The sequence below is a fragment of the Melanotaenia boesemani genome, chromosome 19 (assembly GCF_017639745.1).
Source record: "Melanotaenia boesemani isolate fMelBoe1 chromosome 19, fMelBoe1.pri, whole genome shotgun sequence".
Classification (NCBI taxonomy): Eukaryota; Metazoa; Chordata; class Actinopteri; order Atheriniformes; family Melanotaeniidae; genus Melanotaenia; species Melanotaenia boesemani.
The window spans coordinates 7,436,708-7,725,065 of record NC_055700.1 but is presented as its reverse complement, the minus strand read 5'-3'; the positions used below and the strand labels follow the sequence as shown (position 1 = coordinate 7,725,065).

The window sequence follows — 288,358 nt, the reverse complement described above, 5'->3', positions numbered from 1 at the left end:
CAATCTACACTCTAATGGTATGATTTTGTGTCATGGAAAATGTGTTTTAATTGATAAGAATAACATAGAGGAAAATCTGGTTATATGATGATTTACTTAATAATAAAACAGACTAACCTTTCATAAAGCAATTTCAGAGCACCTGGTAAAATATGACGATAAAGGCTCAAAAATTGAGATTAATAGTTAACATCTTAATGTTTTCGTTTTTTTTTTATGTTCAGCACTTTGTTCAGTAGCTAATATAATTACTTTATGAATAAAGTTGGCTTGTTTTGAATTAGGCCTTAATGTGTCAGCTTTTAAGGGGATCTAGCAATCTTTCCCTAAATACAGGAAGAAACAGCTTGTGTGTTTGAACTTGCTCTGATTTACCTCCAGCATTCATCTCTCGGTAGCACAAACTAATTTAAAATTAAAGCCTTGGAGGTTTATAAAGTGAAAAACATTTGGTTTATAAGCTAAAAGCTTTTCAGACTCCCCTGGCCTTCTTTAAAGTCATACTCAAGTACAATTTAAAATTTTACTCTTTCCATACAACATTGTGATCATTTATTAAGCAAAGCAAAACATCCTGAAGGATGTATGACCATTTCCAAAATGGATCCCATCCAACTAGCTTTTCACATTCACAGCTGGGGAGAGCGCTCCACCTTAAGGTGGAATGTATCAATAAAAAAGTAAACTATGGGATGCTCATCACCATATGAAGAAAAGATCAGTCACCGCATAAACTTGCAGATGGAGTTAAATTGCAAAGTGATAACCAGGGTGTCTTTGCTAATGAACTTATGCAGCAAACAGTTTTCTTTGCTTCAGTGTTTTTCTCAAATTAGATGTCTAAACATGATTTTAACAGCTGTCATTGCTTGTCTGAAGTTCAGTAATATTTGCAATTGAAAATAACATTTTAGACATATACAGGTTTTCCTTTTTTTTTTACCCACCATTTTTTTTTTTTTTGGTGTGGATGGATCCCCATGACACTGATATTGTTTCCTCACAGCAGCATCAGCCTGGATGTGTGAAATATTTTGGTGAGTGTTTCTATTATTATGTATTCCCATTTTGTTTTGTTTTATATGCATACATGTTTCTAATCATGTAAAGCACTTTGTGTTGCCTGTGGCATGAAAGGTGCCTTATAAATAAAGTTTGATTTGATTTGATTTGAAGTTAGTAAAAGGAAACTAATCTGGAGGTAAAGTCCAGGAAATCAGTTCTGGAGGCAATCAGGGTTAAGCTTGACCAATAGATATTAATTTGTTAAATAAAAGTTAATATACATTATTGTGAGTGTTTATTCCAGGAATAGAGCAAGAAGAGAGAACAAAAACAGTGTTGACTTCTATCTTTTCACCTTGTTTTGACATTCAACCATTAAAATTTGTGCACATGCTTGTGTGTGCGTGTGTGTGTCTGCATATTTGCATTTGTGCAGCCATCTTCAATCAGGCTATGCAAGCATTATCATTATCTCAGAGTGCAGCGTAATTAAGATGCTCACATCAATTGCTTCGTTCAGAGTATTAGTGCAAGGGGATTGGCCAGAGGAGAGAACTTTGATGGCTTATCTTAGAGGTTAGTTAAAATCAGACTGGCTTGCTGTTTTGGCACAAAGCAGAAAACACCCCCAAAGATAACCCCAATTAACATATTATTTTCTGACATAACTATCCAAAGATTGTCTTTTTTCCTTATGAACCTTTTTATAAGAGATTTTTTTTTTTAATCGGGGTAATTAAGTGTTTTTTTTTTTTTGCTTTTTGTTTTACAATTCGCTTTATGAACAAAGCTACAACAACATCAAATATCAAATATCATCAGTTCAGTCTAAAGTCTGAAGAAGAGATAAATTTACATTCCAAGTTTGTCACACCAGATGAGTTGTTTTTTTTTAATCACTCAGCTAACATACTTTTTTAAAAAAAAAACAATCATCAAGTAAATAAACAGGCGGCATGCCTTACAAAACCCTGATTGACAGATCTCAGATCAGCTCTTAGGAACACAGAGCAGAGTTCATTTTAACAGAAGCAAACGGTCTAAAGGTGAAATCCCAAATGTACACTAAACACGTCTGTCACCTTTTAGCTGTGGACTATGTAGCCAACAATTAAACTGTGAAACTCACATTTTCATGGCAAGTATGTCATAACTACTGAGGATTTGACTGACATAAATCAGCACAATGCGAGCACCCCAACAGATTCCACCAGCCACAGCAGCATATCCACTAATCCCAGCTTTCACTGGTAAAAGGTTGTTGTCAGTACCAGGTAAATTATAAGGTGGGTGATGGTGGAGATCCTAATCTTCATATCAATGCAGCTCTGAACAAAATCAATCAACAGAGCTTCCACTGTTTTTAGTTACTCCTGAAATGTTGGTTCTCACTGTAGGTGGACTGCACCCAAACCTTCAGCTCTGCACTATTAGCTTTGTTGGGTCTGCTTTTTAGTGGATTGGCTGCCATGTTTCTATCAGTCAGCTGGGGCTACACATGTAGCTTAGCATCACCAAGTATGAATGAGGACTGGATGAATATGGAAACAATAAAAGTGCTTGGGGTGCCTTGAAAAGTGTTATATAAATCTAATCCATTATTATTATGTATATGGGCCAGTTCTGGCTCACCCCACATCATGAATTTATGACCCACATTAAAAAAAAAAAAAAAAAAAAAATCCTGATCAGTAAACAGATTAACGTGTTTAAGAGTTAATTTCCAATTCAGTAAAACTGTTTTCAGCTTTAAGCTACGGTCAAACTTTAAGCAATACGTTACTGTAACCCTTGATTTTAAGCAAGACTAAACTATAAACTGTAGAGTGTCAGGAGCGTTTCTTAAATGAGTAAAACATTGTTTAACAGAAAAAGTAAATACAAGGTGCCAAGCATTTTTAAACCTTTTTCTCCAGCAGTTAGATTTAGAATAAATAATAATCAAAAAATGTTTATAACAGTTTATGCCCTGACACAAATCAGGACACAGGATATCCCACCAGTAGGCTGCCACTAGATGATGCCTTCAGTGTTTAATATTGGTATATTTTTTAAAAATGAAATTTACAGTGATGCTCAGATTGGTTAGCTCAGGGAACTATCTGCCTCACAGCTTACAACTGTTTGTCTCTCTGATGCTGACTATCGACCTCAGTGAGAGCAGGGTTAATCTTGTACTTTGAACTTTAAAAAATCAACATACAATCTTATCATTTATATTTTATGTTCCTGAGTTTGATTAATATTTATTGGTTTTGTACACAGAGCATAAAGCAAAGGTCATATATTGTTCTTTGTAAAACAGCATGTAATGTCCTTCAGAGGGACCCTGTACGCCCGTAAGTTAGAGAAGACAATGGTAAGAGAGAAAGATGAATAGGTATAAGCTTATTATTTATCCAGCTATGATTATACCTGGTGTCCTCCATTACTTTGGTTGAATAAAACAAGGTTCCATTATCACCAGATCATATGAAACTTCACGGCTGACGCTAGAAGGTGCTGCGAGTGTGTGGACACATAGTGGCAATGAATTTGCATAACATCAATGTCAAGCTAGCATCGCTGTATTGAGCTGATCAGTATTCCTACATTCACATTACTCTAGCACTCAGAATCTAAAATATACGGGAGCCTGGTAATATCACCAATCAACCATGTCTGCATTTAACAGTATATGCTGCAGTCTCACTCTAATGGAATTAAAGAACATATGCTCTGCCCACAAGGGTAAATTATAGACTGGCAATGGCTGGAAAAGGTGATGTCCTAGAATAAGAGCACACATTTTCAGTACTATTCTGGGTAGGATGATTATAATGTATCTTGTAAAATAAGAGTTTTAGCAACATGTGCTGAATGTAAGTACTGTAGCTATCACATTTGGAGGGTTTTTTTTTTTTTTTACAGAACTTTCAAAGGCTGTACTATAGCAATATAACAGTGAATATTAACAAAGGACATGGTGTGTATTGAAAGAAATCGCTTAAAAACACTTATTTCTCTGCCGAGACTGGTCCTATTTTGCAAGTCAAAGAAAAGTGCTGCAGGTGGAGTGCAACAGCATTGTAGATCAATACAGAATGAGCCAAAACCAAAACAGGAAACCTCATTTGAAACACTCTGAGAAGCTGGAAGTACAACTTATCTTAGGAAGCCATCAGCTCGTGTCTTAGGAGACATGACATACACAAACGTACAGACTGGAGAAGGTAAGGTTGCAGAAACAGAGGAAGCGTGTTAGGTCAGGAAGCAATGCTGCGGTGCCCACACAAACTTGTTTTTAGCTCAGCTAAAACTCAAAATATTTTGTGCATTTCACTTTAAATTAAAGAATTAAAGAAATTGGTAAAAAAAAAAAAAAAGTAAAAATGGTGCATTTCTTAAGCTTGTACTAAAATAAAGATTTCTGTTGTTCATCTGCAGCATTTTCTATTAAGTTCTCACATAAATAAAACAAATGTAATAAAAAAATATACCTCTTTTATAACAAAAACAGATGTATGAGTTATACCTCCCAAAATTATGTACCACTCTCCTTCCCAGTGCATCACATACTATCTTTTGGTAAAGGTTTTTGATCTTGTTTGACATCAATTCTGAGGAGAGTAAATGTTGCCTTACAAAGAACTAAAGCTGGATTCACTTGTACATATCTTGATAACAGCTTTCAATTGGCTGATCTTTTTGCATTTTTAAATTGAATTCTGGCATAGTGGATGATGGAAACTTGTGGAATAAATGAATGAATGAATGAATGAATACTTTGTTTTGAACATGTTAAGACACAAATACATTAATTAAAATAACAACTAAAGTAGCTAAAACAAAAAAAACAAAACCAATAGTGGGACAAAGGTAGACATAGTACTAATGATACTCAACGAAGAGCAGGAAGAAGAACAAGCTTATTCTCCACTATCAATAAAATCAATAAAAAAATAAACTGTCAGTATCACTTCCTGTTTATATTTCTCCCATGTCCTGATTACAATTTGCTATATATTTGTTTTTTTTTATATAAACACAGTAAACTTACCAAAATCTATACATATTTACAAACACATATATGCACATACATACATATCCATATCCATGCATACACATACAAACACACATACAGTATGACATAGTAAGTGAAACACCAACCAAAGTCCCAAATAGAATAATTAATTCAAAGGGATCTGAAATTAACCCATAAGAGCTCGAGATTTGATCATTACCCAGACAATTTTTTTTATCAACAGTTAAGTGTGAGAAGTGTCTGAAAATTCTCCACAGGTATTATCCTTTCAACGTCTTTTTTGGCAAGATTTCATTATAAAGTTCGTCATTTCCTTCTGTCATCAAACAGATAAACTATATGTCATCTTTTTTGGAATTTGTCTTAAAGTCAAATCTTCTGGTGTTATATTAAACTCCACCTCAACTGAAAACTGAGCATCAAGTTAAGATGAAACCTGAATTTGGCTGCTTTAATGACCAACCCCCTTACAAAGTTAGATATTTTATTATATCTTCTTTTATCTAAATTGTATATACACTTCCATAATAAAAATAAAAATGTAATAATAATAATAATAATAATAATAATAATAATAAGTCCCTCCTCTTTGTCATTTGATCCTATGTCCAGAGTCTGCGTTTGGTCTTCAAAAACCTCATTCAGAACAGGATATGTACAAAATGGGGTTTGTACAATGTGTTTCCTATTTGATAAGGATGTCTGGACCTGTGTTCAAATATTGGAGACCGGGAAAAATGGAAACACAGTCAATGAGATGAACTGAAGTCAGATTGTAAAAATTAAACATGTGGCCTGCCCTGTTTTGATTTACATCCTCATTACGAGTCCTGATCATCTGTGCTTCCAGAATGAATAAATAAATTGTTATTCTGTAAAACTTTCATCAGGAATTCCACTGATGGTTTCACATCTTGCCAAAATAATCAGGATAATTGGTCTTGATGTTGTAAACACAGCAACACTCATGTCTACTGCTGAATGATGAATGCACTGGCTGTTGTAAATGATTATGTGAATAGAGGTATTAAGGAAGAAGGGTGTAAAGTAACAGATTTCCTGCTACATGAGCAGCTCAACTGTTCCAGGAAAGCACCTGTTTTTTCTTTTTCTCAACTGTTGCCATGTTTCCTCAAAAAGAGAAACATGCGGTCTTTCACATTGACCACATGTGTTTAAATGTAGGGATCTCTGTGAGTAGGTTTTCTTAATCTGATTATTTATTGGCACTTTTTGGGCTTTTAGCTGTTTTATATATATATATATATATATATATATATATATAAAACTACTGCTTTCTTGCATAATTCTCAACTCCTGTTCCCCATTTGCCATCTTGAGGGAGTATTTTTTTCATTCACCTGGAAGAGACAAAGAGGCTTTCGGAGGAGCTTAATGCAATGCAACACAGCTGCATCCCCTTTTTCTTGCAATCCCACTGGGACATTGTTGTGTTTTTCTCCACAAACATGACCAAAATATCCTAATTTATTTGCACAAAACCTAAATCATCTACATGACTTCAAATAATTGATTACATTTTATAATTTACATATTGATGAAAATGTTTTATTTAAAAGTATATGAACCTTTTATTGTAGTAGGTGTGAGCACCTTGTGTGACAGTCAGGACTATAGATCTGAATCTGAATCTTTTAAGGATATTATTATATACTGTAAATGGTGGGATCTTTAAAGTCTTTGCAATTTTACAGTAAGAAACATTTTTTCCTGAAATTGTTCCACAACATTTAGACTAAACTTGTTGCAGAGTGGTGAAACTCTGCAATCATCTGAGAGGCTCTGCCTCCTTGAAATGCTCCTTTTATACGCAGTAATGTTAGTGACTTGCTGCCAGTTAACCTAATTATTTGTCAAATGTTGTTTCTGATTTGTTTCCAGTCTTGGTTCCAGCTGTTTTTTTCTAAAATGTGTTGATGCCATCAATTTGAAAATAAGCTAATATTTTCCATGTCATGGTAAAATGTTTGTTTCAGCATCTGACATAACATATGGGTGTCTGAGATTTGCAAATCAAATCATTCTGGTTTAATTTACATTGTACAGAGAATCCCATTTTTTTTCTAACAGGAATAAAAGAGCTTGTGAAAATAAATAAATAGATACCTCTGAAAGCTTATACTATAAAAGAAATAAATCTTGTACAAAATGATTCCAGTTATAGTACTTATGACCTGACAGATGAAATTAAGTTGATTAAATATTTTGACACCTGTATGCATGAACAGCAAAGACCTGCTGCAAACCCTAATACCAGACAATGGTCACAACATTTCCAGGCTGCAAAATACTCTGCACAGGGCAGTGAAATGACATGTTGAATCTCTTCGCTGCCTAAAAGAATGAAGAAACTTGTCTGACTGAAGCTTGGGAGCAGTTTAGCCTTCTGGCTGTCAGCACTTTCTGCTTAGCATTATTTAAGATGTCTAGAAGCTACTGTTCATAATAACACTATTTTCCAGGCTCACTGTCATGTTGGTTCTTAGCTTGTATCACAACAAATTGTTTTGCTTCTTAGCAGTCATCTAGAGTTCGCTCCAGTCTTGTCTTGAAGCTATACGTTATCATTTACTGCTGTTGGGTTTTCTTCTTTCTTGTAGGTTGGCATGTTAGACTAAACTGTGGACAGTGTCAATGCTTGGAATACGAGTTAATATCAGCACAATTCAGGGGCTTCTATTACAGGAGGGGAGAAAATAACAGTACAGTATGATCCCAATGTTTCTGAGTCAACAGTGGTACTCCCATTTTATCACACAGCATTGCTTTGTGAGGAATGCATACAGCTTTGAAAGGTTAAATCTTAAATCAAAGTAATTTTCCCTGCAGTAAAAGAAATAGCCATTATTTTACACTGCATAGTTCCATTGATTTTATTTATTACTGACACGTTCATAACCCATTTTTTGATATTCCATGTGCTCCACCGTGTAGATTACAGTTTGACTATCTTTTCAAATCCAGTCAGACATTTTTCCCTTCATTTGTTTATTTAATTCATTTTTATTTGACAATAGATGGGCAACAAACCAATTTGGTTAGGTTTAAGAATGAATATTTGGTTTGAATGAAGCTTTGGATTCATATGTTCACTTCAGAAAAAGAAACAGTGGTAAAAATCTTTAGCAATATCTATTTAACCAGTAGCAAATACAACAGTTAGAATATTGCACATTATATCAACATCACCAAACCATAAGTGTGTTTTCTGTAAATCACTGCAGTATTATATGTATATCATAATGGATTTCAGTTGTATAAAATAGGCCTCCAAATAAAATGTAAGAATTTGGTTTGAATTCCTAATTATATAAACAGTTCCGTCTTAAATTATAACCTCAATTTTGAAACACTTGGGCTACAATTAGCTTTAATGGAAAGACAAAATATTTCCTGAAACATATAGTGAGAGGCTACAGAGTATTTTCCCTTCCGTATTCATACCTGGCTGCTTTTAAATTAGACCATGGGCAATTTCATGTAAAATGATGTTGAAAATATAACTGATATTTCGTGATGATGATCAAATGTTGTAATAGTGTCTCAAATTTTTTTTTGCCACGGCAACGGGGAACATTTGGATTTGATTCGCTGGAGGGACTGCACTCTTTTCATATCACAGCACAACTGCACAGATGCAGCCTGATTTTTTCCTGTTTCCTGAGGATAAATAACAAAGATAATGACTTATCATTATTCTACTACTCTTTGGATGGGAACCCTGCACTGCATAGTAGAACACAGTCCATTATTTTCTGAGAACTGCACAGCTTGTCATGGATTAAATTGTAATATCTCTCTTGCAGAAGTCTACTCCATGCTCTCTGAACTGCATTTAATTTATTCTCCACATACGTTCGTATATACAAAGTTTTAAAGGTAAAATGAGCATATGATTCTTTTTGGGCACACAGTCACAGATGGCCAACTGTTCATTAACAACACAAGGCCAGAGAATGACCCCTTTCTGAAACCCATTCACCTAATTTTATTGCACTGTAAGTGTCTGTGTCGGTGCTCTGTCTGCCTTCTAATGATCAAATACAGCCTGAACATGTCCCTGCACTAACTGAAGTCAATTAGAGGTTTGATGCTTTCTAACCTGTGGAATCGACTGAGGCAGAAAGGCTGAGCAGTGAAGAGATGTTGCTCTGCAGAGGAAAGAAATTGTCTGACAGTTTGTGTTTAATCTGTCTGTGTCAGCCCATCACTGTCAGCCATCGCTGTCATGAGCTTATACAGAGGAGGTGAATGATAGAAAACAATAGTGCAGAGATTGTGTTGGGGCAGCACATCACGACTTGAACTCACAACTAAACCACAACATTCAGCAACATTTTTCCTGATTCATGTTTTCTTTTTTCTTCTCCTGTTGTTTAAAAGTCCCTGTACCTCATTATATACAGTTTTGTATGAGGAATTTTAACGTGTAGTGCTCAATGATGAACTGATTTGAAGACAAAACTGAGCAAAGGTTCTTAGGGAAATATCCGCTACGATGCAATAAAATAAGTGACATTTAATGAGGTGCACATTAAGCTGACGTTGAAGAAAATGAAGGAGAGGAACATAAATTAAATTCAGGAACCCACTCGAAGTATTGTTTTAAGATTAAATTGCAGCTCAGCGTTGCCTTTAATGAACATCAATAAAAGCATCTGGTGCATGAAACATCTCTTTATAGAAGGAAAACCAAACATATTACAAAAAAGGAAACAATCTGCAATGAATAAAAAGAAGACAACATGAGAAAAATCTAAATGAACAATTTAATTCATACTGTATTTGTGGATAACGTCAAAGAATTCAATCATAAAAGAGATTTTAGAAAAGAGAAAAGCAGTGAATATACTTTTTAAAAAAACTATTAAAGGACATTTAATATGAAGAGAGTGACCTAAAGTCAATGCATGCGCATCAAAAAGCATTCAGCATGGCTTCATTATGAAATTTCAGAAGCTCTTAGTGAGACCAAACAGAAAGGCGAGCAAATGAAAACCTCTATTGTGTTAAACTGACAGGGAATTTGAGGATACATTATAAGCTTTTATCATGAGCAGAATCACATTATGGGGTCCATCAAGTTTGGACAGAGCTTTCAGTTCTGCCGTGTCTGAAAGGAGGGTGTAGGAGAAAGTGCAGAGAGATCTCTTTTAACACTGCAGAAGAAACTTCTTTAAAACTGGGTGCAGACATTTATTTCTCCAAAGATGGTTATTGCTCCGTGATTTTTTTAAAAAAAGAGAAAAAAATAACATTTTAAAAAATGTGAAGAAACACAGATCCTGATCATGAATGGGGAAAAAAGACCTTTCTTTATGCAAAATATGGCACTGATGATATATATTCCGCACCTCCTCTTAAAATGTTAATCATGTTCAACCTGTGATGTTATTGCTGTAACAGCTCATGAAGAAGATGAAACAGATGCTGAATATTAAAAAGTTTATATTCCATAAAAGGTGCAATACAGGCAAGATGGAGGCAAAATACAAACCAAAGTCCAAAACACATGTGATCAATCACATGAACACATGTTGGAGTGCCCACGGGAAAATGCAAAGACCTTCCGGTCATTGGAGGGTAAACACGAGCATATGTGATGTGAGGTGAGTTATGAGCTGACTAAACACTGTGGAGGAAAAACAGTGGAAAAATTAACAAAAGGCACAAGAAAGATTGACTGAGAAGCACAAACAGATTTTTTTATTAGTATTATTTTCAGTCAGCATGTAACAAACCACGACCCAAATCCTGCCAGCAGTTTGTGTTTTTCTCTGGTTCAACTATCACTCAACTCATCTCAATTCTTCAAATGCATGTGGAGGAGGGAGGTTTTTCTGGAGGAGCTTTGAGCGAGGATGCTTACATAAAGAGAATCTTATGTTCCTTGTAACTGAATTAAAAGTAGTCACGTTAAAGGTGCAGTGTGTAACAAAATCAAAATCAAAGTTTTTATATATCATTTAAACAGTTTCTATTGGGATCTAGTCACTTTATTAAAAAATGTATTCACTTAGTATGAGCTATACCAATCTTTACCACTAGATGTCAGGAATTCTTACACACTGTACCTTTAACACTAGAAGTCCCAGGAATTTTGATATCTCCCTAAAGTCCCAGAGAAGGGTCGAAAGACCTTTAGTCCAAACTGACGACTCTGCTGGCAAAAATTAGCATCTCTTCATTTGTAAATGCAGCCATTACCTGAGGAATGCACCCATTGCATCCAGCCCCTCCTTGTTACCTTGAAACGTCTGGTAAATTCTGTGGCAGTGGGGGATGGTGGGCTGAGGGGGATAAATAGTAGCTAGCTTCACCTCCAACAAATAGAAGGAAGCAAAATGCAGAGGCGGCTTACAACTCAGCAGGCATTGGACCTGATCCTCAGCGATACAAACCCTTGTGACTCAGATGGAGAAGAGATACAAATTCAGCTGGATTCGGACTCTGACTCTGAGCAGTCTTCAGGTAAGATTTGAAACTATTATTGAACTTTTTGGTATGACAAATTTCTTTCTTTCTGCTTTGTCCTGTACTGTGAGTTGCAACACTGGAATTTCTCCATTTTGGTACAAATAAAGGATTTTTTTAATCTTATTTCCAAAACATCCTATTTTCGTCCTCTGAAATTGTGAAATTGTTTACCTTGCAGATGATGAGACTGCTCCACTGCCAGAAAAGAGGGCTCGGTTGGGAAGTGAGAGGACAGAGATGGCTAAAGATGGCACAGTGTGGCATGAAGAACAGCTGGGGACATGTCTCAATTTCACCCCAATAGAACCATACGGCACAGATGGAGAGCCAACTGCTAAGGCCAGAAGAAGTATCCGGACTCGTCTTCAAAGCTTCTTCTGTTTTATAACACTTGAAATGCTTCGTAGCATTCAAGAATGGACCATTCAGCATGCACGGCAAAAGGAGCAGGCAGATTGGTTCATGAACCTCCCAGAACTAATGGCATTTATTGCAATTATTATCTTGCGGGGGGTGAAGAAAGTTCCATCACTACGTGACAATTGGTCAGCAGAGCTGGGAAACCCACGAATCATTGCTACTATGGCCCGAAACCGCTTCCAAAACATCATGCAACACCTACGCTTTGATAACATGTTCACACGCAGTGAGCGAGTGGAGACAAATAAGTTTGCTGCAATTTCTAATCTGTGGGAATCTTTTGTCAATAACTGCATCAGATCTTATAACCCTGGTCGACACATCACTATTGATCAACAGCTTTTCCCGACAAAGACTCGCTGCAGTTTTCTGCAGTACATTGCAACAAAACCGGACAAATTTGGCATTAAGTTTTGGCTGGCTTGTGACTTGAAATCAAAGTACATTTGCAATATCCTGCCATATCTTGGCAAGGACCCCAGTCGTCCCAGTGGAGAGAGACTCTCTGAGAGTGTAGTGATGAGGCTGATGGAGCCGTTCATGGATAAGGGCAGAACTGTAACAACAGACAATTTTTTTACATCGCTGTCCCTTGCGCAACGACTGCTTAGCCGGAAAACCACCATCCTTGGCACAGTCAACAAGATTCACCGGGAAATTCCTCAGTCAACTAGACAGAAGGACCACACTAAATTCACCACTCGAGTGTTTTCCACCACTGGTGCAACACTCACAGTATATGCGCCGAAACGGAAAAAGACTGTCTATCTTCTCAGCAGCATGCACAATGTGGTTGAGACTGAGAATACCACCAAAAGGAAGCCAAACACTGTCACACAATACAACACCACAAAGTGTGGTGTGGATGTGATGGACCAGATGGTGCGGGAGTACAGCGTGCGTGCAGGAACACGGAGATGGCCAGTCGCCGTGTTCTACAACATGATCGACATGGCGGCACTGAACGCTCATGTTCTTCATAAGGAATGCACCGGAGTGCAGGAGAGAAGAGTGGACTTCCTGGTTGAGCTCGCGAAAGAGTTGGCCAACTCTCATGTGAGTCAGAAGAAGGCACATAAGGAGCAACTGCTTCAGCAGCAACCTCCCACACCTAGCCCTGGGAAAAGGGCAAAATGTCAGGTCAACCATCGATGCAAGAACAATTGCGCAACTGTAAGATGTGTTGACTGCTACAAATACACATGTGGCAAATGCAGGATGGAGATACCATGGAAGTGCCAAGCATGTTTGGACTTAGCACAGACGGACTGCTGAAAGAGCAGAAAAGCCATTCACACAAGGGCATGCCACTGTAGCCTTGTGTAAATATTTGTGAAATTGTTTCATTACTTGCATTATTTTAACTGTTTTGTTGTTTTTTTTATGACAAAAATAAAAAGCATTGGAAAAAATTCACAGTTGTTCTTTTATATCTTTGTCATGTTGACATTTATGCCCTCTTGACTTAGACACTAATGCTTCTGGACATTTTACTCACAGACCCTGCCTGTACCACCACAATCAAAAAATGTTCATTTTAAATATTCAAAATTGTTCATTGCTTGGGCTTTTTGGACATAAGGTACATGAACATTGGGTTAGAAAGTTTGAAAAATTGGTCAAAAATTTTGAAAAATTTGTATTTTTTCATTTGTATGAAAAGAGGAGAGCTGGACCTTTTAAAGTGATTTTTAAAAAAAATATGAATTCATCATTTTGTCATATCATTCTAAATTGTTTGCTTTTTTATTGAAGGCCCACAATGATTATCTTTTTTTTTTCTTCTAAAAGCACACAAATGTGTCGAGGAGGTATATATCATATATCATATCAAATATATTTTTAATTATTTGAAATATACCAGAATGCAGGAAAACCTTTCTGAATCTGTTTGAGGTCTACTCCAATCTCATACTCAGGGGACCAAGCAGTGTCTCAAGCCAAGCTTTGGGCAAAAGTTGACAGTCAGGTTTCAAGAGTCTACAGTGTCTCCCCTAAGTATGCGCCCTCCTGGGGTGTGCCAGTAATTGACTCGTCTACAAACAAAAGAAGCTGTTCACAGCTTAAGACAGGATTTTAGCTAAAATCCTACTGGTCAATCGACCCATCTCTGGGTTGTAAAGGTAGAAAGGTCAATTGACCCCTCTCTGGGACTTCTAGTGTTAAAGCTCACCTGGAACAGATCATAAACTTGACTTTATAAAAAAATAGATGATACAGCTGTCTTCCATATAGTATGTCACAGACTAATGTCAGGTTAGAATTAAGCATCTAAAGCAGGAGGTACCATTTTAATTATCACCTTTTGGATCAGTTCCTTTCTACTGGTTTGTACTTCCCACCTCCTCTTCTCACATCCCAGCTGGGAGTGAAAAAAAAAAAAGTTGATAAAAATAATAAAGGATATACAAACTGAGGAAAGAAAAATAATGGATAAAATGAGAAAATAAATTAATTTCAGGTTTTAGTAGGATATTAAATTAACTTGATTTATTTTAGATTTGAAAACATTTAAAATGTTTAAGAGCTAATCATCAAGGTGAAACTTTCTTTCCATTTTCAAACGTTTTAGCAAACATGGCTCTCTGGTAGCAAGTTGCTTTTGCAGAAGCAACAACTTTTTATGTCTTCTCACGAATATTTCTATGGGGAAAATGTTTTCTGGTTGTCAGACTCCATTGATGTGTAGTGTTTGTTAAACATAAACCCTAAAGTAAAGGCAGGACATGATCTAGCAGGACCTTGTTAATGAAGATGGTGGAGTACAGCTAGCAGGTGGTTGATGGAAGCTTTTAGCTAAATAACTGTCAAACCTCCTTTGGAAAAACTAATGTTGTGAAGGAGATAGGATGCACAAAAGTACTTTTGTTAGAGGCACCAAAAAAGCAACCTCTGCGTTTGAGAGGGTGCTGTTCTCTCAATGAATTATAGTTATGTCTGTCACATAAAATACCACAAACGGTGCTTTCAGTATCAAATCAAATAAAATTTTATTTGTAAAGTGTTTTTCATGTAAAAAACTACACAAAGTGCTTTACATAATAAAAACAATGAATGCATATTAGAAATCTTTCAAAAACCCTTCACACACCAAAGGATATGACAAAGTAATTTAAAAACACACATCTCATTAAAGTCTCTTTCACACACAATCACACACACATGTACTCACACACACACATACAAAGTCTGACTGTCAGCAGCAGAGATGAAAGGTGGGTTAGAAATGTCCACTCTGTACTATTAATGCATTTTTTAATACTTCACTCCCAGTCAGTTGATATCAGCATGATTTAAGTGCCTGAGCTGAGCTATCCTTCATGACATAAAGTGACAACCATTAATTTGTTGTGATGTTTGTTTTAATACGTCACTTTATTTCCCCTCCTCAAAAAATACCAGGCAATGAATGTAGAAGTAACAAAATAAAGGCAAAACCTGAGTCACTGACAACTAGTCATGGATTTTTAATGCCGAAAGCAGTGAAACGATTGGGTGAAACTGTCAAAACTATTCAAGAGATGTCTTGATTTTCAACATGCGCTTCACAAAAAATGCTAATGTCTTCTTTTTATGAATTTTTTTATTACCCAAATTGATAATGTAATGATAGATTTATACATCATTGCTTATACCAATCTCAAATTACTGTAACGGTGCCCTTAGTCATTAAAGTCTGCAGCAAATCATACCGCTATTTACCATAAAACTGTCACAAGAAACAGAGCAATTTATGTTGTGAAAGAGTGGCAAATAATTCTCCTCTGAGGAAGATAAAACAATCAAACACAAGCTTTATCTTACTGACATCTTTGGCATCATACTAACAAAGTGCACCAATAAACATGTAGCAATAAAAAATTTGCAATGATGGATGAAAGCATTAGCATGAAAAGTGTTGGTGCAAAACATCTTTGTGTGGATAATTGCCAGCTGAACAAAAAGCCCAAACAGCAGATGTCTCATTCCTGAGATGGAAAGCCTCATAGCAATGATAATAAGGATGAACCTTGACAATAAAAATAAAATACACACTCACAAACACAAATGCTAAATCATACTGAATGGCTAGCTGCTTTAAGTTAATGAAGGACATGGACATCATCAGGACATGTTTTGGAAAATTTAAGTTTTTCAATGTTTTAACATGATTTCTATTAACTGTCATTACACCAGAGGCTTATACATCCAGTGGGTTTAGTTGTTTGATGCAGCGTGGATGTGAATTGCACTTCCTTTGTGCTAAAAACAAAGAATGTTTAGCTCTGGGAACTGTGCAGAAACTAGGAAGCTGGTAAGATTAGGAGATTGAACCATAACATGCACTGGTTGTACTGGGGTATCAAAGGAGCTGATTTCATAAATAAACAAAAAATAAGAAATGAAGAAAACATTTCAGACTTCAGCCATTGTTTAAATGAGGAGAAATCAAATAAAAAGTTGACACAAATGTACAGGTATTCGATAATCTGAATATTTAGTGTACAAAGAATTAGAATAAGTTAGATTCTGCATCAAGGCAGAACATGACATGACAGATGATGGTGGTGGGCTTGGAGGAAGCAAACGAATAACAGACATATTGGCTGAGTGAGAAAGGAAGCAAGAAGACTATTGGACTGAAGCAGTCCAATAGAAGCAAGATGGATCAGATCTTACTTACTGAACTTGTGTCCTTTCTTCATCTAAAACATTTTAAAACCTGAGAAGTTGCTGGAAAAAAAATTCTACCTTTTTTTTAATCTTGTTCTTTAAATAAATTAGAAACAACAGATAGAAACCATTTGAGAGGTTCAACCTTTCAGTTTTTATTGTGAATGACTTATTGCCTTTATTTGTAAAAGCTACAGGACACACACTCATTGGCCACTTTATTAGGTAACCTAGTCAATTACTTGATAACACAAATAATTAATCAGCCAATCATATGGCAGCAACTCAATGCATAGTCATGTGGTTCAAGCTGAGCATTGGAACGGAGAGAAAAGGAGATTTAATTGTAAATTCATTTGCGACAGCATAGTGAAAATGCAAACCCAGATGTTGCAACCTTTAATCAAAACAAGTCTAGCAAAATTATCCTTTAAACATTCCATGTATACACAATAATACTAAATTATGCAACTTTGCAGTAATACATCTTGAGCATGTTACTACACCAGTCATTCTAATAACATGCTGCTTTGGGTAAATAAATAAATAAAAAATAAAAAAAATCATTCCTTCATAGGAAAGTAGAAATAGAGAAAGTTAGATATTTTCATAAACCTAACCAGACACTGAGAGAGCTCTGTTAGAAGAGGACAATAGATCAATAGTTTCACTGAGGAAAAAAATAAATAAATAAATAATCCACCATACCCACAGAATGTGTGTGTTGACCCTGGAAAAATATGGGATTGTATCTGTTATTTTATCACATCATTTTACTGAGTTGTTAAAAAGGGTTGCGAGATAAGTAAACCATGTTATATATCCTATGTTAGCTATTTGAATACTTGTTTTTTGTGTCTTTTTTTAGGACTTGTTATGAATTTTTAGTTTTTGCATTTCCATTCAAAGCACTTTCTGTATTACAACCAGCATACCTTTATATGTAGCAGCAGTTTAAATATACCTCATCTTCAAAAAAGACTAATCCTCTAAAAGTGGTGTCATAATTTTATTCAATATGCACAAATCCAGTATTCACAAGTTCACCTCAGTGCAGGCAGACCTTCATGGACCCCAGGTGGGAGCCTTCCAGTGTGGACTTTGCATTTTTAATCTCTTTCTCTCTGCTCATACACTGCCTGGCCAAATAAGCATTTTATTTCCATCTAGAGTTGCATACATTGTCTTTGTGAAGATCTTATTTTAATGAGGGGATAGTTGAACATTTGCGTAATCTTTTCTTATACATCCTAAAGATTTTCACTCAGATAAAGGTGGTGAATCCATGCTATCTGATTCACAATTTATGCTGAAGACCCCTGGCATTGTCATGGGAATACTGCTATTCCATCAATGAAAGACAAAACTATTTTTGATAAAACTGGCTATTCAGTGTGTTCAGGTAATCAAGTTACCTGGACCTGACTAACTGAAGTCAAACCAACTTATAATACAGCCCATACAGCTTTGTATAGTAAGCAAGGGAAATGATGGGTGCCACAGATCATCCACTAAGCTTTCCTAGATGTGACCATCACTCTGGAACAAAGTAAATGTGGACACATCAGAGCATAGGCCTTTTTTTTCTAATATCAAGTCCGATTTATATATACATATACACACACACATATATATATATATATATATATATATATATATGCATTTTTTTTTTAATTTGTCACACTGACAAGTGGTTTCTTTAAAGAAACATTAAATAACTTTCCAACCATAAAACTACATACTTCTGATTTATTTTGATGGCACACTGATTTTCATGATGCACGTTCCTGGAGCCGACATTGCCCTCCAGTGTATACAGTGCATCTGTTTTTCCTGTTTGACTACTTGACGACTATTTTCCAAGTGTAAATATGCAACATGGTTTCTCATATTTGTCTATGAGAAACTACAAGGAAGAAAACTTACTTATCTATTTGTTAATGCAGAACAACTTCTGTTCCCACCATATAAGAGCAAAACATGTAGCTGCATCGGATCCTAGTGGTCTTGGGTTACAATACGATACGTCAGGATACGATGCAATGTGATACGATGCAATGTGATACGATACAATGCAATACGATACAATGCGTTACGACACAATACGATACGCCTTTATTGTCAGACACGTCTGAAAATTGTTTTGTGTCACGTCAGCAAGATGTTTACAGAAGAGCAATACTTGAACTGGTTCCCTTCACGGTGTACTTCAAGTAACCATATTTTTTCAGAATTTTACCAAGTTTTTCCACATCTGTTTTGAGCCATTTCTCCAGTCACCAATCATCCTTCACATGCATATTTTTTGGTTGTGTTTACCCACAATGCCCACTGCGATGTAGTCCACTTCCTCCATTTTGTTCACATGAAGTGAACCAAAAGTACCATTTTTAGGTGAACCAGAATTTGCTTCTTTGATAAGCATGAGTTTACTTGCACATTCATACCTCCCCAAATAAACCAGACTTTCTGAGCAAACAATGCCACTCATCGAACCCAAAGTACCTCCACATGTTATCTGCCAGTCTGGTTTCACACTCAACCATTGTGTCTGTTTAACATTTGTAAATCGATTCTGCATTGTCTATGTTTGCATCCTAATGCATTTAAAAAACACCTTTCCCCCCTACTCCTACTACTCACTCTAAAAGTTCTCTTTGCATTATGAAAGTGGAAAGGTTTTTACTTTTACTACGGAACGTTTATATACTCTATTGTTTTTTGATTTGAATTTTTGTTTAAAAGTTTAACTGATTTCTGATGACAATCACACATGATTTTCATCAGATAACATTTCATCATTTAAGGGTTAGTTGTTTTTCTTTTTTTTTTTTTTTGTAGTTTCTGCAGTCTCTTTTATCAATGGGATCTCATGACAGATCCTAGGTTGGTTCATGGAAAATGTGTTGCAATTCTAAAATGAAGCCTAAAAAAGTACAACAGCTTCACATGTCTTCTTCAATTCTGAACTATAACAGAATATTATAGAGCTCTCATCTTGCTATTGATGATAATTTCAATCTTGTATCAATGTCATAACACTGATGGTTATTAATGATGTTGAGAATTACCAGTAGCAATAAATGAAACTTTGCCAGCACTTAATGATGGATGTTGCTCAGCAGTTACTTCAGCTTTTCTTTGTGAGAATATGTAGCTTAGTGATAAAGATTTAACCTAAAAAACCAGAGTGAAAACATACCAGGCATCTTTAACTTATTGCCCTCTGCTGCAAGAGAAAATTTATATGAATTATGACTGCACCATAGAGGTTTTTCTTTGTGTTAGCATCTGGCTTTTACTTGCCTTCCTAGTTGTCAAAATTATCCCCTTTGGGCTGGTTTCCCTCGCAAACCCCTTGGCAAAATATAAAATCTCAAACAAATCAGCACTCAATCAAAGTTACTCGAGCAAACCAAAGAATTTTGCTGCAACATTTGGAATACCAGTCAAATCTTTGACAGTGATGAAAACATAGCAAGACATTTACTCAGAGGCAAATGCTTTAAAAGACAAGAATGCAGCTGTCTCTCATCATAGAAGACTATTCTTTCCATGGTCCTCTTTAACAGCTTTTTAAAACCAGTCTTAGTGTCCAGTGCTTAATTTATGTGCACATCAGGCATCTCATTAATCTCAACTTTTGAATTTTTTTGTCTGACTTCCTGACATAATTTAAGTATGGGGTTCAAGAAGCTCCATATTAAATAATTCTGACCATTGACTGATGCTTCATTCAATTTTTAATTCAAAGGAGTTAAGTGGGAGAGCAACCTTATGGGTGGGGGCTGAAAAAGGAAAGTGGGGAGGCCAAAAGAACAGAACGTGTGAAATGAACTGTTATCAATGTTGAACAAGAAGGGCTGAAAGAAAAGGCCAGCACACGCTTCTCCCATCCAGCCTGTTGCTAATGGGAATATGATTGCATTCTGTCTTTTTTCTCCTCATGAGGGTTCTTTGTCTAATTCAATCAATACTTGAGGGCATTCAATGCACCCTGAGTGGATGCTCTGAATGCGGTGAATCAAAGCAAAGCGATTCCGACAGCAAATGCAGTCAGATTGACCTATGGTCTAATTTAGTGGAAAGCTAGAAAATACTGGATTGTTTTTTTTTTTTTTTTTTTTTTTGCAAAGAATCACATCAGTCCTTCCATAAGCTAACAGACTCCAAGAAAAAGTTTCTGTATGAGGACTGCAGCATTGCAAGCTGCAAATTTGAGATTTGGATTACTACCTGTAAATGTAATAAGCTGTCGTGGGAGCTGACATTTTGTATGATAGAACAGAATCCAGTGTGCTTCTTCAAAAGTACTGTGGTCCACAAAGGGGCAGCTGCAGCAGTGTTTTTTGTTTGTTTATATTACATTACATAACTTTTTTAATCCTCCCAAGATCCAACTAACTTTTTAAAATAGCTAACTCAAACTGTTGGAGAACAGTGGCATCTGCCCACAGGTCAGACTCAGGATATAATTGTTAATGACATGACATGTAGTGTATAAGAACACATTTTTAATGATGCTTCTTTCAGTGTGTTAAATAGCTATTTTATATAATATTCTACAAAGTTACAAAGCCCCTGAAGACACTTCTCCAGAACTGTCAGATATGCTTCTTTTGTAGTCCAGATCTTTCTTCTTGGACTTAATAACATCACCATGATGGTTAGGGACATCTGCATAATTCCTGCTTAGTGACTAGTTTGGCTCACCCTCAAACAGACACTGCAGATCCACTTTTTAAGGGAGAAGCTCAACTGAGTGTTTTGGACAGAATTAGAGGGGGTGCTGCAGTATTTTCTACTGGTGAAAAAGAAAATGCAGTTGGTAATCACTAAAGCAAGTAAAGTCATTCTAACAGACCATTCAACTGACACAAACTCTGTGTTAGTGATGATTCTATATAGATTTGGTAGAAGTTGGCTGTCAAAGCAAGCAACAGTATGTTTGGTATATTCTAATATTGTTTTGTCTATTGTTATGTCTATGTCTTTATGTTTCTTTTGGTCCCCCTTGCAAATGAGATGTTATATCTTAAGAGTTTTTCCATAATAAATAAACTGAACTTGAAATAGACCCCCCCAAAAATGCAAAGAAATTGTAAATACAAAGTTAAACTAAAGCAGTGTTGATGGTGTAAAAGTGGAATTTGAAACCATTTGTTTGGTGAGCATCCGATGCTTCATATATGTGGAGTGGTGATCTCAACAAAGGAAGGAAAAAGGGAATAGGATAGGACACCACCTCCCTGTTGGACTCTAGGCTGGTGTTACATGAGCAGAGATAGAAGGTGGCAGATACTTCTGATGAGGCCCCTCTGGTATCAGAAGGAGATGGAAATGGGGAGCCAAGTTTGGCAAAAGTCAACCAAAAAGGAGGAATGACAGAACAGAGGAGGGTGCTACTTCTCAATCAGCCTGATCCCATTTTTTTTAAAAAGAAATGGGATCAGGCTGATTGAGAAGTAGCACGCAAGAGGATGATTGGACCAGAGTTATGATGACAGACTCATGAATGAGACGAGTTTGACAGCATGGGAAAATGGACATGAAATGAAAGCTTAAATGTTGGAGAAAGAAATCAGACATAAGGGAAAAAAAATCCTTGATTTAATGTAAAGATTTTAAAGTAGACTGAAATTCAATAAAAAGGAAAATGTAAAAATTGCAAATGCAATTACTTAATCATATGTATAAAAACTATTAATATTGCTTATACCTGAAGGCATTAACTAGTGTCATATTGAAATCTCTTTCCTCACAACAGCTGATTTAAACTTCCAGCAAACATGCCTTTTTGAAGGTATTTTTTGTACTTTTTTAGTTCCTTTTATACCTCCAAATTTCATCTGCATAAAAAAAAAAAAAAATAGACTGTGACAACCATTTTTACCTGCTGATCAGCATTTTCCTGTGGTCATAATGTGATGTCTCTGTTGTTTATCCTTTTATTGTTTCCAAGGTGAATTCATTAACTTTGTTATAGTTCCTTCCATCACTGTGAATTTCATGCAAACATCTTCAAAACATGTTTACATGCAATTCAAATAAATTAAATATTATGCATATTTCAGCTAATTTGACCTTAAATACCATGACAATTCCTGCAACCCTAAACCGGTACAGAAGATAGATGGATGTTGCGAGACCAATTGTGCAGACCAAGAATATCAAGTTACACTGTAAATTTACATTACACAAACCTGACAAAAGTAAATAAATTGGGTAATATCTTTAGGGCCAGATAGAGCTGATAAAGTTTAAACTAATAATCATAATCCCACTTTTAAAGGACTGACAAACTTCAAGCTCTGAACATTAAATTTATTCAATCACAACTGTTTCAACCTCAATGTCAGTCAGTAGAAAAGAAGGAAACATCCTCAGTGATGCTCATAACCCAGCTTTTCTCCACCTCCTCTCCCACAGTAATTGCATTTTCCTTTGCACTCCGGCTATAAAATAGCTTCTGCAGCCTCTCCCCTGCTTTTCACTTTATCGTTCCTGATGTTTTATCAACATCAAACAATTTCTCCTATAAAAGCTATGTGGCTCCAGGGTGTACAGCTTCAATGTTTCTAGAAGGGCACATTGTGCTCCTAAAAGACACAATAAAATATAAATAAATTAAATTACCTGTAATCACCCTTACAGTACAGTTACACATGTTCATTTTTCCTGTAACATTTCCAGTTTTTCAAAGAATACGATGGTATGGAAATATATTGTCCCTTAATGAGGTGAATAAATGTTTGATGAGTTAAAATAAGTTTCTGTATAGAACAGAAATAAATATACTCTTGTGAAATATGTCATTAAAATGTGAAATATGAAATGATTATTGTAGCACACCTGTCATTTCTATGTGCCCTTACTGCACAAACATTGTTATAAAATCACCTGTGAACATCAGAACTTTCTTAGTTTTGACTTTTGTCTCTCTGCTTGCCTACATCATGGCTTCACATGTTGAAAGATTTGCAAGACGAGATGAAAAATCAAATTGTGAGTCAACAAAAATGCAAAGGATGTAGCAAGATCGATGCCTGACTCAAAAGTCAGTGGTTATCAAAAGGTACAGAAAGGAGCTGTGGCCACACTGGCCATCTTCCTAAAATATTATTATGGGCAGTGAGCTGTATAATCTAGTTCTGACAAACAAGTGATTCAGACTTGGTGCAGGGGATATAAATGAAATCTGATGGAAACTCAGACAGTGTGAAGGACATTGCATAACTTCAACCTCTAAAGATGCAGTCAAAGAAAAAAGAAATCCTTCCATTTTCAGAGCAAAATTTTAAGTCTGAAAGCTTCCCACAGAATATGAGAATGTTTTGACGATTGACACCAAGCCAAACTAGGATAGGGTGCACTTGTTTGGAGCAGATTGACTTTTGCATGTTTAATATTAACCTGGGCAGGAATATCTCATCAACAGCATAGTGACCACTGTTAAGTATGAAGGAGTTAAAAAATGTTTGTCATGAAATCTAATGGAATTCCAAAAAACGGTCCTGCAAGGTGACTCTCAGTCTCCAGAAGCTCAGCAAAGAAAACACATTTAAGAGTAATAATAAAGCAATCTATGAAAGTCACACGTATGCTTCTAAAGAAGAGAAGCAGTAAAAATGAGGACCTGGCCAGAATAAAGTCTGTCATCAAAGCAATAAATAAATAAATAAATAAATAAATTATCATTTTACAAAGTATTTTCATACCATAAATTTAATGAATTCCTTAAATTTCAGGTCTGTATTTTAATTGTAATACATCTAAACATTAAACCCTTAAAACTCTGCTAGATCGCAGGTGCCCCCAAGTGCTATTGCTTATATTGTTAACATTACTCAGGAATGGTAGTGTATAACTCCATGGGGTAAATTGTGATTGACTAGGTGTTCAACATAAGTCTCCAGGCATTCATATCCCATCCAGAAGGTTTACAATCAAGCCGCAAAATGTAGTGTTTATTCAGAGAATATTCGCATTTTCACAGTAAAAACAGATTACTGTCGTTATTATGTTGCTAAGAAACCTCTATTTTGATCATGATGAAGCCACTTCTTGTCAAACTTTCAACCAGTTAGATTAAATTGACAATAAAGTCCAATCTAGAGCAGCCAGATATGGGCATCATTAGGCCTACTTTAGGGGGTCTGGGTCCACCCTAAAATGTTCTTAACCCCCCTTAAATAATCACGATGTAAACATTATGTTTACATCAGGATTATTGATTTCATTATTGGCTTTAATGATTGTGTTGTGTTGTTAGTAATCACTTCAGCTGTGTTCATCCATGTCTGGAACACAGTGAAATTTCCCATTTGAAGTCCCGGCAGCCAAATCCGGTCCATTTATCACATCTGTTACCTGTATACAGACTGAGACAGGACAGGGACAAAGAGGATAGAGACAACTGCTGAGGACAGGAGTCAGAAGGATTTAACAGGAAGTCTGACCCTCAAAAATGTGGAGTTCTATTATTCAAGTAATTTAAACAGCTAAAATATTGTTAACCTGTCCATTAGAGAGGGCATGGAGACCCAGAGGCAGAGAAGATGAAGCAGATGTTTGGAGAAAGTGACCAAACTGATTCAGAGAAAAAAGATGTTACCTCTTCTGATTTATTTGGGTAACAAAGCCAGACAGATGACTGCCCATAAGATAGTTTTGATTCACAGAACAGAGCATTTTATTCCTTTCTGTGACAATAATGAAGGTGGAGACAGTCCAGATAAGTTTGGAGTTCATAAGGAGCAAAGGTTTGATCCTTTTCTGCATTTCCATCTTGTCAGATTTCACTATGAGCTTTAAATTCCCTCCTGGGTTATTCTACTGTATTCTACATGAAAGTAAAACTACAGAGTGAAATCATATCCTGGCTGAATCAATCTGGCCTGTGACAGGGTGCTCAGTGGTTAGTTGCATCACAGCAAGAAGGATCCTCGTTTGATCTTGGCTGTGGCCTTTTTATGTAGACTTTGTGTTGTCCCTGTGTATGAATGACTTCCTCCCACTGTCCAAACAACAAAACAAAACAAAAACATATTTATTAGTTGATTCTATATTGACTCTAAAAATGATTGTAAGTCAGCCAAATAGGATAAAGCAGGTGTAAAACAGATAAACAGGCCTGCAAGTTATCTAATAGGAAGTAGAATTAGGTATGTGGCTATTCTATTTCTATTTATTCTATTCAAGCCTTTAGCATCTATATCATTGTATCCATTAGAACTTAACAGGAGTATGAAGTCATGTCCCACATGTGTCTAAAACAACATTACACTAACTGGAGATCATTACAATAATTGCTATTCATTGTTGCTTTTAATTTATTATTATTGTGATTTCACCATTGGGTGAAAGGAGCATCTCCTGAGGACTAAGCCCCCCCAGTCTTTAAAATCCAAGAAATATCCCTGGCCAAAGGTTAACAAGTAACAAGAAAATCTCGTCTGTCTAAAACGAAGAAGATTAATGGTCCTCTGTGGCTGGAATAAAGCAAAGAAGAAGTTTTTTTATGCACACTGATGGCATAAGCTTAGATGCTTTTTTAAGGATAGTAGGTAAAGAGTTGCATACATTACTGTAAATAGCAAAAAATGCCTGGAAGAAAAGGTGTAAATATGTAAATATTTCCGTTGTTCGCTTGTTTCAATGCCAATATTTTTTTTCTCCTGAAAGCCAACACTTTAGGGAATGATGTGTAGATGAGAAAAGGCTTGGTCACTGTTGACCTGTGTGTTATCAAAGTACTGTTAGTAATAATTTCCATTTAGTTTTTTGTTGATCTTTATGATGCTATATCTATTGATGCACTCATTTTAAATCATTTAACCTCATAATCTGACAACTGACACTGTCCTTGAAAATAATAGTAAATTCAAATTCAAACAAGCAACATCCAAAGGTTGTGATTTCAATCTATCATATGTACACAATCTCTTTGCTTCTGTTGCAAAGGCTCCTTTGTGTTGACACTTACTACTGAAGCAGTGGTCATTCAGCATTTTTAGTGTGTATATACTGGAATTTTCCTGGGTACAAAGTTCAAGGTTTAACGTATTTCAACTCTTCAGGCAAAATGAATTGCAAAGGTCCCAGTTCACTGCCTATTGTGCCATTATTTACTGCTAAAAATGAGAAGTCTCAAGTTTTGCACTTTGCAAGGTTGTGATGTTGCCAAGGGCAACAGGTGCTGTGCAACGAAAAAGGTTGTGCTGGAAGAAATGTTTCATTGGTGTAAACTTATTCAGAATGACTGAAGAAGATGTCATCATAACAACTGTCAAGCTGCATCATTGTCAAATGACTGGAGAAGGTATAGATAGCTTAGAATATTTAATTTAAAAAGACACCACGTAACATTTATTCCTCCAGAACGTTCTTTTAACCTATTCATGTTTTACTTCCTTTTAATTAAGCTTGTTTTGTTTTAATGTAACACTATAGAATTAGACAATATATGCTCTTGGGCTTCATAAACAGTTTTTTGGATGTAAAGACACTCTTTTAAAACACTCCTTTTTCATACAAAGGCTAAAAAGTAATCAACTTAGAGTAAATTTCAGGAACAAATAAAAATGATTGCATATTTTAATTAAATTATTTTATTTATTTATCCTTTATTACATCTCATTACATTTGTATTTGACATAACTCATCATAATGTTTTAATTTATCTATATTGTGGTTTTCTGATTTACATTTCTGAAGGGTTTGAATTAAAACATGTGCAATCAAGCCCTTCTGATTAAAAACAAATGCAGAGAAGAGAAAGAAATTATCATGATTTTATTCTGTTCATGATTACAAACCTGTATGTCAGTAACAAGCAAAGCAAATGCTACAAAACAATAACAAGATAACTAATCAGTTATTGCTTACTTAAAGCAGGAACAAAGCTAAGTTTGCATTAATCTTGCACCCTCTTACAATGTTATTTGTTATGAAGAGAGCATGTTGTTTATCTAGTTGTGTGTGGTACTTCAAAGAAAATGGTTTATTGCTGGGCTGGAAATCAAAGTGCACTGAAGAACTGCGGTATCTCAGCCTGCAGTTGTTCCTGAAATAAGTTTAATGAATGTCATTGTTCTTTAACATGAATAAGAGTCACATGCTTTTAAGTTTCACACACATCTCTGGTGTTGCTTCATTGGACGGAACGTGCCATCCATACTTTGTCCACATTTACACTCCCTGAATGTTGTCCCTGAATGCAGAGAATTGTAATTTTACCGAATGCTGGGGATGCTAAGCCACACTGTCAGGTTTGTGTTTATTTGTCTTTATTCTGTAAAATAATAGCTTTATACAAACATCTGTAGGATGAACAGTTATGTGTTTCAGTCCAAAAGGCTTTTCTTATCATTGGTATTTGACTACATGTTAGGCTACAATGTCAACTCCGCTGTATGCATGCTCAGATCCTAAATCATAAAAACAGAATAATAGCACATTTGAATGCAGATAAACTGGAAAGAAAAGTAGTGCGGCATCATGGAGGTTTTTTTTTTTTTTAAATATATGTAGATATATATTTTAACTGAACAGGTAATAAAATTAATTCTGTTATGGCCTGTATGCAGGAACAAGAAACAAGCTGTGCCTGAGTAGTTTGTCAATTACAGATCTACATGTTGTTGCCTCAGCACTAATTTGGGCTGCACCTGGTAAACTGCTTTGGCCATTACTGAAATGAGCTGGCTGCACCTGTTTTCATATCAGTGCAGTTTCAAAACATCATTCGCAGAGCTGGACAATCCCATCTGTACCATTTATGATTTGAAACCACATACTAATTTGTCTGACTTAGAAAGTCTGACTATATCACTCACTTACTCACACACACACACACACACACACAGCCTGGACTGAAACTGAAATTGACTGGGCAAAGAAATAAAAACAAAAGGTGACCTCCTCAACTCCAGCAAGGAGTACCCTGCTGTCTGTTGAAAACTCATCTAGAGGAGGCTGTACCTTTTGGGTGGTAAAACCAAGAAAGAATGCAGGTCACACACAGGCACACATGCACCTTCACACTGACACACACACAAGGAAAACCTCTCTGTGAGTGAGACCCGGAATTGAAATTCCTGGCCATAGCTAACGCTCTAAGTAAGCACAGAGGTGTAAGGAGAAAATCACCATCTCCATTTAAAGGGAGTGAAAACTTCACACTTCCAAACATCATTATGCTTATCCAAGCCCTTATCGCGGCTCAGGAATTACTCAGTCGGGCTACAGTCAGATCACAAGAGACCCCCACAAACAGTCCTCCAAGATAGGAATAAAAAGAAAATAAAATGGAATAAAATGCCAACTGTTACTGTACAGTCTTCATATCAGTGCTCAGGCTTTCTCTCAAGCATGGTGAGTGTCGTGTGCTGAGAAACTGACCTTGTGTACCTATAGGTGCCGTACAGAGATAGGGTTCTGCACCAGCCCAAGCTATTTAGATACCAAATATGGGATCAAAAACCATATTGAGCAATATTATGAACATTATCATGGCCACAGACTGAATAATGATGATATCTATGAATGAATGAATCAAGGTGACAGTAAATCATAAAATTGACAAAGACTTTCAAGGTTGCACATAAACAAACTAATCAACACAGCCTTGATTTCCTTATTGTTTGCATATGCCTTCTCACTTAAAACAAATGTTTTAAGACTTACTGTGGTTGAAAAACAACCCATGAAACTGATTGTTAGCACCTATGGATTTGGATTAATGCTAGTACTAATAATAGCAATAAAAGAGAGAAAAATAACAAAAATAACTAGATGAACTAAAAAATCTACAGAGCCAGAGTAATGCTGATTGATTCTATTCATGCTCTAAAGCCTTCCCTGCAAGGTAGAAGCTGTGAGGTGCAGAATACTAATATGGAAAAATGCTTTTGAGCTTCAGGGGTCACAACCTGAGACATTTTAGCCAAGTCTCCAATCAATTCCAATTTTTCCCTGCAACATTTTGTGTCACATTAGCAAGCACAAAGTGGGAGCAAATTGTTGTATTTGAGAAGGGACAAAGAGGATGTTCCAGCTCAATCCAGATGCATTTACATCCCATCAGTTATGGTGCAAAGCATTCTGGGGATTAGTCCTAATTCTGCTTTCATGATAGTGAACTTTTCAGAAGCAGTTCAGCACAACAACAGTTAATATGAAGATGCGGTGGAAGCAACATCGCCCTGATGATATTCTATGACATTTAGGTTACCAGTTAGTCATATCACACTCAGCTTTGACTTGACAGTATTTTAAATCATGTTCTAGAGTATTAGGAACAACCACAATTCTTGCCATGAAAGTCAACAGCCTCTTTAAGGTTCAAGATAAGGTTACCAGTCAAGCTCACTTAAAGAAGAAAATACTTAGTGCATGCTGAAAGAAAATTATATTACACATTTAAATAGATAAAGTCCCTTCATATTTTTTCTCTCCACAGACTATCCATCTGCAAATATCCTTGAAAAACTGGATTCACAAAAATCACCTTTTGTCCATAAACACATGCCTCTACCAACAAACAAACCTTGTTGCAGCAGCTCAGCATTGTGCGGATTAAGGGTCCTTGGCGGTTGTTTGCCTTTTTAATGGTGTCCTAATTATCATTTAACCCTAATTAACCTGTACGGTAAAGAGCTGGGTCTGATTAATCCTGCACATTGTTGGCCCACTGTGGGGTAGAAATCAGCTTCCTCATTCACTCTTTAATCAGCTTTTTTCCAAAGCGCTGGACAAATAATGCCTATTCAGGACGTATGTTCTCACACAGACACACACAAATACAAATCTATCAAGCAACATCATTGTTGGGACAAATTACACTTCAGAAGGACATTCAGGAAATATCTGCCTGCAAAGTTTCCTTTCAAAACTAAGTTAGTTTTCCTGAGTTAGATTTTTTAAAGTCTTTCCTCCCTCTCTTTTTAATGGCACAACATCATTCACTTGTGTCTCCTCTTCAGATATGATCTCCTGTGATGTAATGTCGATATTTATGCTATGCATGTGCTTCCCTAAAGTTCCTCTGCTGAGTTTTATATCCCACTTTGATGCTTTCATGAGCTGGCAGGTTTATTTAGTAGTTTAAGGCATCAGTGCACCTCATATGTATTGGGTTCTGCAGAATTGTTTTTGTACCAGTTTCTGGATGTGGAGTATTGGTTGAATTATGCTGCCCTGTGGCAGAGGGGAGGGAATAGACACAAACAATTCCACAATCAAAATACCACCTGTGCTGCTGTGGAGCTTTGATGTCCCCAGAAACCGGTCATAAACTTGGAAAAATTTGCTCAGAACTTTTTACGTTTCCATGTTTAAGTAATATGAACGAATATGTGGGGCTTAGCCCAGTTCTTAAAGTAACAAGCTAGACTGTGAACTTCCCATTTTGCTGGGTAGGGAAATGAGTGATTCTTTAAATAGATAATAATGGTCCAACGCAGTGTTAAGTTAATGTCAAACCTCTGTAAAATAGTGATCACCCACTAAATAAATTGACTCTGCATTCAAGATAGTTTCCATAAGACAGAGAATCTAAACAATCATCAGTAATAGCATTGTTTATTTATTTATTTATTTTTCATTTAGTAAATAAGATATTAAAAACAGCAAAATGAAGATGAAGGAAAAGTAAAAGGAGAGCCTGGTGACCAGGACATTCATTAATTCATGTATCATGCTAACGATACTGTCCATAATTTGCCTACCTTGCTTCATATCTGGGTTATGTGTATTTATCCAAAAATGGATGTAAGTTCCCAAATTCCCCAAATCAGCCACTATATTCATCATTTAACACTTTACTCCAGCTTAACTTTAATATGTTTTTCCTGTGCTGTCTCCTAATATATTCCCCAGATACACAATTTACATTTACCCAAAGAACATGTAACTGTTTGTATAAAAAAAAAAAAAAGCTCCAAAACTGTCAAACAGATAACAGCATTATGGAAAAATAATTTGAACCAGTCCTTGCATCACTGCATAAACACAAGCTGGTCAAAATCATGTGCCCAATGCGTTTTCCATTATTTCAACAAGAACAGTTCCTCACATCAACTTCCTATCATATCCAGAAAGGCAACAGGTGATATTTCATGGGGAAACTGAAATTCATTAGAAAGCAATTACTTTCCAGTCACAAGCTGACATTATCAAGCCTTTACATACTATACCTCTGAAAGCAATATTTCCACAATGACACAATATCTTTTCCCATATACCTGTTTTGCTTATCTTCCTTCCATTTGTTCAGTCATTTGGGCCCTGTATGCCCAAATGCAGGGGTTATGAGACACTGTGGCCCAAAGCCTCATGGCTGATAAGCTAAAGCTGTCTGGCATCAGGTTTTTCCTGTTTAGCAGATTCTATTTTCCATCCACCTTTCCATCCTTCTATGTTCTAGCGATTATCTCGGTCCATGTTGTGGTGGTAGAAAGCTTGTCAGTTATGTCTTCTGGTCACAACAAGACCAGACTGGAAATGTGCACAAGCTTTTTATATTATTGTTAAACTTTTTTATAAAGGTCAACTTCTGAATTGCAAATGTCTAAAATAGTTTTATATCACATTCTGGTATGTGTTGTTTTAGTTCAAATTTTAATAGAATTTACTGTTATTGCCAAATAAGTCTCTTTTCAGGTTATGCTCTCCTACATTGCTTCTCCATTTCTGCCTGTTTGTGAGATGGTTGGAGACGCAGGGCACATTTACGCCAGGACTTGCTTTGACTGGCAGGGAATACTAATTTTGCACCTAAGTTTGATTTAGTTTGCTTTCACACTGCATTTTAAGGTGCATTCACTCTGGCACTGTTTAAAGGCCCATTTATGCTCTCTTCATAAGTGTAATAGGTGCATCCATTTCAAACATTCCTGCCCATGTGTTCTTTACATTGTCATGGTTATTCTGTAATACATCCACCAGGGGGCAGTGCAGAGTTCAGAGTTCAGTTCTTAGTTCTGACATCAGTTTCAGACAATATCAAACATGGTGATAGCGGAGGAGATCATGATAATGTTCATTCTCAGAAAGAGCAATATGCAGGCAGCGCAGTAGATGGAGGTGGTCTGTGTAGCCATGTAGCGGGGCTTCTTCATCTTTGTTCTTTGTTTTTTGTCCACTCACAGATACTAAAAGAAAATTAAACATCCTGTGGAGACAGAAAATGACGTAAGGCACGTTGTAGCACAACATCCTAGGTTGCTCGCTGCCTCTCCTGTTGCTCATACTGGACAGCTTCTTGTGAAACCCGTATTAGGTTTGAACACCAAAGTTACAACTGCTCCATGGGGATGATATTCCCAAAATGACCACTAACCATGAAGTGAAAAAAAGCAGGATGAAGAAGAAAACCCACCTCATCAATTGGCCCAAACCTAATCCGATATCCTTCCCATTCAGCCGCCATCAAAAAATTCAGTAACAGAGATGAATGCTGACTTCAAAAGAAATGTAAACAAAGCCATTTTTACATCTTGGGAGAAGATATGGAGGTAGTGGAGGAATGCAAGTACCGTGGTGTTCAGCTGGACAACAGACAAAAGTGATAATACAACACAGACCTACAAGATGCGACACAGTCAACTCTGCTTCTTAAGGAAGCTAAAATCAATTTAATGTCCGCACCAAGATGTTGCATATCTTCTATACGTCTGTTGTGGAAAGTGCAATGAGCTTTGCAGCCATCTGTTGGGACAGCAGCATCAGAGCCAGAGATTTAACGAATCTGAACAAACTGATCAAGAATGCTGGTTCTGTCCTGGGGATAACTCTGGAGCCGCTGGAGATGATTGTCCAGAGAAGAAAAATACTCAAGCTTCAAGTCCCATGCAAAACAGAAAGGAAAAGAAGATCATCCCTGCCAGCAGCCATTACCCTCCAGAGTAAGGCCTTATCTTCTAATTTAGTATTGTTTTTTTTTTCTTTTTTTTTCTAATAAATAAATAAAAAAAATAAAAATATTACAACAATTTGTATCTGGGATTATTAAAGTATTTTCCATTTTATTCATTCATTTCATTGTCAAGTAGACTAGAGTTTGCTTCTTTGGTCTACCAGAGTGCAAATGAGCATTCAGACAACTCCAAACAAACCATACTATCTATGGAAGCAGATCACTGTTTGCTTAAAATGGACCAAACAGGACCAGAGTGCTTTTCCTAAGCACAAAAGACTATTTAAACCTTGCAGTACAGTATACAGGTTCTGCTTTGACTAATTTACATTGGCTGATGCTGCTGCATGTCATGGGGCATTAGCTGTTTGATTAACACCAATAGTTTATGTACAAAGTATAGATTTATTTGTGATTTCAAGAGGAAATTTGTGTTTTTTCAGTTGAGGGAACCCTGTATGTTTATCAGATTAGCATAGTTTTGATAATCAGTTCATCAAACCAACATATATCCCACAACAAAACACACAATGCATTCCAGCTAACCATTTAATTGGCTAGAAAACTGTGGTCAAATTAGGTTTCTTTGTCTGTTTAATATTTAGGTTTTTGTGTTGAGTGTTAGATTTAAACTGTTTTATTGTTAAATTATTTTTCCTTTGTGTATTCTGTTGTTTGGTTTCTTTCTCTTTTGTCTCACACCTGGTTTCTGCTGGCTAATTAACACACTTATGTTCTGCTAGTTGGTGCATTCCCCCGGCATGAAAACAGTTTTCTTTGTTCATCACCAGATGCTTATCATTTTCACCCGTTCTTTCATTATTGATATTCAAGCATTCTGGGGATCAACTCTAAAGTGGACGCATGTGAGGGAGCGCCTTCCCACAACCACATGGTGGCTATAAATGGTCAGGTGAATGCCTATAATTAATATTCATTACATCATTTCTATGATGGCTCCGGAGGGAAAAAGAGAGAAGAAGCAGAATTTTTTGGGGTGTGAGACTAAAATCCTGATGGATCACACTGGCAAACTTAAAAAGGTTTAATTGGTGGGCACGGCATGGGTATTACTTGTGTCAGAAAAGCAGAAGGTGGCAGGTGGCAGATGCTGTCTTTGTTTTGGAGCAAAGCATCTGCTAAATGACAGTATGGTAATGTTATCTTTGGTTTTGATAAAAAAAAACACGTACAGATACTCCTGAGATTGGTACCAGTTTATTTAGTATTAAATACTATTTCTTTATAGCTCCTGGGTGTTCCAACTGGGTCGGCGGTGCTGCAGCAGTGATTGGAGAGGGTGAGGCCAGAGACTCCATGCAGCACCACCGAGTCCTCAGAGGAAGTCCTGCAGGTGCAGAGGGACACGATAAATGCTATTAACAATGTAGCCAAGAAGTTGTGGGAAATAGAGACTGTCCTGATGGAAATTGGGACAACAATTACAAAAGTATTGTTTAAGAATAAATAAATAAATATATAAAGGAAATTCACCTCTCGTGTGTTTCATAAGCGTTGCATCACTTCTAGACGCTCCAGTCTATCCCACTCTGCTGGATCTCGGAATAAATGACCAAAGCTTACTTTTTGCATTTTCTTTTACTGAGTGGTAAATGTTGGCAGCAGACTCTCCATCTCATCATTTCCTTGATTTTATTCTGTTGGTGTCGCAGTTTCCCATTTTCACAGATTTACGCCATGGTCAGAGTTTGCATGGAGGTAGGAACATTCGCCCACCAAGTTTAGTTTTTATAAATCTCAAAAGTTGACTATATTTGGCGTACACCGGTTTTTGTACCTAGACCAGCTTTATAAATGAGGCCCTGAAAGTTTATATGTGCCGCATTTCCTTTTTCCCCTTTGTACGCCACCTGTAATAACAATTATTATTATTATTATAGATTTTGTCACTCTTGACTGTTATTTGTTGTGTTAAACCTTGAACCTTCTCCTGCTTTTTTCTAAAATCAGCTTCTTTTTGTACTTTTTTTTTTGGTTAATCAGTGGCACATTATGGTACCATAATGTACCATATTTCAGCGCAAAGTTGCACTTCTGAGCTTTTAGAATCTGTTTAAATTACATTGATGGCACAAAAGGTCAAAGTGTTACAGTATTTCAAAGTAAGTAATGTAACATTGTAAGAGAGATATCCAGATAGTGTACATGAGTATTTCTAATCTGAGTTTGATGCCAGATTTTGTAAAATTATTACCATTTTTTAGTCTAGGTTTTATCATCATGACTTCGATGTTCAGACTGACAGATATCTCATTTCTTTTAAAGTCAAAGAGCCTAGTAAAATCGAAGCACTGTGATAAAGATGTCAACAAGAAAGGAATGCAATGCCTATTAAAATGTTTCATAATGGTTTCATTAGGCAAAGTCAAGACAGCTGAGCACAGAGAGCCAACTTTAGTTTTTCACAGATAAACAGTTAATATAGCATGCAGTAGATAAGTTTAAATGGTCAAAACATTTTATTTATAGACCTTTAGTTACAAGTTATAATTATATAAGTGCTGTGAACTTTTAGGTTGCCATATTTTGTGAGATAGTTGTTCTATCTTGAATTTTGTTTAACCCAACAATAAATGTATATTTTTGAAGAATAGTTTGATGTTATTGCATTATTCTAGGAGCTATTTCCTTTATAGTTTTGGAACTTATCTTGAGTTTCAGGTTTTTTTAAAGCTGCTTTGATGGAATAGTGGAAATTAGTTCAGGGTGCATATAACTTCTGTTAGATGTGGTCATGAATGTGTATCATCATTACTTATTATTAACCTTTATTTATACAGACTTTCATGTCTTTGAACACCACCTTCCACCCAATACATTATTGATATTGCTTGTTGAAAACTTGCATACAGAATATATGTACTAACACAGAACAATGCTAGAACTACTAAACATTAGTTTTAATAACATTATTTAACATGCTGAGGGCTCAATCCTGCAAGGAGCAGAAGACAGAGGGAGAGCTATTTTTTCACATTACCCCCATGAATTTATCTGAAATTTTAATGTTTATTTTCCCCTAAAAAATGAAATGGTATTTTTGCCCCTGCTACCATCTGAATGTTGCAGCTAAAATTGAGACTCATCAAACCTTTTCCAGTCTTATTGTCCAATTTTGGTGAACCTCAATTTCCCAAGCAAATTGTAGCCTCAGTTTTCTGTTCTTAGCTGACAGGAGTGGCACCTGGTTTGCTCTTCTGCTGCTGCAGTCCATCTGCTTCAAGGTTGGACGTGTTGTGTGTTCAGAGATGATATTTTGTACACCTTGGTTGTAACCAGTGGTTATTTGGCTAACAGTTGCTTTTCCATCATCTCTAACCAGTCTGCACATTCTCCGTTGAAATGAACAGGACATTTTGCTCCAGATAACCGCTGCTCACTGGGTAGTTTCTCTTTTTCAGACCATTCTCTGTTAACCCTAAAAATGGGGTTTTCATACCAACCCATCTGGCACCAACAACCATGCCATGTTCAAAGTCACTTGTATTCCCATTTCTTCCCCATTCTGATGCATGATGTTGAACCTCAGCAAGTCATCTTCACTATGTCTACAAGTCTGAATGTTAAATACAACCAAATGGACATGCATGCAAATACGTTTACCTATAAACAGAAAGACATCGCATCCCGACATGCAAAGTCCATAAAGTATTCTTTAAAATGTATAATCTTTGTACATACATAAATGCACACAACTAAACAAAATGTGAGTAGTGAATATAAAAACCATTATTTAACCAGTAAACAATTTAAATTGTTATGCATTGTAATATTATTTGTCCTGTGTTACGACCTAGGATAGGGGTATGAAAGGGTGTAACAAATAAATGGTGGACAGATGGTTAAAATGAGGAAATGGGTGTTTATTATATTGAACAAAAACAAAGACCAGCTCAAGTGGCAACACAACGAGTGCTGGGGTTTGAGAAACTGCTGAAAGAAAATGCAAAAGGTTAGGTCTAAACCAAAATGCCGCCAGATAAACAAAACACAAAAACACTAGAAAAAGGTGAACCTAAACTGACATATAACACTTAGCTAACAAATGTGTAGCAGTTCCAATAAACTAAAAAAAGTATTCTTAAACCCAAAACAAATGTCTACTCTAACCCAACATGTTCTAACTTTAACACAAAAAGCTCAATCAAAACTGGAAATCAAAAATAACTTAAAGAGCAGCCAAAAGAGCTGAGAACAATCAATATCAAGACCAAAACCAAGGCTACACCTTAAACTAGAAAACAAAACACAGTCAGGTTTAACCCTGCTAGAATCACTAATTATTCAAAAGCTACTCAAGTTGCCACAAAATAGACACAGAAAGCACACAATCTCTAGCCACCACAAGTCTGCCAAGCTGAGGGAGAAACTGTCTGTGTCAAACAGCTTCACCCTCCAGAAGGATCACAGCAGCAGTCCTTTATTTCATGGTGGACGGTGGCTTGCGTTGTGATTGGTCGAGTGGTGAGTCAACCAGAGGGGAGGAGACGAAGGTGTGACTGCTTTAGCCACTCCGAACAGGGAATCAGGGGCAGGCCTCAGGTGTCAGCAATGATCAGCTTCCGTAACACCTGTAATTACATTTAAGTATTACACGTGTCTCTAGGTTTTGTAGGTATTCAAATAACTAAACCTTATTTCTCAGGCTCAGGTGTGGCAACAGGCATCTGGCAGCAAGGGCTTGAGGCGGTTGTCTCTGGAGACTGTGAATAGATTCCAGTGAGGACTGGAAAAGAGAAAAGTTGGTCACTTATAAGATATCTCATTAAGAGCAATTTTCTTGGGCTAGAGCATAACCGACAGTAGAACAGAGGTTATGTGGTGGCGGAGAAGTGGTAACTGAGGCCGTTCTTTGTAGCAGAGGGAAGTGATGAACAGCTGGGCCAGCCACTGCACACCTGAGGCCAGTCCTGTAATCAGCCTAAGCTGGGGAAAAAGTAGGGGATGTGACAAGTTGCTGCTATGTGACTGAACAGGTGGACTTAATATAATGGTCAGTGAGTGTATGTTTAGTGAACATATTTGAATAATTAACTTTCAGTCATCCAAACTCTTATCATATTGTGTATTTTGAGTCTGGAGCTACCCAGCTACCTCAGTCAGTGGATACATGTCCATAAACAGAAGTACTTTTAAATCAATCCACGAAGACCTCACTGTAAATTAGACACTTCCACAGAACATATTCTCTTCAATGTGAATAAGATCATATTCATGATGAGCAATAATCAAATTGCATTACAAAATGTAGACACATTGTCTCAAAGAATCAATAGCTGGAATAGGCTGCCCTTCCAGTTAAAACCCTCTTCTGTCATGTTGCATGCACACTAATGTGAGTGCAGTGGTATAGTGTGCCTAAATATGGATGTTACTTTCCAGTAGTGTAATTTTGTATTAACACAACCCAGGTATAGACAGAATTGTACAGACAGGATTTATTTTGCTTACTTGTTGACAATTAAAGAAGGACATGCTGTTTTATTAGGCAGGGTTGATGCTGTGCTTTCAATTTACTGGCAGTTAAATTGAGTCTTAACTCAGCTGCATCCTGGACACCCTGCATGGGGGCAAAAAGAAATATTCGTCACTGGTACAAGGAGTAGAAAGAGCTCAAACCCTCATGTACCTAAGCAGCAGGTGGGAGGGGTGAATATGTCAGATCTGATAACCGATCCTGGAAAACTTCATTATAAAATGCAAATGCTTTGAAAATAGCTTTTATAAATACATCATACTTGTATTACTCATTAAGGCTTCTTCCTTTGTTTAATGCAAAATTATAAGATCTGTCTTTTGTCCACCTCTTGCTGCAAGTGGAGTATACATTGGTGAGAGCAACTCTAAGTAGGTCATAACTGTAAACTAAATTGTACACTTCTTCGTGGACATTAGTGAGACTCATTAAAATCACAATGAGTCTTTTTTTTTTCTTCTCAAAATCAGGTATTTTGGCAAAACCATACGATTTTCTTATATTTTAAGACTTATTTAAGTTCTGGCTATACTGACTTTTCCCTCCATTTCAGGCAGTGGTTGTAAAGAAGCTTTTATAAAATCATATCACAGCAATAATGAATTTAACCAAAGTGCTCACAGTTCAGCTTCAGTTTATAATCAGTTTGATAATCCTGTAATCAATAAATCTTGACATGAACATAATCAATTTTAAGTTCAGGATTATTTTTAATGTCCTTGTTTTAGCGTCCCCAGTTTAATCTACAAACATGACAATCTTTCAAAGTTATCAAAAGTTAGCTACCAGAACCATTATTGTCACTGTGATCCTTCTTCCCCACCACTAACCTTTTCCTTTTCCTCTTCATTTCATTTGTTCCTTTCCCTTTCTTGCTTTTTATCCTTGCTTTGTCTCTTCTGTCTCTCTCAACAGGCAATTTTCCCCCATTCACTTTTTCTTGCCTCCTCATGACTCAAGTCACGAGTCATTAGGAAAGTCTGACCTTCTGGGAAAGGTCTTGGGTAAGCAGTGATAAAGTGGGGTTGGCCAATGAAAAAAAAGCTATACTGTAGCACTAAAATAGGTGCAGCTATAGTCCAGAGAGTGGACTAATGATCCTTAACCTCCATGTACCATTAGCCTGAAATAAAGACTGGAGGGAGGAATACAGACTGAAAGGAAGACTTTTTTTGGGGGGGGGGGGGGTGTTCTGTCTGACATGGATATGAACATTAAGTGTACTTTTTGTGTGTCTGACATGTCTTTTAATAGCCACCCTGTCCAGTGATTAAGTATTAGTCATAGTTCTTTTGTAAGACATGCAGTTGAGTGAACATGGAGAAAAACAATAACCTTCATGTCTCTGATTAAAAACCTGCTCATCTCCTAAATGTTTTGTTGAAATCAAACACAACTCTTGTTATATTTACGTTACAAAAAACAAGTCAATCTTGACATAAAACTGATTAATATCTGTAATGGCATAGTGGTAATTTCAGAAACAAAGTAACAAACCTGTGACTGCATAGAAAAATAGTAGCTTGTAATGTTAATGTAGGCTTAAATACCATAACTACAGTACTTGCTGCAAAGAGATCTCATACTTATTTATCCAAAGGACATGGAAACTGTTGGTGTACCTTTCAGGTGATCATCACATAATCCCAGTAGCACAAGTTTGAATGTTGTTTTAACTATTTGAATTACATTTTTTTTTATCATTTATTGGTGTATATTGTTAACTTAAGCACTTTCTACTGACAGCCTCTGTACATCTGGTTTAAAATAACACTCATCATCATGAATGAACTGTCGCCATTCCTTAATGAGTCATTTTGTGTGCAAATTAATCCATCTTTTCTTATGTTTCTTATGACTACAACCAGTTGGCAAGTGCAGAGAACTGAGCTGATTAAGCTGGGGCCATTGTGGATGGAGCTGCAGTTAATAAAAAAAAAAAAAAAAACAAAACAAAAAAAACAGCACATCTCCTGGATAAAGAGATTAGATTTAAAAGAAAGATTTCAGTCAAGCAGTTAATTCATCTTGGTGATTTAATCATCCATCAGTACAAGGTCAGCAGCATGGAAGGTGAAAAAACAGAAGACAAACAGAGGCTACATGGCTACACAGAGGAACAGATCAGTGAATGGTCAGCAAAACAAGTGTAACTCAAGTGTCCCTCCCAGGCTACCGTAGCCAGGAGTAGGTCTCCATACTTCTGCCTTCTTAATTTGATCATGCTTTTGTGAACCTGGCCAAATTAGGAAGGCAGAAGTATGGGAGAAGGAAAAAATCCATTGATGTCTAACGTGAGGCATGCTGACATTAAAGCCAGTAAAATCTTAAATATTGCCAAGTAAAGACATGTTTTCGTATTTCTTTATCTTACATACTGTCAGAACTAATGGTAAGTTTCCCCCAACACAAGGGAGGGTCATTTTACTTAAACTATTGATTGTCAGTAGCTATAATCTGTTAACAATATCTAAAAATGTTATATTGTCTGTATGATCAAATTATCATTATGGTTTCATGTTTTCATGCATTTCAAAAAAGTGAAAAATCAAAGCTGTTCAGTTATATAAGGCAAATTGTCTGAGGAAACACAGGAGTAGTAATATATTTAGGCATTGAATGACCAATAATTTCAGCAGTGATGTTCCCATAGCAGTTGTGTTCATGTCACCCTCTGGGCCCCAAATTACACCAAATTGCTATTAGTTAGAGACTTGGTGCCTAAACGATTAACAAGCCCCCTAAATTGATAACAAGACAGTCAGTTTTGATGTTAACAGATCAGAATTATAACACCAAATTACTGGGTTATACTGTATTACTGTGGCATTTTACCAGCTTTGTGGCACAGGCATGAAAGTCAGAGCCTTTTTTCAAAATGAGTCTGTCGATTGCTTTGAGCTGAAACCTAAAAGACACATTAATGGAGCAGGTTAGACTTACATTAATCAATCCTTACACTGATGAACCACACTTCGAAGCTTGGTATCTCAGGATTTGTCCTCTCGTAGTTTGTGTCCTACCTCACAGGAAGATCCTTCAGAGTATCTTGGCGAGAGGGAGTGTCCAAATGACATGTGCTGACTACAGGGGTGCCTCTGGGCTCTGTGCTTGGCCCTCTTCTCTTTGCACTATACACATCCTCACCCAGTGCAGTCATTAGCTCTTAATGGTTTCTCCTACCACTGCTATGCAGATGACTTGCAGCTTTTCCTTTCCTTCACACACACAACTGATGACACAACTGTCTCAGTGCAAATATCAGCATGCCTTGCTGATATTTCTGCATGGATGAAAGATCGCTACCTTTAGCTAAATCTGTCCAAGACCGAGCTTATTGTCTGTCCAGCCAATCCTTCCTTACCGCCACAGATAAGCTTCCATCTCGACTCAAAAACACTTGTGCCTACATCCTCTACCAGGAATCTTGGTGTCATGGTGGACGACTAGCTGACCTTTAAGGACCATGTTGCCTCAGTTGCCCGGTCTTGCCATTTTGCTATAACATCAGGAGGATCAGACCCTACCTGACAGAATACACGGCACAGCTCCTAGTCCAGGCTCTGGTCATTTCATGCATTGACTATTGCAACTCCTTACTGGCAGGCCTGCATGCATGCTCAGTAAAACCTCTACAGGTGATCCAGAATGCAGCAGCCCATCTGGTCTTCAACCATCCCGAAAGAGCTCATGTCACCCCGCTTCTAATCGCTCTTCACTGGCTTCCAGTTGCAGCGCGGACCAACAAAATATTAACCCAAAAGGCTCCTATCTACCTTCACTCCTTTATCCAGAGCTACACACCCTCTCAACAGTTACAGCAAAAGATGCCCAGTGCTCCCACAACAACGTAGCGCAAAATCAGTAGCTAGACTCTTTTCCTCTGTTGTTCCACGGTGGTGGAACGATTTACCAAACTCTGTCCGAACCGCAGACTAAGGGCAAGCTAAAGATCACCTGTTTAAGGTGAGTCTGTTTAGCTTAACTCTTCTACTAAGTGGAATGAGTTAGAAAGATTTGTCCAGCTCTTTGGCACAACTCAGCACTGAATAAGCTGCGTGCACTTACACCCAAGATGATGCTGTTTGTTGAAATCATGAGAGAGAGAGAGAGAGAGAGAGACAGAGAGAGAGAGAGAGAGAGAGAGAGAGAGAGAGAGAGAAGCACTGCCTCCAGCACTACAGCACAGCACTTGGGTCCAACTGGACTCACAGCATTGTGACTACCACTTAATTATGATGCCCCATCCTGTTTGAATTCTTGCTTGTGTTGTTCTTATTCTCAGATGTAATTCGCTTTGGAGAAAAGCGTCTGCCAAATGACTGTAGAAAAGAATGTAGAACAGAACATTAACATGATAAAAGAAATTAAAACTTGCTGTATATGGAATTTTTAATGGCATGTGTCAGCTGTTATGAGTCATTTTCATACATTATTTAGTTTATCAATCTTGAAGTGAAAGCACTCATTCAGAGGTTGGTCACTTTTTACACCATTGACTGCTGTGACTTCTTTCAAACAAACCTGTGACGGTGAGACAGAGAGAACCATGTTCTAACAGCGTTTAGAGCATCAAGAGGTACAGTATGTCACAGAAAGACTTTTCTTTCTACAAATTATCTTGCATTGCAATTCCAAGAGAAAGGCATCTTGAAATATCACTCTTCTACATGTTTAAACATGTTAAATGGTCAGTGTTGTACTTGTGAGGGTTTAAAGACCCTACATGTCAGCATAGCTGTCATAAATGAAAGAAAATCTTTAGCCTTTTTCACCCTTAAGGGCCATTAATGCTTTATGCTAAAGACAGATGCAGAGCCTTTTGCCCTTCAAAAAATTTGGTCTGTTTTCAGAGCGCTTACGAATGTGTAGCCCAACATGGCAAAAGGAACAGTACTACTGGAGACAGCAGGAGCAGTGTTTCAAAAAATGGTGCCACATTGTATTTAATGGCTGCATACACCACCGCTGTCTACTGTACCACCTCTTTTTATGTCTCTTTTTAAGAATGTGCATTTTCATGATCTCCTCCACTGTCTCTATGTTAACTGCTTGAAAGGGCATCAGAACTAGGAGGTAAGCTCTGATCTCTACACTGTTCCCTGGTGGATATATTATGGAGAGAAAATCAACTCATCAATGTGTGTGTGTGTGTGTATGTAATACATGGTTTGTAAACTAATTTGTGAGTATCTTTGGGTACTTATATGTTAAAATGTATACAAATATCTGAAAATTGCACACATTAAAATTCTACACACATGATTTTTACCTCCCACACAGACAAGCCGTTAAATATATGTGCACGAATGGCCTGGTACACATCAACAAAACTACACTGAGGCACAGATTAGTTGGTTTTTTATCAGATTTTCTTCTCCAGTTATTTCAAAGTGGGGAAGATGGTTTCTGTGACAGAATAGTTCACCCTTCAAGAAAGACAGACAGTCAGACAGATTGATAGACAAATAAACACAGATAGAAGGATAGATTGTAAAGCAGTTCTGTGTTTTCTGACTCAGAACAGACTTTCTCTACTATTGCTCTAAAGCCGATTTATTCAACAATTCATCAAAAGGGCTGCCTAAGTAACCCAGGTAAAATCATGAAGGAGATAAGTTAGACTCATCTGTCAGACTCCTTTTAAGAGTTAAAGAAATGCTACAAAAAAAGCCCCTTATTCAGGTGTGACACTGACATGTAAAGTTGCAATCTGTTTAGTGTAAAGCATCTGAAAGGGTTAAAGCATTGACACACTGCTGTGAGGTTAGAAATTACACCGCTAATGGTCAGCAAAATGATCTTTAGCTGTCACGACGAGTTCATTGGTTGAAAGACTCAGCAAAACTGTTTGATCCAGATTCTGAGCTTGCACATTTTTAAATGTGTAGCTGACTGAGTAAAATAAGTTTCAAGCACACATTATAATTGACTGAATATATCCACCATCACTGCTGATTTTGTGGTCCCAGTTGTGAAGAAAATGCTTCTGAACACATTGTCCATATAAATCATCTTCTGTTACTACAGTGAGGTCAGGACAAACAGATTTATCTTGATTAAGGCCACCAGTTCTAAGATTATTTCAAAACACTGCAACAGTGTCTATGCTGAGCATGACACATGCTGATAACAGTACTTAAATACACCCAGTAAGACACCCCCCCCCCTCCCCTGCCCCAGCCCCCACCCCCACCCATAGCCAACTTGTTGTCCTTTCCAAACAATAGCACATGCAGTCTGTTTAGCATATTATGACCAATCAATTTACTACCATGCTAAGTAACTGAAGTCTAATTTAAACTTAGTGGGCCAGAAATATACGTTAGGTGCTCTCACAATATTATTGATTGTCTGATGGTGAACTGACAACTTGCAGGAACAACATGTCAGCGGTCTGCTCATGGTTGGACAAACCAACACCTGAAGTTTCCAGCATGCACTTATTCTGAGGCTGATTATTGACTAACTGTCCATCAGTACAGTGCTAGAGTAGACAGATATCCTGTATAGAGCAGTTGCACATGTAGAGAGCAGATGGTACCATTTCTTTTAATGACTAGCTGTGCAAACATCATAATGACATATGCATATCAAATATAAGATGAGTGGCTGAACAAATGGAGTGCATATGTTCTTGTGCTATGTATAATCTATGGATGGATCATTTTATGTGTGTATTGGTTCGGATTTATATATACTATACTGTGTTTTGCCATTTGTTGTATAAAATATACAACAGGAGTTGTGGAAATCAATGACTGATAGACAAGCATTTGACTTTAGCATAACTTACTCTGCATTACATACTGCTGCAAAACAATATACTGATTCTCATCCTTCCACTTTCTTTCTCTAAGACAGTCTCCAAATTCCAATGCAACATTAATAAATAGTAGTTTACATGCCAACAGTTGTAAAAACTGACTAAAAGTCACCATCAGCAGGGCTTGACTCTTTAAATGTTTTATATTGATAGAATTGGTGAAGGCACAGAATGAGCTTTGATTGTGAAAACTTGCATACTGCTGTGATGCTTTTTATGATAATAGGTCAAAGTCTTATTTGAATAATAAAAAGGGGAGACTTGGAAAATTGTGTTTTGTTTTTGCTTTCCAGATCTGTGAGCATGAAGTCCATGGCAGTGCATATTGAACGACTCTATAAATAACAAAGGGAAGTTAGATTGTTGCAGTACATGTTAGTGACTAAAAAACAAAATGAAATAAATAAATAAATAAATAAAAACCTTAAAATAAATACTTAAGGCCCATATATACTCTACTCTAAAGATGGATACAGCCTTTCATCCGTCTTCTGCGTCCTTTACATGCATAATTTAGTTCATTTTTAGACAGCTTACGACCTCGTAGCCCAACGCAACAATAAAAACTAAAAAAAAAACTGTGATGTATTAAAAGTCTGCACAGACCACCATCGTCTATTGTGCTGCCTCTGTTTATACTTATTTCTGAGAATGTACATTTTGATGACTACTTCCACTGTCGTCATGTATACTTTGGTCTGAAACGAACGTCAGTGCTACAAATTGAACTCTGAACTGTCCGCGGGTGGATGAATTGGCCAACAACCATATCAATGTAAGGGACGCATGAAAGTATAAAGACACCTGACATTTGAAATGGACATACCTATTTATGTACTTAAAGAGAGCATAAGTGAGCCATTAAACTGCTCCTTAGAATAAAAGAACTAATAGAGCCCTATGACTGAAGGTACTTTAATGTTGTGTAGAGTAGTGGTGGGGTCCGGAACCCCCTAAGGGGGTCCCCTAAAGAGCACAGAAGGTCCCAGAGGCTTTGAACATTCAAAGCTATTGTGTTTAATGTCCACACATTGTCCCTATTTTAAGAAAAAAAAGTAAGGCTATGTGTTGTTAATTTAACTTTGGCTCTAACGAAGGACAGGACTCAGCCAGAATACATTATTTACGATGAAAATCTGCCTTTTAAAAGCTTAAAACCAAGCAAGGTTTCAGCACAGGTTGGGGCAAGGGGTCCATGGTTTTTCAGTATTTGCATGAAGGAGGTCCTCAAGGAAAAAAGGTTGGGAGCCGCTGGTGTAGAGGATGTGCAGTGTTGTCCATTGGGTAGCAGCTTGTGCAGCATTTTTTTCAGTTTCTGCAATCTCCTTCAGGGAGTTAGGTGTGCTGACTAGCACAGAACTGGTCTTTATCAGTTTGATTAGTTTTTTTAAGTCACTGGTTCTGATGCTGCTCCTGATGCAACAGTTGGCTTCAGAGCAAATTGCACTCTCCACCACTGACTTGTAGAATATATAACACCTTACTGCAAAGATTGACTCCAGTCAAGTCCAACTTTATGAAGCACTTTAAAACAAAGTGCTGCACAGAAGAATAAAAGCACATAGAATAAAATTGTGCTTCATTAAAGAAATAAAATCTGCTCTGTCATTTTTGTAAACAGTGTATCAGTGTTCCATCCTTCAGTCCATCCCAATAGATGATCATTTCTTAAAGTACTTGAGCAAGGCAGGTATTCTTCAGAATTATACAGATCATGCTTTTTTTTTTTTTAAATATTATTATTTATTTTTAGACCAAATATATGAAATATTTGGTTAATATATTCATATATCATTTAAAACATTAACATTACTTTACTGTAAGTATTAAATTATGTGTTACAATTCAGTACTGTACATCTATAAAAACAGTAAAGAAGCAAGACTGCCTTCCAATCCCATGAACTAAATTGATGCTGCAAACGGTATTTAGGTCATTTGTCTTCATGTGATGGACAAACCAATGCCAACAACTACTTGTTTTTGACAATTTCCTCTCAAGATTTTCAACAAAAATAAAAACAAAACTTAAATAGATAGCATCATACACAGAAAAGTTACTAATCTAAAATCTTGTTGTTGCCTCAGTTCAGTCGACTAATTATAATAACCTACAGGTCAAATCCATAATGATCTAAATGTGTTACATTTTTAGTGGCATTAAAGAGTTTGTTGCATTGAGATTAACCTTGGTCCACAACTTTCGGTTATAAAAAGCCAAAGCAGTATATAAAATGATCATTTTATTTAATAATGATGTTGAATAAAATGTTTTGACATACTGTATTATTATGCTTTTACTATCCAGAATCAACTTCAACATGCTTGTTTAGTGTTGAGAAAGGGTTTATGTATTCAGCCAAACATATTTCAAAACTAAAGTCCCTCAACTTCATGTCGTGTGTACTTGCTCTTACCATCTAAAATTGCAGCCCGTGTCACAGCAGCAAAGCCATAAGACTTTTGAAAAATACAAGACCAGTCTATTGTTGAAAAATGGAGGCAGTTCTTCTCAGTAAATAAGACCTTTTTTTCACAGGTCTAGTAAGGCTAATACTCGAGTCCATTTTTTAAATAAGAGTAATACTTAGGAACTCAGTATTGCAATAACATCTTACAAATGATGCTGGTGTGAGTCATATTAGTTTTTCTCCAGATTCTTCCTAATTTCCAAGACACTATCAATATTGATATAATTCAAAATATGACGGTTCTAGAAAATCCTAAACTTTACAGCTTGCATTGTTTCACATTTGAAGCAGATGCTACTGCAGTTATAGCAACCTGTTTACCTCTAAATAAGGCATCCCATTAAATAACCATATAGCTCATTTCCTCATATTTTAACAGGATCAATTAGGACTTATTTGAACACTTATGTGTTGTCTAAACTCAACAAGTGATAAGAGTTGTCTCATATCTTTTTCGTTGAGTTTAGACAATAGCTAGTTAGGTTTAGGAAATGATCATGGTTGGGACTAAAATTTAATCTTTTTAATCTTTTCTAACAACATAACTGATTTCCCTTTATGGACGCTGTTTTTACAATTCAAATATAGTTTCTCTCAGGACCACAATAGGTAGCATATTCCTATTCTGTGATCACTGGTGGCGGGACTGAATAACGCATAGGCTCATATTTGGGAGGAAGAAAGCCTCTTACATTTGGTACTTGTTCAACATTAAGTTTAAAAGGGAGAAGAAAGTGATTTGAACTGGTCAGTAGCTTTTTAGTAATCACCTACTCATAGATTACATAAATTATGTCTAAACAGACAGGAAGCATTAAAAACAAAGTTGCTAACTAACAGAAAAGATCAGAAATACCAGCAAAGCAGAAGAAATACACCATCACATGATTGTAATCGGTTATAAGAGTAATTCCTTTTGATAAATATGTTTGATTGTTTATTTGTTTTGTTTTGTTTGGTTTTACACTTTCCACTTACTGAGAATTTAAAACAATTCCCCATATTATTTAAACTAAATCAGTGCTGGTTTGCACTTTTAATGCCAATATTTTTCCACTCTTCACTGATGAAAAACTGATAAATGATCCGCAGCAGAAAATAATAAAGATTTCGCCCCAAGTTAAACAGTAATCATAAGTTGACAAAACTGATGATCCCTCCTAGATATTAGATAAAATGTTAACTCACAGTTATTTTATGATTTCTTGTGTGCAAATATATATCATATAGTTGTGCATCTTTTACATATTTATCTGATTCCTTAATTCCTCCTAGATTACATGTGAAAACCTTAACCTAAAGCTGAAAATGTTCACTGTAATTTCAATATACTTTAATGAAAAAATAACAAAAAAAACTTTAGGAAATTGTCAAAATGACTGGCTCCTTAAGCGGTTTGCAAATTTCTAAGAAAATCTTAATTCCTTTCATCTAAAATGGAAAGTGGAAACAGGAAGAATGACCGAGGCCCTGCTGTCTACAACACAACCTGAATAGCTGTCATATGAAAACTAAAAGAGCATATGTGGTCTCAAAGAAAATTATTGATCAAAGACTGGAGGTAGGTTAATTAGAGCACACATCAAAGACTGGATTCTTAGAAGAGAGTTTTCACATTACCACATGGTTGACACATGGTGGTTCTGCAAGCTGGCTCTGCAAGTTCAGTTCAGCCTTATCTCAGCTTTTTTTTTTTTTTTTTTTCCTCCACTGGACCACTCAAGCATTGATGCTTATCACTGTAGCAAACCAGCACACTGTATTGTGCCTTCTCCCTCTTGGCTTGATTTGATAGATTCCAGTACTGTCACAAGCACCTTTGCACTGACATTATGGGGAAGCTAGGGAAGATTTTTTTTCTTCTTTTTTTTCTTTTTTTTTTCTTTAACGAACACAAGTGCTTTCTGCTTCAGAGATCTTTCTAATGAAAACAAGGTACCTCTCCTCCCCTCATGGCTGCTTCATGCTTTGTGTAAACGGCATTTAAAACAGCAGAAAAAAATGTAATTAGTGTTAGGCATCACTAAGCATCAGCTCAGCAATAATTCACTATTTTTTTCTTTCTTTCATCCTTACTCTCTCCCAGTAAAGGGACAGATAAAACTTCTCAAGTCTGCAGGAAATGCATGCAGAGAATTACAGAAAACTGACATATGGGCTCCACATAGCACGCATACATTGCCTTGCCTGTTTTAAAAAGCACTATTATAGAAGTAATTTAAACTTTTTTTATGCTAAAGTAATTTATTATACTGTAGCTGTCTTAGTGCTTATGGAGATGTTCATTAATGCATCCATATTTAGCTGCAGTCATCAATATAAAAAGCCCAAATTAATCTTACTGTCTCCTACATTGACCAACTGCCTTGTCATTTATGCACTAAGTGAATTAATTAGTGATCTCATGTCATCTCATAAGCACCTGAGAGAAGAAAGGAAAAATTAAGCAAACTGTTAAAGTTGTGTTGTACAGTCCATTAGAGACAAATGAGCCCATGATATAAATTGCATGATTAATATGCATGCTGATGACCATAAGAATAATGAATAATATGCAATTCAATTTTAGGACCTCTGGTGAGCGCAGCATGAATATCAAGTAATGACGATCAAACGTTCAGTTGCCAGGTCCAAGCTGATGTAGGTTTTTGACATATGTACACACACACACACACACACACACACACACACACACACACACACACACAGTCACACACACACACACACACACACACACACACACACACACACACACACACACACACACACACACACACACACACACACATCCCTGCACTCTTTGAAATTCATGATCGTGTTAAGGCTCCTGGATTTAATTAAACCAATTCAGGCTCAGTGGAAAACTGGTGTGTTACCACAGTGCTGTGGAACAAGCAGAGCTAAAGTGGTAGGTCAAAGCAGCAGGAAAACCTCTGATGCTGACAAACTGACAATGAGAAGAAGACAGAAATTAATACTGAAGGAGAATAAATTATTTAGGAATATTGTGTCTATGAAACGGTATATGCATACAGCATATCTTAAGTGACATCATCTCAGGGAATAATCTGAGTGGAAATATGTGTGTGTGTGTGTGTGTGTGTGTATATACATCTATATATATATGTGTGTGTGTGTGTGTGTGTGTGTGTGTGTGTAACAATTGACTGTGTCAAATGCTTCAAAGCAGTGAGTTGATTTTTCTGCAGATGTGTCAAGTGATTCATTGCTTCACAAGGGTTCAATTTCACCATCCCTCAGTAATACTGAGAAGCCACTATTTGTTTGAAATGATTTCCTTTTTCTAGTTCTGATTCACCTTAAAATGTAAACTTTAAAACAAAGTCTGACATTTGACATTTGAACCTGCATAAATATATATATTTTTTTATCTAACCTCATGTGCAATGAGCTGATATAGCTCTCTGTTCAAAGGAACATAGAATAATTGTAGCACAAACATCCTAGGAACCATGTAATCAACTACCTTTGTGCATTTGGCTATTAAGAAAAAACACACACATATTACTATCTATACTCTAAATGTGAAGTGTCTCTCTTCTTTTACAACAACCATTACACACAGGCTTGCTGCTATTAGTGAAGGAAGTTAACCTTATTGAATGCCACTATACAAGAAAAGAGTTTAGCAAATGATCAGTAGATTTTGAGTTGGCTAACTGCATGAATGCCAGCATCCATACTTGATCTTTCTGAAAAAGTTTTAGTTTTCTTATTTTTTTAGTGATCACATTGTCATGAAGGGATACATATTGCAGGTATATTTGAAGCTAAATACGATCTACATGTTTCCAGTAAACAGCATTGCACCTCAGCTCCATGAAATTTAGTGGCATCACCAATTAGAAGCCAACCATGTCATAGTGCTAACACTGAACAAGCTTTGCAGGTGCCACAGTAGTGAGACATTTTATATCAGCAACTGCACAGTTATACACTGATGCAATTTAGTGTAATTGCCAGTGACATGATCTGACACAAAGTATAGCTCCAAACCATTTCAGCAGATGTTTTACTGGAGCATCCTTTGGTCCTTTGAGCTCTGTGTTCCTCACTTCCCAGTGAAACCTGCCAAGTTTGTCTGACGACAGAAGGTGATGGCAGGGAGTACAGAACACGATCAGAGCAGGTACAGGTAGTACAGCTTGAACAGTTTTAGGGGTGGAATTAAAGTGAGAATTATACATGAGTTAACTGTTGCATGATAGACAGCAATTTAGAGATGTCCTCCCGACCCAGAAGGTTGCCAGTTAGGTTATTTGAAAAACAGTGTTTCTCCTTGTTTTCAGAATACATATGGTTGAAAATGGTCAATGACCTCTGAAACCTCAGGCAGCCCCAGTCTGACACAACAACAGATGTCCACCTGAAGCTTTGCTCCCTCATGCATCTACAATTATCAGTCAGACTTGTGGCTTTCCCATATTAACTGTGTCCTCTATCCTTATGCACAAGTCAATTTAATGTGTTTGATGCATATATATTATAGTTAGCATTTTTAGATGAACCAGACTAAAACTATTTATTTTATACTATTCATTTTATTAGAAAATAATTTGTTGGAGTAGAACTGGCATACTCAAAATTCCATTCATTTGCCTCTATTGCCTGGACAGCTGGACTTTCTCTCGAGCAACAAGGTGTGCAGCATTGCCATTGCATACATGATTCTCCAAAACTACTCCATTAGTCATGGAATGCACGACTTGATCTGACTCTGAGTCATAGAAGGAAAAAAAAATATTGTAGATTCTTTATAGGTTTAAATCCATTATCTTTTATTACTCTGTCTAGGAATATCAGATGCTGTTTAGACTTAGATTTCAAGTATTGAAATTATGCTACTGTTTGCTTATTGGAATTAATATTTTGCATTGTTCCTGTCACAAGGAATAAATGGCTCCATTTTGAGCCATCTTCTGCCCTTCTGTGTGCCTCATCTTGTGGCGTAAGTTTTCAGTGTTGCATATCAGTTAAGAATGAACATCAAATCAATTTTTCAACTGCAGCTGCTGCCCAACACAAACTGATGAAAGTTAGATATGCAGAGGAAAGAGGCGGTGGTCTTGTTGCTGACGGATCCTTATCCATTCTTCAAAGCTTGAGCTTTAATTCTGTGGCTCATCTTACATCTCCTAGAAACAGCTGTTCTGTCGTGGGTCTTGGATTCATCTATTTAACAGACACCTGTTCAGCCCACAAATGAACACCGAAAAGATTCTATTTTAATTGCTACATCTGGACAAAAGCTGTAAAATTATTATAAGAGATAATGAAAATATGTTAACAGATATATATTTTCAAAATTATTAATACCATTATTTAACAACAAATATATATATATATATATATTTATATATATATATATATATATATATATATATATATATATATATATATATATATATATATATATATATATATATACTGTATATGTATATGTGTGTGTAGGTGTATGTATGTATGTATGTATGTATGTATGTATGTATGGATGGATGGATGGATGGATGGATGAATGGATAGATAGATAGATAGATAGATAGATAGATAGATAGATAGATAGATAGATAGATAGATAGATAGATAGATAGATAGATAGATAGATAGATAGATAGATAGATAGATAGATAGATAGATAGATAGATAGATAGATAGATGGAAGTGGAAGTTCCAGAGAGCCATTTGCTGCAGGTTGCAGATTCCTGATTTAGTGTTTGTAAACCAAAATATACCACAGTTTCTTGATATTACAGTCTTTTAAAGGAATATATATAATTGATGGCCACCATCAATTCAAATCATGCTATGCCCACCTTGCTGTTTACCACTAGATGCCAATCATTCTTACACACTGTAGCTTTAAGTGAATTTTAGGTATATTCCTTGCAATGGGAGCAGCATAATTAAACACCCTTTTTTTGTACTTCAGAACAGGCAACAGGAATAAATCCTGAGTAGGAAGAAAAAAACTCCATGAATAGATTAAAAATACTCCTGTAAATAAGAATACAGCAATGATTTAGTCTGTGTGCAGACAGTACCAACACAAGAATACAACAAGCAAAAATGTGTAAGAGATTTGGATTTTAAAGCTCCATGATAGCGTAGATCATGTATGCAAACATTGTGAGGAAGCCTGCATGTAAGCAGCATCACCATAATCCAACACAGGAAGTGGCAATAATAAGCCTCCTTTTGGCTTTGACTGACATACAGGTCTTGATTCTGAAATGAAAACCTAATTTTAGCTTAAAAGTTTTAAATAGTTGTTTGATATTAGAAGATAAAGATAAAAATGAATTTGACCTTTATGTAAGAGAATAAAGTGGAGGTGTTAATGGTGATGTTATAGTTAGCAGCAGTAAAACCTGATTAGCATGTCATCACAGTGCTGTCAGTATCTCTGGAGGTATAAAGCAGATGCACCTTTGTTCATATGTTCCTTTCCCATCTCCTCCTTACAGCATACCCAGACAGGAATCCCATAAGTTTGCCATGTCATCCCATCAGTCAAACATAATCCGAAGTTGGAGAATAACCTGAAGATATTCTTGATTACCTTAAATTATGCTAAGGGCATTAAATATAAATTGTGGTGTACATGCCAGTGTTAGATGTTACTGGATGATTAAAGCATGGGACAGTCGTACCAAGATATTATAACACAGGCGGTATTTAATAGTTTCCATCACCTTCCTTAACTATTTAACTGAGTTGCAATGGACACCATGGACACTGACTAAGCATGTGACTGTGCTCTTTGAGCGTGACTGATGAAGAAAGGATAAAGAGGCAGTCTGTTTCTGTGTCTGTGCTCAATAAGGAAATGGTAAGGCACAATAAAAGACCAATAGGTTATGTCAGCACCACAGGCAATGGAATGATTTCTACTATCTCTTATTAAATTATCAATAAAATGCAGTGAAATGCTTTGCTAAAGACACTTCACCATTTTCACACAGTGGACTCAGCTTTCCTACTGAATAAGCAGTTATTCGTAATATATAATAATATTTCATACTATATCACATTTGTTAGTCACTAAAGCAGATAATTGGATATATGATAACTGCATGCTTCATTCTATGTGAACCTAATTAATAACTTCAGTGAGAAAAATGAACAAAGCTCATATCACCTGCTAATTATTCACATCTGCAGGACTATAAACACCAAATCATCACTTTTTTGTTGTGGACTGATATTTAGCAACTTGCACAGCTTTCAAAAACACATCTGCTTGTCATAGTGTTTTTGCTTTTTGCAATATTATATTAATGAGTGGCTGGAAGTCAGTGATGCAAAACATTCTATTCAGTGATTTCTGTTTTGTTTTTTGGCAAAACTGAATACAGGATTAAAATACTTAATGATTTCTGTGATTTTATGGGTTGAAGATATCTAAGTCTCTGTGTAACCATTTCACTACCACTAACATAAGCAACAGGTTGGAATGTCAGGAACAGCTTTTGAGTGGTCCTTGTCATATATTTTTGGTAGATCCTTTCCAGTCAGCATTGGCAACTTTACATGAGTCTCTGTTGTCAGGTGTTCACCAGAGTTGTGTTCTGGGCCTGCTGCTGTTTGGCTTATGAACTTTCTAGGGGTTCTTAAACTTTTTTTATGCTGGGGCCGAACTTTTCCAGTACAAAGTGGTCCAGGACCCTTTTAAATATTGATACTGCATTAGTTTAGTTTATCTCACTCTTGGTTTAATTCATATTTAGTAACTAAACCCAAAGATGTGCACAGGTCCTTGTGCAAGTCTTATGACTCAAATCCAAATCAAGTCGCAAGTTACTTTTAGCTGTAATGAGTAATTTTCCATGCAGCACCTCTTATCTGGTTTGCTTAGACAGGACTGTCAAAGGAAGTTTAAATCTGTACTCACCATTTATCTACCAGCATTTAATAACAGCATTGATCTTTAGCTTTAACTGAAAAATGCCCTGTTCCTCTCCTCTAGACAATTTCTTTACTTTACTGAATTCAGTAAACCTGTAGGATGAACATGGAAAATTATTCAAATTATTAAATACGTTCTTAACATAATTTATCCAAGAGTTTTTAATTAAAGGGATCACCAACTATCCTGCATGTTTTACATGTTTCCCTGTAGCAACACACTTGATTCAAATGACAGCTTGTTGTCAAATTCTGCAAACGCTTCCTAATGTCCCATTAATGATTTGACTAAGGTGTATTGCAGCAGGTAGACATGTAATAACCTGCAGGACAGTAGTTCAAGACGTCCACAGTTAGTGAACCGTGCACTATTGCATCATAAAAATCTTAACAACTATTTTTTAAAGGTCTTGAAATAATTGTGTAAGATAAGTACAGAACATGTAAATTTTGAAATGTTTAAACTTGAATTTAAAAAATAAATACCTAGTAAAACTGTGTTGTTTACAGTGGGTCTGATTCCAATTTGGTCCTAGTTTAACGTCATTATGGCAAAGTCACAATTTATAACTGTTCAGTAAATGTTGCATTCTTTTTCTGAACACATTCAATGAATGACAGTCTGAGGAAGTTACGTTCAGTACAAGCTAGTACGAGGTAACAAGATAACGTTTACGCCGCTGCTAATGTAAATGCTGTCATTAAACTTTCAAATTACAGTGACTAACCTCTCCAAGTGTGTTTTAATGTGGATGTAGTGGATCCATCTACTATTTTAATACCACAGTTTGCTGTTTTTTATTTGTCCATCTTAATTAAGTTTTTACCACCCAAAAGTTACAAAATGCTGCAGATTTCTGTAGTGTTATTGTTTTGATTGATTGCGCGTGCAGACACGTCTGTGGTTGTGTGAATACATCAGTGTTACATCTGGAGAAAGGGCAATTGATACTTCACTGGAAATGGAAATGATCATCTAAGCTTTAATTTCCTCCAGTCTGGATTACTGAAATAATCTTTTTTTGTGTGTCTTAGCAGGTCACTTCTTAGTTTCCTTAATTTGGGGCAGAATCCAGCTGTCAAACTGTTAACCAGACATACATGAGGTCTCGGATCACTCTAGTTTTGTTTTCCCTACACTGGCCCCCAGTCAGGTTCAGAAACCAGTTTATAATAAGATCTGAGAACTTCTGATCAGGGTTCTTTGGTTGTCTTTTGCTCAAGACTCAGAACAAAAGGTGACGGTGCATTTCAAGTTGGTGCCTCAGAACTTTGGAATTTCCTACACTGGATTTAGGATCTGAGTGCTCTGTAGACACTTGTGAAAAGCAGCCATTAACCCATTTGTTACTTCAATAAAAAACATTTGTTTTCCCTCCCTTGTATGTATGTGTTAAAGATATATATATATATATATATTTCTCTTTTTTTTTTTGTTCTCAGTCAGGGAAAGTTTGCAGTAATATTTTCAGGTGAGCAAGAGCTATTTCATTCCAGCAGATAATTAAGATAAAATTATTTAGAATTATTTGGTTATTGTTAATTTATTTCTAACATAATGCCATTAAACCTAATATATTTTTTTTTCTATGTAATGAAAATGTATGTATGTATGTAATGAAAACTTGAGGCCTTTACTTAAGACTACTTTTGTCAAGCTGAAAAAGAAGTAATTTAAAAATTTACATATAGGATTTTACCAGCATTGGAATTGCCTTTATATGCTGAATATCCTCAAAACAGTAAATTAAATTATTTGGAGCTTCATGTGCTGGACACAAATAAATGCATGTAGGATCTATTTAAACAGCTGTTTCAGCAAGCTCTTGTTTAATCTTATTCACAGATCACACAGTTGTTATTTCAAGTTTCTAACTACAAGGAAAATGCTTTCTTCTAACAAGAAAAGGAAAAGTCTGGTATGCCTTCAGGCATACAGTGTCAATATTGTGATTTCTTAACAATATATAATGAAACATTTATCATCACATCTTGCCATGCCACGACCAATGAAATTAAAAACCAGTTGATGAAAGCATACGCTCAAAACCAAATATGCTCATTTTATCTCTTTTCCCTGTCTAGTCTCATTAAGAAGCACATAAAATGTTTGCTGTGGAGCATATGGAAGACACAGGATCAGGCCCCATTTCCAAGATGGTATGCTAGATGATGTGTGCAGATCAATCAGTGTTTGTTTCCTGCTGAGAAAGTGAGATGATGGATAGATGTAATGGATTGATTTAGGACCCAGCTCTCCTTAATGGCTGACTGAGTAACCAAGCGAATGCAGGAGCGGGGAATACATTTACTCTGTGCGCTTGCTTTACAGTCAAGTTCATCCATCACACCGGCTGATTGTCGTGTTCGACGCTCCCAGGGTTAGTGTGCATAGTATGCATCATTATTTTCTAATAAGTAAGAGGCTTGACACTGATTTTGCAAGATCACTTATATTTTACCATCCAACCTAAGAAAAAAAAAAGTTTGTCTCTCTGGCGTCACAATATTACATAAAACATTACATCATGTATGCTGAGTTATCATTGATTTTCCTTTAAGTATTTCACTTACATCCTTCAGATTTTGTATTGCATTCAAATTTACCAACTTACTTTGCTTTCGCTTGTGAGTGAGTAAGGTTAGACATTTCCTGCTTCATCTAACAATCCCATTCACCTAGAGTTACCTTCAATCAAGCTTTTCGGAAAAAGCTAAAGAAAACAGTTAAAATGTTAAATTTCCCAAAATAAGTATTCAAGTTAACTTGACATGGTTTTTTGAGAAGGAATGAGAAGACCTTTACTAAATAAACTCATGTTTCTGTATGACTGATCATGTGCAGTCAGCTTTTACGGTCTTTAGAAAACATGTGAATGGAATAATCAAATATTTCTAAAGAGAATGTTTTTCCTCAAAGCTGACTAGTTTTGTTTACCTTCTCGAAGAATCATCTTTGGTTAACAGCCACCACCTTCATTCTTAATGCTGTACCTTAAAGCTATCTGACACTACTAAACAGTCGAAAAAAACTTGATTCAAACTGGTTAATGAACACATGCTTAATATGCATTTTCCAATAAATTTAGTTGTATTTCACAAATTTATTGAAACACTGTTGCATGGAAACAAGGTATTTATTGGGCAGGGTGATTTGTAGCAATTTGGTGTGGATGTGTACCTGGATCAATATCCTCATAAAATGCTTATGATACATCCTAATTTCCAAAAAGAAAAGATATATATATATATATATATATATATATATATATATATATATGTGTGTGTGTGTGTGTGTGTGTGTGTATATGTGTGTGTGTGTTAGTTGCACCTAATTTTCTATAGAAAGTATCACTGCAGATATGTTCAGTCAAACTTTCAGTTAACATCAAGCCATTCTTGCTCATTTTTAGTCTGCCCTCTTTTTGGTTTGTTTATTGTTGGTTTGTTTTTTTATGTTTTTTTATGTTAAAATGCATGTGGAAGCTCAACCCTTTCAACCACTTCTGGCCTTTGTTTATTTTTTTTTCTTTATATCTATTTTTTTATTTGCTTTATTCCCTCTTATTTATAGATTTATTTTCAGCTTATTTATTTATTGTCGATCTTTATTAATTCTTTTGAATTTATTCAATATTTAATTGTATTTATTTAATTTTTAATTTTTTTTTTCTTTCCTGTGTTATTTAGCATCTGGACAGCTCAGTTGGCAGGGCATCCGTCTCCCATGCAGGAGACTGGAGTTAGAGTCCTACATGGGGGACGAATATGAACACCTTCCCATTGGGTCCTTAGGAAGACCCTTAACGCTACTGCCTAATCACCTTCAGAAGTCTCTTTGGAGAAAAGCGTCTGCTTAATGACTGTAGAATAGAATATAAAATGTTAATTAATTCATGTGTTAAAGGTTTAATCCCAGGCAACATGCAGACACTTTTTCAGGAGAGTCTCAGTTGTCAGATTATAAGGCTAAAATTATGTAAATTAATGTATCAACAGGTATAGCACCTTAAAGCCCAACCAAAAGAGAAAAAAGAATAAAAAAAAACAAAAGATCAAAAAAAGACAACAGAAGGTTTTTTTTAACAAAAACCAACTCAACTGATTTTTGATGGTACCGTGCATCAAAAACATCTTAACTTTATTCCAACCATAGCAGACTATTATTTTTGTTCTTCACAGTCTTTCTCATCTCATATTATCCTTTTGCTGTTTGACAGGAAGCAACTTCATTATAATTTCTAGGTCAAAATCGAGGTCTCTTAGCAAAATAGTAGTGATGGTGATCTATTTTTATTATGACAATGTGATAAATAATGGTGTTATTATTGGGGGATTTACAATATAGAGTCTTTGATTAAACATACCTCTTGGATGGAATAAAATGCCTGGAAAACTTACGATCAACTTATTAGTAAACTATCCATCAAAATTTAACCCTCAGAGTTTCACTCTACCGTTCTTCAGAAACTGTTGACAATATAAGCAAAAGCACTCCGGGGCGCTGGTGGTTTCAGGGGTTAAAACCATTTCATCTGCATGTGTGTATAAATAAATCACATGAAAAGTTTTTCTACCTTGAAAATGTGAAAATTAAATTTCATAAAACTCGAAGAAGACATGGTGGATGATGATGTGGCGGGGTGACCCTTGCCTAGTGTAACAGTTGTAATTGTGGAATGGCCCTTTAAGACTACTTTTGGTCGACTTCTAATGATGACGTCAGCAAGATGCTTCGAGAAGAGAGGAGATCGTCTTGCGCACGCTTGGACTGCAGACGGATATTTTGGGAGCTCAGCTCTTATTAATTTATTTTTCCCACTTGTTGTGACGGACGTGTTGTGTCGCACTGTTTTATTTATATATAATGAAACAGTAGCTGTCCAAGAGCTCGCACTGTGGAATCTTCAGTACCAGTGCCGCTGTGAGTTTGTCAACCTTGTGGCAGCTTTTTCCGGCTAACTGAGCTAATTCCCCGTACCACAACACGCTTCCCCGTTACACTAGGTTACATACATAAGAGTGTTGATGGTTAAATGAGAAGACATTATTCATATTCGTCCTGAAAATGTTATTTTAGGCAGTCCTGAAATTTTTTTATTTGTGCTTTGTGCCATCTTCATTTATCCTTCACCGATAACACATATCTGATGTTCACACATCTTAACAAATCTCTCAAGTGTTTCCTTTACTTAGACTTACAAAGTATTCAAATAGATCTTGCAGGTGCAGATATGTGCTCATTTTATTATGGGTATGTCATTTTTAAGTGGAGGCAGAAGAAATAGGCACACTGATTTGTAGCCAATTGGTATGCCCAACCAAGCTAAGGAATAGTCACAAAACAATTGGAAATATTTAGCAGAAGTGACTGAACACTTGAAAAAAGAAAAGAAAAAGAAATTGTTTGTCAATTTGAGGGTGTTTGAGGTCACCTCCAAACAATCTGTAGAGATCAGATCAAAGCTTGTGGTTCTAGTTAGTTAGTTAATGAAATATTATGAAATTATGATTTAAAGATGAATGATTTTAATAAAGACAACACAGGCACTTTACAATGATATTAATCCACCTGTCAATGACATTTAAGAGCTATACCTTGATTCCCAGAGAAGATTTAAGAATAGACAACCATTTGCTATTATTGTGAATCATTTATGGTTAGTAAATATATTATTTTACACGTGAATCTGCCTGTTTGTTAATACATGAGCACAGGGAAAGAGAGACAGCTTAATTATAAAGACTGACTCTGAAAAGATTTTTTATATATATATATATATTTTTTTTTATTGTGTGTTCGAGCATTCAAGCTGCGAGTTGATCTATTTAAGATGGCTCTACTTTTTCTTTCTCTATGAAAAGGAAATTTCACCTGCGTGTCTCCTGCCTCATCCAACTGCTTATTTGTAGATCTAGATGTTCAGACTCTGGTAAAGCTTTCAAACACATAGACATCCTTTTGTTTTGCATATTCCAGTCAGCTGAGAAAAAATGTCTTAACATTGTCTTTGTATAACCAGCTGTAGTTAAAATATAAAAGACATCTGAGTGATCCACAAGAGCCCATGAATTAAACATGCAGGTGAGGAATGTGGATCAAAACAAATGTGCTTATGCGCAGAAATTCATGCTGATTACTTTATAAAATGTGACAGTGCTGGGACAATTAAAGAACTCCAAGTATTATCACAGGGGCTTATTAGGACTGGAGATGTCTTAATTTGATTCAGTTTACTTTTTAATTCCTCATATTCTATTTTTTAGTGAGGATGTAGGAACCTTGTGCTGAACATCATAACAGAGGATGTGATGTCTACAGGGCATCAGATAGACTAACAATGATTAAAGAAAACAGAAACTAACAAGTTTAAGTGGCAAAGCTCAAGGATATGAGTAATGCAACACAGCTTGAGGCTGTACTGTATCACTACACTGTGCATGTTTACCACAAAATGTGGGCCCATTTGCACGTAACAAGCATTGGACCTTGTAATTTAACCTAACACTTGTTTCATGTTCTGCTCCATGTTCTGTGTGGACCATTTCTATTGATAGTCTTTTTGTTATATGAGCATTTTGAATTTGCATCTGAAGTGGGATCCAATCTACTGACTTTCATGGAGGTTTTGTTATTTCAGTGAAGACACACTAGCTGATGTTCTCAGCTGACATTACCCTTCCCTGGATTTTCTTGGTCCACCAATAGATTCTCATTTTATCTCCTGCTTTGCTTTGGATGTTTGGATTGTTTTGCTTGGATATTTGTCGGATTCCTCGCTTTGTAGCAACTATATTTCTTAAGTAAGTTTAACCTAATAACTTTACCTCCTTACCAGGCTGCCTCCTGTATGCACCTGTGTTTGGATCCTCCTTTTAAACATACAGCATATTGACAGTGTTGAAAAAAATATTCATTACCTCTGACAGCTCTAACAAAATGTTAGGCTATGCAATGATGCCACAGAAAGAAGGAAACACAGAAGAAGAGAGAGCCTAAAGGCTGCTTTGCCTTGCCATTTAGGCACATTTTATCTTAACAGAGGTAATTTGTAAATCAAAAAATATCATTCTAGGTCACTTAACATCAGTGACGTGCAGAAAAAATTTTTAAAAAATGATTGGAGTCATTGTGCTCAGATAACTTGCATGAAAAAAGTGCACTAACCGTTTCTAAGATGCAAACTGTGAATGTGCACATCTCACATAATATTCAGAGCATATTTTTAGAGCAGTTTAATCCTAATGCAATTCATCTGATTTCAGGTTTTTCTAAGATACTTTTATGTAATCGTAGTTGCCATAAAGTGAAAGAATTTTGGTAAAAAAAAGCCTCACTGGTAAAGGTTTGAAAAGAAAACAAGAAGAGAATACAACCATTTCTCTTTTACCTCTAAAGACCTGTGGGCTTACAGAACTTATCATTTCTGTTGCTTTTTTAAATTCACTTGTTTAGTCAGATTAGTCCACATCCATCTAGTTTCACAGTCAGTGTCATATTTTATAAATCTAGGCAGAAGAATGAGTATTTATCTTTCTACCTTCGTGCATTACCACAGTTTTGTCCATGAAACTTAACACACAATAAGGGCAAAGTAAATGTCCTCTGTCTATATTATTATCTACAGTATAGATTATTTATATTTAAGTAAAAACAGTCCTACCACAGCCAACAGACTGAAATGGTTGGTGGGTAATATACAAACAAATGTGAGTGAATCCAGCACCAATGTGAGCATCACTACTGCGCTAAAAGAGTATTGCTCAGTCTCAAACTGCCGCCTACATCTATGCATTACCAAATGACTCCGTAAAACTTTGATGGCCAACTGAACCATTTCTTTAGCTCTTAACATGCACTCAGAAACAAATGGCTTTACATTGTTCGCTCAGGGGATGGTGCATTCAGCAGAGACAGACTTTCTGTCACACCTTGCCATTTTTTGGCAAGATCAAGCTTCTCTTTTGTGTTACATTGACACCAGTGTTTTAAATCTGCCTCTTTTCACACAGCACTTTGCCCTTCCTTAAGAGAGAAAGGCTGACTGATTGTAGTGGACAGATGACTATTCAAGTTTGGGCTGGAGCCAATCCCAGTCCTCTCTCTGGTTTTCCATCCAAGGTCGACAACGGAAGGAGGGTATAGGGTGTCATTCAGTCTCCCAGAGGTGCAATTCACAATGGCAGACAAGCAAAACACCTGAGCTGTCGAACACTGATTTAAGACCTTGCAATGTACTTTCTGCACTTTTACTCAACTTTTGACAACTTCAGTGTAATTGTTACATACAGCTGATCTGAGGGCCTTTTTGTCCTTTAATTTTGATGTGTCTCCTTACATCAGCAATGAGGGACAGGGACATAATTAATGATAGATTGAACAACAGTATTCTTGCTCTTTTCAAACAAGCACGTTTTAATTGCAGAGTTGACATGTTAGTGATACAAATCACATCTCAGAGTTTGAAAGGTGATATAAGGATGAATTTGCTTTCTACAGTGAAATTAATAGACATGCATTTCAATACAGAAATGTATTTGCTATCTTCACAAAGAAATCTCCTGAATTTCGTCACACAATCTACTCTGCTTGTTTGGAAATGAAGAAAACTGGAAGCTAAATGGAGAAGAAAAACAGATAATTGGTCTCAGAAGGCCTGATACATGATCCGAACTTTGTTCTGAGATAACTTGATGTTGTTTTAAGCTCTTCATTGCCAGTGGCAGAGTTGGCAGATAGCCCAGTTTGATATTTCTTTTCTTAGTTTTTCACTCTTATAACACTTGAACTGGCAAACTTAAAGCTACCTAATGTGTTCATATTGATGTTTATCATAAAAATTTTGAAGATTTGTATAAATTCTGAATTTATTGTTTTGTAAAAACTCAAATAAAAGTGGAGATATTTTTGTCATCTTTTAAACCACCCTTTTTTCACAGCAGTGTACCTGTAATACATATTGAATACCTACCTCACAGTATTTAAAAGAATGAATGACTTTATATGAATGTGGTCAATAGTAATTATGAAAGTAAAGAAATTAAATTTAGTTTTTTAAAATTTTTCAGATTGCCACAAACAAATAAATAAATAAAAGGTGAAAAAAGTCAGATATAAATACATAGCTACAGCAGAAGAATTTCTTTGAGGTAATTAATATCTGTCAGCCACTGCAATTTATCTTTGACCTGCATTATTAACCACACATCTCTGGGCATGTTTTCCCACATTTTTCCATTTGCACTCATATATAATGAAAATGGATTTCATTTACAAGACTTTTTTTTTTTTTAAAGTACAATGAAATATAATATAGAATATTGCTGGCTTTGCTTTGTCAGATGTTTCATGTCAGTTCTAACTCTGATATTAGCTCATGTTGTTTGTTTGCACACTGGACAGAAAAAAAAAAAAGACAAAAAAAAGAATCAGGCTTAGTTGCAAGATTTCTGTTTGGCAGTTATTACAACCCCTGAAGCAATGTTGCACCAATCAACAGAGGCAGTTTGTCTTCACCTTTGCATGAATGTCAGAAGCTTCAGGGCAAGATTACTGGGGAGGCTTTTGGAGGAATCAGGTTGGTCAATCTTCCATCCATACAACATAAGATGTGGAATAACTCTGTAGAAAGACCTGTTGAAGTTTTACAGTCAGATTCTGATGTGATAAACACTGCTGGATGTGTGCGTGTTTTTATTTTTTTATTTATTTATTTTGTTTGTTTGTTTGTTTGTTTTTTGTTGTTGTTTTTTTGTTTGTTTTGTTTTTTTGTTTAATTGTTTGTTTGTTTTTGCTGTGAAACATTTGTCTCTCATCTCTGCGAAAAGATCCAAATCATAACTGTATGGTATAGCTTTCTTTAAAAAATATAATAATAAACAAGCAAACTTGTATAGTTTTATTGCATCCAGATGAAATATGACTGCTTCATTTCAGGTATTTAGGCATTTATGCCTCTTTTGATCTTACCATAGTGAGATTTTGCCCTGTTTTGAACATTTAAAAAGCTTTCTCCTTATTTTCTCTGACTAAAAGACACAATTATAAATAATATTATAGCATTTAGCTAGTTGCAGATGTTTGATTTCTATACAATTTTTGCATAAAAGTGAAGTCAGCTCATACATAGGCACCTAATTTAGTTTAAGTTTACATCTCTGTCCATGGAATTAGGGTTTGCACCAAAATGTCATGTTTTTCAATAAACCCCTTTAATTCCACTGAACTTGTTTTGTCCTCCTTCACTTCTGTTTCCAAAAAGTCATTTAAGGATTTTTCTTAACCTTTTACCTCATTGCGTAAATAAACAACACACAAAAGCAAAAAAAAAAATCCAATAACATTCATGTTTATATTGTCTGCACTTAAAAACTGTCATCATTTACAATGAAGAAGTCAGTCAGATTCATATTTCTATTTTTGTGTATACTAAATAATGCTGTACTACTTAACTCAGAGCTCATTTAGTCAATGAACAGAGGAAATCCTTCACACTCACCACATCCCACTGGTTCTTGGTGAGTCAAAAATTTAACTTCATCAACAACAGAAAATGTTGTTGATGTTGGATCATTCTCAGTGATGTGAATAATTTTCTGTAGTTTAATATTGTTAGATGGTTGTTCGCTGTCTGAATAGTAAAGCATTTTAGAGATGTAAATACCAATGTAGATTAATTAATTATTCCAGGCTTGTCCTCTGGCCAGCACACATCCAAAGGTGAATGATTAGCGAAAGGAGAGAAAGACCTTCAGATAGATTTTTCGCTCTTTTTTTTTTTTTTTTTTTTTTTTTTTGTGAAGTGTAGAGAATCCCCAAGTATCAACAACATAAATTGTTGCCTGTGAGCTTCTCCCATGGGTCTGATTAGCTCCATGGACCCCTACTACAGTCACTAGAATGGCTTCCTGAGGCTTGAGCCCACTGCTTCAGGGCAGTGACTCTTTGTTTTATCCCTGGGGTATCCTGGTTCCATAACAGCACACAACCACAAAGACACTTACACACTTATAATACATGCACCTTATTTCTTGCACACATGAACCTTGAAAGTGACATTTACCTGGATACTCTTTTTTTTCTTCTTCTTCTTCTTTTTTACCTAAAAGATGAAAAAGGCACTGTTTCCTCAAGGTTAACTGATAAACCCTATGAAAGAATCCTTGTTCTGTTCTTTATTCGGCTAATTTCATCATGTCTTCTTACTTGGACAGCCACATAGATCTTTTGTCCTTACCAGTTGCAACAGAAGGAGCTTATATTAAGGGAAAGAATAGACTTTGGATTAACGTAAAGTGCCAAACCTTTTGTATGTTCAAGGTGGGACTGATGCACCTTAATGAAAGGCCTTAGTTTTAAATGAATTTGGGGGTATGAGGTTGATGTGTTGTATTTTGCCATTTAAATCAAAGGGGGTGAACTTGTAAATAATTTATGAAGAAAATTGTAAGCTAATAAAAACAACAAAATAGTTTATTATATGGGAATAAATCACGTTCTCTGTTCATTGGCAATGTTTTGTCACTCCCTGATTATGATTACATTTCAACGTGCATGCCTCAGCCATGACTCCTGAGCCCTTGGATAACCATTCTCACTCTGGACGAAGATTTATTACCAGTAATAATTAGAGAACTCATCATTGTGTATGCTAAGGAGTTGGTGCCTCTTCCTTTTCTATAAGAAATGAGCAATACTGGGATTTAATTAGCCTCATTTTTATCCTTAAAGCATTTACTTTCCTAAATAAATCTGTTTTTTTTTTCTTTCATTATTATCATTTATTTATTTACATTTTTTAAGTTTTCTAAATATTCCTTAAGTTTTTGTTATACCAAAAAATCAGCAATAATATTCATAACTATGATTTCAGTAAAATTGCTTTAAAAAACGAATTTCGGTTTAACTACTTTAGAAAAATCAAATGGCATCCTTAAATTCTGCCCCTCACCTTCTTTGCTTCTCTTTCATTTTACACCACATGTTGCTGGGAACAAACACTAGAAAGGCTTTTTACATGTGTTCCCACAGCATCTGCAATTTAAGGGGGTATTCAGTTGGATGCAATTTGCTATTTGAGCCACCAGATGGCAATACATCATTTACACTAGACCTTTAATGGTGATATTATCTTATAATTAAGGGGTTTTGCAATATTTTATCACCAGCTTAAATGTCCTCTTTGTATGCTTGTATCTTTGTTTACATTTTTACTTAATTCAGTTGTCAGTGGAGCTCTGCTGTGGATAATGATGGTGATAATGAGCTTAAAAAATTCTTTACATGAAAATGTCATGAAATAATTTTTATCACTTATAACATCTTAATTAAATTGTTCTTAATAATAATACTAATAATAATAATAATAATAATAATAATAATAATAATAATACAACTTTTGACAATTTTGTGACTTGTTGAAGGACGTAATTGAGAATCTTCTCTGATGTCATATAATCGTGTTCATCTCCTGATGCACCTCTGTTTACTTAATCTATGTTTGTTTTGACTAAAAGCCTGTCAAGTTACAAACATAACTTTGGATTACTACCTGCATAATGTAACTGTAGGTTTATACAGTCCTATGTGAAATAATTACTGTAACGCTATAAATATCCAATTCTTTATGAACCTACACTTATAGAAAGTAACATGTATAGCAGCTGGTATTTCACACAGTACACACAAGCTCTTACCGCCTCTTAAGCTCACACTGAATGTACTTTGAAGGATTCAGGAAGCGTTGCAAAGAGTTTGTCAAAAGATTGTCGAGCGCTGGCTGTGAGGATAAGATCAAAAAGCAATGATCGTTCTGTTAAAGATTTTTTTATTGATCTTAAAGACATTTTCTCCTGCAGGGTAAAAACATTCTCTAATAATCATCACCCAACATTTGCATTCGCGCTGCGAGCATGCAGAGATTCTGCCCATCTATCCATAGCAGCAGGGCCTTGATTCGGTTTGGAGAACACAAATGATCATCTTTCAATCTTGTCAGACACAAAACCACAAAAAGCTGACATTGCAAATAGTGCTAAGCTGTATCCTTCAGTTATATTGTTAAGTTTTGAACCAACTGCAGCTCTAAAATGTTAGATAAAAGATGTCATGGCTTGTACAATTCAGGCACAATACAGCACATTACTGTGGCTGCCATGTCTTTATACTGGGCAATTACAAAATAGACAACATAAGAACACTTAAATTGTCCTTGCTTCATTCTGTTCTCTCCAGGCTCTGCTGGCCTTCAGGAAATTCATTTGTACAAAACCATAGAAATACACACAGGCATTGAGTGGGAGGTATTACTTTAGAGAAGTTTTGTTTCTTTGAGTAGCGTATAAGAGCTCTCAAGCAATGTATCAGGACTGTGACCCAACAAAAGATCAGTTTGTTCAGACAGAGACAAAAAAACCACCATAAAGCTTTACTAAAACAATGAAGATATGGATGTGTTTGTATTTGTTTTTTTTTAGTTCATCAGCTGAAATATTGCCAACCTTGGATGGATTTATGACATCTTCTGCAATGAACAGGATCACAGTTTTGGAAGTATATAAAAAAATACATCAAGAGTACCATTATAGAAAAATATCTTATCAAAGAACCCTGATGGGCAAGCTTACAAAAAGGAACTTAACTTATGTGAGGCTCTGCTTCCTGCCAAGGATGAAGAATGATGAAGGGGTTTATATTGGCCCTGATGTGCCACCGAGGATGAAGAAGGTTAAGTCAGTAGTCATTCCCTGGTCTCAGAAACCTGGATAAGCTCTTATCCCAGATTTGAGAGACCTAAATGTGGCAGCTGAAGTATGGCGATAAAAATTCCAGGTAAATATCTCTGTATTTATTATGGGTGTAATCTGCTGTGTGTTGTTTATCAGTAAATACAGAAATGATGATTATATATTTAAAAAATTATAAATGATAAAATTCCCAACCAGTATACCAATGTGCTTGTCATATTCTCAGCTCATGTATCATAATGAGGGGTAATGTCCCATGTCAATATCTTAGTGAATAATTAATTAAACTGCTGCAGAACACTTCCAATACAGTTGTTAAAAAACACCAATATTAATAGGCCTACTGACATATACTTCCATTTTTTTAAGAAATAATTACTATAAACAATGTTATTTTCATACTAAGACAGTTTTGTGACATTTTTATGATAAAATAATAATAATAAAGTTACAATCTATCAAAGAGCAATGGCTTTTATTTCTCAAAACTAGAAAGTCTTTAGAAAAATCAAAACGAAAAAAAAAACAAAAAAATTAAAGTAACATTTGGCACAAGTTTTGTTTGTGTCAAAAAGCTCTGCTTCTCCACCCAAGTGTAAATCAAACATGTTCCAACTCTAGAGCTGTGATTGGACAAAACACCATCAGTATTAGCCCCTAGTAACACATTATCTTTACTTGACCTGGCTCACTGTGTCTGTGTGTGTTTCTGTGTGTGCAGAACCCGTCAGAGTCCACTCCCAGTTGAAACTTCCAGATAAGAGGACAGAAGCAGCTCAAGCAGAAATGATCGCAAAGTGGAAGATAAACAGTGGAAAGCCATCAGTACAATGAAAAATTTGTTGCATCAAACAACTGAGTATAAGCAAGTGTTTCAAGAAAGCCCCGTGTTTTGGATCCAATTATAGAAGTTCAGCATATACATGCTCCCACTAGCTTTAATTATGGAAATAAACATTTTATCTTATCACAATTAAAGTAATGATTCTCAGTGCTATTTTACTGTCTCACCAGGGGACTCTGGTCTATACAAAGTGTGCCAGACAAGGATGTGCCAGACCTTTCTTCAGCTAAATAAAGATAAGTCTGACATTGTTTTCATTGGAAACAAAGATGAGCAAAGACTAGTGTCCAGCTTCAGTCAGTAATGTTAAAAACAATGAATCAGTTGAGATTTCTCTGTCATTTTGGACACTGAGCTCAGTTTTAGTAACTATATAAAAGAAATTAGCTTTTTACTACCTGAGAATATATCTTCAATTAAAGGGGATTTAAAGCTTTATTTGCCATCATTTTAATTAAGATAGGGAGATTTCTGATGTTCTTTTTTCTCTTTGACTACATTTTTCTGCATATGTACATTGATGGTGGTGGTGATAATGATGGTGATGATGATAGTGGTGATGGTTGTGGATTTCCCACTGATGTGCTGAATAAATAATGTGCCCTGTTTTGCTTTAATCTGACAACAGACACCATTTGAAACTGAGATAAAGGACATAAAATAGAATGTTTTTAATCACCTTCATTCTAAGACTATAGGTGCAAAAATACTGCAGCATTATGAGCTGAAGAAGTTTCTTCAGTCAGCTTTTAAAAACATACAGATATTTTCTAAAGAATCTGCTCCAGTATAAATGTTCATTTGGGCATTTATTGTACCCCATAGAGTATCCATCTCGTAGTGTGGCTCTACACCTCCCACAGAGGTACATGATTTACCTCTAAGAAGAAGCTTGTATTGACTCTCCTTTCCTTTAAATGATGGCTTTACACCCTGGTGAATTCTATTGACCACCTCCTCGCCACATCTTCTTTTAGTGAAGTACACTTAACAGAGAATGTACACCACTCCCTTTCTTCAGTGGAAGTCATCATCCCATGTCTTTGATCACAATATTACAACAGCTATCCAGGCACAAATGAGCTTGTAGGAGGCATGCTCGATTGCCTGAGCATGTGGCTTGATACAAGAAGATCTGGCCCTTATCTAATCTTGAATTGATTACTGTACATGTTTTCCTCCTCTCTCAACAGTAGAGCTCAATGTCATCTCGTGTTAAGTGAGAACACCCACAGTAAGCATTTTGATGGGGCTCTTGAAGAAGAGCCATAAAAGGTTTTTTGCTTTGATATACTGACTTCTTCTTGATTAAAAAAACTTGTATAATAACTGCCCAACCACGAATCTTTGAATCTTTGTAATGCAATTAGCATCAGAATACAACATTATTTCTCTTTCTTTCATGTACATTATTTAATCATTGTGTATTGGAATTCTGTGAAAAGGTTACATAGCAGTGGTGAAGCTACACTTTCCTACATGGAATGGCCAGTGAGTAGGCAAGACTTTATCAGGGAGGACATAAAAGGAAGGAAATTATAGTGTTCCCCTCTCTAATACACACTCACATACACTGACTGCTGTGATAATTGTGGTCACATTACAGGGACATGAGAAAAAAAAAATAAAAAAAAAAAAATTAAATTAATGATCTGGATCAACAAGTGGAAATATTTTCAAAAAGTGGTAGTGGTGGTGGAAGACAGGATTGTGTCTGCTCACGATGACTTGTGTGGCCAGCTCCACACTGAGAGCTATCGGCAGCATGTAGCTCTAGCTTAGTCAGCACTAAGTAACTTGGATAATGAGGTAGTCGGTTGAGCATCTACATAGTGTATTTTCATTCATTCATTCGTTCAATGTGAAAAATCTTGATTAACTGAGTTGGTGTCTTGTCCCTTAACTCACTGAAAACTAAATATGAACTAGTTTCCTCACATTATCTTAAAACTAATTTAGTGCTACCATATAACTAGATTAACATTGCTACGTAGCTTCAGGCTCAAAATCTCTTCAAGAAATGTACATCCAAATCTCAATATTTCTAAAAGACGACTAAAATACTTTAATATTGACTTCAGCCTGGTGTAATGAAACTAGTGATCTATGTGTGTCTGAAAAAAGACATTTCTGTCCTCCTCCTTCAGTGGCCTGTCAATTAACTGAGGTAGGATTTTCAATCAGATTTCAGAGGAGGCCAGTGCCTTCCTGGCTACTTGGCCTGGGCGGATCAATCCAATTATCGGTATCATTTGATACCAGCGTGATGAGATTGATATTTTTCTTACAGATGTGCTTTAGGGACAAAAAGCCAACGAACGTAAATGAGAGCCAACCAATAGTAGGTTTTGTATTCGTTTAGCTAATTTGCACTGTTGATTTATTTTTCTCAAACAATTGTGTGATAAAATTGAATAACAAAGTTATTTTTTTAGATTGTTGTTGTTATTTTATCTGGTTTAAAAACCAAAAAAAAAAGCTTAAATTTAAATTTCTCAGTTCTGCCAGATCAGTTTATTAACAAAAAGATGTTTTATTTGACAAAAATCTTTGTACTGTGTTTGATTATGATCATAGTCATGATCAATAATTTAAGGCAAAATCAATAAATGATTGTGAAATTTTAAGTAAAAGGTATCAGTATAGTATCTGTGATACTTGCCCTGGATTTACTTGGAATCGGATTGATAAAAAAATCTGCAGTATTGCCCAACTCTACTGGCCACCCCTCCAGCTCCGCACCTGTATAACAATACTTGAGGATAGTATAAGTATTATTTACAATTACACAATGCATTCGTCAAGAGTCGCTTTTCACTGTCTGTGGCATTTCTTCAATAAACAATGCAGTGTTTTGGTTGTCTTCTTCTGTTATTGATTACAACGACTGATAAATAAAAACTCAACTGTTAAATAAAAGACAGAAAACATCCCCAAGACTTTGATTGTCTTTCTTCTCTTTTGCATCATAGTTTAATTTTTGGCTGTTCACACCCTCAGAGTTTTTTAAAAATACTTCACCATGCTGAATGCAATTTAATTATTTGTTACAGTTTGGTTTTGTGGTGCATTTCATGGTTGATTATCATTTTCTGTATTTTTTAAGTCCACATAAATGGAGCATTACTTTCCCTTTAGCACTGAACCTTGGCATCAAATATAAATTGTGAGGCCTGGGTTTGTCTTCTACAACCTTGTCTTTGCATGAGCTGAAAAATTGGAAAAACTAAAATTCTTGTAAATTGGATAGACAGCCCAAAGTTAAACCTTTCATTGTCACTTGCAGTAGTGTTTATCCTGTGTAAGTGAGTGAGCCAGGTCTTGCTGAGGTCTAAATTTGTATAACACTATGCAGCATGTGAAGGATGAGGCTGATACATGTGGTATGCAGGCTCAGCAAAATGTCTCATGGATCAAAACAATATCATTCTAACAGACAAGGAACTGGAGATTCTGTTCAGTCAGTGAATAGCTGAGAAAACTAGATGCTCTGATCAACATATACAGTACACAAAGGAAAATGTAAGTTCCTTGATGCAAACTAAATTCAATATACTGAAGACAAATGTGGATTATTTGTGCCTGTCAGTCACTGCTGTTGTGAGTCATTGCTGCTGCAGCATGATGGCTGGGGTTTTTTTCCTTTCTTTTCCATGTGATAGGAGCAAAAAACAGCTTGTTTTGCACATTTTCATCAATATTTTTCATATAGTTTTTAGGACTGTTGGTTAGGCTATGCTGAGAAAGTTTAGCCAGCAGCCATAGATAATAAAGTCAGTATGAGTTTTGAGTGGTGAGTTTCAGGCCTTTAACATAATTTAATTATCCTTCGAAGATCTTGTAAAAAAATCTAATTAAAAATAAAAACTGGGGGAGTGTTTCATTAATTTAAAAACACAGGCAGGGATATTTATATTTGCAGGTACAGACCCTTTGAAATGGCACTTGCTACTAAACTCATCCACTTTTGAGAGACTTTTCCTTTTTGACATCAGAGCTCACCAGTGCCTGAGGGATTTCCATGGACATACCCGAGAAGGTACATATGTTATTACCGTTGATGTCAGAGTGAAAACCAAGTCAGGACTTCAAAGGTTAGTTTATAGCCAGATGAGATTATATCAAGTTACAGATCTAAGAACAGTTGAGAGGATCAAAATGCCCCAAAACCTATGGATGACATTTGGAGCATTTTATTTGTTGGTCAGACAGGTCACCAAGAACTCAGTGGTCACCATAACTGATATCCAGAATACCTTTATTAGGTTAAGCAGACATTAAACAACCATCTATGTGACATTCTGGCTTCAGAAACATAGGCAATATTCATAAAGAAAGGAAAAAATGGAAACAAAAACTCTCAAAAGTAATTCTGATTGAGAATGTTTTATAGTGCTCAGCTGAGACAAAGGCTTACAGTAACGTAAACAAAACAAAAGTCTGAATTATATCACCAGGTGGCTTCAGGAAAACATTATGAAACTGCTAAAAGTGTTCAGGCCACAATAAAAAACTTAAACTCAATCCAGCACCTCTAGATAAAGGCATAAAGATACGTTGGAGTGATGCACTCATGTCATTCCAGTTGAACTTTGATGGTATTGCAGGAAAAAAAGAAGAAGTCCTGTAAGAAGACTTAAAGTTTAATGCTAACAGTGTTTTGAAAATAGAGGGATTAATCCATTTCAAATCAAGCCTGAAACACTTTCAGTACACTAACATGTATTTATTGAATATATTCCTGGGTTTGATATTCCACATCGCTAATGCTCAGGCCACTGTTTTTTTTTTTTTTTACCAAATTTTTGTTCAGTCAGTTATACAGTTTTTTTTTTTTTTTTTAACCACTTTTGATTTAAAAAACTAATAACAAAATAACATTCAATGTAAAAAATGATCATGGTTAGGACAAAAATAGTGTGTGATGCAACCATATACTATATATAAAAGATGGATGGAGCCTCTGTGACATCATCTGTAGGTTTCTGAAGAGCTGAATTGAAGCTCATTGGGTGGTTCCCGCCGTCGCCATCTTGGCAGTGTTACACGTGTTGTCATCCCCAGAAAATTCAAAAATGGGCAAAGAGGTGGAGCTGAGAGGGAGACTGAGAAGGTGAGGGTGGATGATTGACACCCATCAAACTCTGAGCTGCCTGTAGCTTAGAGCTAACCGAGCCAACTTGGATCTAATGGTAGCTAACCAGCTAACAGAGGTAAGCGGGCTAAAGCTAAGGCGCACTGTTAGCCAGCTAAAAACCACAATTGTGATGCACTCTCCCTTCTTGCCGCAGATATGCGATACCTGTCAATCAAAAGGACACAACCCTAATTATGCCAAATTTCAAGATTAAATGACATCCAAATGGATGAGTTAGGAAAAAATTCACCCCCCTCACAGTTGTTACGAAGGTAAACTTGACCTAATAATCCTAAAATATGTTTTTGTACCAGGCTTTAAACCTGATTATTTCTGCTGTGAAGTTGGTCTTTTTAACATGGGAGTCTATGGGGATTGACTCTGTTTTGGAGCCAGCCCCTAGTGGATGAGGGGTGAACTGCAATTTTTTGCACTTCCGCATAGGCTCCACATTTTACTGGCCAAGGTTGCCGCTTGGATGCAACTGTAAATGCTAATGCTGTTTTTAATTGTGCAACGCACATGCTCTCATGACCACTAGAGGGCACATATTATTTGAAGTAATAATAGTTTGCAGTTGCCTGAATAAAAACACAACATATGGACACGTTTTGAGGAAGAGGAAAGTTTCAACAGTTTGGTGAGCAATAAACACTTATTTCAAAATGCTTCTAAAATTGTACTTAATTGTCAATCAAACAAGAAGACAGTAATCATGAAATGAATTAAAATCAGATTGTTTTCTACACTGAATAGTGAAGAAAAGAAGAAAAAAAAAAGACCTTAGAGACCTTTTTTAATTTCCGTGGGTATTTTCTGAACAGTATGGTGCAGTGTAAAGCCCGACAGAACTGTCAAGTGACATTTACATGTAGTTATTTTGTTGTCAGTCACTAACAAGTGCCTTGTCACGTGTTCACATCAAATACAAGTGAAGTCTAAACACTGGCACATCTGTCATCTCAGGGAGTAATTACAACTAGATCAAATTTGACAAGATTACAGTGTAGGAAAATAAATGTGTCATTCTGCAACTCATTGTGTTTTTAAAACTTTACATCAGACAGATTCACACAGCATCTGAATCTGTAACGTCTTTGTTTTGCAGTCTCACGGGTAGCTCTACAGCCTTGAGGTCCCCAAAACATTAATTGCTCTTTTTTATGGCTCTCTTTAGAATATGATCTAGCAGGTAACCTTGTCTGACAGTAATCTCTGGCTACAACAATAGGAAATGAACAACTAAACTCTGGATCAATGGTAAAGAGGAAGGTCAAGCTGCAGTGATGTACATAAAAAAAGACACACAAATGTACTACTTGGAGTTTAATACACTTTCTTATCGAACTAGTTAAAGGCAGTATCATCAAGCAGATTTGCCTAATTAATCCTAGTAATTTCAAGGTATGAGTTTAGCTCATAGGTGTATTTACAGTAATTCACACATATGCAAATGCAAACATAATATAGAAGCATTTATTCTTAGTACCCCATCACAATCATTTACCTGCAGTCAAAAATACATAAAACATTGCCATGATATTAAAAGAAATACAAACTCTAAAGTTCACAAGGTTGATTTGTGTAACATAATTATAGGTTTCTCATACTCTACCATTTCAAAGTATAATATTACTTAATTCCCCACAACAATTTGACTCCTATAATTACATCATAAGCCCACCTATCAAATGGCAAGAATGGTCTCCAACTCTGCCAACTAACATTAAAATGCCATTTGAATGCTAATGCCTCTGTAATTGTATAATTTTATAACACATAACAGATACAATGCAAACATTTCTAATTAGAACATTGCATAAAAGCTACCTATTGGAAGCTTGAAAAATGCTAATACACCAACACAGCACAATGCTCTGAAAGTGTTCTTTGAAAATTATTTAATCTTGCTTCTTGCCTAAGTACAGGATATGAATATTTAATTAAATACTGCTCATAAAAAGGAAAAAGTGAGGCTAATCACTGCAATATGACATGAATTAAATCATCCCAGAGCCCCGCCTTCCTTTAACTGAGATAATGTCTGCTTAATTGGAGAAAGGACACCAATCTGAAGCCATATGCTTAAAGGCTGCAGACAGGCATTAATTAGTAGCTACAAACGTAATTTCACAGAAGTAGAGCCACGAGATAGCGGTGGAGATTTCACTGACCACATCCTTGACAAAAGAACGCAGATAAAAGAGTGATTAAAAAAGTGTGTGTGTGTGAGAGAGAGAGAGGTAATTGAAAAAGCATATTTCTTTCATGGTCTTTATCGCGCGCACGAACGAACGCCCGAGCGTGCGTTCAGGCACATAAATTGTCAATTCTCAACAGGTCCGCTGGGGTAGTAACAAGACCTCTCTCTCACTCTTCCCCACTCTCTCGCTTTCTCACTCTCTCTCCCCTCCTCTTCTTCCGAAAACCTAAAAGCTGCCGGCTGGCGCGCGCTCTGTAATTATTCCACTCTCGCGAAGCTGAGTGCCGACAGCCAAAAGCTCCGCGCCACTTTCCATCTCTCTACCCCTCCGCACTGCGATTCTGTTAGGGTGAGCGGACGGTTTCTCGGCAGCCCCCCCCCCCCACAACACCTGGACCAGGGCGTTTGTCGGGACACGGGGGCCGTCTATAGAGGAGTCTCGAGCTCGTGACAAATGCTCGAGACCCGCGGCAGGTGCCCCCAGGCCCGATGGGGAGGGAGACGAGCAGAACAGTGATGGGACAGTTTTCGGGAGGATGCTACTTGACTTTTTCCGTCCTCGTGCTCCTTGGTTTGCAAGTCCCAGCCGCGGTAGCTCGAGGTAAGACCAACACCGACACGCTCATCAAAGAGCTCTAACCTCTCTCGCATATGTTTCTTTTATAAACTCAGCACAAGGTGTGTGTGTGTGTGTGTGTGTGTTCTCGCCTGCGTCAGGAGCGTTGTTTGGACTTAGTTTGGTTTTGCAAAAGTGGTTTTCCGACTGTTCATGTCAATTATGACAAGTTTTTACATTTGATGTGCAACACAGGTTGAAGTGTAAGAATTGGTGTTTTAAAAGGTTTTTAATAAGTCGAGCGTTCGTTCATTTTTTTTAAATGAAGTTAAATATAAATAAGACTTTGAACACCAGTTCTGCTGGAAAAAAACTATTTTTGAAAACACTGATAAAAAATGACTAAACTGTTGACCTGTGTCACGTTTAAACTAAATGGAAAATGACATCATAGTATTCTTCTTTTCTCAAGCGCCTGAGACGTGATATTTTAAGCATGCCTCTTTTTTTATTGAAAGTAAAAAAAATGTTGGACAAGAAAAAACGATGCCTTTCTGATGAGTTGATTTGCATGCCACTTTCCAGCTCATATATAGCCAATAGTGTGGGTTATTGTTTCAAGCTGTTCTCCATTTAGCTTGCTGATATATGGAGAAAAGATCTTTAAGGGAAACATTCTGTCCGAGTAACAAAGGGAAGATGCAGAGATGTAATGCAGAGTTTATAAATGTCTCAGTCAGAGAATAGTTGATCATGAAATCTTTTTTTTTTTTCTGGTAAATCTTTCCTGACCTATTGGCATCCGTTTAGTCCTTGTGGCAGTGTAACAGAGTTGCATTTGCAAGTCAATTAGTTAACTAGCCCCAAGGTTTTCATTTTTGCATCCCAAGTTTTGAAATTAGCTCTGACTTGGAAATTTGCATGGCATAAATATTAGATTAAGCGTAAGTATCTTTAGGGCAACTTTCTATGTAAGGATCAGGAGGGTTTTGTCATTTTTGTAAAGTTCATCTGAGAGGTGCTGAAGATAACCTTTTAAAACTGGCTCAGAATTGTATTTATATGGCCAGCATTTCCACAGTGCCTCCATTTACATGTAAAACGTTGCATGGTATTTAAAAGGAGTGAGCTGTGCCTGGCAGGAAAAAAACAAAACAAGACTCAGAGTGCATGAAAGTAAAATGTGTTTCTGTGTTTGAAGATGTAGTTTATATAAGCTGCATAGGTGCATTTTGTTAGTTGGAAGTCACTTTTACTCAGGCTTTAAAATAAATATTTATGTTTTGCTGTAATATGGATTTCAACAGTCAAAACATTATGCAAACATGAAAGGATGTGAAAAGGAAAAGCATATCTGCACATATCATATAAATGTAAATGCAAGGCTGAGTTATAATGTATGATTTGAATCAAATTTCAAGTCTCTATAGCAACTTACACGATGTAAACCCAATGCAGTTTGCCAATCATCTGTCACACATAAGAGTACTCCAATAAGGACTTTTGAAAGCAGGGTGATTATTCAGTACATGGGCTATGTGATGATTTAATTTCCTTTTTGATTTAATGTAACTTTTCTTAACATCACATGTCAAATATTGTCAGATGGAAACAGGTAATTGCTACACAACACATACACCATGTCCCACTAAAACAGCAGTATACATTTTATTTTCTGAAAATGACTTTGGCTTTAACATGATACCCTAATTTAGATGCGAGATACAAAAAAAAAAAAAAAAAATAGACAAATAAACAAAATTTTTTGAGATAAGATATGGAATATGTCACTGCTGCGTTGAACAGAGGCCATGAAAGGTCCTTTTATACTTGTTTCATTTTGTAGTTGTTTTGTAGTTTTGTAGTGTAGAAATGGCTATATTCTATACAATCGTCAGCTCTTGATTTTTTTTTTTTTTTCTCTTTTTCTCAAGGCAAGTTTATTTGTGGCACATTTCATGTAGACAACTCGAAGTGCTAGATCAGTAATAGATTACCTGCAGGTAAGCTATTTTTACTAACGACAGGCAGATCTTAGTTATATCTGATAGACATGAGACGTTCATAACAAAAAAGATATTTGACAGTGTAGTTAGTCCTTCCATTAATCCTATCAATTTATATGACTGACCTTTTTTTAATTATTTACTTTTTTAGGAAAATGATGCTGCAATGGTGATTGAGTTGATTGAAACACCCTTAGTTACTAGCCTAGCTTAATTGTCTAAATCAGTTCTTTGTTTGACTAGGGTGGAATTAGAAATGCACCACTGCTAAATATTTTCGCCAGGTCGGACCTGCTGATTCTGGTTTTGGCTTATTTAAATTTAAATAGGCCCCTGGCCATGAGTAGTTTTATTTTTTTAACTTGAAGCAGAGCTCGTAGCAACGTTTTTACTCTTTTCAGATCCAAAATTTTTGAGACATTTGGGTTTAACACCTCTCCATATTTGGTTGTTGTAAAGTTTTTATTATGTTTACAGTAAAATTACAATTTTCACAGACCTAAATAATAATAATGTCATCTTTTGTTCTAGTATCTCTGCTCTGACTTGTCAGATGCTAAACAAAGGAGGAGAGTATATGAGAGAAATCCCAACAGACTCAGCTGAAATGCAAAAATCACATATGAATTAGCCAATTAACATAAATGCAGCTGCACAAAGTCTCTTTTAACGTTAAGGCTATTGAGCTAAGATTATGTGACAGGGATTCCCGTCTGCTGGAAGCAAAAGCTTTGAATTTTAGGAGAAACACAGCAACTCAAACTCGTTTTCAGTGTTGTGTTTTGTAGTCAGTTCATATGCACTTGCCTCACAGTATGGCAGACGGAGACCAGTGCTAGTTGTCCATTTCTGATTGCAGCTCACTTTGATGAAAACTAGGTTCAACCTTGCTATCTATCTTGCAATGTTTGGATTGTTTGTTTTTTTTATTCTACAGTCATTTGGCATACACTTTTCTCACTTTTCTTTTTTTTTTAACATCTTGTAAGTGCTTTATTGATCCAGAAAGTTTGAATCTGATTTACATGTAGTGCACTTCATTATCCAGGGAAACAGGCTGTTCTTGGTTACGCTGTGCTTTGTGTTTACACTTATCTTGTGCATATATTACGCATAACATTGGAACAAAGTATGAGCTTTGTGTCAGGATGTATGTGTGAACGGTCAGTCGATTGACGCCCTGCAGTGCATCAAGGTATGAGCCAAATTAGCTTTTGGTAGATTACTGTGTACAACAATAGAATATTGGTTCTCATACAGTCAACAAAATTTGTCTATTTGACTTTTTTTTTTTTAGCAATAATCTGTATTTTCCTGTTATTTCTGACCATTTTCAGAATAAACCTTTTTTTCTTAAGCTAAATTAAAACTTAATAACAAAACAAAATCAATTATAAACAAAACAAAAACTAAAAATATATCATCCATTTAGCCAAAGCCACAGCTATGTTAAAAAGTTTAGGTTATTCCTTTGTGCTCTACACTTTTACTGTTGCCTTAAAGCTGTTAGAAATATATCACCATGCCACATGGAGGCAATGGCTGATGTAGTTCTTTGTTATAATGAACACAGGCATCACAGTTTATTTAGAATCAGTCCACATACGTAATTCTCCTGCTGCAAATGTGACAAATGTGTACAAATTTATGAAAATATATCCTAACAAATACGCTATAAGGCTTTTATGAAACTTTATATTTATAGCCAATTTTTGAGCGCTTACATACTCGACAGTATAATGAATAGACCTGAAGCTGATTAAGTGCCACAGGGGTGGACTAGCACACAATCAGTTTTGGTATTTTGATTGGATTTGTCAAAATATAGATTAATGGGAGCCTTATAATGTGAAATGGGATCTGTGAATTATGGAAAAACCTGGGTGGGCATCTTCATTTAAAACATCAATTAGGTCCTAATGAGTTGTGTGAAATCAATAAATGTACCCCCTTGGTCTGATATGTCACCATCTCTCCACATCCAAAGATGGAAGAGAAGCAGCAGCTTGCCAGTTTTTAATCAGAAGTGCCAGATTAGCCATAAATAAAGCCTTCTAGTTCTCAAGTCATGTATTGGTCATTGTACTTTAGAAGCAACAATCTAAGCTGCAAGCCCAGCACATCATTTCATTTTAGTAACATAAATTTTCTTTTGAGTTGAATCAAACGCTGAAGGCACTTGGGAGCCGAGGCTTGGTGCTGCAGCATATGTAGTCCAAAGTTCTTCATGCTGCAAGAAAAGCATCCTGATTTGAGCACGTCCTCAGTGAAAAAACTTGCGAGAAAGTGAGAGAGTGGGGGGGATAAAGAGCAGTGGAGTAATCTCTACCATGTTTTATTTATCTCCCCCCAAAAAAACTGCCAGAATCTTTCTCGAGCTCCAGCTTTGATTTAACTGACATTTCCCATTATATGAATTCACGAGTGCATCTGGAAATGGTATCCATGGTTGTTTCTATTCCGTAAGAGATCGCAGGGTGGTCACATTGCCCAGTTTTGCTGTTGCATTATTTAAAGGGAACCCATTTCTCTGTCCAGCCCATCAAGCCCCTTTCCCATCATTTCTTCTCCACACGGAAAAGAAAGTAAGTCATCTATGGCCAAAAGAGGGACAGGAAATCTTGTCTGTTGAAAACATGCATATTTTTAAATAGACAAATGTGTTGAATTATTCCTGGGAATATCACTGAGGGAAAATGGATCTTTGCTCGTCGTTATGATAAACACGGCTACCGTGGTAATCAAATAGCAGTGGCTTTTTGTGTGTTATTGAGACCTTGCAATCTTCTGGGGCTGCTCATTTCACTTACTACTGTAAAATTCTTATTAAATTATGGGATGAAAGCTCATCTGCCCATCATTAGAGATATACTGATTTGTTGGGAATTTGTGTCTGTCAATAAGTGTTTGTTGATGCACAGCATGCATTTCCAGCAAGTTCCATATCTATTAAAAGCATGAGAAAATTTGGCTTTCACTGGCATCTTCTAATTGTTCTTGTTAGGGTTGGATGATTGTGTAAATAGGTAGAGCTTTTTGGACAAAGAGAATAGAAACTAGACTTTAGTGCACATTTTTGCAGAAATTATATGACAAAGTTAAAAGACTTTGACTAAGCTGCTGGGACACTGTTCCAGAGGGAAGTTTGAAGAAGTGAAGGTAAGACATTCAGCTCTAGGAACACTGTATCAGCTGTTTGGGGTGCCGGTTGTCTGCCAATTGCTAAGACGGTGGGTTGATCACTGGCTCCCTTAGTGCAATTGTCGAAGTCCTTTTCAGAAAAATAAATCTGATGCATTCATTAATGTGTGAGCATGAGAATAATGGAGAAAAGCTCAATTATTTGAGTATTCAGTGAGACGAAAGAAAGCACAATATGAATACAGTCTAATCATTCTGGTTGCAGCAGTGTGCTTTGCTGTGAGTGGAACTTGAAGATTACAGGAAGTGGAAGGAATAATGAAGATGAACAGCAATATTAAAATTTCACAGCTTAAGACAGTTGAAAACTTGACTTAACTGAGTGTTTGTACTGGATAATGGCCCCAGAAGCTAAGCAAAGCTGCCCCTGGATTTATTAATGCAGGCAAAAATAAAACTTACTTTGCCAAAGTCCAAACAAAAATCTGGAGCTATATGATAGAGCCAGAAAATTAAATAATGTTTTTCTGTTTACATTTTTCTGTCAACATAAACTAAAATAATTTTCTTTATGAAAACTGCATAGACTGCCAATTTATTCAGCCCCTGATTGTGTTTTATTCTTCATGTAATGTCGGTTAAATAACTGAACATTGTAAATATAAAGAAATGTAAATCTAGCATGAATGCAAAGTTGTATTATTTCTGATTTTACAGTTAAGTCCTTTTCATGCTGCCTCTTTAAGAATTCACTGCAGTTTATCGTTTTTTTTTGTTTTCGTTTTTAAGTTCTGTTAATTAAAGATTGATTTATTTAACATAATTCTACTCCAGAAAAAGAGCAATTTAAATAACTCATTGAAAGCTTAATATTACCATGTGATTAATTTGCATAAACTTCTGACTGGAACTGCACCCAATAAAGATCCTTCTGTACATAGAAGCAGAGATTATGCAGTGTAGATTAAAATGTGTTATTTTCATATTAAAATAATAACTGCAGCCTACTAAATTTGTAAAGTCTTATTGTTCACAAGCTGCACTATCCTAAGAATGAAGGTCTTGGTTCAAAACTATTAAACCGATAAGCTTGACTTATTAAAATTATGTAAATGAAAGTTCAAAGAGGTGAATGTGATTTCTGAAATTGGTGCATAAGAGAAACTTTCCTGCAGCTCTAACAGAGCTGGCAAAATATTTTGTAGACTGGTCTTTGTTAATAAGAAAGGGGGAGGACATATTGTCAAAAAAAAAAAAAAAATCTAAGAACAAAGTCAGAAGAATTAGTTGAACCGACTTGTAAAGCTTAGTAGTCTTAAAGGAGAGCAACTTTGCAACACTGGCAAGCAGTGGGGAACGAATATAGGAAGAGTTTTTATTAAACAGTGCAAATCCTTTAAAATGTATGACAGACACTTGCATTTACACATGCCGTTCATTACATTTTAAATATTCAGCATCACTTTTACAGGTTTTGTGTTTCAGTGAATGCATTATTTTATACTCCAGGTGTGGAGTGGATGATGCAGTGTTAAGTGTTTCCATTTGAGTGTTCTCCTGCATATTTTTCCTCCCAGCCTTTTCTTTTCAACCTTGAAGCCCTCTTTAGTAAGACCTAGCATAGCTGTCATGTGTTTCCTCATAATGCTGAAAGGAAAACCTTGGGGATAACTGCCCATCCCAAATGCTCCATTCAATGCCTCACTGGCTAACTCGAGGCCATAACCACAAATGGTAGATTCAGACCATTCACATTCACCTCAATGCCAAACACTCTCCTGCTACACTCACCTCCTTCTCCCTGTCTTATGCTGTTTCTTTCTCTCATAGCTTCCAGTTTGTGCCGATGGGTTGCACTGTTGTTTCCTCTAAAGTGCATTTATTTTATAATCACCCCATCCCTTTTTGTTGTCCACTCTTCTCTTGCAATTCCTTTCTGTGTAATTTGTTTCAGTGGATTGTTGCCATGACAAATGTTTCGGTTCTGGTATCATTTCTCAACTCACCTGACCGAAGGAGAAAGGAGAACTAGGCATGAAGGGGAGAGGAAAAAAAAAAGAAAAAGAAAAAGGCAGAGAGAGAGAGCGAAAGATGGAGGGGAAGGTTACAGTGCAGAATTCCTAAGTAGCTCATGTTATCAGTAACTGCCAGAGCCATTTGTCAGTAACAGGGAGCACCTGTCATTGCCCTGATGAATTAATTTTCAAGAATAATCAAAAACAAATACATATTTAATGAATTAAACTGGGAGGGGATCAAGATGTGTACATTTTCTTGGTTTGCACCAGTGTTTTGACATAAAGAAGTGAACCTGGTCTTAAATAAGTTTTGCTTTCCAAAGAAATAATTCAGAAGTGATGCAATGTTTGAATGTTTTTTACTTTCAAGCCTGATGGTGGGCGAGATCCCAGCAGTTTCCTCAGTTTCAACGAATATTAGCAATGATTTATGAAATCAATATAAAATTCACAAATTCATATATATCACATAGTTTCTTTTTCATTAATCTAAAAAATCTGATCAATTTAGATTCCCTTTTTTATGAAGTATTACATTTTGTTTATTATTCCGGGCTAAAGGCTTAGCTTGAACAAAAATCTAAAGATAAACTTGTAACCATATTATTTTATATTTTAATGTAGTTTTGTATTTGTATTTATACTGCATGCACCTCATGTAATCAATACTTTAAAAGTGCTGGTTAAGCTTTGGAAAGTACTTTAGGTGATTTGTGTCTGATCTCACTTGTTCTTGTCAGGTTAGCTCTTCTTCTACCGCTAGCAAGGAAATCCAGTGGCATAACTTACAAAAAATGACTACACCTGGCTATTTTTCACGCAGCTTTGCAAGTCTTCGGTGGCCGTTAGCTGCTTTTGGAAGTGCAAGAAATGTAGCATGTGGTTTAATAGAGTCTCTCTTGGCATATGAAACCTGCACAAAATGTCTCAGAAGCCACGCGTGATGGTATGTCGTAAAGCCAACAGAGCTCTGTTATCCATAAAATGAATCAGAAAGCGGAATTTTGTGGGCTTTTGAAGTTGTCTTCTGTGTTTCCTCAGAAGAAATCCTCAGTAATGCAGACAAAGAGAAAAGATTCAGAAACAATGTCTTTAGGAGGTGCTAAGCTAAATGCATACAGATAGATCTTGTAAGAGCAAAAGTCGCAAAGGAGCTCTTGTCAAAACTAAGTTATCACAGCAATAGAACTGACCAATAATCTCATAGATTAGCTGCAGAAGTTATTTACAAGGTCTCGATTATTCCTCAAGGGAACTAAGGTTTTTATTTGAGTCTCCATAGAAAAGATGGGTGACATTTCTTTTTTAGTTTATTTTTATTTTCTGGCAAAGCAAGTCAATAACTGTCAAAGTGACTAAATAACTTATTTGCGTAGTAATGTAAAGCTATGAAACATGAAATCCTAATTTAATGTGTTGCTTAACAATATTACCATAATTACAAATGAAAGAAATATTGGTTTTGTTGTGACTTTGAATATAATGACAAGTAGAGATATACCAATTACAATTTTCTGAGCTGATTTTGAGATTTGTACATTTCTGACCTTCTGATTGTAATTTGGGGCTAATTTATTTTATTTATATTTTATAACTATAATGAACACATACTAAATATTCTTTGTAGTTTTTTTTTTAATGAATTGATATGCAGTCTTATGTTTATAATTAAAATGGATTATTTAAGAAATAAATGTTAAATGATCAGTTTAATCTTTGATTGCATTTTGCTGTCCACAGTTATATAAAACAGCAACCTGTTGGTTGAGAAATATTTGGCAGTACTGCATGAATATTTTATTAAATAACTGTTTCTTTATATAAATGGTAATTTTTCAAAATCATATTTATCCTGCTTATTACATCTGTAAAACTTGGAACTTCTGAATCGGTTAATTGGGTGAGATTACAGTGTAGTTTAGACACACTGTGACTTAAGTCACCAGCAAAATTATTCAATTATGATTGTCAAAGGTACTTCATTTAATAGGGGTTAAATAATTTAGCTGGCAACTGTAGAAAATAACATTTTCCAAAATCATCTATTTTAGCTGTTTATTTTGGTTTTAAATTAGTTTTCCTTGTGTCTTATTATTATCCCTCCATAACAGACTCTTATAGTCACCCCGCTGATGCTTTACAGTTATTACAAGTAGTTAGTTTTTGGGCCTTTTAGCTCAGTAGAAACTTTCTCATCGGAGACATGCTATGCTGATATGTGAGCGTGTATAACTAAGCCTCTGTGCATATGATGCGTTTACTTGATTGGAAAATAATTAGATTTTTTAATGCATGATCTGCTGGTCTCTGGTCAACCTGGTCAAGCAGAAAATTGGCCAATTCTGGTCACCTGCCAAGCAGTTGGTGCATCCCTGCTACATCCCTGAACGTATGCTGATCACATGGGGAGAAAACCAGAAATGACAGAATATCATAACCTTTTTTCAAACACATTGCAAGAACATGTAAATTTAAGCATCTTAAAAAAGCACAGGGGTGTTGCTGCTGCTGTTCTCTGACACTGAGCAGAGTGGATGCTTAAGTTTCTTGCTAAAAAAAAATAAAAAAGTTAAATTTGGAAAGCTGTCAGCTCCTGTGTTTGCAAAAAGTCAGATTCTGTAGAAGTCAGGAAGTGAAAAAAATAACAAACACAAATTATAATTAGATAAATCAACGTGAATGGGCAAGCTTTGCAAAGAAAAGGCGCATGAATAAACCTCAACATTAGGAGTGATACTTTTACCTGAATGCACTGAATCTGCAGTTTTTCCTCAGAGAGTGCTTAAGTCGGGGCATTTTAGTGGTTTAGGCTGTAAAAACGCTCGTTTTGCTGAGCATAAAGAGTAATCTCAATGGGGCAAGAGACACACCTGTGTTTAACATGAATCACTGCACACGTTCATTGTTCAACTTTGTTTTTATTCAGCAGTGGAAAGAAAATTAGCTTTTTTTTGTTTTGTTTTAAAGTGGGCATACATTCACTAGATGGTTTGTGCAGCACATATGCCAGCTCAACTGCAGATTTTACCAATTTACAGCCCCTTTCTGTCCCCTTTTAGACCCTTTCAGTCATGATCAGCAAACACAGATCAGCTGGTTGTACCCAGTCATTATGTCTGTTCCAGCTTTTTTCCCTGTTCGACTGTTCCATGTTAAAATGTCACACTTCACTCACAACTGTGCTTTTTCTGTCTTTCTTTCCAGCAAATAAACCCTTAACATTTACACCAACCAGTGCTGCTGCTGTTTTCAGAGGATAGCGTGAAAACAGCTTAAGGGTGAAGATGTTCATCCTAATTATATTCTGAAAGTTTCTTTTAGTTGTTCATGAAAGTGGTGCTCCTATCTCCGTTGCTGTAATTCTTCCTTATTAATGTTGACCCACTTGCTGCTATTCTTCATCACTTAAATTTTACTTTATATTCAATAGAAATCTAAATTAGAAACTCAAATTTCTACATGCGCTATTGATTTACATTTAAATCGGATTAATTTAGCATTTTAAGACAAAATGTAAAAATATGTGGACAAAATTGTATTTACATTCCTAGACTTTATGGACACTCCATTTTTCAAATTGACACTAGTTAATGACTTTAAGAGCTGAATTTAAATGTTTATCTCTCACAAGGTGGTAAGCTTTCCGTTTTCTCTCGGCACTGATAGGTTATGCATGTGTAACTTTGATGAGGTTCTCCTTCAGCCAAGGACTCCCCTTTGTCATTAAGACCGATAACATCTATTCTGTGCATCGATGTGGCTACATGCGTTTAAAGACTACTTTTGTTTCACCTCACAGACAGCACAATCAATAAATGGCTTTGCCCATTTCACCCTCATTTCATCTCGATTCACTCACATAGTTTAAATAACAATAATGGATCCACAATGTATCATCACAGCCCTTGTATACAATGGCTGGGGAATTTGATTCATTTCCACCAGTAGTGCTCCAAAACCTTGATTTAGATTGACTTTATTCAAAAATTATATTTACTTTCCTTTCACGTAATAAAGGAATAAAAAAAATATAATAATAAATCTCTAGTATCTGTAGTTTGGCTTAAGATGAAATAGAAAAAAGAGTGACTATACACAGTTCTACAAAGTTTTAATTTTTCCTGTGAGTTTTACCCTAAAACTCACCAAAATGAATCAAGTAGAGTCAAGCTTCACAATATGCCATCAGCCTTTATTCTGAGTGGTTTTATCTCTTGTGCTTTACATGTATTACTTTTATAACATCATCACTTTGCTGTCAAAAGTCACTGTTGAAATTGGTGTGATACACTATGCATTAGATGGTTGCATATCTACAGTATTGCTGCAGGATGATTCTAGGAATTGTTCGGCTGTCACGGTCTCCAACCAGAACATACACGTGCTGACAAGAACCATATTCAAAGCGCTGAAATGTAGGAGCATCTGAAATTGAAATGTCAGGTTGAAATGAGCCTGCCATGAATTAGAATGTGAAAGTAGAGAAGGCGAGCTATTATGCAGCAGAATCTCGTGTTGACACTTTTGTGTGTATTGTGTTTACAGAGTGTGTCCAATACTTTGATTCTAAAGTGAAAAAAGTGTTTTTTTCCTCGGAAGAGTGAAGCTTTCTTTTGTGCATCACAATGAGAGTGCAACGAGGGTTTTATACTCCCTCTCCTAATCAACTATCTTGAGATTTGCCCATATCCACATATTTCTCTCATTTTCCTGTGAATATGTGTGTTGTGTGGCTGTAATCGAAAGCAAGGCCTGATAAAATGTGAGGATAAAACCCAATTACCCAACAGGCACTCAGAAGTCATCTCCTATTTGTTCCAGCCATTGTTTTCTCAGTATACTTCTTTTTTATCTTGATTTGTATGGTTTACTCAAAGACCACCACAGCTGATTGTAATCTTTAGATGAAAAGAAATGAGATTTTAGGGGAAAAAATGTGAAGAAGAAACTGATGTGATAGAGAGAGCTAATCGATGCCAAGCTGCATGCACACTGGGATTCTCTTTTCTCTTCATCGTAATCTTCCAGTGTGATTGTGAAGTTTGTATGGCCCAGCTTTCTAAGGGGACCAATTAAAGAACGGTGGGGAAAGAGTCTGAACTGCTGGCTCCCCTAATAGCCTACAGGCTGGAGTGGACCTGATCCATAGCCAGTCGATAAGATAAGCCTCCCTAGTCTCCGCAAAAGAAAGCAACAATCAAATTCAATATATCAAAGAAAAATAAGTCAGGATGGGAAAAAAATATGCATGCGTGTGCAAAACTTAACTGAATTTTGCCACAATTCTGCATATTGCAAGATGTTTTGGAGCTCCACCATCTCAGGAGTGCAAGTGTATATGTGTTCATTTCATGTCTTTGCTTCTAGCTCAAAGCAATGTTTGCTGTAGCCCTCAGATACTGAGGTGATGTAGTGCCAACATTCAGCTCTCTCTCCACTGACCTACAAGGTGTATGATAACCTACAGGAACAGCGGGTTTGTTTTCAAGGCTAATGGAGAACACACCCGAGGCACACAGAGTCTTGTGACGTTACGAGTCATCCCAAAGGATTCCTGCTTACTCTCGCCTCTAGATAGGGCAGAGTCTATCATATAATGGGGCTGCTTTTATCAGCACACATAAAGTCTTGTTTAGGATTGTAAGGGACCCTGAACTGTAACCAGAGAATTTACAATATCTTCCAAAAGAAGTCGGATAAACCAGTTTTGTGCAATCAGATAAAAAAAGTAAGATTATTGAGTAACACTAAAATAATAAGGTATGTTTCTTCCATCTGTCTGGTGTTTCTTCCTGCCATTCCTTCATCGCTGGCTTCAGTTTGCAGGAGTTGTTTTTGCAGTAGATTTCAGCTCTGTCCAAAAGTTTTGGATGGGATTGTGGTCAATACTTACTGCTGGCCAGTTTTAAATCAGCCCCTCTTTTCCTTTACAATCAGTCTTTTGTGCTTGTGGGTGCAAGCTGCAAGCGGTCCTGTAGAAATCTTTGACTCGATTCTAGTTTTTCTGGCACTGGGAACACAATTTGCTCTCAACTGCCTTGGTAATCTTCTGATTTCTTTACTTCTTTGATACATGTGGTGCCTCCACTATTAAAGGCAGCAAATCAGCCACACAGCATGCTAGAATCTCTGCTCTATTTTATGCAGGGTGTTTTTGCCTTTATGGGCTTCAGTTTGTAGACTATAGAAAAGACTAATGTCTTGCACCCCTCTCAAATAAAGCTCTACTGAATCTTTGTTTTCTATAAATCCCAATACCAGGTAGATTATTGGCAAACATTTCTGCCTTTTTGTGACTGTCTTTCTATACTAGTGGTGTTTTCTTTTTTTTTGCCTTTAAACATAGTTATATTTAGTTGAGTGTGTGGCATTTGTTGCTGGCTGAAACAACAACTCCAGAACGCTCCAGACTGCATCTCCTAAGATTGCTTGGTTTATGTTTTTGTTTTGGTAATTTTTCCACCAAAGCAGTCCCAGAGATGCTTTGCTGTTGATAACTAACTTTAATACTAACTTCTTTTTTTCTGTTTTGACTGCCAAAGTACTCGGCCCACAAATCTGGTGCTCCAGTAACACCAACTCATTATAGGGCCAGTTGGTTATAGAGAGCAACCAGATAATACAACCATAAAAAAACTGAGCCTCGGTAATGGACATAAAATTAAAGTAGAAATGTGAGGAAGCATGTTTAGCCATTCACTAATTTTTATGCTGTTTGATGTTTTAAAATCTCCAGTTGTTTTCGTCAACACTGCCTGGTGCTCCACATAGACGTTAGTGGTTGTGTCTATCATGTGTGCAGACTCAAGTTTAAGACTGCTGAGGAATATTTGCTGTTCTTCCTTTCCTTTTTAACATTTCTGTAGCAGTTTTTTCTTTGCCCATCTGCAAGTGATTCGTGATTTTCTTTTTCTATAACTCAGAAGAAGAGCTGACACATGAGAAGGGTTTAAAGCACTCTTTCCTTTTTACTGTTGCCTCATGACTGTAACACAGAGAAGGCTGCAAAATAAAAAGTTTGTTAAAAGATTTAACAATCGTTATTTTTCTCTTGGCAGGACACTGTGGATATTGATGTCAGCATAAACTTTTTTTTTAGTGTATACTGTTCTTTGCTCTTGTTTTTCTTTCTTCAAACTTCATTTTAGCAAATAAATTTTGTTATTGAAGCTGTTTTTAGTGTTCTTTGACTTGTCAGTTATTAGGCTAAAACACATTTTTGATGCATATGCATCAGAAGTTGTCCCTTTCATGACCAGTATGCAGTAATGGTCTGACAAACGTTCCTTTAACCCATAGCTTACCATGTAATTCAAATGATTTACCATATGTAATCTTTTTTTTTTTTACTTTAACATAATGAATGTTTTAGAAGTTTGGGGTTCATCATGCTTGATAAATCATTGCTTTGTCTCAGTTTTATGCCTTTGCCACCAGTATCTTTTCACTGTGACAAATTTAGGCTCATTTCTGCATGATCATTGTTCCCTTCTATTGTATCATGTCATCACAGCAGCCCATTAGCTTTCTTTGGGAAAAATGTGTGTTTTGATAAGTGGACTATGTCTCAAGTACTCTTACTCACAGACATAATGACCACCATCTCCTCTTTGAGATTCAGACCAAATCATAAAGAGGAAGTGACATGTGTTCATATTTAAATAGGCTGTGGTTAAATGAATAGTTTTTTTTCTGGTGTTGAAGCAGTGCTGTACTGCAATGCACAGAATTTTTAAATGTATAATATTATTCCTAATGAATAATTATGGGAGGATAAATTGCTGTTAAATCCTGTTTGCTAATTTACTTTTAAAATATTTTTTTGTAATAATCTGTTTGTCTGCATGTGGATTGCCACAGTATGAATTAGATTTCCCCCTGTTTGTTATGCCTTTGTGTGAATAAATATTGATTTGATTTGATGATTCTCTCTTCTGAACTCAAGGGAACCAAGTGACGGTCAAAAGATCCATTGTGGTCTAATTGTGGTTGCACATGCCATTGATTTGTCAGCAACTGCATCTCCTACCACACAATCCTCTTCATTTATGCCTCTCACCTGCATTCATCTCTCTAATTCTGCTGTACAAATAGTTTTTGCATCCTTGCTCACTGCACGTTTTGTATCTGTTACAGAACAATGTTACAGCGTGCACATCAGTGCAATGTTAGCTTTCTGAGCCGCTGTTTTGATAGCATTTGTGAAGAGTACCTTTTCCGTGATTCTGCATATCCTCTGACTCATCATCCCTTTGTTCTTGGTCCATGGTCTTTTCATGTCTTTTATGTACTCCAGGCCTTTTTCTTTTCACCTGTACTCACTTTAAGTTACAGTGCTGCTTACTTGTTTTGCAGTAAGGTTAGAGCTCTTTTTCTGGTAATGATATCAGACAAGTGTCTTTCTGTCATTGTAGTCCTGATATTTGAGTGCTCAGTGACTAAGAGCTTACCATCTACTTTCCATTTTACAGTTTAATGTAATAGCTTTAAGCATAGAAACATTAAGACTGAGAGCAAACGTGTTTAGTCATTTAAAATGTAATTTTATACTTCAATCTACTTTTTTTCATTTCTTTTTAGTCAATGTTATTTGTAGCTGACATTCATGAATTACTCCATCTATTGAATATGTAATTCCATCCTTAATTACCTTTGTGACTGATCCATAAAGGCAAATTTAAAGAAAATGAACACTGTGTTAAATCTGCTTTCCAATCTGCAGAGCGATGGCATTATTTTTACAAAAAAGGTCACCTGTCAGAAGGAAGTAGGTTTTTCTTTAGGCATTTTAACCATAATGACCAGTGTTGACATTTTAACAGCAACGCCTATTGTCTTAGATTATTTATTGTAAAAACACACAAGACTGCCACCAAAGACTGCTTTGACCTACAGTACAGCCTTGGGTTGTGTCCAATATCAGAAATGAAACCCTTCACTGGCCTGCTGAGGGGAGCCGTGTTATGTAGAGGTTTGTCCAACAGTAAGAACAGTTACACAAATGAATCAGTTGTTGGACAAGGAGTTTCCAGGGCATGGCACCATGAATATAATACCCTGGCTTCTACTACAGTAGTAGGGATACAGCCTTCCCGATGGTTCCTATGACAATGTGCTGTAGGCTCCCCTTTCCAGCACTCCGCCCCAAGTTCTAGCCTGAGCCACCTGATTTTGCCTCCAGGTGTTTTATCAGCCCTTACTGTATGATGTTAATGGGACTGTTGCAGCTTAGTGAGTTTGACAATGAGTTCAATTCACTGGTCACCGAAGACAGAAGTCCACATAACAATCCTCAAAGGGTTATGAAGAGAAGAAGTTAATACACCTTGATTTTTCTCTGAACCTCTGCCATGCCTCTTTGCATCATGAGTTGTTGCACTGTAAAATATAATAGGGTCGTCTTTACTAAAAAAAAAAAAAAAAAAAAAAAAAAAAAAAAATGTTAACTTGAGTGACTCAGTGTGATGAATCAAAATTAGCTGGAATATTTTGAGTTTGTAGAACTTAAATGAACTTGATAAATTTTAATGTGCTTTAAGTACATGAGGTCATGAAAAAAAAACTTGATCTGATAAATTCAACATGAATTAAAATAAAGTCACTGTTTTAATTTTAACACACAAGGATTTCAAGTTCACCTTGTTTCAAATAATTGATGAATTCATAATTGTTTTTCTTTGCAGCAGGAACTTGGTGTTAAACTAATGTAGGATCAGACCTCCCTGTTACGGTGCAGCAGCGCCTGGATAATTAAACACAGGGATGTCAAGGGTGACATGAAATAGTTTTTTTTTTTTATTTTATTTTATTATTCCTAAATAACTTAATGTTATTCATCATTATAATTACAAACAAGATAAGAGAAAAGTAAACAAAAGAAACTTTGAGACCTTTTAATTTCTAATTTCTTTTACTTATTAAAACAATTAGAAGCCTTTTCATGTCGTTTGAATTATTGATCAACTAAATAAAATTTTTAAAGTACTTTCAAAAAGTACTGGGTAATTTTAATTATTACTAAGCTCTCAGAGTGAAAGTACAGTTTACACGAATTACTCCTAATTTGTTGTTAATAGAAGTCAGCGGCATTGTGCAACTTAATAATCCATCACAACTGAGCCAACTTTTCATAGTATGGGAGAGAAAACTACAGCGTAGGTGGCACCCCGAAGGGTGGAAATTATTTAATAGGTGCATCAATAAAAGGCAGTGTGTGTGCCTTACGTATGCAAAGATAATAATTAGTAATGGTTTACTTTTAGGTAGTTGCGGGGCAATTAAGTTGCGCGGTGATGTCATATTTAGTTCGGCTGCCATAAAAGTCCAAAGAAGAAGTAGTGATCTTACACAGCTGTGTTGTTCACTTGTAGGTGTAATGCTCTGCTAATGTTACTGTGATATTTGGGCAACATTGGGGAGAAATAAAGACTGTAACATTTTAAAAATCCAGCACAAACAACATTAGTCGTTTTCACTGAGACCCAACATCTATAAGCTAAAGGTAGAGAACCAGCCTAACTAATAAGCCAAGAATGAAGCTGGTGATGCCAGCTTTGCTGTCCCACTCAGCGAGGACTCTGTGTACATAACCAATATTCACTCTTCACCAAGAGAGGAACCTGGACCCAAATTAGAGTGAAATAAGTGGAAATACCTGAGCTACTACAAATTTATACATTTGACTAGGATTTTTAAAGATGTCATTCATATGTCATGCAAATTCTTTAACAACGGTACAGATCAACATTTTAAGAAAAATAATATTCACATATGATGCAACAGATGATCAAGTATTTTGAGTGCAATTCAAAAGGCACAATCTCAGATGCTGCATTTCAATGTTCTTCATAAAAAATTATAGTAAAGAAAATCTGGTTGGATGCTTATCATTTTATTTTGCTTTGCCTTGGTTTGATGGTTAGAGACAGACAAAAATGTCAGATAGGAGCCAATCAGAGACAGAGCAGGGACAGGTCTTCAAGGATTACAGGTCATAAACTTAAACTTGTGTGTGTGGTTCTGTATCAGACCAACTCAAACAAAAGGACAGAAGCAACATGCATGTAAAATAGACAGAATAACATTTTTATTATTATAATCTTTTGGCTCTGTGCAGCAGTTTCTCAGTTTTCCCTTTCAAATGTAAAATCTACCTGCATTTGACACTCCGGATTAATTTTAGACCTTGGTATCTTAGTAGCTTCTATTGTAGATTTTTCTTTTTTTATGTTTTGAAACATGGACAACCATCAGAAGGTGTCTTCTTCAAAGACAGGATATTCCTTTTTTTCTTTCGTCCCTGGGACAGGCGTCCCAGAGAGAATGGCCGTGCTGCGCTAATGTATTTTCAGCACTGCTCTGCAATTCTATTGCTGTGAATACTGAGTCAACTAAAAGCCTCAGCTCAAAAAAAATCAAAATGAGCCCAGTCTACTCAACCATAGTCTTTCTTAAAATACCATGTTAGGAAATATGATAATGATATATAATCATCCAGGCAATCTGCTATTCATTAAGACGGAAGGAGGACTAAATGTTAACGGAAGGGGTAAAAGTCAAGTCGGGGTATAAGCTGCAAGGACAGCAACAATAATTAGGCTGCTTCTCCAATCTGATGATTAAAGGAAGGAAGAAATATCCTCTCATCTTAGGAGCTTATAAAAATCAGCTGTACTGATGTTAGCTGATCACAAGATAAATAACAAATTTCATACAAGTACAAACCTCTGTGAAGGTCTTTACTGGAGAAGCGTAGCGTTAGATAGACTGGAAAGACAACAAGGGTTTGGTAAGTTATTTTTTCTTATTATTTATTTATTAAAGAGAATTAAAACAAGAGGCTGAATTTGTCCTTTCAATAAAGAGAGCTTTATTGCCAAAACTGTCATGATTTCTTCACTTGGTTCTGTCTTATGTTCTAATTCCTAATGCCACGCTCAAAAACTGATTTCACAGTAGCACTTCAGCACTTTGTCTAGTTTTTGGCCTAAAATGACTTCAGCTGGCTGGTAGACCTTCACTTAGCAGAATGATGTATGTGCAGTGTTGGACACTAAACTGGTGGCTTCCACATTCACCTGTTAAAAGAGGAAATTTCCCTTCAACTCAAAGTTTAAGGTCTTTGCATGCATAATCTCCTCATCATATCTAGTTTGAAATTCAGATGTGATACAGTATAATATGCAATTTAAGTTCAATGTGCAGACTTAAACCTTCAGTGCACTAAGTTATACTCATAATAGACTACATGATAGTGCAAGGACTTTTTCTAATATTAAACCATTATATAGGAGAATTATTACATTTTTAGTAAATAAACTAATTCAGGTTTATTTCTACAGTTTTATCAAGCAACAATGAAACGACGAATGACACTTGGATTTTTAACCGAGTCCTTACATCACCTGAATTAGACACAACTTGCGTGAAACATCCATGTTCTCGCTGCATGTCTTCTTTCTGCAACTTACATAGATGGTGATAAGGACATGTGGCAGAAATGGATGTGAAACTGCAAATCCGTCATCCCTCAACATGAATACAGTTAGAACTGCCGGCAAATCAAACAGCAATACTCATTTCTCAGTCACACTCGAGCTTTGAACTACGATGTAGCATGTGATAATCAGCTGAGATGGCAAATCAATCTCTGTCTGAACCAACTGGATTCTCCTCATTTCATCCCCTTATAAAGAGTTCAGCTTTTACTTTTGCATGAAAGGGCTGAGAGTGATCACAAGCAACTCAGAACAGAGGAAAGGCAGTCATTAGGAATTCTGTTTCATCACTGGCCACACATGCCATTGTTTGTGTGCCCACAGTTTTATCAGAAATGAAGGATTTGGACTCAAGAGATGGACAGCCTGCACTCAGTTTGTGGATTAAGATCATCAAATAATGCAAGTTCCCACAAACTGTTTAACAATATTTTTAGAAAGCATTTGAAATTGATTCAGACCTGACTAATGCATGCACATGCATATTCATGGTCCTGCCATATATGATATAAATACACATATACAGTATATTCATGATTTTTAGCCCAGTCATGAGTGAAGGTTAAGTTCCAGTGTTCATTATAGAAGCTGGGTTTTCCAAAGGTTTTTGTTACCAGTGCTCCGAGATTGATGACTATTAATGCTGCACAAAGGAACATGAACATTGACACAGCAATGGGCGCATGTGCGTTAATCACATTGTGGGGTGTGAAGTGTCAAATGGAGCTGAAGCACATGTGCGCTGCAGCTCTGTGGTGAGTCATATGACAAAGATCAAATACACTTCTTTATATGGAAATAGATGGTCATAAAATATCTATCATAAAGACATTTTAGACAAGAAATACCTTTTTTTTTTTTTTTTTTTTAACCTGAATAACCTGACCTCAGAGCTCCTGCAGCATGCTATTGTCTCTGCAACTGTGTATCATATAGCCTGAGATATTTCTCAAACTCAGCAACCAGTCTCCTTTCTCATCAGTGGGGGATGACATAAGCAAAAGGAAGACGAAGCTGCCACTTCAGCAGGGATGAAAAGCCCCTATAAGAGACTAGAAGGATATATTGGTTTCATTCAAGGTGATTTATCTAAAGGTAAAATGATGTAATTATCTATAACTAATCTGTGAGACAAGTCTGATACATTTTGAAATATATTATTAAAGGGTTTCATTTTCTTAACTTTATTTATGAAAATTATTGTTGCTAGCAACATGAACCCCATGCACACAATGATATGAGTAAGCAACCAGAAGAAAACCCTCAGGGATAAGATTTGTTACAGAAAAGAAGGAAGCATCACATCTGATGGTAACCAACGTCATCATCAACCCAGTGCCTGCTCGAGGCCAGATCCCTCTTCTAACAATAATAAAATACTGCATCATTCTAAGAATTCACCTGACATGTACTGAAGCAGTCTCAGACAGAGAGGCTTTGCATAACTTATGTTCAGTGTAGAAACGTTTAAGTAATTAAACATCCCACCTATGTTTGGTTATGTAGAAAGTAACAGTAATGGAAGTAGAGCTTCTAAATGCAGATATTTTTAGGTATGCATATGTATATCATGTGAAGCCAACCATATAGTCAAATTGAAGATGTGCTGCTTAAAAAATTTTAGAAACCTGCAGCCATAAATGATGTGAATACTGTACACGTAAGCCTGGTACACACGTAAGGATATTTGGACTGTATTTGTCCCGATTTTGTCTCCTCCCGACCTCGGACAGCAAACGCCCGATGATCGTGAGATTTCCCTGTCCAATCATCATTTGGTCTAAGGTGTGTTATGAGCCGATTTGTCCCGATAATCCGCTCCGAAACGGGTCGTAGCCGAAAATTTGGAACAGTGAACATGTTTAATATTTCAATGCCGATTTCTGAGGAACGCTGCCAAACATACATTCTGACTGCGTGGGTGGTGACGTGGTGCGGAATGTAGCCAATCGGTGAGTGAGCTGACTGGGGAGCAAGGACGTAAACAAAGTCCGTGTTCACGCCGTCTCCAGTCTGTTATTTTTTTCAGTTCTGGCTTTTTCTGTTAACAATAGTCCCAAGACCACCATTATTACTCGTCCTGTATATCCTCTTCCATGCTGTGTGTTGTGTTTTTCGATTGTTACTATGTTACTACTTCTTCGTTTTTTTGCCGGTTGTTGCTATGGTTCTTCTACATTTTTTGCCGGTTGTTGCTATGGTTCTTCTTCTACATTTTTCGCCGGTTGTTGCTATGGTTCTTCTCCGTTTTTTGCCGGTTGTAGCTATGGTTCTTCTCCGTTTTTTGCCGGTTGTTGCTATGGTTCTTCTTCTACATTTCAACGTTTGTCCGGCTCAGAGAACTAGATTATATTTGAGTTACTGGACAGCATCTTCATGTGTGTGTTGTTCCGTGATTACATTTTCAGAGCACACCACACACAGTACGATCATAACTGATTTTTTTTTTTATCTTCACATGTGAGGTCTCGACCAGATAAAAAATCTCACAAGATTAAAAAAATAGTTGTGTGTACCAGGCTTAAGATGACCTAATCAAAGCTTATATTTTTAACATAAGACAGATTTGCTTTAAGAGGCACTACAGAACTTTGGCAGGTTGTCAGTGATGCTCCCCATAACGACGGCTAATTTGGCATCCATCTTGCTTTCTACCTGTACTGTGAACTTTCTCCAGACAGTAGGGGTGGATTCACACCAGGATAGTCCACTAGACTCGGTATGATTGGGGACTGCTCAGTTGTGGATGCAACTACGTATCTTCCAGGCCGAGTTTGCGTTAACATTGCACTACGCAAACAAATCTGACCTTTTAAACAATTCCCCTCCTCAACAGCGTCAACTGTTACTGAACGAGAAGACGAGATGCATGAAGAAGAAAACTCAGTTATCTATTGGTTAATGCAGGACAGCTTCTGTTTTTACCACAGAGCAAAACATGGAGCTGCATCAGATCCTAGCGTTCTTGGGTTGATCATATGTCTATCAGAGCTTTTACAGAGTTCTTCCACATATGACCACAAACCTTTTCCTCTGGCTAGAGCCGCCTGTCATTTCGCAAATGCATACACTTTGGTTGTGTTTACCCACAATGCTGTGTGTGGAGCCCACAATGTACTTTTCTTTGTAGTCTGCTTCCTGTATTGGGTCCACATGAAGTGGACCGGGATTCGTGTTTGTAGGCGGGCCGAGTCAGATTCTTTGATCTGAATCAGTTTGTGTGTGCATTCACAATTATCCACATAAAGCAAGTTTTCGAAGCAGACTATGAATCAAATCAAAAGGGCTGGTTAGAATGTGCCCTAGAAGTCAGTCTGATGTTGACTCTTGTCTCTTTTTGTTTCTTTTCCTCTCTTCTTCTGAACTTACTGGTTCTTACACAAAATGTCTTCCTGTTTTCGTCTACAAGACGATGCTTCACACCAGTGTAGCCATGTCTGACCCATGGGTAACTGCTGGATCAAAAGCCCTGACAGAGTCCCATTTGACCCCCGAAAGTAACAGTAGAAACATTATTGACCTTTGCATGTCCATCTGCAATATTGCACTTCTGCTTGAAGCGTTAAGATGTGAATATGTTGCTTTTAAAGCTCATCCTCACTTTTATTTCATCAAAATATCTATAATTTGTCATATGTTTTAAGGACAGCATTAAGCAATGTCAGCTTTTTGCCGCATGTGCAGCATTATGAACTAATATGGAAACTATCAGGATACACAGGTGAACACAGATTTTTGCCTCTTTTTTTGTGGTTTCCGGTTTTGTATTTAGATAAATGAACTTGCTGTATATGACCCATCTGGGGCAATGTGGTGTGCTTAGCTGCTGTTGTTCCTGCTCTCACCGTTGGATTGTCCTTCATAGTTGGTGACTAAATCCTGCCAAATACATTTATTAAATATAATGATGTACACTCTTAAAAGTGGACATTATGCTGGTCCTTATTTAAGCAATTATTATGTCTCTTTTTGACAAGCGGCAAACTAAAAGAAACGCTCCTGCAGAAATGGGAAGATTTTAGAGGCAATTTAGTAGGAAAATGACAACTCTGGACTGACCTACAGTCAATCCAGCAGGCAGGCAGCATCCAGAAGCTAATAGGCTCCTAAGAGGAGTAACAGATGTCTTTATTAAAACCACCATGAAGGAGGCAGTAAAGCACAATTTTGAATAAATATTTTCAGGGGAATAATTACACTTCCAAAGGAACCTTTAAAAAAAAGAATGGGATATTAATTAACTAAACTAACTTTCTTTTGTGTATACGCTGCTGTATTTTAAACATTCAAAACTGAATATTACCTCAAATTCACCTTATAACTAACATTTACATAATTGTGTGTTACTTTCACAGACTGAGCAGCACACTAGAGTATTAATGACCTTAAACCAATAGTTTAATTATAAAAAACAGAGGCCCAAATTGCTTTGCTAGTCCCTTAGTATACCTGTTTCCCAGAGCTACAAACTTGATAAATGATCTGTAATTAAATGTTTTACTCGAATTAACTCTATATGACAGTAACTAACTAGTAACTAGTAAAAACAAAGAAAATGAGTCTTTTTTTGTTTGCTGTGCTTTTCTTACAGATAAGGTCTTGGTTTTCTAGATAGAACTGAATTTTAGAATCCCATGAATGCATACCTAAAATCTTTGATTCCCCCAGCTTTATTTTCTTCTTCCGCATTCTCCTCTGCAGGTAGCAGATCATTAACCTTTAGCCAGTGCTTCTAAAATGAGAACTGGGGCTGTGGGAGTCTGATGCTGTTACACTACATCCTCAATTTCGAATGTCTTTGCATTTTACCATCTTGAACCTCCCTCAGTCATGCAAAAACAAGAACTTGAAAAAAGGTGGCTGGCTTTGATCTGTGTAGCTGATCTTAAACTTTAAGAGCACACTAGAGAAAGAACAACATGAATGCTGTATTTAAGAGCTGTGATCATGGATTTCAGATGAAGGTCTTTTTGGATCTAAAGTTTTGTAAACGCAAGCATTCAGAATTGGGTAATCCCTGTTTAAATGCCTAAACTCTTGTGAAAACGCTTGACTTTTAGACGGGTTCATTCAGTAATAAACTTAGTTTTAACTCAATCTAGGCTATACACTTCTACTGTTGTTGCATGGGACTGACGGTTTCATGCCTTCATGATTTAACCCTCAATGTTCCCAACTAAGTTAACTAAACTTGTCCAAAACTCTCAAGGCTGCAACTTAAAACATGCAGAAACAGCTAACTGGAATTTTTTCTGCCAACATTGTTTGGGGGACACCAGATCTTCTATTAAACTTGGCTCAAGCATTCCCAAGTTAATCCCACAAGTGTTCACTTAGGTTGAAGTCTGGACTCATGTCAGGTCATTGAATCTACTCTACTACTCTAGCAAGTACCAACTTCAGGGGATTTTGGTACATTTTTTTGGGAAACTACCCATACATTTGTTGCACAGTGTTGCTTTCAAGGCTGCAACTTCACACCCACCCCTTTACACCTCCTTTCAGTTGTTACCTTCAGGGAGACATTACAAAGTCCCACTGGCCCGGAAAAATGTCTACAAGAAATCCTTTATTCCCTCTGCCATTCTGAATAATATTAAATAGGCACGACTCATCTTACCATTTTCTTTGTAAATTGAATGTTTTGTTTGTTTTAAATGTTTTAATGTTTTTTTCTTAATATTTTTTTTTTAAACGTGGGCCCTTGAGCCTGTCAAAGAAGAATTTCTGTCACTGCTCGGGACAGACAATAAAGTTCTGTCTATCTCATTTACTGTAAAGGTGACTAGTCAGGCTTTCCAACATTGCATAATACAACACCAATTGGTATTATTAAAGGAAAGAAATAAGTAATTAAACAAAAATCCCTTTTTCCCCTGTAAGCTAGTTTTTGTTCAGCTTAGTTTAACAGATACAATTTGTTTAGTTATTCTGTCATGCTGGACAAGTACAACTACTACAAAAAGGAGAAGCTGTCTGCACATATGAGCGTTACACCTTGTAAACACTTGGATGCTTGGAGCTTTAAATCTCAGACTGCAGTGTGTGTTTCAGGAGGAAAGCACCATTGTGAATCAAAATGACAGAAATGAGTTAACGTGAAACAAAGTTTGACATGAGGCTGAACTTTAATCTTGATGACTGAAAGTTTTGGTTTTGTACAACAAGCTTTTCAACTACAATATTTTGATCTTTTATTAATGTCGATGCTGTGGAGAAGCTTCATCTCTGAGTCTTGTAACCTTGTATATTGGGGAAAAAAATGAATGTGAAATTCTATTTTTAGTAATGGGGTGCAACAACAAAGAGCGCCTCCCTCCGTATGATTCTATTACATTGCTCTAGATAATTTATAGGGCCCTGATTTTATAATCCAATAACCATTAAAGTTTTCACATGTCCTAATCTAAGGACAAGTGCAAAGTTTTACTTCCTAATACATACGCATGGTTTGTGTTTTTGGCTTGTTTTCTCCTAAATTTATACTTGAATTGCTTTGTTATTTACTTTGTTTTGGCATTTAACAACTTGGAGCAGAGATGAAATGAAATTGATAGTAAAATCAAAGCAGAAGGTTATCTTTTGATTTATTTATTTATTTTAATACAGTAGCAGCTAAATCTGGTGGACTTACTTGATTCTGTATAGATTTGATATGAAGTTTTCTCTGAAATATTTAACATTGTGCAAAGATTGCATGTTACATCATTGCAGTGAGACAGTCTCGGTAGTTTTGTATAATCACTTTTTTACTGGTCACAGGAGGCCAAATGCAATTTGAAAAAGTTGCATGGTTCAGATTTAGGATGAATGTCCCATCACTGGGTAATTGCCTCTGAAACCCTGATGAACCACAGCAGAATTAAAGGCTGCTGTAAAGTCTCATTTGGAATGGGACTGGAAAAGAAAGTGGGATCATAACTATGTCACGGTTGAATGACAACCAGTATTTTCTCTGAGAAAAAGAGAGTGATGATTTTAGCTCACAGGCCATTTGGATTCTCATATTTTATCTTGGCCCATTTGTGAGCATGTATTAGAAAGCTGATGGGCAGTGATTGTGAATGCTCAGTCTAACCTTTGGAGAAAGGCTAATAATAAACACTTCAATAAACCTTTTTTGATGGCTGGTAACTGTTGCTGTTTGGACATTCAGGAAGTGCACTGATGTGAAAAGGTCACTTGTCACGAACATATGGGTAATTGGGCCTAAAATACCATCTTGCATGTTTTCTTCCCATGAGGTGTACATGATTCTGTCAACCTTTGCAGACATCCTATTATACCTTGTATTCTATAGAAATAAAATTATGTTCTGTCAAAAACATCAATATTTCAATCTGTGCCTGTTTTTTTTTTTTGAAGTTTAGCAGATATTTTCATTCAGTAAAACTTGTATAAAGCTTAATTTTAAATACTTAGATTTCTGTGGACTTCAAAGACAGGTGTAACATATACAATTATATTTCTGTGTACTTTAAAACCAGTTGTTTGCCAGTAATCCTTGTTTTCATTATGTTTTTAAAGCCCTTTAAAGACTTTCAACTCAAATGTTAACAAGCGTGTTCTATGCAAATTGTTTTCCAAATATAAAACTTTCAACAATATGAAATATACAAGGGTGCTGAAACTTAAAAGACATGCATTCATAGCAGGAGACACAAAAAATTAATGTCACCACGCTCGGGGCTCGTTTCATGATTGAGTGCCTCTGATAGATGGCATTGTGCTCTGTGTTTGTCATCACACTGATTGTGGTCAATTCTCAGAAAACTTTCTATTGATTTCAGCACTTTTATCTCAATGTCAGGACATAAGTTGGGGGTTCTCATGTTTACAGAATAAATGATTTCCTTTTGTCACAAGAGAAGGCCGTCAATATTTGAATCATAGAGGTCTAATAGAACAGATGTGGCCTGGTAAGCACAGATGGGGAAAAAGGCTTGTCTTTTCTCTTTAACTGTTTTTATGTGCTCTGTTTTATTTTTATTTATAAAAAAAAACAAAAGCAAACAAACAAAAAAAAAAAGATGAATGCAGTCCTTTGACCTTTGTTGGACTAAGCTACAATTCAGGCTACTCTACTGGTTGTTTGGAGACCTGACTCAACAGTTTTTGACACAAGCTTCAGTCCTTTTACAAGAATCACAATTTTTATTGAGTAATTGTCGGATAAATAAATGCTGCTAATTACTGAACTGTCTTTTTCTGTCCATTTTAAGTACGTTTTAGAGGCGAGATACTAGAGTCTTTAAGCGCCACCTGCCAGTCTGTTAGTTGGATTCCTCCAAGTTACTGGGCTTAACTTTTTCATTTGGCTTAAAACCAGAATGTGCTCACATTGCTGTTGTAGTGTTTGGCTTTTCAACTAAATTTAAGCCCAACAGATGCTCATCGAAATGTGTTCAGCACTCAAGCACCTTGAAATAAAAAGTATGTGATTAAAAAAACTTCAAGAATGTGACTGTTGGAACAGTGTGGAAATGGAGAAAACATTCCTGTTAGTTTCATCCATTATTTTTATTAGAAGGGCAAATAGAAACTATTCAAATAACTATTGAAAATGATCATGGTTGGCTGAAATATTTTCTATCAGGCAGAAATGTAATAATGTTGAACTGAAATGACTCACCATCGATGGATTGTTTTTATAGTTTAAATCCTGTTAAGTCCTATTGCTTTGCACATACAGTTCAACCTCTGAATGGAAATTGGAACAATAGACATAAGCAAAGAAATTGCAGTGTGATCTTATTTTTTCTTTTTTTTTTCATTTCTTTTAATCTCTTTGTGTCTCACCAGCTGAATTCCCCAAACAGCAGCTATACTTTGTTACATTTGGTTTAATCATTGTCTCCAGATTCTCATTTACAACAAAGCTTTTGTGCTCCATCACTTTTGATGTTGTTCACTTGTGCGTAGGTGGGAAATTGCTGTTCACTCAGAAATGCCAACACCGAGGGGAGTTGTCAAGCTCTGATCTGCGTTAAGGGCATACATCGATCTGACCTGTGCTTGATAGTCCCCGTGGACCAGCCACATACAACGCTGCTTCTCACTGCTAGCCGATGGGTGTGGGAGACCACAAGGTGCCCTCTTCAGCTCGTCTCTCCATTCTCTGGTTTTCCAACTCTTGTACTTTTTTTGTCTTACAGTTTCAAGGATGAGCAAGGTGCTGTGTCCTGGAGGCATTTCCCTCCTCTCCCTCTGCTCTCTGCTTGTTCTCTCAGCATGCTTCTCAGGAGCTGCTCTTTTTTAAAAACTCAAGTGGCAAAGTTCTCAGCTCTCTTGGTAGGTTTGCACTTTGTCTTAATTTGTGCAGTGCTGTTTTCATCCTGCCATTTCAAAAGTGAGAAGCAGCTTTGCAGATTCCTGTTGTACTGAAGGCTGGTTTATTGACTGCAGTTGTAAGAAGTCATGGACAAAGAGTGTTTTTTTTTCTTTTCTTTTAGCATTTGTGGTCTGCAGCCTGTGGAAAGAGGTTGGTCACTGCAAATGGAAACACTCACTATTAATATGCTGTCTCCCTTTAGTAATGTAATTTGCATGCAAAGGCAGATCTTCACTTGTCTGTGACTAGATAGTAATTTATTAATTTTCCCCATAAATGGACAGTTTAACTCCTTTTTCATGTCGCAACTGCCAAAGCAGTGCATTAATTGCTTTCATTTTAGTATTAAGTGTGCATTATGAGGTGTTTCTGAGAGTATTCCAGTATTAAATGAATAATGTTAGATATCAAAAATTGAAAAAAAAACTTTACAACAATGCATTAAATAAAGGTACATTTGTTTGACAGTTTGAGGCTTGTTTGCAACACCAGGTTGGTTTCTGTTGGAGGAGATGATGTTAGAAGTGATCACTGCCTGCAGCAGGCACCATGATACATGTACAGTATAGTGTCACTGTTCTCATATATAAACCCAGAATGTAGGATCACAGCAGCCTGGTGATGACTGGGTGGTCAGTACGACACAGCTGGCTAAAAACATTCAAAAAACCCGAAACTGCAGCTGTCAGCTTCAGAAGTTGGGTTCTGTTATTCTCCTGCACACCTTTGACCTCAAAGACTGCAGGGTTGCACTGAAATTAGAAATCTCCCAGATGTGACATGTGCTTATATCTGTGGTGTTAATCTGTTTAGTACACGTTTAAGATGAAAGGGGTTGGAGAGGGAATAGAAGGAGTTGGAATGAGGTGTGTTCCATTAATGTTTAGCTGAATAAAGTGCAATACGCTTCCCTGGTTAATTGTTGCAGTGAATCCTTCACACCAGCTGGCCTATGTTTGCTCAAAGCAATGAAGAGGCAGAGCACCATATTCAGACTCAAAAGAGACTGCTAAAGAAGGCTCCAGATCCTTACCTTGCCCTGTTTGCTTATAGAGCAACCCCATTATACTGTGGCAACAGTCTAGCAAAGCTCCTCATTGGGCATAGACTTTGTACACCAATACACCAGCTCCTATCTCTACTCACACCCGACCTTCTGGATGGACGGGGTGTGACCAGCAAAGAAAAGGAAAGGATGATAAAAGATGCTGCATCTTTCAACAATAGAAATCGTATAAGAGATTTGAGCCCTCTGACTCCAGCGCAGCAAGAGTGGGTCACGTATGCAAAGACGCCAGCAACGGTAGTGTCCACCCGTTCCACAGCATGGTCATATCTTGTGGACAGCCCTTCTGGTACCATCAGGAGAAATAGATGGCATCTTGTTCCCTTGCCTGTATCTACTTCCCACACAAAGACCGTAAACGTGCTTTTACAGCCAGTTGGAACAGCAACAGCAAGTCCAGTCGCTCCTAGACCTCCAGAAGAGGCTCCAGAAAAGTAAGCCTTACAGCTGCTCCCATCAGAACCAGGTTTGGCAGTCGTTTGCAAAAGAGACTGAACCTAAAAAGTGATTACCTGAAATACGGTAAAAGAAAAAAATGAATAATTAAGTAATGTGATCTTGAGTTCTAATAATTGGGAAAAATATTAATGTTGGTAAACACAATTTCTTGAATGCACACCACATCTCCTTTCTTTAAGAGGGGAGATGTGGTCTTAATCTGTTTAGTTCAACCCGCTGTTAAGGTGTGAAGATGAATGTTCTGGTTCTGTTTAGCTGAATAAAGTGTGAAATGCTTCACTCATTAATTGTTGCAGTGAATTCTTAACACACAACACGACAGTATCTCCCTTTGAGACTTGTAGAAACGCTTGTTTGCATTATATCATTATGATTATTAATATTGATAAACGTGATGAAATCTCTTGTACACAAAGTTATCACAATTGGTGGGCCTCATGTTTAGAGTTCTAGCGACAATCTGTCACAGGTGATTTGATTGGCTGGTGGCTCTGCTGCCACTTATCACTGCAAGCTACACTAGGAAAGCGAAGTAATGGAACCAGAATTTAATTAGACAAGACATCGCCTCATTCAAAGTGAATGAGAGCTGAGATTGCCGACACCTGAAACGTGTACATGTGAATCTGCCCTTGTCGTTTTAGCGGACGGTTTTTTGAAAACTCAAGTGTTGGTTTGCTTTTAAAAGAATTTAACTGAAGTGCAACGTGTGCAGAATAGAATTTTTTTTTATCATAGTTTTTAATACAATGACAATCTGATATTCTTTATCTTATTTACACCATAGCGTGTCATTTCTCTCTACATGCTTTCTGAATTGTCACACAGCAGTTTTGCCCAAATGCGCACACACAGACACATTTATGCACACGCCAATAAAAATATCTGGCTTCATCCACCGGAAAGCAGAAATTAATTTGAAATATGTTTTTTTTTTTTTTAACTCTTACAGGGATGTGAAAATGGAGACATTCATGTTAACTTCATGTTCATCACCGAGACGCAGCTGATCAAGCTGAATCTACTGTCACTGTAGGGATTTTTGAGTTGTATTACATCTTAAATGGATCAATTATTCTGTAGTTTTTTAATCTGATAGATCTGAAAAACCTCCAGTAAAATACATTTCAGTCATAAAATGAAATACACTGTTTTTATGTGTACATGTGTATATTTTAAGGTCCAGTAATGAAACACAACATCTAAAATAGTATATAAGTATATAGTAACTTTCAATATAGCCAGTTAGTTGGAAGTGATTCAGTTCTTGTCTTTTCATCCATATTTCCATTGGACTAACAAGGAATGCAAACAATCATTAGAAGTAATGTTTGTTTCACATTCATATTTAAAATAAATATGTTACCTAAGCATAGTAAAAGAGACATACATGCTGCTACAACTATTAGATAAAAATTGTACTTATTTGCAAAAATTATAAAAAAAAAAATACAACTTTTTGTGCCTTCTATCAGGGACCAGTGCACAATAGTAAGTCATGGTAATTGGTATTATTAAAACATGTAGTATGAGTTAAATACTTAAACTTGGACCATTACGAATGCTGAATGGACCCTGCAGAGTAAATTTCATGTACTTCCCAGTGGGAATACCCACAGATGTTTGATTAGTTATGCTAGATGAATTATAATGTACTGTAATGGCAGCTTATGATAAAATGGAAAATGCAAAGTCTTAAAACTGGATGAAAATTCAACACCATTTATTTTCTTATTTGTTCTGCTTCAAAAATTATCAAAGAGTTCATTTAAGTGATTAATTGCAACAACAAAAGGTTCAGCCTTGAAAAACATTAGCTTGCAGTAATTATTTCATACCCATTCAACAAAAATGCAGTCATTCAGAAACTAATTTAGTCAAATCAGAAGATTTCTTTTCACAAGTTATATAGCTGATAAACTAAAGTTGTCTCTTCTGATGAAGGTTCTTAGTCAGCCTTTGCAGAATAACATGCATAACATGTTTTAATTGAGATGAAATGCTGATTATATCAGATGCACTTTGTGTTGAGCAAATGCAGCTTTCATTTCATATTTCAGTCACTTTGTTAGTTTCCTGGCTGCTCCCAGTAAAACATAAGCCATGTGCTGTGCTGATAGCATTCCTGTGAAAACACTGTACAAGCAGGGATCACCCACTCCAGACCTCTTGGGCCAGTGTCCTGCAGGTTTTTATGTTTCTCTGCCGCAACACACCTGGTTCAAATTAAATGGTTTTCCAATGGTTGTCATGTTCTGCACAAGCCTCTTAATGACCCATTATTCGAGTTAGATTAGCACAAGGAAACATCAACAACCTGCAAGTTGCTGGATCAAGAGGTTCGGAGTTGGTGATCCCTGCTCTACAGCATCCTAACCCATTGATTTTAATTTAATGTTACTTTAAGTGGATTAAAGTAACATGTCAGTTTTCTCTTCTTCTGTTTTAGTTCCTAAACATTTTTCTTTTCTAATTGCTTCGTTTTTTCAATTACTTCAGTCTGAGATATGGCTCTGTCATGTGCATACTGAAAGATTCACTCCACATTATTTACTGTCAGACGTAGCACAAGGCTTACAAACATTTAGTTTTGTATTGTAACAGTGCTACAAGTGTTTAAATTAGACAGAAAGTCTTGTTGGCTCTTCAACCACATCTTAAATGTCAAGCCAATTATCCTGCTTTGTAGTTGCACATCACATTAACCCTCTTTGTCCTCAAACATAATTGTTGAGGCGATTCTCTCAGACAAAAAACAAAAACAACAAAAGAAAAAAAAAAAAAACATCAAACTTCATGAAGATTTGTTTTGGCATCGCATGCAGACATCCTTTTCTATCGGTCTCTTGTTATCCTCATGCCTGTGGGAGTGTTATGGCCTTTCATTATTATGACCACCCACTCATCCATCTACCACTCTGACTTTGATATCTATCAACATGAAACCTATTTTTAACTACAGGCAGTCGCCCACAGTGGTCATGTCTCTGAACCAGTGTGATGTGATCCTCCTTTCACTTTTATTTGAAGATAATCTCACTCAAGTGAGTTTTGCAATTAAATCTACCCTTGTTATCCTTTTTTTTTTTTTAATGTCATGTTATTAAATACTGATTTGGACAAAGGGCATGCTTATTCTCCGTCCATTTCTTTTCTCTTCATTTTGTTTATTAATCTTTGAATTAAAAAAGGAAAAGAAAAAGAAATAAAGAGAAGAAAAATATTAAATAGTGTCTTTATTGTCATTGTATTGTCTCAAAAACATTCCTTTTTACTATAATTGTTTATACTGCTTAAAGTATTTGTAGCTATCATAACTGATAAATACCCAAAAAAGAATGGGAAGTTAGATTTTCCAGGATGGTCACATTTTGGCCCATTATTGGGTTGTTAATCAGCCAAATTTAGATTCATCAATTTGAAGAAAAACCAGGCAACCACAGCAGTATCTGAAGAGAAATACTATTATGTGAGGTTTTTATACTTGCAGGAATTATTTTAAACCTATATTTATTGACCTTGCAAAATGAGGTCTTATTAAAATTGATTTCAATTTATCTTTTCTCATTGGCTGACAGATAATTTTTCCTCATTTTGATAAACCTGCTTTAACTTGTTTGTTTACATAAGACACACCACTACTTCCAGCAAGACCAAGGGGTGGGGGATGGGCCCCTTAGGGATTGTCTTGCTCCGATATTGACCTGTTTCATGGATGGGATATTGGACAGAATCTCCCGATCCACCTCGTCCAAGGGACAGTTCATGGTCTTGTGTTTACAAAATATGTGATATAATACAGACGCAGAATTAAACCTACCAAAATATGTTGGTGCAGAATCAGTTTGTTATATATCCATGAGAACCTATAAATATATCTAATTATGTATTATGTGTTTTTGTTTTTTACTCTAAGTTTCCAGTTCAGATGCAGCGTTTCTGTACACCTGCACCTACAAGTCTGACGGGAAATGAGCTGCCTTTGCTAATTTAGCATGTCAATAATTTGGATATATTTTATTCTGGAAACAAAAAAGCAAGACAGCAACTTGAAATGTGTGCACAACATTGCATTGGTTCCCAACCTGTAGTCCTTAGACCCCCAGACGGGGTGGGTCCCTGACACTGTTCAGAACCAGTGTGGTTTAAATCAAGAGCATGTCCACAGAGACAGGTGTATTAACTTATTTTATTTATTTATTTATTTTAGCATTTGGGTGTTTTGGAACCAGTGTGTTTTGGGAGCCCAAAATCTTTGCACCATTTTATTAATAAGACATGTTTTGTTTGTTTTGTTTTTATTTTTTTAAGTAAGGCTGCATGTTGGTTTTTACCTTAACTTTGGTTTTATAAGGAAAGATATCAGCCAGAGTGCATTGTTTATGGTGAGCTAATGAAAAAATAAAACCCAGCACAGTTTCAACACAGGGTAGGTGGGGGTCTACAGCTTTTTGGTAGTTGCATGAAGGGGTTTCTCAAGGAAAATGGGCTGGGAGCCACTGCTCTGTTGGATTGAGACATGGTGACTGTGGAGGCCATTGGAGTACAGTGAACCCATTGTCATGTCCAATCACTGGTTGTAAAAGGATGGACATGGTCAGCAACAATTCTCAGGTAGGCTGTGGTGTTTAAACAATGCCACGTTGGTACTAAGTGGCCCAAAGTGTGCCAGGAAAATGTGCCCCACACCAGTATGCCACCACCAGTCTGAACAGCTGACACCGATGGATCCATCATTACAATTCATTTACATCAAAATTCTGAGCCTACCATCTGAATGTGGAGCTGAAATGGAGACTCATCAGACCAGGCAACGTTTTTCCATCTTCTGCTGTCCAGTTGTAGTGAGTGTGTGTAAATTGTAGCCTCAGTTTCCTGTTCTCAACTGACAGGAATGGCACTCAGTGTAGTTTACTGCTCCTGTGGTCCTTATCTGCTTCAAGGTTGGATGTGCTGTGCATTCAGAGATGGTATTCTAGATACCCTAGTTGTAACTAGTAGTTGTTTGAGTTACTTTTGCCTTTCCATCATTTCCAACCAGTCTGCACATTCCCATCTGACACCATCAAGACATTTTTGTTCAGACTGCCATATTTTCTCTTTTTTTAGCACCATTTTTCTCTAAGCCCTAGAGATGGACGTGAGAATCCCAGTAAGATCAATACTTTCTGAAATATTCAGACAAGCCTGTTTGTTACCAACACCATGTCACATTCAGACTCACTTAAAATCCCTTTCTTTTCCATTCAGATTTTTTGTTTGAACTTCAGCAAGTTGTCTTGATCATGTCTACATCCCTAAATGTATTGAGTTGCTGCCAGGTGATTGCTGTTTTAACAAGCAACTGAACAAGTGTACCTAATAAAGTGGCTATGGTATCTTTTTTTTTTAACCCATATTTGTGTGCTTCTGTCAGTTAGAGGGTATTCAGTGCACTGGTTAGAGAAGTAAAGAATCAAGAAAAAGAACAAGCTTGTTAATATGCATGAAGTTGGATTAGTGTAACATCGTTGAGAGAAGCAACATTAATCTGTGTTTAAAACAACATGCCTTCAATATTTCATTGACTTAAAGAGTAGAAATGCCTTTAAATCTGTATCTTCAGTATAGCACTGCAGACACAAAATAAAAATAAGAATTTCAAGAGTTTTTTGAAGTCACCTCTTAAGTTTCTGGAAGGTGCTGCTTAAAAATGAGAGAGAGTCAGCTCTGTGTGAGAGGGATAACAGCTCAGGTGTTTGGGAAAGTTTCTTGGTAATTGGAGTGTTAGTACAGAAAGAAAACGCATGAAACACACATTTGAGTCTGTTTCTCTCCCTTCAGTAAAGAAGAAGGAGGCAAAGCTTCAAAAGGTAATTACATTTTAGTATCAAAGAGCAGGAAGTTGTTGGAGCTCGAGGCCCAGAAAATACAGTCCAACCTATTCTTCATAGTAATGCCTCTTGTTGCTTTTGTGCTTACCACAGTGTGTGTTCATGTGTTCACTGCTGGTCAGGAGACTGCACTGTATACATTCACGTTTGCATATTGTTTGTTGACTTGTCTTCGACAGGAGCCTTTACGCTTCGGAGAACAAAGGCGGTGTTTCCAATTATAGCTGATTTCATTTGGTTGATGCATTGTCATGGCTGCAGACCTCGACAGGTGTTGTTAGTTATAAAATGTATGTGTTAGCTCTCGCGTCTTTTTCGAGCTTGAGATTGCCACGCTGGGGAGGGAGGGAGGATGTAGGGCTTCTTGTTTCAATGGCCTGGGGGACAGCTGTAGCACTCTGTGTATTTTATTCATTACACATTAGAAAAACCATCAGTACCCTGTCCTCCAGGGAGTGTTTTGTTCAGGGCTGCTCTGGCCTTCGCTGTATGTCTGGCATTCCTGTTTGAATAGTAAAATGGCGAGAGTAAATAATTGTTGCCAAAGGAATTGTTGCTCTCTGATTCAAAGATGTGAAGTGATGAATATCGAACAGAAATTTGCATTCAGGGCTTGAGATAATGACAACGGTGATGAAGATGGAGGCTGACAATGACTGACAGAGGTGGTAGTAACTGAATATGTTGATGACCCAGATACTAATGAGGATGCAGGTTTTAATGAGGTTGATGGGCTCAGTTGTCCAGGTCACAGGGGCTTGTTTAAATGCAAATCCAGCATGACCATGAAAGCCTTATTACTTCACAGCTAAGACAATAACTTGAAAACCATAATTGTGTCCTTCTATATTTGACCATTCTTGTAAAGAGGCCCAATAACCTTCAATGGCAGGAGCGCAGTTTGAGCGGTGTCGGGGGTAATCAAGCGTTCTATTTTCCCACTCTCATTACTTACTGAAAGTGGGCCGCCATCTCCCTGACTGGACCCATCAGACGCACAGACGTACTGCAGCCTATACAATTATCAAGACATTACATTGGGTCACTCACGCTATCAGTGCAATGAAAAGTAAGGTTGATGACGATCCTTGTGGAAGAGTCATTGAGTAGAGTTCAGCATTTAGCTAGAGGTTAAGATGAGTCCCTTTTAACCGTATCGAATGTAAATGTCAAAGGGAAAGTGTGTGAACTGTCCCCGTAAAGGCAAATTTAATGTTCAGACATTTTCTCTTCTATATGTCGTGTGATACGGTTCTTTCAGATCAGTTCTGACCAATATTGAAAGAATAAATGTTTTGTCACTATTTAAACGGTTTGACAGTGTTTTTCGTCTTATGAAAGCAGTTTTAAAGTGTTGATGACTCATCTAACCCATTATGACCTAAAGTGACACATGCATCATTTTTACCTTTTAATCCTGAAGGTTTTTAGCCTCTAAAATGACTTTCACTTTTTGTTCCTAGTTTCTTTTGCAGATGCAACATACAACTTTTTACTCATTAAGTTTAAAGAAAACTATATTGAAATGAACACCTTGAATTGAATTTTTATTTTTCCATCTTCTACTGCTTATCGGAGGTCGGGTTACAGAGGCAGCAGCCCAAGCAGGGAAGCCCATATTTCCCCTTTTTCTGACCACTTCTTCAAGCTTGTCTGGAGGAATTCTGAGGCATTCCCTGGTCAGCTGAAAGACATATTCCCTGCAATGCATTCTGGGTTTTCCCTGGAGCCTCCTTCAGTCTCAATGTGGTAGAGCAGCAACTCTACTCTGGGCAACTCCTAGATGACCAAGTTTTTACCCTATCTGAGAGAGTGCAGACACCCTGTGGAGGAAAGTCATTACGGCTGCTTGTATCCACAGTCTTGTTCTTTTAGTCACTACCCACAGCTCATGATCATCAGTGAGGGTAGATTCAGTTCCTTCTTCACCACAGCAGACTGATGCAGAGCCTGTACTGCTGCAGATGCACCACTGATCCACCCGTAAGTCTGAAACACTCATTCTTCTCACACTTGTGAACAAGACCCTGAGATACTTGAACTTATATGAATAAAATAAATAAACATAATGAAATAGAAATCAAAGTCCAGCACTGTGTATGTTAGGTATAGGTCCAGAAAAGGTGAAGCTTAGAGTTGAACAGATGCCCTGTTCATAAGTCCTAGGAATGTACTGAGACACTAGAAAACTAAAAATGCTATCCCATATCTATCCCATATAACGAATGGTGGGAGGAGATGGTCAAAACAGCCAACTACAAACAGAATACACAATAAATAAAATATATTTGGTGAAAATTGGGCTCTTTTATGAATGTTGTAAAATTAATTGAGGTATAGTAATATTGTAAAATATGGATGCTGCAATGTTCTGAATTGTATGAGGTGATTTATTTTTAGCATGGAAAGATGGTAAAAATGCTGTTGGAGTAAATTGTATTTTATATTGCTGCTGTTGCAAATACAAGTGAGTCAAGCCAATTCCCTGCCCCTTCCACATCTACTCACTTTTCGCTGTTTTCTCTCTTCTATCAGTTTTTGTTCCCTTACTTTTAATTTTCCTTAACAAAGCCTGTAGCTGTACACTCTCCACACTGGGAATGCTCCCTTACTAGTGAATGGGAACATGCTCAATAATTTAATAAACAAAGAAGCTCACTTTATGTTTTATGGATAGCATACCCACTTAATCATAGTAGAACTGCAATAAAATTTTGCTGCTGTTAAAATGTGAGCTTGTTAGCTGAATTCATCATGTAAGCTAATTCAGTTGGACTCTAATATTCAGTTTACATGTGTTTTTGTTTCTGCAACACTTCCTGTTTGTGTCTTACATCCTGTGTTTTTCTTTAAGTCGTGCTGCTGGTCAGGCTGTTTTTTGTGCTGTATTTTTTGTTATCATTGGGTTTGTGTATTCCTGCATTGTATACCCTGTAATATTATTTCTACTACGTTTTCTCTGCACTGACACACCCTTGCAACATATCAAGCCAGCTAGGATTTTCTGGAAGCACATTGCTTTCCAAATGTCTACTGTGACCTTGGTGAGGTGCAAAGAATCAGTACTCAATCAATGGTATTAATTATCGCATCCCCTCCTGGAGTACAATCAGCTCTTGAGCTGAGTAACAAACAAATACATATGACTGTCTATGTAACTGCTGGGTGACTGTATTCTCTGGTTCAAAGTTGGAAGTATGGTCTCTAGCACATCAACCAGCCACTCATTAATGTCCCTTTCCCAGTTGCTGCACTCTCCCTTCACTCCTGTTGGTCTGCCACTTCTCTCTGATGAGGAAATATTGAGTGGAGCACCACAAACCTCAGGGTTGTGTCTCCAAACCCTGCTGATGTGCCTGAACTGTGAAAGTGAGAGAGGATGAAGAAGAAGAAGTAGGGGAGGTGATGGTGTTGTGGTAAAGGTGGGAGAGAGGGCAAAGAGTTCTCATGCAGGTGGAATTGTTTTCTATCCACTGAACTGGAAAACATTTCAGGAAAAAGAAATGTGTGGGAGGTTTTGTAGAGGATGCCAAACCACTGTGCTGAATAGTAAGGCTTCCAAGTGCAACTTTGACTTTGGTGAAACATGCATTGCCTATGGTTGTTTTTATTGATCCATCTTTTTAAAAGTTATCAGTCAGTCATTTGGTTAATAAGAAAAAACAAAGAAAAATAAATAGCTCCAAGCCTTAGATTTATTTTGTCCATACGACTGTACAAAAAACTAACAATTCTTAACACATATTAGTTAAAAAAAAGAGATGGAAAACTTTACAGACATTTATATGTTTTGGAAAATTAGTTAGGATATTTATAGATAAATGGTTGGATCTCTCAACTTGATCTGCAAGTCACATCCAGTCAAGCTGAAAATTGTCCCATTCCAGTCCCCACCTGAGCAAGCGGTGCATCTCTAATTATCACAACTGCTATGTTCCACCAAGATCATCCACATCTTTCTTTATGGATTAGTCTAGAAACAAGATGCCAAAATACTTGAAAATATCATTTTATCAATAGATATTTTGATTCAAGTACAGATCATTACAAAAAGAAGCTGCAAAAACTGCACCACAAAGGAAATAAGTCATATCACGTACCTTTATTTTGCTTGAAAATAGAAATTTTTCATCAGGGAGAGACAAGGCCAAGTTTTTATTCGGTGATGCTGTACTTTTTTTTTTTTTTAACTTACTGATGCTGCATCACTTTAATAATGTCTAAAGTTAAGTTTCGTGTAACTTACAGCTGTAATGACTTTTCTTTTTCATCACTTGCCCTTTTTCTTGTAGTTTTTCAGTCTCCATTTCTTGTACCTCATCATTGCTCTTCAATTTTCTTTCTTTCATTTTTGCCTGTAATATCAGAGATGTTGTTGTCTTTCATGTTCTGTTTGTGTCCTCACACTGTTTTAAGTCACTGAACATACCAAAACTGTGGTAATTACATCACTTTCTGAAGAGCAAGGATTAAAGTGATGCTATTCAGACGAAGGATGAGATGACGTCTTCAAACTGAGGAACAGAAATTCTATTTGTCCTTGGACGAGGATGGAGTGTTCAGCAAATTGCTTCAAATGTTTTGTTCTGAATATATGTGAGGTGTAAAAGCTTGAAATGCTGGCATGTCAGAAGTAATTAGGCTCCATCATCGCTGGCCCTGACATGCTCGACACACAGGGAACAGAGTTAATGTAAAAAAACTGAATAAAGGTCAACAAGTGTTTAACAGATTTCTAATTTTCTTTGGCACACTGTGCTGGATTTTGTATTAGAGCTAATAAATTGTTTTAGCTGCAACCCAAAAGTCCTGTTATTCTACAAGGTTTATGTGTAAACAATTACAGTGTTCAATTATTGAGTCAGTGTATGTAATAACCTCTGCTGTCACCCCACTTGTACCCACCTGTAATTCTTAAAGGTTTATGTGGTTAATTTAAGTGTATCCATAATGCAAACTGAAAACTACCACTACGCTGCCATGGTATTCTAGAGTACCGCAGCTGCCCTTGGAGAGTCACCTCCAGCAACGCGAATGGCGTATTGTGCTTTCCTACATTATTTGTATAAACAGCTATTGATCCTATGGGGAGGACTGGCACTAGTCAGCAACTTTATCAACAGCTGAAAAGAAATGAAATTACATTTTTTGATGGATGCTCCTGTCAAGCTAAAAGAAAAACAAATGCCTACAGCATCAGGGTTGCAGTTCTTCCCAAACAAGGACTGTGCAGGTAAAGCAGGCTATAATGTAAGATAATGTAGGAGTTCTTAGATCCAGCACAGCCTTTATAATTTATTTATATGACTAGAGAACCTCTGACACTCTTGGAGGTTACTAATTTGTCTTTTTTTAGCTGTTGCACCTTCACATTCCTTTAATGTTGCCTTGTTAACTCTAGACTTGGTGATCGAAATGTAATTCCCGAGAGCTGAGCAGGCTTGAGCAACAGCCCTTAGACCGAGAGTACTAATGAGATCCCAGCGAGCTCTTTCATAATGAAACATCTTTGAGGGCAATTGTCCATCACTAATAATCATATGGTAATAACCACCCTAAAAACCTGCACTGAGGAGCAGAGTTACAGTCGTTTACTCTTTTAAGCATACTCTCCTCTTCAGTGAGGAAGAAGATGGAGAAAGGGACAGTGATTAAAGTTAAAATAGAAGAAGATGACAGTAATGAGGACAGGTGGCATTTTACAAGAAGGAAAAATATGTAGGTGGAATTTTATAGGTACAAGCCAGGAAGAAAAATGTGGAGAAGTAAACAGCCACAGACCAAGAGGGATGATGAATGAATAAGGGAAATCAGTTCTTCTGAGTGTGTTTGAGTTGAAGTTTATGGGACAGCGTCCGCTAATGTCAGTTTAATATAGATGCTAACCATCCATCATGATAGTCCTTTTTCTTTCCCAATGGATGCAGGTTGACAGGACTGCATTAGCGCCACCAGTGGGACTGGAAAGCGGGAGAACATAATGGAATCTAAATTGATACCATCCAAAATCACAGCATGCACTAACAGTAATTAGGAAATCAAACAGAAGCAGAGCTATTTTGCATGCCATTACAGGTTTGTTGAGCTGAGGTAACAAAGTTTAAAAAAAATGGCAAAGGTTTATGCTGTGGGCATTACATTATTTTCTTTTTTTTTTATATTAAACACTTGCAAGAAGATTTAGTCTTCAAAGGCTGATCAAAGTCACAGAAACGTGTCACTCTGAAATAATGATGTTTATGTGGCTACAGACTGAGTATCATTCATTTTTTAAAATTTAAAAATGTAAAGGGCATGGACCATCTCTGTGGTTACAAGGAAATGTGAATTATGTTGAACAGCAGATTCCTGCTGTCTTCTACATGACATTTTATTTTCATTTTTTCTCTCTGCAGGGTTAAAATTATTCGCGGAACAAATGTAAAAGTTCCCCAAGCCTTATTTCCCACAATTACTTTTTTTTCCCTTTCTTTTCCTGTAACGCAATACTGCATAAACAGTCAAAAAGAATACCTTAGAGAAATATAAAGGACATTGGCACATTTATAGTTATAATTGCTGCTAAGTGGAAAAGCCTAGCCCATTTCCAGGAAAGCCATTATCAGTGTAATTTTATCTGGTGAAGGAAAAACCTGCAATGACTTGGTAATGGGTCAATACCAGAAAGAGGAGATGAGCCAGGGTAAACAAAAATGTCACAGTTCTGTTTGGCTTGGTGCTGGTCATGCACAGACACAAGCATTAACAGATACCTATGGGCAAATAAACATACAGATGCTAGACCGCTGGACCATGACAGGCAGTTGGTCTGCTGATTGTGAGGCTAACAATGGCTAAAACAAACGACTCAATGCTCAGGGAAGCCATGTGTTGTAATGACACCCACTTTAAAGCAGAAATAAACTTTTTTTTTTTCAAGAAAGTGTCCAACTATAAACTGTTTTAGATGATGTATATTAAAAACTAGCATATATGTATTTTTCAGTGTTGCTTGTTGCCGTCACTGATTTCTTTTTTAGACAAGACGAAAAAGCAGGTGCGTATATTTTCAAATTTCAAAGTTAGTAAAATATCACTTATTAAAACAGCATTTCTAATTTAAATTCTAGATTTTGTTACAGAAATTAAATTTTGTCATACATCACAGCAACAGAGGTCATTTCAACAAAAGCTAATGCTTGGTGATCAATCTGGGAGTGCTGTGGGTAAATATTCTTTACACATAAATGTATGTTTTAGGTTGAATAAATACTCAGTTTGCAAGTCATTTGTAGAAAAAGGTACACTCAGTGGCAGATGTTGCAATTTTAAACTCTTGTGTTAAAGAGAGCTAATGATGTGTGGGAGGTAATCTAATCCTCCCACAGACCAACCACCAATTACACTTAACCAAGCTTAATCAAATTATAAACAAAGCACAAGAATGGTGTTTAACTTTTGTTCCTAGGTTGATATTAACTCATTAAGTAATTGAGGAATATATGATGGCTGATACAGGAAATGCATGCCACTTCAAAAAAGTCTGTTTACTGTGAATTATGCTGATTTGGTGTTTTAACTTAAATATAAGAAGAAATGTGTGAAAGTGCATCTTATGTTAACATTACTTACAGACTTGCAGTTGTAAACTTTGGTTATAATTAGAATAATTAGCTGTACATGCTTCTTGTTGCTATGGTAATATTGTTCCTGTCTCTTCTAAACACAGCTACAGTTATTCATTTTGTTTGCAGGATTGCTTTCAGGCCATTGAGAATTATTTGCCACTCAGGGCTAAACACGGATTCTTTTGCTATTGATTAACAGTTTCGACTGTTTAGACTGACCAAAGTTTTCTTTTCAATTTGAAGAATAAGTGTTTCCATTGTCTTTAGGGGGAAAGAAACAGAGGAAAATGCTGCTGATCCTACTGAGATAAACGTGACAGAATGGATCCAGAAAACTAAGGAAGCTGCTTGTTGGTAGAACTTGTTCTGCACAGATGTTTCCTACAGGATATTTTCATTCTTGTGATATATTAAAGCAGATGATTAGCTGATTGAGTTAATTGTAGGTTAAAGGAAATGCCTGAAAAATGAATAATATTCAGAGAACAAATTAAAAATTAATTTAAATGAAAATAAAATTTGGATAATTTCTAACAAAGTTGGGAAAATAAGAAAAAAATCATTTTATTTTTGTTAAATGATTCTAAAACAGATCTGAATCTTGATTAAAATGGATCAAACACAGCTGTTTACTATTCTGCTGGGATGCCTGTGTAACCCTGCATAGGATGGATGGATGGATGGATGGATGGATCATTTTTTGTTCACAATTGAATCATTAAGTTATTTTATTTGTAAAATGAAGAACATTTAAAGCTCGGCACCCACACAAATTTAATAGGAAACCATGCTGCTTCACTTTGTCAGCTATTGTGTCTGCAGTGCATGACCCAAACAAATTATACTTTGCAAACAGATTTAGAAAAAATACTCCCTTTTTAATCCATGAATATGAACAGTGGCGGGACTTTATGGAGATTGCAGGGAGCTAGACCTATAAATGGGAAAGACAAAAAAACAAAACAAAAAAAAACCTTTGACTCCGATAAAGTGAAAGATGAAGTGATAGCTTATCAGAAACAATTTTCCAATAGATGGTTGCACAGATAATACAGGACAGCTCAGACATTTTTACCCTTTTACTGCCTGCTCTACCTTTTGGTGGAGCACATTGCTCAGGGACTCTAATAAATCTTATCGAAAAATAGTTGAAGTAAAATGTGTAGAAATGGTTGAAAATGAAAATATTGTTCTTTGTATTTTTCTTTGGGACAGTAATAATGAGAATCAATGTGTTTTTCTTAAACAAAAGTTTGAGATAATAGTTTTAAAAAATAGTACCATTGTTTTTTTTATGCATTAACAACATTAAAAAGTGGAACTGGATTTATGTCATTGCCAGAAACAATACAATAGATAAATACTAAGTGAATATCATTAACATTTACTTAGTATAATTAATTAAATAGTTAAATCAGGTAAATTTATGATTAAATGATATCCGAATATTGATCTTGAAAACTCCATGTTGTTTACCCTTCTCTGTCTTTTAGTAATTCTTTTATTTTTGTTTATACGATTCTCTAATATGATGTTTTAATCAGGTGAATACCCTCACAACACCCAATCTTTTCTTCCTTGCAGCCCAAAACACGACCCTGCATCTTCAATTAAATGCGTATTTTGAAAAACTGGCAGCCATCACCAAATTTCACCCTGAAAATAGTTGCACAAAGTCAGTCTGCATCCTAATCAGCAAACTATTGATCATTGAGCCAGTCACACTGTTGCACTCGTTGTTAATGAAGCGGTAAACAGCACTCCAGCACCTGTTAACAGAGCTGCATGACCTTGAAGGGTTTGTGTTTTTATACCTCACTGTCTCTGGGCAAAGACATTCACCACATCATTAAAATCCCCAGCTTAGACCACACCTGATTCTATCGCCATCAGCGCCAGCAGCTGGGGGCTGTTTGGGTCATTTGCTTTGTGTTCATTCTTTATGTCCAGTAGGTGAAAAAATTCTTCTTCACAGCTCGTTTTAGACAGTGGTATTTTAAATTCTGCATCAACATATCTGATGTAAAAATGGTTATTTTGCCCCAAAAATTGCAGAGTAAAACCTATGCTTTTTGTTTTATTATTGTTTTTTTTTTTGTTTTGTTTTGTGTTTTTTTATTTTGCACATTTGTTGTAGTTTAATTTCACCCTTAAATTTTATTTTAAAAGAAAAACTCTTAATGACAGTCAAAGTAATTAAGCTAAAAAAAAAAAAACCTAAATGTAATTATTGAAAGTTTGGTGGAACTAAACTTAAAAAAAAAAAAAAAAAAAAAAAAGAAATGAAAGAAAACTTAAAATATGCTAAATGATATTTGGGCTTAATGGACTTAAAATAATCAGATGAGACTTTTTAAATATTGTCTGTTTCAGCATCAGACAGAGCGACTTTGAAACAGTGCAGTAGCTGTCACTCATTGATTTGATGGTTTGTTTCTGTTTGTCTCAAATATCTGAGTATAAAAAATGGAAGTTTGAGGTGACCTTGATGATGTGTAGCTACCAACACAGGCCAATTCATTCAATATTTTCCCCCCTTTTCTCTTTTGTGAGTTCTGTAAAGGTGGATGAGTATTGGGCTCATTGTGGTCAATGAAGTGGAAAAAAAAAGAAAAAAAAAAAAACTGAAGGGCACAGTCTCTTCTCTAAACAGTGATAGAAATCTATTCTGGTTTATAGGCAGAACATGTTTCTGTGGGCAAACTGAATGCTCCATCAGTCTTGTGACCTGGTTAGCATCGTTACTGTATAGTGCAGTAAACAAAGATAAAAAATGGTTTAGGTTTTCTTTTGCAAAATTGATTTTTAATCTCAAACTAATAAGAATTGACGACATTAATATGCAATGCTAATTTTAACATCCCACACATTAGGTTGCATGTGCACAAAAATAATGAATAATGAGCAGCTTTACTTTATAGATCTGCTGTATTCAAATTAATTCAAGGACAGCCTTGTCATCACCTTCCTGTCTTTGAAGCTTACACTTTGCTTATTTCTATTTTATTACACATACTAAATTTGCATAGATTCCTATTGCAGATGTGCATCTTATTGACAGTGATTTTTTAGTCTCTTGCTTAACTTTAAGTGCATTGTACATCATTTCAAGATCAATGAACCATTTTCATTTTAAAGATTTGATGCATTGGGTGCATTTAAAAAAAAAAATTAGTAAACATTTACTCAGATTACAGAAAACAATACAACTCAACACAGTTTAAAAACAGTGTATGCTATATTTTCACAAATGTGCCTCATGCTAATTGTATTGCTGAGTAGCTAATAATGATATACAATGAGCGAGGATTCTTTAGCTGTCTTCTTTTGTTAACACTTAATCATGATTAAACCTTCTTAATTGAAAACCATGGGAAAAGCGAGAGCAATTAGATCCACTGGGATTTGCATCATCATCATGACATCAGTTATTAATAAGCGCTTTTATCACTAATATCTGTTTTTAGAGTAAGTTCTCCACAAACATCACTACACAAATGAATTGCTGTCACAAAAATGCAAATAAACCCTTTTTACACTGCAGCATTGTGTCTTTACTCATATCTGCAGCTTGTATCCATATCACTGAATTTTTAAAATGTGAAAATTTGCATAAGGAGCACACACACGCACACATAGCCTCTGAGCACAGAAAGTGCATACCCACGTTGGCAGTGCATCCTAAATGAATGTAAGCAAGCATCTGTAGTTGACCAGCTCATTATAATGTGATAACTGGCTAGGGACCATGACTGTGAGATGGCACGCTTCAACCTTGTTGATTAGAATTTCTCTACTCTGCTGTGCATGTAAGTGGAATATGGAGTGAGTTGTAGTGTGTCCCTGTTTATGTTCCTATGTCTGTTCCAGTCAGTAAACTATGGACCCCAAAGAATATTACAATAATGATTTAATTCAATTATGTAATGGATGGTGTTGATACATGTGGTAATATAGTCAATTACACAGTAAAGGTTTCTGAAGGACTTCACATCCTGTGTCTAAATGATGCCTGGTCCAGTGAAGTTGGAGTACAATGGAAAGTAAGAGAATGCTAATCAGTCAAATTGTATTTGTTTTTTTTTTTTTTTTACTATAGACAACAGCAAAAGTTGATACACAAAAAAAGAAAAATAACTTCTTTTGAATTTGATGCATGCAGCACATTTTGTGTAATAGCATCAGGGCCACGATTTCACTGTTTCACTGCATCCCTTTATCTTTCAATAACGCTTTTTGGAGCTGTGGAGACAAATTTCTGTGGTTTCCCGGTGAAATATTTTCCCATTTTTACTTGATTCTGAATTGATAAGATTTCTGATCCTCAACTGTTTGGAGCCTCTTTTTGTTTATTTTTCATTTCATAAGGCACCAAATGTTTTCAGCGGGCAACAGATCTGCACTGTAGGCAGAAAAATGTTTTACCACAAAGCCATGCTGATGCAACATGCACAGCTTATGTAGATGTGTCTGTGAAATTACAATGGCTTTCTTTTAAAAATTCCATCTTCTGTTTTGCAGCATCTGTTGCTCCAGAACTTTTATGTGTTGTTCAGCACTAATGGTTCTTCTACAGATGCGCAAATGACCCATTCCACCCTCACTGATGAACCACCATACCATCTTCAACCTCTTACCACTACTTTAAAACAATTTAGCTTTATTTGAATTTAGCTTTCACAATGAAATTTTTTCATGGCACTTTTAAATAAAGCAAGTAGCTCAGAACTTTATAATATTTATCTAAAGATCCACAGATTGCACTTCTCGATCATTCAGTCAAATTTATGTTGCTCACATTAGTTTTAAAGGACGATACTCTTTTGGGTTAGCATGATTAGCAAATGTAAAAAGCTATGATATAAACTGTCATAATGTACTTAAATTTTGTTTTCCTATTGCTAAATATTTGAGTATTTTCTGAAAATTAAAAAATAAAGTGTGCTGATATAAGAGAATATAATCAAACTATGTCACCGTATTGTCATTAATAAGAATGAAATACAGTATGGAGTTTAACTACAATACATCTGAGTGCAACTACCAACAAAAAAGGTCCTGGTTATGTCTTTTTCCCCCCCATCAAGCTCATTTTACATTTATAAAATTCAGTCTAACATAAAATTTCAACAGAAATTCAATTTGGTTGTATAATAAATGCTGTTTGTTAATGGTGTAGGAAGAGTAAGCTGAGTATGCACAAAAATTATATGCTACCGTTGAAGACAAATTAGCAATAAAGGGAAAGCAAGTTCAAAACTAGAAAAAGTCAGGAATAGATTGGAGTAAAAAGGAAGGATGACGTGGGGGGAGTTTCAGAATATGAATCAGGGGGTCTCAATGGTGACAGGGGCCCTAAGGCTGCATGACACCTGACATGTTTCATCTCCAGCCATGTCACGTTCCCCTGCCACAGTCCTCGAGCTAAGGATGCCGCAGCTACACACGGAAATAGAAATGACAATGTGCAGCGAAGAAAGGAATTATACAAAACCAGAGGCCTCAACATGGGCTGTGTTCGAAAAGAGACTGGAAAGCAGCCGTTTTGCCTCGAATCTATCCGTATCAGTGATGCAAAGGCGACCCCAAATCCATTACAAGCCAATTATATGTGCTGGGCCATGGCTGGGGCTGGGCACTCACTCGTGAACTGCAGTGCTTAATCCATAAAGAGGAACTAATAGGAAATTTGAAAATAGAATCCACACTTGAGTAACTTTGGAGGGATTTGGTTGGATTAATGAACTGTCAGGCTCACTGTCAACATGCTTGGGAGTGCAATCCTTTACTAACCTCTGCTAGTCTCTTTTTAGTTTCAGTCTTTCAAGTTTTTCTCTACATTTCTCTTTTGTAAAGTGTTCAAACTGACATGTTGTCTTGCTCATGAGCATGTTGCCAGCACAAATTAAAATGACTGCTGTACCTCCTGCATTTACTCTATCTCCACTAATGTTTCCTTGCTTTAACTGTCTGTACATCACATCTATCATATTCACAAAGGCATCCACACACACACAAATTGGACAGACCATTATTCTCCCATGAGTGAAAAGCCTAAAATGAGCTTCTCCTCCCGGAGCAAAAGCAGCATCTGCTTCAGTCCAAGGGGACATACACCAGAATCACAGGCGCCACCAGTCAGAGCTTAAAGATGGCAAAAGAGGAGCTGAAAAGAGGGCTAAAAGAAAGAGAAAGAGAGGTTAAAGCGACAGAGTGGCTCGCAAACAGATGGGAAAAACACTTTAAAGGATGGATTGATGATATGAGATCACAACAGGGATGCGCAGGGAAATGACTGAAATAGAGAAACTCTTGTAAAGTAGATGGTAAAGAGCCCGTGGATCTGAAGTATTTGGCTGTTTTATATCATTGTTGATCATAAAAAACATTCATCAATAAAGAATTTTAGCATAAACTGACGAAATTATGAAATAAATATTTTTTAAAGAGGTTTTTTTGTCAGAACAATTCAAGCTGGAAATTCTGCAACAACAAAGTAGGCCTTGTGGTTAACCTGAGGCATGAATGCGTAAATATGTTGTCTGGGTTTTGGAACATTCTGTCAAATAAGACGTAGTTATGCTTAAAATATTTTCAATCAGACCTGATAAGCCAAAGCAGATGATTGTCTCCACAAATGCACTGATAACTAACTTTAGTCATATATTATGCAAGGCTGAAGTAGTTTCCTTATTGCATACTCAGACAAACCAAACACCACCAAAAATAATAGGACAAACCTGGGAGTTTGATTGTAGCTGCAGAAGATCATACAATATTTTGAGAAGTTCCAATTCATGTGGATGACAACAAAGTAACTATAGCAAAAACTAAATTAAGCAATATTGTTGGGGTCTCTTTCAAAATATTTTTTTTAAATAATAAAAAGAAAAAGAATTGAGAGTCAGTAATTATACCAATCCACCTGCTCCAAGAAGATTGTCTGACCATTGCTGCCTTCTCCCACAAGGTTTTTTTTAGGGTATCACTAATACTAATCCCAACACAGACGTGTAGCATGAAACTCTAAACTGAATGAGAGGAAATAACCTTGAAAACCTTTAACAGCCTGTTCTGCCATTTGGTAGAGCAAATTTTGAATTTTGCTGTCAAGAAATTGCTAGAAATCCATAAGCATAACACTTTCTCAGTGTTCGCATGAAACGCTGTTTGATACTGCATGCAACATTGTGGTGGAACACAAATGAAGGTTATTAAGTCACAAAACCCCAGCAAAGAATGTCTGAAATGTGCAAACAGATGAAACAAATCACCATGATGGAGTCAACAACATGCAGATTTGCTGCAAATGCTGCAGAAGATCTGTGCTTGCTGTTTGAACAAGAAGTTTCAGCTTCAGGATCACTTTGCCAAACCGTGAAATAATCTCCCAGTGTGCTGATTTCAATAAAGAATGTTGAAATATTAGAGTTAACGCAACGCTTAATTAACGCTGTTAATTTATTTAATAGCGCGTTAATTTTTTTTTTTTTTTTTTTTTTTTTTTGCTTTCTGCTGGCTTTGATGACAGAAACATGGCGTCCATGTCTCCCTTCCCTGCTGCAGCGGTGCGTCTGACGTGATCGGGAGAGAGCGGGTTTATTAAAATAAAGAGATGTTTTCTCTCTGGAACAGGAAGAAGAAAAAAAGAACCGACGTTTCTCTTTGTCAAAACACATGCAGATGGACAGAACATTATTATTTTTTTTAATAAATGCGGTTTTAATTTATGCAAGACAGCAAAGGTAAGACATGCTTTCTGATTTTTACAAACGTGAAGCATAAATCGGGTCTTCTTCTGTCTCTGGTCTGGTGAATCTTGGTCTAAGCGAGATGAAACTTCCAGCTGTGGAATCTGTGAGATGTGAGCTTTCAGTAGAGGAGTCGTTTGTTCATGTTCATGCCGTGGGGTGGACACGGGGAGACATCATTTGTGTTTACATATTTTTCAGACTTTGTGTAGCTGCTCTTTAAATAATTTGTTGTCTTAACTGTGTTTGTTAGTGATAGAAATGGTTTTACTGAGCTGGTAGCTGAGATTCTGGACTTTCTGTGGATACCACACACATCTACAGACTCTACACCCGGAACGAGATGTTAACCCCTTAACTTCCGGTAGCGGAGGGTGAAAATTTAAGTTTAGAGAAATTATAGGCCAGAAACCTGGATAATGAAGCACTGAAGGTGCATGGATGGAAATTATTGTGCATATTGTGAATTAATCGCGATTAAAAATTTTAATCGTTGCCCAGCACTAATATATATATATTATAATAAAATAAAAACAGTGCTACATCTTTTCCCCATACAGTGTGTTACTTCCACAGACATTGACAGTGATATTTTTCTGTATTTCTAATGTTGACGTTTTATTTTTATCTATTTTATAAAAATATTTACAAAATATCTTGTCATATTTATACATAATATCCTCAATATATATTCTATGAAAAATCAGCTGGATCATTTCCCTGTCCTGTTTATCATTGAGGTAAACTTGGTAATAACTAAATATATGTATATATATATATATATATATATATATATATATATATAGTCTAATCTATATATATATATATGATAGATATTGGATGACTCACTAATGTCCAAAAAAATGGCTAATTTGCAAATATACCAGTGGACACTAGGCATCAAAGGGTTAAATGCATTTCAGCTGCTTAAGTTGCTGCAACTACTAAATCACACATTTTATGTTGCAACAATCACAAAATAATTCAATGAAATCCTGGAGGGACTGACTATGAATATAATTTGAGCTCATAAAGACGGCTCTTGTAGCAGAATGGTAGATTCTCTTTTCTCTACTGTTTGTCAAACTGTTTGAACCAAGAACCTTGTTTTTCTCTGTGCAACACACTGGCGCCCGTTTGGGGTTGGGGATGTGGGTACAGCTGAAGTGCGCAGTGTGTTCCTGGTGCCACTGCTTGCAGAATATCCCTCAGCAGTGTGTGCTCTAATATTGTTAATGCTGTAGTGATTGTTCATGGTATGGACAACCTTAAAACAAGGTTAGTCATTCTTTTCTTTTTTTTTTTTTTTTTTTTTTTTTGTAGGTAGCTTTTGCACATTTCTGCATCATTTCACCTGAAAAGTATTAATGGAAATAAAAAATAAAAAATAAAAAAGCTAAAGGTCATAATTGAAGATGTGATTTGATGCAGTTAAGCTCCTGGGCAGTTTATACTGATTTTAAAGTATTTTTATGCTCTTCATCATCAACACTCATTCAGTTTTATCTTTGCTGTCTCAACACACATATGGCAGATGTATTTTTATTTTGTTATTTATTGTAAGTACAACCACTGCAAATGTACGTGTAGCACCTGTTCAGATCAATGATAAATAATTTTACTTGTCTTTAATAGCTCATATATGTGGGTGCAAGATATATTAAAACCTTTCGCTAAGATAATTAGACACTTTAGAAACGGGTTATATCAATAATTTAAGGCAGAATATCTATATGAATAAAAGTTAGAATATTAGCAAGTTGTGTCTAGGTATAATCTTGAAAAATTTCACAATATATCTTGGCACCAGAGGTGAGGGTGAGATGCTATGCCTCCGCTTTCTCTCATCACAACATTGTGTCTGTGAGAGATAACTAATGCCACCATAAAGGATTTAGTGGCTGTGACAGTTTATTAACATGTTCTAATTAGGAGGTATGAATATGTGTGTTCTACATATAAAGATGGAAGTATCCCACGTTTCCCCCTTAGGAATATATGCCTATAAAAAGAGAAAACACTGATGTTAGGATAAATATTTTAGAGTGTTAAGGTATCTTGGGGTTGAGGTAGCCTGACAGATGCACAACATGTGTTGTTCTGTCATGTACTGACATGTTTCAGCATGAAAAGCTGAAGCCAAAACCAATAAAGCTTCAAGAGGCTGCAAAGAAATTCTGCCAAATGAATATTGCAGGCTTTGTTTTGCTGTCTATGCTGGCCTGTTGACTGAGAAGGACGGAGCAGAGGCCGGTACTATGAAGAGTGATTAACATACCCCAAATATCTCTGTTAACTGGGTTGACTTACCCAGACAATTTAGATCTGGATAAGCGGTATTATGAAGCTGGTTATCAGCTCAGTAATTCAACCCAGGGTCTTTCATCGTTTTTTTTTTTTTGTGTCTTGTTTTTCTGATCTTGATCAGTGTGTGCTCACATAAAAGGGGTGGAGTTTGTAGCATCTGACCAATCGCAGACATGGAGAAAGACTGCATAGCAGCCTGCTTCACCATGGAGGAGCAGACAATTATGCTCTAGAAATATGAAGAATTTAAACACATCATCCAGGCCAAAAGCAACACTGTTGCCGTAGCAACAGCCAGGAAGGACTGCTGGCAGAAAATTGCAGACTCTGTTAATGCATACATTCGTGAGATTAGACTATTAGAATTCATCGAACAATATAAACAGAAAGCACTCAATTTTACTTTATTACGGCACAGACATTTTGGGCAGAGAATTTCCCCACTTTCCTTTTATATTTATTATTACCTCTGCCAAGGTGGAGGTCATGTATTTGGTGGTGTTGGTTTGTGTATGTCTTTTAGCAACATAACTCAAAAAGTAATGAAGGTATTTTAATTAAATTTACAGGCTGGAAGGAAGAACTGATTATATTTTAAAGATGATCCTGATCACTGCTTGGATCAAAAAAATGTTTTTAAAGAATTCTTTAATATAGGAGATATGGTTAATTTTGGCATTTTGAGCTTCTAACTCAAAAATAATGGTCACGATTGCTGCAAAGAAAATAATAAAAATAAAATGGCTCAGTGGAGGTTCAGCTTCGTAATACAGGCCTTCGGGCTCATACAAAAATCTTGACAATAGTGATACCCCTTTTGAAGAAGAATCACAGTAATTCTACAAACAGACAAAATCCCTTTATTTATATATATATATATATATAATGTATTAAGCCTGAGCATGTTGACGCATTATTATTATTATTATTATTATTATTATTGCGCATTAATGCAATTTATTATTATTTTTTTTAAGTTCTTGTTCACTAGCTGTGAACACAGAGGACCCACATGAAAAGGCTTGCAGTCCAATGCCTCTTCCTGCTGCAGTCTGATATAATCAGGGAAGAGCATGGTTTATTAAAATGAAAAGACGTTTTCTGTCTGGTACTTAAAAAAGAAGAAAAAGACCCGACATCTTGCTTTGTCCTTCAAAATCCATGCAAATGGGCCAAAAATTTTAGATTTTTTTGGATAGTAAACTACTCCTGAAAGACAATGAGAAACTTTTTTTTTTTTTTTTTTTTTTGTACTATATTTGGTTCTATCTTGGTGGATATACTTTTTGAGGCAAGACAGCTAAGGTAAGACATTTTCTGACTGTTTTATCTGACTATGTTTTACAAACGTGAAGCATACATTGGGTCTTCTTTTGCCTCTGGTTTGATAAATATTGGTCATAGTCAGATGAAGTTTTGGAATATGTGAGGTGGGTGCTTTGAGCAGAGGGGAGGGAGCTATAATTTGTGTTTACATATTTTTTTCAGACTTTGTGTACCTGGTCTTTTAATTATTTGTTGTCTTAACTGTGTTTGGTGGTCATAGACATAGTTATACTGAGCTGCTAGCTGAGATCCTGGACTCTACATGTACATGTTTACATTTACATGTGTACATGTGACATTTACAGACCTGACCTTATATAAGTAAAACCAGATGTTAACCCCTTAAGTCCTGGTAGCGGAGGGTGTAGGTGCCAGAGGTTAAGCTAAACAGTCAAGCTAAGAAGGCAAAATTTAAGAATTTTTAGGCAAGAAATCTGGATAATGAACCACAAACGGTGCATGGATGGAAGTTATTGCACATATTGTGAATATTTATCTCTCCTCACAATCTATAAACTGCAATTTTAATTCTGCTTTGTCTGTTCACCTAATGCGGATATTCATCACATATTGTTCCTTCTGTGTTTAGAAGGAAGCAGCTTCACAGCTTTAAATTCATCCTGCTAACTTTTTACCTTTTAGATAGTAAATCCTGAACATTTCATCCTTCTTTGTCATAAATATTTGATTTTATATATATTAAGAAGTATTTTAACTGTTGCTGTTTAAAGGAAAACTGCTGGTAAATCTGTTTATGTTTAGTGCAGGGGTCTGCAGCCTTTCCAATTCAAAGAGCCATTTTTTCCCTCAGCCAGCTAAATAAAACTCCTTTAGAGACGTTATGATGTACATGAGATGTTATGAGACCTTTACAAAAAGGCAACATTATAAGTTTGACGAATATCCACTATAGAAAATTTGTTGTCATTTATGAAGAACCACATTTTTATTTGTATTTTTAGGTTTAAAAATATAGAAAAACATCCAACTCTTCCAAAAAGAGTATAGACAGAATTTCTTCTATGGGATGTAGATATTTGTGGAAAATTATGTTAGACAAAAAAAAAAAAAAAAAAAAACACCATAGTTTCCAACCTAATTATCTAAATAGATAATAATGATGATAATAATAAAAAATTATAATAATAATAATAACAACAACAACAACTATATAATGTATTATTGTTTTAATTACATTTTTTTGTGGAAATTCACTGCAATTATTCGATGAAAACAAATTCTAAAAACCTGCATTTTTTATTATATCTACATTTTAAAACTTTAGTTAGTTCTTTAGCATTTTTAGCCATGTATTAAGAGCCATTGTGGAAGGTCCAGAGAGCCATGGGTGCATGGGTCTGCAACCTGCTCTTAATCCACAGGTTTAATGTTTGTTAATCAAAATTTACTGCATTTTCTTCATATAAAATTTTGCTCCTAACAATGTGAATAATCGCAAATAATCACAATATTTCATGCGATTAATTGCTTTTAAAAACATTTTAACCGTTGCCAAGCACTATATATGTATGTATGAATATATGTATGTATGTATGTATTTATATATATATATATATATATATATATATATATATATATACATATTTGTATGTATGTATGTATATATACATATATATACATATATATGTATGTATATATATATATATGTATCAGAGAGCACCAATTATTTAAATTATTGTTGGACAAACTGATCTTTTTAGCTGAAGAATGAAAACTTTATTCCACCTCATCCTCTTTAACATCACAGTCCATAAATTCCTTCTGCTGAACTAATCTCATTTTCCTCTCTATAGCTGTTGTTTATCAGTCGATTTTGTGTCATCTGCTTCTCTTTCCTTATTTACAGCTTCTTTCGTCTCTAACCTTCATACTTCACCTTAGACTCTGTAATCACCTAGCCTCCCACTCTTTTTCTTCATCTCCTGCAATCCTCTTTGTCTCGCGGCCAGTTCAGTATTTGAGTGGGTGTGCAGATACTGCTCCTGCTCTCCACTCACTGTTTTACTTGATTGCCTTGCATATGGACCACATCTGTATGCACTGTAGGGAGAACTGTAAAGCTTGCATCCAATCAAACTGTCAATCATTACAAGTTTCTAACTAGAAAGAAAGGTAGAGCAGAAGGGATGGATGTACGTTTATCACAATCAAAGAGAAAACAAGGTGTCACTTATGTTTCTGGGACGTATGTGTTGTGTATCCTGTACATGTTGGGCTGTGGTTCTATTAAAGTAACATATGTGTTTTGATAATCTGCCAACAGATTAGAAACTAAGCCAACTGCATGCACACAACACTTGCCACTACATCTTTGTCTTTTCTATTGATTTTTCAAGACGTGATCCATGTTTTTCCATTTTCTTGTCAGATTTTATGCTCTCAGACACAATACTGATCTAATATAGCACAGTCTCAGATCCATTCTTGCTATGCGCCACCAGCTAACTCAAATGCATTGGCCCATTTATGACTAAACTACACAGCAGCGCAGCAGAATACAGCGACTGTAGACTTTTGCTTTTGCGTGAGCAAGAGAAAAGGACAATATGGCACTGGAGGTGATGTGTGTTTGTTTTTGTCTGGATGAGAGTGGGCGGCCGCACTGCTAACAAAGATGAGTTGGAAGTTTCACATCCAAATAAAGTCAAATGTAAAAGTTCAACACTTCACTCCTATTTTGTTGTTGGCCTTTTCCAATGAATGGAAAATTGAAACTGCTCTTTAGTCAGTAAGATAGCATTTTATAAGCCTGATTGCACGGCCTGGGGACCTCCACGAATGTATATACTTTGGTGGGATTGTATGAGGAGGAAATGAGACTGATATTTGGAATGAGTGGAAGAAGCAAGTTAATTCGCCTGGGTCTTAGTCCAGTACAAGATAAAGCCTGATTGATGCAGTCATTATTGTTCCTGGGCTGGAAGCAGTATACTTTAAACCTGTTTAATCTTGATAAAATACAATCTGGAGAAGGATTAAAGAGGTGATAAAGACATCTGTCGAGATGGATTATTACCAGAAGGACCAAATATTGTGTTGGAATATAAATCAATGCATTTAGTCTAATTATTGATGTATATTTAAGTAAACCAATTAAAATGAGGCAAAATGCAGCACATGGTTTATTGTCCAAATGGTCTGAGCAATCATCCATCACTTTGCATCCTTCTTTGAATACCAGAGAATCAAAGTCCTGCTCTTTCTGAAGTTTCCTGACGTTGCTCCAGAAAGAGATAAATATGAAATATGAGAGCTTTCAGTACTGCTTAGGCCTGCAAAATAAGTCAATTAGTCACGGCAGGCGGCAGTCAAATGGAGATTCTGCGTGCTGGTCTTAACGAGGGCCACATAGGACAAGCGTCCGACAGCTCGTTAAATTAATCCTTTGGGTCTGCTGCAAGTGGAATGAGGCATGTGTCTGTGTGACCTGCTTATGTCCTCCACATTACTTTATGGAAAAATGAACAGACACACACTCGTACAACAGACTGAGCTCCAAATAGACTGGAGAAAATATTTCTGATCAAAGTCTCTTTCTAGCCCCATGGTTCCTCAAATGACTCAAAAAACCCTGCAAGCAGGGAACATGGAAGTTTCTCTCTTACTTGCACTGTTCCTTTGCCTTAGTTTAATTTTTTTCCTTTCAGTGTTGTTCAGTTTTCCCTTATCTCTGACTCATTACACCCTGTAAACATAGAGCCCTGTAAACAAAAGCACTTGCCACTGCATAGGATTTAATGATTATGGGATGTGACTGTCTACTTTTCTTGCATGCATTTAAGAATTGCCAACTAGAAAAACAAAATCAAAAAGCGTACATACTATGCAACCTTGGTATTAAACAGTATGTACTGCATCATCACCAGCACTTTTCTGATATACAGTACTACTGTATTTTTTACTAGTTTCCAGGCTAAAAAATAAAAATGAACAACCAATGTGTTAAGCCTGTTTAATGCTGGTATAAGAAATCTGAAAAGTGTCAGTAGTAATGATGCCAACTAATTAACTTACAGTTAATTAGTTGGCATAGGGGTAAAGGAAAACATACAAGAAAATAATCGTGTAAATCTTAAGATATCACATTTCAATTTGATTCTGATTCATTGACACAACTGAATTTAAAACTGATTCTCTGTTAAGTCTATACAAGTACATCACAAGAAATCTTTTAAGTCCACCTCATGTAAAGAAGCAGAAAAAGGTTTTAAGGCAAAGTGATGTGTGTCTTTTCTTAAGTTTCTATATTTTCAAAGGTTATTACTACTAAACCCACATTCGTATAAGAGAGTAGCTCCTTAAACACTGTTGCTTGCCAAATGTAATGCACAAGAAAAAAAAATAAATAAATAAAAAACTCCACTGCCATGGATCTCAGATCCCATCTGAGTCCCCTGAACCACCTTATGAATATCAAAGCCACTAACCTGCTGTATTTCTGAGAACGGACATTGAGCTGCCCTGGTCAGCGGCTGGCTTTGCTCTATCCATCTCAATCTACTTGGCCATGTCAGTCTCTGTTTACCCAACCGAAGGAACAGACTTGGGGTTGTGTTTTTTCTTTGTATGAACAGAATGTAAGGCTTTCTCTTTTCCTCAGGCCCATCAACTGGCAATTTACTCCTCTGCTCTCATTTCCCAACCATAACAGAGGCCTATAAATTGCCCTAGGGAACTATTCTTGACCCCCTCATGTTCTCTGCTTTTCAAGATGCATCTTCCTAAATCACTGTCTTGCCCTCTTTGACACTTAATGTCTCTGTGGCACAATTTAAACATCCAAAGCACAAAACGGCTCTGATAAGCTTCATGCAGAGGCACACTCACTCATGCATCAGGTATGCTTCCATTGCTTTACAAATATAAAACATTTAAAGTTAGGAAATGCATAAATGAAATTTATTAGGAAACATTTCATAAAATTGTAATAACATCCATTAATGCAGGCTAGGGTTGAAATCAGAGGACACCTACGACAGGAGAATTAGAATAGCTTCACAGTAAATGAACAAAATAAAGATGTGAGACAGGCTATTGAGGCTAGCTAGCAACCATCATTTGTTTTCCTGGGTGCAGAGATTATCTGGTTGAGTGATAGAGGTGGCCTTGATCAGCCCTCTCCCTGCATGCAGCCGTATATCAGATGTCACCCTGCTGCAAAGCCATCAACCCTTCACTTGCCTGGGATGTACATATTTACCATGGTAAATGGCTCCCCTACTCAGTAAACACTCCTGTTTTTCACCAGCCATCAACATGCAGGAGTGGATGATGCATCGTCTGCTGTACATTCTGCATAACCACTCACTTCCACATTTCTGGGAGGGAAAAAAAATGACAAGCAGGAGCTTCTTTTGTGAAATATTCTCAAGGCGAAGAGGGGTTTGAAAACTTGGCCCTTTTATTTCTGCCTTTTTTCTCCACTTTTGATTATAGCCTATGCTCATTAAGCTGCAGGCATTTGAATTGCACAAATCTATCAAGAAAATCAGAATTAGCTGCAGGTCTTATTTAAAAAAAAAAAGAGTAAAGGCTTGTCATGATAGAGAGAAAGAATCGGCTCACTGAGCAGAGAATGGACCTCGAAAGCTGATTGCAGGGATGGAGGGGAAGCGGGAAATATGTTCACCCATTAATTAATCTAATAGTTTTCATGGGACAAAGAGTGCATATCTCAGCTGCCTTCATAATAACAGCCTGAAACAAAGTCATTCACTCTCTCCTTTTTAAAATAAATACAAGTATAGACTAAAGACCAGGGAAAAAGAAAGACAGAACAAAGGTTTTGGCAAACCCACAACTTTCATTGCTGTTTATTTAGTGGAATTATTAGTAAATACTTTGATTCTTAGTTAATGCTGCGTCTGAAAAAATTGCTTTGTAGATTATTTTCCTAAAAGAAAAACAATTGTATTGTTGCATTGGAAATCAACAAATGGCCTTTCAGTTGTTTTGATTGGTTGAAATTGTGTACCAGGATTTGATTAGAGAATGGAGTCATATCACAGCTCACTAGTGCAAAACAGTTTGGGGAACAGCCTAGATCTTATTGAATTTAAATTCAATGGATCTGTGGTGCATATGATACAAGGAGAATGGGAGCAGAAGACCTCCTAGGCGGCATATTTTCCTTCTCATGTCATTTTTACTTAGTAACATCAGAGATCAATTTAATCTTAGCTGTTTTATTTTAAAGTCACCAAATCAGAAAAAGTGTGGCGATTTTGACTTACAAATAAGATTTTTTTTTTTTAGATAATAATCGTCTTTGTTTCCCTCTCTAGCAACCATATGTACAGCTACTGTGTGGAGTCCATGCAGTTCCCACAAAATGAAAAGGGCAGCTTTACAAGGTCTTGAGGTTATTTGATCATTAAACTGCATTAATTTTTTTTCTGCATATTCTAATAAGCTTGCCTTAAGTTAGCTGCTGGACTACTGGAGCTAATTATCTCACCCACAGATGATGTGATATTTTGTGTAAGTGGAATGAATATTAATTTAATGGTTACTGCTGCAGAAGAGATGCTGAAAATTATCCATCCTGTTAAGCTATTAAATATGTTGACATTTGTTATCTGAAGTGCCGTTCTATACTTCAATTTACAGGTAAGGCAGTTCCTTGCACTTTATGAGGCATTTAACTGTAAGATAGTAAAACTTATGTCTGTATATATGCAAATCTTTGAGTACCGAGACTTTGCTCCTCCAATATATACACCCCCATTTAACATTTGTTCTTATTGGCTGAAACAGATATTTATTCATACGTTAATGCAATTTGTTGAGGTCGGGAGCATAGGTTCCTCCTCTTCAGCTCCTAAAACTGATACCAATTAATCCTACACTTTGTCTTTTATGATCTGTGGGGTCAGATTCCTGTACATGGGGAATCATCTTTGACTGGTTGCTTCCACAGTTTAATATCAGATAAATTGAATTTCACCAATTCACAAGAATTCATCTAAAAGCACTTATAAAAAGGTTCAACACAAGTCCAACTGCAATTCAATCAATTATAACCACATTAATCCAATTATTTTCTAAATTCTGTCCTGGTGGCAGTAGTTTTGATATTGACATGATGTATGATTAGGGATCCAGGGTGTATTTTAAAAATTGACTAAATTCTCTTTGCCGATCTTTCTGTCAAAAACAGACCGGATGTGTATGTTAAGTGGAGCGGAGAGCTACTTCTGAAATGTGATGCAGAGCACCTGGCAAGCGTTGTCTTGACTGGATGTGATCAGGTCTTGCAACCATGTCACAATGCATCCCGGCCCTGTGGAATCTGCAGGTAGCACAGAAAACTCGCTCACCTCCAGTCATCTTGCTCTCTCAGCTGTGACACTGTCATGTACCACTGCACACCTTGTCACCCTCTCAGAAGAGATGACAGATGGCATTTGAGTAAAATAGGCTCAGGAATTTTGTTTACTAGCAGTATCAGGACCTAAAATCATTATGTGAGGTTTGTCAGCACTTAACCCATTCAAACATTAAGCACACACACACACACACACACATATATATATATATATGTATATATATATATATATATATATATATATATATATCTCCAAATCCAATCTTTATTATATACTCGGGGCCTAAGTTTAAAAAGATAAAACCGGAGATAAAAACAAAAAATATATACATAAAATATAAATTTACACACATACATATACAAACACACACACTAATTAATTTCAAGCTTTGTAATTATTTAATCTTGATCAATCGCTTTTTAATTGTAAACCATATTTTTTTTATTTAAATGGATTTTAGTTGACAAGTGGATCAAATAATTCACATAGACATTAATGTTGTAGAGTCAAGCTCTAGTATTGTCTGAAAAATTTCAATTCAAAACAGGATTAAAAGAAATCAAAAATATCCCTGGCCAAAAAGTGAACAGACCTGAAGTTAAAGTGTCATGTTATTTAACTAAAATCTCCAGTTGTTCTCTGATTAAGAGTCTACAACATGAACTTTTGTCTTTTTTAATGTTCTCATCCACACTTTTCACTACTAGACATTAATATCTGACTGTAAGCCAGGGCGGGATTTGCCAGTAGCAGCTTTACGAGTTTTATTTTCAGTCTGATCATGCAGCTATGAGCACTAATGGACGGGGGAGGGGCTCACTGTGAAGAAGTAAACGTACTTTAACGTTAGTTTCCAAAAGTCTTCAAAAGATTTGTCGTTAGTCGCTTCTTTGACATAGTCTCTAGATGTGTCTGAAAACGTGCTAAATATAGCGACAAAGTAGTTAAATTGGCAGCACTGATTTAGCTGAGCTCTGAGGTGTACGTCAGTTTAATCGGTGTGCCAGAAATCATGCACTGACAAACGTTCTGCATTGTTTGGAACGCAAACTGCAATTAAATGCGTTTTTTTTTTATTTATTTATTTTTTTTTATTGTAATTAACATGTTAAAATCCCACCCCTGTATATATAAGCCTTAGGGATTCTTTTAAAAGCTTGATGGAATTCTAACTAGGCACCAAAATTTATTTTTTCAGCACTCAGTCTTAACCATAAAATAAGATCCATTTGAGAGGTTAAGCTTTCTGCCTATATATTGGCTTATTCTCTTCAGAGTTTAAAGCATGCAAAGCAGAAATAAATCTACATTTCTAAGTTTGTAACATTGCAGACAAATGAATGTTTAACCACTAAACCAAAATCGAATGACAAAAACAATCAACAAGTAAACTGAGTTAGGTCTAAATAGCAGAGAAATATAAGCAGCACTCTACTGGGGGCATGTCCATACAAGAGCCTGAGCAAAACAGAGCAAAGTGCTGCTACCTTTTTTTTTGGGGGGGGGGGGTAATGTTGTGGGCTAAGCTGACAGACATTGGTGCAGTTTGAGCGTGCCAGTTGGAAAACAGGAAGCCCAGTCCCTGTTAGAGCAGTGTATTGGTGTATCCATTAATTCCAGCTGTCTCTGGTTAGCTGGCAAAAATAAAACATGTTGTCCATGACCCTGAATTCGGTATCGCTGTAGCTCTACACTAAACCATTTCACAAAACATCCACTGACAGTAGTTGCTCTTAAAACCTTAGTTTTCTGGAAGGGGGATTTGCCCTCGAACCTTTGCAAAGTGCTGCTAGCCTTGCTAGTATGTTGCCAGGTCTGCAGGGGTGCCACTTTTTAGCTCTTTTAGCTCTTTACTAAAATAAATCCAGTTTTTTGCTCTTATTGTTCCTGATTAAGTATGCAGCATAAGCTTTTGCCAATTCTGGAAGATACGAACAGTTGGCTAGCAAGTTGCTAGGAAAGGGTAAATGCATGTCATATGTATAATGTCCCATTGTTAGGGGTGTGGTTTTGTGATTATAAATCCATCCTAAACTCCTGAGTAGAAACAGTCCAGCACCATTCATTAAAACAAGTTTTCTGTTTTTCTGTTTTTCAGCATCCACATATAACTTGTTTCCACACAAATTCTGAAATTGCTGTACTATAATATATATATAAAAAAAATAAAAAATCATGATTGCTCCAAATGTTACTCAAAATCTAAAAAAAGATAAACTTAATTTGCATCTGGTCTTCATGGATGAGCTATAATAATAAAAAAAAAACAAAAACAAAACAGCTTTGTCTCATTTGCCTGACGGTGACAATGAATATCATGGTCACAATTAGTTTGCCTAGAAGGCAACACAATAATGGAAATGCAAACAAGTGTGAGAAGAGCCTTTCACTCTAACAATGGACAAACTCATGAATTAAATAAAAATGCCAATAGATAAATGACCACTTACAGAGGAAGCCACTTACAGGCATTACTGCAGAATACGCTCAGTGAATGACAGCAGGAAGGTTTCAAGAACAAAAACCAAGGAATTTCCATTACTGTGGCTGAAAAGCATTCATTCAACATTAATGCTGCAATAATAGGCTTCAGCAGAGCCGCAAATTTATGAGAACTGAAGGCATTCAGGGTATCTGCGTTAAATAAAAATGTGTTTCTGAAGGAGTTGAATGAGATGCAACTGAAAACTAAATGCACAGTATTTAAGTGTCTACAGTCTTATTTGACTTGTAGCTTTATTTACTGTCGAAAAATAAGTTATTATTCAGAAATCTGTTTGGGGAATAAATATAGTTTTGCTAAAAAATAAATATGTCCTCTTTGATTAATCTCGAGAGAGAGTGAGAGAGAGAGAGAGAGAGAGAGAGAGCACTTGGTTGTTTTGACGTACTGCATGATGATTTTTCATTATTGTGAAAAATTTTTTAATTTATCTTTGACTTTATGGTTGTTTCTTGATTTAAAAATAAGTGGCACCTGAGATCAGTAACTTGAACATATCTAAAATTATCTTTGTCATGTTGGAAAAAAAATGTTTAAACATTTAAATCTCAGTTTAATTTCACACACAAAAAATTAAGCCTTGGAACTGAATCCATCCATCCGTCTGTCCGTCCATCCGTTTGTCCATCCATCCATCCATCCATCCATCCTTCCTTCCTTCCTTCCTTCCTTCCTTTATACCATTTCGTTAATTAAGGGTCACAGGGAAGGTGGAGCCTGACCGAGCATTTAAGCAGGTGAGAGGCAGGATACACCTGGACAGGTGACCAGTCCATCGCAGGGCCACCTTAGAGCAACATTTAATTGTACTGACTGTATGCTAGATTTGAAAGCTGTTTGTACTCGTCATTAATCCTTTTTTATGACTAAAATACAACCTAAAAACAAGTGAGACGGTACAGTTGCTATCTTTCTTTTTTTACACAGAAATAAGACATGTATATCAAAAGAATGAAATAAATAATGAAAAAATACACAGGGCAGATTTCAGATTTTCTTTTTTACTAAACTTGTTTTTTTCAAAATATTTCCATAATGTTCAAAGATTTAGGCATACTGGATTTTCTTCTCCCTCTGAAATTTGAACATTTTCACAGCCCAAGTTTTATCACTGTAATGTAAATGCTCAATCCCTCCCCACTGAGAAACCACAGCAAACCCTGTATTTCCATTAAAAGTGTAGGAAATAAACAGACACTTATCTTGACTCTGACTGAGCATCTTTCTGTTTAGTTTTAGCATTATACATACAGAGCAGTTGATACAGAGGCTCTTACTGCTTTGGACAATGCTCAAAGGTGCTTGGGCCCTTAGGCTTTCCCAAAGAAGAATGACAAACCCAAGGTGGTGAGTTGAAAGTCGATCCATCAGTTGGAATTTATCTCTAGAAGCACTTAGGTGAACATCAAAGATAAAAAAAAAGAAAAAAAGTATCTGGAGGACTGCTTATAACAAGCATTAAATTTAAACTGAGCAGAATTTCTTGGCAACAGGACTTAGTCACAACTCCCTGTAAGGTGCCAAAATGAACTATGTTTCATGGATATGCTGTGCTCTATAAACGGCAAAGGCCAGGTTACTTGTTAAATTTTGTGGTAATATCAATACCTTCCTGTGTAGCTGCTGCTTTTTGTGGATTCTCTCATGGGAGTAAGTAAATTGTCTCTCTGGTGAACTGACCCATAGATTCACTCTTGTGGCAAGCTGACCTTTGAAGAAACAAGCTTGGATGTATTAGTAGACCAGATCCACACCAAACAAGTTACTTTATTATTCATAAATATTTAATGCACAATGATTTTATGACTTACAATCTGGCTGGAGGCCTGATAATATCACACAAATAATTAATTATACGTCACAACTGGCATAATTTTTTTTTTTTTTTTTTTAATGCCAATTATGAAAAGGACTCAGTGAACAAAAACTTTTTCTTTGCAGCAACTCTTGAGATGAAACTTCATATTGTAACAAGATGGAAAACATAATTTTATGCATCTAAGGATTCAAATACACTCCGATTTATCTTTGAATAAATTATTGGGCTTGTCAATGGAGCATGCTTATTTGGCCTTGCAGTTACTTTCATGGTAATGTTTAATAAAGTGAAGATGAATGAAAGATATTTTATTAATCCCAGAGGGAAAATGCAATTTTGTTGTAGTTTAAAAAAAAAGAGAATAATAATCATTAATTTAAAGATATTGACTTATTCCATAGGGTGATTGCTGCTGGCGGGATGATCTCCTGTACCTTTTTGTCTTGCAGTGAACTTGACAAACCATTTAAACCATTGGTGTCTACCTCTGTTCTTCAAGGCTGTAGTCCTGCAGGTTTTAGATGTTTGCCTGCTCTAACACATCTGATTTAAATTAACTTGCTCTTCCCACAACCCCCCCCCTGCCCCAAGTACTGCCCATGCATGTTGACCCATTGATCTGATTCAGTTGTGATGCAGCAGTGGCCCTCGAGGACTGACTTTGGACAGCCCTGATTTATATCATTTAACCATTCATGTCAAGATCAGTAAACCTGGTCATTTCTCTGCATATATAATGACATTTTTTTAGAAAACTGACATGGTCTGAGCAAATACTGTACTGAGTGACAGCCAGTGCCCTAGACTGAGCAGTATCTTGTACGCTGCATTTACAGTAGGTTTAATTTCTTTAAAATATGGCAAATAATAAAGCAACATATACATTTTTTTATCAACTTTGTAATGGAAATAATTACTTTTCGCGGCCAGTGAAACTAACATTACCAAAGTCCTGCTAAATGGTAAATGGTCTGTATTTATATAGCGCTTTTTACTGTACCTGGAGCAATACCCAAAGCGCTTTACATTATACATCACATTCACCCATTCACACACACATTCACACACTGATGGCGGAAGCTGACATGCAAGGCGCTCAACCACGACCCATCAGGAGCAAATAGGGGTTCGGCGTCTTGCCCAATGACCCCTCCACATGAACTCGACCCTTGGGTTACAAGACGACCGCTCTACCTTGCTGAGCCACGCCGCCCTAGTATTGCAAAATAAATTTTTGAATAACAATAACGTTATCATTGTTATTATTGCCATTGTAATTATTATACCCTAACTGGGAAATTAGGTTCTGCATTTTGCCCATCTAGTAGATTTACTGGAGGCCATATTTCAGCGCCTGAGGAGCATTTGAAGGGGGCTAAGGGCCAATTGGATAAGAAGGATCAACTGATAGCTGATATGAAGAAATTTTAAATGATGATGATTAACTTTTTCCAAAAGTTTACATTAAAACTCTGCACCATGAAATAACAGTTTAACAGGGATTTGTTTTTTTTTATTCTTATTAAATTAGTTAGGTTAGGAACTGCTCTGGAGCCCTCAGAGATGAATATGCAAAAAATAATGTCGCACAAGCTTATGAACCTAACGCACAATAATGTGCACCCTCTACATAACAAAGTGTGTTCAGTCTGAGGCTTCTTCAACTCCTTTGGACCTCAAAACAATACAGAAGGTCATTCCTGCCTGGAGCAATAATAAAACCCACAGTTATAATGATGATTGATTGTGACAGTGCTACACTAGGAGCACCCCCCTCCGCCCCCCTTACAATTGATAAAAGTATTTTGTTTTGTTTTTTATTATTTCAGTTTATTATTCCAGTCACATGACTGACAACTACCATTTTGGTGTTTGTGTATCAGTAATGTTTGTAAGCGAGAAACCAGTCTATACTAGTAAAACCTGATCCCTTGGAGCAGGCTTCAGCATTCAGAGCTACATGTCTTGCAGTTCAGCTCCCTTCTGTGACACCCTGACCTTAAAACATCATCCATCTATCCACTTTATTTAGCCTGTTCAGGGTTGGGTGATGGGAAGTCCATTCTGGTTATCATTAATGCAGGACAAACCCTAGACAGGTTGCTAGTCTATCACAGCGCTTACAGAAAGACATACAACTGTGCACACTTCCTTTAATACATACAGTCAACTTAAAACTACGGGTAGACTTAAACTCATGCTGAAAGCCCCAGCAGGCAAAATGACAACATACACACACTAAACAAAAACTCGACAACAAAACAAAAACTCTTCTGTTTCTTGATAATAGCTTAACATAACAATAACATTAAGATAATCTCAGTTTCTGTGATTATGGCTGTCAAAATCACTGATATTAAACCATCAAATAATATATGTGAAATGTTTGTTGTCGTTTTGAAGAGCACTTTAGCTGTGAGGTATAGCGTAATACCACAGTAATCTAAGATTTACTATTTGGTCTGTATCTTTTTCATCCATCCATTGATTTTCTATCCATGCTTATCCTTTTCCTGCTTGTGTGGGGATGGAGTTGGAACCTAAACCAGCGCACATCGCTCAATAGGCAGGAACACCCTGCAGAGAGCCCAATATCTGTGAAGAGCTCACAGTTGTCCTTTTCCACTATATTGAAGGAAAACTATAACGTTTAATATATCTGTGAGTTTGATAAATTAGTAACACATACCTTTATTTATCTAAGAGGGAATTACTTTAAATCCACAGCCATTTGGATAATGTTTGAGAAGCAAAATGTTATGAGATCCATACACTGAATTACATTTTTGCCACATTACTTCCTTTATAACATATGGATCCTCTGAGTATTCCAAACATGTGTTTGCTTGAGAATCTAGGCAGGTGTGGGCTGATCCTTTAGTAAACCCAAAGGTAATTATGCTATTTGCAGTATTGACTCCCTTGCAAACATTCATTTCACACAAACAGTGCCGGAAAAAAACAGAAAAAGCCACATTATATCCCTGCCCAACCATGGGAGTCTCCTCTAGGGGGGGATCAGCAGGGGAAAAAAATGCAAACATGGAATAAAGGGAGCTGGAGAAAAGACCAAGAAAGGAAGTTTGAGTGTGGCACAGTGAGCCAATGGAAAATAAAGGAGCGTGGGAGAAGGAGTGAGAGAGAGGTAATGAATAGCAAATCAGCTCTTTCATAAAACTCCTGCTTTCACTGTTCAATCAGAGTAGTCCGGATTGGCAATTTTCCTCCAGCACAATAGAGCCAGGCCCAAGAGGACACTGGCCTCAGTTCAGATAGGGATAAAGAGTGAGAAAAAAAGATAAAGAAGGCTTGCCAGTATCCAACTCTACCAACCCAGCATTCTGTCAAGTTTGGCAAAATCGCTACAGACAAACAGGAAGTCCTCAGTACTTACTTGTCCTTTGCCCCCCCTTATTCACAGATATTTCCACTCTTCATTGATGTGTGAGGTAATGGTGAGCCTGTGAAGGAGCTGCAGCTCCCCTCTCATCTTTGCATGGAGGAACTCCCCGTTTCCTTTTATGAGGTGAAATAACCAATGATAGCCACACCACATGTTCAATATGTACTCTGCTGGGTCAGTGGAAAACCCTACTTCTTCAACATCTCTTTACACGATTCTGCTTGAAATGGATCTGCATAAGTTCAGGGGCGGTTGAGCAGCTTTGATAAAAGGCGTGATTGCTATAATTAAATATAAGAGGAATGGCTAATTTAATTTGTTTTTACGCCAGAGATACAGAATTAGGTCAACGTACACAAATTTGATGTAGTCAGACTCCAGATTGAGCAGTCTGTTGGGAGAGGCAGCAGAAAGTGGATATTGTATGAAATGCCAAGTGAAATTGGATTAAAACTGCTCATTAAAAGTGAACTGAGCATGAAAAGAAAAAGTCACACGTAACTAATTTAGTCCAGACTAATAAGACACTTAATCATACTGTTTGCGCATTTATGCCATTAATACTGCTGGGCACAGTGTGCACTCTTTTAAACTGTGGTGGTTACATGAAAGAGGGGAGACAAAAACGTCCTAATTGTCTGTATTAATTGAGATGAAGTGCTCCACAGCAGGTCCAAACATTTCAATGATTTATTCACTCAGCCCAATCTGATGTCAAAAACAAAACACTCAGGTTCACAAACAGTGATTGGTGTGATTGTTAATAAATGATTTCACCTACATAAAAACATTGTCACATAACGCCTTATCAGGAATTAGAAACAGCAAGCTGTGTGGCAAACACTGGAGGTAACTCACATGGGGAATAATTATCCTTGACAGTGTTGAGGGTGATTCCAGATGGACTTGCCAAAATCATGTGGAAATGTGCTGCCAGTGTATACAGCTCAAAACCCATCTCACACTTTAGGCCACATAGTCCCTAAAACAGCACATTTTCCTTCCAGGGGCCAGCAATCTTAAAAAAGAGCTCAGTACACAAAAGCTAACACTGGCGTGGACAGTGCATTAGAACACTGGAATTACTAAGAAACAGAGCAAGTGTACATAAAGAGAAAATCAGGAGTTCAACAGGAGCTTTCACACATGAATGTAATTATTCTGACCTTTTCTTTGAATTTCATCTCTTTTATATTTCAGAGCTGACATAATGTGGAAGTGACTTTTTCTTTTCTTTAATATATGCTGCAGCAGTTTAAGACTCAAGATGTACCTCTGCTTTTACCTTCTTGTTGTCTTGAAAAAAGGAGCCCTGGCTCCATCTCTCCTATTTTATGTTGTGCACCACATAAGACAAGGCTTTCATTCTATTACCGAGCACTCAAAGATGGGGCACTCTTCTGACATCTTTTTTTTATTTTTATTTTTTTTATTTTTTATTTTTTGGAAATGTCTATTTTTCAGCTCTGTGGTGTTGAACTCAAGGTAGGAGAAGCTTTTGTCCCATAATGCAGCAGGAAAGGAGACACAGTAAGATTTTTTTTATCAAGGACAGGTTCACAGATTTGTTATAATGGAACATTACCAATATATTACTTTGGGTGGTTACTCTAAAGAATCCAACCTTTTAAATTTACAAACGTGAAACTCTTTTTGCTGTCTTTATTTATTTCTTTATGCATTGATTTATTTATGCATTTATGAAATTATTTTTTGTCATCTGTTATATACAGAAAAAAGCTTGAAATCTTGTATTCAAGTCTCAATCATATCAAAACATATGAGATCGCCAATCTGGGTATTGTGCAATGTATGTATATATTGTGCTTTGGGGTTGGTTAGTTATTATTACAGTGGCTTGTTTGTTTTGTCTACTCGTTGATTTTGCAACGGCAGCTAGTGATACCACTTGAGTCCAAAACAAATTTTCCCATGGGACAGTAAAGTGTATCGTATTGTATCGTATCGTATCGTATTGTATCGTATTGTATCGTATTGTCTCATATGATATAGTGTTGTATCCTGTCGTGTCGTATCCGATTTTTAAATCAGGTCAAACTCCTCATTAAACTTGTAAACGTGTATGAATTACATGTGGGAATATTCATTTATATTTGACCAGAAACATAATACACTTGACAGTTATTTTGCAACTGAACAGGTTTTTTTTATTTATGTGCATCACTTGTGTGAAGCTGAAGAATGAACATTACAATTGGACTAAATCAAACACCCCCTGTTGTTTGGCTGTTTTAAAACTTTAATGATGAAAAAATATAAAACTGAGCTGTTGAACAAACACTGTTACTAAGAAAGATTAACACAGTTTCTGCATCCTGTAGGCATCTTAGTTCAGTCATTAGTAAAGATAAAGCTCTATCAAAAAATCCAGTTTACGTATAGAGACTGCTGTTAGTACATTGATCCACTACAAAGATCTCAAGAAACTAGAACTGCTGCTATGAGAGAGGAATTTAGTAACTGTAATTATCAAAGTATGTCCAGCAGTGAGAACAGTAATCAGAATCGTTTTGGAAAAAGGGTTAAAAGCTTCCCAAAGTCTGTATGATACAGAATATTTAGCCATTTCCAAAGATGTGTAAAATCACACTTCTAGGTTGCTATGAATGACCCTGTTGTAAATCACACTGGGTTACTCATATATAACCAAACAATATTTTATTTGCTACATTGATTAGTTTCACATTGAACAGATGTAAAACAGTTAAAACAAAAAAGACTGTTTCTACCTGTTGTTTTCCTTTTATTTATAATGTGTTATATGACTGTCAATCATTTTACCCTTTGCAGATAAGAAACTGTCTCAACTCCTACGGTCATAGAACTTTTCTGTTATGAGACAAAGGCTTTTCTCCTACTTGGTACTGTTACGTTTTTAGTGTTAGAAACTGAACACTAAAAAAAGGAATTTTAATGACTTTTGATGCATTTGTACCAGTCTTTCACATGTAAACATATATTTAAAGAAAATGTAAATGCAAAATTTGTATGCAGCAGCATATCCATTATGTTGCGTTGATATCCGGAGCATTAAATGCCTGCAGGATAGATTGCACTGGAGGAGGATGAATATCTATGGTGCTGTTTTTCTCTAAGTCTCTCTCTAAGTCTAAGTTACTGCAGCAACTAAAGGATATTTTTTATTATCTGAAGACTGTATTATTTTCATGATTTAGGCTAAATATATTCACAGATTTCGTATCATTAAAATTTTAAAAACTAACTTTATTTTGATATAACAAGGAAATGACACAAATTCCAAAATTTGGCAAATTAATGATAAACTTAGCTGATCTCCAGAATTAATGAACTGTATATGTTTTTTGTTTCTTTCTTATTTTCTAAAAAAAAATCATCAAAAAGTATATATATATATATATATATATATATATATATATACATATTACTATTTGAACCAAGCAGGGTTTGTTGCTCTGCTCATCTTATTGCGTCTCATGTCATTTCTGAACTTCGATCACTTGGATGCTGCTCATTGGTTTCCTTCATGTGCAGGGCATCCTCATTTATGTATTGCCCACATGTTTTGGCCACATGTAGTTGTCCTCTTTCTGCTATCAGCAATGCCCAATATGGATCCCTGCAGGATGGACACACAGATGGACACAGTGGGGATCCACCGCCAGCCTGGCTGACACACCATCCTTCCGTCTCATCATGTCCCTCACAGACTGGCAGCACATCACATTGTCACATCAGGAAGTTTTTATTTATCCATTTGCAATGAAATTGTTTAAATTATAATTTGCCTTAGCTCCATATTTTCTTTAGTTGTATATCTCATTCTTTCTAACATTCGGAGCAGGATGACTCAGACAGGATTTGTCCCATGGAAAGACCTGTAGATCAGTCATTTAATCAGCAACATAATAAAGGACTGCACTGTATCACTGAAGTTCTCATACAGAGGTAAACACTTCATTTGTTGATTTGAATTATTTAAGCTTGTTTCACTTTGCAAAAAACTGTCCAACATTTTTTTTTTTTTTTACTTTTCAGTAAGGTTTGTAGAGTAAATAATTCAGTTCCAGTGGTTTTGTATAGCACTGTAGCACTGAAAATTTAAAAAGATACAGGATAAAAAAAAAAAAAAATACAAAATATATTAAATTTCCACTTCATGTGGTAATAACCACAGGGATCCAATCCCATCTCATGTATGAAGATCAAAGATGAAGGCGTCCAGAAAGAAGGCAAGGGAAGCCAAGGCCAATCGCAATGCAGAGCTTGTTATAACTAAAGCCTATTATATTTAGAATTAATATGTTCTCCCTAATCGATTGTGGAACAACTAAGGAATTTATTTAATTTTATGTGTAAAAGAAGGAATAATACTGTATAAGCCTGGCCAGGCTAAAAAGTGGAGTGCGTGAACTTTATGGCTTTTATAAAATAGAAATATGTGGATATTTTTTTTTTTTCTTTTTATGAAAATGACTGAGTTGGCACTTTATGTCAGTTTGATATATAAACGACTGGTCCATAAAGTTCACCATTTATACTTTCAATGAGAAATAGGGCTTTTTAAACTACTGGGTGTCAGTGTAGAGATGCAACCTTTCAGGCCAAATCATATAGATGCCATACCAAAATTAAACTTGGAGCCTTCGTCTTACATCTCATTAGAGCCAGCCCAAAGTTAACTTTGATGCCGTCTGTCTCTGTATAGGAGTCTTTTAGTTAAAGAATGTAATGTATTCAGTGGAGGAATGTTTCTCCAGTCCTCATCACTTTAGGTGAAGTTGCTGGTCATTGTGAGAGGCTAACATTAGCTTACAGAGCTTAAATAATTAGAGGAGATAAAAGTTTTTGAGGTAATATCATTAATGTCATGTTAGTGCCACCTTAGCCAACAATGTAAATGGAGGGAAAGTCACTAATTTTGTTGCAAAGTTTAGTAAGAAGTTGGCTTTCCTCTGGGACACTGGTTTAAAACAGAGAGAAAGGAACCACCCAAAGACATTAATGAATCATTTTACTGAAAAAGTGTGATAGTTCTCTGTATAGTCATGATTATGGTACTTGCTTGGGTCTACAAACAGCTTGTGTGTCTGCATCTGCATGTCTGTGTGAAGCTTACTGTAATAAACTTGAGCCTGTGTGTAAAATCTGTAACACACTGAAATGCCAACCACACAAACACAAATAAGATTTGTGCTGTTGTGAGTCCTCGTGCTTTGCCCTGCAGCAGAAAAACAACAGTTTTATATCTGTTTCTTGGACTCTTCAGAAATGGTACCGACAAGCATCTTGTTCCATGCATCATGGAAATGGAAAGCACTAAATACAAGAGTGAACACACTTAGAATACACTGAAGATGCATTCAGATCTGAGTGCTCAGGTTGATCTGGATACAATGTTTTAACAGTGTTAAAACATGGTGTTTAGTATGAAATAGACGGTCTGAACGTAGAGGTTCAGAATTGACGGTAACTTCTTGTTGTACATTACAAGGCACATGTGGATATCTTAGAGCTGTCTATTTGTGATTAAACCATTCAGGACACATGATGTTATCAGGACTGAACAGCCTTGTAACCTCTGCATGGGATGCATGCTTTCATAAATCTGGTTGAAAGAAATACTAGTTAAAAAAATTCTTCAAGATTTGTATAAAATGTGCTTCAGGGCAGCTTCTAGCTAATTCTTTTAGGAGTGCACTAATTAATGGAAAATAATCACAATGTAGATTATAATAGAGAAGGGGCGCCCAAGTCCAGTCCTCAAGATCTACTATCCTGCAACTTTTAGATGCAACCCTTCTCCAACACACCTGAATCAAGTGGCTGAATTCTCTCCTGTGCATGTCAATTATTTCTGTATTGGTCATTCATTTGATTCAGGTGTGTTAGAGAAGGGATGCTGGACAGTAGCTCTAAAGGACTGGACATGGGCACCCCTGCCCTAGTTGTTAGTAAAGCAAATCACAACTTGTTTTTCTCATTTTGGTTTTGAATGTATGCAATTACGTCAACACAATATAATCAGTTTAATTTCTTTTGAATTTGCATTTATGGTATGGTAAATTTTTTCACGTCTGCTTAAGATGCTTGTTGAAGGTAGAATGGTGACTCATTGTAGCTGTAACTATTTGTTCCAGTAAAATTCTGTTAACAATAAGCTCCTGAAGGTTGCTCCTGAAACATTCCCTGAAAGGTGCATGCTGGGTATTTTTATGTTTTTAATTTACTCAGTGCTTATCTCTGTATTGTGACTAAATATTAGTTAAGGCATATGCTGTACACCTCCTCTGTGCTTCATTAGAGCTCCAATTTATTGCATGTTTTTGGTGAAAAAGCACTCCAGATTAATTTTTGTGAAGTGGTGTGAAATCTTAATCACTTATTTATTTTTGCTGCCTGAGGCTCCAAATATTCATCAGTGTTTTGATGTATAGGTGTAATAATTTACTTCTTTTTTAATTGTTGAGAGGCCAGACGTTTATGAATATTTTGTGTGCAATTAACACTCCATGCAGTGCTGATGAAACATTTCACTAAATTATAGGGGATGGATCATGTTTTAATTATCTTTCAATTTCTTCAAATAATGTGGGAGAAATGTGTTCCGAGTTAAGGCCTTCCTCAGTTAATTATGATAGAAACGTAGATGATGAATGGTGGAAAAGGATTCTTTTCTTTGTCCTTTCCTCACTCTGTAGGACTCGGGTCATCAGTCTGAGCTTTAAGGATGACCATCAACTTCACCTTCCAAATTTATGGTTTGCTCAATCACTGCTCTTATAGCAGTGGAGAGGTTGCAGCTCTTCATCTAAAACGTGATGACCTCTAGTAAGAGTCGTTGTCCCAGGTGAATCCTATAACAAGGCCAACATTTTTGGCACTGGAACCAGCCTTTTCCCTAGTGGGAAGGAGAGAGGGAGCAAATCTCTGGCTGTCATGATAATTGGTGAAAGGTACCCCGATCATACAAATGAAATGACACGCTGACATTTATTACCTTTAATGGTATTTTGTCCTTCATTTTGTCACAACCTCCCATTCTCCTTTTTTTCTACCTCACACTCTTTTTGTTTTGTTTGTGTCTATACCTCATCAGCCCTCCCGCCATCATCCCGTGGGTCACCATGCAATGTCTCAATGCCGCTCTTTTCCTTGGCACTTGAGAGATAAAGTCACTCCCGATGACAGATGACTATGGGTGCAAGCAGGGATGAACACCAGTTTGTAATGACACAGATATGCTGTGCACCTTGTATTCAGTCCTCAAGGCTGTGTCTGTACAGCCGTGTCAGGTCACAGGTTGGATCAGCAATAGTATTATGAAGTACATCATAAAAGTCCTTGTAAATAAAGCAAATGTTCTTTCAAGCAGCACCCACAGAATAGACCTTGATATACTAAAGTCCTTAAGATGAATAAATGGGAGTTTCAGCAGCCCTGAGCATGGACACCAGACAGCTACCTGTCTGAGATGTGAGGGTCTTTTTTAAGAGCTGTTTATGATTCTGCAGTGACTGGAGCAGATAATGACCAGCTGTGGGCATCACTTGCTGAACTTCTCTGAGACCTTGCTGGCACCAAATAATCTCATTATGACACTTTACTGATGCAACCTCAGCCACTTGTGAGGTCGGCCTGTTGGCCTCCCATGACTGGTCCTGACAGTTTGGCCATGGTCAGGCTCTAGTTTCTAGTTGGGGACTTCTGCTCCACAGGACTGAGGACAGACGAGGTCGACAGCAAAGCTCAAACTGTGAGCTGCTGCTCATATTATGCATGAATTATTTTGTATCTCTCTTAATTTTCCCTTAGGTTGTTTACGAAATACTTTAAGAGGATGTGAGATGTTGTCATAATTAGATTTGGAAATGCACAACACATTGTATTTATTCAAGTTGGGTGTCATATGCAAAGTAAAAGAGTTGCTAAATCAGTTCTGCTGCCTTGCGCACACAATGCAATACCCGCAGTAGTTCTTAGCCAGAGGCATTACTGTAATCACTTGTGCAGGCACTTGTTTAAACCATTTTTAAGCATTATGGGATATTGATTTAGACATACAAACTACCTCAACATAGTAGTTAAGATGAAGTGGAGGCGAGTCAGGTTTAAATTTAGTTACTCTTGTCAAAAGTCGCAGCTCAATTTTTTACTCCACTCAAGTGGAAGAAAATCCTCCTAAGGGCAAGTTCATTTATATTAAACGTTTTATAGCAAGTAAACTCAATTTCATATACAATGAAAAATATCTGCAACAAGAGGATATGTATGTTTTGATAAGTGTTGTTGATTCCTGATTTTTTGTTAATAGAAGTGAACAGCCTTGTGGGAAATCCTGCTCCCCCACCGTCACCATTCCTCATGCACTCATCTTAATCACACTGATTCAACTTAAGTACTTTTTTTTCAACATTTTGCCCTTCAAAGTTAATATAAATTATTAGGATTAGTATTACTAAAAACTATATTAAAATTAAGTTACATCCACTAGATATATATTACATTTGACAGTGTGCTATGATGATATCATGAACGTAGAGCATTTAAGTAGAATCACACAATGGTAATAACTTTATCTCAAAAAAATTACTGAACCAAAACCTAACCGCAGTAGTGAGTAATCAACAACATAAAATGTCAGTGTCTCAGTAAGTTGTCATGTGTTAGGTGTTGTCTTGGTCTTGTGTCTAAGTCAGCAGTATGATGAACCAGAACTTTTTTTTTTACTTTGGTTAATCTAACTCTGGCAACATCTGGCAAATCAGAGCTGAAACACGGTGGGCCTTAAGCAAGGCCCTTAACCCCCCAGCTGCTCCTCACCATGTGCCGAAATATGGCAGCCGACTGCTCTCTGGCAAAATGTACACTAGAAAGTTGTATATTTATAGATATATAAAACAAGTATGTACTTATAGAATATGTGTCTTTTCATGTGCAGACACATTCAGAGCTGATTCATGGTATGTAATTAAGCTATATCTTTGCTTAAATTACAGCAGCAATTAACAAGTACAGAACTCCTGCTTCCTGTAACATTTCTGGCAGCAATATGTAAACTCCCTAAGGTTCCTTTGGTAAAAGCGCTGTAATTCTAAATATGGAATACAGCTGATATATAATTGTGATGAAAAGCTATTTAATAAACATTTAATGCCATAAGTTCATTTTTCTGTAGTTGTGGCATTTTGATTGCTTTTCAGTTACAAATGATAACTTACAGATTTCTTTTTAAGAGGAGCATCACTTTTTAGACACAACCTTCATATTATACTTGATATACACCACAGTAACATTTAGAGTACCTTTGCAGTATGATAACCAGTGCAAATGGACACCTGCTGCTTCTGTTGTGTGCGATTGTTGTCTTTTCTGTGAGCTGACCTTGGTATCAAAGTAATAATGGAAAGCTCCTCTACAATGTTATCCTTATAAAGTGTTTTTCTGCAGCCCCATTAGTCACACCAGACAGATGCATTAATGCCGCCATTTAATGAACTGCTTCTTGTGTTTAATTTGATTTTATTCTACATAGAAAATATGCTACTTCTGATCACTGCAGCATTGACATTGATCAATATGATTCTGTATAGCCTACGATATGAACAGTGAACAAGTATTTATTACAAGTGTAGAATCTGTTCATTTGCCAGAAGAGAAACTTAAATCCAGTGACAACCCATTTTTTTAGGAAGAATTTTAGGCAAAGAAAGCATTGTGGCTTTATCTTTATGGTGTACTTATAAACTCAGGGTTTCATTTTGAACTAAATATGTAAAATCCCAAAACTGTGAAGGGTTTAGGTTGCAACCTACCATCTGTTAAAGTGGAGCAAGATGTTTCCATTTATAAGCAACCACACTTTTACCTTCTTGATGAGGCTTATCAACACAAAACATCAAGCTTTCACACTGTTAGAACAAAAAAATCTGCATATATTTGCATAAATGTGTTCCTCAAATCCTTTTGTTTATGTTCCTTACTTTCCCTCTAGTAAATGATGGCCTATATTCCTTCACTGATAGCAATCTGAACTAACACAGTAAGAATATTCTTGGATTAGCCTTTCGATTAAATACTTCATACAGCTGTTTTTTAACATAACACTTGGCCATTTTTTACTGTTTTATTCAACTGTGAGTATGCTTTGAATACTGTTTAACTATATCCATCAGCTAGATTCCTTTTACTTCCTCATGCAAACAAGATATTTTTATTTCTTTCAGACGGACAAACCGTAACGCATTTTAGTCATTAAACTATGAACTATTATTCACTATATAAATATGTCTCTCAAAAGACTCAAATATGTTTTTCTTTTTTTTTTGCTCTTGTATTGATTTAAATCTGACAGAATAGGTAGTTTGGGAGACACTCAGGACTTCATTCTTTCTACTTTTATGGGCAAATTCTGTTGCATTTCCCCAATTTATGCTCATTCCAGGCACAGTCCAGCCTCCAGAGATTTTCTGTGATCGAGATGGAGAAATAAAGACAGAAATAATATGGTTTACAAAAGTGTTGGAAACTGTAGTGTAAAATAAATCAAGAGATGAAAGGATGTTTATGGTGTAAAGCAAGATGAAAGAAAGTACTTTAGGCGTGATCCATCTCTTCTCTAATATCCTTGAATAAAAGATGTTTTTGTCAGCTTCATATAATTAGCAGTTTTATTTCACTTCAGTCAAGTTGATTTGTACAATGCTGTCTTTTTTACACACATACTGTAATGATCAAAAGCTCAACATTTCACGGTTGCAGATCAGTCAACAGGGCCATTAAACTCCAAAACAACCATTACTGTAGAGCCAGAAAGACATGAGGGGGAAGAGTGGCGACAATTTTAGTATCAACTACTGTGGTAATCTCCACACTCTGTAAAACTTACTTCACTGTAATTTACATTTGCTCAACTTATAGTTTCCTCTTGTCTCTTATGATATTTTCAAGAGTGATGGTATGCATGTTGGTGTTTTAGATTAATGTTTCAGGGAGAGGGATTGTATGACCATAACAGACACATTTAACAGGTGCACAACGCTGTGCCATAAATGTTTTCCAGTCGTCACAATATGATTAATTTAAACAGAAAGACATTTGATAGGGTGTTTTGTTATGTGTTATGTCTTTCTCTTTTTATAGTTTCTTACATAAGTTTAAATAAACCATTTATCTGGTAGCTCAGACCTTTAAGTTGGTACCATTTATCTATTTTGTTTGACTTAGGCAGATATTGTATGAAACGACCCCACTGAAAAGTTCAGACATTGATTCATTGCTCACAGTGCTCTGGCTAAACTTTGAAGACTCCCCTTTTTTTTTTACATTTATGACAAGCGTTGGTCTCCTGTCAAAACTGTTAAATAATTTTATAGAAGTCAAGTGTTTTGATGGAACCAAAAAAGTGATGCATGATCAGGCTCACAATGCCATGTGCCATGTTTAAAACCACACTACATACGTTTTTGACCTTAAAACTCTATGCGTCTAACTCGTTTTGATGACATTCATTTTGCACTTTTTGAGCTGCCATTGCCTTGTAGCATCATGATACACTTCTTGGAATCCTCCAAGGAGGCTTTGAAGCACAAACAAGAGTGCTGTGTCCTTCGCTAGTGGCAAAGGGGCCATTTATGAAATCAGATATGGCTTTTACTTTTTACTGGCACAGTCCTAAACTTTGTGTTCATACCGCTTGATTAAATCAAACATTTTTAAAAGTATAATTTCATTAGAGAGTTTCACACTTCTGTCCTTGAACTGAATCTCTTTTTACCGACCACTTCAAACCTGGCTCTGAGTGTCCGTTTTTAGCTTGCTGTTAACCAGCAATTTGCAAAGCCTTTCATTGCATGTGTGGCTAAAGGACCTCGTAGTGAGTTTACAGTCTGATACTACTTCAGTTCTGTGCAAGTTATATCTTATTTCCAGCATATTGCCTTCTGTTAGGGGATGATAGTTTCTGTCTCCTGCTGTAAGAATAACATACATAACCTTTAAAGTAAAGTGTTGCTCCCTGAGCACATTTTGTTATTATACTTGAACCGGGGCTGGACTTTTATGGCATTATTGTCTCAATTAAACCTGAGAGCCAGCTGAAGCACACTTTTCTTTAATAAATATGTGTCTATATGAAAAGCTTTTTAATGCCTTGACACAGTCATTGGACAGGTCTGACCTCACTTCCCAGAGGAGAGCAGCAGCGTCAGAGGAGAATTATGATGAAGAGAACTGATGGAGTTTTTTTGTTCTAGAGGCTTGTAATTGCAGCCAAGAGAGTATGGGATTAATTATGTGAGGCCTATCAGTGAACGATAGAGGGCTAGGTGGAGAAAATGAAAATCAGATATTCTATCATCCAACTCTCAAAGCGGAGAAACAGAAGAAAAAGTAGCACATTACTGCACTCTTCCTTGTGTTAGGAATGAAAAGAAACAATGAGCTTATTCCTTCCCACTGTCTTTGAACTGCTCTTATCTTTCCTCTGGCTCTTTGACCTTTTTTTATCGTTCTCTCTTTCCACGCTGGTCTGCCTGCTTTCCTCTCCCCCTTCCTCGCTGACAGTGTTCCAGGCTACTCAGGGCAATTACAATTTAAAATGACAAAATGGAGATCATCACCGTGTCACAAGATCAAGTGAAATGAAATGGCCCATGAAAAAAGCCTACGTATGCTAGTGTGCAGTGCAGTCGTGTGTGTGTGTGTGTCCTGCACTGCGTATGTGTGCGCATGCTTGTTGTGCATTTGCTCTTCTGTACTTTTAATAGTGTATGACATGTGCCCGCTACAGTGTATTCTGTATCAGGGTTTCTGAGTGACTCGGGCTCAGATGCAGTCAGAGGTAATGTAGTGTAGCAGAAAGCTTGTCCTGGTCTGCTAATTTTCCCATTGCCATTACTCCCAACATTTTCCCTCAATTCAGGATAGCTGCATTCTTCTTACAGTGAACTCAGCAATTTTTAAGCCAGTAAAATATCTCTAAATCCTGGATGCGCTGCTCCTTAATAGTCATGATCCCTAAACGGGGACTTTTTTTATTTATTTTTTTTTCCTTTTTCTGCATCTTACCACTCTTTGACTGTCTTCACTGGCATTTAAAGAGGGTAGAGAACTAGAGCTTGTCATAACTCATAGACATACACACTCCAGTTCCATGTGTGTATTCTGTGGGTTGGTGACTTTCTTGGTGGCATCAAAATAATCCATTTGAATTGGAGGTTTCTTTTGTACCTGCACTACATTTGTGTATATTGTAGATGATGTGGGACTTATCACCCATGTAAACCAGAAGAAGTAGCTTTCTAACACAAGAGGAGGATGTTTATCTTAAGTCAAGCTGATGTTTTGTTTTTTGTTTTTTTTTAGCCCAACCAAGGGATTTTCAGTGTGTAAATGATGGAATAATAGCTGGTCTGTAACTGTGAGAGGCAGTTCAAAGAGGCTGCATGTGTTCTTTTTACGTACTGGCTCTGACTGGTATCCAAGATCAGATACAGCTTCTTCTGCTATTAAAAACTAACACCTTGGGTAAGATGCATTAAATTGTTTTTATAATTAAAATTTTGTGTACAGACCAAAACAGAAAGGTGCGAACACCTAATTTTCATTTGGTTCATAAAGCCATGCATTTGTGTGGTTGTCTTCAATAAAACTCAGTGTGAAAATGTATATACGTGCACTTATTTTTTTTTACTAATGAATACATCTATGACTCCCTAAATAATCATTTGCATATAAAAACACCCTTTGCAACACAACTAAATAAGCATGACAGTGAAATCAATGCTAATTAAAAAAAACAAAATTGAATTATCCCAAGTGTTACATTATAGACACATAATAATGTACGAAAAAGGAAATCTGTTTCATTTGATGGTCTCAGTTTTGGAATAGCAACTATGATTAAATGAAATATGATTAAATTAAATCAACAAGCTTAACAAATAATTGAAGAGAAAAAATTAAGTGTAAAATAAATAATTAAAGATTAATTACTTTTTTTTTTTAAGATCGTTGAATAGAAAATAGTACTTGAAGAGTTTGTAAGTTCAAAGTAGAACTCTTAAGAAGAAAAGGGAGAAAAAAGTGGTGGTTGGATTGTAAACAATTGCTGTTGGGGTAATATGTAATAAAGTTATGTAGAGTTTTCAGATTGCTATTTTTGGTAACAAGTAGTGTGTTACTATAAGAGTGTGTTTTGTGTTGTTAGGTACTTTGCCACATTTACCAGACTGGCATTTTTTTTACTGTTGATATTTCACCAAATCATCCTGTGTTCAGTTTCCACAGCACAAGCATAAAAGAGAAAACAGAAGCAAGAATATTCACAAAAACAGGTGCCTCCCAGATTGTTTAAAGCTGCCACTGAAGGGAAATTAATTATCATATTGCTGTTTATGAGATGCTAACAAGCAACTGTAGAGTTACTATTTTTTCCCAAAAGATTACTGATGAAATCCCTTTAACTTGTTAACCTAAATACATAAGTTCAATTCTTATTTGTAGACATAATTGTTAATAAAGTGCTGTAAAGGGGATACTGCATCCAGCATAAACATTCTCTGACCTAAATTTTACAGTGCAAAAATTGTCGTTTCACTTTTCACATAAAGTAACATACGTAAAAGTAGTTACTTATTTTTTGGTAGTAATACTTAGATCTAATTTATAAATTTTTACAATAAAGTCACCCAACACTGCAATCGAGAAACCAGAGAAGGACCAGTAAGCTATGCTTTATCTGAAATAAATGTTTGTATAGCTTGTACAAAATATAGCCTACAGAGAGATCATCAGGGAGGATGCAGACTCTCACATGGTGTGTAGTATCATGGCAGTTTCTTAAGTCAGCCTTCCCAGCTAGCAAAAAACATGTTTGGCCCATACATGGCCCACATCTGCAGTTTTGGTTGGCTCATATTTGGCCTTAATTTGATGATGACCACATGTTGTCCACAGGGAAATTGGTATATTCTGTCTAGGTCAGCTCCTTCTACTTGGACCACTTCTGGCCCACACAACACTTGCCGTAATCCAAGTCCAGCCTGGCAACGGACATCTGGACCACATCTGGCAAACGCAACACTTGCGAGTGCTGTAACTGAGCCAAAAGTAGCTCAGATTCGGCCCAAACGGGTCTGCTATCTGGATTATGACGTCTATTGCAGTGAATGAGCCAATCATGTGGCAGAAAATCTAAACAGTCTCTAAATATTTAACAAGATCTCCCATTAACATTTTGCATGACAATAAGCATGGCAGCTGTAGGAGTCATGTTTTCTCTCAACCGTTAGGACGCTTGTGTTAATTAATGTAGCATTAATTTAGTTCACATATAAAAAACTGTTGAAAATCAGTCACCAGTAGCACTATAGTGGGACTTTGTTGCTACAGCAGCAGTAATTTACATAAACAAACTTGGATTAGTCTATTTTACAAATCAAATAGTACAAATCACAGTGTTTTAACTATTTTAGTGAAATTGTATATTTTGTTCAATTTACTTGTCCCTCAAATCCACTTCACCATAAATTGCTCTAAAAATATGTATTGGACTGAAGAATGATTAACGTTTACACTCCTTCTATAACTACTAGTTTGTGTTTAAGATAGTGTGCATGTATGATTTACACTTATTTTTTTTTATCTAAATCTACATAAATAATAAGAAATTGGTGCAAATTAATGGATTACCTTTTATAAATGTTTTAGAATTGTTGTGAGATTCTGCAAAGCCAAAACTGAGCTGTAACATCTTTTCAGATGACTTTCTCTTACAGCGAGATAAGCCGTGGAACACAACTTCTGCCTCAGTTTTAATAACATCACAGTCAGACAAGCCATACAGGCAACTACCACCCCTAGTCACCATTTGGATTAATAGGAGAAAAGACTCTAAGCCCATTACTGCATTCAAATATATGACCCAAAAAAAGACTTATGTTTTAGTGGAAAGTGAAGAAATATAAATATTTCTCTCAATCTGTAAATTGATTTAATTTTCCTAGAAGCAAGTTTGAACCTGTGATCTCTTTAAACATCTGATTTTATTTTACCCTCTGTTTAATTAGCATAAAAATGGCTTTTTTTTGTCCTCTTTTTGAGCATTAAAGCTCACAACAAATATTACTTTGTAAATGTACACAATGCAAACAGACACAAGAAACCAAACGTTGCTCTTCTGGATGTTTTTGTGCAGCTTTAACTAGATTTTTACATGCTAATATTTTCAGATACAAACAGAACCACTTTGGGAATGATGTTGAAATGAACATGATGGCAGGGCGCACCATTACTGTACCACTTTGATGGAAAAAAGAGAGACACTGGCAGGGGGTAAAGAGGGAGAGTGATGTGAAGTGAGGGAGACAGCGGACAGAGGAAGTGCTTGGATCCGTAGAGTGGAAGATTTGTGGGGACAGAGAGCAATATGGAAGAAGATGATTGAGAAAGATGGATAGGAAAAGATGAGAGAGAGAAAAAAAAGGGGGTTTGATTTAGAGAGCACAAGAAAAAAATGGAGCTAAAAAGTAGTGAAATGGTATGGGTGGGGGGAGAGTTAAAAAGCTGGAGACAGAAACGGTATTGAAGAGGTGTCATCGTCAAGGGTGTCTCAATAAGATGCCATAAACCACTCTTATTCTGCCTTCTGCCACAGCATAGAGGCTGTAGCCCACAAATAAAGGGGTGAGACCTATACTGATGCATTAACAACCCTCTCATATTTATTTGCCAACATTTCATTCTTGGGGTGACACTGCTTTTCCTGTATTTTTCCTGGAACTGTAGTCACATATTTTAAGACAGTTTTCTGTGATAAGAACACTTCCAATGCAGGCAGTATTAAAATCCACTAAACACCATAAGGTTGCAATTCCATTCTGTGTCTGTAGCTGGAAACGTTGCAGCTGAAAAGTCCATTTTACATGTGCACATCATTTGCTATAATTAAAATTTAATATCCCATAAATCCTTCAAAGATTTACATCCATTTTCATTTGTTTTTGTTCTGAAATCAACTGTTTAATCAAGGTGCCTCTCCATAAATCATGGTTGTCAAAGTTATGATCCAAAGAATACAATAAATATTAAGATTAATAACCTGTGGAACCTTCTAGTGTTTAGACATGTTCAGTTGTCTTTCAACAGTCAATAACTGCCTCTTAATTTATTTCAGTGAACATTTATAATGTATGTACACTGTGTGTTTACATGAACTAGTTATGTATATGCTAAATATTTAAAGTTTGCATTATCTATCTTAGAATTTAACCTAACCTTCCTGTGACTCCAGGTTTATATTGAATTTTCTACTTCTACTATACTACTTCCAGTTTATAGTAATAGTTTTTATTCTAAGTGTGTTTTTTTTTACTCTTTTAACCACATATTCCTTATAATGTATAGCTGATGCTGCCTCTGCATGGCTCCAATCTCCTTTCCCATTATTATCTTATAACTAAGAGCTTATCCACTCCACAGTTTTCTTTTGTTCTGTAGTCTGAGATGCAAACAAAGTAATGCACCACTTACAGTTTTATTGCAAATGATTTGTTTAATTTTCTTCTCTCTGACCTGGCTGCTTGACATTTTCTTTCTCTGGAAGAATTGAACTCAGCAACACACAAACACTGTTCTTCAAATGAAAATAAAACATTGAATTAAAAACACTGGAATAGTTGGAAATAAGTTTTTTTGTGCTTTAAAAATGAAGATTTTCCATCTGAGTTATTGATCTTGGATATTTGAATTTGTTCAGTCAGTGCAGGGTTTCTGTGGTTGGTATGTTTGCCTCATGTTTTCTTCTGCTCTTTGTTTAATTTACTATACCATTTTACTTTTAAAGCACTTTAAAAACAATATAACAGCTGACCAAAGGGCAATAAATATGAGGGTAAAAAGGAACCAAAAACAGTGTGTAATTTTACTGCAAGTTGTTTTTTCTACATCTATGTTCAGTCATCTCATTACTCACCTGTATATTTGTGTATGAATGACTCACAGACACTTTTCTACAAATCTTAGTCTTTCCAGTTTGTGTATTTTTGCTTGTCGAGTTTCCTGTTGTTTCTTTGTATTTCCTCATGTGGCTCTTTGATTATTTTTATTCCTTATGACCCTAACCTTTTTGTTTGGACCAAACTTTCATTCCCTTCTCTGTGTATATCCATTTGGTTAGAAAGGATGTTTTTGAGGTAAGGCTGGTCTTTTGTGCTGGCTACACACTTTGCACAAGTCACAATCAGTTCCAAGATCTCTGTAGTCTTAACTCTTTAAAGAACCTCCATGGCAAAAACATATTTGTGAGTTACCGTGAAAGAAATTTGAATGTCCAAACTTTTAGCTGGTGTTGTTTATCTGAGACTAAAAACAGCTTATAAACCATAAATCACGATGGCTTTTCACGATTATTTCTTTGTGAGCTTTAAAAAAAAAAAAGATTAAATAAATATACATAAAGGAGTTGGTAAACTGCTGCCAGTCACCTTTGATTTTATAACATGGAAAAAAATGCAAATACAGTCTAAACAATGAGTCATCTTCATGCTTACTCATCCTGACTCCATACCACCAGTTCAACTCAACCATGCACCACTTTATTCTTCTGTAAGAAATAAATTCTCTGCACTGAATGTATGCAAGCGACCCAAAAAGACATGCAACTTCTCCCTGCACAAGTAGAAATATGTGTTTGTAAGGACTGGAGTTGGACAAAGTTTTACAGAAAAGAATAAAAACCAGATGTCTGGATGTGATTTTATCATGTCATGTCACACATAATGCAAAGGATAATTATTATTTCTTAAGCCACTTTCAGACATGCACAGTTTTTCATTAATTTGATGGCAACTTAAGGCATCAGTGTCCGTTCTGGTGCTTTCCTTTAATACAAGCAATATTACTGATTCAGACCTTGTAATATTTTTATATTACATGCAGTGCAGCATTAGTCTGAACTTCTGCAGACACACTAACAGTCAAGGATGGGAGCAGTGGGCCATAAAAAAAAAAATCTTTTTTTTTTTTTTTTTAATAATTTGACAAATCTTTTTGTAAAATAAACAATAGCGCTGTTACAGCAATGGTTTCTATATGATACGTAGACATAAGAGAGTTTTCACAGCACCTGCAGAAATAAACAGGGAATGCTATGGTTGGTGTTTGCTGGCAATTATGTTGAATATACAGTTGCTCTTTCTGTCCCTGTCAATGGTCTGTCTCTATGAGTCCATGAGGAATGTGAACCAATGACGGCCTGAATGATGGAGCCATTAACGTTACACAGCTCATGTCTGAAAAGGGCTTCAGTATCTTAATCAGTATAGAAGAAGAGCGTCTCATCCGCATCACACCCCCCCTTAAGTCGCACCCACACCATGTCTGGTATACCGTGTGTCAGGCTGAACTGAAGATGGCATTAAAAAACAGTATGAGCAGGTGTTCTGCAGCCAAAAAAAGGTCAGAGAGGCAGCAAAAGTGACACGCAGCTCAACGCTTCTAATTGCTGTGTTTGAGGAGCGAGAAAACATGGACGTGTGACACATTCTGGCTTTGTTTGGTTCAGTGAAAGGGCGCAATTATTGATATCCCCTTTGTCGGTTGGTATCATAACTGGATGTTATGTTATTGAGAACTGTCTTTCAAGTGATGTGTCAACAACACAATTTCCCATCAGTGATGTGTTCAAGTTGAAAGATAAACCATGATTGTCAGTGTAGGTGTGCAGTTTATGCTCATTAGTTGGTTGTGAATCTTAAATAGAGGAGGTGCTGTATTGCTGTCCTTGGAGCTCTATAGATGTATAATAAAAGCACTTTCATCAATAAAATATATGCTGTGCATATGCTGCTCAAAAAGAGAACATCCCATTGTGTTTTTGAACATCTGTTTACCTGGAGTCGTGTGGATTTGAGAGGCTGCTATAGGTCTTTAAGACATTTTCAAGTGTTTCCAGTACTCTTAAAACGTCAGCATTCTCCATTTGCTGATATCACGATTTCAAGGACATAACATTAAGCAGCTGTTCCGTTCATTCCCATTAGAAAGAAATTGCCAAGAGCAGAACTGCAATTTTCTCATACCTTTGGTTTGATAATTATTCTGCCTCTGCATAAGGGTACGGTGTTCCCTGACATGTGGGTTTATGTGTATAAGTCTTATATTTTCAAAGAAAGTGCTCTGAATCTTTTGATTATTAATTAAATGTGAACTCTTCTTAGGGAATTAAACTTGCTGACACTTTCAGACTGACCAAAAAGAATATAAAAGACCACACTTTGGTGAACCTTTGATGAGTCATCAGAACTTTTTTTTTATCATTATTCTGGTACACCGTTAATTATAACCCAAACATACATGTGCATTTGCACTTGTGTAGTGTTTTAAATTGCTTCCTTTTCCACGATGTGTCAATTTTTGTAGTTTCTAGCAAGAAGTCTGTGGGTTCAGTTCGAGCTAACATGTTCTAACAGGTCTTCACAGGCTTTTAGACTTCCTCCTGCAGTCCTGAGACATTCCCACAAGTGTGACTATAAGTGGTTAAATGTGCTTCTCATCCCCCTTTTTTGTGTCTCCCCATCTTCTCCTCTTCATCCCTCCTCCTTCCTGTGACATAGAAATTAGACTCAGTTTGCAATAATGATGGATCATCTCGGTTTCTTTGTTACATTTTGAGGGGAAAAGAGGATTTCCTGAGAAGCTGAGAGAGGATGTAAACATGCACAAATGTATATGCTCACTGACATATTTTAGAAAATACACAATTCCCTTCTTCTTCTTTTTTTTTTTTTTTTTTAACTTGACCTGTCCAGCAGAATGATTGTCTGGCTGCTGTGTTGTGTTGAACAAATTTGCTTTGCCAAGTGGAGCTTTAAGGCTATAAGGCTCCCCTTGATAATACAAATGTGTATCAACTGTGCAAAGACCATTTTGGAGGAATGAGGAGTGAATTATTGAACCAACAAATGTAAGTTTAAGATCAACTACAACCCAAATACACTTTTTAGAGTGTAGGCAACAGCAAAACAATGAACAGATGATGCAGCTGTGTTGCATGTCATATTTAGTTGACCTGAGTTTAAAATGAAGGCTTAGAGGCGAGGATGTCTTATTCTATAAAACATCTGTTGTCTTGATCCCTTTTTCCTCAGGTCTCTCCCTTGTCTCCTTGATTACTGTCTCAGGTAGAAGGGACTAAGATGTGAGGAAAGGAGGTGAGGAAAAGAACTGAAGATTTACAAACTGAGAAGAGAGAGGATGGGTCTGTCTCTCTTAGTTAGCTCAGTGATGGACTGGTGAGCTGTTTCAGGTGTAGAGGGTTAGACCTCAGCCCTCTGAAAACCTCTACAGAAGAGAGCTAGTATAGAAAATAGATGGGGATGGTCTGTCTAATTGGATTTTTGATAGTGAAGCACCTTTGCTGAATACTTTTCCTCTTAAGCTGTCTTTTAAATAATGTTTTCACAAGATGGCTTCATACAAAAAAAAAAAAAAAAAAAATGAATTTTACAACTGATTTATGTGGCAGAGTTAGATTTTCTCATTTCATAACCCTTCAGGTTTATCTAAATGATCTTTCTTCTTTTGCTGAAGCACTTGAACCTCAGTAGATCCATTGTGTGGCCTGTCTATTTCAACTATAGCACAATTTAGTCGCTTAACTGGCAGAGCAGCAGTCAGAAGGTGGGGTTGGTAAGTGGATTGCTGGCGCCCTAAAGCCGATTTATCTGATAGATGCTTGGACCTGGTCTCTTGGGCTGACCTCTGGGGCAAATTATAAATTAGATTTTTTTTTTTTTTTTTTTTTTTTCTGCCTGCACAGACTATGTTGCTATGTCACCTCTGTCATCCCTTCACCACCATCAACTTGGTATACAGATATTATGAACTCCATGACAGTGAGTGTGCCACATCTCTCCTGAGACCAGTATAGTTGTGTGGAGGGGGTGGGTTGATCACGTTAGGGCAGACAGGAGGAGGAGGAGAGAGCAGAGACAAAGGAAGAGGTCTGTTTGGGTTGTGAGTGATAGATGGCACGGCCAAGGAAATGGTCTGGAAGAGAATGCTACGTCAAGCAGTCAAGGCATCGATTTATTCTTGTGCACTCTCCTGATCTAACCGTGTCACAATGAGATTGAAAAGCCTAAGTGGATGTGGGGCTGTGTTCACTCACCTGAGCATACTGCACTGATAAGCCCACAATGAACCTAAAAGTTGGCTGAAACACTTGACAAAATAGAAATGGGGGTAGAACATCACAATACACATGGTAAGACAGCTGTTTCAAGTCTGCTAACAAGCAGCTAGCTCCTCGAGAGGGGCTGGTCTATTGATTTACACCAGGGTTGGAGAAGTCACAAAGCTTATGGAATTGAATCCTTCGTATCCAATGGATTTTGACTCCAATATCGTCCCTTCGGCTCAAAGACTATTGATTTGGCTCAAGAGTTTTTGTCTAATGAATATTCTAATTGCTGTTATAAGAAACAGTGGTGTTAACTGCGAAGAAAATGTGTGTTTAAATAGGTTTGATAGCTTCTAATAAAGAATAAAGATTAAGCTGTGGTTTTGATGGGTATGTATAGCAGAAGGATGTTAATATTGATCCTAGAGCCAGCCTGGTTTCCGAGTTACAATATCAGTCTGTTATTCATCTTTCCTGACCCTGAGCAGTCCATGGTGCAGGCTAACAAATGTCAAAAAATAATCTTTAATTAAAACAGAATTTGTCCATGAATCACATTTCATTAAAATTATCACATTCTGACATTTAGCCAACTTGCAGTACATTGTGGGACCAGTCAATGTTCAGGATTAGTCATAATCCTGGGTGTTTGCAGAATACATTAATTAATGGAGAAGTGTGCTCAAGCTAGTATGACCACTTTTGCTGACTCTTTTCCTGATGGATACAAACATACATGAGCACATGCACACATTATGCTCCACTCAATCTACAGAAAAACTCAGGTCACAGTCATTCTCACCTTTCAACTTCCTCCACACATTATGCATCAGCACACATGCACCTGCAAACATGCATATACATACACACCTGACAAACTGCATAAGCAGGGCCTGCACAGGTCAACACACCATGGACCCCTGTCTCATGTTTTTAAGATTAGATGGCAGCCTCACCTTGACCTCCAGTGACATCACTGTTGGTCTGTATGCCACCGCTGCTCTCTGGGCTCCCATTAGATAGATTTTTGTGGGACAATCAAAACAGGATTAATTTTATTATCTATGTTGCAATCATAAAACAGACTGATACGTTTATGCAGATAACCATTACCACATGAAACCATGACTGCTCATAGATCTGCCTGTTTTCTTTTTTTTGTTGTTGTCTAACCAAGCAGATCTTCATAAATGAAATCCATCAGAAAACAAAATAGTTCTTCAATCTTCACACAGGGAAAAACCATAAAGCTGTGACTTCAGATCCATGGCCAAAGGCAACACCCACTTAACTGCATCAGAACACGTTGATTGCAAATTAATTGTTGCACAATTCTGAGTCATCCTGATCTGTGATCAACGAGGATTTGGAAGCTTAAATGGCATTATCCAAGCATTGCTTAAGCATTGATTTTTTTTTTTTTAGGGGAGGAGAAAAGCATTACTGCGTCATCTCCACAGTGCACGAGGACACACTATTTTCCTCAATGCAATGTTAGAGCAAAAGCAAGTTGTTGGATAGGTTTATATTCGCTTAACAATGTAAACCACTCTTTTCATGATGAACAATTCTTTTTTCTTTTTTGCTTTTCTACTGTAATTTCACAGACAAATGGTTAGATTTAGGAGTTGCAAAATATCAACATTAGACTTGTTAAAAAGATATGGTAAGAAAACATTTGAGAACTTGGCTTGCTTGACAATGGTTTCCCCATGCACATCTGGTTGGTTATAACCAGATATTGACAGGTGATGGTTTTAATGCATCATCTAAAGGATGGATGTCCAACTCAGGCTTTTGCTCAGCTTTTAATGCTTTGAAACTCCAGGAACAATTTAATACTATGGGCTGACTTGAGTCCCCTGTACAGGGGCCAGCATGAGATAAATGCAGTACAGAAGACTGTTTCATATGCTTGGAAAAACCAATTCTAACTTGTAACATGCCAAAATAACAAGGAGAAATGAAGCTAAAAGACTCTGCCAAGCACTGGCATCCAAACAAAACACAATTATATGGGAATATATAAAAAACGTAAAAACAGTCGTCCACTATAGAATATTTCTCCACTTTAAGCAAACCATAGAAACAGGGTGTCATATAAAAGCAGAGACTGCAGATTACAAGATGTCTGTTGCATCACTGTGGGACAAAAACCTCTGTGAGCTAGCTGCCAAAGAGTAGCAAAAACTGTTGCATATTAAATAAATAAAAATTTAAGAAGTCTTTTTTATTTTCATACTTTTTATGCATATTTTTTTTTTCAGATTTGTTGCAGTTTGCAGCCTTTCTATTCTAAAAAATTGACAAAACACACTCTAATAACTGGTTTTCTATTATGGTTGTGATTCATGTTTGATTTTATGCATTTTAATAGGAGTATAAATAATATTAAAATATGCAAAACTTTCTCTAGTTCAAACACTTTTCATCTGTACTGTGGCAACTTGCATTTAACTCCTGTCTTATATTGCTGTCTGCTTAGTAGAATAAAACTAGAAGGCAAAACAGCAACCTTGTGGCTGAGCAATGTGTGCACATGTAATAAACAGAGTTAGAGATGGCAGGTGTTATGGAAGGGCGCACGCTGCAGGATGTCAGAGTTTTGATATGGTTGGTTGAGGTAGTAGATTTATGGATGTCTTAACTTGTTAATTAAATCCAGATTGGGTTCTTAATGAGTTGAAATAGGACCTTCTGTCCAAGGCAGTTTCCTAGGCATTATTTTCACAACATCCATGTGGAACTTTCATGGCACAGTCTTCTCCCTATGCCTGTGTCAGTATTTCAGCAGGCTTTAGTCAGCATTCTCCTTCTTGGAATTTCATGCATAATTATATGGAGAATCCCCCACCTCCTCCATCCCCACACAAGGATGCAAGACCTGCTCAGTAGCCTGCAGTACCTGAGAAACTGAGTAATGAATCTGCCTTCTTATTTTTGTTTGTCATTATTTGTCGGCTGTGTGCAAGTAATCAGGTTACATAAGGTGGAATCTAGGACGCCGTGTGCTGAGGATGTGCCACAAGGTGCTGAGCGCCCCACTCGCTTGCTCATTTGCAGGATCTTTTGAAGTAAAGCATCACTTGTGTGAAAACAGCAAGAAGATTGTTTTGACATACTTCTGCTGTGTCCATCTAAGCTTAACAAATGAGGGTATTCAGGCTTAAAAAGATTTCAATTTCTTGTTGTTTTCCTTTTTTTTTTCTTTCTTTCTTGAAAAATTCATTAGGAATCCTTGGCACAGTTCACTGGGACTCTTAAGTTATTAAGGAGGAAAATGGGAAATTGTTCATTAGTAATGTATTGCACATTGAAGCAGGGACTTTCATGCGCTTGGCTTGGGAGAAATCAGATATATCCTCCTGCTACTGGATGAGCTTGCTAGATGTATTTTATTTTACAGCCGAGTGTTTGTCATGCTATCAAAGAATCAGCACATGACATGCCCGGCTGCAGTCTGTAAATTATCTGATTTGAATACAACCTTTACCTCAACATCGGTCCTTTGTTTATTATTGATGCTATCTTGATCTCACTTGATGCCATTTACTCCTCAGCTCCATCACAAATTTGCCATCCACTCAGACTGCATTAGTGGGGCAGTTAAAAGTAATGTTTGAAGGCCTCCACTGGGACATGAAATACAGGGCAGGCTGAGCTGTGATGCAGTGCTCTGAACCACTGTCCTCTGCTCATGAAAGAAAATCAGAGCTGAGATGAGAGGATGGTGTTCAGTTTTAAAAAAAAAGGTGTAGGATGAGGTTACTCCCTTTCTTGCATTTTTCTTTTTTTTTTTTTTTTTTAAGAGCCATCATAGATCTATGCTTTTTCATGCGCGCATGCTAAGCAGCATGGAAAAGCACTGATCCAGATGTTTGATTTATATGGATAATAAGTGTGTGAAGACCCCTGGCTGTTATGCTGATGTTTTTCTTGCCAGTTTAGAACCAAAGCACAGTGTCAGATATTTCTCTTATTTCATCCCTTTTTTTTAAGAATAACATAAACCTAAAGTAATTTTCCAGGAGAGTGTAGGATTACTTGAACCATCTTTTCTGCTGTACCTTTCTAATTCTCCACAGGGGAAATGAACATGAAGCTGATGGAGCAGAAAGACTCAGCCCGATAGTGGCAGAAGTTAACACCTTTCAAATGATAGATAAGCCTTTGAAAATGTTCAAGGATTTCATAAATCTTTAAACCTGAACTTTAAAACTCAGATGACTCTTAATCTTTACCATATAATGGAAAGTCTGTGGAATATAATGTGCTGCAGCTCACATCGCAGCTTGAACAATGACATGTTCCTTTTACAGGTAATTTCCTGGTCAGTTTTGTTTTGACTTAAAGGCACTGATCTTTTGGAGACCTTTGCTCCTCATTAACAAAATGAGAATTCTCTGCAATACAAATCAAAAAGTGAGATTAATGAGACAGAAGCATGAAGTAAAGGTTGAATATCTGGGACATCATCTGTAACTTATGCTTTTAATAAAAGACTAAGTAAGATATGAAGAAATGAAATAGAAATACAACAATGACTGATAATGCAATTAAATTTTTCTACATTTCTAATATGCATATGTTGGAAGAATATTAAAGTGATGTTTGGATTATTTTATGTTGCAACTTTAATTGCAGTTCTTTATGAATAAGTTTAATCATTATTGTAATCTTTGTGCTGTTCCTTCTGCCATTATAAATGACCTATTGTATGGAGAAACACATATAAGAAAACAACAAATCCAGCCTTTCCTCTTTTAGAAAAAGCTAAAGAAATAATTAGTAAATCCACTCAGAAGCCACAAAACCCATTTTTCAAACTGGAAATACAGACATTTGAAAAGTTGATCAATTTTTAAATACTTGATGTAGAGAGATAAAAATGATCAGCTGTATCAATTTCCAAAGTTTTTTTTTTTTTCTCCCCAATTGAGAGAGTAAATTCAGTTTAAGAGGGACATACATGTTAAAAAATAAAAAAAAAAATAAAAAAAAAACAGCTGTGAGAACAAATGCTAAACTTCAATGTAGTTCTACAAGAAAAGTTCAATTAAGGGGCAGCTGAAGGGATGACACAAAAAAATAAAATAATAAGTAGAATTAAACAAATATTTAAAAAAAATGATATAGTCAAAAGATATTAAATGATGAATTAGGTTAATTGATAACAACGTATCAGAGCCGGCCCACGCCATTGGGTGCTGTGATCCACGGGGGGCCACAAACCACATGAGAAATTATGGAATAGTACTGTTATTTAAAACAATGCTATTAAAACAAATATTTGGAAATATTACATAAACCCACAGCAACAGAACTTAATAGCAAAAGTCTATTGTAGATAAATAATGGAGATGCTTTTTTTTTTTTTTTTTTTAATGCTGGCTGCCTCGCTGCACTACCTGTCCTCTGTCAGGGTGGGGCACGATTGTAACCAGACATGATCCGAACACCTGGAGATTGATGGGTACTCACTTATTAGGATATCAGGATGGATAGATAGGTCTCCCCGCTACCAGTTACAGCACTGGGACTAAAGGTTTCACCATCAAAAGGTCTCTGAGTTTTTATTTATTTATTTCTGTAATACTCTGTGCAATTGTTGTGTCAATCATTTTAATTAATATTATCGCACTTGTTTTCATGCTGGTTTTTTTTTTTTTTTTTTTTTTTGCATGTAATAAGAACATTCTTTATGTTCATGCAATGCCTCATTTAAATGATATTTTATGTTGTGTCACTTGTTTCTTCAGTTTTATTTAATGTGTTGTTTTCTGCTTGAAAAAAGGGAAATCTTTAATACAAACATGCAGCTTCTGTTTAAGTGTATAACTAACACCTTGTGATACAAGGAGGCACCAGATAAACTCTTGCATAGTTTTTCTTGCTCATCTGGCTCAGATCACACCCACAAAGGATTAAATTTCACCATCTTCATTTTATAATAGATTCCAGTTTGATTATCATATTATATTGTCATGTCAGAGCCATAGCTTTGTGAAGAAAGTACAGGATTGATAAATTTGGCATTTTTGTGCCTTTTTTTTTTTCTTACACTTATTCAAATAGCCACAACAAACAGGTTTACAATAACTAGAGCTGAACTCAAATCTCCTTGAGTTTTATAAGGATTGAGCAGAAACACATTGTCATAGTAATCTATATATACACAAATGTATGCTGTCAGTATAACTTTCATTAAATAAAAAATCCTGCAGGAGATATAATATCTGTAATATGCTGATGTCTCTGCATTATAATTTTTAATTTCAAAGGGAATAAATTACAGGCAGTTAAGAAGGAAAAAAGCATCAAGAATTCTAATTATCTGATCTATTATCAAATTTGCATACAATGCCAAATGGATGACAGTGAAACTGAAGATGTTCACCTTGTTTGCAGGTTATTCATTTCTTATTGACTCAAATTTTTCTTCTAACCTTTTCTCACATGTGCTCACACAGCAGTAATTTATTCATAAATTCATTCAATAATAAAGTTCCATTCACTTTTGTGGTCAGAGTTAAAGCTTCCAGGAAGAGAAAGTGAGTGAGAAAAAGAGTAAGTGAGGATTGTTTTCTTGGGCTTTACTTATTTATCAGAGCTTCTTACAAAGTGCACTCACATTAGAGAGAGCTGTCAGGTTGCCAGTATGATTGCAGCCAAGATTGTATACGCCACACAGTGCCTTTAATTATCTCGCTGTCTCTTCTCTGTCAGAAAAGACAAAATGAATCAAAGGGTATATGTGAAAGAGTAAGTAAGCAATTATCTTCTTTTGTCTGCTATCGCTGTCAGTCAAGAGTGAGCATTGATAAAGTAATAATGCTGCCGGATACAACATGTCAGTAATGGCCTTTCATATCTATATTTGTTGTCACTCAAAAGTGACTTTAATGATCATGAGATGGCGACAAAAAATGGGGCATTTGTAATAAAATTTGTAGTTTGGACTAAGAATGCCACGATTAAAGATTTCTGGGTATGTTTGTCAAATAAGTAATCACAAAATTAAGGTCTTGGGAGGGTTTTTTTCTGTAAACTACTATTTTTTTTAACATTTCTTTCAAACCTGAGTAGAGAATTTTGTTACAGGGAAAACTCATTTGGATTGCTTTTTACTTTCAGCTGCCCTTTAGCAATGTAACTATCATTTGAAACAGAAATAATACTGCAATAGCAAAAATAAGTAAACAATATATCTGAGATTAAAAACAGTCTTTCTACAGAGCATTGCACAGTGACAAAAAGGCATTTTACTCATGCAGAGTCAATCATGTTTGAATAGCGAAACCATCTTTCAAAGAAGTTTTCAGTCTTTCAGTTTTGTGTAATCAGAAGTTTCTTTCATTAATGTTGGATTACAAAGCTGGGTGGTTAACCTGCATGCAATAAAATATATTCAATGTATTTCCTTTCACTGCAACCTTTTTATGACATGCTTTTCAGGCTGCTGAGCTGTCCTCCACAATGACACCTTGGTCATTTATTTTCTCCCATAAATAAAGAAATCTAACAAGGATGACCTAATCTGTTTGTTTGTGGGGAATAACTCTTCTTCCAGACTTTCCCAGAAGGCATCACAAGCATTGACACACAGATGTTTTGCATGTGCAGGAGTTGCACTGATCTGCCAATGTGTTTCAAACATAATCTTTGATGGAAAGTCATAATATTTAGGGTTTTACAATTAATTCGCCATCTGTTTGAAAATGCAGTTAGTCAGTTAATTAAGCAATCATGACATCCCTTGTCTGGACACTCAGACGTTGCCCCAGTTGGTGCAAGTGTAAGTAACTAAATTAAAACAAGAACTGGGCTGCAAAATAGCTTGTTGATAAAATTTAGTTGAGACTCCTGCTTGAAAAAAAGTGATGTCCATGTCCAAAATGATACCTGAGACAGAAGCTAACTGAAGTAGAGTCTTAATTAGTCTTAATTATTCAAAATATTGAAGAAGACAATCTGTTTTTTTTTTTTCTTTCTTTTTTGAGCAGTGCTAAACGAACATTGTGTTTTAAGATCTCAGTTGTATTTAATTTTGGTGAGTCATTGCAAAGACAGCTCCAGAGTACACTTCTCTGAATTTTGGAGCATAAAATGCAATAATTACATTTTCCTTCATGCACTGAGAGAGCACAAATTTATACTTTGCTACATGATGAGAAAGATTCTCCACAGAATCAGTATAAATACAGTTGGCTGCCATGTTGGCAAATGTGTACAAGATATATCCCTTCTTTCCCCCTCAAGATGTAATAAATTTGTCAGTATTTCAGGCTTTTTTTTAACACCTTGAAATCACAGATATTGTACAGATAATTGCATGATTGCAACATTTCTTAGAAACAGTCTTATATTATGCAGAAGCACATGCCCACAAGTCTTCTTTTAAGGCTAATCCTCCTTGTTGCAATAATGTTGAAAATGATCCACACTTGTACCAAAATGTAATATTATTGCGCTCCACCTTTCCACTGAGTTTCATGAAATTTGCCAATATAGTTTTCTGAATCCTACAAAAATTCACCCTCAGAAAAATAAATATTTCTTCCACCATTTCTATTTGTTAAGAGTATTGCATGTCTGTATCTACATTTAACCGACATTTTTTAAAATTTATTTACAGGGTAACACAATTTGTCCTCAAGCCTTAATTAAATGTCTGTGTTATGCTTTTGTCCAAACACCACAGGGAACTCTTGAAATATGTTATTACCACCTGGGGGATCATACCTACCACCTTAGTGGTAGAAAAACACTTCTCTTATCTGGAGTTCAGCCATGGGCAGTTTGCCCTGATCCCTCCTTTAGGGCACAATTTCATGAGTCATGTGTTGAACTGGTCCATATTATAAAACACCACACTGCACACAGGAATGCTGGAGTAAGATGTAGTAGCATGTAGTGCTAATCATGTTATAATTCCCACATTACATATCGGTTTGATCAGTGCAACGTTCACTGTTGATACATTTCTTTGTGTTTTATTGAGTTTTAAGAATATAAGCAGTATTTAACTCGTGTAAATGGATAATGGTGGATCTTGTTGTTATGCTTGAATTACTTCCATCTAACGCTGGAATCGTGTATCGCATTCTAGCGTATAGCGCATTCTAGCGCCTCATTTTCTCGAACACGTATTACAACAATACCCATAGCCGCCGTGTCTTAAAAAGCCTCCACAACACAGATGAAAGCATGTCATCCGATAGTTCATGGAGTGTTCACTTAGATGAAGAGCTTTGTGATTTCATAAATATTGCAAACTGCATCCCATCACACTGTTATATATCATTCCTCTGTGCTTAGAAGGAAGAGTGGCTCTCACAGGGATGACGGATCTTGTCGAGGAAACTGGCCTCGACACAGCATTGGCTTTTTATTACAGTAAAAGCCAGATTATTCCCTTCCCTTCTGAAAGCCGGAATTAATGTGACTATGAAGTGACTGAAACCATGTAAACATACACTTCTGTACCCACAAGGCTAGTGTATTTAAGCAGGATCTACTGTTATTCTGCCCATGGTAACAGGCAACACTGTCTAACAAAACCGAATGGAAAAAAGTTAGCTTTAGGCTAATTTAGGCAGTCCCATTGACTTGTCGAAGAGAAAGCTGGCAGCTTCAGCATCCTTTTTAAAATCTTGCTCCTTCTTGAGCTCCTTCCACCTGGGGAAGGCTAGCGTGATGTTGTTCCTCCTTTTTTGTATTGTCTGGTCACGCTACCTTTTAAGTGTCCATTTCCACTTTCTTGGTGATGGTGAAAATGGCGCCCATGTTGCTGCTGCATATGCAAGGTCCTGCGTTTTTATGAGTAATAATTTATCTGATTTTCTAACTTGACAGAGCTTGTTACATACTCTGCTAAAAGCAAAAACTTCGTTCTCAAGGTGAGAACAAGAAAAAAGTTCTCGATTCTCTCAGAATATGTAACAGCCTTTCAGCCTCTATCATTTATCTTCTCCTCCTACGTTTCAATCACTGTGCGGTGGCTCACACGCTGCGCTGATTCCACATTGGTGCTTATTGTCCCTTGCCAGCAGCTGTAGGTTCAAGATGGCAGACCGTCATAGTGCTTCCCTACCAGAGAATTGTGAGCAAACAAAGTAAGTTAGTTTTGTTATGGGAAAGTGTGTGAGAGGGTTTGTTTTAAGCTCTGTGCGTGCCTACTAACCACCCTCACCAATCGCCACCAACTCAGATTGATTACAAAAATACAAAACATTTTTCAAGTAATGGCAAACAAGTAAGCTAAGAAAATTGTTTAGTTGTTTGATGCACAAGTTGTTTTTATAGTAGTTTTAATTTACTTATAAGAAAATATGTTTACTTAGCAAAATATTTTAGCAAAACCATGACATGTAGGATATAATAAATTGAATTTTATTTCTATTTGGTGGTGTCCATTGCTCATGGCCAAAAATGATCATTTATGAAAAGCCAAGTCAAGTTTGAGTGGATTTTTTTGGATCATCCCTGAACTTTGTGGAGTTAAATATAATAAGAGTCCAGAGCTTAATTGTCATATTTTTGGTTTACACTTTTATCTGTTTGGTGGAAGCAAAAGAATTTCAGATTGATGTTTGACATATAGATATGAAAGGCATATGCAAGTATGAGTGACATTTATTGGAATAAGTTTGTTTCCCCTTTAATATGTGTGAATCTTTTAGGGAAATGCTTGATAGGATAGAAATGGGATGCTTTTCTGTCAGTTTGACATGCAGGTAACCCACTTTTGCTTCAGTGTTTACTCTTTGATTATCGGGAGAGCTGAGGGAAGCACTATCTCCAGCCTGCCAAAACCAGGCCGGCAAGCTGTCACAACACCAATGAAGACACATATACCACCTGGGTGTTTGTATGGGGATGCACTAACTCGAACAAAAACTCTAGACACACACACACACACACGCAGGATTGTGCACATATTGAAAAATATATCATTATGTTTAGTTGCTAAAAGATTGTGTGCTTTGGCAACAAAATACATTCCTGTAGTGCTTTTGGAAAAAAAATCATATTTAAGAAGTCATAAGAAAACTCAATAAACCAGGACACGATGTCCACACAATATTACCTAAGTTGGTGGAAGAAAAGTTTGAAATTGTTCAAATATTTATATGTGGATAAAATTTAACATGTCCTTTTTTATTGTTTCTTATCTTCAGCTATAGCCCTCTCTGCTGTGCCTAAGCTCTTCTTCCAAAGCTCTTTCAGTCAGACCAGAGGAAATTAGAAAGAAATAGATAAGACACTCTTAAGACAGTGGTGGGGGACGCTTGTCCTTGAGGGTTGCAGTCCTGCCAGTTTTCAATGTTTCTCTGCTCCAACACACTTGATTCAAATCAAATGTATCCATTAGCATATTAAGTTTGGCACAAATCAGACATTTTGGAGAAAGGGAAACATCAGAAACTTGCAGAACGGGGACCAAGTTTACCCACCACTACTCTAAGAGGAGCCACAAAGTTTTCATCTCTCTTTCTGAGAATACACATTATGACCTCCATCATTACCGTGTTTGCGGTCTGAAACTGACGTCGTAACTTGGATGTGAACTCTGAACTCTGCACTGCCCTCTAGTGGATGTATTGCCCAATAACCATGTCAATGCAAAGGGTGCAAGGAAATATGAGGGCAGGGAAGTTTGAAATGGACATACTTATTTATGTATGTATAAGGAGCATCAACAAACACAATACTGTCAGTTTTTTGCATAGATAGCACATTTAAAAATTGTTTACAAGTGCATTCTGTTAGCATAAAATTTGACTGCACTGTCCTTTATTGCAAGTCATGTCCCCTTCTCTACTTTTATTCAATGAATGTTGAAATACTGTGAATTTGAATGAAAAGTACCAAGGGCAACATTTTAGCTCCCACTACCAGTTCTCAGGCGCATAGAGCTAAAGGCCACTATGATTTCAAAGCTTTTGGCTTAAGATTTACATAATTTGACTGAAAGCATTAATTGCAGCAATATTTGATCCTCATAGCACGTCTGCAGAAGAAAACATCGAAAATCACAGGACACAAGTTTGAAAACATTTGGAGATTATTTTTTCCACCATTTTTGTCATTTTTCCCTTATACTCACTACTTGCTTTCAGTTTATATTTCACTTTGCATTTTGCCAGGATACAGTTGTAAATAAGACTTTGTTCTTTGTTCTTTATCTGTCTTGCCTGCTTAAAAAATGAAAAAGAAAAAAAAATTAAAATAAATGAAATGTTTTGTTAGGTTGTGGCATTTCTACTAAGTGTTTAAGTTTAGGAAGGCTTGTGGATGGGTTTAAAATACACTGCTTCATGACATACTACATCATGGTAGAAAAACTTTCCTTATACCTAAAGCTGGTATGACTCTTGTTTCTATTGTTTATCCTTTGACAATTTGTGTTGTCTTTAAAGCCCACCAGTTCTGAATCCTGATCTTAGTTCTACCAATAGTGGGGACAAAATCTGGATAGGGAAGTGTGTGAGTTGGACTTGTCCTTAATTTTTTTTCCACTGTCTAGATGTCACAAGGCACCTTTCCTCCCTGCTCTCCAGTGATGCTGCTGTGAAACAGATGCCACTTTGGTTGTACTGAGCAGCTTCCGTTTGAGAGATTCTACATTTGGTTGTGATGCTGGACATAAATGATAAAAAATAAACACACATTTTGAAAAAAAACATTTCTACTTTGCGTGAAAGTTTACTGAATGAGCACAAGGGAGGAAAAGTAGTCTGAATGTGAAATATTCAATCAGAGAAGAGTCAACATTTGTTTGTCCCTGTTTGGATTGGACATCTGGCTTGCATGTCATAAAAACTGTCTCTGCCTGGGAGTGTTTTTAGCAGTGGTACACATATAATCTGTGTGTGTGTGTGTGTGTGTGTGTGTGTGTGTGTGTGTGTGTGTGTGTGTGTGTGTGTGTGTGTGTGTGTGTGTGTGTGTGTGTGTGTGTTTATTAGGTCCTGAGATGACAGATGAGAGCTTTACATCAATATTTGAACAAAGCGCTCTGGTATCTCTTTCTGTTGAGGCCATGGTGTTTTTAAGAGACTGGGAGGCAGAGCTGAAATGTATTGCTCATGTGACTCCCATTGCACAGAAATTACAAGCTAGAGAGGAGATTTAGAGCTCAAGGCATTTCTGCAGTCTGACTGAAGTCATAGTGAGACTTGCCTGGGGATGGGGAGGAGAAGAGCTAGAAAGATGTGATTTTTAGTAATGGTATAAAATCTGGCTATCGCCTAGTCCCCATCTTAAATATAATCCAACTTCACTTTAGTCGAATAACAGAATAATGCAACTGCTTCCAAACTACTGGAGACTGATTTGGTGAGAAGCATAGGTGTGCGTTCAAGTGATGCTTATAACACATGGGTACTTAGCAGTTCATTACCTGTCCCCTTGTCAGCGGGACGCCTCTGATAAACTGATTTGTTTAAATTGTGGGTTCTGCCTGAAAACACTTAACATGATCAAACTCACAGGTGTTACTTCCTTTTCCAACCCATTTGCTCTTGTATTAGTAGATCAAGTAATCCCACCTTTACTTATCTGTCTTTCTATTGTGGTGCACAAGTCATTCAAAAATCTTTGTAGAGACAGGAAGTGGATTTGGGGATTGTAGATTGCAAAGGCTGTGATCCTCCAGAGGACTATAGTTGATTAAGAAGGCAAAAAGAAGTGGATATCTTTTTAAAGCCGGGGCTTATAAACCTTTCCTGAAAAATCAAATTTTTTTTCTTTTTTCTTTTGCTTTTCTGCCATGGACTCATATGATCTGAACAGATGCTCTCCCAGTGCTTCTCACTATCTTCAACACCCACCTATCATCTGCTTCACCAATCTCCTTCCACCCCCATCTCCTCTGCTTGCTTCACCTCTAATCCTCAAACTAGCCCATCCATCTGTTGCACGTATTATCATCAATACTGCCTGTGAAGGCACCTCACACTGGGCATATATAATTAATGCAACATTGACCAATGCCAAGCTGTATTTATTCACAAATTTACACAGGCTTTTTAAATGAAATCAGTTTTACACCAAAACACACAGCAACAAATCTACAAGTTTATCTTCTATTCACTACTAAACTGTGCAGCTTATTTCTCAAGCCTGTAATTGAAATGCTACCATGGTTAAATAATTAGCTTATAATTATGCTAGTAACTGTTAATGAGAAGAAGTAATTAGTTGATTTTGTTTAACTTTTTGCAAAGCAGCTGCCACCCACTCATTGTTACTGAGTTCAGCCTACCAGGTTAAAGCAGCTGGAAAACTTTCCTCGGCTTCTTCTAGCTTTGGTTTGTTGTGATGAATAATGAATAACTGGAAATGCAAAAGCTGTTTTCATTGAGTTAGAACTTTTGTGTTTTTAGACTCATAACGAAAGACTAGTTATTCCAGACATTGAGAGAAACTGTAAAATAATTTATTATTGAAGTCAGTGATTACATAACACATTGCAGTCATGTTGAAACCATCCAGTTTCCCATATTTTTTTGTGTGTGTGTTAACATCCACATGTTGGTGGTTACAAATCTGAGATAGCAACCTGTATGTTTCTCTGGGACAGAAAGAAATCTAAATCAGTCCAGTTTAATGAACATAATTGTTTATGAAACAAGAATATGGCTGGTGAGATTGGGACAAAGGTGAGTTAAATTGCTAATTTGTTTATGTCCACTTTTATTTTTTTAAGTCACTCTTTTCAGAAAAGAACTGATCTCAGTGTATTTGAAAGAAATGGAAATTGCTCTTTTATAAATGGCAGCTATGAAATACATGGGTAATGAATCCATCTTTTTCCCTGATGTTAGTAGGTACCTATATGTGTTATCCTGAACCAAAGAGGTCAGGCACACACAGACTACACTGATTCTGAACCCAGAAAGGTTTCTAAATTTGTCAACTGCCCCATTCATTACTGTTGCAGCTGCAGTAAAACCCTTGCAATCAGGAAGCCAAAAGGGTTTGGCAACTGACCTCTGCAGTGCTGTCTATATCCTTACAATCCAAGTGTGCTTTTAAAATGTGCAAAAATGCTTACAAAATATTATAAGAGGAATGGAAAAAGAATGGTGTGTGTCTCTGAAATGCTGCACAGCTTTACAATAAGTTCACAGTGAAATAAACTTTGTTTTATGATTAGATTTAGGACCCATTCACACCAGCCTTTTTGATTGAAATCCCAGTCTTTTTGCTTGGAAAGTCCGCTTCATTTGGGGTATTGCACAAACGAATTCTGATTCTAATCAAAGAAGCGGACTCAGTCTGCTTATAAATGCTGGTCTCGGTCTGTTTCAAGTGGACCAAATACAGGAAGCACACTACAAAACAATTAAGTTTAAAAGTTCATTGTGGGTTCATTGCACGGCATTGTGGGTAAATGCAACTAAAACATAGAATAAGGGTGGGCAATAACTGGCTCTGGATGGGAGAAATAGCTCGCCATCAGACGTGGAAGAATAAGATAAAAGTTCTGCTAGAAATCTAATCAACCCATCACTGTTGGGATCCGATGCAGTCATAGAGAATCTAGCGGACAATCCTGGTGAATGCACCCTTAAAGTTTAACAGTGAAAATGTTTGAAGCAACTTTTTAAGCTCTCCAGCTTTTCAAGAAAGTAAAAGATAGCAGCTCTCAGTTTGTTGTAAAACAAAGCAACAGATCATCAATCCATACACTATTTATACCCTTTATCCCAATGTAGGGTCGCAGGGTGGCTGGAGCCTGTCCAGGAGATACTAGGTGAGAGCCAGGGTACATGTTGGACAGACTGACAGTCCACCGCAGGGCCAAGAGCAACAAAACAGAAATTTAAAATTTAATTAATCTGTTGTGTTGCAACTGCTGTGCTTTAAAACTCCAATATACTCAGGTAAACTGATGCACGACCACATGGGAAGGTACCAAATAATCAGATTTCATCTGAAAGTTTGTTCTGCTAATGGTGTGAAAGGATGTGTTGTGTGTGATGAGGAACTAAATAAAGCTTTCATGTGTGCTTAACTCTGCCAGAAACCTCCAGAAACATTTCAAACATGGCAAAAAATAAATTGAAGAGTGAAGTCTCTTTGAGAAAAACAATACCATATACTTGAGTTAGAACTGAAGACCTGATTGAACGAGTTACTTTTAGATATAAACACTGTTTTTGCTTGTCTGTATTTTGTCTTTTTAAGAAATATTTTAAAATTTTAAAATAATTTTGAAAATACATTTTTAAATTTCTCTTTAAATTGACATCAAAGCCAGAGTTAGACCAAAAACAAAAAGAAAAAAAGCTTAGCATTATGGTGTGACATCACATTACCAAGCTGTTCAGTGGGTCTAAATATTGGAAAGTAATTTTCTCAGGTGATACTGTTCATCCCCTGGTATGTTTACGGTAGCTTACTGACAAGGCTAATGCTGGTTTTCCGTTGCACTATAGGGCTTGAATTGACTTCTCTGTTTTTTTCCCAGAATCCCTTTGATGTGAAGAATATTGAGTGCTTATTATTGTGCCATATATGGCTGTGGTTACACATACACAAGACATAAAGCTTCTTTTAGTGTGCTTATTCTGGGAGTTTGTGATCTAATTATAGATGAATTTATATGAGTAAAACTGCACTACCGAGCTCATCTCCAGTCAGCTGAGAACTAAAGATCTATCTGTAGATCCATACTATAAACCATGCTCATGGATTTGTTATTCATGCATATGGAAATGCCATCCATATGGAGATGGGATCAGTGCCTTATGTTTAGCAATCCAAGCTCACAGAGTTGTAAACCATCAAAACCACCATATTCTGAGGAAACAAAAAGATTTCTGCAAAACCTTGTTGTGACAGTTAATGCTTAAAAACTTCTTCATCTTTCAGTTATTAGTCTGCAGTGTTTTAATATCACCATTTACGATTAGCTTAGGCCCTTGGATGGACTGGTGACATGTCCAGGGTACACCCTGCCTGTCTCCTGCTAAAGTGCTGGGTTAGGTTCCAGCTTGCCCGTGACCCTGAATTGGACTAAATGTTATGGAAAATGGGTGGATGGATGATTAGCTTAGCTCCTTTGGAACCCTTGAGGTAGTGCTAAAACCAGTACTTGATACGAGTTATTAGCTGAGATGCAAAGCCCCAAAGAAAACAAATTAAACAAAAATAAATAAATAAGAAAAAAAAACTAATTTCAGCTACTTCGTGCAATCGAAATGGGCCATTATTACAGCAAGAAAACATGTTTTTAGAAAACAAATATCTCTTCAAGAGGTATTGTAATTACTTTCTGAGAAGAAGAAAACACAGTGGATTGAAGATTTAAAGGCAGCAAGCTTTCTTTTTTGAGAGCCATTAAGTCTATTTACGTGTCATCTTGTTTGGCTTTTGACATATTGAGCCATTTTAGCCATGCATGAAGGGTTTTATGGCTTACAGTCATATAGTACGTGCTTAAGCAAGATCAAACATGTAAAAAAAATTTCAGTTTGTTTTTTCTGTGTTTTTTCATAAAGAAAATGTAAACCCTTCCCCACAGTTTAAATGCTACATTGTGGTTTTGTTTTTTTTTATCAAAGTTAGTATACGTAAAACTCTTAATTTACACTTTTTCAACAGTGGTGGATGTAAATTAAACTCTTTACTGTTTTCTCATGAGAAACACCATGAGATTCTGAGATTGTTTATTGAATCACTGAATAAACTGAGTCAGTTCTGTTAGGTTTTAGACTCATGGGACACAACTAAAAAGCTTTGCTCTGATCAGGTGGAGCTGGTGACAGGTGGGGTAAAGGCAGAAAACAAAGAAAACAAAGGAAGGCGTATCTATCTGTCTGTCTATCCATCCGTCAAAAAAGGTTTAACGTCGTTATTTTGAGATACTGAATTAACTCCTGTTAATAGAATAATTTGTGTAGTTACCTTAACTCATGCTTTTCAAGTGAGATATTTGCAGAGGGCTCAGAAATACATGAGGTCTCATTTTCAAGCAATTTTATTAACCGATGAATGCCGTGGAACACGGTCCAGATGGATGAAGTTCTGGATGGTTAGTGGATGGCAATCATGTCCCAAAAGGGCTGTCATGTTAGCAAGGTGGTGGTGGAGGGATGTTTTGGGCTGGAATAATGGAGAGTGAAAAGGTAGGCCCTGAAGGATGCCTGATGGTGTCAAAATGACCTCTGCAAATTATATGCAATTTCAAACTGACTGTTTCCTGCTATGGTATAAAAGTAAAAAACATGCCTTCTGTAGTAAAGACAACACACCATCCCATGCTGCAAAACATACCATTTAATCTTTGTCTGTTAGGGCACGTTGTGGCCACCATCGTCCCATGACCCCAACCCTATTGAGAACCTGTGGAGCCTCTGTACAAGGACAATAAATGAGAGTGATGGGCAGTAGGCTTCCAGCATCAACTTTTTGAGGCAGTTCTGATCCTCAAATGAGATGCATGCCTGACCAGCATCCTCCCTCACCATCTGAGCCAACTCACCACCAGGTGCCAATCAGTTGACATCTCCGCCCCTCTTGTCACCTGTTAACTGATCACCACCTGGTGGTGAGTTGGCTCAGCCTCACACATTCTTAAAACCTGCTATACATATACTTTTGGTCCAGTTTAAGAAGAAGTAGAAACATAAATAACATAATTGTCCATAAAGAACAAATTCACTGAGCATGCTCAGTTTCACAGTGTTTGTTTTTGTTTGTTTCTTTTTTTACTTTTTTAACTTGTGGTAAATGTTTATAACATACGCTAATGTAATTATGGTTTCTATAAACAGCTAGCTGCATTACAGGCATCTATAATGACTGTGGAAGACTTTCAAGACAAAACAAGGATCATACTCTTTAGCAGGCTTCCAAGGGCTCTCTAATGAAAGAGCCAACATGCCGTGCTTCATCTGTACATCTCTATCTCACTCATAATCATCTAAAATCTGTTATATTGTACAAGCTGTGTGTACATTTCTTTGCTGATAAAGCAGGGGTTTCCAGTCCTCTGTCTATAGCGCTCATGTTTTTTGCTTTTTTTGTCCTCTTGTTTTGTAGTTCAGCCACTTTTTTAACCTCAACTACCACAGGTGATAGCATTTCACTTTTTTCATTCATTCTATTCATCATTCAAAAGCTAAGATCAGCAAATAAAATATTTAATTTTCTCTTCTTCACTCTTCACCGAGCTTCCTCTTTATTGTTGCTTTTACTGTCATGTTTATGAAGTTGTGGTTGAAAGTCGAAAATATGCAAATGGATAATTAGTAGCATTCGCATCTATTCGTGGCTAAAAATTGGAGTAGAAATGAAGCTTGTAAATGTGTATAATTTGAAAAATATGTATTCATAGCTTTATAAATCTACAGAAAGAATTCCTTCACATTTTATGCATTTGACACCCAGTTGTTTCAACGGCCTGCTTCCAAGAACAACACAACAAATAATATAACCAAAATGATTATGAACTCTTCAAAGGATAAAAAATTTTTGTCAAAAAATGAAAAACATTTTGCTTACAAAACTACAGTAATTGCATGAAAATTGGAAAATGAGATGTAGTTTTGTTACATTACAGAAAGCAGTTCATCTGAAGACGCCACAGGTGGTCCTCCTCGCCTTTCAGCAGAAGTACTGTAACTGTGTGACAGCTAAGCCTTCATCTCCAGTATGAACTTGGAGGTAGAGAGCAATGCCAGTGCCATCTGCAGATTTGATTAGAAGGGCATTACACAAGACAAAAAGCAGCAAAGAAAAGGCTCATTCTCTGCATCTGTGCATGGATCTGTCCTGATCCCCAATCTGCGTGTCAAGAAGTCACTCATACACAGCATTATGAGCTAACACAAGAGACCCCGCTTACACATTGCTTTTAATTTTGCATGCAACTTTTTGCTGTACTTGAGAAATTCATATTCATTACAAGCTGCATCACAAGCAGCCTGTTTCCAGTAGAAACTTCAGTCTATGTGCAAGGCAGACATAGAGGCAGAAAAAGAAAAAGAAAATAGAGCCATCACTCAGCCCTTTGGCAGTGATATGTTGTTTTCCTTGTAGAGTTGGCTAGATGTATCTGTGCCCCCTGTGCGTTATTGCCAGGCTGAAGCATTGGTTGTAGATCACTGTGAAAACTGTGAAACACAGGGCTCAGCGGTCTCCTGAATGACGGCACTGAAGCATATTGAGGTGAGGTGAACCAATAACAAGCCTGCACCGGCTTCAAGATGTAAATGAGTGAATGTTGGGAGAATGTCAAACAGCATCACGCTGCATCGCAGTGCTTAGCCAGAGGCCTATCCCACAGTATGGTGGAGCCTAGGATGGTATATTTTAAATAAAATATATTGTACTTCCTTCTCTGTGTTTCTATTTTTGTTATATATTCAGCAATTTCACAATCTGAGACAATGTTAGGCAGTTTCCAGGGACACTTAAGTGCTTGTAAACCACATGTCCCAACACCAGCCTGAGGTTAAATGGCACCAGAGTTGCCTTTGCTGTTTCTCCCTTAATCTGTGTGCTGCAATACTCACCCAGCGGCTAAACAGAAAATGAAAGTTTGAGTAGTGAGCAGACTACTAACTGCAATAAAACCTGTAATGCATGACTGATATCATCTCTAATGTTGATGTTGCCAATACAGGTACTTGTTGCAGTGGCATTAAACTTCCCTGTTGATAAGCATTAATTAATATGAGGACTGATCTATTAATAAATGTGTTTTTACTTAAAGAGCTTTGACTGTTTGACAGCTGTGTGTTTGTGTATTCTTGTTGCCATCCGTCTTTGTCTAGATGCACCCTCACATCTATGCTTTGCATCCATAGAAACACAAACAGACCATGTCAATTCTGCATGCGCAAAACAAATTGGAGCACTGTGAACAAGAAAAGCTTGCCTAGGGCGAGTCATTTTGAAATTAAAAGCATGTCTCTTTGTTCAGCTCCCTTTCCAGGAATGAGGGAGAGAATGTGAATGTGTCGCACAGAGGGAAGAGGAACACTAAGCAAGTGCTGTGATTTTCACAGACAGGGAATCACAGAGTCTTTTATCTATTTCCCTCGATCAGGAGACATCCGGCAGGGAAGGTAGGAGGATTAGATTAGCTAGAGAGAGAGAAAGAGAGAGTGGGTTCTCTAATCCTGATGGGCTTTTCAGAGGTACACCCATCACTGTGAAGAAACATGGAGTGTGCAATGGGGAGTTGGGATCAGGAGGGGTAGGTGCGGGATGGTTTGCCTCACTAAACCCTTCACACTTGCATGAAAGAGGTTCCAGCAAACTAGCAGATTAGTCAGAGTGTAATTACACTTGTGGGCCTCAGAAGTGGCAAAACGTGTGCCGACTGGAACACACCTCAAACAGGCTGAGAAAGGAGGGAGTAATGCCCGTTAATGTGTCTTTTCAGTAAATTCTTCTCCTGAATTAGTTGTCTTTTGTGACCATCAGCTGGGATCAAGGTGATGTTTAAAGCCTTAGTGTAGATCTGCTTAAGTTTAAGTGGGGTATTTATTTTTTATCTATTCCAGTAAGTTATAACCCTTAAAGAAATAATGTTTAATTAAAAGTTAATTTAAAATAAATAATGCAATGATTCAACTTTAAGGGAAAAAAACAAAACAAATCTGATCATGAAACTAATCGTTTTAGTAATAATTTTTTTTTTAAAAAGTTATCTGCTCATTTTTCATTTGATGCTAGCAACACATTTAAGAAAGGTTAAGATAGGAGGGTGTTTACCACTGTGTTGCATCACCTTCTAACATCAGTGTATCATCGTTTGAGAACTGAGGAGACCAGCTGGTGAAAGCTTTGAAAGCCAAATGTTTTCTCAGTGTTGTTTGATACAGAATGGTGAAACAGTTCAGGGTCTACTTTATTTTTTTTTATTTCGTTAAAAGTGTTCACATTGGATGATCGGCCTGCGTGGCATTTCAGACAGATTTGCGCTTTTTTTTCTGTTATGTTGTAATATGTGCAGAATGTGGCAGCATTTTGCTGACATAAGCAAAGCCTTACTTACTAAAAAATATATTACAGATGGTGATAAATATCTCTCAAACTTGTTTATATTGTTTAGAAATATAAATGCTTTCACAGTTGTGCAAGTTTCTCCTGTCAAGCAAACAAAGCAGCACCACACCATGGGCACAAATGGGCATAGATGATGCTGATTTGATATTATTGCCTTGATTCATTATACCATGCTCAGATAAGTATATAATTAGTCTTTGAAAACTTAGGGGAAAAGGTGCCAAAAGGTCTTTTGTCTGTTTGAAAGACTCAGGTTCCTTTTTTTCCCATTAACTTGCTAACATGTAGTTATAGTGTTGATACTGCAAAAACCAACACTTGTCCTACAACTAAGCCAGATCTAACAAAGATTGACTTTTTTTCAAGCTGTTTGTTTTTTCTTTTTGTTTGTTTCTTTGGTTGGTTGGTTGGTTTTTTTTAATATATATATATATACAAAAACAAAATGTACAACAAGACAACGGTGCAGCTGAGGTGACTCTTGACCAATGCTTTCCATTTCTCTGATAAATAAATTACCTAACGTGTAGGAGGTGGAAAACAATAATCCTAATGACTTAAATTATTCAAAGACTAAATAAAGATGGCATTGCTCACAATAAATATGTTTGCACACTTGCAAAACAGTTTGTGTAAATGTGTGTACTTAATTATTAAACAGTACAACACTTAGAAGGATTTATTAGTTGAAATATTTGTGAATTGTATCATAAAAATTTAGCCGAGAACTGACTTTGGAAAATGCCGATTTTATTTCATTTATTTATTTATTTATTTTTCTTGTTGTATTATTTTAGTCTAGAAATGTCTTCCAAAATAATGCATTTAAAAGAGTGATGGATGCTCCATGGATCATAGTGCAGAGGTGTAGAGGAGGAGGAAGTAGACCTGACACAAACCTTGTTAGAGCTGGAAAGGAAAAACCTGACAAGGATTGAATGGTTAAAAATTCTGTTTAAGTCAGATTTTTATTGTCGTTTTATTCATCAGGTCCCCGGGGTGAAGCCCTGCAGCATGGCCAGTCTGGGACCCTGCCTCGTTTCCTGGAGGAGCCTGTTGATGCCTACATCATCAAGAGTAACCCAATCAAGCTCAGATGCCAAGCCCGGCCTGCTCTCCAAATCTTCTTTAAGTGCAATGGTGAATGGGTCCACCAGAGCCAGCACATGTCTCAGGAGCACACTGATGTTGGGACAGGTACAGTGTGTGATCAGTGATTTTAGGTTTCCAGGTTTCTTCTTGTACTGTATAATGTTGTACACCTGCAGTTATACATGATCACTTATTGCTCCCCGCTCATCACATACTGATGCCCAAAGCAGGCACAGGTGCCTAAAATGACACTTTGGGGCACAATGTACCCCAAAGTGTCATTTTAGGACATGTAGGGTCTACCCGAGCTAGTAATGTACAAGTCACAGAAAGCACAATTAAATATATGTTGTTGTGTAGCCAATTTTAACACAATTACATTTTCTCAACTTGACCAATAGTTTTGCAAGCAGAAAGCAGAAATCAAAATAAAGCAAAGAAAAAGGAAGTGAAAAGTTTGGAAAATAGAATAAATTAGTCCTGGATTGTGGATCTTGTCTCAGGTCCAGGGACTTGTATCCTAGACCTGGTGCTTTTTCTCCTTCAAAAAAAGAAAAGACCCAGAAAGAAGACTTGAAGTTGGGAAAATCACAGGTTTCTCTAGTGGAGAACAGAATCATGATATATAAACTTATATACAAATCACTTAGTTTCTGCCTAGCAAAGCATTTCTCTGTCATTCTAAGTTAAGCTGACATTTATATCCCTGATAGCAAGGACTGAAGTCTCAGGAATGAACTTTACCACTGGGGCTTTATGACAGTGCCTAGTTACAGTCAACCATGTCAACATATTTGCCTCACTCCTTTAACGCACGCTGTATGTCACATTTGATTTAAAATGAGATGTCATTTTTGGGACCATAGAAGACCAACTTGTTGAGTTTTAGGATTAGACTTTGAACTCTGAATAGTGCCTTTTAGTGATGCAACTTGCTGAAATACAGTTGTTGTTGTTGTTTCAACTTCAAATGAATCCGTTCAAACAAAGAAAATTGGCCATCTTCAAAAACCCTTCACTGTTGCATCATCCTACATCAGACATTAATAAATTCTTTTATACTTACATAACTAAATGAATAACAACGATAGAAAAATTACACAATGTGTTCTTTTTTCTTATAGATTACATGTATTGTAAATTTGTCTGTCAATCTTTAGTGCAAAACTAAAACTTATTGTGTTTCTTTAATATCTAGGGCACTTATTTATTCATTTGTTTGTGTGTCAGGTCAGCATAAACACTAATTATTTATGAGCCTGCTTTTGCTGCTATAAGTGCAACAGTGTTGATGCTTCACTTAACACAACACCAAGTAATATATCCCCCCAGAGCTGACAATGGACCTCTAAATTTTTACTGCCTCTACTCTGGATTCATAGCTCTACTCCCATCTGGCTCCTTGTCACCATTCATATCTGCCTCCACTGGGACAGACTCAGGGATGGGGCTGCAACTGCAAAGAAGAGTATCTCATAAAGTAGAAAGCTCTGTCAGGATCTGGACTGTTAGGATTTATCCTCCTAACTACAAGTCGCAGGAGACTGCAACACAATGTGTCTGGAATTACGGTGTTTTATTGGGCTGTTGTAACTTTAACCTTTCCAAAACAAATGTAGGAGTATCACAGAAATAGAAAAGTTAATGAGTTGTTTTCCATGAATATAGCTTAATATTTAGCTGAAGTGTTTGACTGTCAAAATTCTCAGTAAGTTTCCTGCATGCTATTCTCAGGGCTGTTTCCTGTCAACACTTCACACAATTGTTGTAGCACTGATGAAGGTTGCAAGAGCAAAAAGTGTTATAGACAGTCAGCTCTTGCAAAGTTTGAATTTAATGAAGACTCACGTGGAGAAGCTGGTTGAAACTGCCTCAATAAATTCACAACTTGATTCTCCTCCCAACAGAGTGGATTATGTACAGTATTTCTTAAAGGTAGACTGTGTGAAACGTACAATGTTGTAGTTGATCAAAGGAGCTAAATCAGCTGGAATGTGAAAGTGGGCTCCTTATAGAGAAGTTTTATCCAAATCTATGGTCCCCCCTCAGCTCTCTGGAGGTTTTTCAACTCTTTGTCATGGCTTGAATCATAGTGTGAGGAGACAATTTGTCCAAGATCCCCATTGTTTGGTTCAGTAATCTTGTTTATATCTGTTTTTTATGCCATGTCCTAGGAAGTAACACTGGCTATTCTTATAAAGTAAATAACCACCTAATGCAAAAATCATCTGGTTAAAAAAATCCACAATATAATTCCTTTAGATAATTATTAAATGATTATTATTAAATGTTTTTTAATGTTAAAAGTTTTAAATGGCCAAAATTCACTATTTTGGTATCTCTGGTCTGATTTACTTGTCAAGTTAGTTAGATTTTTTTGCCCATCAGGAACTCTTCCTGATTTTCTAAACTGAGAACATGCTGTCTTCTATCTACTTTGGGTAACACATTATTTATTCATAAGTCCTTTACACAACCTTACCTAGAAAAAAAGGAGCTTTTCTTGAAGGCCCAGATGGGCTAGCTACATGTTTTAGGTGCTTTTTATGTATGTAATATTGGTTTCTTGTCCATTTGCCCTGGTAGGGACATTAACAGCCCAGGAGTGTAAGCTTAATGGTGGTAGTCTAGTGGTGACAGAAGAGGACTTGAGTTTGGACCTGGGTTCAAGTCCCTGGTGTGGCTACAGAGGTGAACTGCTGTAGGTCTCTAAGCAAAGCCTCTTAACACCCCAACTGCTCCTGGGTATTGAAATACCATCTCTCTACCCATCTAGATAGATTTGCTAGAGAAAAATGAAGAGCTGAATTTCCCAGCTGGGATGAATAAAGTAAAAGTTATTTCTGTTCCAGTGGTTAGTGGGAATCAGTATTAAAGTTTCAGTCCAAAAAAGGCAGGTCCTCCCCCACTGTCCATGACTTCTACTTTTTAGATTTTTATTCTAATGTCCCTTGATGGAGCTCTTGTAACCTAATCAGGATTCAGGAACGAGCCAAATGAAAATTAGTGGAGAAGACTAATGTATCAGTACATAGCAAGACAGACTACAAAATAAGTAAGAAGCAGTGGCCTGCAGACATAAAACTTACTAAAAACTCTGGGACACTTTATTGGCTGATACCTCAAAAGAAGGAGTAAGTAGAGAAGAAAATGTTCCCACATTAATGCCAGTATCAGTAGATTTTTAAGAACACCAGACCTGGCTGTCTTTGACAGCCCACACTTGGATGTGCCTGCACTCTCTGAAAGCAGTAAAAGGCTTCGGATATTGAAACTGTCATTTCTGAGCACATTATGACACAGTGGAAATGTACTTTCAAACATGGCATTTCAGACCCAAAGAGAAGATCTCACATCCATCAAGTTAATCATTAAATGAGCTGGAATTTAAAATACTGCGTAAACTCTTTGTCAGAGATCCCCCTGTAGATATTTACTTGTTTTCTTTATTAAAGCTGAATTACATTTTCAAACCAGAATGGAAACTAATAGGGAGTGGCAACCATCACTTTGTTTTCCTTTTCATTTAAATGAAAATCTGTTTAAATAGAATTGTAATATGGTGAAAAAAGGCCTCTTAATTAATGCAATATGCAAGCAAAATGCAAAAATCTTATAGCTTAAAGCTGATATTTCATTCTTGAATTTACCCACTAAAGTCAGCATCAGTCACATTTCTGATGTGCCTTTTCTTTCATTTTAGTGTATAATATATAATAATAGCATATAAATTGTGATATACTATGTGCTACTTACCAATCATCACCAGAGTAGTTTGATAACATTGGGAATGACCCACAAACTGTAATGATCTTTCTGACCTATTTATAAGCTGTAATTTGGATCTTGAAATAACCATATCTGGGCAAGAAGATGGATGGGTAAAAACTTGTGAAAAAATATATTGACTTAAATAATTATGAGAAAAGTTGATATTTTTTTGAATGGAAGCCAATTTAAGCCAGAGATACTTCATGACTATCAGTGGTATTGCCAATTTAAAACATTTCAGTGGTTTCTTTCTTTATGTCCACTAAGGTATGACTTCATCAGTCTGTTACACAATCTGTGATTTCAGCCCAGAGCTGATTTTGCCAAAAATGAAAAATTATACAAAAGATAATCAAAAAATATATTAATTTGGAGAAATCAAATATCTTTTGTGCTCTGTTGGCCAGAATCCATGCTGTTTCCAGCAACGCAACAGCCTATAGAAAAGGTGCTGAAATAAATAGTCTGCTGGTACTTTGGAATGAGGCTTTTGTGCACCAATGAGGAGACATGTTAAATAATAAACATGAATTACCTATGCTTTCGATACTCATTGAGGACTTCATGGTATATAATCTGATTTGGTCAAATAAAGGTGTTATTTAAGAACAAATCTGCAATCCAAACAAGACTTTTGTCTGTTCCCCCCTCTGACTTAGTGAGTCAGAGGGGGGTGAATAGAAATAGTACATTTTTCTTTTTTTTTTTCCTCTCTTTAAACTGTAAAAAAACATGCCTCTATCTGTGTCTCCATAAAACTAGAACCAAGCTATTTGACATTTCTTTTGTACCTTTTATAATTGACTACATGATCTATGAGCACAAAGAAAAGCATCATTGATGCAACTGTATGGTGGTTAGTGAACACATGAAAGCAGCATTGATGACCCCAATCCAATCTCTAAGCCACATTGCAAAATGTGCATTAACATTTATTAAATGATTAAAACATCTTAATGTTATACAGAACACAGAGAAAGAAATCGTCAAGTCAAGTCCACACTTCAATGAGCTTGTGAATAACTAAGGAAATCTTTATTCCAGTCACTGTTATAAAGATTTAGTTGTAAACACTAACAGAAAGGAAGCATTGTATTGTGATTGTATGAGATTCCCAGAGGAGCTCCAAAGTCCCCAGTCAAACACATGAAGTCCCTAGAACTCCTTGGTCTAAAACTGCCTTACTTTCTCCATTACCCCCTTGTCCAGACCTGGTGCCTCATGTATAAAGCTAGTGTAGGTACAAAAACTGGCATACGACAAATACAGTCAACTTTTGGGATTTAAACTTGGCGGGAGAATGTTCCTACCTCCACATAATTGTTGTCCCAATTTCCGTCAAGACAGTCTCTATTTCCTGCAACTCCATGGCCACATTGTTAATAACATTGATCGTGTCTCTCTGCACCTGCAGGACTTCCTCTGAGGACATGGGGGTGCTGCGTGGAGTCTTTAGCCTCACCCTCTCTAATCACTGCTGCAGCACCGCTGACCCAGTTGGAACACCCAGGAACTATAAAGAAATATTATTTAATACTAAATAAACTGCTACAAGTGTATACAATACGTATCTGTACATATTTATTTTATACATCAAAACAAAATACTACATTACCGGCATCATTAATGTCGTTTAGCATACGCTTTTCTCCAAAACGATGTACTGTGGGCTGTAGCGTCTTGCCTAAGGCCCCAAGTGAAAGGTGTTACTGTTCACCTCTGTGGGATTCGAACTTCGATCTCCCGCATGGCAGGCGGATGCCCTACCAACTGAGATATCCAGCCGCAACATCTGATGCCTCTGGCCTGTCTTCCCTTCTGATACGGCGATGACAGCATCTGCCACCTGCTGCCACTATTCTGCCTTTCTGACACTGATAAGGCCCACGTCATGCCCACCAATTAAACATTTTTACATTTCTTCCCTCTTTTTCCCCTCCCGAGCCATCGTGGAAATGATATGATGAATATTTTTTATAAGCGTTCACCTGGCCATTTATAGCCACCATGTGGGCGTGGGAAGGCACTCTTTCACGTGCGCTCCCTTTAGAGTTGATTCTGATTTATAGATAGACGTGTGCATTGTCACAAGCCGGTCACAAGAGACTTCAGCCCTCAAAAATGTACGGTGGCCCAGAGGTGTCACAGCAAATAAAAGCCGCAACACAACAAAATAAGTCACAACACTACAACATAAACCGCAACACAACACAATAAACCACAACACTACAAAATAAACCGCAACACAACAAAATAAGTCACAACACTACAAATAAAAGCCGCAACACAACACAATAAGTCACAACACTACAAATAAAAACCGCAACACAACACAATTAGGCACAACACTACAAAATAAACCGCAACACAACACAATTAGGCACAACACTACAAAATAAACCGCAACACAACACAATAAGCCACAACACTACAAAATAAACCGCAACACAACACAATAAGCCACAACGGAAGTTGTCTTTTTTTTTTTTTTTTTTTTAAGATTTTACCACCGGAAGTTAGCTACACCAAGTTTCAGTCCAAACAGATGGGAAGTTGGAGATTTTAGGAAGCAGTCGGAGAAGTAAGTAAAATACTGTTTGTTAATGACGTTTATTAATTTCGGCATGCGCTTTTATGAATGCTTTTAACTTCTATGTGTAAATTAAGAGTCATTGCATGTTCAATGTATGCACACGGACGAGGTACAGTCCGTTGCGACAAAGCAAAGCTGCAAGACAGTGCTGGGGGCTCGCATCAGTCTGCATAAATACATATTTCTCTCTCTCTCTTTTTGGTGTGTTTTTGTTTTAAATATTTTTTTCACGTTAACGTGCTTTATAAATAGACAAACACCAAACGGAAAGGCCTTACTTATCTTAAGAGGGAGAGAAACAGAGGTTTAAGTTACTAACAATTACATTTAATAAAGCACTGTCTTGCAGCTTTGCTTTGTCGCAACGGACTGTACCTCGTCCGTGTGCATACATCGAACATGCAATGACTCTTAATCTACACATAAAAAGTTAAAAGCATTCATAAAAGCGCATGCCGAAATTAATAAACGTTATTAACAAACAGTATTTTACTTACTTCTCCGGCTGCCTCCTAAAATCTCCAACTTCCCATCTGTTTGGACTGAAACTTGGTGTAGCTAACTTCCGGTGGTAAAATCTTAAAAAAAAAAAAAAAAAAAAAAAGACAACTTCCGTTGTGGCTTATTGTGTTGTGTTGCGGTTTATTTTGTAGTGTTGTGGCTTATTGTGTTGTGTTGCGGTTTATTTTGTAGTGTTGTGGCTTATTGTGTTGTGTTGCGGTTTATTTTGTAGTGTTGTGCCTAATTGTGTTGTGTTGCGGCTTTTATTTGTAGTGTTGTGACTTATTTTGTTGTGTTGCGGCTTTTATTTGCTGTGACACCTCTGGGCCACCGTAAAAATGGCTACTCATGCTAAAAAAAACAAAAAGTAGATGCAGAATGCAGGGTTTTCAACAAAACATGGACTGCTAAGTATTTATTTACTGAAGTCAGAGGTAAATCTGTGTGTTTAGTTTGCAGAGAGCAGATCGCCTTGTTTAAGGATTACCGTTTGAGTTGGTATTACTAGACAAAACATGCGGAGAAGTATGAAAACCTGACTAATGCTGAAAGGGTGCAGACATCAGAATCTTTGCTAGCTAAGCTACAAAAGCAAGGCTTTTTTTACATGTCTTTACATACCCAGGGATGCAGCAACCAAGACCAGCTTTGTGATATCCCACAAAATTACTAAAAAAAAGTAAGCTATTTCTAGGAGGGAGAGTTTGTCAGAGTGCTTAGTGGACTCTGCAGACAAATGATCATCAGTGAGAGAGAATCTATACCTAAATTTACTAATATGCCCTGAAAAACGAGAAGCATTTGATCAAGTCCCGCTCTCCAGGCCAACCTTGACCAGAAGGATTGAGGACATTGCAGCAAATCTTGAACTCCAGCTGCAAGTGGGAAGTTTTGACTATTTCCCCTTGGCTTTGGATAAGAGCCTCTAGAGCAGCCATTTTTGTGCAAAATGCAGGATAAGTTAAAAAAAAATGCGGAGGAAGTGCGAATGTGGAACCCTGTCACCAGGAAAAGAGTGAATGTTAAAACACCCTCATTCTCCAACTCTCCCTTTACCTGCAAAATGGAAATTGCACCCAGTGATGTTCAGCTGGAACTCATTGACCTGCACTCTGATGCAGTACTAGCAAATCACTTTAAGTCAAGATCATTGCTGGATTTTTACTCTTCTCTCAAGGAGGAAAACTTTCCAAACATGGGGAGACGTGTTGGTTTTCTTTGGCTCTACCTACATATGTGAACAAACATTCTCAGTAAATTCAGGTATAGGTCCTCTCTCACTGATGATCATTTGTCAGCTGTCCTTCGCATCTCCAATCTTCAACCTGACTGATGCACTCGTTAAAGCTTAACAGAGGCTAGATTTCTCTTACTAAACATGAAAAAAGAACAGAAAAACACCAAATGAGGTGGTTAGACTACAAATGTAGGCAGGTAAAGGCACCAACTAGCAGTGAATTACGATACTTTGGAGGTCTTTGTGACAATCGTTATTATATGATGTATCTTGCTTAATATTTGGAGTACAAAGTCAATATTATGATTCCTTTAGAGAGCTAAGAACCAACAGAATATGAAACTCAAAATGTCAAAGGGGTGAATGTGACTAGAAATTATCACCAATGTGTAATGAGTCACAAATGGTAAAAATGTTTACCGTTTGTTTATCATTGTTTTGGGAAATTTCATTGAATTCATTTAATTGACATTTCTTTTTGTTGTTGTTTTTGTTTTGTTTTTGTTTTTTTTGTGAGGCAAACTAATTTTTTTAATGCTTGATGATAACATATGTTCTCACCAGTCTTACCAGCTTTTCAGAACCATCCTATTTACTGTTTTTTATGTTTTTAATGAGAAATACAATTAATGGTATAAATTAGAATTAGAATTGAGTTTAGTCTTTTGGCCCGACCCGCCACAATAATTTCTGTTTTTCATGTGGCCCCATAGAAAAAATAATGACCCACCCCTGGCATTGTCAGTTATGTCAGTGTGTCACCTGTGTTACACACTTGTGAAGGTGGTCCGACAAGCAGCATGTTGTGAAGATAAACTCTTTTTGTCTGCTGAAACACATCTGGTTGTCCTTCCAGTTTCATCTGAAAGAGGCATTTGAGCTGCAATATCTCCAGCTATTATAGTCTGACTCAGGTGGTAGAATAGCCCCCGGGTTCAACAGTGAGCAGGGGGCTGTAGCTATTAAAGCAGTAAGCTGTGAATTAAATGTCGACAGACTCAACAGCACATGCCTTAACAACATTTGACCAGAGGGTTTAATGCAGAGGACAGAAACCGTGTATATCCAAAGGCAGCTGGGAAGACATACAGAATTTGTCATTGTGTTGTGCTGTTTTTGTCAGCTTCGGTCTTAGCTTAGATGGGCCTTCTGGGAGACACAGCAGCAGGCAAAGAGATGTAGAAATGTGCAAGAGAAAATGTCCATAATAGCTTGTCATCAACTGCTGTTGTTTAACAGGAAAAACGTTGGTGGAATGTTGTTTATTTCAACTCAATGAGTCATGTTGTGTTTCTATGCCTGCAAGATATGTAACAGAAAAAAGCTCAGTTTTACACACCTATAGCTTATTTCCTCTGTGAAAGAAAAGCCCCTCGGTTTTTTTCCCAAATGAATTAATGGAAGATGAGTTATTTAATATGCCTTTTAATAATCTAACACAAAAAAACATTGAATAAATTTGGTCTTTCCTTTTTTGTTGATACCTTAATACACTGAAATATAGAGCCAATTTGAAAATACCATAGCTTTCATGACATAAGTTTAAGTTGTGGGAGATGTATGTTTTGTTAAAGCATAAAGAGAATATGGCTCTATGTACACCACAGTGGGCTGGAACAGCATGCCATTGTGGCTGTAACTAAACTCTTCCCTCTTCTCTGACACAGCAACAAATACAGCAGTGTCAGATGTTGGAGGTATTGTCTTTACTTGACTTGTGGCTCCCGTATTACGTAGACAATAGGATATGATGTCAAGAAGTAAAGCAACATATAATAAAGTCATCATGCATGGCAGTTTCTTTCAATTTGTTAGAGATAATTTGACTTTTTTTTTTTTTTTAAATTGGGTTTCTTGTCAGCACAGATTCACAAAAAAACATGTAATAGGGATTTCATCAACATGGTAACATATCTCTAGGCTATTGTTTTCCATTAGCCAGCATTTATATGACACAATGGACATCATGAAGGTTGAATATTAAGATGTAAGCCATGTAGGGTTTCTTTATGTTTGTTGAATCATGTATTTCTAGCCTCCAAACCTTACCGTGGCCAGAAATTTTTATAACTTTTTGTGAGGGAGGGCGCAGTAAAAAATCACAGAGTTGCAAGGGACAGAAGTAGGAAACTATAATGACTGTGGATAACATTGTCCAGGGTGACTCATAAATTAACAATCTTTACCCAAAGACTTGTGAATTAGCACCTTACAACACTCTTTTCTGCTTTGTGGTGAAATGAACAGTTGTAGCAAAAAACCAAATCAAAACTTGAACTGCATTTGTAGGGAACAGGATGTGGTTAATGTGCTACTTGTACAGTTTCTGAAACTATATTAGCTCATAGTCATGAGATCTGGTTGCTTATATTTAGGTGATTTTTCCTCATTTACTAGATTAGATTAACTTTGAGAGTAAAGTAAAGATAGCATAAGTGATGGTGGTCTACTGAAGATGTTATTCTGCTCTGCTATTCAGTAAGATGTACTTGAGGACGAGGATGTAAGACTTTAATTCCCTTTACTTCCTGGAAGGACCAAATATTAAAAATATTTCATAAATAATAATAAAAAAATGATTTAATATGTCATAGTGTAATGCTGTTATGTGTTATGCTGCAGAGCTCAATCCCACTGATTTCAATAGCCAGATGATGCTTTGTTTTAGCCTATTTGGCCAGCTCGACACACTAACCCACACAATCCACCCACAGCTTAAGAGGTGCTGGGCAAAGTCCAGTTACATCTTAGCCCTTATTTCCAGTATCTATGCTAAGCTAGCTGGATAAAGATAATGTGATTAATAGGATGGAATGAAATATAATGCAGACTTTCCCTTTAATAGCAAAGGTTTTGCATAACACTTTTCAATGAGCCAGATAATGTCATATAACAGGAAGAAACTTTTGCCTGAATGATTAAAGTCATGAGACAAAAGAGTATGGACTAAACTAAGCTACAAGACAGAGGGCTGTGGTGACAAACATAAACTTCTCAGACAGTCTCATTACTGCTCTCATCCCTGTGAACAGAAGTGGCACTCAGAGTGGTATTTTAAAACGGCCCAATAAAGTGAGAACAGAGAGTTTGTTTTAGAAGTAAAACAATGTCTGATGCAAAGTTTACTGACATGAGTTTAATAAGTCACAAGTAGCTGAAGGCAGATGCTCTGGCATTTAAAGGCAAATTAAAGAGAAATCGAACATACACAGTTACTTATATAACTTTTCTCTTCATAATGCCCAGACATTTCCCAATTAAAACATCTTTAAACTTTTAGAAAATCCTCATTTTCAGTGATGTTAAGAGTAAAATTATAACATATAAAATACAAATATAAAACTGAGGCTAAAAACAAAGGTTTAATTGACAAAAAAAAATGTTTTATATGATGATTTTATGGAGGTTTAGACCTAGAGCTGCATCGTTTCAGAGATATTCATCCTGGAAGTGTTTGTTTCTCTTTCTAGGCAAGCCTGAAACTTCCTACGTGCCAACTTCATTTATCTTCTCCAGACACACATATACTGATATTTACACATCGTATCATCTCTCACAAGTTTTCCCTTTACTATTACTCCATTTTTTTTTCAAATAGACCTTGTGGTATTAGAGATGTACTTATTTGCGTGGGGGTAAACAGCTTTAGAAAAATAAGCATTGGGCTCAAAGAGTTGAGCAAGTCAAAACATGACAGCATAAAAAAATGAAGCAAAACAAAAACCAAAGAAAGAACCTTCATCCTAAAAGCTCTTAATTAACAAATGAACCAAATTAGCTTAATACCGCTATGAATTAAAATTAAATACAAACTCTCTTTAAATTTTATTTAAGCCATTTACAGTTTGGAGCAGTAAAAAAACCCTCATTAGTAATTCTGCTGTATAATATCTCACTACAGTTAAAAATACATTTCAAGAATTAAAAATGAGATGCAGCTGATACCAAACACCAAAAAGAGGCCATATCACAAGGGACTCTCACTTTCTTGTAATTCTTTGGTTTTCAATAGAGGGAAGAGAAAGGAAAAGCAAAGAAACAGTGGTCTTGAAAGCAGTGTGAACTTTTAATTGTCTCATTTTTTCATTGTGAACAGCTTGTGTCCAGTGCACCTACAGGGCATCTCATAAACTGACATGATGACAGATTTAATTCAGTAGCTTAATGCCTGCAAAAGTCTTTCTCAGCATTAGCTCACTTCTGTTTCACCATGATTTAATCAATGTAAAAACAGTGTATCAGTGGCTCTGCTTGATGCTCTACTTTAAGATTGCATATCTGTCCTGCTTCCTTCAAAAACTTGTATGGAGTTTAATTAAAGTAACATAAAAAGAAGGTTTCATATAAAAGCACCTGTAGATGCAAGATACCTCACATTCATCTTTGCACTCCCTGCAGAGTGAAACTAGATCCAAGTGTTGCAGGTGTTAACTCGAATTATTTATTCAACTAATTAGTGTTATTCCTGAAACCGCAGGTCCTCCAAAAGTTTCACTCAGAACCTGCTTCTCATATGTCACATCTGCGGTTTAGTTTTCACCAAAATGGCACCACTTTCTTTTGTGCTGCCTCATTTGAGCAACCCTGACACATCTAGAATCACAATGTGCAAATTGGAAAAGACTAAACAGAAAAACACCAGTAAGTTGTAGCAGTTCTGGTGGTCTGTCATTAAATGAGGCTTTTAGTGACATAACTATTTGAAGATAGTTCAAGCTAGAGAATAAATGAATGAAATTTCCACAAGAATTTCTAATAACTGGTTAGAAAAATAACATTTTGCATACTCTTCTGCTGCATTTAGTCAAGGCAGGGATTCAAAATATCTAAATAGTCTTGTAAAAATCTGGTTACAGTTGCTGTATATCCCAAGATTACTTTCTTTATCCAAATGAGAAAAAATATTTTTTAATAGCTTTCTTAAAAATAGTCAGTCTTTGGGGATGATGACCCAAAAAATACAGTTAATCAGATAATCCAGACTCTTTGAAAGCTGAACACCCTTTGTAGTTTTTATCATTTTTGTCATGCACAAGCTATTTTTATGAATGTGTGTCAAAGAGAGGGTCCGTCAGTATTTAAATATGTGTTTATCTTGCTGGGGAAATTTTTTTTTCTTTGGTGCAAAATTTCTGCAACCTTGATATTTGATTATGAGAAATCCATTGAAACAGGACATTTATATTTAATTTATCAAATTGCCAATGTTATCTTAGTACAGGAAGTGCAGATGTTTATCACACTAGATGCACACGAATCCTGTAGCAGACCAAAACTACAGGAAAAAAAAGAGACTATCTAGCACTGTTGCCAAAAAATAAATAAATAAATAAAAACACAAGCAGTTATATGGTAATGTAAAAAAAAAACTAACAATTTATCATTTCAAAGTACCCAGAGGAAAATTTTAATGCTCACTGTTTTCTCTTTCAAAGCTCAAAATGTGATTCTCACTTCAACCACATCTTAGTTTTAATATTTTCTCATATGCTTCTCATATATGTCTCCTAAAATCCACAAGAGAAATGGGTGAAATGTAAAGTCGACATCTTGCCAAACCTTTAATGTCTCCTTTTTATATCCCTTGGAGAATAAAATGAGTTATAATAGAGCTAAAAAGAAGAAATATATATTTATTTATTCATTTTCTATACTGCTTTAACCAGTTCAGGGTCGCAGGGGAGATGGAGCCTAGCCCAACAATTTACAGATGAGAGGCAGAGTACAGTCCATCGCAGGACCAACACAGAGAGACAAACAATCACTCACAGTCACTCCTGGGGAGAAATTAGAGCTGCCAATTAACCTAACATGCATGTGTTTGGACAGTGGCAGGACGCCGGAGTACTTGAAGAACTTACAAAATCCAAACAGAAAAGCCACCGTTTGAACCACCTCCCCAGCTGACCTTGCTGTGAGGCTGCGGTGCTAACCACCACACCACCATGCAGCCTTATGTCTGCACTTTCCTAACATTGCTGATTAACTGTGCACCATTCTCTTCAAATGTCCACAGTGTCCACACCTCATCCAGAGTTCGCGCTGTTTTACATATTTTTGTTCAACATTATAGTTTCTGTAATTGCTGAGGGGAAATCAGTTTGATATTACTTTTACAGAAGAATAAATAAATAATCTTTTAGAAATACAACCCTAATTCCAAAAGAAGTTGGGAAGCTGTGCAAAATGTAAAAACAAACATGCAATGATTTCCAAATCTCATCAACCCAAATTTTATTCTCAATTGAACATAAACAAAATATCAGATGTGTAATATGATACATTTTACCATTTCATGGAAAATATTAACTCTAGATTATTTCTTAAAGATGTAATTGTTATAACTGTGTGTATTTTATTTGTGTTTTAAGTGCACTTTTGCAATACCCAATATTGTAGTAGTGTAACAAGAACAATACCCTTAAATAGTAAAACCCTGCTACTGTAATCTCAGCTGTTCCTGCTGTGGGTCTCTTAACCACAGACAGTGGTCAGGAGGCTCAGATCGAAAGGGTTCTCAAACAGTATACTCTCAATGCTAAAAAGACTACATCTTCTTTTACAGAAAACCTAAGTGATAGCTGGTAGCACAATTTAGAAAATAGAAATTTATTTTCATATTGAACTTAACTGTAGCTTTATCGTACTGCATTCATCCTTATATCACTTAATTTCTATTTTAAAATGCAGGGTTATTGGAAATAAATATTCAACTAAAAATAAAATTAGGTAAAAAACAAACAAACAAATCTCGGGGGACAAAAAGTGAATATTTATGGAGAACTTTTCATTTGCTCTGCCTGAGCTCAGCGTGGCATTTGTGGATTTTGTTTAAGAGAGGGTGGAAAGGAGAATCGACTGAGTCATAAGCAGCACTCTTTGATTTCTATGCATGAATTTTAGAAAAGCTGTTAAAGTTAAGGGAATCTGAGAATTATTCAAGAACTTTATAAGAGCTTCTTTGGAACTTAAAACAAGACTCATTTGAGCCTTTCAGCATCTTTCACTTTTAGGGAAAATAGATGAAAAAGTGGATAAATGACCCATTAACTCATTTTGGTTTCACACAGATTTCCATTTTGTCTTGGAGAAATAAATGAGACAGTTTGAGATCCTTTTTCTGATTTGAATTTCCTTTGGGCAGAGACTCTGGTGATCTGTAGGACAAAAACTGTAGCAGCCAAATAAAGACAAACAAACTAAAAAAAACATCACATAATCATAAAATGTCTCATTTTTGCTGCTTTGTGGTCAAAAGTTTTATTTCACCTTAAATTAAAAAAAAGAAAAAAAGCTCTGCTAATATGCTCTCCTATGACTGCCGTTTGAAATGAATCTTGAAAGTCCTGGTAGTTTCCATGGAGATGTGAAGAAGATGTTATAGTGAAGTATTTACTCTTCCGATGACAGACTATCTTGACGTTCACTTCTTTCTGGATCCTCCTGTTTCTAAGGAGAGTTTGAGGGCTGTCCCTCGATTCTCCTGACTGACGATTCCTAGAGGTGTCAATAACCAACATCAGCTAATGGCTTCCTAAGATATTTATCTGTGTAACACCTCTATTAAAACATCTGTAAGACTGCTCAGTTCACTGTTTCAGCTTCTAATTTTGCACAGTTCCTCATCAGACATTACTATACTGATTTCCACATACTGGGCTGTTATCATCTGGTTTTCACTGCAGGTAATGTGGCTTTCTTGTAGGAGGAGATAACATTTACATTTTCTGCTGTGTTCCAGGTTAATTGACTCTGACACAGTAACTCAAATCTTAATTCTGACACTTCTGTAGTAATCTCACACGTCTCAGCTTTCCTTTGAGACAAAGATGATACATACAGCCCTCGTAGTCTTGAGATACACTTGATTTATTTTCAGTGTGTCATTTCAGACAGGAGGTAGAAAAATAAGAAGCATAAAAATGAAATTGCTAGAAAACAGTGATGATTAGACCAGAATATTACACATACTAGAGTAAGTCTTTAACAAGTGCATAGATGCATGAATGGTCTGTTTAAGCTTTCTGATGATACTTTTTAAAGTTTAAATGTAGCTGGAACAGATTAGTTTTTGAACCAGTTTAGTTTAGACTTTAGACCTGTGATCAGCACAGGATGCAAGCTGAATCATTTGCTTTTTTTATGCCTCTTTTAGCTCAGACTTTACCTACAAAGACTACAGCAAATGGTTTCCTCTCCTCTCTGTAACCTCCATTGCAGTCTGCACAAAATGGCACAGTGCAACATACATTTCACTATAACTGTTTGAAAAGCTCTCCTGATTGTACTCTCTAGAATTGACTAGAAAAATAAAAACATAACACACAATCTCTCACCTGTACCAGGAAGGAAGGACTCCTTGTTGAAGTGCAATTTCTGCAGTAACTTGGAACAAAAAGCAGAGGCAACTGTCCAAACCAATGTAATCAGAGAAGAAACTTGATTAATGCAAATGTTGTGAATAAATAAATCTTTTGACTCATTTTGGATTTTCAGTTTGCAATTTTTTGGTCAAAATAAACATAAAAGTACAGTATATCTTTAAATTTATTAAAACAACTCTCACTTCCTTATCACCTGTCTATTGGTAAGGCTTTTGCTAAGCCACAGGCAGACAAGGCTCAGCGAGATATTTCATGTAATCATCTCTATCCAGATTCTAACTTCCCTTCGGGAAAACTACTTGCTTTTTTAAACTCCTTAGGATGATTTGAGGGAGATGTATTGAGTCTTTAAAGACACAAAATCAATCACTTTGCCTTATTTGTGGGGATCTAAGATCTCCTTAAAGGGATAGTCTACTTTTTTTGAAGTGCTAAAAATACTAATGAATAGTACATGTCTTTCCTGCGGTGGGCAGCTGTAGACTACCACCACCAAAAGAACAAATTTTCACCATCTAAAGTCTAAGTCAAGCCATAAAAATGTTTATGCAAATTATCTGCAAGGACTGGGCTTCAGGTTGTTGCAACCTTTAGCGACCTACAACCGAAAAGGGCTTTATATTCTTTCTACTGAAATGCTGCCACACGGCTGAAAGATGGAAATGAGTGATAGAATTTAAGCGATTATTGAAGGACAGGCGGAAAGAAGAGGAGAGATGTGGAACAGAGGGGATATCTATGCCTTTAGGCTCCAGCTGAAAGGATGATACTCTGATGGCGAGATAAGAGATAGAGAGAATAATAGAAGGAAGAGGACATTGGAAACAGAGAGGGTGATGTGAGAATGAAAGAGAGGCTGAAAATGATACCACATTGGTTGTTTCGAGAAGTACAGAAGAGCAGCTCCGGTAGATCTTGTGATGAAGAGATAGTGATTGAGTTAAACGTATGAAAGCAGGTTGGGTAGAGGAAGCATGGATATCCCTTCCTGTTGACACCCTGTCAAAAGCAAACTCCAAGATCCCTTAAGTCTGAGAGATACCATCAACCTCATGTGAACTCACAACAAAGATGTAGGGGTGGACACTGGTGAGGTGGAAGTGAGATGCCTCCAAGTTTTTCTGTGTCACAAACTGTTAAAGAAATGGAAGCGAAAGAAATGAAGTGACCCATAGAGTTGAAGCTATGTTGATATGCAGAAATTGGTCCAAATAAGCAAAGATGCAGTTTTTAGAAAAGCATAAACAAGGCAAGTGGGGAAATGACACAAATAGGAACTTGCAGCATTTTAATGGTTGAGTTACCATGATTTTTTTTTTTTTTTTTTTTCTTTTGCATGGAGTAATGCGCCCCTTTGGTTCCAGGATTAAGTATGACACACACAGCTGGGACCAGACAGTTGCTGGGAGCATGTTCCGCTTGTCTACTGGGGTTCGTCTTCGTCTGGCCTTCAGCCAACCCTCTCAGCCCCCACATGCTGAGCTGCATGCAGCAATGTCACATCATACAAACATTTGCCCAAAGCTTGGTTCACATCAGACAGGAGCTTTCCTCAAGCTATATCCATTCACCTCAACCCGCAGCCCTCAATGTGTCATCCGCCATGTGCACAGACGCCTCATGAGAATCCCCCAGACAAACAGAACTCTGCTCCTTTGCTGTAAAGTTAAGTGCGACAGAGACATGGACATAGCTGAGCTGAGCCGGACCAGACAGACGCTCGGATCAAGCCACTTGTAGCTGGCACTGCTTGGCTCTCTTAGGCCCTCTTCATCAACTCAGCCAAGACAAAACAATGGCCTAAAGCTAGGAGGGATACACCGCAAGGAGAGAGAAAGAAAAGAAAAAAGAGACTAAGAGTAACATACGATGATAAGTGAGCATCTTTTTCCGACTCTCTTATAAAGACATATGAAAAGACAAGATTGAAAGAGCAAGGGGAAGCTGCTCTACCTTGAGGGTTGTTGTAAAGGTTTTGTGGTGCTCCGTCATTAACTGCTGGCATGAGCCTGAAGGGAAACCAGACAAAGTGCAGGAGGAAAAGAGGGTAAAGAAAATAAACAAGTATCAAGGGACAGACTCGTAAAAGCACCTGAATTAATGTTTGTATTCCTAAATGCAGGGAAGTGGCCATCATCAGCAGCATGGCTGAGCAGTTATTGGATAATTTCTCTAACCCAGTGTCACTGAGTGTCCTTTCAGGCTGCTTGAAAAAAAGACCTGGCTCTTTGTTCTTAACCTGAAGCGAGGGAACCTGGAAGTCAGACTGCCCTTCCAATTTTATTTATTTATTTATTTATCATCCAAAGAAAATCCATGGTTCTTACCTAAACAAATAATACCCAGTGTTCCACAAAGCCATTATTCAGTACTTGTATTTCATGCATTTGTATTTCAGTACATGTGTAATGGAAAGAAATTATAGTATTTTTGCTATTGGGTAGTATAAAATTCTTTAAGTGGTCAGAAATCCTTTGACAGACTCCTTGGCTGATGTTGCTTTCCATCTGTCACTTTGTCTCCTTTTAACTGAAAAAATACCATCAGGATCTATAGACTGTTATTTAGAAGGTTAATTGTAAATAAAATAATGGAAATGGAAAAGAGACATGACTGAACTCACTTCCAAGTCATTAGTGCTTCAAAGCAATGCTACATAACTTTCCAACCTTAAATCCCTGTGCTTCTGACTCATTTTAATGGCATACTAACTTTTGTTATGGACACTATCTGGAGCTGTTGTTGCCCTGCAGCATCCTGAGGCTAAGCCGCATTTGCCATCTCCCCCCCGTGTATTCTCTAAGTCAGTCTGATGCAAATCGCTTGCTCTTTCACTTCCTTTTTCTTTTCCTTACTACCTCCAAAAATGTCCTCTTGGGTTTCTTTGCTGAATCAGTAATGGTGCACATCTAGAACAGCCATCATGTTGATATCCAGTTCCTGGCGTGTAACATGGCGCTGTAAAGCAAAACACGGCCATCATGTGATACTCCGTGCTGGAACATAAATTTGTGAAGTGCTGTTTAATTAGTCCAGGGATGCTGCAAAAGTTTAACAACCCCAGGAATGTGCAAAATAAATGTCAGTGTGCCATCTGAGCAAGTCAGAAGCAAAGAATGTTAAGGCCCTTGTGTAGTGTAGCTTAAAGCTTTTTTCATAACCCAGTGGTGATGCTGCCTTTTGTTTGTGCTTAAAATTCCAAAAATTTTAAATAATAAACTTTAAAGTATTTGTGTGTTTATGCATCTTGCCTGTGACCCATTCTGACAAAACATTAACCTAACTCATTATTTGTAAAGCACTCTAGCACAACAGCTGAAACAAAATTCTAAACACAAAATCTAAAAAAATTTAAAACAACTAAAACTATAGAAACACTTAATTACAAAATACAATAAAAGTACAAGATAATAAAACCAGTAAAAAGGACAATAAGAGCTATAAAACAGGAGTCTGATGTTGATACTAAAGAGAATAAGTAAAAGAGTAATCAATAGTTTGAGTTGTCATATTTTAATTTATTGATATAGTTGCCATTCATTTTTATTGAACACAAAAATAAGTCTGATCAACAAGCAGTGAAAGTAATTGTAATTCCATTCAAATAATTTTCATAAGTGACCAAATGGAAACAAATAAAAACATTCATACATAATTTAATATTTGTATTCTTCTTCAATACTGATGCATTTAGCTTAAAAGAACTGATCAACAACCGTCATGAAAAATTCTTTATGATTTAATGAGAAATTTACTCCTTCCTAGAGTGCAATCTTGTGTTTTTATTTTCCTGCAATCAGCTGCACTTTCACTTAATCAGGCATGTTGATTAAGTTCCTAATTTGTAGCAGCGCAAATGAGGAGTAGATTGAGGAGGGGGGCATATAGTACATCAAATCAATGAGTCATTGCAGAGGATTACATTGTCTTCAGAGAACATTTTTGTTTCACATTACTTCATTAGGCTCCTTCAGATAACCTTTCATTTTGCATTATGAGTTTTATTTAATCCCTGCCCATGTCTAAGCTGCTGTCTGCAATATGAGACATGATGGCAAAAGCCTGTGGAGAGACGGCTGCTCTACAAGTGGCGTACCATGTGATTAAGCAGTAATCCTCAGGGTGCCGAGCTTTACAATGAGTCTTGAACAGCTGCTGTGAGATGCGTTGTTAAGCATGTCTTGCTAACTGCTCTAGAAATCAGTGACAACGTTCTCAAAGATTTTTTAACCCTTTAAAGCCGAACCCAAAACCAAGGGGAGAAAAATCAAATTTTTATAAATCTGAAGTCTTTATTTGGCTCTTTGATGAAAATTATTTTTGTATATTTTTACCATTTATTACCATACGATAGGTCAAAATTATTGTAATAATTTATTGTATTATTATTGTATCCACCAGGGAGCAGAATACATTTTTACCAAAAGTGATGCAGAAGGTCTCAGAAACTGTATGTATCAAATATGATACATACAGCATTATAAGATCAAAATTATTTTTTTTTCTCAGTCAGTTGAGCCTCAGGTAGATGAAAGAAAATATGTCAATATATTGATTTTAATCCCCCATACTACACATCTGTTTTTCTACTTCTTCGTGGTACGGTCAAGATCTCTGGGTGTGGCTGTGTTTCAGGTGTCAGAGCTGTTTGTTCACTAATCATGGCCACATTCCAAAATATCGTTGGGAAAGACACTAAACCCTGTGGGGCTCCCAATGGTAGGCAAACATCTTGCTTAGCAGCTTCTGAGGGTTTGTGTTAAACAGTTTTACTATTGATGGGATTAAATTGCTACCGATCCCTTGTGTCTAACAAGTCCAGCTTGGTAAACAGATAATTACAGCCATATAGAAAAGGTTCATACAACAAATCTCCATAATTTTTTTTTTGTTTGTTTTATTTGTTTGTTTTTTTTTGTTTGTTTGTTTTGTTTTGTTTTTTTGTTGTTGTTGTTTTTTTGTTTTCAACATATCTGAACAAGAAAATACTTAAAACTCTTTAAAAATGTTTCCAAACATAACTTAAATCACACCTTGAAACCACAGATTTAGAATCTGAGCATCCATATTTGGTGTCAGTGATAAGAGCTTGTCTTATAAAACTTTGAAAAGTCATACCTGTGGTTTTATTTAACGTTTCAGAAGGATGTCATAATTTCAAAATCTAAAGTGATCACATTTAGACAAGAAAAACGTTTTCAGTCTCTTTAAGTCAGATGATGATTTAGAAATATATCTGCAAGGGGTGTGGATACTATTAAAGTGCCAATTGATCATGGCTGTCTAGCCAGGCAGCATGTTTTTAAATGGGAAAATACATTCCCAAGAGCCTCAAATTTTACCACAACATCAGCACTTGTAGTTGGAAACATGTCTAGAAAATGGCATTTCTTTTCAAGAAGAGCAGGAGTTGTTTGCCTGTAAATATACAAGCAAAAATGGAGCAATTTGGAAAAATCTACTCTGGCCAGGTGGATCAGAGATTGTTCCACGTCTAGATTAGCAGCAAGCAGGTCATAAAATTAAAGATGTACACTACCGTTCAAAAGTTTGGGGTCACTTTGCCATGGCATTCAATAGGGAAGTGACCCCAAACTTTTGAACGGTAGTGTATGTATTAAGCATGGTGGTGGTAGTGTTATAGTTCTGAGTTAAAGTGTTGCATCAGTGATTGGCTGGGCAGCTTGTTGTATCTAACTGCAGAATTAATTCTACATCATATCGCAGAGCGCTTCAGGATAATGTGACGCATCTGTACCTGAGTTGTTATGATAGTCAACGTTTCAACAGGATAAAACTCAGCAAGGGAAAGGGGAAGTCAATTCTAAGCAGATCTTATTGGTTAAAGTTTAAAAAAATAAAGATAATATAGTGATGAAAATAAAAAGCAAAACTGGACTGAAGCCAAGGTCTGAGTTAGCTAACTTAACTGATGGCTAAAACTCCTGTTGCAGGCTGCACAAATGATTGCTTTAAAACAGAAGACACTGGCAAAAAGAACTGATGTACCAAATTAAGTATTAGCCTTTTAGGCTAACAGCCTCTCCAGTGGGGCCATACAATTACATAGTGTTAATTACATACAGAATACATACATACTAAGGCTATACCAACTGCAAGTACAGCTTGCAACTTTCTCTGTGGTGTCTCAAGTGGACAGCTCAGTTGCATCCTGGTAATTTAGTGAGGCTAGTACAGACTATGGGTCACTGCAATGAATTTCAGAACACAAAAATAATCTTTCAAGGAAAGTATCAGGATTACATAATCATGCATTCCTCCTTCAGCAAGATATTCCTTATAAAGGAAGCACATTTGTCTGTTTACAGTGCTTACTCTGTTTACTCTTATAGTCAAATTAGTGCTGTATTTAGGTGCTTCTAATTCACACCACTGTAAAAAAAAAATCAATTTCCATTGATCAATAGTTGGCATCTTTTGGGGGGAAGTACAACATCATATACAGTATCTTTAAAATGTGTTTCATTTGATCAGATGTGGCAGTTTTAAACAGTACCATGTGTTACAGGTAACAGTGAACTGGTGAAAAATAATCTAGTAATGAAAATTTTCTTTTTATCTAAAGTGTATAAGACTTGTATTTCCTATATTTTCATTTGCTTTGGCTAACAAGGTAATTTTATTTGTTGTCACCATTTCTAATTACAAGTATAGGCTAAATTAACCAAGTCGAGTCTTAAGAAATGAAAATATTTACTGCAATTTGCCATTAAGCATGAAATAACATTAGAAAATGAAATAGTGCTCATATGCACTGAAGATTAGAAATAAAGATGGAGTCAGCCTAAATCTATCCTCTCCCCTTAAAAAAGGATAAGGCATTGCTGGTCTAACTACTGACAAGTTAAGTTGGTTTATTTATAGAGCACATTTACAAACAGCAACAGCCGGCTAATGACATTATTTGATGACATCAGAAAGCAGTCAAAATGAAGAAGCCATGACATGAACTGCATTTAGCTGTTCGGCTTTGATAATATGCTGCTTTTAAGTCACCAAAAACACACTGCACTTACCATCTCCACCCTAGAATACCAGTCTTTTTTTCACCGGGGTAGGTATTTTATCATTGTTACCCCTCCACCCACCACCAACTCCTTTTCCCTGCTGTGCAGCCTTAATTGCATTCTGCAGGGATAGATGAGTTTGGACACTACACACCAAACATTAGCTGTTCATAATTCTGCACTCACAAATTAAAAATCTGTTCAAGCTGGCTGACTGAAATGCAGGTTTCTGCAGGGTTAGACAGACATCACGTACATTTGTTGAAAGCTGCAATTTTCCTAGACACCAATGAAACTACGCCTATTATACAATACATCAATGGTCCAAGCCTGTCATCTTTTGTGTATAGTCTGGCATAATTGAAATTCCAGGCTTTTAAATTCCCTTTAATTGTCTTCAAAAATGTTCCTCTCATCCCTAGATCATTATGGGCTGCATCACAGGCAATATGCCGATATTAAGGAATGACCTGTGTGACATTATACAAGAGCTGTGCTGCAGAAACTGAAATGCCTTGATTGTCATAGAACAGGGCTACTTATTTTGTTCCTGCAAGGACTGTAGTCCTTAGGTTTTCAATATATCCCTGCTCCAACACTCCTGACTCAAATTAAATGAATCCAACAACCTATGAAGTTCTGCACAATGACGCATTAATTTTTAGTCAGATGTGTTGCAGCCGAGAAACACTGCAAACCTGGAGGACTGCTACCCTTGTAGGACCGAATGGAGTAGTCCTGTCATAGAACATACTGTATTTATGCACAGATGCAGCATTTAGTTATGCTATTTTATATCTGTCTCCTACCTTAAATCATAGGCCTCTCCGATATTTTCAAAGGAGAAAAATGAGTGGTTACACGCTTTCTTACAGCAGTGTGAAGCAGATATGTTCCTCTTCTCACTTAATTCTTCCAATGGAAAGAAGAGCTATTTCTTTATAAATGGATTAGGGTCTGCAGACAGTTGCATTTCCAACCAATCCAGTTGCCAAACAGAACATTTAAAAGGGTTTTAACGTTCAGAATGAAGTGGATGCTTCCATGAATTTGTGCCAGATTAAATTATTATGTAAAAAAAAGTCATGTAGCTTGACACCATCTCATCCTGACAAATGGCAGATTTTTTTTTACTGCAGATAATTTTATCACATTCAAAAATCACTCATCATCTTGTCTCTATAAATTTCTATCACTTCAGCTCATCATCTATGCAACTTGATGAAAGCTAATCTGAGCAATCATCTATTTCGTCCGCAGGGCTGAAGATCCGTGAAGTTATGATCAACGTGTCGCGCCAGCAAGTGGAGGACTTTCATGGCCCAGAGGATTACTGGTGCTTGTGTGTTGCCTGGAGCCACCTGGGAACCTCCAAGAGCCGCAAGGCAACTGTCCGGATTGCCTGTAAGCCATTTTTTGTCACTTTGATTTTACATTTGACCTTAATGCCTCTAGAAAGGTTACTCTTCTTCAACCCTGAGGAGTAATAATCATTAATCTTTATGTCCATGTAGGTTAAACATGACTAGAAGGTCACACAAGTAGTAAAGTGACATTTAATGTTGCTCCTTCATGCTGCTGGGGTTGTTCTTTAATGCAGGCTGTTTATTGTCTTCCCTAGACCTGAGGAAGAACTTTGAACAGGACCCTCAAGGCACTGAGGTGCCTTTGAATGGCATGATTGTGCTGCACTGTCGTCCCCCAGAGGGAGTGCCTGTGGCTGAGGTAAAGGCTCCTCACACTTCAAACAAGTAACATTTTCTCCTGTGTCGCCTGGAGAGGAACCGTCATCTGTCTGGTTTACTCACAGCATTGCTTAGTTTTCATGAGAGAATTTTTGTTGTTTTCAGCTACAGCATATCAAAGACACATCTGCACTTTACTCTTCTGTTCAGTATTTGTTTACTCAGAGTTCCTTTCTGCAAGTTTGACTGATCATTAATATACTAGGAGTTTAGTGGATTTATATGCGTAGCTGTTTACTCTATTTGCTATGTTCTTTGGTTAATGAATGTGCAACTATGACTTATTTAGATGTCACCTATTTATTTCACTACTACGTCCTGACTCTCTCCTAAAAGCTGCGAATTGTGTGTGTTTGTGAGAGCATGTGTGTGGAAAAAGAGCACCTGTCATGGCCATTTTAATTTTTACTATGAATACAAAATGAGGCTCTCGCGGACAGTCTTGTTGAAAGTGATGTGTTGTGCTGTTCTCTGATGTTGTCTGCCTTTATGTGGAGGCTCAGTAGGCAGATATGTCAATATCAGAGCCTGTGTGCCAAAGGATCTGAACCTTTTTATTTATTTAAGGGCACAGATCTGTACGCAAACAAAATGCCAGTCATACCATCAAACTACAAAGCATGAATGGTATTACTCTAAAAATAATTGAGAAGCCTCTACATATACTAAATGATAGGTTATTAATCAAATGGTTTAAGTTTTATATTTTATATATGTAAAAAAAAATAAAAGACTAAGATTTAAGAACGAACATAAATTTCAAACTCATCAAAGTGGGTCTTATACAGTACATCATGAATCTTTAAATTATATTTTCTGTATCATCAGTGTCATGTCAAGGGCATAGGTTTGATTTTGGTAGGGACATTAAAGTGGCACACAGAGTCCACTGAAAGATTAGTTTTTTGCACTTATGATAGACATTAATGTCGAATATCATGTCATTTAGAGCAGATAGGACATCTATACAAGCACACATTTATAATCCAAGGGAAGTGCATCTAAGTTGTTTTGTTTTTGTTTTTGTTGTTGTTGTTTTTCCTGTTAAACACAGGATTATCATAATTAATGATTTTGTGATATTATGATTTGAAGACATCTGTTGCAGTGCATCATCATCATTATAGCTGTAATATGGGAAACAACAATGTGATTATTTTGACTCCTTGAAATTGCATAGAAATTGTGATATTAGAGGAAAAGTACATTTTTTCAAAATGATTATTCTTATGTTAATTTAAAAACATATTAATGTCATTGTGGTTCATTTTTTTCAGGAAATCATTAGCAAACAAAAATGTTTGAGCTTGTAAAATAGTATGTGAAGGTCAGGTAAGCATATGGGCTCAATATAAAGTCATAAAGATTTTGCAGCTGTAAATGAATGTTTGCAAATAATTTGTAAATCATGTTTGTCATCCTGCAAAAAAAAAAAAAAAAAAAAATCTGCCAGAAAAATTCAAGTTTGTGATTGTGCAGAAAAGGATTTGCATGGCTGTATTTGTGGAAAATAACAGAAGTTCTTTTGCAAACATCCTGTCCAGAGATGCGAAGCACAAAACTGCGTGCAAAGCCCGAAGTTGCAGTTGCAAATTGTGTCCGTCTTTTTACGGCTATTTGATTGGATGGTGTCTAATCAGACTGTCCAATCAGAGAGCAGACGGCTTCCTGTCCTTCTTCCGTCTATATATCAGCCCATAAGAGTTTTTTTTTTTTTTCACTCCTTGTAAGTGTCTGTGTAGTCAACCCTTCCATCCTTACAAACTCATTAGTGTTCCCTTTTATTTTGTGTCCCAAAGTATTCAAAAAGACCTTGAGCTAGCAGAGAGGCATCCATTTTATTATGGGCATGCAATTTTCAAGCAGAGAACCAAAAAATCTGCCACAGGGCTCAAATTGCTCCAAGTGCCCTGATTCTCTGAGGGTATTAAGTTTACTTTAAACTGATTAAGGCAGAGGTGAACTATCAGGCTGTAAATCATGTTTATTTTCTTTGATCTAAACATTTTCTCCCTTAAGTAATTGACTGGTTGGCTCAAAATTATTGAACAATCAAAACCTTGGATTTCCGTTATTAAATTCTGGTTATTAAATTTAGTAAGATAAGATAAATGCAACAGTTTTTTCCTCTGAAAATATAGCATTATCGAAGTATGGTAGGTCACATTGTACATAACCAATTTATTGCTTTAGTGCTTGGTAAAATTGTTAATTACATGTCATGAATTAAATTTGGATAAGTTTCCTAACTTTACTAGTCTCCATTAAAATAAATCTTTGCAAATTTTCATATCAGCATTGACACACACCTCTAATCTTTTCCAATTTAAGTTCACAAATTAATGATTCAATTTATACTTCAGTGACCCACTGTGACTGTTTTTGTAGAGTTTACTTCAGAAACAAACTTCAACTTCACAATAGTTATCCAATTCATTTTCTGTTGCCGTCTCGGTTAGGACTTAACTGGGGATAAAGGTCAAACATAAAAGTGTTTTCACTAGAAAATGACAGAAGAATAAGTAAATTAGATTTTGATTAATAGTGCAAGCAGAAGTTGTAGCCCTTTGTCCAGAAAACCAACACTTTATTAGCTTGAAGTAAACACAAAGCGGTGCATGTAACTGACCATTTTGCACACCAATGATCATCATTGTTATATCATAAATTAAATATTTCCACTTTATTGGAGCAGGAATATAAATATTGTTTTATTATAAAGGTTTAATTTAGCCTTTTATTAATGTTTGATGTTTGCATCAAAATAATGAAAGCTGTCCTGTTTAAAACTACTTGGATAAATGGCACCTCAATTAAAAAAAATGCTCAAAACAAGCAGGAAGTGAAGCTGACTGCAGGACAGGAACACAGACCAGCTTTCACAGAGTCATGAAGATGTCTGTTCACTTCAGACAGTGTTTGATTTTAAGTATAAGGTCTCCAAAAATTGGAGCACCACATGATGACAGTTACACTTAACCAGCATTTATCATTTAAGCTGGAAAATCAGTGGTCTAGATGTTTCTAATCATTTTGAATTGTTGTCTTAATAAAAATGAGAACTTTAAAAAAAAAAAAAAAAAGGGGGGTGGGGGTTGATGCTTAAAGGTATCATCAGGCTTCATACATGTGTAAAACTGTATGTGTGCTTTTTGTATATGTGTGTGATGAATCATTCAGCTCACACAAATGGAGCACCAGTGTTTCCCCAGTGCATTGCGGTCATCAAATAGGCAACTCCTCATGCATTCATTAATGTGGCTCTGGCTAACAAAGAGAATGGTAATAGTAAATAATGCAGTGACAAACCCAGCTCCCTCTAGTATGATTTAAACCAAGAAAAGAAATCTTGGTGTGCAGAAGTGGAGATGTACTTTTCTCTTTTTATGACTTATGGCTTTGCTGAGAGGCTAAAACCTTTTCTGTAACCAGCACTGTGAAGTTTTGCTCAGAGAGAAGCTGTGGCTCAGCTTTACTTTGAATTTCAAGGAATTGGGGTCATGATGCAATGTGATCTGTTAAACTCTGCTCTTATTCTTATTTTGGTCGTGTCATTTATTTGAAGCTTCCATGCTCCTTCAGCTTGCAACATATCCTGATTGAGCTTAATACTCGTGATGTTGAAGAACGCCAACACTTGACTTTTGGTCAGTTGACAAGATGCAAATGAGTTCCTAGTGAATATTCTGTTTTAACACAAAAACACAGACGACTTTACAGCTTGAAATCCCCTTACGTCGCAGCTGTTTTTGTGTTCTCAGAGGAAACGCTAACAGTGAGAGAGGAAAGAACTTTATCCGCATCATGCTGCAACTAAGCCATGCAGGAGTTTACTGGGCTTCTGTGTAGGATGTTAATGAAAAAGCAGAGAATGCCATATTATCTGTCCCAGAAGTGATGGAGGCAATAATCTGTGAACACTCTAAGTCAGACCACGGAGAATTGATCAAAGCACAACAGCTTAACTCTGATTTAGTTTTTATAGGTGACAAGAGTTTCAACTGAATCCTCTTTTTATAGACAAAGGCGTTTATATATATACATATATATATTTATATATATATATATATATATACACACACACACACACACACACACACACACACATACACACACACATCATCTTTTACCATAATGTTGAAGTTTACTGGCTTTGATCAGAGCACACAAATATATAGGGATCTTACAGAAAGAGTTGGTTATTTATTTATTTATTTTCCCTTCATGGAGGTCTGCCAGTTGTGTCTGTTATTCTCCTGCAGACTCATATGCATTGTCCTTAGCTGTAGCTGACAGCGATAAAACTCAGTAAAGTGAGTGTATACTCTCTATTATTGTGTCAGGTTCTGGTTGGAGTTTGTCTCCAAGAGTGATGTGGATCTCACAGGGAGCAGAATGAGGAGTAATGTTGCCAGCTGCAATGCAAGGAAGTTGAGTTGGAGTCCATCTGTGAGTCTGGATCAGAATCACAGAAGATAGAGACTCAGATGAAAGACATCAAGGACAGCATCAACTTGCCAAAGCTAGCTGAGTAGCGGCTAATGCTAATTAAGGGCTCAGCTTTCAGACTGAAATGCATATAGAAACGTCAAAGAGTAGTATTATCCTGATTTACGTTTTTAGAATCTTTTTTTATTCGGGGGTAATGGGTCTATCGGAAAGGATTCACTTGATATGAAGTTATTATGACTGTAACGCAGTATTTATTCTTAATTTAACCCTTTGGATGTGTGCTTATTGCATACCCACAATGAAATGAGTATATATCTACACCCACAAGGTCTGTTTGAATACTTTTGGACTTATAGTGAAGGAAGTTTGTTAAAATGTGTAATTATCAGTATATGTGTAACTGAAGAAGAATAAATGATAATGGGACATAGCACAAATGAAAAAAGTTTCAGGCTTAATAATTAGTGGTAGCATAAATAGAAGTCATCAGTAACGTCAGTAAAAATTGTGTCTCGGCCATTAGCTTCACATTAGCCGCCCAAGTATTCCATACCAAGTGTAATTAATCATCAAGCCTCCCTTCCCTAGTCAGTTCAAGTACTTAAAATGTAATTATTCAGTGATAAACATAACATTTCCTGAGACGGTGTATAGATACACCAAAGAGACGTCAAGGGTTTAGACACCCCCGCCTCCAGAATATGTTGCTGTCAGATTTGGACGGCCTCATTTGTTTAATGTGATTTCATAAAAGTCATTGTTGCATTGAGAAAAGGCCATACATGACTGAGGGGAGGCGGGGAGCATGCAGGCATGTGGGAAGCGAAATGGGGGAGGGTGAACGTTAATGAAACTCAACATTAATTGAATCAGATAAAAAAAAAAAAAAAAAAGTTAGTGCAATGCTTTGTAATTGTCTTTGTTCTGTGTTCAGTCCTCATTTAAATGATTGCAAATGTAGGTCATTACATCTACTTTTAGAATAATTGAGTGTTTAGACCTGATGCAAGAATATGCAGGAATTGGCTTAAGTGTTAAATTCAAGATACCTCTCTGAAGTGCCCCAGGCATATCAGTTCTCTTAATATTTCTAAACAGACTAAGCTCTCAGAAAAATCCAACTTTTCTGCTTGGGTTATGGATGCCATGCTGACCATTTGAAGCGACTTAAACTTAATATAATTTCCCATCCCTCCTCTGGCTGAAAATTAACTGAGACTAAAGTTACTGGGAAAAGTTTATGAAGGACAGTGGAGATCAGGTTTCAGCTTAATTTAACAGCAGTGTAATGGTCAACTTTGTGACCTTGAAACCAGCCCAACACTGCCCGTAAGGCCTGGCTTGCTGGCTAAGGTGTGGTGTTGTTCAACGCTTGCTGCTGCTATCTAAGTGGAACAAATTTGCCAATTAAGCAAATCCGTTTCCATTCTTCCCCAGGCACTGGCTTATCAGGCTCATTTGAGTCTGTCCTGTCCCTGCCTTCTCATCAGCATGTGCATCTCTCTATCGCTCCCCACACCCCTGAAGGGGAGACTCCAGGTCCAACACAGCATGCATATTACACTTAAGGATTATATGTGTCCTGAAGGAAATACTGAAAGACTAAAAGAAAGAGTGGGAAAAGAAATATAAATCAAAGCAAAAACGTGAGATGGAGAAGATAAGAACCTAAAAGAATCAAAATTCTCCAGTAAAGAAAATTCAATTACTGGATTGTAGTGATCACAGAGAGACTAGACAGACAATTATTTGGTTAGCTGCATTGAAGAGGACAACTGAGGACTCTCCAAAGGGATTAATAAAGTATTTCTATTCTATTCTATTCTATCATTAAGCTATTAAACATCTCTCTGTTTCTGTTGTCTTTTACTCACCATTTTTTCCTGAACTCACTGAGCTCATATTCGTTTTTACAGAAGAAGAAAGTAATTAAATATTTTAATTTACTGCCCCAGTAAGCTTATTTTAGTCTTACATTTCTTTGACCTAATGTCCATGTTTTTCCTCTCTGTCCTTAATTTGACTTCAAATTAAATTTTATGACCAATTCAGTGCTATGACACATTTGTTTGCCCTGGGTTGCAGCAGTAGAAGCTTTACAATCCTGCGTATGAATACTCATGCATGTCCAGAAGAGAGGGTACATCAGCTTTGATTAATTTCTTAGTACACATAACTCTGTATGAGAGAGCAACAAATTTACTGAGACACATAGCATCCTAAACAAGTCAGCAGTATTGCAAAAAGGGTGAGTGATTCTTAGAGAAAGGCAGATCAATGTAGGCCTGATTGATACTTCACTCAGACATACTTCACTGATTATCAATACCAGCTAAATGGATTGATTAGAGATTTGTCTTAAAGTGTGGCTGAAAGACTTTGGCAAATGTAAAATATACACAATGTTTCTCAAATCCACACTACTGTTGCCCTCCTTCTGGCAGGTTTTGTAAACATAATGATTAAGAATTTGTAATATTGGAGTTTCATAAAAACACCAGTAGTCACACACCAAAGTGTATCACAAAAGCAAATCAAACCACAAATGCACCTAAACATGCTCTCCCGCACACACACACAGATTAAATGGACATAGAAATGGGCACGACAATGAAATGGGCAGACTCTGGCAATGTTTTTAAGATGATAAAATCCCGTCTTTGTTACATTTTTAATGTGTGGAATAAAAGCCATCTTAGATTTAAAAAGAACACCCAAGTTTCTTACAAACTGAGAGAGTTTAAATCTCTGTAGTTTGCTTGAAATGACCTCTCTCTTGTTTTCAGGACTGATAATTAAAACTTCAGTTTAAAAGAGTGTTAACTGGCTCTAGGTCATCAGGACACACAACAATGTAAAGCCACATATCATCAGCATAGCTGTGAAAATCAATGCTGTGTCTCCTGATGACATCCCCAAGTGGCAACATGTATTGAGTAGAGTGGTCGTCCTGTAGCCCAAGGGTTGCTGGTTTGATCCCAGCCCATCGAGCTCATGACGAGGTGTCCCTGAGCAAAACACCGAGCCCAGTGTTTGAATGTATGCGTGAATGTGACGTACATTTGTACAAGTATAGACCATTTACCATTTAGATTAAAGTGCTGGGCCTAAAATTGAACATAAGTGAACAAAAGTGATGTGGGAATTGGATCTAAAAGGCAGGTTGTTGGGTTTAGTTGGGCGAAAACTCGACCAAGCATCTTCGCATCAACCAGGACAAAGCTCTCCAGTGTTTTCTTGGGTAAAAACAATGCTTCAGGTATGTTAAAATATTAAGTTTAGATAAAAGGCTGGATCAGCATCAGTTTTATTTCTAAAGTGTGTTACGACCCGCCTTTCAGGGGTATGAGGAAGGGTGTAACAAAGAATAAAAACGTTGAGGACAGATGGTTATTTAAAATAAGCACATTTTATTAAAACTCGTGAACGGTGAATGAAACCTGTAACGGAAAATACACAAAGTAAACAAGTGCTGGGGTTAGCGGACCTACTGAAAGAAACAAACCAAACATCTCCCTAAAGCCACCGAGTGCAACCCACAACATAACTGCAACTCGGGGTGAAACCTAAAACCAAATAAAAAGCAGCAGATCCATAAACTAAAGTGACCGCCGTCACAACATAACACGCTAACCTAGCCCAACACAAAACTAATCACAATTAAACTTAAACACCACAACACACACCCAGTGCACAACATGGGAGGGAAAGCGGCCTGAGCCATTCTGCCCCCCCCCCCCCGGACTGGCTTCTGCTGCAGCCTTTTCAGCACAAGCTTCTTCCAAGCTGCAGCCTGATTGGTCCGATGGTTAACCAGTCAGAGGGGAGGAGATTGAGGTGTGCCGGCTCCAGCCACTCCAAACAGAGCCTCCACACAGGCAATTAATGGCAGCAACGAGCTGCAGCTGCCAGCAATTGGCAGTAGCCGTAACAAATGGATGGCAAAGTCATTGCATGCAGCAGTTGATCGTGGCATGGAGGATTTCTTAAAATCAGCATTTATTAAAAGATCAATGATTTTGAAAAGGAATTTCAGATTGTTTTAACTGTCAGTTATGAAGCTTGAAAAGTGAAGTGTTCTTGCCCGTTTCACTGCATTATTATAGATTTTGAGTTGTTTGCATTAAATTTCGTGATGAATAGTTTTGTTTTTCTCTGTTTTCTTTCTACTTTCCTGAAATTTTGTTTAAATTCTTTCTTTTTCTCATTTCTCCACAGTGGTTTCAGTTTGTTTTTTATGGTTTTTGTTCTCAGTGGAGCTGTTAAATCAATTGCTGATTTAAAACTGTTGTTAAAATTATCAAGAATAAAATCACAGGAAGTAGGTGAAATCTGAGGAGTTTGCTTTAAAATGTCAAAAAAATTTGTAGCCACTTCAGAAGTACTATATTGTTTCCTCACAGTTCTCTTTGGGGTAACCTGTTGGCTAAAACTGGTAATGTTAAAAAAAACACAGTAGTGGTTTGACACAGCCAGGTTGACAACTGAAGACACACCAGTGGACATGACTGTGGACATTTTATAACCAGGCCAGGGTGTGTTGTCTGTTGTGTTTAGGCTGTGTGACATGCTGATTAAACTCATAATGTTTAAAAAGGTTTAACAAGGCACTGGCGTAAATATCACCACTGTTATTGATATGCAAATTAAAACCTTGTTGTACTTACAGTGTACAGCTGATTAAAACTCAGACAATGCTTGGATAAAACCGTAAGGAAATGGTGGTTGATAAAACTGTAATGCATAAGACTGGCGGGCTGCTAAACAACAAATGTGTGATTCTCAAATGAAGAAAAATTATCTAATATTATTTTTGCTACAATCAACCTATGATCTAGTGAAGCAGTTCCACTTCCTTTTCTTCCTATCATGGGAGAGAATAAAAAGTTAAAATTAGGAGGTGAGGCCTCAGTGAGGACAAGTGATGAATCTGTGCCAAGCCAAAAGAGATGGTGAATGTTATCATCTAAAATCAGATAATTTACAATAAAATATTAATTTAAAAGAGATTTAATATTTAAGAGGGCCATTTTAAGTGTTTGACCAGCATTTTGTTGCAGTTTTGTGGAGTTGGAGTTAGTAACAGGTGCTATGTGTATTTGAAGTTGAATAGTATATGATTAGATGTTACGAATGTTCCCACACCCAAAACATTGAGGACAGAGAAACAGAGAACAACAAACAGAAAAGTGGGCTTTGTTTTTATACTATTTTAGGGGGTAAATTTGATCCTTACAAGCAGCACTACTGACCTTTGGCAGATTTTCACACTTTGGTGCCCCCTAACAAAACTAATTTGGCATCCATCTTGCATTCTGTCTCTTCTCTGAGTGCTCTCAAGCCAGTAAAAGTCAGTCTGATGTTGACTCTTGTTCTGTCAGTTTCTCATTCTCTTTTTTGATGTATTCCAATGCATTCTTTAATTTCTTTGCTAAATTAGCCATGCATCTAAAAAGACCAGTGTGTTGATATCCAGTTGCTGCCAAGTAACGCAGTGCTGTCAAGCAAAATGTATGTGATGCCACAGGCTGGGGACAAAAAACTCATGAAGTTTGATTTCTCAGCCCCAGGATGCTGCAGGGCAATGATGGCTCCAGGAACATGCATAATGAATCTTAGTGTGACATTAAAATGAATCAGAAGCACAGATTTTTAAGGTTAGAAATTTATGTAGTGTTTCTTTAATACTGCAGAGGAAATCTAGATAGTAAAGATGAAATGACTTTTTTCAGTTTGTTATACAACATTTGATCAAAGGCTCCTGGCACAAAAAATACCCAGTACTTTTGGTTGAGACCAAGTTTTTTTGTTTTTGTTTTTTGAGATTGCAGAAATACATTAAATCCTAATCTGTGAAAAACCAATTTAAAATTAAGGACCATAGCATTAACAAACTACTTGTGCTCTATCACTTTATATACTGTATAACCTACAATGACAGCTTCACAAGATAGAATAGTTTTATTAGCTGCGAGTTTGTCCTCTAGTGTCACATTGGCACTATATGTCACTGATGTTGTGTAGATGCTGGAGTCTGAATTTAAAATGAGGTATCAAACAACAGCAGAGGAATATGGACACTCAAGACAAGAGAGTCCGTATAGATCAGGGGTATCTAGATTTGTCCTTGAGGGCCACAATGCTGCTCAAGGATGTTGCAAAATCAATCTGATTCAGGTGCTGCAGCAGGAAACATACAAAACCTGCAGGACAGCCGTCAAGGACCGATTTGGACACCCCTGATATAGATCAACAGCCACCTTAATAAATAAATCTAAATCTCCATGGAAGAAGCAGCATTAATGACCCTGTCAGGGACCAGGCAGTAAGGTAGTAGGACACAGAAGACTGTGTCTCAAACCGCGCACTTACGTGAGTGCACTGGAAGCTAGTGCATAGTGCTCACTAAGCACTACCTTCTGTATTGCACACTATCGTGGCTAAATGTTGACCCAAATGGAGTACTAACATTTTGCACTTACTGGTAGTGATGTACCACCATTTGATGGTGATTCTTCTGCCCACTTCAATTTACAGAATGAATTCCACTCTTGATTTTATTTTCTTTTGTTTACTCCTTACTTAACCCCACCTGTAAGCTTTGTCGCGTCCAACGCCAACACAGGATCCTTCTCGGGCTGCACATGAGTTAGAATGTATGCTTATTTATTTATTTTAAGGTATATGACTCTCCTACATGCTGCCTAATGGCAGCGCCGCTCTGTTAATACAAATTTTTTTTAAGACAATCCGTCCAAGTTCTTACAAAATCTAAATCCAAAGTCATGTTCATGTATGTGTTTGCATATCATACTTTTATGCTATTAAATGCCTTTAAAATGCCTCATCTGTGAAACAAAGTGCCATTGCCTACACCGTATTAATCTACCTCAGTTGATAACAATAGACACCATCAGCAGACACGTTCATGTGTTTTTGCGTGTCTCCCCCCATACCTGTTAGCTTTTAAATATGCAACGATATCTTCACTGAATTAAAGTACTTTACATTATACATTTGTTTTCATTGGTGTTTACACTGATACTGTCCACATCTGGCAACAGGAAACCAATTATACAAGAAATCATCATTTAAAATATGAAATGCGGTAATGAAGATGCTAAAACACAGGCATGCAGAAAACTTTTTATTGAAACTTTTTATTAAAACATTTCTCTCTTGCTGCCTTCTCTTCTCCACAGCAGCGTCCTAGCCCGCAGGTGGTAAATGCCTCAGTGTCACTGCTGGCTCGGCAGTTTGATGCCACAGTGACCTACGGTGAACACACAATAGCAGTTTATATGAACGCAAACATTATTTATGTTTGTATGTACTTTATGGGTACTTGTGCAGACTTTTATCTAAAGTGATGTACAACCAGCTACGGCTTAGTCAGTGGTATCGTGGAAACGGGCCGGTTCTCTAAACCAGCGGTGTTTCCTAATCAGTTTTCAGATCAAGGACCATTTTGTTTACGCCAGAGACCCCGCAGTGCTTAATCTGGAGGTTCAGCAATCATTAATAAATATACGAAACCTATAGCATTAATCATTTTTAACACTTATAGCCCATCCACGTCGCAAAACCAGCTAAAAACTGCTAAAAAATTTACATGTGCTAACTCTACTGTAGCCTCCAACAAAATTTCAGATCCATAACTATTGGCAGGGATAGAAGAGATAGGTAGCATGCTGCCGTTTAAATTAGAATTATGATCGAATAACTTCATACTTACAACATCACAAAATAGCTTCCGCCTCCATCGGTACCGCTGAGTCGGTGGCGGCCATTTTTCGGCTTTGGAAAACTGGTTGAAAGTCCCTCCCCTTCCACTACGTCAGCAAGATGGCATCCGTCCGCATAGTGTCCGTCGTTTTGCACTAGATTTTCGGCCGAGTTTAGGGCAGCATCCAGGTACTTTCAGTACTGAAATTTCTGTGTCAGCACACTATGCACTTAAATGTATTGTTCAAAATATAGAAGTGCATGGATTGGGACACACCCTGGGTCTATTTATTTTTCCCCAAAATTTAAACATTTCCAAATCAAAAGTTCGACTAAACAAACTGATAAAAGAGGCCCACTAAATATAACTAAACTGAAAATCAGAATGAAGTAGAACTTAAGCAAGGAAATGAATGAATTAATGAATGAATGAATGAATGAACGAATGAACGAACGAACCTCCTGAACGAGCAAACACGAGAACTTAAATGCCAGTTTAGCTAAACAAAGAGTAAACACAAAAGGGAGAAATAAAATGGCTACTGCATTTTGCACCAACCAAAACCTCACAATAAATCCCCAAACACCCCTATAACACTGCAGCATGTGGTAAAGTCCAATGAAGCTGCCAGTAGCTTATCAGAGTCCCCAGCCCCTGGTCACGACCTTGCTGTACCAGGAAGGACAAACTGAACCCCGGGTAACTAAAAATAAGTAAAAGAAACAAACATAATTTGATCTTACAGTGCCATGGTATATTTAATCTTGTAAGGTATGGGAAATTAAAGTGATTTAGTAAAGAAATAATGTAAAATGGAATGAGTAGTGTTTAGACTTCAAATAAAATTAAATTGGAAATATACTGGTGGTGAGATGGGGATGTTATTATGTTTGACTGGTCATCACACCCTGATTGGCCTTAATGTGGTTTGATTTCATTAGCTTGCTGAACTAACATGAGACATGGCTAAAAAACATGTTCACACAGTTGTTGGAATACTTGAGCGCAAAAGTTCTGTCATCCAAGGTCCCTCTTTACTGCCATGGGTCAAATCCCATCTGGACTTCATTTTTAATAAATCTTCTCACATTCATTGTGACTTTCCTACGGTCTTTCCCAGGGTAATAAAAAGCAATAAAATTTTAAAAGCTCACTTGGCTTGTAAAAAGAATTCAATCATCTCAATTACCCTAATTTCAGACATTAATTCTTATGGCATTTCACAGCTACAGTATATGTGATAGATTTTATACCTGCACAAGATGGACAGCTTTACACCAACAATATAATTTAACACAGTAACATCTCGGGGAAAAGGACTGCTTTTCTCAAGCTTTTACTCGTTAGCTGCAGTTTTCTTTGAGCTACATCAGATAACTGCTGGTTCAGCTCAAGGTAATAAGGTTTTGTATTAAATGTCCTATATCATAATATATATCTCTTATTTTTAAGGCTCTGAGATTTCTGTGGAATACATTTAAACATAAATTTATTGTCTTAAATTTCTGTGTAATGCAAAGCAGTTACATTATCTAAATTTTTACTTTCTTGTGACAGAAATTAGAGTTGTCACTAAAATATATGTTTTATGTAGAAAAGCGAGTGTATGAGTCTTCACTTCAGCAGTCCATGTATATTTGATGATATTTGCTGGGGTTACATTTTACCCACAAAAAGCTATGTCAAATTTACTAAACATAATAGTTAAATTATGTTACCTGTCAAGTTCAATTCTTACATCTCTCTAAATGTATTTGTATTTATTTTATATTTCATATATATTTCCTGTGATAACAAAAACAAAGGATTTAAGTATCCACATCCATTTTATCACCCAGTTAGGTTTTACCATGTCCCCACCATGTATCAGTGCTGGAAATGCAGGAAATAAATGTTGGCTTTTTTTTTTATTATTATTTATAACTCCACCCTGGGTTCATTAATGAGGCATCTTACTCACAGTATCTCAAAGTAAACATTTACCTAGGCTGTACATATAATAAATGTATAAATATAAGGCTACAGTTGATATATGAATCTTGTGCCAGACAATCTGATAACCAGACTGCCAGAAATTGGTTCATTTTTAGCTAATTCTCTAAATATTTTATTTCTTTGTGAGATTATAGAGGTATTTAAGGTGGAATCTTTTCCAAATGCAGCACAACTTGTTTTATTTTATTTTAATTAACCTTTAGTAACCCAGGAATTAAAACACTTTTGGCTGCTCAGTTTGGCAGTAATAGATACAACAAACTAATACAAAGAGCTGAGAATAATAAGGACATGTGAATATGATTTTTTATTTAATTAACATATGATTTTTAAAAGTATACAAAAGTATCAAACGTTAATACAGAAAAGGTTTAAACACCAGAAGATCATAAAATTTTACCACCACAGAATAATCACAGCATTAGCAACCAGACTTATCTGCTGTAATGTGTTAAAATGAGTTGATATTTATTTAGTGAAACCAGCTCCTTATGATTGGTTAAGGCAATACATTCTTGATTAGATAGATTCATGAAGAAACCATAAGGGTGGATTTAGGATAATTTACATAATTTTGTACATATTAACTGAGTGGTTTCATAATGAAGCAGCTTTGGAGAGTGCTGTGAAGGTATACTTAACCCTTTCATTAATAATGCCTACTACACTGGATACCTCTTTAAATGCTGTTTTCTGAGGGAATTATTTATTAATTGACCATTTCAGTTTTGGAGGTGCTGATTTTCAGTGAGAGTTGGAGATCCCAGCCTGACAGAGAATAACATCATCTGCAAAAAGCAGAGACCCAATCCAGAGACCACCAAACCTGATCCCCTCAACACTTCAGCTCATTCTGTCCATCAAAGTTATGAACAAAGTCGATGACAAAGGGCAGCCATGGATGAGTCCAACCCCCACTGGATGATAAAATGAATTCCACTTACTGCCGGCAATGTGGACCAAGCTAGATAGTACCAGGTCCCCTAACAAGGACCTGGTACCCCATATTTCAGACAAACTCCCTGAGGGACACAGTCAAACCCCATCTCCAAGTCCACAAAACATATGCTGGTTGGGCAAACTCCCATTTGCCCTCCCAGACCAGACTAAAAGTGAAGAGTTGTTCCTCATGATTCTGAGCTCCAACTATCCAACAGACCCTCCTCTCTAGGAGCCCCAAATAGAACAGCAGGAGTCTGATCGTCTTGTAGCTGGAAGAAGTATATATGCATGTAAACACATGGAAACAAATTATACAACTCTATTTTTTTAGAATAAATAATTATATTAAATAAATTTAATATAATATAATTATATAAAGATTATTGTAGAATGGATAGAAATAGATCAGATAAATAAAAAGTAAAATAACATTACAAATTTTTTTAAGTATCAAAGTACATATCTGTAGAAGAAAAAATATGGCGCTCTTTCTTAAAACCTCGTGCATCCGCGGGTTAAATTTATAAAGAAAAGAACTGACAGACGGACCAACACAAACCACCACTGTTGTTGTTTGATGTTTTGAGAGTTGTGAAGCCAACTGCAGAAAGAAAAAGAAAATTAAATTAAAGCCACATGATGAAAGACTTCTTGGGGCATCAAAAGGAGGAATAAAAGTAATTGCGACAACATGACTCCTGATGTATTGATTTCTTAGCTAAATCTTTTTTTTTTTTCTCCGACCAAGGTTTTGAAAGAGCAAAGCAATCTCTGAGTTTGTTGGCTGTTGTTAAATCCCCTTGGCAAATGGACACTGCACAAACACATGCGCGCTCACACGATGGAGCACAGCCACATGCACAAACATGGAGCTCCCAGTGGGGCGGAGTTTTAATCCTCAAATACACAGCCATAAATCAAACCCCACTCCTCGTGCTCCAGCTCGTCCCTCTCAATGAACAGCTCATGCTACTGGCACATTAATAGCAATTTACAGAGTCAGTCATGCAGGGAGAGGAGCATCAACAGAAACGTCCTTTATTTTGTAACTCCTTATTACTTTCACTCACTGCACAGCCAATGAATTGGTAATGGTAGTGGATCTGACCAACCTACTACATCACTCCTTCTAAGTGCTTTTCAGACATATTGTGTTTTACCCACAAACTCCTGATCTTGCAATTAGAACGTGCCCTACTACATTTTGATCAGTTTAATTCAAAACAATATTTCTATTTTTGATGGATAGATTAGATATGGAGTATAACAGCTCTACAGATCCTTAGATCTTTTTTTTAAGGGAGGGAGCTGGACATTATAATCTTAAACATAAAATATATTAAAAAATATTAAAGCATATTAGTTTTACAACCCTAATTAAAAGAAGTTCAAATTCTAAATGAGCTAATGTTTTTAAATGTTTAGAAGGTCGCTGGTTCGAGTCTCGGCGTTTGTGTGGAGTTTACGTGTTCTCCTCGTGTATGCGTGAGTTCTCTTTTTCTCTTCCGGTACTCTGGCTTCCTCTCACTGTCCAAAGATATGCATTATAGGTTAATTGGTCACTTTAAATTCTCCCTAGGAGTGAGTGTGTGAATGGTTGTTTGTCTCTATCTGTGTCGGCCCTGCGATGGTCTGATGACCAGGATGTACCCTGCCTCTCACCTGTTAAAATGCTGGGATAGGCTGCAGCTTCCCTGCAAACTGTAATGGACTAAGTGGTACAGAGGATGAATGAATAAAATTACTTTACATTTTACATAGCATTTTTTTTAAGTTTGGGCTAATATAAAGTAGTACCTGGTGCGTGTACGACGTCACCTGTTGCTATTTTTAGTGCATGAACATTGGTTGGAAAAGTTTTACTTAGAATAAAGGGATTCTCATTATAAATTCATTATTTAAAGTAGGAAGTAAATATCTCAAAATCTTCTTCAATTTGCCTTTACTATAATAAGTAATATATTAGATTGGAAGGAACTTTAATAATTAGGTATCAATAGAAACAATTGACCTTTATCGAGTAAGTAGTTAAATAGTTTATCTAGTTAAGTAAATTATCAGTAGTAAAACATTTGATTAAGATTTTTTGTATATTTCTTTTTTAAAAAACATCGTAGCAACACATTAAAAAAAAAAAATGTAATAGCGACAACAAAATCCTGAAAAAAAAATTACTGTAAAATATCCACATAAGAAAATCTGGCTTGACCTCATTGTAATGGTATGGAGGTATATTTTTGCTCATGGTATGAAGGCATTGTTTGGTTTTGGAGCAATCTGCCACTGTCCAGATGTCTCTTCCAGAGAATGTCTTGCTTATTTCAGCAATGCAAAGCCAAACCATTCTGTATATTTTAATAAAAGCTTTGCTTTATAATAATGAAATCCAAAGTCAGTGCTAAGCTGACTTATTTTTTACCCAAAGAAAAAAACTAAACTTCATCAAACATAATAGATCACAACAGATGCTTTGAATGGTTAAACTAACAGAAATGGGTAAAGTTATTGCTTCGTCTTGCCTCCTCAGTTCACAAAAACCCAGTGTTGTTACAGGAAGAGGTGATAAAACACAGCGGTAAACATGGTTGTCCTTTTAAACATGAAAAGATGGTTAACCACTAAAAAGTAAAAGAAGAAAAGTTACCAAAACACCAGTCTAAAATTCAACCGCACTCTGAATGTCAGAAAAACTTAAACTATTATCACAGAAATGATTAATGTTCCACTTTTTTACAGGATAAACACCTGAAAAAGGGTTGGGTTGGGTGGTTCTAATGTAGCAGACCATTAGACCACTGAAAAGATGCTAATATTGGGACATTTACAGAATTAATTTAAACTGTTGTGACATCTGCCATATTGTCGAGTATTTAAACATCTACCTGAAATATGTTCTGTTGTTTTCAAGGTGGAGTGGCTAAAAAACGAGGAGGCTCTCAGCTTTGATGACGACGGTGTCATCGATATGAGGGGCGACCATAATCTTATCATCTCAGACGCCCGTCTCTCTGACTCTGGAAACTACACCTGCGTTGCCAGCAACATTGTGGCCAAAAGACGCAGTGCTACAGCTACAGTTGTGGTATACGGTAAGATGTCAGTCTAGATTCTTCTCAGTTCTTAAAGTCAAAGAAAAAGCCATATCTAAGTGATTTTATCCACTGTAGGTGAAAATTGTGCACTATACAAAACCAGAACAAAGCACAACAGCTGTCTTGCCTGTATAAAAATATCAATGATGTCAAATTTTCACCTCAAGCAGATTCTCCTTAAGGAATTGACTTGGGAAGCACTAATGAGTAATATCCTTTCTCCACTCTTGAGTCTAATGAGTCGTTAAAGGTCCAATGATCTTGTGTGTTAAACAAGGAGACAGCAGCACAATATTTACAAGAACTCCATTATTAGTGATGGTAAATCTAAGATGTGGTCACTGACACACTCCAGCTTTTATCTGCCAGCTCTAAAGTGCTCATTTAAAACACTTTGTAGCTGCAGACCAGCAAACAATGTTTCTTAAATTTTTATAGCCCTATTGAGAGTGAAATTATGTCAAACCCTTACAAGCTCCTTTCACTAAGGAAAGCCTTAATTGAAGTGTTTCTGTGCTCTTTTTCTTGACCACTCGTTGTGATATTGTTATTTATACAGAGAGGACATTTAGCTGCTGCAGGAATACGTCCGATTCTTTTTGAAACCCTGTTGTGGAGGCCCATCAATCATTAACTTCTACAATGCTAATGGAGTCCATGACAGGTGCAATAGAAGAATAGTTCTCTGGTAGCAAATGAGCAGATTAGTCAATCACCCTACTCTATTTTAGGAAACCTGAGTCAACGCTGCGCTCTGCTTTACATAACTGAAAATATCTTGTTAACCACACAGTGTAAGCTAGCTGGTGCTCCTGTAGTATCTGTTCATACCTTCTACCTTCACCTTTTGAAGTGAACGGAGGCTGGTCATCGTGGACAGACTGGTCCCCCTGTAACGTCCGCTGTGGACGAGGTGTGCAGAAACGTTCGCGAACTTGCACAAATCCAGCTCCTCTCAACGGAGGGGCCTTCTGTGAGGGCATGTCGGTACAGAAGAGCACATGCAACACAGTTTGTCCAGGTAAGAGATGACGGGACAGGACAAATCCTTGTTATGCTAATTACAGTCACCTCACAGTTTATGTTTGGCTGTGAGCTTATACTTATATAAGCTCTTATAAACACTTATATATACTGAAGGATCTTCATATACATCACATATATATAGTATTCAAATGCTCTTTAGATTGTTTGGTATATTTTGGGGGGGAGCAGACATTGGTTATTCCAAAAATACATCGTAGTACATTTTCTTGGAAGTAATTACACATTAATGTAAAATAAGAAACAGTATGGCACATGTTTCAGTTGGGTGACCTTTGAATTCTGTAAAATTAAAGCATCATCTTTATTTTCCCTGTATCTGCAAATCAACAGTGGCATGCCTTAGTGTCCACAAGACCCGGACACATTCAGTGGTGTTGATCACAGCTTTTCTCTTCAGTGCTTGTGTTTGTACCAGATGGGCTGCAACGTGTTGCAGAGTTATCCTAGAAGAAGCTCTACTCTGCTGAACATATGCAGCTGTTCTGTTCTTGACAGACACTTTACCAACTAGCGCATATTAGATGAGTCTGGCAGGAAGTCAGATATGAGAACATCATGGATAATTAATGATCAAGTTTAAAACACAGTACAGACTCAAAATGATTTATCACTGATGGCCAGAAACCAACAAGTCCAGCAATTACTACCACAGATGAGCTTTTCTTTTTTTCCAAAAGACCAGACAGGGTTGTGTTAAGTTCAAGATACGATTCAGTTTTATGAAGTCACTCACATGACTTCATTTCCCACAAGGAGCTCTTTGGAAGTGTCTGTCCAACTTTACTAATCACATTCATCGTTGTTAAATCTGTTATTACTCATATTATACTTTTGTAGTTATATTCCACAATCAAAGCAGCAATTCTTTAAATTATTTTTCATAAAACCAAAGCAATTTTGTTGCTCTACAATTTGTATGTTGGATAAATTTTCCATGTGTTTTATTTGTTTTTGTATAAATATTAGGCCACGTTAACAATTTATTATATTGTTGACACATTAATGAACGAATACTGACGATTCCTTCATTACGTGTTAACAGGGAAATGCATCCGATTTTGTTCTCAATGTGTTTAAAAGAAAGGCAGCTTCACACAACTTTGAAATTCACACTACTGATTTATTACCTTTTAACAACTACATCCTGAAATTTTCATTTTTCTTTGTCATATACATTTGATTTTATCACATTGTTTAAGTTGAGATTTATAGGAAATATTTCAACGCTGCTGAAACCAAAACCAAGTTACTTAATTTCTGTTCATATAGAGGTTCATTTTAAATAAAAGTTGGTAATACATTACTCTTGAAACATCATTAAATTGTAGAAAATAATTTAACCAATTGCAAATAAAGATTATATAACTGTTGCAGCACTAATAATTATACACAAAAAACAGCATGTTTCATATTGTCTTTGTATACAGAATATAGCTTTCTTCTTTTCTTTAGTTGTAATTTCTTTTTCTACTTTTTTCCATTTTGCTCTTATTTTATTATTCACATATAAAATACTGTTTTTATTTAATCCTGTGCTAAATAACACTGATCAGCCACAGCATTAAGCCGCCAGCAGATGACATGAACAGCACAGACATCATCTTATTGCCATGCTGTGTTCTGCTGAGAGTCTCTGGATGCTGGCAGTCATGTAGGTATTGCTTCTACACAAAACAGCCACCTAAACATTGTTGCTGACCAAGCTTAGCCAACAGAACAAGCTTCTCAGCGAAAATCCAAAGTCTCTGGTTGCTGAAACTCTCCCCATCCCAATCCTATCGAGCATGCCTGTGAAGCACTGAAGCTGGTACAATCTAGACAGGCTCCATTCTCCAACCCACAGGACCTAAAGAATCCGCCCCCAATGTTGCACCCTTAAAACAAGACAAGACTTCATCTTCTGTGCAGCAGCTTTATCCTCCCTACACTGCTTTTTTTTTCTTTTTTTTTTCTCATTTCAGTTTTTCTGGACATGCAGTGTAACCACAGGTACATTTCAACTACAAGCCACACACACTCCCACACACACCACCTCACTGCGCAGGCTGGTATGTCACTCAGAGCTGTCACACAATTCTGTCTTTTGTACAAAAAGGAGTCTGAATAGTAAAATTACTTAAAATATTCACTTAAACTGGCTAAATAGACACAAAATGAGAGAAGCTAAAATATTTAACCTTTACAAGAATGTTTACCACATCTCAGTAAAATTAATTATGTCCCAATATTGGCTCTAAACACCAAAGGACTCCCACAGAGATCATCCATACCTCAATGTGTAGTCCTGAACTTTAATTGGTTGAATAAGAAAAAAAGGGCAATATTTGGATTTTTGCACAATTATATACCTGAATTTTAGTATCAGTGTTCTCATTTAAATTCTCAGCAAGAAAGCCAAAGAGCTATTTCCTAAAATATTATGGTTTGTTAGTTTAGGTGATGTTTGGCTAAAAGAATAAATAAATCTAGCACGCTGTTGAAGTCAGCGTCTGCAATTGGGTGTGTTTTTTTTTTTAGGATACTGGCTTGGAGGGTGTAAATTCTCTGCCTTTGTAGTTACAAAAGCTGTCGTCACAATTCACCATGCATGCATTGCATCTCTGCACTGCACTGGTGACAAAGGCTTGTGTATGAAATGGAAAGCAGCGGACCACATGAAACAACAAATCAAGACAAAATCTCTTGGAAACCGAGAGATTGACTGAAAAAAGAAGCCAAGAAAGAGAAGCAAACAGTGGCAGTTTAGGCTGAGAGAGAGAGAAAGCAAAGCAGAGCAGCAGCTCTAGTTATCATAATTATAGCGTATTCTGCCCTTACTGGGTGTTTTTTTCAAGCCCAAATTTATGATTTTAGCCACTTCAGAGCATAAAGGAAAACATTCATCAATTTAAAATGAAGAAGTTATCGGGGGAAGGTAGTGCACTCTTTTAAACATTATCTCCTCTCTGCCAAATGCCTCCTCCTGAATGATTCTTTCTCCCGAGTTCAAACATAAACATGGTGCATTAGATTAGCAGGAAGAAGGGAGCTTAAAGAGCATTTGCAGCTGAAAAGACCTGATTGAGTGTGGCATAATCAGAGTCTCTGCGCTCCAAGTCTATAAGACTCAATATTTTGTCAAGCTGAAGAAGAAAATGTTGAGTGATGCAAGTGTTACTTTCAATGTGCGCCAAAAAAGTTCCAAATAACTTTTAAATTAACTAAATTAAAGCTGATGTTGTGATCATCTGTGAGAAAATACCTCTTCATTTGTATGTGCTTGAGTTGCATGAGTCATATTTTAGCAGAGAGGAGTGCTGAGCTTTTTCTAGGACTGCTTCTGCAACACGTTGCAGTGCTTTCTTTTTCTTTTTTTTTAACTGAAACACAAGCACTGGAAATGTTCTTTCATGTCTTTGTTTCAGCAAAGTGTTTTTTGCAAATGAAAACATTTTGTTTGTGTTTGACCCTTCAGTGGATGGTGGCTGGGGGGAGTGGAGTGAGTGGTCAGTGTGTGGTTCATCCTGCGAGAGGCAACGCAGCAGAGAGTGTACAGCTCCAGAGCCCAAACATGGAGGTCGACTGTGTGACGGGGTGGCAGTGGCCGTGGACAACTGCACCGGCAGCCTCTGCACACAGAGTGGGTAGAACAAAGTCCCCTCTTCACTGGTTATAAAAAGCAAAGAAAAAAAGAGCAGCATAACCATTAGTTGCATTGTGTTTAGAGACTGTGTCATTACAGATTTACTGTTCATAATATTCTGGCAGAGCAGGGCTACATCATGATCATCATTATAATCACACTCATTAACAACCTCATCCATCTTCATTATTCATCCACTCAGTTCCACATACATCTGACACAGTTCATGCTGCCATGGATGCATACACAAGTGGTAATTAAATCAACCAACACTTTTAGCATTTAAAAACGTTGCAGGCAAACTCTCAATTTCTGATGTTTGTCTCTGTCAGCAGATCGGAAGCTGCTTCATGATGCTAAGCCACGCGGTGAGTTTGTCCACGCATGCATTTGTCCACTATAGTAAGTATGAAAAAATAAATTCTGTATTACAACAACAAAACAAAAAGCAAACAAAATTACAGCAGAAAAAGCAAAAATCATTTAAAATGAAATAAAGGGCATCATTCTGACAGCAAACAACGATGTGAACTGCTCGCATCAAATTCCATGGGACTGCATGGAAAATAATTTCTTGCCCTTTTATGTTAGAAAAGGTAAAAAGAGGAAGTTTGTCCTTTTCTAATTCAACCCATATTTAATAAACAGTTGTTTTTCTTCATTTATACAGTATACTACATATGCAATCAATTATATGCATACCTGTTCGGTATACAGTACTACTTTATTTTCCCTAAATACATATTTATTTACACTGAACTAAAAACAGTGCCTACTTTATCTTTATTTATGGTTATACATAATTAATAGTCACTATCAAGAGTACACGAATACAACAAAACATTTTGGGTTGTATTTTCTTCACTGGTCATAAATTTGCTCATAAAATGGTCCAACCTGTTCCTGTTATATGGTACAATGCACATAGAGGCAGGCCTGCTGGTCATGCACCCTCTGATAGATCCAATCTAGGAGCATTTTTCATGTGTTTGAACACATAACCGCTGTGAAAGAACAGATCTTATTATCTTTCAAGAACAAGACAACAACTCCTTTCCCCAGTCACTCTCATTTTTTGCAGAGTTGGACTCTGCCAAGTTAAAAGAGATGAGGAGGAGGATTCTTTCTAAAGAAACCATTCACATTATGAGCCACTTAATTTTTTTTTGTTTGTTTGACAACTAATCTAAAAATAGCTGAGCTAATTTTGTTCATTGTTTTAAATAAATAACTTTATGTACAAAAACTTGTGTTGAGGTGGGTCAGCTTGTGCAGACACTCTTGCTCTGTGATTGGCTTTAACTTATCCTAGATCTATTTTCTGATCACTGCTGATGTTCATCCTTATGGTGCAGAAAAGTTTGGCTGATATGTTTTTCTTTGTTTGTTTTCACTTTCTACCAGAATCTGAAAAAACAGCCCAATCTACCTTCCAAAAGGTTGTAATTCCCCAAATAAAAGACTCAAAAGAGGACAGAAAAACAGGAAATCATGCCTGCATGTGTACCAATTGAGCTGGGATCATTTTAAATGAGAAAAAATAATCTATTCATTTTTAAAACAAGATGTTTTAAGTCTTTTGATTAACAGTGATTCTAATATTACCAGGATAAAGGTAATATTGTCTACTAAGGAGAGAAAAACCTTTTATCTAGTGAGGTGTAAACGAAGAAAACCCATTTATATAAAGACAATTCCAACCTAAATTGGTGCAAAAAGAAATGCATATTCAACTAAATGCAGAACGTAAATTCCTAAATGGGGAATAAACATTTCTATCAGTTTTTTTATCTTCCCTATAATTAAATCTAATCCTAAACCTGGATAACTTAAAAAAATATTTTTTAAAAAGTCCTAAACTGGCAAGAGGTAAATCCCTCTGACAGCTTTGGGTTTGGAAAGTTATATTCAGCATGTTTAAGTGGAGGCGAAGATTTATTTCATATAAATGTTCTGACATACTGTTAACATCAGTGACGTGCGATGAGGTTCGTGGCTGGTGAGACACTGACTCCTTTAGAGGCAGATTTATATGTGTAAGAACTCAATATCTTTTCAATTATCAGCATGCATATTGACCGCCGTTAATGATCTCGTCAGCATTCCTCTCCACCACACACACACAAACACACACTCAGGAAGATATTTGGCCTAGAAAGAACGTTTCTTTTATAGCAGCAAGAGACGATGAATAGAGCGAATTTGCTCTCTTCATACACTTTATAACAAATAAAAGAACAGAGTTTATCCTGAGTTAAAATCTCAATGTTATGCTGCTCATTTTTAAAACATTAAATTCTAGTTAGTTCATCAATTTTAATACAGGTTGCTCATCAAGAGGATAACAAGAAAAAGGAGACTAATTGACCATAGGTCAACTTTTTTTTTGTTTTGTTTTGTTTTACTTAGTCTCATCTTGGTTATAAAGGTCCTCCTTATTTTCTTGTAGTTTTAAAAGTCCCTCAGCCTCAATAGAGATAATGGTTAACATGTATGTATGTTTTCAGTCTTTTTAGATATATAATCCTCCATCTGGGGAGTCAAACAAAGCAGAGCATAAAGTAAATTGCTGTAGCCCACTTGACTTGCTGACTTTAGCCAACAGGTTTGGCATCAAGTATCTGTAGAAGTGCGGCAGCAACAAGCACCATCCAGCTCACGTGCACCCCCTCAAGGTGGAGTCAAATTCTGTCTGCCTTAGCTTATTACTTTTAGTTTATTGTCTGATCAGTGAGAATAATTATGTCACACGCTTTCATTAAAGGCCTTACACTGACTGTAGAAAGTCATGGTGCATAATAAATCTTTCTGTTAACTTTATATTGGTGACATGCTAATAAACGGAAACAGGCTCATGCCATATAACCCAGTTTGTAAGGGACAAACACTTGCTGTTATCATACGCCTCGTTTCTGCCCTGTACTTGTAAAAAAATGTTTAAAATGATTAGAGTCATACAGAAAATACATTTATGACAGAGTTTAGTGGAATATTATTTTATGTGATCATTATTAGTATTTTATTTTGCATGACAGGTGCCTCCCCTGACTGCACGTCACTGGTTAGCACACAGTTTGTATGAGGTTTATAAAAGTGATAAATGAAACTCATTTTTTGTTTAAAAATCTTAACTCTTTACTTGATGTAACATATGTGTATTTTTACCTTTTAAATCTGTCATGATGCACAAGTTACAACAGAATTTTCAATTAAAAAAAAAGGAAGATTTTAACATTTTAGAGGCTGAGAAATAAATGGTCTAGTAGACATTTTTAAGTTTTCTAATGGGTTTTTTTCAGCACTACCACTTTTGCCTCTGTGCCAGTGTCCCAAACACCTCTAATAACACCCTGATTTTCAACTTCATCAGGTGTAGCATTTCAGCTTAAACTGTGTGTGGTTAACCACCAATTATCCTCCGCTTTATGCTGAATTGCTGTTTAGGGAAATGAGCCATTGTGTATTTTCCAGACAGAAAAATCAATTTGAAACCTGCTAAGCCACAAGCACTCATTCTCCCGTTCTCCTTACTTGTCCTTTAACATAGTTGTGCATTTTTGTTTGTCAAAAATGGTTGGAAAAATGCCGTCAGGCTGCCAAAACTTTCCAAGCCCTCAATTAACCTGCTGCTATAGCTGTTAATACCGCTTTGCATATTTTGTCATATTTTTTCCTTCATGTGAGCTTCAGGCTACTTAGAGAATTTCTCAGCATGTCCCGCTTTAGTGCAGATCTCATTATCTTTCAAGAACAAACTAGTAGCTCCTGTTTTCCACTCACTCTGTTTCTTTGTGGAGTTGGACGCTTCAGTACTGGTGGGAGCAGATAGAGCATAATCGGTGCAGATGAGCTAATTTAATGAATTGGGTTTGTCACATTATCCCAGTAGAACACAGAGTGCTTCCAACACTAGAGCCAAGGAGTCTTTGAAATGACAGTCAGGTGTTGGCTTGATTATAATCGCCTTCCTTCCATGGTTCCTCATTAGTAGCTTTAACACTGCAGAATGGAACAATAAAGCTGTGCATCAGGAGGCAGACAAGCTATGGGAAATAAAAATGTAAAAATTTTAATGCAAAATATTCTTAATGTCCCAAGGTGCAGAGAGCACCAGTGATGTGGCCTTATACTCAGGCCTGGCTGCAGGCGTGGTGACCGTGGTGTTGCTGATAGTTGCTGTCACTCTTTACCGACGGAGCCAGAGCGAGTATGGTGTTGATGTTATCGACTCCTCCGCCCTTACTGGAGGCTTCCAGTCTTTAAGCTTCAAGACCTCCCGACAAGGTGAGCCATTGAGCAAGTTTCTAACACACACACACATGCAGATTTTAAGTTTTAAACTACTACATATGTCTGTGAGCAGGTCTTTCATTAGGTTTCTGTAACAACGTTGGGGAATGGTAGAAGAAAATTGGTTATGGTTGAAATAGTAAACTTAAAAGGAGTAAATAAACTTTTAGACGAAGTAGAGAATCAAGATTTTTGCTAGATAATGTTTAATGGAAGCTTTTTATCAGATAAAATGAGATGTGCCTTTACTGATCTCCTTGAGGGGGAATTCATATTGACACAGAAAAAGATGCATATTAACATATGATAATTAGGAATCAAGGAAAACAACCACAAACTGCCATATTGGTTTATTTAACTTATTGCTGTCTGGTTATTTATGCAGTGTGCAGATACTGCGCTGTGTATACAGTAATAACCACAGGCCTTCATTAGTAAGCAATGGCAGTATGGCCGCTGCCTTCACCCCTTTTAAATGTGTATTTTGACATACATTTAAATTTGTAATACAGCAAATCAATAAATGTTTAAATCTATATTTGAAACCTAAGACAAGTTCAGAATACATAAAATACATAAGATTTTATTTATATTTTGAAGAGTCTCTACACTGTGTAAAAATACAAATATGTTCTTTGCACTGAACTTCACCCTTGATATTTCACATGTGATTATATGTGACTTTGTAGGTGTGAAACACATGTAAGAGACATATTTTGCATATAGAAAGCATGTAGTTTCAGGGTAATATGTTAAGCCCACCCCATGTGAAACACATATAATCACTTGTGTAGCCCATTTAAATTTCCATGCAAAACCATTATAATCCTATGTAGAACACATATAAATCCCCATGTGAAACACATGTAAATTCCCATGCAAAGCTATGCAATCAAATGTAAAATTACACATGTAACTCATATAAATTCCCATGAAAACCATGTTATCACACATGAAACTCATAATTAAATGTGAAACACAGAATTACATGTATTAGAATTACATGTATGTTGGAATCTCATGAGAAATTACATGTGAAAGCCATTTAAATTCCAAGATGAAAGCCATATATTCACATGCAAATAATGTTTAACACATAATCACATATGAAACCTGTGTGATTACATGGGTTTCACATGGGAATTTACGTTGTTTCACATGTGATTAAATGGATTTAACAATGTGAAACAACATAACTTTTCACATGGGATTATATAGTTGTCACATGGGAATTCTGATTGTTTTCATATGTTTAATGGGTTTGACATGGGAATTTACATGGTTTTCACATGTGATTAAATGGGTTTCACATGGGAATTTACATGGTTTTCACATATGATTATGTGAGTTTCGCAAGATAATTTACATATTTTTCACATGTGATTAAATAGGTTTCACGTATTCATGAATTTTTTACTATTTTATTTTACTATGCCTTTGCCCAGCCTAATAGTCAATAAAAATGAGGAGTAAAAAATGACTGTCCCAAGTTGGTTTCATAAACTCAGATTTCATGTTTCTTTTTTTTTCTTTTTTTTTTTTGTAATAAAAATAAATAAATAAAACAAATTCATGTTTCTGTAGCTGCAGTTGGTTTTTCAGCACTATGTTGCCAAAAGCACATTGTTTGTGTCTCAAAAACACCACAGACTTCGACAAATTGTGACAAGTCGATGCCCTGGGACAAAGAGATCAGCTGCAGCTGCACAACCATACTAATTTGTTTTGTTCGACCAGTCAAAAGAACATGAAATTTCCTTTAAAATCAAACTAGGACCACAGTTTTTCCCTGTAATACACTGAGATACATAGTGATCTGATTTCTGTGTTTCATTGTATGAAGGTTATACAAAAATCATTCCCCTACAGACATCTGGAAAATACAGAAAGGCAGACATTTTTTTTATTTTTTTTTTTTAATATGGCTTAATGGGTACATTATAATAACCGACACACTCACACCTCACAACAGCAATTTGTAGACGACACTGAATGAAGCTGGCTTAAGTTTAAGTAGGATTAAAGTTACTGATTTTGAGCTGTTATAATTAATTTCAATTCAAAACCCCATAAATGTACTTGTATATTGATGTCATTGGATTTAAATGTAAATACACACATACAGTTTTGTACTTTCATGTATTTATGTAATGTATTGCATTATGCATTTATTTATTTGTATTATGATATAGCTACATCAATTATTAAAACACTTCAGGAGCCAGAATGACAGTATTTAATTTTTTAGTTTGTTTACTTGAGCTTCAGGAGGTTATTGTTGTTATTTAGCTGTTGTGCAAATGTCCAATAACACACAGCTTAATCTATAAAACATGCATTGTATTTGTTGCTTTATTGCAAACATCAGTACGCCCCAAGCAATAAACCTTTGCAGAAAATATATGGCAAGAAGGACGGTATGTGTTAATAATTTCACTCTTATCTATTATTACTCAGACCGCCTTCCTTCTTCCATATATTCAGCAGAATGTTAAATAACCAGCTCTCTTTAGGGTGCAGTGTTTTGCCTGTTTTGGGATTATCTTCCATACAACAAAAACTTCAATCAATTATTCATGATTAGGAAATTAAAAATGCAATTTATTAGGGTTTTCACTTTATTTTTGCTGTGCCCAGAAATTACGCCTTTGTGGCCTCGTGTCTCCAAACACAGAAACATCAGAGCTCAGTTGCATGGTGTGTTTTGCCCTACAGAGGCATATTTTTACAAGGCAGGCGTTATGGTTGGCCACAGCAGGAGCCCTCAGCAGGGCATAATAAAGTTCATTTTGATAACACAGCAGGAGGCAGGGAAAGCTTTAATCTTGTTCTCTGTTCCCTGTATTAGAGAGGCTAAAAACACCAAACCTCCGCAATATCATGCATGTCCTTCCCTCCTTGGAAGTTGCATGGCTATATGATCCTGCAGCAGGTGGACAGTAACCATGTTGTTGCATTACTTTATTGCCGTCACATCATGAGTTGCTAAGAAAACAGCTTCCTTAATCTCCAACATAAATATGCAATTTAAATTTTAATTACTAATAGTAGCCATGACTACTTGGGTCAAATTATGCTTAATGATAAAACTGTCATTAAAACATGGTAGTAGACGAAAAAAATTACTTTACAGGAGACAGCTTAGAATTAAGTCACTGATGTATAAATTAAAAAATACATCTCTTTGTGTAGCATTCCTTAAGGCACATATCAAATAACAGCATTAGTACTTTAATGTGTATGCTGTCATGTTTCAATGCTAAAGAAATAATTCAGTCACAAGTCACAAGCGTGTTTAGTTGTTTTGATATCGCTTTTAGGTTTTTGTGGCACTCTAATCAGTGTCATTGTGCATCAGTGTTTAGTTACTGACAATAATTAATTTCTATTCTTTGTGTGTTTTGCAGCAAACCCCCTGCTTATTAATTCATCCATGCAGCCCGATCTGACTGTGTCACGTACCTACACCAGCCCCATGTGTTTTCAGGACTCCATTGACAAAGAGATAATGGCTGAACGCTCCCTTCTTGACACGCTGCCTGACCTCAAGGCCAAAGGTTAGAAAGCAGATCTGTAGAAAAGCATATTTCTGTACTTGCAACTACTCCTGTAAGAGCAGGAGAAGCAGAGCGTCTGCAGCTTTGTAGTAGCAGTCAGAGGGATAATCCATCTTGCTTTGAATCTGTTTTCCTCCTAAGGCAATTTCTAAGAAAGCTTTCATACATAACAAATTGACCATTCACCAATCCATGTCTCCTCGTGTTAATGTCGCTATGCCCTGTCATGCATTTTATACATTTATGACACATACTGTAGGCTGTTTTCACTGGCGCACATTTAAATATTAAAAAAAAAAAAGTAAACAGTGTGTACCCTTGTCAGTTCATCATCAATACAAAGAAATACAGCTAAGTAAAGCAATTTTCTTGGCATTAGTTTGGTTTTAAAAAGACAAAAAGGGGGATCTGATTGATTGTAAGTAATCTAAATTGGTCTGTAATACATTCCTCTCTGAAGCGATGTCTGGTGCTGCCATCACTGGGCATTCTCAATCCAGACTTTTCCATTCGGTCCATACTGATAACACAGACGGATGGACAGACAGACAGATTTTAAAACTTAGGCCTGGTACACATAACTATTTTTTTCATGGTCGAGACCTCACAAATGAAGATAAAAAAATCTGTTTTGATCATACTGTGTGTGGTGTACTTCGAAAATGTAATCACAGAACAACACGCACATAAATATGCTGTCCCGCAACTGATCTACAATCTAGTCCTCTGAGCCGGACAAACGTTGAAACGTAGATGAATAACCATAGCAACAACCGGCAAAAAACGAAGAAGAAGTAACATAGTAACAATCGAAAAACACAACACACTGCATGGAAGAGGCTATACAGGACGAGGGAATGATGGTGGTCTTGGGACTATTGTTAACAGAAAAAGTCAGAACTGAAACAAATAACAGACTGGAGACGGACTATATTTACTTCCTTGCTCACCAGCTAGCTCACTCTCTGATTTGGAAGAGGCAAAATCAGGACAAAAACAGCCCAAAAATCGTTATGTGTGTACCAGGCCTAAGTGTAGCCCTTTCTCTACAGCTGCCTTGGGTTGTGGTTTTGGGCCAGGCAAAACCCTTTCAGGCTCTTCAAGTTCTTTAAGTGGACTCTTTGAAGCTGCAAATTTTTGGAATTAGCTTTCACCAACTTGGAATTTTTGGAACTGGATGTGACATTATCTAAAACAATTCATTTATATGAATGGGTGAATGGATTTTTTTCTTCAAACATTAAAGCAAAACAAAAATAGTTTTCTGTGGCCAATCTAATTACCAGCCGGGGGGCAACTCCTGTGGTTGCAACAAGAATTTCACTTCACTTTAATGAATCAATCTTATTAACTTATTAGAAACCTCATTATTATTAATCTCATTAATCTTATTAGCTTAATTTTTTATCGTTTTTATGAGAACATGATCTCTGTTTTGTAAAATACTTTGATTACCTCCGCCAAGGCGAAAGTTATGTTTTCGGTGGCATACGTTTGCCTGTCTGTCTGTCTGTTAGCAACATAACTCAAAGAGTAATAGGTGGATTTTTAACAACTTTTCAAGAAATCTCCAGAATGGAATAAGGAACAAGTGATTAGATTTTGGGAGTGATCTGGGTGCAGGAATTTTCTGCAAACAGTAAAACCACCAACAGTCCAGTAATTCCAACAACCACCAGAGGGGGTCATTTTTGACACCCTGCCAATGCAGCATAAAAATAATAAAGGTGGCTTTTATTTTTTATTTTCTGGATCATTCTGGCATCAAGCTTTGGTATAGGACCCCTGCATTCAGTGCAGCGATGTCCAAAATGTTATAAAACACCACAACAGGCCATGTTCTAGTTGCAGCTCGAGATGAATACTGCCCCAGCATCTTGTTAAGGACGTCTACTTCTAACTTGGTCCTGTTGTAGTAGGAGGAACTGATCATTTCTCCCCCATCTGAGTCATCCTCATTCATTTGTTGGAGCATAGCCAAAGCTTATTCTGCATTCATTCTTCTGCTTCTGGTCTGTTTTTTTTTTGTTTGTTTGTTTTGTTTTGTTTTGTTTAAGTTTTTTTTGTTTATGTTAGCAACGTAACTAAAAAAGTTGTGGATGGATTTTGATGAAATTTTCAGGAAATGTCAGAAATGGAATAAAATAACAAGGGATTTGATTTTGGGGGTGATCCGAATCACTGTCTGGATCCAGGAATGTTTTTTAAGGATTCGTTACTATTGAGAAATAGGGATCATTTTGTCATTATAGCTCCTAACTAATCAAATAATGCCCAGAATCATTGGCAAAAAAAAAATAAATAAAAATTACAAGATGACATCATGGTATATTTTATAATCTGACATTGTCTGACCCGGATCATATTGATATTCTATATCTAGTGATCCAGAATGTTTATAATATAGGGTTACTGGGAGGTCTGTTGGGCCTTTTGGCGTTTTTCTCAGGTGAGTGACCCTATGGCTTGGCAGAGGTCTGTGCTCTCTGAGTTCTTCTAGGCTACAGGGGTAGCTACAGGGTTGCCTCAGTAGTTCTCAGTCTGGTTTACCACTTCCTTGTAATTCCTGGTTTTAGCTACAGCCAAAACACAAAATCTGACAGCTCTAGATACGAGTTAAAACAAACACTAGGTGGTGACTTTGTAACTCCATCTCTGGTAAAAATTTAAATATGTAAAAATTATTAAATCTGGAGGTGAAGATGGGTATGATAAATAATGAATAGACAGTGGCTGTCAGTGGCCAAAATTCCTCCATGACATGAACATATTTTATCTGCAAGTAAATCCTGAGGCCTCAGGTGCAGGAATGTCCGCACTACAGGTAACTGCTTTCAAATTGTGAACATGTGTACTCTCTTCTTCTACATGCCTTTTAAGGTGTTACTCATCCCAAATGTTCTAGCACCTATAAGACAAAGCTGATACTGTGATTTAAAAACTCAAATGGACTCTCACTTCCGACACAGAGTTGTTTGTCTATGGTGGCAGATGTAAAGCTCATTCTAAGACAATAAAGAAAATTAAAACATAAGAGTTACTTCAATAAAGTACAGAAACAGAGTTTTTATTGATATTTTAACTTTTGTCATTGACCTTTGATTTTGTTACACGCCGCACCTTTAAGTCTAACTCTGCTTTTTATGAGGAAGGAGTGTTAAACTGGGATATTTGGAGCCAATTTTTCCATCTCTTATACACGGTTTATTTTCAATCTCCCTAGACTTGCATGTTAAGCTGCCCAACTTTACAGCAGAGAGAAATGTGTCCCACTGGTTGCTGAAAATGATCGTAGCATATTTCCCAATTCATCACAATTGTACATTAGGTTAGAAATGTTAAAGCTTCTGAGCCATTTAAAATTTAATACCACTTGTATTATCATGAACATGGCTGCTTTGATTCATCTAGTGGAACTGCATATAGTGTCCCTGGGTGTTCACATTCATCCTTTCCTTGAGCATCCCTTCTGGCTCCAAACACCCAACATGGCAACAGTGACGGTAAATGCTGAATTGTAAAACAGCTGTCCATTAAAAACAGCGGTTGTCATGGTGGCTGCATTAGTATTTTACATAGAAGCTGTGGTGCAGCAGGCTAAAGAGACTCAAGCCTCCTAGATCTTTAAATGCAAAGTGTTGTGCTTTCTATAGCCCAAGGCTCATTGTTTCAGCTGGAGGCAAAATCCTTGACAGAGATGGTCTTTTCTGAGCCCAGTTTCACTCTGTGTTTGGAGACTGGCTGCAATGAATAGTCAGTTGGAGAGCAATGTGTTTCTATGTAAACATTTTCTAAATGTAAACAAAGCTGTTTTTTCCTACTGTTGCTTGTTTTTCTGTTGAGGATGAAAAGGCTGTGTCAAAATAATGCCAAAGTTTAGTGCAACCAAATCGCAGAGCTTTCATTGCATCCACAGGGACAACGGAAAGGGCAGAGTACCACGTCGTGTCCCACCCTCAGACATTTCCGCGGGGCTTGGCTCCAGACTACAGAGGGGTTGCAGTGGGGACAACGCTGGGCAGAAGAGGCAAAAACCTTTTCACTCCACAAGTCTGTCTGACTCCCAGCAGGCCTCTACACAAAGCAACTGCAGTGTTTGGCCACGCTGGAGGCAGGCTGGTGGTACCTAACACAGGTGAGCCCGCTGTGAGACTATTTTACTTGATCCATTCCTCCTGTGAGAGTAAACTGAAGTTTCTTCAACATGGAACCAAAACTAATAACAGATTAATCTTGAATTTAGTACAATCTGATGGATTGCATACATTTTAAAGCAGCACAATTGTTATTGACTGAGGGTAATTTCATTATTTACTATTACTCGAGTGGAGTCTCATAATAAACCTGAAAAAGAGCAGGAGTGTTTCTAACCATAGTAAATATTTAATGTGAATATGAGTATTTCAGCTAAATGTATTTAAAGACTGTTATTGATTTTAGCTTTAACGTTTAGAAAGCATATAATGTACAACATGAAGAAATTTAGTGTAGTATGATGTAACAGTTTGCTGCTCATTCTGCTACGTTACTCAGGCATCTCTTTCTCGTGGCCTACATTCATCATCCTGTCCCTCAAGGGGTTTTATCTGCCTCCAGATTGGCAGTAATTGTTTATGATGCCGAACAATGTTGCCTATGTTTATGTGCGCTGATGTTTACGAAGGAGACAGTCTGTGCACGTGTCGGTTTGTGACAAAAAGAGTGCTGGCGGCACTGATTCACAGGGCCTTTGAGAGTTGCTTCTGTCACCTTTTTTTTTTTTTTTTTTTTTTTTTTTATGGGGCCGTCACCCCTCTGGCTGTCACCCTCGGTAAAGAGACCAGACAGCTGAGCAGGTGTGTGTCATGTGTGTGCACGTCAGGCTTGTGTGCTGATCAGCTCTCGCATGCCTCTTTCTCGGCAGGTATCAGTCTGTTGGTGCCTCATGGGGGAATTGCAGAAGACACTACCTGGGAAATGTACATGAGCATCAACCAGGAGGACAGCAGGTGAGGGACTCTCACTGAGGTGGTGCAGTCTGCTTCTCAGTCTGCTCTCTTTTAATCTCTCGGCCCTTCATAATGCTTCTCACATCCTGCAACGTCATCTCCTTCTCTCATTTCCAAGCAAGTGCCACAAACATGCAGATAAACACACGTCCTGTCTTACTGATGCTCCACTGTGACATGCACTGTACACATATGCACATACGAAGCGTGTGGCTTTCCTTCATCTTGCAGACACTACAGGGGAGGACATGATGTGTTGCAGAAACATTGGCAGCTGTAGACAGATTGCATTACTGCCCTAAGCAACTGTCTCAGCAGAGGAAAATACACTTACAACTCCGGTAGCCTGTTTTGTGTTTGTAGGCATAGCTCTTGACAGTATCTTTCTCCATCTTGACTGGTTAGAGTAGTGAATATTCTAATCTCTGTAAAGTTATAATGATAGGCGATACTGATCTGGTTTATTTGGTTAGATGGACAGAGATTTGACTTGATATGCTTTAGGATTTAGATGCAGCAGGCGGCTATTCCTGTAACTTTGTTGTTGAGATTTTCACAAAGCTCCCGCTCGAGGAGAAAATGGCATGACAGATAAGACCTGTTGGAAAAAGGAAACTAATACCTTTGACACTTTCACGGCAGAGCCTTTAAAAGGTGTCTTTTTTTTTTCTTCTTCTTCTTTTTTTGACATGTTCTTGATTTAAAGCAGACAGTATCATAATGTCAGTAAGTGTGTGTGAATCCCTGCTAGCGAGATATCGCCCAAACATCAGGGCTTGTGAAACACTTTTGCTTCTAAATGAAATTTGATTTCCAAGAAGAATCCAAAGTGACATTCAGTGCCATCTGAAATCCAGCTGTCAACTCACTGCGCTTCCACCCACCCATTAAGTGCCTAAGGTCATGAGGGGAAGGAAAAGTATCCAAGGTCACATTTAGGCTGTGGCTAACAGCTCAGTTTCAGGGGGCTGGTTGCACACTCCTCTGCCTTAAGTCTCTCCTGTTCAGCCAAACTGCTGCCCTCCAAGCTGCTGCTTTGCTCTGATAAGCCTGATGCTGTTTACTTCTCTGGCTGTCGTTTAAGTAGCTGCAGGATCCGTGCACCACTGAGCTGTCAGTCAAAGCCTATCTTCTGACAGCCGCAGAGTCCAGGGGAGAAATTGGATCCTTTCTTCCTATTCAAACCTTGGCCATCTACATAAGAACTCGCCTTCCTTTGCAAAGAGAAGGAATCGATCAGCTCTGGCTCAGTTTCAGCTGCTCAAAGGCGCTTCGTGTGTCCTCTGGGCGTCAAAAAGTTGTTTTGTGTGTGATCCGCTCCAGCTCAGCAGGGGACAGAGAGGTGTGTTCAAGGACAAAATCATGATGTGTGACAAAATAGACCTGATATGATGCAAGACAAAAGTTTGAAGAATGAACTAAGCTGTATTTTTTTCTCTGAACCCACTTTGAAGAGAGAGGATCTATAGTGTCAGCTAAACCTGCCTGAGATTAGTTCCCTCTAAAAGTTTCACTGGTTGTTGTTTTTGGAAGAATTCACAAACTTTGGGGCAAATATTTTCCAACTTCACTTTATCTCCAAAATGCTCTTTAAAATTGACACCAGTCACCATTAATTGACCAGTTAAAGGCCAACAGTAACCAAACACATTATGCCCATGTCCACACTTAACAATTATGTGTTTCTTTCCATATCCAATGAGAACTATGTGCCTCTAAAGCAGGTAATGTTCCACTGTGTTCATACGTGAGGTTTGCTCATCTTTTTGGCTGAAAACGGATTAACTCCTGCTGATTGGAAACACTCTGATAGCAGAGAGAGGTGAGAGGGATCCAAAAAAGTAAAGCAGCAAAAGCAATCAATTAAAAAGAGCTTTAAATGCTTTGCAGAGCCGGAGTCAGGTAATGATTCTCTGTCTGTCTGTGGGTTTGACACCTAAAGCATCTTTTTCTGGATGCATTATCATTAGACCCATTGTTCATGTAGGAATATTGATTTCTCCTGTTTTAATCCTCTCCACCCTGGAGGACCCTGCACTGGGACCAGGCTATATCTGTTGTGGAAATGCAACTAGCACTATTATTCAAAGGTTGCTGAGTGTGGCACATTTATTAAAAAGGCCACCTTGTATTGAAATGACCAACATGGATGTTTTATGTCTTTTTTTTTCTTGCTTTTTTTGCATCAAAGTTGCATTTGAGACTTATTATTATTGTTATTTAATGTTAAAATTTAGCATTTTGATGAGGTCTTTTCATAAGGAAACACATACATTTTATGTCAACTCTCTCTTGTATAGTGATTACCAACTGAATTTGAGGTTATTACATTCAGGGAAATTTTTAAAAATGGCTGATAATATCAAGCATATTTTGTTTTTTAAATTATACATCAATAGGGATCATTTTTTATGTTAGATATTACACTAAAAAACTTTTACTGTTACATATATGAGACCACAATTTACAGCATTTTGAGGCTCAAGAGGGAGCTGCACAAAATCTGTTAGATTTTTATTAACTTCTTGGCTTGCATAAAATGCTGTATAGCCATACACTGCTGTGACAAGTGTTAGGTATTAACATTTGACAAGTTAGTAATAAAATAAAGCGCTGTCAGCAGTTTTCATGGGGACTATTTCTTTGATAGAAAGTGCTGTCACACCACAGCTGTTCACATCATGTTCTGTGGATTAAATCTAGCAGAAGCAGGAATAAGACTCTGTTGCCTTAGTACTCCTTGCTTCCAGTGTAAGCATGCATGGTCAAAAACGAACTTGTCTGTATTCAACATGAAGTTTTTTTTAATCAAGTGTAGGTCATAAGCTGATTGTCACAGCTTCAGTTTTGCATTAGAGGACAAGTAAACAAGGAAATTATTTTGTTTTGATTAAAAAAAAAATACAAAATCCATTACTAATAACTAAAATCATAACTATCATGGAGGGGTGATAGTTTTTTTTTTTTTTTTGTTTGTTTGTTTTTTTCATTAAAACAATCAGAGATGTTAAATAAAAATCTTTAATCTTAATTTACATGCAGTCTGGCTAATCATCATTTCCACAGTAGCAGGTAGCCTTGGTTTCCACTGAGCTGGGGGCTGATTAGCACAAAAAAGTGCAGCTGCATGGCCAAGAAGTTGCACTGTGATGTAAATTGGTAAAAGCTTAATGAATAACAAAGCTTCATACGGCACTCTGCATCAGTAAGTGATGATAGGAGCCAAACAACTCGACCACAAGTTGCGGCACGAGTACAGTGCTGCTATTAACCTCAGTAGGAAACATCCCACTGCAGCTAACATCTAATCATTTAAAGTTTTGGTGTGGTGGCTTTAATTATGTGTTTCATATTGTAGTTTTGCAGTTTTGTGTTAGTTTCTATCTTGATGAAACATATATATATTTTTTTAGTCTATGCTATGTCTTAAAAGAAGCAGAACAAGCTACATCGTTGATAAGCTGCCCTATGCCCAAGTTTTGTTTTCTTTTTGTTTTTTTACTGCACAGTTTTCTTTCTACGCTAAATACTGTGAAAACGAGAAAACGTCAACAATCTCTCCTCATCCGTTTTACAAAAACTTTTGATACTCTTGAAAACTTTTGAGACAGAGAATTAAGTGGCTGTGTTGATATGTGTCATTTGGCTTAAGAAAACGGGCCAGATCATCCTTTTCTGGCCTTTTCCTTTTCTTTACTGTTTTACAGTTGTTTTTGTTTTGCTCCTACACATCTTCCTGGACTCAATGCCATCACCTCGCTTAAAGAGACAGGAAGTAAAGCCGATAGTTCCGGACAGAGGGTGATGAAAGGTTCTGCAGAAATACACAGACATGCATGTAAACCTATTCTAGAAGAGCAGAAAGGATAAAAGAGCAGAATTTGAGCTCTTTGAAAAATAGCTGTTTGTTGCCCCTCTTACAAGAGAGTTGTTTATTTAATTTTTCACTAAAGCTTTTGCTGTATCCAAGTATATTTCAACTAAATAAAAAAAAGTAATGTTTCATCAGCTTTCCCAGGGACTGCAAATGATAAGAATAAATAGAAATACAACAGCTCCAGTGTCAATTAAGTCTGCTCTAACCTGCTTAGAGCTGATAATGACTAAATACCAAAAGAGCTAGAGTGTTAGCCATCATGGCACTGGCCAGCTCTGAAATCTGATTGGACACCCCAGGGGCCTCTTCAGGGGATTGACAGGACATTGGAGGAGGAAGACATAAACCTCTTTCCAGATACACATGGATCACCAGCGTAACTACACCAGTTTAAAGTAAATTTGAAAGTAGTTTCCTAATTAGTCATCCTTTAAAAATATTTCCTACTACTACTGTCAGGCTATTAACCTGATGTCAGCCTGAAGTCACATAATACTGCTAATCTTGTTTTATGGTTACACTAGATTAGTTTTGAGGTAATGGAAGTGGAACCAATTTCATATTTAGTTTTCAGGTAGTCTATTAAGAGACTACACATCAACTACATGAAGCTGAAAATAAGGTACAAAGAATGCTCAAAGAGTACCTCTGTATACAAATTACTTAGCGCTGACTAAGCTAGCGCTACATGATCCACTTTAATTTAAACAGGAAACTAGTAAGGCTGTTAGTTCATGTCGTTGTCTGTCTTCACCACAGTTATATTAATGATGCTGAGAAATATCCGTGCTGCTGCTCTGACAACAGCACCAATATTGTGCCCAGTGTATGTGAGGTATCCAGCCAGACCAGCTGCATGACTGATGGTGGTCCCATCGATTGCTCTCAGTCTTTAGGGCTTCCAGCCAAGTTTGGGCCTCTGGCCAAGAGCAGCTTGGCCTGGCTAATCTGTCACCAGGCTGGCCGAAGCAGGCTTCATAAGCTCCATCGACCCACGAAGCTTACACGCTCTGTGCTAAAGCCTGTCCTCCCCAGCCTCACTGTCCATTAGTCTTGGTGCTTTAATCTTCCTCTATCTGTGTGTCTGGGTGTCAGCTTGTAAAAGATTGATTCATTATGGGTGTCGAATGATTTGAGTTTACTTTGTTTAAAGCCAAAGGTCACACTGAATGCTTGCTCACACATTTATTCTAAAAATCTTCTTTTTCCATTTTCGTATTCTATTAAATCCTTGTGTTTTTTTTTTATTACTGTGAAATAAATTGAAATAAAAGATTTGATTTCATTAATGTTGTTTCGGGGTGTGCAGCACTGTGTCCGAGGATGGGTCGGAGATCTTTCTGAGCCCTGCAGTCACATATGGTCCACCAGGCCTTGACCTGTCCTGTCCCATAGCCATGACCATAGCACATTGTGTGGAAGTTCCTCCTGATAACTGGACCATCCGGTTAAAGAGACAAATCCAGGACAAGTGGGAGGTGAGCAAGTTCTATTTCATCTTACCTGTCGTGAACTGGTTCAGTTTTTTGTTACAGTATCAGAGGAAACTTTTGACAAGTACTAGCAAACATCCTCTATCAGCACCCAGAATATCAATATAATCTGATAAACCTGCTTCAATCTATTTTAATAAAAATGTTTCATCCTATCTGAGGTATATGCCTCCATATCAAGAGTGATGGTGACATGTATGTCAGACTTACTGTTTTTTTTTTCCATTTCTGGACATAGATAATACCTATGTGGCAATATATTACTATTGGATACAATAAGTCTCTGGATGTATGAGGAAATAGGTTCATTAGGTAAATGAACCGCCCATAGAGAAAATTATACATGTTCATAAATTAAAAAGTAATGATATGCTAACTTCTGCAATGATTTTATACAGTATGTTGCAACCATATATACAATCAGCATATCTCATGTTTAATGCATAAGTTTGTCTAAACTTTTCACTTGTATTGTAAATGTAAGATGTACGTGCAAGCTTTTTTAACCTCCTTACAGCAAATCAGAGATGCTTCTCTTTATTTCAACATACAGAGCAAACTTTTATTTACACTTAAATTTATATAGAACAGATATTAAACATGCACTGCAGTACACATACAAAAGAAATTATTTCTAGATAAACTGCACTTATTGTGAATTTCTTTAATGGTTTCATAGATGAGCCACATCATGGTACAGGTGATTCTTCATAAGTGCAGACAGGCATATAATATATATATATATATATATATATATATATATATATATATATATATATATATATAAGTCATATGAAGGCATTTTATTTTATACAGCTGTGTGTATGTGTGTGTATTTTTTAGTAAATGTTTTATATTTTTTCCTGCCATACTCACTCAAGTTATAGTGTGCTCTTCTCAACTGCTGTGTAGACAGGGCTTGTGTTGCACCATGAGTGAGCATGCATGCACAGCTGCTGACATCCACAGCAAGCACAGCTTGCAAAATAATTCAGATATAAATCAGGGCTTCCTTTCCTGCAGCCATGTGCTGTATTGGGTGCAAGAGTTTGTTAAAAACCACTTCAAATAGCCAGATAATTGCTGTGTAGAGTAGATGATTTATGAACTATGTGTAAATGTGTGGAAAGTGTTAGGATTAAAGATGTGTGTATAGTTCAAACAGTGAAAGAGTAAGACATTGGAAGATGAAAGTTTTTCTAAAATCTACTCTGATTCTTGTCAAAAGTTAAATTTACAAACACATATACAAATTCAAAAGCCACTAAAAGGTTAAAGCACCCACTCCTGTCTGATACAGAGGTGTGCAGCCAAAAATAGATCAAAAGAACTGACAAGTGTGCTTTTCAAAGATTTAAGACTTTACTTCTCTAAATGCATGATGGTGCTATTTCTGAGATTGCAGCTGTTATTTCTTCTTTTTTCTCTCTCTCTTATAGTCCTTTAAGTAAAATGACACCTCTAAAAAAAAGTCCTTCAATTCTGCCCTACAGAGCATCTTCACAGTCTCACAGAAGAGCACTTTGACACCTGCATTCAATCTATATATCTCCTCTGTTCATTTTACCCTTCCTTTCTCAGTGGAGTAGACACATCTAAGATGCTCTTTTAATGTTTAACTAACCTCATCATAAAGCTTTGGGGACCTCATCATGTTAGAGTGATTCCAAAGCCTGTGTTTGCTTGAACTAGGGGGTCTGCTGCTCTCTGTAGCCTGGCCCCTTCACTCTGTGTGACATTTACACAGATGTAATTTGCCAACAGATGTGTTGCACAAAAGGGAGCTATCAAAATGCCCTTCTCTGATGGGAGTTATGTGCCAACATAGAAGAGGGAATAAGAGAGCAAGTCAGCAGAGAGGGATGAGATAGGCAGAAAGATAGAAGCAGGTTCAGGGAGAGAAGGGAAGATATTCCCCAAATGTAACACTGTGGCCCATCTCTGTCACTGAGAAATAATGAGGCCTTTATCTCAGGAAGGATGCTTACTCAAAACCTAATCTTTGGAATTTGTGATATAATGGGAAGTGGAGGTCTCTCTCCCAATCTGTCTTTTCTTTTTTGCCCTCCCTTTCTTTCTTTCACCCCATCTGCCTCTCAGCGGCATTCCCATTTAAGCTTGCACTTTTTTTACACTTGTTTGACTCTATCATTTCTCCCCTGGCTGCCTGGCAGGGGATGAGCTATGTCACGGAGATCTGTCATGTATGCTGCAGCGCTAATGGGGCAGGTTTAAGAAGCTGTGGGCCACTAAATTACTCTGCATTACTTTATATGCCTCAGCCGGGCCATATGCAGAGGGGACCACAGGGTCACAGTTGTGTTTCAAAGGTGATTTGGGAGAATTTAACGCACAATAAGGGGCAATTGGCCATCAGATACAACTGCACCCTGTTAATCCGTTTTGTCAGTGTTACTGTATCTCCATCTGTTTAGAGGAATGTGTCATTATTTTTTTGGCCCTCATTCAGCTTTCCCCAGATCCTTACCCTAGGCATCCTGGAAGGTTTCCAGGTTATTGTCTATGAAGTCTCCTGATATTATCCCTTCAGTTTTAAAATAAAAGTGCTGTATTTGTTGCAGAAATTGTTGGTTATATGCATGGCTTTTTATATTCTATTTTGACTCATTTTTACTGAAAGAAATATGATTTTGCAGAGGTCACAAATGTGATTTTGCAAAGATTTGGCTTAAATCAACACACACTTTAAGTTAAACATGCTTTTTATTCTTGGCAGTAGTTTCAATGTTAATGATCATATAATCATAATGATGATAATCACTCTGACAAAAATCCAATACTAAAATGTTCTTATGATTAACCTGCAGGCCTGCAGTGAGCAGCTGTTGTTTCCTCGCTGCTCAGCAACTAAATCTATTTTATCCAAATGTGTCCCTTCATCCAAAGGAAGTGATGTCTGTGGATGAGGAGAGTACATCCTGCTACTGTCTGCTGGAGGCTCAGAGGTGCCACGTGCTGCTGGGGCAGCCGGGTCGTTACGCACTGGTGGGGGAGCCCCTGAACCAGGAGGCAGCAAAGCATCTAAGACTGGCTGTGTTTGGGAGTCCAGACACCAGCAACTCTCTGGGCTTCACCCTCAGGGTGTACTGTGTGGACGACACACCCCATGCATTTCAGGTACGTAAAAAGAAATAATGAAATTAAAATATTTTTACATCATGTTCATTGTATGTTGTTCTTTGTCTTGCATTCTATACATCAAGGCTACTCAATTTGGCCCTACAAGGGCCGCAGTCCTGCAGGTTTTCAATGTTTCCCTGCTCCAACACACCTGACTCAAATAGATCCAACAGCCTATAAAGTTCTACACAATGACTCATTCATTTGTTGAGAAATTACTATGAATAGCAAAGCAAATAGAAAGAGCAAACAGCAAGGTACAGTAAAGCTATTCTTAGCTGAACCCTCCAAATCTGAACAGCCTGCTGACTGACATAGTTTCAGACCTGGGTAGCCCCAGAAAACATGAGCTGGTAGTCACTTCTGTAATATGAAACATTAAAGTGTTCCAGCACTGCTATAATGAAAACTGAGAGCACGTTTGTTACCTCAGCCATCACGTATCACTTCTTCATACTTCCTGTGTAAACCCTATTAAAGACCACAAAAGCCTCAGAAACAATCGCTATCTGATAACTTTGACATAAAACACAAGCTATTGACTTGTCATCCTTGTGTTTAGTGTAGGTGTTGCCTGGTTTTGTAATGAACTGAATGTAACAGCTTCAGCTGGTTACTGACTGAACTGAAGGCTGTAAATGAGATGAATGAATGAGGCGTTCACTTAATGCTGCAGGTGCTGAAGTGCCCTGGAGTTGCGACTCATTTGCCTACTGTTGTATTTACTGAAGTGCCTTTGAATAGAGACATATTGGCTTACTGAGGTACTTGGATGTGTGCATTTGAATGTTAAAGATACAGTTTAGCTTTGAGGAAAATGCTGAAAAACTGCATATTTGGCAATTTGGTATCATAGTAAAGCGTATAATAGACCCACAGTGGTAGTCCAGGAGATTCATGTTTCATGTTTTATGCTGCTATGCATTAAAAATACATGTGTAAATGCACAAGGTTGCATGAGTGTTTATAGAGATAAAAAAAAGTGGGTTTTTTTTGTTTGTTTTTTTTACTTAACTCAGAAAACAGGTTTGAGTCCAGTTTAAATTACTGTAACTTACAGTTACTGTTTTGTTAGCTTAATGGACAAAATCTGTTGGTCAGAAGCATTTTATTAGGTTAAGTTTTTCTTCCTTTAACACACACAGCACAACACTATGAGCAGAAGGCACAAGATTTTGCCCCAATCATGGCACACACCTATTTCCAGAGTTAAGTATTGCAGAATAATAAAAATCCCATTTCATGAGGCCAACATGTGAGTACAGGATCCTGAACCAAACATCATACAGTACAAGACACACTCATGAGCAAACTTGAGTTGTAGGTTGAAAAAAGTCCAACAAGGGGCAACAACAACTTCTACTGCACACAGGATAAAATGTTTGTCCCTACACACACACACACACACTACTGATTTCCTCACAGATTTTTAGTATCTGAACAAGCTTTAGAAATTAAGTATCATTTTACCATTGACATATACTTGAAAGAACCATTGGGTTTTGGAGCTTCATATTTTTAACCTTGAGGAAGTAGATTACCTCTGCCATGATGCCGTGCATGATGCTTCTAGCTGATTTTTACAGTATTTCCAGAAGAACGATTGTGCAAAGTTTTAGATTGTCAGAGCAGATGATGTTGCACCAACATGCAGTTACAGGTTATTCTCACATTTAGCTCTAAGTATTTGTTAGATAAAGCCTTCTGCACTGTAAAAGCAAAACGAAAACCCATAACTTCATCTTACAAATGTCACAAATGACATTTCCTTTGTAGCCAGTGTCGTGCAGTTTGTTCATTTGTTTTTGTTTTTTGTGTGTGTAACTTTTGGTTTTGCCTGGAAGAACTGCTGCCTGAGTGTGGCTCTTCTGAAGATCCACTTGTTTAGTAAAGTTGCCTTAGGGAGATGCTTGAGGACAAGGCGACATAAAAGGATGTTTAATTACAAAGACAACAAATGCTACAAGGTTGCTTCCCTGCCCTTTCTTTATATAGTTTAATTTGCTCTCTGTTAATTAAATGTGTTTCTGCGTTGCCTTCCATGTGGCACGTATTTGAAAAGATGAAAACGAGTCTTGAGCGGTGCTGTTAAAAGGTTTTGCTTCCTGCATCACAAAAACAAATACAGCAGTAATTTTCCCATTTTAAATAAATCTGTGGTGCTGATAGTTCTTTGTTAACACCAAGTCCTGCTTCAAATGTGGCTTCATTAAAAAGGCAAAAGTTTAAGTGAACAAAAAAAAAATGGATGCAAGTAAAAGCCAGCTCACTCCTCTCCATCAGTCCGACATAGTTGTTTGTTCATTTTTTTCTTTAGTGTTGACTTTTCTTTTTTTCTTCTTCTTTTGTTTTTTGTGTGACAAATAATTTCCCCTGTGAGCTTGAAAATCGATCTGGTTGGAGACAGACTGTAAGGCTTTGCACTGTCTTCTTTCTTCCACCAGTCCCTGCAAATTCGAGATAAAGAAAATGTTAAACCAACATATCGAAATATAGCACATACCAATGCATGGAGTTATGCAGCACCCTGCATACTATACAGGTCACGGAGTCAAATTTGATGGGGCTTTTTTTGCCATCATTGGGAAATTTTCAATGAAGGTATTATCATTCACTTCCATCTTCATCATTTTATTCAAAGAGACCTGTTCAGTATTGTGTCCATTTTTTCAAAGGCAACTCATAGTCCATGTGTATTTGTTTGCATGGAGCTGTTCATACATCAAAATGATGGCCAATTATTTCATTTTCTTTTTATCTGTTAAGATGCAGTCAGATCCTGGATGCGCACACCAGTGTGACACACCAGAGAACTAACTATTACTGAAAAACATCAGTGGGTGGAGGATGCTAAGAATGTCACTGAAAACTGCTGCTCGGTGGATTAATAAAGATATATTAACTGTGGACAAATAAACCATTACTGGACTTCAAAATGTATACAAGACCAGCTGACTCCCAAACAATATAGGGATGTTGTGATCATTGCAGCAAAAGTGTCGCAATCCATATTTCATATAGTCCTTCCACCAGATGGCGATACTTTCATAAGCAGAAAGTTCATAAGACCAAAAATAACCTTTTGCCTCAGTGATGGAAATCCAAAAGTAGGTTAAAAGTGAGGAAGGAAGAGAAGCAGGAAGTGCCCATGAGCCAAGCCTGTGCATCTCAACATAGAAACAAACTGTCAAGATAAGAACACATATAGCTGCTTGCAGAACTTACTTTATTAATGATGCAGTGAACAACATATTGTTTTGATATTTCCAGCAAGCCCTCTAATCTCCATGGCCAAACTTAGCCTGCAACACAACAATGATCTGAAGCACACTGTTCATGAAACCAGAGTGAGTTTAAACTGTATCTCCAGATCTGCTGACCAGTTTTTATAAGTTAAAAAGGAGAGTGAAGAGACTGAAGCACCAAGCAAACACCAGCTGAAGGATATTTTTGAAGCATGGATGAACATTTCCAGAGAAAACAGAAGAGCTTTAGTTGTGCCGTGGAGTCACAGACTTGATGCTGTCATTGCAGTGCCGAGCAGTAATATTGCTGCATCAAAGGGAAATGAGCCTTAGACCTCATCACTTTTATTTCCTTTGAAAACCATCTATTAAACTACTTCTAAACATCCATAAGATGAAGATTCTGTCCTATATCACTGCTCACTTTTATCCAGTACTGACTTTCAGAGCCCAGTGACTTTGGATGAAGTTTGAAGCCCCAAAACTTGTATGTGTATGTTCATTCTTGCAGTGTCTCTTCTAACAAACAAGGAGATTTTAGCAAAAAAAAAAAACAAAGTTTTTCCTCTGTGTTTTATCTCTCTCTGCCAAAAAATATGTACAGAAGAGGAAAAAATGAGGCCTTTAAATGTGGTGATTTGAGGGAAGTGAATTAATAAATTGCGGGGACAGAATGAGACTTTTTCTTTTAACTTAGGTACTTCACCAGGAAGAGATGCTTTGTTTGCGATGTTTTTTCTTTTGCATGCAATCTGATGGATCTCTCAGGCCAAGCAAAAACCAACTTTACCAGTTTTTTTTTCTTCCTTCAGGAGGTGGCCGTGGGAGAGCGCAGCAGGGGTGGACGGCTGCTGGAAGAACCTAAAATTATGCTGTTCAGGGGGAACACTTTCAGCCTCCAGGTGTCCATCCAGGACGTCCCACAGTTACTCTGGAGCATCAAGCCTTTCACCACCTGCCAGGTAGGCGGTTTCTTTTGTTTAGAGGAAAAATGTTTTAACCAGCAAGCATGTTTACTGTAAGTCCATGTGTGCTCAAATTTAAATGGAGCTCAGGTTTGTCACAGTCATGCACCTGGAAAGAAGCTGTGCACCTTCATCTTGTCTGCTCCCTCCACTCCTCCAGCTGTCTCTCTCTCTCCTCTGTCAGCTTCCCTTTTTCTTGCATGGTCACATCAAAGCTAAAGGGCAACAGCAAGGGCACAGCAGGGGATCACCAAGACTAGCTATCTCACCCACACATGCACCATTACAAACTTAATTATGACTACCAGGCAGGAATACACATACACACTCACATAGCATGGTTATCTTCCTGGGGGTCTATATGCTGTATGTTCTGCTCTGCCCTATGATGTTTATCCCACCAGCGACATCCTATTAGTAGAATTAGCCTACTATCGCGCTTTCAGAATACCAACAAGGCTTTCTTGGATAGGAAAAAAGGTCTTACATGGATGATGACTATAAGCTCTGATTCAGACACTACTCTCACCTAAAGGAGACTTTTATAAGTGGCCATCCTTCTGTCAGATGGATCTGAAGAGAGGGTGATTCATCTGTAAAACAGTGTTTTGACCTGTTCTCACTGCACCACTGTCTGGGTCACACAGTAGTAAGTAATGGGAAGTCAAAATGGATCTCTCAGATATGCTTCATAGCTTTTACTTTGGTTTTTCAGCTGCAACATTTGCCAGAAATTTAGCCTGAGCTGTGTAAAATGAGACATCTCTGTCCTAATTCTGTAATCACATTACAGATCCTTATCTAAAGATTGACATTTATGTGAGTTTCATAGCAGCTTTGATGTAATGCTGTGAAGTAAAAGGATGGTTTTATGGTATTACATTGATTATTTCTATCAGTATACACTGATAGCTATCAAACTGATGTCATGTCATGAAGTAGGTCAGAAGTAATGAGAAGGTTTTCACTAGTAGTCAGGAAGCAGAGAATCTTAACCAGGTTTTCTGTATCTTAAATGCAGATTCTACAGAGTTTTGGTAATTGTTGTCATGTCTGCTTCCTTCACATGCATTAAATGTGGCTGTCTAACAAATATGTTATGTTTCTTTATTTATCTTTTTATTTTTCCATCTTTTTTTTTAATTCACTGAGCATACATGCCAATATGTAACTTAAAAAAAGACATAAAAGTAAATTTACTGGAAAAACAGATGACTCATCCTGCACTCTAGGGTGTAAACTAATTTGTTTCTTTTAACTTTCACATTAATGATGCAGAATTATGAGCAGTGTTGTTCAGATCAGTGGATCTGACCAATCAGAGCAGACTTTGCTTTTTTTTTTAAAAAAAAAAGGTGTGGGGGGGGCTTTAGCATTTATTATAGGAAATGTTTAATTATGCAGAAAAAAAGCACTTCTCTAGCATTTCATAGAAACTTAGAACACTTATTTACTCATAACTAGGACAATGCTTTATCCATTAGCTCACTGATGATTCCAGCTCTTACACAAAGTTCATAGGAAGTATTTTCATTCGTTCCGGTGGCTCCAACACCTGCTTGTTCTCTTTCTGGTGGTTTAGAGCTCCTTGATTAGTTAGCATCATTGATTAGGTAACGAGGCCACTCATCTACTTTTAATTAAGCATCTAAACAGCAAAGTGGATGGTGAAGCAAGATTCCACAAACGTCTTCAGCAGCAGTCTAATGAGTTTGCCGCCTGCTCGGCCCTTCCATCACAGTGTTCATCCTTTCTGTCCTCCGTCTGTCCTCGCTCTGCAGGAGTTCTCCTTTTCTCAGGTGTGGGCCAGTAACCAGCGTCCCCTGCAGTGTGCCTTCTCTTTGGAGCGATACAGCCACTCCTCGTCCCAGCTCTCCTGCAAGATCAGCATCCGGCAGGTCACAGGAGAAGAGCAGATACTCCAGATCTATACATCTGTGGAGGTGAGCTGCTCTCCTAGAAGGGGACAGTGTGTAGTTTGTGCCTAAGTAGTCATTAAGCCTGTTAATAAGGTTCTTTTATTACACTGACTATCTCTTGATGTGATTTAACAGCTTGTGTAATGAGCCTTCTGTGCAGTGTTTCATGTATAGATTAGAAATTATCTTGATGAGTTCTTGTCCTTCATATTTAGGTGGAAACATCTTAAGCTGCAAGATCACCCTGACATAGCTTCCTTTCCTTCTCACTAACAGAATGAAAAGGGAGTGGTTCCCTTTTTCACTCAGTCAGACTGTACGGTCACCTCTCAGACAGGGTCGAGGGCTTTCAAAATCCCCCTGTCCATCCGTCAGCGGATCAGCGCCACCTTTGACGTCGCTAATGCCAACGGGAAGGACTGGCAGCTCTTGGCTCAAAAGCTCCACATAGACAGGTCTAAATTTCCTCTCACTCTTTAGCTGCCATTTACATACTGCTGTGTCGTCCTTGAATGAATGAATTGGCATGTTTTGAATATTAGAATAATGACTGGAAAGTAAAAATGCATATTTTATATTTATTTATTTATTCTTTTTTTATTATTATTTTTGTTATTACACTCTTCCCATTTTGATCACTACTTTTAATCTTCAATTTAGGCACCGTGTCGGCTTTTATCTTCCATCCTCTACTGGCTCTCAGTTAAACACCACACAGCTGATTTCATTATAGATCTAAACACACATTTACCAGGAGAGATGGTGAGGAAAATGTTATGGCCAACTTTAACACAGTCAGAATATTGTAACTGAATGCCGTGTTTTACAGAAATCTGACTGCTGACAGGCCAGCCTCTGGCAAGAAAAATGTGTTCATGTTAGCACTTCTCATTAGCAGCTTCTCTGCATGGGCTCCATCTCTCAACCCCTGCTACACTCTCAGGAGGTTGCGCCAGGTCTGCATTTGTGTAGGCGTAGGAGGATTTTAGTTATTTAGAGATAGGATGATCTCTATTTGTGCTTCAGAAAAGAAGTCAATAAGCAAGTACTTGTAGCCAGAGCGATTCTTAGATCTGTGCAGTCAGCTCTGAAATACACTGAGAGGATACTCTCTGTTTCCTGACAGCTGGAGATGCATAACAGGAAAAAGTTAACCAAGAAACTATAACAGAAACTATGTGATTAAGGAATTTTGCTTTAAGTCTGAAAACAAACATCTGTGACTGATAAATGGAAAAGGATTTCAGAGCTTTTTCAGCCCAGCCAAGCACACCAAGAAGCATGTAATAGAAATGTCTCTACCTACTTAAGCTGATTTTTGTAATTATTTCTCTGAGTGTGTGGGAACATCATCATACGGAGGAGGGAAAATAGACTGGAAAGGCAAAGAAGAGAGAACGCAACAAGGACAAAGATGCCTCTGCTGTGAAACAGTGCCCTCTGTTGGACAGATGCTATAACAACAGCTGCCAAGGAAATCAGAATTTAAAGCTTCTGTTTTTTCACGATATATTCTAACTTAATGTACGATAAATCTGTTTAATGGATCCCAACTGACTTTTTTAGCTTTTTTTATTTATTTTATGATAAAGCCATTTCTATAGCTGCTTAAAAAGCTGCACCCAGGAATCTTGCTTGGTCTAATATCATATGAGGCATGATTTTTGCCTGTGAAACAGATGAGAGGTGAAAGCACCACCAGGAAGAAACAATAAGCCGTTGTAAATTAAAGTTGTTAAACTGCAGTATCATTGCATTTATCGTCTCTGGCTGAACGGTTTACTAACATTTATGCCATAAATAGAATAAATTTGACTTTATAAGCTCAGAAACTCTCCAATTTAAAGTTTCTATGCAACTCCACTGAGTGGATCAAGTGTGTGCCATCATTCCCCTGAGTCTACTTGGCAGAGAGCTACTGTGGCACCTCAATCTTGTGAGATTATTGCTCTTTATGCTTGAATTATGTCAGAGTAAGTCACAAACTAACCAGATTGCATCATTAGGGATCAGGTATGACTCATCTCTAACATGTCTAATGAGTAATATCAGTTCTTTGTACTAGTTTCTGTGACTAAACATGAGGATACAGGTGTGTGCTGCTTCGATTTTCTCTGTTTTCGCTTGTCTTTTCTCTAGAAGTGTTGTATGAATTAATTACTCATATAATAAGCTTTTAAAAATTACTTTACATTGGCTTTACTGTCATAATGACTGCAAAGCAACCACTTATATTATAGAATCGCTCCTTTGTTACTCATTGCTCATCTGTTACTAAAATATTCAATTTTCCCCGGCCTCCAGGAACCTGTGCTACTTTGCATGCCAGGAGAGTCCGTCCTCGGTGATTCTGAGTCTGTGGGAAGCCCAGCACCAGGACTCTGGAGACCTGGACTCGCTGGCCAGTGCCCTTGAGGAAATCGGCAAGGTTCAGTCCCCCAGGGGCACCGCCACTCTTGGCTGCAACAAGGAGGACTCTGAATACACAAAATTTGGGTAGGGAAGGTCCATGGCAGATCACATCATGACGAACCTTTACTGCATGACACTGATGATCAGGTGTACTGACTAACCTAAGGAGAGGAGCAGACTGTTATTAAAGGAGCACCTCTGCTAAAGCAAATGGTCCGTACAGACACAACAAAGTCAAGATATGACCAAGAGGAAGGTAAAAATTACAAGACATTTGGTAAGGGGTATCAGTATGCCACATACCAAACTTTGAGAAATATCCACTTCTGTCATCCCTGAAGACCAATTCAATCACCTGTATTCAAAGATTGTAGATGTATGTGTGAAGAAGACTCCTAATAGGAATGACTGCCAAACAGGTTGTTGTTGTGACCCAGTACACAGTACTTGCCATCAAACAGTCCTCTGGGTAATGAAAATGTTTCATGTAATAATGTCATTACAGACATTTGTCATTAATTTTCTAGATCTCCTGTTGCTTTCTTTTCTGAACTGTGTGTTTAATGTTTCTGACGTTTGATTTTTAAAAAGAAAAGGAAAAAGAAAGGAAAGAGGAAAAACAAAAAGTAGGGAACTTTTCTGTCTTGTCCATCCCGTGAAGTCAGAGACAACAACCAGGAGTTATTTAAAAGAAGTTAGGTCCTGATGTGTCAAATGGAGAATCCCACCCGTGAGCACATGAGAATAATTTCAACCTCACGGATGGAAAATCATCAAAGCGACGACTGCAGCGGAGAACCCGGCCGATCTGTGCCTCATCTGAAAACGCAGACAGAACTAAACCACATCCCTTGATGTCAAGTAATCAACGTGTGGAGAATTTAGAGGAAATCTAATGTTTCACTATGAAACATGTGACTTCATACTAAATGGAGCAGGGGAGATTACAAACCCTGCAAATTACTGGCACCAGTTAGGATTTGTGTATTTTTAAGACTCCTTAGAGCTTCTTTTTTGTTCTCTTTTTTTCTTTATTTAAATTTTGATGTTTGGCTTGACTGGAGCTGCTTCTCTTGGACTAGATCATCAAATACCTGAGCATCATGATTTGAGGACACTTCAGTAGCCCTCGCTCCCTCTCCTATGTCATCTCAACAGAGCCAGCATCTGCTTAAAATCCCCACAGTCAGTTGCTCCATTTGCCCCTCTACCTAATAAAGTGACACTGTGTTGAACTGTGTGTCGGCGCTCTCCTTCCCTCTATTTGATGATTTGAATTCTGAAACCAGACAGCAGAGAAATTCCTCAATCTTATAAAAGTAAACCCTTGAAAACGAACTATCAATGCGCTCTTTGAACTCGGATGGAAAATCATTCAGATTGTATGACCATTATGATTTCACATTGTTTAAATTGTTTAACTTCAATGTGATAGCTACTTGTTAAAAGTATTAAGTTAGTTTAAATGACCAGACCTTAAATTTAAAAACCCATCAAATATTCTGTAAACACTCAGGCCTCATTAGAAAGGGTTATTGAAGTAAAAAAAATACTGAAATATTTGTTTAGGAAGTTAGACACCACTCCTGCATGAGACTAAAGCTAAAAGCTCTACCTGCTAGCTTACCTTAGCACTGGAAAAAGAAAACAACTAACCTGACTCCTTCCAAAACTAAAAAGATCTTCAGACCTGCATTTTTAAAGCTCACTGATTAACACATAAAGCTGTGTATGTGTAAAAAAACAACATAGTTTGCAGTTTTCCTGTGTGGTTATGAACTGTTTTGTGCTTGGGCATCGTCACTGTTTCAGGTCACAGTCAATCTGGCAAAGAAAGATGCATATTGATGCAGTCCTGCTGGCTCGATTGTGAGAAAGCATTTTTTGCTGATATGTGCATTTATGGAAATATTCTGAGATATTCATCCACAGATGTATGCATTTCATTCAATAAATGCTGAAATCTGTTTTCAATAAGTCAGGACTGCTTAATGGAAATGATGCAATCTGTTCGACAGAAGACCACCACAGCATAAGAAGGAGCTTGAGTTTATTCACTACTATTCATCCAATATGTAAAGTCACATGTTGAGAGATCTGGAGATATCACATCTGGAACGAAGCTCTTAAACATGCATAAACTGCTTTGGGATTGCAGGATCAAAATTTTACGGAGGAAGGAAACTTCTCTGTTTTTGCTGTAAACGAAGTTCTGAGATGGATGAAGTAGTTTGGGTTGCCTCTAATGATTACTTTCTTTACAGTCAGCACATTTTCAGGAAATTGTTTGGGTTGGTCTAAATACCAGCTTTATTATTAAAGCAACAGCAGTACTGAACTTTGTAAGATTTTCACAATTTGATGCCTGCTAATGAAGGTTAATTCTTCTCTGAGCTCCGTCCAGCAAGTAAAAGTCAGTCTGATGGTGACTCTTGTTCTGTCACTGTCTTTTCCTTGCTTCCTCTGATAATTTCCTGGTGCGTGATGCAATACTATAAGGCAAAACACAGCTGTCATGTGATGCCCTGAGTAGGAGAAAAAAAGGTTGTGAAGTGTGGTTTCTCAGATCCAGTATGCGGCAGCTCCAGAAATGTGCATAATGAATCTCAGTGTGCACTTAAAACAAGACAGAAGCAAAGTGGATGGATGGAAATGTTTGTAGTGTTGCTTTAAAAGCTGAGGAACAGAAACTAGTTTTGAGGCACTTTAACTTAATTTTCCTGACTAAAGCTGCATTTCAGATGCAGGAGCCAAGGCCTAAACAGAGCTCTGGGAAGGGATGTTACCCCCAGAAACAACCCTATAGGTTGTACTATTTGGGATAATGGATAGCTCACCTGGTTAAGCGGGTGCCCCGTACTGAGAGCCTGCAGATCCTCAACAGGGGCCTTGTGCTGCATGCCATCCTTCTCCATCTGACCCCGTTTCTGTCTAGCTACTAGCCACTAGTACTCCTTTGAGAATATCTTTAAGCTTTGGGGTAGGGTTTACATAGCTAAACATTTCCTTTTGGTCAAGTATCCCCGGGATTTTACTTCCATCTTTCTGTTTCTCTCATCCCCTATAGCTTAAAAAAAAAAATCTGTTAACTTTATGTTGAACCAAGGGAAGGGTTGATCCTGCCCATGAATATTCAGACTCATTCATTCATGTCAGCTTCAATCAGCTGAGAAAACAATGCACATTGTGAGCTGTGGTGGTCGAGCGAGCTTTAAATTAATGAGGAGAGAGAGCTCCAATCTAAGCAATAAAATGTTCATCACCGATTGTTTCAGAGGTTATGCTCTAAGGCACAAATATATGCTTAAAAAAACACTCACAAACCATAAAATGCACCTGAAGCACATTTCATTTCACTCCCCTAAATAGGCCATTTTTATGCTTTTTTTTCCCACTTTGATTGAAGGCAAGCCATGAGGTCATATACTTCAACATCTTGATGCAAATTATTTCTGCAATCAGTTTGGCTGCTAGATAAGCAGTAGAGAAGTGGGGTAGCTGTAGGAGCCAGGTGGCAAACACACCAATCAGAAGCACAGACCAATTATGAATTTCAAACCTTAACATAGCAGAAAACAGCTCAGTACCTCCAAAGATATGAGGTGAGGTATCCTTACCACTAGAAAATTGACTTTTGCTCTGTGTGTGGTATATCCATGCCATGCATAGGCTGATGCATGTGAATCCCTCTTGTGTGGTCTGGATCAGGCAAACTTAGATTAGATTTTTCTTCCCTGCATGATGATTTTCTTTGGCTAAAAACTAAGAAAAAGATGAAGCCAGAGTCAATCTTGCTCTGGTTTTTGTGAGATAGGGAGGTAATAAAGCTGCTTTGGGGGCTTGAAGGGAAATATTGGTTTCAGTTTTGCTTCTTTGGTTTGGATTAAAACCCTTCTGACACCTGATTGTATCCTAATATTGCATATTACATTTATTAAGCAACTTTTGATTCTTTCAAAAAAGAAAAACACAAAAAGATTAATAGGAAATTTCTGATTTAAAGGAATATATATGTATTTATTTTTATTTACAATTAGTGATTTTGTTGATGCTGTTTCCATTTACCATTTGTTTTGGATTATTTCCATACTTGTCTCTTCTGCTAGGGAATAATAGGTATTTTTGAGTCAAACTTTTAAAAAGAAGAAGAAACTCTGGCTAACTTTTAGTCAAATATCATCTGTGGATCTCCCGCAGTGCCTCGTGGAAGTACATCTTTCCTGTTTTAGGTGAGGCACGGCTAACTTCCAGCAGAGTTGGCTAACGCTGCAACATTCTGTTTTTCTGTGACAGAGAAGAAAGATTTTAAAAAGTAGTTGCTCTTTTAAATGAAGGAAGAAGAATCTAAGCCTTTAGTTTCCTGATCTATGACCCAACATATTCCACTGAAGCCTCTTTATTTACTCAGCTGAAAATGACTTGACCCATTCTGCTGAAGTACAGAACACATCCTGTGACCTTCTTGGGTTGTAAATTATTTCTAATAATTTTTCACTTTGCTTTTTTTTTTCATTTGAGTCAAAGACGTATCTGTGTTTCTGGATTAGTCAGAAAAACATTTCTTTGGTGGAAAAAAAAATCACAGCATGGAGAATTCACAGCGAATGGGAGAGGGCTTTAAAAATATTTGCGTTCACATGAATTAATGAAGCCAAAGAAAAAGAAAAAAACAAGAATTTTTCTTGGCTTTTCATGAAGGAAGCAGTCAGCACTGCTGCTTTGACACTGTTCCTCCATCATAAATATTACAGAAATTATTAAAACCAACAACTAAGAAAAGCTGGAGCAATGTAGGAAGAAGGAAAATGTTCAAAAGAGGAGTTTTTTCTTATTGAACATCAAGGATGAGAATGCTGCAGTAGATGGATGAAGGTTGATGGTCTGCTGAACAACTAAATCAGAAACCTGGATTCAGAGGCGGTGCCAGACTTGATGGAAATGTTGACCAGTGAAGAAAGGATGCAGTAAGATTATATTGGCACCACATCCAACAAAACACCTTCCAAAAGGACAACTTCTATTTTCCACATGACAGCTGAAGGTATTTCATAAACTTTTCTCCACATTTGGATCAGAATGAATCCACATTCCTGAGTGAACAATGATTTCTAGTCAGGAAAAGAGCCTCGCCTTGCTATGCAGATCTATAACAAACAGTGACCACCTTCTGATTTATGCCACTGCTTAGAGACTTTACAGAAGCTGCTGGAGTTTGTGATTACTTTGGACATTTAGATTTTGTTTTTGGCCAAAGGCTTTGAAGCATGTCCGACTTTTTCTCTTAAAGCTTGAACAAAAAGGTGTTGTACTTATTTTTCTGCTCCCTGGATGTCCACCAAATATCCCACTCTAACTTTTTTTTTTGTTTTCTTATTTCTTTTAAACAGCACATTTCCTAAAACTGGGCTTTATTTTTCTTTTTTGCTTTGCTCTTGCAGTTCAGCCTCCATCTATCTCTCTCTCTCTCTCACACACACACACACACACACACACACGTAAAGATTTAAAAGGATACCGATAAGCTTTATAGTTACTCGTGTACACATTGTGCCTCTTCTTCATGTGAGTTTCTGGTCATCATTTTTTCCTTACACAGGCTATCAAAGAAACTAGTATGCAAAGCTGTGCGGTAATAACCACACACAGTGTTCACCTTATACACACTGCAGAGGTGTTTCCTGCAAATACTGAAGCATTTAAACCTGTTATCTCCGATGCCAGGAACTTGCAGTGACAATGAGCTGACTGGAGATGATTTGACCATCTGTCGCCTGAGGATGCTCAGCATCTTCAGTCTGTCAGTGTCCTTTAAATAAACTCAAAGACTACTTGTGTGAGAGTGTGTGCAGGAAAAGTTGTGTGTAAATTAAAAAAATAAAAAAAATAAATAAAAAAGATGGGTTATATGTCTTTGGAGAATCCAGCCTAGAGTCCTGCTACTAATTCAGCTTATTCAAAGTGTGTGGTGGAGTTTTTTGTTTGTTTTTTTGTTGTTTTTTTCCCACAGCCTGCTACTGTAAGATCTGCTTTGCTTTGGAAGAAAATGGAAAACAATGTTAGTTGTATGAGTTCATCAAAAGTTAAAAGTTTATGACAGTTTCAGTCAAAACTTTATTAGTTTCTTGGGATTGTTTCTACTATTGCCTTCTCAGTCTAATTTACATGAAAATATGTTAATTCTAACAAACTGCTGGAAATAGTGAATATTAATTATTTAAGAGGTTACATGAAGAATTTATTGCAGTGTGTGTGTGTGTTTTATCTGAATATTTAAGTTACTACTTTATGAATGTTAATGTTAGGAAATGTGTGACAGCCATACTGCTCATCACTGGTGAGGCTCCCTATAGGCCCAGTTCTTTCTTTCTTTTCTTTTTCAGAGATTTTCAATTTTGATGCTGTATATATTGTATTGTGTTGAAATAAATATGCGGTTAAAGTGTGTTTCCTATGTTTATCTGTGGTTGCTGACATTTTCAAGCTCAGCAATTAGGTGCATCTGGGCTTGGGATGTACTAACTGTGGCCAACTGTAACGGATAACCTGCAGAAATCTCTTCTTCCTCTCACATGTTACTCATGACAGGATGACTTGCGGTCTCATAAATCTCATGGTTTGTGAGCGGAGGAGCGAGATGACTGTGTGGCTGAACTACGCAGTCAAGGGAAGTTGTACTGGAGTTTTCTAAATGCTCATGTCAAAACACTGACATACACTACTTTGCAAAAGTCTTGAGTTCTTGTGTCATTTGGCATACCTCAGCCTTTTCTCCCTGTTCCCCTTCCATAAGAATGGCTGCTTGACAGCCACGTTTCCATGGTGATTGTTTCTGATGAGGCTTCAGTGAACAGCAGATGGATGAACTGAAAATCTAGATGCATCTCTCAGTTCCTGTGTCAGGACTTTAGTATATTTTCCCCTATTTTTCAGACCTCTTTCAGATCCTGTTCATCTCTTGTAGATCTTTTTTTTTTTTTTTTAGGTCTGAGACTTCTTTGTGACAGGCTGCCAATGACAAATTACCTTAACATACAATTTAAAATCTCTTCCAAGTTGTCTGTGGTGTATCGACACAAAACTGGTTCATCCTGTTAGTTTGGTGCTTTTTTTAAACTTTAAAGATTCATAGCTCAGTGCTTACTTGCTTAACAAACAACACCACAAAAGAATATTCATCTGAAAATTATCAAGGACTAAAGTGGGAATTCATGGGGGAAAAAAATCCTATAGAATACTTAAGACCATTTTAAAGGATTTGAAGGAAGTTTAACTGTTTGGAAGCCAAAATAAAAAAAACAAACATGAAACTACAGTTTATAACAATGATAATCCAATTGTTAGTTTTTCCCTAGTTGAATTTTTCTTTCCTTAGTTTAACAGTTGACTTGGTAACACTAGTTAATACTAAACTCAACTGAGAAGGAAGGGAATGTGCTTGAGTATATGAAACTTGTGGAATGCAACTTTAGACTGGAAAAACATGTCCACACATATAATACTTCAATACATTTTCCAGTTGAGTTAAATTAATAACATAAAAGTTACATAGATGGGATTGAATTTATTTTAGAATAACATTTTCAATGTCATTCTAAGAAAATTTTAAGATTTTATTACATGTAAAGTAAATGTGTTTTACACTGATTAAAATAAGACACGAGGGAAATCAAATAGAGGTCAACACAAGATGGTAATAAATAAGAGCAGAGATAGTAAAATAAGGCTTAAACCCAATGTAAACCAACACATCACACAGAAAGAGAAAATCAAAATGCAACCAAGCACAAGCTCAGTAAAGAGTTTAAAAGTTTGACTGTTAAATAAGCAGCAGCCTTCATTTGAAAATCAAAGATGGAAATAAAAAGGCCTCAAGAATGACACACTTTTCCAGCTCCTTGATCGATTCTAATTTGTATCATTCATTTTATTTATTTCATAGACAAATCATTCCAGATTGTATACTTATTTAATTTAATTTACGTGCATATTTATTCATAAAGAAGCAGAATTTCAAATATAAAATAAAAATTAGCCTAAAGTCTCGTTCACTTTTTTAATCCTGAAAATCTGTGGAGTCTCCACGTAAAGAATCGGGTAGAAATCACTGCAAATGTGTTAATGAAATCATTTAAACAAACATATTTATCTAGATAAATATGCAAGATATCATTTTTTTGTTAAGAGCTGCAGGCAGCATAAGAAGCCCCTTTTTGATATATTCACCCTCCTAAATTGAGAAGTAAAAGTTAATTACTTTATTTCTCATCCTCCCATGACATTTATATTACAACTATAACTCAGTTTTGAGCCATTCTAACTCCATCCTCTGTATGTTGATAATACGATTGGATAATTAGACTGCTAGATCATTCATCTGATACAGCAGCCTAATTATGGAAAATTATGTGCACTATATGCAAAGCATCTTGAAGCTGTTAATGGAATGTGCATTCTTCACTTTAAAGCTATTTTCATAAAAGAATATATGTTTGAAGCTTTAAGTACTAAAATCATAGACTCGTAATTTTCATGTAATAAAATCCTCATTTATTTGGTGCACATGCACAATTAGCCTGCAGCTCTGGGGCTTCTAGATTTGATCGAATCTAGCAGGTAAATGAATTGTAATACTGTCAAATGAAGGCGGTGGGGTTGCAGTAAAGCTGGGAATTTGTGGCACTGTGCTTACTGAAATGGTAAAATACCATTAGGTATGCAAAACCCATCTGTTTTAAAGTCGTTTATACATAAATTATCTCTATTATAGTCTAAAATATATCCATTCAATCATTATGAAGCATTTGCTGTCACTCATCTGATGGGAAAACTCAAACCAATCCAAACAGCAGATGGTGCTGTATGCTGTCTTCTTATTAAAGGTCAACTTGTACAGGCATGTCTTAATATTCTGTATGTGCGCATGTGCACACACACAGAACTGTAGGTTGTTTCCATGACATGAGGCAGCCTCACTAACTTGCCCCTTCACAGTGTGGGTAGCGTATTGTGCTGGCTGGCACTCAGCAGCCAGCCTCACCCTGTCTGACAACGCCAAACCTTTCTCAGAGCTCGCCCATGAGGCTGCAGGTTCCTGCAAAGCTCTCATTCCACTTCTGTTGCATGACCCACAAGTCAATTTGTGCTTTCTGTTCAGTGTGGATGTCATTATACTTAACATTTCCTCACAGTAGAGCATGAACAGTTCATTTTTATCCATTTGTTTTTATCCATTCTAGTTTGGGATCTTCATGCAGCCATGCGTGCTGTGTCCCAGCCGGATGTCATCAGTCCCAGGAAGGCAAATAGGCAGGCTGCAGGCTTTCCCAGCAGGCCTCTCTCTTCCCTCCCAGACGCTACACACATCCCTGGCACAAGCAGAGCCCTCTCACCCCTTCAGTTAGGCCCCACCCCGCTCGCCTCCGGACAACTGCTCTGACTCAAACGGATTAAAGATGACTCTCTTCTCTCACTTTCTTTTTTTTCTGAAACCTCTCTCTCTCTCTCTGTCTGTCTGTCTCTCTCTCTCTCTCTCTCTCTCTCTCTCTCTCTCTCTCTTTCTCTCTGTCTCTCTCTCTCTCTCAACTTCTCTTTTTTTCCATGCCGGATGAAAGGCCTCCCAGACACCCACTCTATGCACATACCATTCAGGCCAGGACACACAGGAAGTCTATGTGCTGCATGGAGGAGAGGGAGAAGGGTGGGGAGGTGGGTTGGGGGCGGTGAAGGAAAGGAGGGAGGGGGAGTGATCAGCACTGAGGGAGAGGAGGAGGAGGCGAAGGGGTGTGTGAGAGAAGGGCTAAATGCAAGTCATGTGAAGCTCATGAGAACTAACCTACAAAAGATGGAATCTTGTTTTCCTCTCACCAACTCTTTGCTGTTGCTTTTGTTTCTCAGTGTTAATGTCATCCTCATCTCTTCTGATTTGCCCCCCTTTTAAAACAGAAACTTTATTTCATTATAAAAGCTTAAAACGTACACGTTTCCATTGACTATTCTGAAAACAACCATATTTATGCTTGCCCTCAAAGACTAATTGATTGTGGCAGTAAATCTTATTTGCACACTGCTGCCTTTAAGTTCGCTGTGCTGTTATTGTTGCATGCTAACCTTGTTAACCTCTCTTTCTTATGAAGTTTGAAACCAGTGAGTTGAACTCATTATTTGTTTGGAAGATCTGGTGTTTGCAAAAGTTCCCCTGCAATGAAATTATGAAATTGGCACCAGCCAAAATTTGCCATGAAACTGTGAATAATTTCATCACTTGGAACGGAGTCTTCAGTACATTTGTTGCTTTTATGGCATATTGCTTTGTGTGTATGTGTATGTGTGTGTTGATGAGTGGGTGGGTGACTGCAGCCCCAGCTTACAGGGAACGGCGTCACATCGCATGCTTTGAATTACTGTACATTTGTGGCTGGTAGAGAGTCTGCTGCCAACTGTCTCTGAGTGGATCAGACAGCTAGCGTCAGCACAGTGGATTCAGCCACAAGTCCTCTTTTTATTCACTCTTTTTCCATACTTTCTTTTTTGCTATTGTTAATGATTACTTCTGTCTTGTCTATGCACGCACACACACACACACACATATCTCCATGCCTCCATTTTTAATCACCTCCATTCCACTAAAAGGTGTCTATTATTTATTCATGGCTTTTTTTCCCTCCTAAATCACACAACATATACAACAGCATACAGACGCTGACACCCACACACATTCCTGCTGGCAGCTCACACAAACACACACATTTGTCTGTGTGTTTACACAGTTCACCAGGCAGCTAATCTTTTTGGCCCTGCTGACTGAAGTCTGTCTTCTGTCGAAAAGCTCCTTTAAAAAAAAAAAAAAAAAGGATGTCAGGTGACTAATCAGGCCACATTACAACAACCCAATCACTGCCATAAAGTGCCCTACCCAGACTCCAGCTCCATCATGCTCAGGTGCTTCTAGGGAAAGTACTGATGACATCACCTCGAAGGTTTGAACAAAAGATAAGCATTCCTCGCTCAATCGTAATCCAGTGGGTTAATGCACAGCCCGACTTAAACCAGACAAAACCAGTCTGGAGGCTTTTCTCTCACACCTCCTTTCACCCTGTGATAAAGTCCTAATTCACTCACATCAGTCCAACTCACAAGCAAGCATCTTCCCCCCAAATGGAAGTGTTAACTGGGTTGACAAAAAGACACCTGACAGTATGTTTCCAGTATATCTTGCCAGGAACTCCCACACCTTTTGTCTACTGTTTATGTCAGATTATAGGAACTTGGCATGAGCTGATTTTTCCCTCTGGCAATAAGAGGTCATTGTTTCAAAGATACTCAAAAGTACTCCACAACGGCCCTTTATCCTTTATGACTAGCCAAGGATTATACTCTGTTGGGACAAACAAGCAATTTTAAAGATTTCCTGGAATTGTTTTATTTTTACATGCATATCTCTGCATAAATTTACCTCATTCATCCATTTCTTCAATTCAAGATTCTCGCCAGACTGACAGCAGAATGCTTGCTGTGCTGTTGTTGTTGTTTTGTTTTGTTTTTAATTTGCAAATTATGTGTTTTATAACCAAGCTTACGTTAGTAATGGTTTCTGGTTTTTATTCACATTTTCAAGATGCAAACAAGAAAAAGTGTATCAAAGCCATGGAAACTTAAATGTTTTTATGCTTGCTTTGGTGTTTTTTGTTTGTTTGTTTGTTTTTTGTTTGTTTGTTTGTTTGTTTGTTTTTTTGTTGCTTTTTTACTGTTTCAAAAGAAAGACTTGATGGCATCAGGGCGAATGAAAACAACTTTGATTCTCTAGTAGAGTTACTAGAGAGCAGTGGGCTGCCACATTTGGGTGTCAGATAGATAGATAGATAGATAGATAGATAGATAGATAGATAGATAGATAGATAGATAGATAGATAGATAGACAGACAGACAGACAGACAGACAGACAGACAGACAGACTGACAGAGTACAAAAGAATCTATAAATTGAAACAATATGTGAAATATATATTATAAAAGCCAGTAATGCAAATATACAAATGTACATTATTATTCAAGTAAACAAAACATAATCACAGTAAATGCCAAATGTGCAAAGGTACACTGTCTTGTCGAATGTGTAGGTGAAACAGATGGATGTGCAAAAGCAAGAAAAACTGTGCAATGAGCAGCAGTAAAGGTCAGCAGATGTGCAAATGGAGCAGTTAAAAAAACAAAAACAAGTTTAAAAAGCAGAGTTATGGTCCATCGCCTATTCAAGCTGACCCCTGCCTGCCAGAGGTGAGGTGTTGAACAGAGTGAAGGCATATGGTAGGAAAGATTTCCTTTATCTGTTTGTACAACAGCAGAAAAAGCATTCTGTTGTTTAGCTCGTGTGCGGTGGAGAGGGTGGTCAGGGTTCTCTATGATGGTCCTGTGCCCTCTTTTCCAGAACAGTTTCAAAACTTCCCATCTTGCATCTGATGACGGAGTCACCCTTCTTTATTAGTTTGTTGAGTCTGTTGGTGTTGCTGGCTTCAATGCTGCTTCCCCACTAACAGCAGCAGAGTAAAGCTCCAACATCTTGCGGCGCACATTGAAGGATCTGAGCTTTCCCAGGAAGTAGAGGCTGCTCATCTCTTTAATAAAAGAGAACCACATCAAGTGCAAAAACATTTTTCAGATTTTTAGAAAACACATTTATTGGGCTTAATGACTTTTTGACCCATCACTAGGGGTGTAGTCATTTCTCTTGCAGCTAGCTCACAGCTTTGAGTTGAACTTTGTGGTGTGCCGGCTTATGATATTGTAAGGATTTGCTCCACTCTTCACATGATGATTTGTCAAGTCTCTGATTCCAGAGAATCAGCATGCGGTCTACAAACAGACAGGGTGACGTTAGACCCACTTTGTTAGGCTCAGTGTGAATGAGAAAAGGCAGCATAATGAGCGGGTCTGTTAGCAGCATTATAGCAAAATCTCTGTGTGAAAGAGGCTTTAGTCTACTTAAAGTGCATTCCTTTCCATTTCTATTAACCTTGCTAAAGCTGTTTTTTTAACCAATTGCGGGCAACTGAGGTTGGATGGTATATTTCTGCTAAAGATATGCTCACATGCACACCATCACTGCCCCCTGAATAGTTCATTTGACTGTGGTGATTTTTGTGTTTTCTGACTGTGTTATGGATATTGTACTGATGTCTCACCAAGCGATAGGACTGTTTAATGAATTTAAATTAAATTCCTCAAGATAAAAACACATAAGATTGATCTGTGTTTAACATTTCGTGACCTCTCTTTAACCAGTTTGTGATGGTTGTAGTGCATTAAAAGGGGGCATCTGTTGAGAGTTTCCTTACAATGATAAAGAAAAGACAATTAAGAATGGTTATTAAGACAAAGCAGCATAAAAGTCTTGAAATCTCTTTTCGGCCTTTGCTATAAACTGAAAGTAAAATATCCGACTTCAAGGGTGAATTTTAGTCATTTAACTTCCTGCTTTACCATTTCATAGAGCAAAATTTTCAGGAACTCTAATGAATCATTGTGTTATATGTGTTATAGATAGAGTTTGAGCTCTTTGGTAAATGCAGAACATCAGTTTGTTTCCAGACAATGAAATGAGGCCCACATAGAAAAGAAAATCCTACCTGCTGCACAGTAAAACAAACAGTAGGGCTGCTTTGGTATCTGCAGAACCGCACGCATCCAATATACTAACCTTTTAAAAACCTGAGAACCCCCATTTGGAGAACAAGAGCTGGTGCCAAGTTGTGCCAAAATGGCCGTTTTGGAGTCTTTTTTTTTTTTATTTGTGCTACGTGCTATCTTTATTTATTTTCTACCAGTAGCACATTTACTAATGTTTACACACCTTAAAAAGCCATGACTATACATACTATGATAGTAAAAATATTCAAATAGACCTAGTGGTTGCAGAGATACACCTATGATATTATGGGTATACAATTTTTAACAGCGCCTTAAAAAGTAGGTGCATGGCTCAAAGGGGTTAAATTAATGGAGAAACTAGAAGATCATCAAGGCCTTCTAGGTTAATTTATATGTGCAAGCATCGTAAAACAAGGTTTTGGGTCTTTCAGCAGGGCTTACTTGCAGCATGCATCCAACACGATGAAAGAATTCATTTTTAAACTTTGGTGAGAGATTATATCTACTTCTACAAAAGTACTCCTGTGGCATTTTCAGGATATTTTAGATGGCAAGAAATACAAACATGTCTGTCCTGCCAAATGTTTTGCAACCAAATATTGCTGAAGAAGTCAATAAATATGTTCATAGTTCTTTTTTTGTTTTTGATAGTTAAATTACAAAATTGGTACAATAGCACAAAACAACCCACACGTGGGCAATTTATGACAGGGAAAAAACAACTAATATGATTATAAACTAATATGCTGATTATTGAAAAGAAAAGTTTTTGTGTGCAGGGTAATTCCAGCTATTTTACATTCCGGGGACTTTTTTTTTCTGACATGTGGAGACAAATGATAACACGGTAAAAGAAGATTGTTCCTGTCTGCTGTTCAGTATCTGTTGTTCAAAAAAAAAACTTGTATTGTTCAAGACAAAGCAAGAACGTCCTCACAGAAAAGTTACAACTTTTTATTTTACTGAAAACTCATTGCTGCTACCAAAACCAGCACTGATGTCCGAGAACCAAGAAACAGGTTTGTAATTTGTTGAGTATAAAAGCATTGATTCTAAATGTTGTATGGTAAGTTTAGCTCAGTGCCTGCGAAGGAAGACGACACAGGATGGATGTCATGTTGCAATCCGCCACACAGAACATAAACAACTACTTTAGCGTCTGTGTCAGGCTAACCCTCATCTCAGGACAGCATTCAGGTTGTGCACTTTCACCTTTTAATTGTGAGCATGCAGCTCAGCTCTCCTTGTGTAGTTATTGAAAGCTCTCGGAAAAAAGCTTTGTACAGAACACAGGCTGCAGTCACATTAACCTCTATTACAAATATTAATACCAGTCCTAATTCAATTGATATGATTGACATTATGGCCATAAACTCCACATTTAAATGATTAAACTAAGTTTAACTAAGAAGTCCACATGCCTGTTTGAAGAACGTGGATCCAATTTTATGCAGTTCTCCATCCTGTTTTCTACCATTGAAACCTAAGATTTAACGGCAATGCAGTTTTTCCTCTGAGTTTGATACTAAATCAAATTACAAAATCATTTACAGAAAGAATGCAACACCCACACAGAGCAGGAAAATGAAACTTTTTTTTCTTTCTTTTAAACTGCTTACATAACTTTAAAAAAGAAAGCAAATCATTTGAAGCCTTGCATCTTCTCATAACATTTTTTTTTAGCTCCTTGTCTCTTTTTTTGTCTTCGGCCAACCTTCCTCAACAGCAAGTGAAACAATACCCAGCAGGCGTCACAAGACAAGTCACTGACGCTCAGGAAGGTTTCCCTTCCTTTTATTTTTCAGCCTTTCCTCTGCAGGTCACAAACTCAGATGTACCACCAACTGCTGCACACACACATGGCCCACTTTACTCAGATATACAAACACACAGGCCATCGCACATCTCCCACACAGGATATTCAAATTAATCCTGAGCTGCATGGCCTCCAGCTACTAACTTCCCTTACTGAAAGAGTTGAACCTTCTGCCTAAAATAACAGATAATAAACAGCGAAATGTGTTGATATATTTGTCGAGGCTGGAGTGTTTACAGTTTGAACTAATCAACCCAGCGGCCTTAAATGCAGACTTGCTCAGGATAAGCCTGCAAACAACTCAATCACATGCTTCCTGTTTTTGAGCACGTAGTCGGTGACCTCAGAAGGAGGAGCACAGGATGTGCTCCAAGTGGAAGATACAGATAGATTT

At 36.9% G+C, this 288,358-nt stretch overlaps 1 protein-coding gene across 6 annotated transcripts; it reads left to right on the top strand.

Moving 5' to 3' along the window:
• The first annotated feature begins 78,373 nt into the window (after window positions 1-78,373).
• On the top strand, window positions 78,374-273,740 carry LOC121630182 (netrin receptor UNC5D-like). 6 transcript variants are annotated; one of them, XM_041970305.1, is made up of 18 exons: window positions 78,375-78,768; window positions 194,382-194,588; window positions 219,258-219,401; window positions 219,619-219,722; window positions 237,766-237,946; window positions 238,803-238,970; window positions 242,451-242,615; window positions 242,954-242,986; window positions 246,723-246,902; window positions 250,316-250,465; window positions 254,382-254,600; window positions 255,369-255,453; window positions 260,640-260,808; window positions 263,731-263,961; window positions 268,022-268,171; window positions 269,956-270,117; window positions 270,370-270,548; window positions 272,398-273,740. In XM_041970305.1, exons 1-18 carry the CDS (start codon window positions 78,657-78,659, stop codon window positions 272,591-272,593), a joined length of 2,835 nt encoding a protein of 944 aa, XP_041826239.1. In that variant the 5' UTR covers window positions 78,375-78,656; the 3' UTR covers window positions 272,594-273,740. The 6 variants fall into 6 exon arrangements, with proteins under 6 accessions (XP_041826242.1, XP_041826239.1, XP_041826237.1 ...); XM_041970303.1 differs by having other exon boundaries at window positions 242,951-242,986; window positions 246,717-246,902; XM_041970304.1 differs by having other exon boundaries at window positions 78,376-78,768; window positions 246,717-246,902.
• The last annotated feature ends 14,618 nt before the right edge of the window (window positions 273,741-288,358 follow it).

What these genes read in the sequence shown, in the direction of transcription:
- LOC121630182 (XM_041970303.1), top strand. Translation starts at nt 78,657, where the DNA reads ATGGGGAGGGAGACGAGCAGAACAGTGATGGGACAGTTTTCGGGAGGA. An exon ending in AGGGAGTGCCTGTGGCTGAG is followed by an intron (nt 219,723 to 237,765) that starts GTAAAGGCTCCT and finishes GTTGTTTTCAAG; the next exon opens with GTGGAGTGGCTAAAAAACGA. An exon ending in AGCTACAGTTGTGGTATACG is followed by an intron (nt 237,947 to 238,802) that starts GTAAGATGTCAG and finishes CACCTTTTGAAG; the next exon opens with TGAACGGAGGCTGGTCATCG.